The 272,500-nt window shown below is 41.9% G+C and overlaps 13 protein-coding genes across 17 annotated transcripts in view; 3 read left to right on the forward strand and 10 right to left on the reverse strand.

Moving 5' to 3' along the window:
• Positions 1 to 17,618, forward strand: part of LOC135527818 (plexin A3-like) — a 195,709-nt gene extending 178,091 nt beyond the window's left edge. For both annotated transcript variants that reach the window (XM_064956417.1, XM_064956419.1), the window contains exons 25-32: positions 6,692 to 6,851; positions 7,815 to 7,918; positions 8,057 to 8,153; positions 10,563 to 10,753; positions 10,895 to 11,064; positions 12,973 to 13,185; positions 13,279 to 13,429; positions 13,689 to 17,618. In XM_064956417.1, the coding sequence (XP_064812489.1) occupies positions 6,692 to 6,851; positions 7,815 to 7,918; positions 8,057 to 8,153; positions 10,563 to 10,753; positions 10,895 to 11,064; positions 12,973 to 13,185; positions 13,279 to 13,429; positions 13,689 to 13,784 (1,182 nt within the window). In that variant the 3' untranslated portion in view covers positions 13,785 to 17,618. The remainder of the gene's footprint in view (positions 1 to 6,691; positions 6,852 to 7,814; positions 7,919 to 8,056; positions 8,154 to 10,562; positions 10,754 to 10,894; positions 11,065 to 12,972; positions 13,186 to 13,278; positions 13,430 to 13,688) is intronic.
• A 37,695-nt stretch (positions 17,619 to 55,313) lies between these two features.
• Positions 55,314 to 61,747, reverse strand: pnck (pregnancy up-regulated nonubiquitous CaM kinase). Its single transcript, XM_064956137.1, is given in 12 exon segments — positions 55,314 to 55,410; positions 55,558 to 55,665; positions 57,028 to 57,106; positions 57,359 to 57,450; positions 59,374 to 59,454; positions 59,557 to 59,672; positions 60,874 to 60,958; positions 60,960 to 61,010; positions 61,188 to 61,262; positions 61,311 to 61,442; positions 61,675 to 61,714; positions 61,717 to 61,747. Coding segments are annotated over 12 exon segments (987 nt in total).
• A 7,812-nt stretch (positions 61,748 to 69,559) lies between these two features.
• Positions 69,560 to 98,458, forward strand: slc6a8 (solute carrier family 6 member 8). Its single transcript, XM_064956420.1, has 13 exons — positions 69,560 to 70,539; positions 78,736 to 78,867; positions 79,169 to 79,433; positions 81,884 to 82,016; positions 84,062 to 84,196; positions 84,319 to 84,422; positions 84,547 to 84,671; positions 89,937 to 90,049; positions 90,434 to 90,571; positions 90,682 to 90,784; positions 90,967 to 91,067; positions 92,383 to 92,553; positions 94,596 to 98,458. Exons 1-13 carry the CDS (start codon positions 70,227 to 70,229, stop codon positions 94,734 to 94,736), a joined length of 1,974 nt encoding a protein of 657 aa, XP_064812492.1. The 5' UTR covers positions 69,560 to 70,226; the 3' UTR covers positions 94,737 to 98,458.
• A 5,324-nt stretch (positions 98,459 to 103,782) lies between these two features.
• On the reverse strand, positions 103,783 to 127,207 carry bcap31 (B cell receptor associated protein 31). Its single transcript, XM_064956421.1, has 8 exons — positions 127,055 to 127,207; positions 124,655 to 124,763; positions 124,130 to 124,230; positions 123,813 to 123,957; positions 117,381 to 117,516; positions 111,654 to 111,786; positions 111,381 to 111,481; positions 103,783 to 106,014 (listed from the first exon to the last, which is right to left on the reverse strand). Exons 2-8 carry the CDS (start codon positions 124,744 to 124,746, stop codon positions 105,973 to 105,975), a joined length of 750 nt encoding a protein of 249 aa, XP_064812493.1. The 5' UTR covers positions 124,747 to 124,763; positions 127,055 to 127,207; the 3' UTR covers positions 103,783 to 105,972.
• Positions 127,208 to 128,521: 1,314 nt separating this feature from the next.
• Positions 128,522 to 140,542, reverse strand: slc35a2 (solute carrier family 35 member 2). Its single transcript, XM_064956422.1, has 5 exons — positions 140,061 to 140,542; positions 137,781 to 137,963; positions 135,396 to 135,547; positions 134,448 to 135,154; positions 128,522 to 129,278 (listed from the first exon to the last, which is right to left on the reverse strand). Exons 1-5 carry the CDS (start codon positions 140,134 to 140,136, stop codon positions 129,251 to 129,253), a joined length of 1,146 nt encoding a protein of 381 aa, XP_064812494.1. The 5' UTR covers positions 140,137 to 140,542; the 3' UTR covers positions 128,522 to 129,250.
• Positions 140,543 to 141,348: 806 nt separating this feature from the next.
• pim2 (Pim-2 proto-oncogene, serine/threonine kinase) lies at positions 141,349 to 145,505 on the reverse strand. The gene is made up of 7 exons (XM_064956423.1): positions 145,249 to 145,505; positions 144,875 to 144,975; positions 144,671 to 144,721; positions 143,970 to 144,190; positions 143,453 to 143,622; positions 143,160 to 143,336; positions 141,349 to 143,041 (listed from the first exon to the last, which is right to left on the reverse strand). The coding sequence occupies exons 1-7, from the start codon at positions 145,307 to 145,309 to the stop codon at positions 142,887 to 142,889; spliced, it is 936 nt and encodes a 311-aa protein (XP_064812495.1). The 5' UTR covers positions 145,310 to 145,505; the 3' UTR covers positions 141,349 to 142,886.
• Positions 145,506 to 146,255: 750 nt separating this feature from the next.
• Positions 146,256 to 168,571, reverse strand: otud5a (OTU deubiquitinase 5a). Of its 3 annotated transcripts, none has more exons than XM_064956426.1 (9): positions 167,763 to 168,571; positions 164,868 to 164,958; positions 151,713 to 151,777; positions 151,473 to 151,629; positions 150,870 to 151,018; positions 148,445 to 148,633; positions 148,071 to 148,275; positions 147,827 to 147,940; positions 146,256 to 146,779 (listed from the first exon to the last, which is right to left on the reverse strand). In XM_064956426.1, exons 1-9 carry the CDS (start codon positions 168,315 to 168,317, stop codon positions 146,658 to 146,660), a joined length of 1,647 nt encoding a protein of 548 aa, XP_064812498.1. In that variant the 5' UTR covers positions 168,318 to 168,571; the 3' UTR covers positions 146,256 to 146,657. The 3 variants fall into 3 exon arrangements, with proteins under 3 accessions (XP_064812498.1, XP_064812497.1, XP_064812496.1); XM_064956425.1 differs by having other exon boundaries at positions 148,445 to 148,630; positions 164,868 to 164,961; XM_064956424.1 differs by having other exon boundaries at positions 164,868 to 164,961.
• A 6,486-nt stretch (positions 168,572 to 175,057) lies between these two features.
• si:ch211-180f4.1 (uncharacterized protein LOC100144405 homolog) lies at positions 175,058 to 187,593 on the reverse strand. The gene is made up of 2 exons (XM_064956427.1): positions 187,357 to 187,593; positions 175,058 to 179,571 (listed from the first exon to the last, which is right to left on the reverse strand). Exon 2 carries the CDS (start codon positions 179,481 to 179,483, stop codon positions 177,255 to 177,257), a length of 2,229 nt encoding a protein of 742 aa, XP_064812499.1. The 5' UTR covers positions 179,484 to 179,571; positions 187,357 to 187,593; the 3' UTR covers positions 175,058 to 177,254.
• Positions 187,594 to 206,344: 18,751 nt separating this feature from the next.
• elk1 (ETS transcription factor ELK1) lies at positions 206,345 to 228,635 on the reverse strand. Of its 2 annotated transcripts, none has more exons than XM_064956429.1 (9): positions 227,873 to 228,635; positions 219,521 to 219,729; positions 218,824 to 219,198; positions 218,520 to 218,663; positions 218,029 to 218,298; positions 217,814 to 217,949; positions 215,214 to 215,449; positions 214,841 to 214,942; positions 206,345 to 211,601 (listed from the first exon to the last, which is right to left on the reverse strand). In XM_064956429.1, the coding sequence occupies exons 1-9, from the start codon at positions 227,895 to 227,897 to the stop codon at positions 211,503 to 211,505; spliced, it is 1,596 nt and encodes a 531-aa protein (XP_064812501.1). In that variant the 5' UTR covers positions 227,898 to 228,635; the 3' UTR covers positions 206,345 to 211,502. The 2 variants fall into 2 exon arrangements, with proteins under 2 accessions (XP_064812501.1, XP_064812500.1); XM_064956428.1 differs by having other exon boundaries at positions 218,785 to 219,198.
• A 977-nt stretch (positions 228,636 to 229,612) lies between these two features.
• Positions 229,613 to 232,352, reverse strand: uxt (ubiquitously-expressed, prefoldin-like chaperone). Its single transcript, XM_064956431.1, has 7 exons — positions 232,254 to 232,352; positions 231,966 to 232,120; positions 231,774 to 231,855; positions 231,386 to 231,453; positions 231,188 to 231,295; positions 230,785 to 230,848; positions 229,613 to 230,610 (listed from the first exon to the last, which is right to left on the reverse strand). The coding sequence occupies exons 2-7, from the start codon at positions 232,049 to 232,051 to the stop codon at positions 230,548 to 230,550; spliced, it is 471 nt and encodes a 156-aa protein (XP_064812503.1). The 5' UTR covers positions 232,052 to 232,120; positions 232,254 to 232,352; the 3' UTR covers positions 229,613 to 230,547.
• Positions 232,353 to 244,537: 12,185 nt separating this feature from the next.
• zgc:86609 (ER membrane protein complex subunit 3-like) lies at positions 244,538 to 247,966 on the forward strand. Its single transcript, XM_064956433.1, has 9 exons — positions 244,538 to 244,643; positions 245,007 to 245,190; positions 245,312 to 245,369; positions 245,459 to 245,552; positions 245,731 to 245,835; positions 246,028 to 246,109; positions 246,322 to 246,401; positions 246,637 to 246,719; positions 247,007 to 247,966. Exons 2-9 carry the CDS (start codon positions 245,042 to 245,044, stop codon positions 247,133 to 247,135), a joined length of 780 nt encoding a protein of 259 aa, XP_064812505.1. The 5' UTR covers positions 244,538 to 244,643; positions 245,007 to 245,041; the 3' UTR covers positions 247,136 to 247,966.
• Positions 247,967 to 249,087: 1,121 nt separating this feature from the next.
• usp11 (ubiquitin specific peptidase 11) lies at positions 249,088 to 263,164 on the reverse strand. Its single transcript, XM_064956432.1, has 21 exons — positions 262,961 to 263,164; positions 261,213 to 261,322; positions 261,002 to 261,132; positions 260,425 to 260,542; positions 260,172 to 260,317; positions 259,031 to 259,092; positions 258,713 to 258,812; positions 258,441 to 258,614; positions 258,162 to 258,320; positions 257,813 to 258,037; positions 257,639 to 257,722; positions 257,430 to 257,524; positions 257,120 to 257,326; positions 256,882 to 256,997; positions 256,200 to 256,763; positions 253,906 to 253,976; positions 253,679 to 253,791; positions 252,500 to 252,649; positions 251,423 to 251,538; positions 251,255 to 251,343; positions 249,088 to 251,155 (listed from the first exon to the last, which is right to left on the reverse strand). The coding sequence occupies exons 1-21, from the start codon at positions 263,068 to 263,070 to the stop codon at positions 250,985 to 250,987; spliced, it is 3,111 nt and encodes a 1,036-aa protein (XP_064812504.1). The 5' UTR covers positions 263,071 to 263,164; the 3' UTR covers positions 249,088 to 250,984.
• Positions 263,165 to 272,321: 9,157 nt separating this feature from the next.
• grm6a (glutamate receptor, metabotropic 6a) overlaps positions 272,322 to 272,500 on the reverse strand; it is a 26,744-nt gene continuing 26,565 nt past the window's right edge. The window contains exon 10 of the mRNA XM_064956014.1: positions 272,322 to 272,500. This exon is cut by the window's right edge and continues 67 nt beyond it. Coding sequence (XP_064812086.1) covers positions 272,322 to 272,500 — 179 coding nt within the window.

Raw genomic sequence — 272,500 nt, forward strand, 5'->3', positions numbered from 1 at the left:
TACATAAGGCAAATAGGTGGGGCGGGGAGGGGCTACATAAGGCAAATAGGTGGGGCGTGGCTACATAAGGCAAATAGGTGGGGCGGGGCTACATAAGGTGAATAGGTGTGCAGGGCTACATAAGGTGGATAGGTGGGGTGGGCTACATAAGGTGAATAAGTGTGCGGGGCTACATAAGGTGGATAGGTGGGGTGGGCTACATAAGGTGAATAGGTGGGGCGGGGCTACATAAGGTGAATAGGTGGGGCGGGGCTACATAAGGTGAATAGGTGGGGCATGGCTACATAAGGCGAATAGGTGAGGCGTGGCTACATAAGGCAAATAGGTGGGGCGGGGCTACATAAGGCAAATAGGTGGGGCGTGGCTACATAAGGCAAATAGGTGGGGCGGGGCTACATAAGGCAAATAGGTGGGGCGGAGCTACATAAGGCGAATAGGTGGAGCGTGGCTACATAAGGCAAATAGGTGGGGCGGGGCTACATAAGGCAAATAGGTGGGGCGGGGCTACATAAGGCAAATAGGTGGGGCGGGGCTACATAAGGCAAATAGGTGGGGCGGGGCTACATAAGGCAAATAGGTGGGGCGGGGCTACATAAGGCAAATAGGTGGGGCGTGGCTACATAAGGCAAATAGGTGGGGCGGGGCTATATAAGGCTATTAGGTGGGGCGGGGCTACATAAGGCTAATAGGTGGGGCGGAGCTACATAAGGCAAATAGGTGGGGCGAGCTACATAAGGCTATTAGGTGGGGCGGGGCTACATAAGGCTAATAGGTGGGGAGGAGCTACATAAGGCAAATAGGTGGGGCGAGCTACATAAGATGAATAGGTAGGGCGGGGCTACATAAGGCTAATAGGTGGGGCGGAGCTACACAAGGCTAATAGGTGGGCGGGGCTACATAAGGCAAATAGGGTGGCTTTATGCCCCCTGCTTCCATATCACTCCTAATTTCACTCCTATTCTGTACTGCCTAGGGATGATGGGAGGGAGGCTCTGTTATCTATATGTGTGTGGGCCTCTGTACACACTATCGATAACTATCATTGACTGTTATCTCTTGTATCCCTTTAAATGGCTTTGACCAAGACTGGCATCTTTACGGGGAAGTACTACAGTATTGGATATTCAGACCTGATACTTTAAAGTACTGTGAAGTGGACCAATGGACCGTAGATTCTCAGATTGGATAGATACGATTTTACCTCCAAGATGCCAAAAATCATCCCATGTCCAGAACCCTGCTTGACCTTGGACCTCATCAAATGATAAGGATTGTCCTGTTTCTTGAGAATTCCTATAATTTGCTGTGTAATTGGTTTTTAATCACAAATGCCCCACTTATTAACTATTTCAAGTGCATGGAAGGAAATGTACTTTGCTAATGATCAGTGAGTGACAGTGGTACAGATATCTGTGGTACCATGTGCCAGCTACATACTGTACTAATCACCCAGCACACACCAAAGGTCTCCTCATGACTGTATATGGACTGGCAGCACAGTGTGTACATGCCCTGTATATAAATACATTAGAAGGATCTCTCTCCTCTCTGGTCACAACCTTTGACCTTTTTAGATGGATACTGCACCTTGGTTATTTCAAGAGGCAACATTGGTCACTTAATGGCATCTAGTTGTAGATTGTGTTAAAATGAGAATCAATCCATCAGTCGGGATTCCTTCGAGAGCAGAGGTGGAAAGTTCATTTTGCCCTGGGAGCCACATTCGGTCTTTAACGAGGTTCGGAGGGCCACATTCGGTCTTCAACGAGTTTCGGAGGGCCACATTCGGTCTTCAGCGAGGTTCGGAGGGCCACATTCGGTCTTCAGCGAGGTTCGGAGGGCCACATTCGGTCTTCAACGAGGTTTGGAGGGCCGCACTGAAAATGTGTTTTAAAAAATAGTCCTCTAAACATCTGTTTTGGATTTTTTTTGATGCTCCCTGATTGTCTAGCATTTCAGTGATTATTAGTGAGCTGGACACAGTCAAGAAACTGTATGAATGTAGGTCCATTATCATTCAGCATTGTATTTGGTTTCAGTCATTTTCAAAACACCCGTGGGCCGGATTGGACTCCCTGCCTCGCGAGACGGATTTGGCCTTCAGGCAGTATGTTTGACACCTCTGCTCTAGAGTGAATAGTGCTGAGCACAGAAACCCCGTCAGGCCTGCAGCAAATCATTGTTTACCGTCTGGCAATACTGACATAGCAACATGGCACACTAGTTTACAGAAAAACGTTAACCAGTAGACAATACAGAATCTATTAGCTAGGATAGTCACTGTGTAGAGTTTGTATAGGAATTCAGGGGATGGCCTCATTCTGACACCACTATGTTTGTTAGTGTGTCAATGCAAGTTGCAAATTAGGCTGAATGCATCTCAATTTGTTATAATGACAGCTTCCCAAATAGAGCCTGACTTCACTATATTGTGACTGGTTGAGCTGTGAAGGGGTGCCAGAACAGGTAAGATATATTATGTGTCTGCTATCAATCCTCAATCTCCTCCTTTTAACTATGGCACATTGTGTCATATAAATCTTTGTTTGTAGTTAAATCAATGTCCTCTTGTCAGTTTTCTATTGACCCGAGGATAGCTAAAAAATGTGTCCTCCAGATCGCTTGTCGTCGTCACTGATTTTCTTCAGGCAGATAAAATCTTCATTATCGACAATGCAGTTAATATCTCTGGGGGAGACTATTGATAAAACAGCATTTAAAGTGATTCATGAAAAACAAACACCTGAGGAAATTGCAGTCTAAATCTCTCTCTTCAACTGGAAGAATTCCCCTTTAAAGAGACTCAGTGCAGTGTAGTCCTGTCCCCTCTGTGGTGCTGACAGCTCTAGTAGTCCTGTCCCCTCTCTGGTGCTGACAGCTCTAGTAGTCCTGTCCCCTCTCTGGTGCTGACAGCTCTAGTAGTCCTGTCCCCTCTCTGGTGCTGACAGCTCTTAGTAGTCCTGTCCCCTCTGTGGTGCTGACAGCTCTAGTAGTCCTGTCCCCTCTCTGGTGCTGACAGCTCTAGTAGTCCTGTCCCCTCTCTGGTGCTGACAGCTCTAGTAGTCCTGTCCCCTCTCTGGTGCTGACAGCTCTAGTAGTCCTGTCCCCTCTCTGGTGCTGACAGCTCTAGTAGTCCTGTCCCCTCTCTGGTGCTGACAGCTCTAGTAGTCCTGTCCCCTCTCTGGTACTGACAGCTCTAGTTGTCATGTCCCCTCTCTGGTACTGACAGCTCTAGTTGTCCTGTCCCCTCTCTGGTGCTGACAGCTCTAGTAGTCCTGTCCCCTCTCTGGTGTTGACAGCTCTAGTAGTCCTGTCCCCTCTCTGGTACTGACAGCTCTAGTAGTCCTGTCCCCTCTCTGGTACTGACAGCTCTAGTAGTCCTGTCCCCTCTCTGGTGCTGACAGCTCTAGTAGTCCTGTCCCCTCTCTGGTACTGACAGCTCTAGTAGTCCTGTCCCCTCTGTGGTGCTGACAGCTCTATTAGTCCTGTCCCCTCTCTGGTACGGACAGCTCTAGTAGTCCTGTCCCCTCTCTGGTACTGACAGCTCTAGTAGTCCTGTCCCCTCTGTGGTACTGACAGCTCTAGTAGTCCTGTCCCCTCTCTGGTGCTGACAGCTCTAGTAGTCCTGTCCCCTCTCTGGTAATGACAGCTCTAGTAGTCCTGTCCCCTCTCTGGTACTGACAGCTCTAGTAGTCCTGTCCCCTCTCTGGTGCTGACAGCTCTAGTAGTCCTGTCCCCTCTCTGGTACTGACAGCTCTAGTTGTCCTGTCCCCTCTCTGGTACTGACAGCTCTAGTAGTCCTGTCCCCTCTCTGGTACTGACAGCTCTAGTAGTCCTGTCCCCTCTCTGGTACTGACAGCTCTAGTTGTCCTGTCCCCTCTCTGGTACTGACAGCTCTAGTAGTCCTGTCCCCTCTCTGGTACTGACAGCTCTAGTAGTCCTGTCCCCTCTCTGGTTCTGACAGCTCTAGTAGTCCTGTCCCCTCTCTGGTGCTGACAGCTCTAGTAGTCCTGTCCCCTCTCTGGTTCTGACAGCTCTAGTAGTCCTGTCCCCTCTCTGGTACTGACAGCTATAGTAGTCCTGTCCCCTCTCTGGTAATGACAGCTCTAGTAGTCCTGTCCCCTCTCTGGTAATGACAGCTCTAGTAGTCCTGTCCCCTCTCTGGTACTGACAGCTCTAGTAGTCCTGTCCCCTCTCTGGTTCTGACAGCTCTAGTAGTCCTGTCCCCTCTCTGGTACTGACAGCTATAGTAGTCCTGTCCCCTCTCTGGTAATGACAGCTCTAGTAGTCCTGTCCCCTCTCTGGTAATGACAGCTCTAGTAGTCCTGTCCCCTCTCTGGTGCTGACAGTTCTAGTAGTCCTGTCCCCTCTCTGGTAATGACAGCTCTAGTAGTCCTGTCCCCTCTCTGGTGCTGACAGCTCTAGTAGTCCTGTCCCCTCTCTGGTGCTGACAGCTCTAGTAGTCCTGTCCCCTCTCTGGTACTGACAGCTCTAGTAGTCCTGTCCCCTCTCTGGTTCTGACAGCTCTATTAGTCCTGTCCCCTCTCTGGTAATGACAGCTCTATTAGTCCTGTCCCCTCTCTGGTAATGACAGCTCTGGTAGTCCTGTCCCCTCTCTGGTAATGACAGCTCTATTAGTCCTGTCCCCTCTCTGGTAATGACAGCTCTAGTAGTCCTGTCCCCTCTCTGGTACTGTCAGCTCTAGTAGTCCTGTCCCCTCTCTGGTACTGACAGCTCTAGTAGTCCTGTCCCCTCTCTGGTGCTGACAGCTCTAGTAGTCCTGTCCCCTCTCTGGTAATGACAGCTCTAGTAGTCTTGTCCCCTCTCTGGTACTGACAGCTCTAGTAGTCCTGTCCCCTCTCTGGTACTGACAGCTCTAGTAGTCCTGTCCCCTCTCTGGTAATGACAGCTCTAGTAGTCCTGTCCCCTCTCTGGTAATGACAGCTCTAGTAGTCCTGTCCCCTCTCTGGTACTGACAGCTCTAGTTGTCCTGTCCCCTCTCTGGTGCTGACAGCTCTAGTAGTCCTGTCCCCTCTCTGGTGCTGACAGCTCTAGTAGTCCTGTCCCCTCTCTGGTGCTGACAGCTCTAGTAGTCCTGTCCCCTCTCTGGTGCTGACAGCTCTAGTAGTCCTGTCCCCTCTCTGGTACTGACAGCTATAGTAGTCCTGTCCCCTCTCTGGTAATGACAGCTCTAGTAGTCCTGTCCCCTCTGTGGTGCTGACAGCTCTAGTAGTCCTGTCCCCTCTCTGGTACTGACAGCTATAGTAGTCCTGTCCCCTCTCTGGTAATGACAGCTCTAGTAGTCCTGTCCCCTCTCTGGTGCTGACAGCTCTAGTAGTCCTGTCCCCTCTCTGGTGCTGACAGCTCTAGTAGTCCTGTCCCCTCTCTGGTACTGACAGCTATAGTAGTCCTGTCCCCTCTCTGGTAATGACAGCTCTAGTAGTCCTGTCCCCTCTGTGGTGCTGACAGCTCTAGTAGTCCTGTCCCCTCTCTGGTACTGACAGCTATAGTAGTCCTGTCCCCTCTCTGGTAATGACAGCTCTAGTAGTCCTGTCCCCTCTCTGGTTCTGACAGCTCTAGTAGTCCTGTCCCCTCTCTGGTACTGACAGCTATAGTAGTCCTGTCCCCTCTCTGGTAATGACAGCTCTAGTAGTCCTGTCCCCTCTCTGATACTGACAGCTCTGTGGTTTCTCCCTCCCCAGATAGTTCCTCTAGTCCTGACAGCTCTGTGGTTTCTCCCTCCCCAGATAGTCCCTCTAGTCCTGACAGCTCTGTGGTTTCTCCCTCCCCAGATAGTCCCTCTAGTCCTGACAGCTCTGTGGTTTCTCCCTCCCCAGATAGTCCCTCTAGTCCTGACAGCTCTGTGGTTTCTCCCTCCCCAGATAGTCCCTCTAGTCCTGACAGCTCTGTGGTTTCTCCCTCCCCAGATAGTCCCTCTAGTCCTGACAGCTCTGTGGTTTCTCCTCCCCAGATAGTCCCTCTAGTCCTGACAGCTCTGTGGTTTCTCCCTCCCCAGATAGTCCCTCTAGTCCTGACAGCTCTGTGGTTTCTCCCTCCCCAGATAGTCCCTCTGGTACTGACAGCTCTGTGGTTTCTCCCACCCCAGATAGTCGCTCTAGTCCTGACAGCTCTGTGGTTTCTCCCTCCCCAGATAGTCCCTCTAGTCCTGACAGCTCTGTGGTTTCTCCCTCCCCAGATAGTCCCTCTAGTCCTGACAGCTCTGTAGTTTCTCCCTCCCCAGATAGTCCCTCTAGTCCTGACAGCTCTGTGGTTTCTCCCTCCCCAGATAGTCGCTCTGATACTGACAGCTCTGTGGTTTCTCCCTCCCCAGATAGTCCCTCTAGTCCTGACAGCTCTGTAGTTTCTCCCTCCCCAGATAGTCCCTCTGATACTGACAGCGCTGTGGTTTCTCCCTCCCCAGATAGTCCCTCTAGTCCTGACAGCTCTGTGGTTTCTCCCTCCCCAGATAGTCCCTCTAGTCCTGACAGCTCTGTAGTTTCTCCCTCCCCAGATAGTCCCTCTGATACTGACAGCTCTGTGGTTTCTCCCTCCCCAGATAGTCCCTCTAGTCCTGACAGCTCTGTGGTTTCTCCCTCCCCAGATAGTCCCTCTAGTCCTGACAGCTCTGTGGTTTCTCCCTCCCCAGATAGTCCCTCTGGTACTGACAGCTCTGTGGTCTCTCTCTCTCCAGACACTGATGTGTATCCCTCCGGAGGGAGAGGCAGGCACCGAGGTCCCGGTGAAGGTGCTGAACTGTGACACAGTCACTCAGGTGAAGGACAAGCTGCTGGACGCTGTATACAAGGGCATCCCCTACTCCCAGAGACCCCAGGCTGACGACATGGACCTGGGTAAGAACCTACTGGATATATGGATGTCTATAGCAGTGTTTCTTAATCCTGGGCCTGGGGGCCAAAGGGGTCTAGCACTACACAGCTAATTCAAATGATCAACTCATCATCAAGATTATTTTTGGGGAAAAGATGTAACGCCCCCCAAAAAAGAAATCCAGGACCAGGATTAAGAAACACGGGTCTGTGGTAATAACAGCCTCTTAAGAAACACGGGTCTGTGGTAATAACAGCCTCTTAAGAAACACGGGTCTGTGGTAATAACAGCCTCTTAAGAAACACGGGTCTGTGGTAATAACAGCCTCTTAAGAAACACGGGTCTGTGGTAATAACAGCCTCTTAAGAAACACGGGTCTGTGGTAATAACAGTCTCTTAAGAAACACGGGTCTGTGGTAATAACAGCCTCTTAAGAAACACGGGTCTGTGGTAATAACAGCCTCTTAAGAAACACGGGTCTGTGGTAATAACAGCCTCTTAAGAAACACGGGTCTGTGGTAATAACAGCCTCTTAAGAAACACGGGTCTGTGGTAATAACAGCCTCTTAAGAAACACGGGTCTGTGGTAATAACAGTCTCTTAAGAAACACGGGTCTGTGGTAATAACAGCCTCTTAAGAAACACGGGTCTGTGGTAATAACAGCCTCTTAAGAAACACGGGTCTGTGGTAATAACAGCCTCTTAAGAAACACAGGTCTGTGGTAATAACAGCCTCTTAAGAAACACGGGTCTGTGGTAATAACAGCCTCTTAAGAAACACGGGTCTGTGGTAATAACAGCCTCGTAGGCTACAGACATACTCATGTTTACAGTGGGGACCCTGTATGTGAAGGTTTTCTTTATTACTGTGAAGGATTTACTGTAACTAATTGCAACATTGGCTAGTAGTTATTCCCTGCTGAAACTGAAGATACGGATCACAGCCCAAACCAATCTTCTGTTGTTGTTGTTTTCCCTCCTCACAGAGTGGCGACAAGGAAGACTGACCAGAATTATCCTTCAAGATGAGGACGTCACCACAAAGATTGAGAGTGACTGGAAGAGGCTCAACACCCTGGCCCACTACCAGGTCAGACAGCATCACCAGCTGGACACATCCACATAATACTCATCCACATTTCCCAGACACAAAGATGAATACAGTCAAATTGATGGTCCTTCATTTGATGATAGATGATTAAAGATCTCTCTCCTCCTCCACCTCCAGGTGGCAGATGGGTCTTTGGTAGCCCTGGTCCAGAAGCAGGTCTCTGCCTACAACATCGCCAACTCTTTCACATTCACCCGCTCTCTGAGCCGTTATGGTAGGTATTAATGACCCTCTCTGAGCCGTTATGGTAGGTGTTAATGAACCTCTCTGAGCCGTTATGGTAGGTATTAATGAACCTCTCTGAGCCGTTATGGTAGGTGTTAATGAACCTCTCTGAGCCGTTATGGTAGGTATTAATGAACCTCTCTGAGCCGTTATGGTAGGTATTAATGAACTCTCTGAGCCGTTATGGTAGGCATTAATGAACTCTCTGAGCCGTTATGGTAGGTATTAATGAACCTCTCTGAGACGTTATGGTAGGTATTAATGACCCTCTCTGAGCCGTTATGGTAGGTATTAATGAACCTCTCTGAGCCGTTATGGTAGGTATTAATGAACCTCTCTGAGCCGTTATGGTAGGTATTAATGAACCTCTCTGAGACGTTATGGTAGGTATTAATGAACTCTCTGAGCCGTTATGGTAGGTATTAATGACCCTCTGAGCCGTTATGGTAGGTATTAATGAACCTCTCTGAGCCGTTATGGTAGGTATTAATGACCATCTGAGCCGTTATGGTAGGTATTAATGACCCTCTCTGAGCCGTTATGGTAGGTATTAATGAACCTCTCTGAGCCGTTATGGTAGGTATTAATGAACCTCTCTGAGCCGTTATGGTAGGTATTAATGAACCTCTCTGAGCCGTTATGGTAGGTATTAATGAACCTCTCTGAGCCGTTATGGTAGGTATTAATGACCCTCTCTGAGCCGTTATGGTAGGTATTAATGACCCTCTCTGAGCCGTTATGGTAGGTATTAATGACCCTCTCTGAGCCGTTATGGTAGGTATTAATGACCCTCTCTGAGCCGTTATGGTAGGTATTAATGACCCTCTCTGAGCCGTTATGGTAGGTATTAATGACCCTCTCTGAGCCGTTATGGTAGGTATTAATGACCCTCTCTGAGCCGTTATGGTAGGTATTAATGACCCTCTCTGAGCCGTTATGGTAGGTATTAATGACCCTCTCTGAGCCGTTATGGTAGGTATTAATGAACCTCTCTGAGCCGTTATGGTAGGTATTAATGAACCTCTCTGAGCCGTTATGGTAGGTATTAATGACCCTCTCTGAGCCGTTATGGTAGGTATTAATGAACTCTCTGAGCCGTTATGGTAGGTATTAATGAACCTCTCTGAGCCGTTATGGTAGGTATTAATGACCCTCTGAGCCGTTATGGTAGGTATTAATGAACCTCTCTGAGCCGTTATGGTAGGTATTAATGACCCTCTCTGAGCCGTTATGGTAGGTATTAATGAACCTCTCTGAGCCGTTATGGTAGGTATTAATGACCCTCTCTGAGCCGTTATGGTAGGTATTAATGAACTCTCTGAGCCGTTATGGTAGGTATTAATGAACCTCTCTGAGCCGTTATGGTAGGTATTAATGAACCTCTCTGAGACGTTATGGTAGGTATTAATGAACCTCTCTGAGCCGTTATGGTAGGTGTTAATGAACCTCTCTGAGCCGTTATGGTAGGTATTAATGAACCTCTCTGAGCCGTTATGGTAGGTATTAATGAACCTCTCTGAGCCGTTATGGTAGGTATTAATGAACCTCTCTGAGCCGTTATGGTAGGTATTAATGAACCTCTCTGAGCCGTTATGGTAGGTATTAATGAACCTCTCTGAGCCGTTATGGTAGGTATTAATGAACTCTCTGAGCCGTTATGGTAGGTATTAATGAACCTCTCTGAGCCGTTATGGTAGGTATTAATGAACTCTCTGAGCCGTTATGGTAGGTATTAATGAAACTCTCTGAGCCGTTATGGTAGGTATTAATGAACTCTCTGAGCCGTTATGGTAGGTATTAATGAACCTCTCTGAGCCGTTATGGTAGGTATTAATGAACCTCTCTGAGCCGTTATGGTAGGTATTAATGAACTCTCTGAGCCGTTATGGTAGGTATTAATGAACCTCTCTGAGCCGTTATGGTAGGTATTAATGAACTCTCTGAGCCGTTATGGTAGGTATTAATGAAACTCTCTGAGCCGTTATGGTAGGTATTAATGAACTCTCTGAGCCGTTATGGTAGGTATTAATGAACCTCTCTGAGCCGTTATGGTAGGTATTAATGAACCTCTCTGAGCCGTTATGGTAGGTATTAATGAACCTCTCTGAGCCGTTATGGTAGGTATTAATGAACCTCTCTGAGACGTTATGGTAGGTATTAATGAACCTCTCTGAGCCGTTATGGTAGGTATTAATGAACTCTCTGAGCCGTTATGGTAGGTATTAATGAACCTCTCTGAGACGTTATGGTAGGTATTAATGAACCTCTCTGAGCCGTTATGGTAGGTATTAATGAACTCTCTGAGCCGTTATGGTAGGTATTAATGACCCTTTCAGTTTTTCATACCTCCTGTATGAAAGCCCAGCCTCCTACAGTATCTGTGTTGTTGTGTTTCCAGAGAGTCTCCTGAGGACGTCCAGCAGCCCAGACAGCCTGCGCTCCCGGGCCCCCATGATCACCCCTGACCAGGAGACTGGCACCAAGCTTTGGCACCTGGTCAAGAATCACGAGCACGCTGACCAACGGGAGGGCGACCGCGGCAGCAAGATGGTGTCTGAGATCTATCTCACCCGCCTACTGGCCACCAAGGTCTCTTCTCGTTGTAGTCTGTTGATTGATCTGTGTATTTTAGTGTATTGTCTCTTAATGTGTCATGATAATGTATTGTTGCCAGGCACACGTTCCTATCTTGGACTCTGTGTTGACACCGTTTGTCTGATCACCATACAGGGAACTCTGCAGAAGTTTGTGGATGACCTTTTTGAGACGGTGTTCAGCACGGCGCACCGCGGCAGTGCCCTCCCTCTGGCCATCAAGTACATGTTTGACTTCCTGGACGAGCAGGCTGACAAGAGGCAGATCACTGACCCTGATGTTCGCCACACCTGGAAGAGCAACTGGTAAGAGTGTTCCTGATAACTGCCCTCTAGTGGCCTCATGGGTGGTTCCTGATAGCTGCCCTCTAGTGGCCTCATGGGTGGTTCCTGATAACTGCCCTCTAGTGGCCTCATGGGTGGTTCCTGATAGCTGCCCTCTAGTGGCCTCATGGGTGGTTCCTGATAGCTGCCCTCTAGTGGCCTCATGGGTGGTTCCTGATAGCTGCCCTCTAGTGGCCTCATGGGTGGTTCCTGATAGCTGCCCTCTAGTGGCCTCATGGGTGGTTCCTGATAACTGCCCTCTAGTGGCCTCATGGGTGGTTCCTGATAACTGCCCTCTAGTGGCCTCATGGGTGGTTCCTGATAGCTGCCCTCTAGTGGCCTCATGGGTGGTTCCTGATAACTGCCCTCTAGTGGCCTCATGGATGGTTCCTGATAGCTGCCCTCTAGTGGCCTCATGGGTGGTTCCTGATAGCTGCCCTCTAGTGGCCTCATGGGTGGTTCCTGATAGCTGCCCTCTAGTGGCCTCATGGGTGGTTCCTGATAACTGCCCTCTAGTGGCCTCATGGGTGGTTCCTGATAGCTGCCCTCTAGTGGCCTCATGGGTGGTTCCTGATAGCTGCCCTCTAGTGGCCTCATGGGTGGTTCCTGATAGCTGCCCTCTAGTGGCCTCATGGGTGGTTCCTGATAACTGCCCTCTAGTGGCCTCATGGGTGGTTCCTGATAGCTGCCCTCTAGTGGCCTCATGGGTGGTTCCTGATAGCTGCCCTCTAGTGGCCTCATGGGTGGTTCCTGATAGCTGCCCTCTAGTGGCCTCATGGGTGGAATGTTATTAATATTGTTCATCATCATTGGCCTCCCGGGTGGCGCAGTGGTTAAGGGCGCTGTACTGCAGCATCAGCTGTGCCACCAGAGACTTTGTGTTCGCGCTCAGGCTCTGTCGTAACCGGACGCGACCAGGAGGTCCGTGGGGCGACGCACAATTGGCCTAGCGTCGTCCGGGTTAGGGAGGGTTTGGCCGGTAGGGATATCCTTGTCTCATTGCTCACCAGCGACTCCTGTGGCGGGCCAGGCGCAGTGCGCGCTAACCAAGGTTGCCAGGTGCACGGTGCTTCCTCTGACACATTGGTGCGGCTGGCTTCCGGGTTGGATGAGCGCTGTGTTAAGAAGCAGTGCGACTTGGTTTGGGTTGTGTATCGGAGGACGCATGACTTTCAACCTTCATCTCTCCCGAGCCCGTTGCCAGATGCACGTGTAGCCGGTGCCGTACTGCACCGCTGTAACTCTGCGTTGTGTGTGGTTGATTGAGACTATAAACGTGGACTTTGGAGATCAGGTAGTTCTAATCAAGCAGAACTGACTCTCTGCATCCAAAAGGAAATAAAACATTTGTAGAGCACATCTGTTCTGAGAATCGTCGCCTCTTTCTCTCTCAGTGCATGAAAATGATTTTCGAATACAAAAATTAATACACTCTCTCCTTATTATACATAACATATTTTACATAGATAAAACCACATACCTGCATCCAAAAGGAAATAAACCATTTGTAGAGCACATCTGTTCTGAGAATCGTCACCTCTTTCTACAACAGATGCACAATAGGAGGGACTGGGATCATTCGAGGAGCTGGCCATCGTTCACACATACAATAGCCTGCTAATACCTTGGCTAGCTATTAACCACATGTTGAATTCAGAATGTTGATGTCATCCTAAAAAGTACAATTACAAGTGCATCTTAACAATACCATCCACTTATGAGTAACCTCCAAATACACATCATTATTCATGAACAAAACACTGTGTGTATGACTTTGTATTTAAAATAATCAAACTTTCCTGAAGACAGAAAAATTCACAGCCATTCACCTGTAATGGTCCCGTCTTTTTCTTCCTCTCTCTCTTTCTCTCCCTTCTCTCTGTCTGACAGTCTGCCCCTGCGGTTCTGGGTGAACGTGATCAAGAACCCCCAGTTTGTGTTTGACATCCACAAGAGCAGCATCACAGACGCCTGTCTGTCTGTGGTGGCCCAGACCTTCATGGACTCCTGCTCCACGTCAGAGCACCGCCTGGGCAAGGACTCGCCCTCCAACAAGCTGCTGTACGCTAAAGACATCCCCAACTACAAGAGCTGGGTGGAGAGGTACACTTTCAGTTACCTTATTTGCTGTCATATTTAATTTTCTCTCAAAGAGTCTTAACACTGAGCGCTCTTGTGTCTCTTTGCTTGTGTCAGGTACTACAGAGATATCAGTAAGATGCCTACTATCAGTGACCAGGACATGGATGCCTATCTGGTGGAGCAGTCTCGTCTCCATGGCACCGAGTTCAACACTCTCAGTGCTCTCAGTGAGCTCTACTTCTACATTAACAAGTACAAAGAGGAGGTAGGAGACACGGACCAACTCTGTTCTTTATTTGACCTCAAATTGTAAAAGTGTACATAATGTACACTGAAATAAAATCGTGTTGTATTTTACAGTAACTTACTGGTAGTCAGTCAGTTTTTTAAATAATACACGATGTTACCATTTAAGTTACCGTAAAATCAACAGGATTTTTTTTTACACTGTGATACCGAAATGTAATGCAATAAACAGTCTTGTTAATGTTGAGAGAAAAAAATGATCTCACTTTTCTGTTCAGATTTTGACCGCACTAGACAGGGATGGGTACTGCCGCAAACACAAGCTGCGACACAAACTGGAACAAGCCATTAACCTGATGTCGGGCAGCAGCTGAGGACAGAGGATGGAACAGGGGGTCGAGGGTCGGGGAGAGAAGTGGGAAATGGGGGTTTGGTTGAACTGGTGAACGGACCTGTGTTGGAGCATCCACAGCTTGTGCAATTAAAAAGGAGGACATAAGACACTGGACAATCAACACAACGAACCACAGCACATTGAGCCCAATGTCTACAGACCAGATTCTGTGCCCAATATCCTCACTCTCTCAAACCTCTACCTGCCATTGCCAGTGAGACATTCTGAGTAGTTTTTCTCTCCACACTGGCCTTTTCAATGGCAGACTCTAGTAACTGCCTAATCTAATGGAAGAGGACTGCTGTGGATAACTACCAGATTCATTCCAATAGAGGCATACAGTAAGTTGCCTTGGAAACTGTGCTGAACTGCCAAGCTAGTGCCATGGGAAGAGTAGCTTTTGGTCTGCGATAATAATTGTACAAAATGCTGAAAAGTAACATTTAGGTGTGGACTGTAGATTTGATCTTGAAATGTATGGGTTTTACCACAAGTATGGTAAGGTACAAGTAGTAGACTATAACCTCTTGGCCCTAAAGGAAAGCCTCGAGGTTCTGTTTTGTTGTGTTAGGGTCGGAGGTTCAATGCCTGTGCGTGATGAAGGAGGCAGTGTATGGCCAAAAGACACCAAATTCTTGAAGCATCAGAGGCCTGATTAAGTGACATAAATTGCGTGTTGGGGCTGAGGGGTGGCCACCCCCCTCGTCTCTCAAATGCCATAGCTACAAAGCGCCTTTCTCTTTTTCATTTTTATTTGGGCCAAATGGATGTTTGCTGATGGCTCAGAGTCCAGAGTTTTAAAGCTTGCCTTTTGTGTTGCAGTCAAGCAGGAAGTGAAGCCCTTTCCTCATGGACGTTCCACCCTAGTAACTGTCCAGCTAATTGTACTCAGATCATTGTTTTAGTCTGCTCCTCTGTGAATCTGATCTGTCAGGGTCCCAGGGGTTCCCATCCAGAACTCAGGGCTACTGCTGTCGTGGAAACAACCCTTATAACCCATATCAAACATCCTAAAAGTAGTTGATCCATTAACAGCAATAGGTCTAGTAATAAAACAGCCAGCCATGTTTCATTAGATTACACACCAAAAAGACACAGTTCCGTTAGAGACTCTCTATCTTACGATAATCGTTCTGTGAAAATCGTCTTTCTCTTCCCGATGTTTGCCATTATTACAAATGACAGCTAGAGCATAATGTGTAACGCAACACCAAACACAACAGACGGGATAACAGTATAGATTTTTATGTTTAAAATGCTGTCTAAATAAAATACGTGCTTATGTGTATGTGAGTTCACTTCTGGTAGGTCATCCATGGTAGTTTATGGGGGGGGGGGGCTTCTATTTGCTGCCTATGTTATCATTACCATACTAAGCACTGTTCAGAAGAAGAGGTTACTGTGTTGAATACTGATTTCCAACCCAGGAGACCTTCATCCTTCATTTTGTTTACCCTACGGTCCCATAGAGCCAGTAGCAGTAGGCCGATCTGTAGGTTCTGATCAGATGGTAAATGCCCATTTTCTCTGTTCATTCCTTCCACGACAGACAGTAGAAGCTCTGTATTTTTCAGTAGTGGTACAGCAGCTGACTGTACACACTCCCATGTCCCCTCTTCATACTCCTCTCTATGATGGGAGGAAATACAATCTGGTAGGCTTATACCTGAATTTTATTTGAGTACATTTACATGGTTCTGAGTTCAGTCTTTTCCAACAATTAAGTATTTATTGTTTTGCCTTTATTTATTTCATATTTATTTTCATTTTACACAAGAATAAAAACTCTTGTTTTGTACAGTATTTGAATGAATGTACCTGAACACAGTTGATGTCCTCTGTACTACAGGTATACTGTATATGTCAAGTCTCTAACACAGTTGCAAGAGTCTTTTCAATGCCAATTCACACACAGGACCGGGTTCATTTAGGATACATTCGTACATTCAGTAAATAACAGCATTCCTTCACATCCATAACTTAAAAATAAGACTGTGATCGCTACGTGTTCGGTGACAACCGTGAGGAATGCAGACTGACCAAAGGAGGCACAGGGAAGAATCAAATGATCCCTCTCTTGTCTTTGGGTTGAATAATGCCATTCGGCTTGACCCACACATTACAATACATTGTTAACCATAGATTCTATCATGTTTTAAATTTCAGGTAAAAACACATCTTTAAAAGATTGTTCAATGAATAGGATAAAGCCTCAAATTACAATGTTCTCCCATAACTAATGGTCGACAAATATGTATTTCTACTACTAAAACCCAGAGGTTTGTGGTAGTCCAAATCCTGAATATAAATTCAGTATATCTAACTGTTCTTGTTATCCATCAAGTCCCCAAAGATTAAATACAATTTAGTAAATGAAACCAATACTTTGGTTTGTCACTGTACAGGTGTTAACCCTCCTAGAGTCTAGATGCTGGGTGTTGTTTTGCGTTGGGACCTTAAACACAGTGATGCTCTGTTTTCTATGTAGATTAAATGCCTCCGAAACTAACTAATTACTGTAGAATAATTAGGCTTGCTTATCAGTCCAGGAGCGAAAGAGCCATTAGTATACCTTTTCAAAACCCATTAAATCCACACCAGAAGAAATACTTATTTTTCCTTGTGGAAGATACATATTGTAGATAAGCACCAAATCAATTTAGAATTTGGCCTTGGAACTCTGAGCGAAATACATTCTCAAATAAAACTGGAGCTCATTAGCATGTTAAGAGCTGCAGGAGGATAATCAAGGATAATAGGTTTCACCATCCTGGTGTTATTTTAGTGCAGAGAAATGGGGTCAGTGTATCTGGATCTAGGTCTGGTGTGGATCTCACCGTCCACCCTGTGTGAAAAGGACTCAGTCAGAAATGCCTGGCAGCTTGCCAGAGCTGCCCTGTCAGCATTGCAGGTGTATTACAGGTATCAACGCTATGTTTGAGCTTCTTTCTACAATTATAGCTTATCATAAATCTGAAAGAGAACATCTTGAATTTTGACTTAGTACCTCTTGGTTACCGCCATCTCATAGGGTTTGAAACTGGTTAAAATAGTAAGTGCAACACGGTATCAGGTTTCTTGGGTGAAATCTGTAATCATATCCAAAGTAGGCCTACAGTTTGGCTACCTGCCATACGTCTCTTGTAAACTAGTGAAGGTGATTGGAACTCAGAGCCACTGCAGACACGTCAGTACGTCTGGTTTTGTGATGTTGTATAAACAGGAAGATAAAAAAGCACCTGTAACATGTAAGGAAGAAAAGAGTGAGTGCAAACCTGTGATGTTTCTAAGTAGATACTGTAGAACTATTACATTATAGTCTGTGTTCGAGTAAAAAACAAAAACATTTGTCTCAGATAAATTGATTCTAATTTATTTGTTGGTTTTGTCTGTTTATCCCAAATGTTTTAATCGATTTAACGTAACAAACTTGTTTACAGCTTCAAAGATATATGGAATTTATTAACTTAGTCTGAAGAGGAAGTAGCTTTGTGACTGACTGGCTGATTGACTGATGGATGATTGCTCTGCCTAGTCCTTAATTCTATATAAATATATAAATATATTTTGTATAATTATTTGTTTAAAATGTTTCTTTCTAAATTATTGTTTTTGGTTTTATATTTTATTTTGTTACTTTGAAGGAGTAGGAATGAGTCCTTTAAAACGCTGGCTACAATGAAGTGTTTTGTATATATTTGCACTTTTTTTTACTCAGTCGGAGAGGTTTTTGAAAGATTGGATTCTAACTTAATGTTGAAATGACAAGCATGGTGTTTTGTTTTGCTAATTAAAATATGTGGATGATGCTGTATGTTCTTGAACGTTTTATTTGTGTACTATTATCCTCCAGGATTATTTTCTCTGAACAACTCAATGTTTGAATTCAAATAAAGGCAAGTGTTTTAGTAAAATATCCACACAAATGATCCAAAGTGGACACCGTATGTTAACTTCAGTATCCTTACTTTGCTCCTTAAGTACTTAAACCACTGTTGCAACACTAACAGATAGATCAGATCACAGTCCGAGAATGTTCCGTTTGAAATGATCAGTGCTGATGTGAGAATGTTACATTTGAGCTTGTAATCTGAAACCTATTGTTAGAGGATTGCCGTTATCTATCCCATCAGATTACATCTCTCTATCATGAAAGGACGATATGGTGATTTCTTCTCTGCCTCACTGGATTAAAAACAGAAGATTTAGTAAACACCTCCAGCAATTCATCTTAGATCAGAGGGAGAGATGAGATTGCAGACAGTTTTATGTACAGGGATTTCCATAATCACACATAATAAAAAACAGATTCAAGACATAAGGATGGGCACTTGGGGTACAGGTATGCATTGAAACAGAATTTAGGTGTGGAATATAAAATAAAATAGTTCCAGAATCCTCAACTTCATTAATTAGGACAGCAGATCAAAGTTGTAGAACATCAAGCAGGCTTGTAAACAAAGATGAGAAACATCATTACAAAGATATTCCCCCTCTGAATAGAACATGAACCAATTTTGGCAGGGTGGGATATTATTCATATTAGGGATTGTGAATTGATGTACATTACCAGTCAAAAGTTTGGACACACCTACTCATACAAGGGTTTTTCTTTATTTTTACTATTTTCTACATTGTAGAATAATAGTGAAGACAATAAAGCTATGAAATAACACATGGAATCATGTAGCCACCCTTTGCCTTGATGACAGCTTTGCACACTGTTGGCATTCTCTCAACCAGCTTTACCCGAAATGCTTTTCCAACAGTCTTGAAGGAGTTCCCACTTATGCTGAGCACTTGTTGGCTGCTCTGCCTTCAATCTGCGGTCTTGAGTTCTAAATAAATGTGCCTTGAATTCTAAATAAATCACAGATAGTGTCACAGGCACCCCCACACCATCACACCTCCTCGTCCGTGCTTCACAGTGGGAACCGCACATGCGGAGATCTGTTCACCAACTCTGCGTCTCACAAAGACAGTAGTGGTTTCTTTGCAGCAATTCAACCATGAAGTCCTGATTCACGCACTCCTCTGAACAGTTGATGTTGAGATGTGTCTGTTACTTGAACTCTGTGAGGCATTTATTTGGGCTGCAATTTCTGAGGCTGATAATTTAAAAAAAAAATAATTTTACCTTTATTTAACCAGGCAAGTCAGTTAAGAACAAATTCTTATTTTCAATGACGGCCTGGGAACAGTGGGTTAACTGCCTGTTCAGGGGCAGAACGACAGATTTGTACCTTGTCAGCTCAGGGGTTTGAACTCACAACCTTTCGGTTACGAGTCCAACGCTCTAACCACTAGGCTACCCTGCCGCCCCACTCTAATGAACCTATACTCTGCAGCAGAGATAACTCTGGGTCTTCCATTCCTGTGGTGGTCCTCATGAGAGCCAGTTTCATCATAGCGCTTGATGGTTTTTGAGACTGAAAAATCTTGACATTTTCCGGATTGACTGACCTCCGTGTCTTAAAGTAATGATGGACTGTCGTTTCTCTTTGCTTATTTGAGATGTTCTTGCTATAATATGGACTTGGTATTGAAATGCATTCCAGGTGACTACCTCATGAAGCTGGTTGAGAGAATACCAAGAGTGTGCAAAGCTGTCATCAAGGAGTTTTGATGTTTTCACTATTATTCTACAATGCAGAAAATAGTAAAAATAAAGAAAAACCCTTGAATGAGTAAGAAGGGGCCGAACTTTTGACTGGTACTGTACATTTTCTATTTTTGTTATATAAAAGTTTAACAGTTGATTGGGGATTTGGATTATGGATTATGATTTTATGACATTGAATGAGGGACTAATCGTAGCATCATTTCCTAGAGCCATCTGCAGTACAGTAGCTTAAAGGGCAATTTCATATTTTTTTCTCTCCAAATCATGGCATGTCAGTTATACATGAATATTAGTCTCGCTATCGGATGAAAACCTATTTTCTGAAACTTTGCAGAAATTTTTTAAAAGACATATTTTACTGTTGTATTCAGCACACGTGACAAATAAACATACAATTTCAAAACTTCATACACTAATTAGAATATATTTTATTGGTCCAAGAGTCATGAAATGTTCATAGTACATTGAGAGGAGTTACTGCTTTCAAAACATTAAAAAAATAATTGGCAAAAATAGAGTTACGAGGTTTTAATCAGACACTGACGATATACACATACCTCTACAAATCAATGGTGACTCACCTTTTCACTGGCTGATATTTCTGAGAATAGAAGTAACGCATTCATGAATATTTATGTGTGAGAAGGTGCAACTTCTGAGGAGGGATAAATCGAGTGAGAGCTGAAGAGCCGCTCCTTCAGACTAAAGGGAAGGATTACTGAGACAGAGGGGAAAACAGGCAGGGTTTATAAATAAGTAATGCATGCTGTGGGTGCTCATTAGCAGAGCACTGTCAATCCTAAGGGGAACAGAAATATGTGACTGCAAAAACACAAAATAACTGCACACACAAGCACAGCTTCTATACCCCCGTCTCCAAAACACACACCTAAAGCACCCGCCTCCACTGCTCCCCCATTAAATCAAATGTTATTTGTCACATGCTTCGTAAACAACAGGTGTAGACTAACAGTGAAATGCTTCCTTATAGCTCATCCCAACAATGCAGAGAGAAAGAAAATAGAGAATGAATAAATAGAGAAAAGTAAAACACGTAATAATGAAAGTAATAATAAATGAGTCATGATAACTTGGCTGTATAGACGGGGTACCAGTACTGAGTTGATGTGCAGGGGTACCAGGTCATTGAGGTAGATACAGTGCATTTGGAAAGTATTCTAATACCTTTTACCTAATACCTTTTTTGCACTATTGGTTAGAGCCTGTAAGTAAGCATTTCACTGTTGTATACAGCACACGTGACAAATACATTTGATTTGATTTGATTTTTTTCAGACCCCTTGACTTCTTCCACAATTTGTTACGTTACAGCCTTATTCAAAAATGTATTCAATTGGTTTTTTTTCCTCATCAATCTACACACAATTGACAAAGCAAAAACTGTTTTTTAGAAATGTTTGCTAATTTATCAAATAACATAAACTGAATATTACATTTACATAAGTATTCAGACCCTTTACTCAGTACTTTGTTGAAGCACCTTTGGCAGCGATTACAGCCTAGAGTCTTCTTGGGTATAACGCTACAAGCTTGGCACATCTGTATTTGGGGAGTTTCTCCCATTCTTCTCTGCAGATCCTCTTAAGCTCTGTCAGGTTGAATGTGGAGCGTTGCTGCACAGCTATTTTCAGGTCTCTCCAGAGATGTTCGATTGGGTTCAAGTCCGGACTCTGGCTGAGCCACTCAAGGACATTCAGAGACTTGTCCCAAAGCCACTCTTGGATGTGTGCTTAGGGTTGTTGTCCTGTTGGAAGGTGAACCTTCATCAATAATCTCTCTCTACTTTGCTCTCTACTTTTTTCATTTTTCCCTCGATCATGACCAGTCTCCCAGTCCCTGCCGCTGAAAAATATCCCCACAGCATGATGCTGCCACCACCATGCTTCACCGTAGGGATGGTGCCAGGTTTCCTCTAGGCGTGACGATTGGCATTCAGCCCAAAGAGTTCAATCTTGGCTTCATCAGACCAGAGAATCTTGTTTCTCATGGTCTGAGAGTCTTTTAGCTGCTTTTTGGCAAACTCCAAGCGGGCTGTCATGTCTTTTACTGAGGAGGGGCTTCCGTCTGGCCACTCTACCATAAAGGCCTGATTGGTGGAGGGCTGCAGAGATGGCTGTCCTTCTGGAAGGTTCTCCCATTTTCACAGAGGAACTTTAGAGCTCTGTCAGACTGACCATCTGGTTCTTGGTCACCTCCCTGTCCAAGGCTCTTCTCCCCTGATTGCTCAGTTTTGGCTGCCAGCCAGCTCTAGGCAGAGTCTTGGTGGTTCCAAACTTCTTCCATTCAAGAATGATGGAGGCCACTGTGTTCTTGGGGACCTTCAATGTTGCAGAAATGTTTTGGTACCCTTCCTCAGATCTGTGCCTCGACACAATCCTGTCTCGGAGCTCTATTGGTTTTTTTGTCTGACATGCACTGTCAACTGTGGGACCTTACAGGTGTGTGCCTTTCCAAATCATGTCCAATCAATTGAATTTACCACAGGTGGACTCTGATCAAGTTGTATAAACATCTCAAGGATGATCAATGGAAACAGGATACACCTGAGCTCAATTTCAAGTCTCATAGCAAAGGGTCTGAATACTTATGTAAAAAAAATAAAAAAATAACAAACATTTCTAAAAACCTGTTATTGCTTTGTCATTATGGGGTATTGTGTGTAAATTGTGGGAAACATTTTTTTTAAATCCATTTTATAATAAAGTGAAACGTAACAAAATGTGGACAAATGGGTCTGAATACTTTCCGAATGCACTGTATGTATATTTAACTAGGAATAAAGTGACAGGTCATAAGCAGTAGCAGCAGTGCATGTGATAAGTTCAAATTCTTTGGGCAAAAATGGTCAATGCAAATAGTCCAGGTAGCTATTTGGTTAACTATTAACTAACTATTTAACAGTCATATGGCTTGGAGGGTAGAAGCTACTCAGGGTCCTGTTGGTTCTAGACTTGGTACATTGGGACCGCTTACCGTGCGGTAGCAAAGAGAACAGACTGTGACTTGGGTGGCTTAGACCTTTTTTAGGGCCTTCCTCTGATACCGGCTGGTATAGAGGTCCTGGATGGCAGGGCGATGCAGCCAGACAAAATGCCCTCAATGCTGCAGCTGTAGAACTTTTTGAGTTTCTGAGGGCACATTCCAAATCTTTTCAGCCTCCTGAGGGGAAACGGGTGTTGTCATTCACTCTTCAATACTGTGTTGGTGTGTGTGGACCATGATAGATTCTTAGTGATGTGGACACTGAGGAACTTGAAGCTCCACTACAGCCCTGTCGGTGTGGATGGGGGAGTACTCGGCCCCCCGTTTCCTGTAGTCCACTATCAGCTCCTTTGTCTTGCTGATGTTGAGGGAGAGGTTGTTGTCCTGGCACCACACTGCCAGGTCTCTGACCTCCTCTCTATAGGCTGTCTCATCGTTGTGTACAAACGTAATGATGGTGTTGGAGTGGTGCGAGTCCCACAGTCGTGGGTGAACAGGGAGTGCAGGAGGGGATTAAGCACACACCTCTGGAGGACTTCCCATGTTGAGGGTCAGCGTGGCGTATGTGTTGTTCACTACCCTCACCACCCGGGGCAGCCCGTCAGGAAGGCCAGGATCCAGTTGCAGACGGAGGTATTCAGTCCCAGGGTCCTTAGCTTAGTGATGATAGGTGTTCCTCTTGTCCAGGTGGGAAAGGGCAGTGTGGAGTGCAATAGAGATTGTGTCATATGTGGATCTGTGGGGCAATATGCCATTGAAGTGGGTCCAGGGTGTCTGGGATGATGGTGTTGATGTGAGCCATGACCAGCCTTTCAAAGCATTTCATGGCTATAGATGTTAGTGCTATGGGGCAATAATCATTTAGACAGGTTAACTTGGCGTTCTTGAGCACAGGGACTATGGTCGTCTGCTTGAAACATGTAGGTATTACAGACTGGGTCAGGGAGAGGTTGAAAATGTCAGTGAAGACACTTGCCAGCTGGTCAGCGCATGCTCTGAGTACACGTCCTGGTAATCCGTCTGGCCCTACAGCTGTGGTAACCTGTTTAAAAGTGTTAACCTGTTTAAAAAGTCTTTCCCACCAAAAAGTCTTTCCCACATCAGATATGGAGAGTGTAACCACAAGGTCATCCAGAACAGCTGGTGCTCTCATGCATGGTTCAGTGTTGCTTGCCTTGAAGCGAGCATAGAAGACATTTAGCTCGTCTTTTTAATGCATGATAGTTTGCAAGCCCTGCCACATCCAACAAGTGTCAGAGCCAGTGTAGTAGAATTCAATCCTAGTCCTGTATTGACGCTTTGCCTGTTTGATGGTTCATTGGAGGGCGTTGCGGGATATCTTATAAGTGTCAGGATTAGTGTCCCGCTCCTTGAATGCGGCAGCTCTAGCCTTTAGCTCAGTGTGGATGTTGTCTGTAATCCATGGCTTCTGGTTGGGATATGTACAGTACATACGTACGGTCACTGTGGTGACAACGTCGTTGATGCACTTGTTAAGGGGAAGATCTTTGTATGAGGGAGATCTTTGTATGTGTTTGTGTGTTTGTGTGTCGAGTAAAGGTGATCTATAGCTTTTTTGCCTCTAGTTGCACAGGTGACATGCTGGTAGAAATTAGGTAAAATTAATTTCAGTTTTCCTGCATTAAAATCACTGGCCACTAGGAGCGCCGCCACTGGGTGAGCATTTTCTTGTTTGCTTATTGCCCTATACAGCTCATTGAGTGTGGTCTTAGTGCCAGCATCGGTTTCTAGTGGAAAATAGACAGCTACAAAAAATATATATGAAAACTCTCTTTGTAAATAGTATGGTCTACAGCTTATCATGAGATTTTCCAACTCAGGCGAGCAAGAACTTCGAGACTTCCTTAATATTAGAGAACGTGCACCAGCTGGTTAAAAAAGAGACACACACCTCCCCCTTGAGCTTAGCTGACGCTGTCGTTCTGTCCTGCCATAGAAAACCAGCTAAATGTATATTATCCATGTCTTTGTTCATCTGCGACTGAACAAATATTTTACAGTTCTTCAGGTCCCGTTGAAAGGGTAGTCTTGAACAGAGCTCGTCCAGTTTGTTCTCTAGTGACTGTTCATGATTGCCTCTGACTCGTTGAAGTACAAATCTTCATCCAAATCGAGGTTAGTGATCGCTATTCTAAAGTTCAAAAGCTCTTTTTGGCCGTAGGAAATGATGGCGGAAACATGTACAACAAAAAGTTTAAAAATCTGAGAAAAAAAAACCCACAAAATGGCAGAATTGATCAGGAGCCTGTAAAATGTTGCAGCACCAATGCAAATCACATTCCTGACTGGGAGACTCCAGTACACTTTTCACCTCTCCTGTAGTCTATGAAGCCACTGTGTAACTTATTCAGTTTAAATGAGACTCCAGCAGAGTGAGGAGGATATTGCTGTCTGATGCCGCGGGCCACAAGCGCCGCCTCACAGAAGCTCGAGGTTTTAATAATGGTGATGTGTTTTAGCAGGTCTGTGTACAAATGTTATAAATGTCAATTGTGTTTTCATCTTGAAATCAACTGAGGGGGCAAATCTCTGCATCCATGACCTTTAGATATAATTATATGATCCAGATGTTGTATCTATTAAAATTACTTTTATTACGTATACTGAAGTTGTTGTGAGACACTATTATTAAAGGGAGAGCCATCTCCAGATGTCTAGGATGGGGACAGATAGAGAACCACTCTACCAGTAGCTATGGCTTGGACAGAAATAAGCCAATTGGATATCCAGGGATTACACAGTCCAAAACAAGCAGGCCTTCAGAGGTACTACTAAAGGTAGTTACTGTTTCTATAGCAATAGATTCCACCAGGACACGCCCCAACCCTGGTGATGCTGTCCTGACAAGGAAGAGCAGGCAAGATGGTTTAGTGAATCTGAGCCAATAGCTGTTTACGAAAACACTGACTTGTATAAATTCTAAGTGTATGTGGACATGTTGGGGGCTGAGGGAGAAAATAATTGAGGTGCAGTTTATAAAAATATTTAAAACCATGAATAAAATAAATGTAGAATAATCAAGAAGGTTGGATAATACTTGTGGTGAAAATTAAATGGAATGATACAACTACTAAAAAAGGTGATGTTTTCAGAATTCACATTCAGCCTCTTACTGTCAGACAGCAGTCACATTTAAAAATCATATACCAGGGTGTTCTCTGAATTATTCAGAGGAATGACTCTGCACAATTACAGAGGCCAAATCATTTATCTCCTGTATAATCTCTGGATAGGTAAGAAATATTTTTATCCATCAAACTCAATTCCTTCTCTGTGACACAGAATTACTTTGTCCGTGCTACATAACGGTTTCTCAGGGGTTAGTTTTCTGGGGGCACATTTTTTTTTAAATCCCTATGCTCTGTGTCCGTTCCACTTACCCAGGATCAGGTCTGAAGAAGCCCCAGTTAGCTGTCAGGATGGATGGAGCCAGGGATTCTGGATGCATCTTTCTGTCATTGCAGGCCTAATATAATCTCAATCCACAGGCGTGAGACACTGCTTCAGAACCACTCTGGGAAATTAAAAAATTGCCTTCAGGCTCCAAACACATTGTTAGACAGTCAACCTCCAACATACCCGCATACACTCCATTGTATTGATCTGGGATCTGTGTTTCACTTTTTCTCTCTGTATTCAGCTCCATAGATTTTCTGATTAATGAACATGGAGTCGTATGAGCGACATACAAAAGAAGGGAGGAGACTTAAAACGGCAATGAGACTGTATGTCTCATTCACTTAAAGCAATAGAGAGACGTGTTAACAGCTTTGCCCAATCATGTTGCTGTTATGAATGAGGTTGCATCCAATTAGGTAATGGCCATTTAAAATACACAATGCCATTAGTAATCCTAATCAATTTGGATAAACAATGAGAATTTAATCTAAATCTATTTCCATTTCTTATTGACTGTTTGATAGAATTACCAGAGCAGAAAAATAAAGACGCAGCCCTACGCAGGTCCTCCACCAACCTGTATGATACACTAACCTGCCGTATCTCTTTGTGCCAGTAGACTATTTACCATTCAGTCTATCATAGAACCATTGAGTTTATTTGCCATTCAGTCTATCATAGAACCACTGAGTTAATTTACCATTCAGTCTATCATAGAACCATTGAGTTTATTTACCATTCAGTCTATCATAGAACCATTGAGTTTATTTACCATTCAGTCTATCATAGAACCATTGAGTTTATTTGCCATTCAGTCTATCATAGAACCATTGAGTTTATTTGCCATTCAGTCTATCATAGAACCATTGAGTTTATTTGCCATTCAGTCTATCATAGAACCATTGATTTTATTTGCCATTCAGTCTATCATAGAACCACTGAGTTAATTTACCATTCAGTCTATCATAGAACCATTGAGTTTATTTACCATTCAGTCTATCATAGAACCACTGAGTTAATTTACCATTCAGTCTATCATAGAACCATTGAGTTTATTTGCCATTCAGTCTATCATAGAACCACTGAGTTTATTTGCCATTCTGTCTATCATAGAACCATTGAGTTTATTTGCCATTCAGTCTATCATAGAACCATTGAGTTTATTTACCATTCAGTCTATCATAGAACCACTGAGTTTATTTACCATTCAGTCTATCATAGAACCATTGAGTTTATTTACCATTCAGTCTATCATAGAACCACTGAGTTTATTTACCATTCAGTCTATCATAGAACCATTGAGTTTATTTGCCATTCAGTCTATCATAGAACCATTGAGTTTATTTGCCATTCAGTCTATCATAGAACCATTGAGTTTATTTGCCATTCAGTCTATCATAGAACCATTGAGTTTATTTGCCATTCAAACTCAATGGTTCTATGATTTTTATGTATTTATTTTTTATTTCACCTTCATTTAACCAGGTAGGCTAGTTGAGAACAAGTTCTCATTTGCAACTGCAACCTGGCCAAGATAAAGCAAAGCTTTGCGACACAAACATCAACACAGAGTTACACATGGAATAAACAAACGTACAGTCAATAACACAATAAAAAAAGTCTATATACTGTGTGTGGAAATGGTGTGAGGAGGTAAGGCAATGAATAGCGCATAGTAGCATGTAATTTCAATTTAGCAAATAAACACTGGAGTGATAGATGTGCAGATGATGGTGTGCATGTAGAAATACTGGTGTGCAAAAGAGCAGAAAAGTAAATTAAAACAATATGGGGATGAGGTAGGTAGATTGGATGGGCTATTTACAGATGGGCTATGTACAGCTGCAGCGATCAGTTAGCTACTTGGATAGCTGATGTTTAAAGTTAGTGAGGGAAATATAAGTCTCCAGCTTCAGCAATTTTTGCAATTCGTTCCAGTCATTGGCAGTAGAGAACTGGAAGGAAAGGTGGCCAAAGGAGGTGTTGGCTTTGGAGATGACCAGTGAGATATACCTTCTGGAGTGCATGCTACGGGTGGGTGTTGTTATTGTGACCAGTGAGCTGAGATAAGGCGGAGCTTTACCTAGCAAAGACTTATAGATGACCAGGAGCCAGTTGGTCTGGTGACGAATATGTAGTGAGGGCCAGCCGATTAGAGCATACAGGTCTCAGTGGTGTGTAGTATATGGGGATTTGGTGACAAAACGGATGGCACTGTGATAGACTGCATCCAATTTGCTGAGTAGAGTGTTGGAGGCTATTTTGTAAATGACATCGCCGAAGTCGAGGATCGGTAGGATCGTCAGTTTTACTAGGGCATATTTGGAGGCGTGAGTGAAGGATGCTTTGTTGTGGAATAGAAAGCCAATTCTAGATTTAATTTTGGATTGGAGATGTTTAATATGAGTCTGAAAGGAGAGTTTGCAGTCTTGCCAGACACCTAGGTATTTTTAGTTCTCCACATATTCTAAGTCAGAACCGTCCAGAGAAGTGATGCTAGTCAGACAGGTTGGTGCGGGCAGCGTACGGTTGAAAAGCATGCATTTAGTTTTACTAGCGTTTAAGAGCAGTTGGAGGCCACGGAAGGAGTGTTGTCTGGCATTGAATCTGGTTTGGAGGTTTGTTAACACAGTGTCCAAAGAAGGGCCAGATGTATACAGAATGGTGTTGTCTGCGTAGAGGTGGATCAGGGAATCACCCGCAGCAAGAGTTGATATATACAAAGAAAAGAGTCGGCCCGAGAATGAAACCCTGTGGAACCCCCGTAGAGACTGCCAGAGGTCCGGACAACAGGCCCTCCAATTTGACACACTAAACTCTGTCTGAGAAGTAGTTGGTGAACCAGGTGAGGCAGTCATTTGAGAAACCAAGGCTGTTGAGTCTGCCGATAAGAATACAGTGATTTAGTCGAAAGCCTTGGCCAGGTCAATGAAGACAGCTGCACAGTAAAATATTTTATCGATGGCGGTTATGATATCTTTTAGTACGTTGAGCGTGGCTGAGGTGCACCCTTGACCAGCTCGCAAACTGGATTGCACAGCGGAGAGGGTAGAGTGGGATTAGAAATGGTCAGTGATCTTTTATTAACTTCGCTTTTGAAGACTTTAGAAAGGCAGGGCAGGATGGATATTGCTCTTTAACAGTTTGGGTCTAGAGTGTCACCCCCTTTGAAGAGGGGGATGACCGCGGCAACTTTCCAATCTTTAGGGATCTCAGACGATACGACTGATAGACTGAATGGTAAATTAACTCAATGGTTCTATGATAGACTGAATGGCAAATAAACTCAGTGGTTCTATGATAGACTGAATGGCAAATAAACTCAATGGTTCTATGATAGACTGAATGGCAAATAAACTCAATGGTTCTATGATAGACTGAATGGCTCCGACCTCCAAATATTGACAGAGAGAATTTCCATAGGGAAGGCTCTTTTTGGTTGGACCGAGATGAAGGAACACTTCTCAGGCATTGTGCTTTAAGGAATTCTGCTGCTTTTGGGAATTCTTATCATTCTCAAAGTTCTGGAAAGGTGGAGTCAATGAACCACACCTTGAAGGAATACATTGCCAAATTCCTAACTGAAAGACTTTGAACTGAGTATCAATGATATACTGAAGGGCTTTGAACTGGATATCAATGCAAGTACAGGTGCTGCTCAGCTCAAGGTCCAGGTGGATCCCCACTGCCCAGCTGGCTCTCAGCCACTAAGTTAATGATTGTTCCCACCAGAGAGTTTAGGGAAACTGAACCAATCTAGACCTGAGCCCACAAACCTACAATTGAATTGCTTTCACTCTCCAGGGACTGTGAAAAGTTAGGAGATGCATTGGGCGTTTAATGTGTGTGTGTACACTAAGTAACAAGATCTGGAGTTACAGGGAAGGACGGGTTACGGAGGGATTACAGTATATGCCTATATTTTATTATCACACAAAGCATTGGCTTGACCTAAATAGACAGCCTACATGTTACTGTACGTCTAGACTCGTATAAACTGTATACAAGGAGAATGGTACACAGGTCCCAATATTGTGTCTGTATGAGACGTGATAAAGAAGAGGTCCTGATCATCAACTACAGATCCTGATGACACTACATTGTCAACCAATAGGAGTTGAGAAGAGACAGATATCATCTCTTTTAGATAACAGGCTGGTAACACGGCCTTCAAGGCTTAGCTGAAGCATTTTATAGCTGTACGGTGTGCTTGTATTTACACAATGCCACTGTGGACCTGTGTGTGCACTGCCAAGGTTATTTCACTGCTTCGATAGTTCAACAATGAGGTGAAATGAGATGGTAAATTCATTTCAATCTTGTTATCGCGTTAAAATGACTCATATCTCATCACTCATGTACATTTTGAAAAAAGGCACACAAAGCCTTATTTCTGACCAAAGATGTAGCCTTCACGCCGTGCCGTGGAAACCACATGGCGACAGTGAAGTCTTTGCATCATTTATTGAAATGACTGGAAGTCACCAATTCGGTCTATATTTAATTCATGAATATATGACATCATATTTGTGAAGATGTGAAATTAGATAAGAACTCTTCATAACAATGCATTGATGTCAGCCATATTTAGCTTCCTATTCAATATGCCAGACGAGCTGCCTCCTTGTCCGACTGGACTGACCATTACTCAAGGAAATGGCCACCTTTTCTTTCACCCTTCACCAGATCCCAGCCTGATAGATTTCCTGCCAGGTTAAACAACAAACTGAGCACATCCTCGGTCAAAGTAGACTTCTGCCCTTGATCCTCCAATACACTTACCAGACTGTGAACTCCAAGAAGCATTGTTGAATACAAGGGAATATGACGCGCAAAAAGATGGCATTTTATTTGCAAACTGATAAATAACATGGAGCTTGTGATGCTCTAGTAACCTCGGTGTCAGAGCCACAGGATTGGGGTTCAGATAACACTCATCCATCAATTAGGCTCTTTTCATAGAGCTGAGCAGAAGAAATCATTAATCTCATCCCCTGACTTCATATACGCGCCCACAAGGCCAATTACATCATGTTTTACATTATATTGACATGATTAGCAGCTTCATGGAGGAGATCTTACAGTTAGTTGTCAAGCGTTTTATCAACAGGAGCAATAGAACAATACTATAGATATTCCTCAACAACTAAACCAAATCCTCCAGAATAATAAACTAATCAGAGAACATGGGGATTGTCACACATCAACAGCCTCTCTCTCTCTCCCAGACTCCCACAGCGTGGCTTGTGTGACTGCATAGCATTATTGCATAACACCCGAGTCCCCGATCAACCGTCCCCCAGATGGAAGCTGCAGCCGAGCTAGGCCTCCTGTTTTGGAGAGAGGTGAGTCAGGGGTTGGTGTCCTAGAGGACAGGGCTGAAGATATCCAGGCTCGTTAACCCGCAGGCTCAGCCCTCACAAGATTGGGATTCAAGTGCCAACAAGATGTTTGGTGTCACCTTTAAGATTAGCCTGCGCCCGCCCCAGAGTTAGCAGTGAGTTAATCGTCTGCACTCTTTGATGTCTCCCCCTGTTCCTTCACAAACTCCCAGTAATAATTGAAAGCATCAAAGGCTTCCCCTCATCTAATCCCTGGCTGTGGCAAATCCCCTGTTCACTCCTCTGCCTCTTTTTTAAACCACACAGAAAAAAATTTGGTCTTAAATTAATGTGCTTAGCATTTCCATCAAGACATGACAGATCTTTGCAAATTATCCCTTTGAATAGGTCACAGTTTTAAATTTCTACCAATCAGTGTAGCGCAGTTATTAGCCCTCTCTCCCTCTTCCTCTCTCTCTCCCTCTGTCCCTCTGTCTCTCTCTCTCTCTGCCTCTCTCTCTCTCTCTCTCTCTCTCTCTGCCTCTCTCTCTCTCTCTCTCTCTCTCTCTCTACCTCTCTCTCTCTCTCTGTCTCTCAATTCAATTCAATTCAATTTGCTTTATTGGCATGACGTAACAATGTACATATTGCCAAAGCTTATTTTGGATATTTACAATATAAAAATGAAAATCAAAATTGTCAACGGGACAACAGTAACAACAATAACCTAGTGTCAAAAGAACCATACATTCAACAATAACAACAAGCATACAGTAGAGTACATGTGTAGGTTGATTGGTCTGTCAGACACTGTCCCTCAACTTATGGCAGGCAGCAATGTAGTGCGCTGCCAACCAACAGCTCTCTGCATCCTCCCCCAACAGGGAGCCTACTCTCATCAGAGGGGTCTTTGAAACCTTGAATAAGGGTTTCAAATTTGGGGAAATGACACTCTCTAATTGTTTTATATTTTTGACATTTTGTCAGGAAATGCAGCTCCGTCTCAGGTTCTGCTGTTGTGCAGTGGTTGCACAGCCTTTCCTCTACAGGGAGACAGGTTTTCCTGTGTCTACCCTTCTCAATGGCAAGGCTGTGCTCACTGAGCCTGTACTTTGTCAAGGTTTTTCTAAGGTTTTGATCAGTAACCATTGGGATTTGATTTTGTTTTTCCAATGTTGTAAATATGAGTCCTTTGATTGGTTCATGATTTTGTTTATTGGAATTCTTTCTTTTGAAGCAGTGCTGGTGTCCGCTTGGTGGGTGAGGTCCAACACCAGCTGACTGAGAGGGCTCGTTTCTGGGCTCAGCTTGGTTGGTTGGGTCCAACACCAGCTGACTGAGAGGGCTCGTTTCTGGGCTCAGCTTGGTTGGTTGGGTCCAACACCAGCTGACTGAGAGGGCTCGTTTCTGGGCTCAGCTTGGTTGGTTGGGTCCAACACCAGCTGACTGAGAGGGCTCGTTTCTGGGCTCAGCTCTTGGGTTTGAACTGCTTTAAATTGCAGACTTGAATTTGGACTTGAATTTAGATGCAGCCAACATTTTAATGATCTTTTGTGTATTTTCATTATTACTGGAAAGCAGCCCAATTCTGCCCTACATGAATTAGTTGGTGTATATCTCTGGACTTGTCGGATTTTCCGACAGAATTCTGCATGTAGGGCTTCAATTGGATGTTTGTCCCACAGTTTATTGAGTAGCCCCCAAACCTCACTTCCGTAAAGAGCTATGTGTAGGATTACACTGTCAAATATTTTGGTCCAAATTCTAATTGGGATGTTGATTTTGAATAATTTCATTTTTATTGCATACAATGCTCTGCGGGCTTTTTCTTTGAGTGCATTCACTGCCATATTAAAGTTTCCCAAGGGGGGCCTCCCAGATGGCGCAGTGGCTAAGCTGTGCCACCAGAGACTCTGGGTTCGCGCCCAGGCTCTGTCGTAACCGGCCGCGACCGGGAGGTCCGTGGGGCGACGCACAACTGGCCTAGTGTCGTCCGGGTTAGGGAGGGCTTGGCCGGTAGGGATATCCTTGTCTCATCGCACACCAGCAACTCCTGTGGCTGGCCGGGTGCAGTGCACGCTAACCAAGGTTGCCAGGTGCACAGTGTTTCCTCCGACACATTGGTGCAGCTGGCTTCCGGGTTGGATGCGCGCTGTGTTAAGAAGCAGTGCGGCTTGGTTGGGTTGTGTATCGGAGGACGCATGACTTTCAACCTTCGTCTCTCCCGAGCCGTACGGGAGTTGTAGCGATGAGACAAGATAGTAGCTACTAACAATTGGATGCCACGAAATTGAGGAGAAAAAGGGGTAAAATTCCTACAACAAAAAAACACACAAAAACGTTTCCAGATGCAGATATGGTCAGGTGTATAGGTGTAATTTTTAATGTGTTCAGTTATGGTGTTGTTCAGGGTGAATTTGTATTTGTGTTTCTGACATGATTTTCGTTTTTTGGAAATTTACTGCCAGGGCCCAATTATGGCAATATTACACTAGAATATTAATGTTCTGTTGAAGACCTTCTTTGGTTGGTGATAGAAGTACCAAGTCATCAGCATCAGTATTTCTGATGTGTCAAATAGTGTGAGTCCTGGGGCTGGAGAATGGTCCAACATGTCTGCTAATTCCTTGATATAAATGTTGAAAATATTTGGACTCAAACTGCAGCCTTGTCTCACACCTCGACGTTGTGAAAATAATTCTGTTCTTTGGTTTTTGATTTTTATTGCACACTTGTTTTCTGTGTATATACATTTTATTAAGTCATCCACCTTACCAACAAGCCCACTTTGGAGAATTTTGTAGATTAGCCCTTCGTACCAAATCGAATCAAATGCTTTTTTAAAGTCAATAAAGCAAGCAAAGATTTTGCCCTCTTTTTTTGGTGGACATGTTTATTAATTAGTGTGTGTAAGGTGGTCAGTAGTGCGGTGGTTAGGGAGAAAGCCAATTTGACATTTAGTTAGGTTTGCTACAGAAAACCTTTCCCAAGTTACTGTTTACGCAAATTCCCCTGTAATTATTGGGGTCTGATTTGTCTCCACTTTTGTGGATAGGGGAGATGAGCCCCTGGTTCCAGACATCAGGGAAGCAGCCAGAAGTTAATACCATGTTGAACAATTTAAGCACAGCATTTTGCAACTCAGGTGTGCTGTTTTTCAGCATTTAATTTATGATGTTGTCTAGATCACAAGCCTACTTTGATTTAATAGATTTTAGCTTTTTATTTAGTTCTTGTTGGGTTATTGGGTAATCTAATGGATTTTGGTTGTTTTTAATGACTGATTCAAGGATGTTCCATTTTTCTTTCATTTCTAATTGGATCTGTTGTAAGTCTTTTTGTGGGATGTTTTTGTATAGTGTCAGGACCCGGTTACGAACCTGGGTCTCCGGAGTGAGAAACAGTCACTTAACCAACTGAGCCACGAATAGACAGCAGAACCCAGAAGATGAGGCAGACACAGCAGTACTTAAGACGGTGTATTTAATAAAGAAAAAATCCTAAAATACAAAAAATGGCAAATCCAAAAGGTGGTAGGAAAAACACAAAAAGACCTCAAAAGAAACTCACCAAAAATAAACAAAAACAAAAAAACAGAATACCACATGAACTTCACCCGGAATCGACAAGAGCACACAGAACACTAGGGCAGGGTGCTAACATACAAACACAGAGCACAGAACTGAGGGAAACAAAGGGTTTAAATACAATCAGGGGAAACGAGACACAGGTGCAAATAATAATGGGGATCAAGGGAAAAACATAGGGACAAAAAGCACAATGGGGACATCTACTGACCAAAACCCGGAACAACCCTGGCCAAATCCTGACATATAGATTATCAAAATAAGTTTTCCAAATTCCTACATCTAGTATGGCTAATTCTTGTGGCTTCGTTGTGCTTAAATTGTTCTACATGTCCCAGAACTGATTTTGGTCAATTGCGTTTTCAATTTCATCAAGTGTCTTGTTGGTATAATTCAATTTCTTGCTTTTCAGTGTTTGTTTATACTGTTTCAGAGTTTCAAAATGTTCATATCGTAGCTCTGGGTTGTTTTGCTACTTATGTTTTTCGTTTAACATTTGTCTTAGGTGTTTTCTAATTGTTTTACATTCATTATCAAACCATTTGTCAGAAAAAAACTTTTTTATTTCTGATGTTGCATTTCTTTGTTTTTCTCAAATTTGCTTTCGATGCTGCTTTTTGGAATATGCAGTTGATGTTTTGAGTAGCCGAATTGACACCAACTTTATTGTTTTGGTATTGTGAGTTATTGAAAAACTGTATAGAGTTCATAATTTCATTTGAGTTCAATGTTTCAATGGATCTCTCTGCACTGTTTGGAGCCCATCTGTACGATTGGTTTATGTTGTAGAGTTTATTGGGCTGTTTTTTTTTAAATATTGCCAGTTAATTTCTTCAGAAACACATTGATCTGACTGTGATCTGACAATGGTGTCTGAAGTCTGACGCACTAATGGCGGAGGGGTCAATGTCAGAGGGCATAATCGACTACACTTGTCCCAAGAGCTGAGCAGTAAGTAAACTGACCTAAAGAGTCCCCTCTGATTCTACCATTAAGCATGTACAGGCATAAGGCTCAACAGAGATGCACTAACTCCTTCCCGTTTTTGTTCAGTATTTGCTCAGGACTGTTTCTATTATTTATAATAGGGCTACTGTACAAGGAGGAGTGTCCAAATATGTGGTGGTTACCTCCGCATCAGTGTAGTCAGGCTCAGAACCTGTTCTTGCATTGAAATCTCCACAAAGAAGAACTTTACCCTCTGACTGAAATGTAAGGATTTCTGTCTGGAGATTGTCAAAACACTGATCATCATAATATGATGAATCTGAAGGAGGAGCGTAAGCAGCACATATGTAATCATCATTGTCACAATTGATTGTACCTTTGTTAAGTTTTAGCCAAATGTGACTGGTATCTTTTTTCATTTCATTCAGTGCTAAGTCCTGCTTATGCCAAATGATGATTCCACCTGAGTCTTTGCCCTGTTTAACATTTTTATGTTTGATTGATGGTAGTAAACTTTCTCTATAGCCTGAGGGACACTGAGTATCTATGTCTCCACAACACCATGTTTCCTGTAGGATTATGATGTCCAGTCCCTTGATGTTTTTAATCAATTCTGGATGTATTGTTTAAAACCAAAATGTGAAGAGTATAGGCCCTGGATATTCCAAGAGCTGATAGTTAATGATCTCATTTATAATAAGTGATATTCACTGGTTTGAGTAAAGTACATTGGTAAAACCCAAAATAATATATATATATATATATATATATATATATACAGTGAGGGAAAAAAGTATTTGATCCCCTGCTGATTTTGTACATTTGCCCACTGAAAAATAAATTATCAGTCTATAGTCTATAATTTTAATGGTAGGTTTATTTGAACAGTGAGAGACAGAATAACAACAAAACATCCAGAAAAATTCATTTCAAAAATATTATAAATTTATTTGCATTTTAATGAGGGAAATAAGTATTTGACCCCCTCTCAATCAGAAAGATTTCTGGCTCCCATGTGTCTTTCATACAGGTGACGAGCTGAGATGAGGAGCACACTCTTAAAGGGAGTGTATGAAAGACACCTGTCCACAGAAGCAATCAATCAGATTCCAAACTCTCCACCATGGCCAAGACCAAAGAGCTCTCCAAGGATGTCAGGGACAAGATTGTAGACCTACACAAGGCTGGAATGGGCTACAAGACCATCGCCAAGCAGCTTGGTGAGAAGGGGACAACAGTTGGTACGATTGTTCGCAAATGGAAGAAACACAAAAGAACTGTCAATCTCCCTCGGCATGGGGCTCCATGCAAGACCTCACCTCGTGGAGTTGCAAAGATCATGAGAACGGTGAGGAATCAGCCCAGAACTACACGGGAGGATCTTGTCAATGATCTCAAGGCAGCTGAGACCATAGTCAACAAGAAAACAATTGGTAACACACTATGCCGTGAAGGACTAAAATCCTGTTCAAGAAAGCACATATACATGCCCGTCTGAAGTTTGCCAATGAACATCTGAATGACTCAGAGGACAACTGGGTGAAAGTGTTGTGGTCAGATGAGACCAAAATTGAGCTTTTTGGCATCAACTCAACTTGCCGTGTTTGGAGGAGGAGAAATGCTGCGTATGACCCCAAGAAAACCATTCCCACCGTCAAACATGGAGGTAGAAACGTTATGCTTTGGGGGTGTTTTTCTGCTAAGGGGACAGGACAACTTCACCGCATCAAAGGGACGATGGACGGGGCCATGTACCATCAAATCTTGTATTCCAGCATGACAATGACCCAAAACACACGGCCAAGGCAACAACAGAGTGGCTCAAGAAGAAGCACATTAAGGTCCTGGATTGGCCTAGCTAGTCTCCCATAGAAAATCTGTGGAAGGAGCTGAAGGTTCGAGTTGCCAAACGTCAGCCTCGAAACCTTAATGACTTGACTTAATGATCCGCAAAGAGGAGTGAGACAAAATCCCTCCTGAGATGTGTGCAAACCTGGTGGCCAACTACAAGAAACGTCTGACCTCTGTGATTTTTGCCACCAAGTACTAAGTAATGTTTTGCAGAGGGGTCAAATACTTATTTCCCTCATTAAAATGTAAATCAATTTATAACAAATTTTGACGTGTTTTTTTCTGGATTTTTTGTTATTCTGCCTCTCACTGTTCAAATAAACCTACCATTAAAATTGTAGACGGTACATTTCTTAGTCAGTGGGCAAACCTACAAAATCAGCAGGGGATAAATACAGTGGGGAGAACAAGTATTTGATACACTACCGATTTGGCAGGTTTTCCTACTTACAAAGCATGTAGAGGTCTGTAATTTTTATCATAGGTACACTTCAACTGTGAGAGACGGATTCTAAAACAAAAAAACAGAAAATCACATTGTATGATTTTTAAGTAATTAATTTGCATTTTATTGCATGACATAAGTATTTGATCACCTACCAACCAGTAAGAATTCCGGCTCTCACAGACCTGTTAGTGTTAGTTCTTTAAGAAGCCATCCCGTTCTCCACTCATCTGTTTGAACTTGTTACCTGTATAAAAGACACTTGTCCACACACTCAATCAAACAGACTCCAACCTCTCCACAATGGCCAAGACCAGAGAGCTGTGTAAGGACATCAGGTATAAATTGTAGACCGGCACAAGGCTGGGATGGGCTACAGGACAATAGGCAAGCAGCTTGGTGAGCAGGCAACAACTGTTGGAGCAATTATTAGAAAATGGAAGAAGTTCAAGATGACGGTCAATCAACCTCGGTCTGGGGCTCCATGCAAGATCTCACTTTGTGGAGCATCAATGATCATGAGGAAGGTGAGGGATCAGCCCAGAACTACATGGCAGGACCTGGTCAATGACCTGAAGAGAGCTGGGACCACAGTCTCAAAACAAACCATTAGTAACACACTACGACGTCATGGATTAAAATCATGCAGCGCATGCAAGGTCCCCCTGCTCAAGCCAGCGCATGTCCAGGCCCATCTGAAGTTTGCCAATGACCATCTGGATGATCCAGAGGAGGAATGGGAGAAGGTCATGTGGTCTGATGAGACAAAAATAGAGTTTTTTGGTTTAAACTCCACTCGCCGTGTTTGGAGGAAGAAGAAGGATGAGTACAACCCCAAGTACACCATCCCAACCGTGAAGCATGGAGGTGGAAACATCATTCTTTAGGGATGCTTTTCTGCAAAGGGGACAGGACGACTGCACCGTATTGAGGGGAGAATGGATGGAAAACCTGCAAAATCGGCAGTGTATCAAATACTTGTTCTCCCCACTGTATATATATATATATATATACACACACACACACACACACACACACACACACACACACACACACACACACACACACACACACACACACACACACACACACACACACACACCATTACATATCATTATTATTATAATTCCAGTGCCAATAAAATTAAGAATAGTTGTATACAAATTAATAAGAATGGAATAAGATTGCACAAAAAAATAAGTACAATGCAATCTGCAGCCCTGTGTGTGTGTGTGTGTGTGTGTGTGTGTGTGTGTGTGTGTGTGTGTGTGTGTGTGTGTGTGTGTGTGTGTGTGTGTGTGTGTGTGTGTGTGTGTGTGTGTGTGTGTGTGTGTGTCTGGTCTGGTAAATATGTGCTGTGTTGGTCCTGGTCTAGTAGAGCTGTGCTTTAATAAGCCGTGTCTGTCTCTTTTCTCCTGGGGATGGTGGAGGTGATGTTGTTTCAGAATGTAGGGCGGGGGACCTCTGTTGCTGGGGTGATGGATGTGTGGGACCCTGCCAAGTGTTGCATCTTTTAGGTCCTTGCATCTTTTAGGTCCATCTTTTAGGTCCCCAGTTCTGATACTGTCCTGATCAAGGTGTACATTATGGTATAAGTGTTGACATGTCAGAGTGGGGTGGTGTGCCGTTCTGACGTTGAGCAGAGAGGCACAGTCCACAGTGATCTATTGATTTATTTTGTCGATCAACTTTCCTGGGAAGTCTTTTCTTGGTAGGAGGGTTCTCACAACTACTGTATATTGGTTGTTGGGAGCATAGCCTGTGCCCGTTCTGCCACTCTTCTCACTGCCCCAGATACATTTTCACCTTTGGCATGAAAGTCGTTTGTGCCAGTGTGGATGATGATGTTGTCAGGGGTGTCAATCCTGGTCTGACTGAGTAGGAAACCAGAACTTATACATGGGGCGGCAGGGTAGCCTAGTGGTTAGAGCGTTGGACTAGTAACCGGAAGGTTCAAATCCCTGAGCTGACAAGGTACAAATCTGTCGTTCTGCCCCTGAACAAGGCAGTTAACCAACTGTTCCTAGGCCGTCATTGAAAATAAGAATTTGTTCTTAACTGACTTGCCTAGTTAAATAAAGGTAAAATAAAAAATAAAAAAATAAAATACATCTGGTGTCTAGGGAATCATCTTTCCTGGACTAAGAACTTCCCATTTGAATCAATAAGGATTGCAGTTGTGGGTGATTGTCTGGGTGGAGCAGACTGGAAGACTGGTATTCTGACCTGGGCTGGAGCAGACTGGGAGGCTGGTATCCTGACCTGGGCTGGAGCAGACTGTGCTGGAGCAGACTGGGACGCTGGTTGGCTGACCTGGGCTGGAGCAGACTGGGACGCTGGTTGGCTGACCTGGGCTGGAGCAGACTGGTAGGCTGGTAGGTTGACCTGGGCTGGAGCAGACTGTGCTGGAGCAGACTGGGACGCTGGTTGGCTGACCTGGGCTGGAGCAGACTGGGACGCTGGTTGGCTGACCTGGGCTGGAGCAGACTGGTAGGCTGGTAGGTTGACCTGGGCTGGAGCAGACTGGGCTGGAGCAGACTGGGCTGGAGCAGACTGGGATGCTGGTTGGCTGACCTGGGCTGGAGCAGACTGGTAGGCTGGTAGGTTGACCTGGGCTGGAGCAGACTGGGACGCTGGTTGGCTGACCTGGGCTGGAGCAGACTGGGACGCTGGTTGGCTGACCTGGGCTGGAGCAGACTGGGACGCTGGTTGGCTGACATGGGATAGAGCAGACTGGGACGCTGGTTGGCTGGAGCAGACTGGGACGCTGGTTGGCTGACCTGGGCTGGAACAGTGTCATCTGGCTGTGTTTTGGAGGCCATGCTCAGGTTCTGCTTGTGTTATGCCAAGCTGGTGGACATGTTCTCCAGATGCAGAGGACATAATGACTCACTGCTGGTTGAGGTGGTCAATGTACCTCTCTCTTTGTTCTAGCTCCTTTCTTGTTGTGCTCAGATGGTCTCTGAGGTCATCATTTGTCTGACTCAGTTTGGCCATTCTGCTTTCTAATTTAGCAATAGATGCTCTGCTCTCCTCCCTGAACTGTTTCAACTCTTCTTTTAGTTTATGTACAGTGTCCTCCTCTTGTTCTCCTCTCATCTCTCTCTCTCACTTTCTCTCTCTCTCTTTTTCGCTTTCATATTTTCTGTGGTTCCTTTGTCATCTACACACTGATTTGAAAGAGCAAGCAATTCATTCTGGTTCTCTTGAAACCCCTAATATTCGCTCTGTTTGCCTGAATAGTGAAAATGTCTGTACGGTGTGCACTTCTGCTTGATTGTGTCTTTCTAAGGCTGGATGCACTGGTTCTAAAAGGGGAGTGGTGGAGTAATATCTAAGTGTATGTGAACACCAATAGCTACTGATCTCTTGTAATGTTGACTTTGGGGAAGACAGAAAGGAGAGGACACAGTCAATAGAGAGAAACAGTAATGTTGTATTTTTGTATGCACTAACTCTGCCATGGTTTATTGGACAAAGCCTATGGGGAAAATGAATGATGTTTTTGTAGGGTTTTTAGATAAACGCCGGAAATAAGGTCTGTGATAAACACACGTTTAGGAGAATTTATGCGTTTTGTTCTGTCAGATCATCTTCGTCAGCTAACGCCACTTTTTTGTGAATTTTTAAGAATTTATGTAATGATAAAAACACATAAAGGCTTCATGATTCATAAAGGTCACGTTAATTGACTGCTATTATCTCATAGAACAAAAGGTATAAGATCTCCTAAGCCTGTGTTAACCTCTGACCCTATTCATTCCCAATTCATTTTTCCCATAGGGATTGCTGAACGAATCAGATGTAACTTATTTCCGGCCTTCAGGGCAACAAGTTGGAAAGTTCTATAATGTGGGACTAAAACATCATTCAAAGTGCCAAGTTTAGATCTAAGATGTCTAACATGGTCATAGAAGTACAGTGCCTTGCGAAAGTATTCGGCCCCCTTGAACTTTGCGACCTTTTGCCACATTTCAGGCTTCAAACATAAAGATATAAAACTGTATTTTTTTGTGAAGAATCAACAACAAGTGGGACACAATCATGAAGTGGAACGACATTTATTGGATATTTCAAACTTTTTTAACAAATCAAAAACTGAAAAATTGGGCGTGCAAAATTATTCAGCCCCCTTAAGTTAATACTTTGCAGCGCCACCTTTTGCTTCGATTACAGCTGTAAGTCGCTTGGGGTATGTCTCTATCAGTTTTGCACATCGAGAGACTGAAATTTTTTCCCATTCCTCCTTGCAAAACAGCTCGAGCTCAGTGAGGTTGGATGGAGAGCATTTGTGAACAGCAGTTTTCAGTTCTTTCCACAGATTCTCGATTGGATTCAGGACTGGACTTTGACTTGGCCATTCTAACACCTGGATATGTTTATTTTTGAACCATTCCATTGTAGATTTTGCTTTATGTTTTGGATCATTGTCTTGTTGGAAGACAAATCTCCGTCCCAGTCTCAGGTCTTTTGCAGACTCCAACAGGTTTTCTTCCAGAATGGTCCTGTATTTGGCTCCATCCATCTTCCCATCAATTTTAACCATCTTCCCTGTCCCTGCTGAAGAAAAGCAGGCCCAAACCATGATGCTGCCACCACCATGTTGGACAGTGGGGATGGTGTTTAGGGTGATGAGCTGTGTTGCTTTTACGCCAAACATAACGTTTTGCATTGTTGCCAAAAAGTTACATTTTGGTTTCATCTGACCAGAGCACCTTCTTCCACATGTTTGGTGTGTCTCCCAGGTGGCTTGTGGCAAACTTTAAATGACACTTTTTATGGATATCTTTAAGAAATGGCTTTCTTCTTGCCACTCTTCCATAAAGGCCAGATTTGTGCAATATACGACTGATTGTTGTCCTATGGACAGAGTCTCCCACCTCAGCTGTAGATCTCTGCAGTTCATCCAGAGTGATCATGGGCCTCTTGGCTGCATCTCTGATCAGTCTTCTCCTTGTATGAGCTGAAAGTTTAGAGGGACGGCCAGGTCTTAGTAGATTTGCAGTGGTCTGATACTCCTTCCATTTCAATATTATCGCTTGCACAGTGCTCCTTGGGATGTTTAAAGCTTGGGAAATCTTTTTGTATCCAAATCCGGCTTTAAACTTCTTCACAACAGTATCTCGGACCTGCCTGGTGTGTTCCTTGTTCTTCATGATGCTCTCTGCGCTTTTAATGGACCTCTGAGACTATCACAGTGCAGGTGCATTTATACAGAGAATTGATTACACACAGGTGGATTGTATTAATCATCATTAGTCATTTAGGTCAACATTGGATCATTCAGAGATCCTCACTGAACTTCTGGAGAGAGTTTGCTGCACTGAAAGTAAAGGGGCTGAATAATTTTGGACGCCCAATTTTTCAGTTTTTGATTTGTTAGAAAAGTTTGAAATATCCAATAAATGTCTTTCCACTTCATGATTGTGTCCCACTTGTTGTTGATTCTTCACAAAAAAATACAGTTTTATATCTTTATGTTTGAAGCCTGAAATGTGGCAAAAGGTCGCAAAGTTCAAGGGGGCCGAATACTTTCGCAAGGCACTGTACATATTACCTCAATTACCTCGAATAATCGGTTCCCGGTTCACATTGCCTCTGTACTGGTACCCCCTGTATATAGCCTCCACATTGACTCTGTACTGGTACCCCCTGTATATAGCCTCCACATTGACTCTGTACTGGTACCCCCTGTATATAGCCTCCACATTGACTCTGTACTGGTACCCCCTGTATATAGCCTCCACATTGACTCTGTACCGGTACCCCCTGTATATAGTCTTGCTATTGTTATTTTACTGCTGGCCTTTAACTACTTGTAACTTTGATTTCTTATTCATATTTTTTAAACTGCATTGTTGGTTAGAGGTTTGTAAGTAAACATTTCACTGTAAGGTTTACACCCGTTGTATTCGGTGCACGTGAATAATAACATTTGACTTGATTTGATAATATTGTGAAGTTTTGAAAATGATGATAATGACCTTTTAGTTGAAAAGCTGTTTGAAATAACCGCCTGCATGGTGACATCGCCAGGCGTTAAATTAATCAATAGAGCAATAACAGCTAGTTTTCAGTTTTCTCCTCCCCACTCAGATCACTCCTAGACAGGCCGAGCAACATTCCTGCTTGAGAAATGTATCTTTGCAAAGAATCTATTTTTATTTCTTTTTGACAATTTTAAATTAAAAAAAATCAAAGAAAGGTATTTCATTGTTACCCAGAAATGATTTGATATTGAGATAAAAATGGCTGCATTGGACCTTTAAATATATCCACCCAATTTAGATCTACAGACTTATAAAGAGATCTGAAAAACCCACCATGTGTGCTGAAAAATCACCATGTGTGCTGCAATGGCCAATGATGGTTTGCTTCTCAACACACCACTCATTGGCCCATACAACACAGAAAGGCTTATAGCTTTCCTAGAACAGCTCTATGCTCAGCTAGTGCCAGCAGAACAGGGGGAGCCAGTAAGAAACCCCCAAGTTTTTGTCATAGTTTGCGATAACGTTGCTTTTCACCACTCTGCAGCTGTCACAGATTGGTTTGCAGCACATCACAGATTTATGGTTTTGTACCTGCCTGCATATTCACCCTTCCTCAACCCAATAGAGGAGTTTTTCTCTGCCTGGAGGTGGAAAGTGTTTGGTCACCACCCACATGACCAAATGTCTATTTTGGAAGCCATGCGTGCCGGATGTGAGGACACGGGTCCAGAGGACAGCCAGGGATGGATAAAGCATTCCAGAAGGTTCTTCCCCAGGTGCATGGCAAGAGAAAACATTAGATGTGATGTTGAAGAAAACCTGTGGCCTGATGCTAGAGAGAGGCAGGATTAGCCCCTCAATTATTTATTCGAATTACAGTGTGTACTTTTAATTTCTACCTTTTTTTTCTCATTACTGTAATTCCGTAAATTAATACAGACTATTGAAGCAAACTGCTAATTTTCATTTACCTTAAAGAATTGTTATGTTCTAAAAATTTTAATAAATCATGTGAAAGAATGTCACTCTTTTCTTTGAAGAAAATATTACTTTGTATGAAGTCACTGAAATTGTTCAAACTGTAAGGATGAAAAGTTTGTATTTTCTGTATTGGTGTTTGATGCTAGTGTTTTTACTCTCAGTGTGTTCTGAGTGACAGTGTGTGTTATCTCAGTGAGGGTTGTGCATAGTGTTTGGCTGCACTGAGCGTGTTTTGAGCCATGTGTTAACTTCTTGAAACTCCCCATCCCGGATCCGGGTTTGTGACTAAAGCCTCAGGCTCATTAGCATAACGCAACGTTAACGATTTCTGAAAATCGCAAATAAAATGAAAATAATGCGTCTGCTCTCAAGCTTAGCCTTTTCTTAACAACAATGTCATCTCAGATTTTCAAAATATGCTTTTGAACCATAGAAATGGACTAATTTGTGTAAGAGTATGCAAAGCTAGCATAGCATTTTGAGTAGCATTTAGCACGCAACATTTTCACAAAAACCAGATAACCAAATAAATAAAATCATTTACCTTTGAAGAGCTTCTGATGTTTTCAATGAGGAGACTCTCAGTTACATACCAAATGCGCAGTTTTTCCTGAAAGCGTCTGTGTGTAGGAGAAATCGTTCCGTTTTCTACATTGCGTCTGGCTACCGAAACGAACTGAAAATTCAGTCACCTACAACGTAAAACTTTTTCCGGATTAACTACATAATATCGACCGAAACATGGCAAACGTTGTTTGGAATCAATCCTCAAGGTGTTTTTTCACATATCTCTTCATTGATATGCAGTTCGTGGAAGCTTGCTTTCCTCTCTGTATCGCATGGAAAAATACTGGCAGGTGACTTTTGCGCACCAATTTCGGCGCAGGACACCGGGCGGACACCTGGTAAATGTGGTCTCTTATGGTCAATCTTCCAATGATCTGCCTACAAATACGTCACAATGCTGCAGACACCTTGGGGAAACGACAGAAAGGGCAGGCTCATTCCTCTCGCATTCACAGCCATATAAGGAGACAATGGAAAACAGAGCCTCAAAAATCCTTGTCATTTCCTGGATGCCATCTCATCTTGGTTTTGCCTGAAGCTCACGTTCTAGGGCACGCACAGAGAATATCTTGGTATTTCTGGACACGTCAGAGTGTTTTCTTTCGAAAGCTATCAATTATATGCATAGTCGAGCATCTTTTTGTGACAAAATATCTTGTTTAAAACGGGAACGTTTTTCATCCAAAAATGAAATAGCGCCCCCATAGATGTAAGAGGTTAAGAGTTGTGTTGCTTGGAATGAGTTTTGCCTGTTGGTAGTGCAGACTGTAGTTAGAGTTTTGCACATGTGACTCCAGTTGTGCCCACTGTCGTTTAGCAATCGAAAAAAAACTTTAAACCCATGACATACTGTACCTAAAATTGTGAAATCTAAGTGGCTTTACTGGCATAACTAGCGTTAGTCCTCTGCATTGGCCTGCTATAGCTAGCCTGTCACCTGCAACCAGACCAGATATTCAACATAATAAGGGCGTGAGTTACTTATAAGTGCTTATAACCTCACTCTCAAATCCTTGTGACACTGTGCATGTCCTTATGAGGGTGAATCAACGGCCACAAACAGCACCGTTGAGTAATGTCCCTATAATAAGTCTAAAGGGCATACATACATGCATACATACATACATACATACATACATACATACATACATACATACATACATACATACATACATACATACATACATACATACATACATACATACACGTTTGGACACACCTACTCATTCAAAGTTTTTTTTATTTTTTATTATTTTCTAAAATGTAGAATAATAGTGAAGACATGAAAACTATGAAATAACGCATATGGAATCATGTAGATTCTTCAAAAAGCCACCCTTTGCCTTGATGACAACTTTGCACTCTTGGCATTCTCTCAACCAACTTCATGAAGTGGTCACCTGGAATACATTTCAATTAACCAGTGTGGCTTGTTAAAAGTTAATATGTGGAATTTCTTTCCTTCTTAATGCGTTTGAGCCAATCACTCTTCCTGGAGCTGGCCACCCAGCCAAACTGAGCAATCGGGGGAGAAGGGGCTTGGTCAGGGAGGTGACCAAGAAGCTGATTGTCAGTCTGACAGAGTTCCAGAGTTCCTCCGGTGAGATGGGAGAACCTTCCAGAAGGACAACCATCTCTGCAGCACTCCACCAATCAGGCCTTTATGGTAGAGTGGCCAGACAGAAGCCACTACTCAGTAAAAGGCACATGACAGCCCATTTGGAGTTTGCCAAAAGGCACTGAAAGGACTGTTTGGAAAAGGAAATAAGATTCTCTGGTCTGATGAAACCAAGATTGAACTCTTTGGCCTGGATGCCAGGCGTCACGTCTGGAGCAAACCTGGCACCATCCCTACGTTGAAGCAGTATCATGCTGCGGGGTTGTTTTTCAGCGGCAGGGACTGGGAGACTAGTCAGGATCGAGGGAAAGATGAATGGAGCAAAGTACAGACAGATCCTTGATGAAAAAACTGCTCCAGACGACTCAAGACCTCAGACTGGGGCAAAGGTTCACCTTCCAACAGGACAACAACAACAACCCTAAACACACAGCCAAGACAACACAGGAGTGGCTTCGGGACAAGTCTCTGAAGGTCCTTGAGCGGTCCAACCAGAGCCCGGACTTGAACCCGATCGAACGTCTCTGGAGAGACCTGAAAATAGCTGTGCATCAACTCTACCCATCCAACCTGTTAGAGCTTGAGAGGATCTTCAGAGAATACAAATACAGGTGTGTCAAGCTTGTAGTGTCATTCCCAAGAAGACTCTAGGCTGTAATAGCTGTTAAATCGCTGTTCAACAAAGTACAGAGTAAAGGGTTTGAATACTTTTGTAAATGCGATATTTCAGTATTTCATTTTTTTTGCAAACGTTTTAAAAATATGAGCTATTGTGTGTAGATTGATGAGGGAAAAAACAATTTAGTCCATTTTAGAATAAGGCTGTAATGTAACAAAATGTGGAACAAGTGAAGGGGTCTACATACAGACATACCTACAGTACATACATACATACATACATACATACAGACATACCTACAGTACATACATACATACATACATACATACATACATACATACATACATACATACATACATACATACATACATACATACATACATACATACATACAGTACAAACAGTACATGCAATACATACATACACACATACATTCACTCATACATACAGTGTATACATACATACATTACATACATAACAAACAGTACATACAATACATACAATACATACAGTACCCACATACTGTACTACCCACCATTGCGACCTGTACGCTCTCGTTGGCTGGCCCTCACTTCATACTCGTCGCCAAACCCACTGGCTCCATGTCATCTACAAGACCCTGCTAGGTAAAGTCCGCCCTTATCTCAGCTCGCTGGTCACCATAGCATCACTCACCTGTAGCACACGCTCCAGCAGGTATATCTCTCTGGTCACCCCCAAAACCAATTCTTTCTTTGGCCGCCTCTCCTTCCAGTTCTTTGCTGCCAATGACTGGAACAAACTACAAAAATCTCTGAAACTGGAAACACTTATCTCCCTCACTAGCTTTAAGCACCAGCTGTCAGAGCAGCTCACAGATTACTGCACCTGTACATAGCCCATCTATAATTTAGCCCAAACAACTACCTCTTTCCCTACTGTATTTATTTTATTTTATTTATTTATTTATTTTGCTCCTTTGCACCCCATTATTTTTATTTCTACTTTGCACATTATTCCTCTGCAAATCTACCATTCCAATGTTTTACTTGCTATATTGTATTTACTTTGCCACCATGGCCTTTTTTTTGCCTTTACCTCCCTTATCTCACCTCATTTGCTCACATTGTATATAGACTTATTTTTCTACTGTATTATTGACTGTATGTTTGTTTTACTCCATGTGTAACTCTGTGTTGTTGTATGTGTCGAACTGCTTTGCTTTATCTTGGCCAGGTCGCAATACATACATACATACATACATACATACATACATACATACATACATACATACATACATACATACATACATACATACATACATACATACATACATACATACACACACACATACACACACACACACACACACACACACACACACACACACACACACACACACACACACACACACACACACACACACACACATACATACATACATACATACATACATACATACATACATACATACATACATACATACATACATACATACATACATACATACATACATACATACATACATACATAACATACATACATAACATACATTACATACATCTCCCCATTCACCAAAACACTATTTATCGCCACACCACACCAGTGTCATGCCCAGACACACTGGCTTGCTCTCTGAAATTACATTCCTAATCTCTCCCACTGCTGAGCCATGGCCCAAAACCTTGGCTAATTGGGATAAAATAGAATTCACCATCAGCATCGCCTGTCTAAAATCTGAGTCTGAAATATTAGATAATGATGGAGATTTCTGATGAATACCGGCTTAGCACAATCAACCTTCATTTCAATACACTTTATCAATAACGGTCATCCTTTCTGAGAAAATAATGAACCACCTGTCTTCATCAGAGGTGTATTCTGTCTCATGTTCGGGAATTTAAGGGAACCTGACCAAAATGTTGTGTACCCTGGTTCATCCTCAACTGTGCAACAACAATCATTTTTTTCCTGATGAACATGAAATATAGATAATGTGACAGATTAAAGTCTATACTGGCAGTAAGGGATTGTTTTTGAATGACAAAGACTGTCTACAAAAATGCCTTTATCGTTATAGAACAGACCAGCGTCTCCAATTCAGTACTCCACACTCCCCAGACCCTTCCTTTATGGAACAGCCCAGTGTCTCTAATACAATAATCCACACTCCCTTTCCTTCTCTCTTGACTGAATGTCAACTGCCTTCCCTGGTCCCTGAAAGCTGATTTTTACACCACCGTAGGATTTCCATAATCGCTTTATCCATGCGATGTGATCAGCCTCTCACACAAAGAGGAAGACATTAGCCCCAATTTGAACTGCCACAGATTTGCCAAACAGAGGGTGCTGTTTGCCGCTGATAAGGGAGGAAAGGGTTGGAAGGACTCTGACTGAAGGGTTGGGAAGAGTGGTGAAATGCCAAGCAAGACAACCAAGCCGGGTTTAATACTGAAAATCAACATTTCTTCTCAAAGATCAGCCTTTTTGGAGACATCTTTTCCTTGCAGGAAAATCTGTCTATGAAATGTAGTAACTTGATCAAACAATCCAATAGGATGTAATAGTTATTCACACACAGACAACCTAATGAGATGGATGTGTGAGTGACAAACAGACGTACTGCATGTGAATTCAAACACATTTACAGTGTACAAAAACACTGAGCTACTGTAAATAACCTATTTGTCTTTCTATGGTTTTGTTCCAAGATATAAACACAACATGTAAAGTGTTGGTCCCATGTTCCATGAGCTGAAATAAAAGATCCCAGAACTGTTCCATAAGCACAAAAAGCTTATTTCTCTTAAATGTTGGGCACAAATTTGTTCACATCCCTTTTAGTGAGCATAATCCATCCACCTGACAGGTGTGGCATATCAATAATCTGATTAAACAGCATGATCATTACACAGTTGCACCTTGTGCCGGGGACAATAAAAGGCCACTCTAAAATGTACAGTTTTATCACACAACACAATGACACAAATGTCTCAAGTTTTGAGGGACCGTGGATTGGTATGCTGTCTGCAAGAATGTTCACTAGAGCTGTTGTCATTTCTCTACCATAAGCCGCCTCCAACATCGTTTTAGCAATACGTCCAACTGGCCTCACAACCGCAGACCACGGCTTCTTCATCTGAGACCAGTCACCAGGAGTATTTCTGTCTGTAAAAAAGCCCTTTTGAGGGGAAAAACTCGTTCTGATTGGCTGTTCCTGACTCCCTAGTGAGTGGGCTTATGCCCTCCTCGGCCCACCCATGGCTGCGCCTTTGCCCATTCATGTGAAATCCATAGATTAGGGCCTAATTAATTTCAAATGACTGATTTCCTTATATGAACTGTTACTCAGTAAAATCGTTGAAATTGTTGCATGTTGCATTTCTATTTTTGTTCAGTCTATTTTAAAAGCTGCCTCCAGCAGCAGGTTGTGATAAGGGGTGTTTGTACAATATGTATCAGACACATACAGTATATTTAGAGAGGTAGGACATTGAGGTTTCTGCGTTATGATGCATTTACATTCCATGGCAGTCATGTTAGTTCCTCATGGGCAATATTGACCAATGACAATGCTATGTACAATGATATGTACAATGCTATGTACAAGATTCCAATTTTCGTCATGAATGGACAAATGGAATGCTTAAAGGTGCTAACACGGTGTCCATTCTAAAAGTTGGCCCAACTGTCTAAATGTATTTCTCTGGTTTGTTAGTATCTGTCCGTGTGGCAGGGAAAGGTACCTGTATTCCCAGTAGGCTGTTAAACAGACAGATCCTGTCGACTCTCTGTTACTTTACCAGAACTCCTCAGGAGACCATCTGGACAAGAGCTCTGTAGAAAAACATCATGGTACCACTCTGGCTCATGTTTGAGACAACTACACACAGACAGACAGAGTTCTGTTTACGCATGGTAAAAAGCATTAATGGAAGCTTCTGCTGTTCCTGTCATGTCCCAAACATCTGGCCACAGAGGTGGGCAGTGAAGTGTTGGAGCGAAAGGGGAGCGGCTGCATGTTTGAGGCGGCTGCCTCGCTGTCGGCTGCAGCAGTGTGGAGAGGAGAAGAGGGGAGGCTGGGTGGTGGGGTGGTGGACCCAGCTGGGAAGACGGATGTCTGACAGGTGTTTGAGCTCTTACCTGAGGCAAGCTGCACTGGGCATTGTCATCATACGTCAAGAACAAACGTAAATTAGGACATTTAAATGATAAGGCCTCCGAATTTTTGGCGGGTAATTACCAATCTTAATTAAAATGAGTTACACCAGATGGGAGACAGCTTGCACTATGGAAATGAGCCAATTTTGCTGTAAACACAGTTCTGGTTAAAGTTTGGAACTTACAGTAGCTAACATGTATCCATGCATGTGTGCCAGAGAGGATGTCACCATCCTGAGGTATCTCTGACTCCATTAGGGTCATTTGCATTAAACAGTTGGCTTTTGTATACCATGTTTTCTATACACTAGGACCTGTCATCCATGATCTCCATCATTCCCATGTCAGTTGATTAAAAACCTCCATTAGTTATCTACAGTGGGAAGAACAAGTATTTGATGTACTGCCGATTTTGCAGGTTTTCCTACTTACAAAGCATGTAGAGGTCTGTAATTTTTATCATAGGTACACTTCAACTGTGAGAGACGGAATCTAAAACAAAAATGCAGAAAATCACATTGTATGATTTTTAAGTAATTCATTTGCATGTTATTGCATGACATAAGTATTTGATACATCAGAAAAGCAGAACTTAATATTTGGTACAGAAACCTTTGTTTGCAATTACAGAGATCATACGTTTCCTGTAGTTCTTGACCAGGTTGGCATACACTGCAGCAGGGATTTTGGCCCACTCCTCCATACAGACCTTCTCCAGATCCTTCAGGTTTTGGAGCTGTCGCTGGGCAATACGGACTTTCAGCTCCCTCCAGAGATTTTCTATTGGGTTCAGGTCTGGAGACTGGCTAAGCCACTCCAGGACCTTGAGATTCTTCTTACGGAGCCACTCAGTTCTCCTGGCTGTGTGTTTCGGGTCGTTGTCATGCTGGAAGACCCAGCCACGACCCATCTTCAATGCTCTTACTGAGGGAAGGAGGTTGTTGGCCAAGATCTCGCGATACATGGCCCGATCCATCCTCCCCTCAATACGGTGCAGTCGTCCTGTCCCCCTTGCAGAAAAGCATCCCCAAAGAATGATGTTTCCACCTCCATGCTTCACAGTTAGGATGGTGTTCTTGGGGTTTTACTCATCCTTCTTCTTCCTCCAAACACGGCGAGTGGAGTTTAAACCAAAAAGCTCTATTTTTGTCTCATCAGACCACATGACTTTCTCCCATTCCTCCTCTGGATCATCCAGATGGTCATGGGCAAACTTCAGACGGGCCTGGACATGCGCTGGCTTGAGCAGGGGGACCTTGCGTGTGCTGCAGGATTTTAAACCATGACGACGTAGTGTGTTACTAATGGTATGTTTTGAGACTGTGGTCCCAGCTCTCTTCTGTTCATTGACCAGGTCCTGCCGTGTAGTTCTGGGCTAATCCCTCACCTTCCTCATGATCATTGATGCCCCACAAAGTGAGATCTTGCATGGAGCCCCAGACCGAGGGTGATTGACCGCCATCTTGAACTTCTTCCATTTTCTAATAATTTCGCCAACAGTTGTTGCCTTCTCACCAAGCTGCTTGCCTATTGTCCTGTAGCCCATCCCAGCCTTGTGCAGGTCTTCAATTTATCCCTGGTGTCCTTACACAGCTCTCTGGTCTTGTCCATTGTGGAAAGGTTGGAGTCTGTTTGATTGAGTGTGTGGACAAGTGTCTTTTATACAGGTAACGAGTTCAAACAGGTGCAGTTAATACAGGTAATGAGTGGAGAACAGGGGGGCTTCTTAAAGAAAAAATTACAGGTCTGTGAGAGCCGGAATTCTTACTGGTTGGTAGGTGATCAAATACGTATGTCATGCAATAAAATGCAAATTAATTACTTAAAAATCATACAATGTGATTTTCTGGATTTTTGTTTTAGATTCCGTCTCTCACGGTTGAAGTGTACCTATGGTAAAAATTACAGACCTCTACATGCTTTGTAAGTAGGAAAACCTGCAAAATCGGCAGTGTATCAAATACTTGTTCTCCCCACTGTATTTCCTGCTGTATTAGCCATGGCTCTCATACAGAGTCGTGTGCACATTAAAATAATCTTTACAACGGTTACTCTGTTATTGGTCAGTGAGACATCAGCGGTACCCAATCAGAGTTCTACCTCAATTTCTGCACCTTGGAACATCTTGACAAAACACAGTAAAGTGCCCTTTGCAGCCCTTTTCAAATTGTTTAATATATAATTGCTCTGGCGCAGACTAAAAGGTTTCCACATGATTGCTCCTAACCAGGATTTCATAGGGTGATGGAGGCAGGAGCTGCTTTACTGCTTTATGCCCACTGATATGAGCAACACCAGACAGACTGGAGAGGAGTGAGCTTTATACGGGTTTGTATGTATGACGCTTTAAAACCATTGCTCTAATGAAAAAAATAACTATTCCATGTTCAAGGGCACTCTGCTATATTCTGAGCCATATTTATGATGTTATGGGTTCTTAGGTCACTTGGACATTTATAGCTGCCTCTCTAACACACATCCAGCGGAGAGCTTTCTAGGAGCTGTCTCATTAGTTTAGGTTAAGCATGGGTTGTTTCTGCTGTCAAAGGCAATATGCATTCTGTCCCAACCCTACTTTATTGTTTTCATTTGGGGTTGTCATTTTAAATTCTGAAGATGTACTCAATGTCATTTGTTCTTATTCATCCCAGTTGCCAAGACATTCAAGAATACTAATGACTGTGTCAAACTCAACTAGAAAATGATCAAATATCAAACTTTGAGGGGGAAAAAACTGTGTTTTCTAACACACTTTTTTTATTAGTGAAGAATACAAGGTTCTATAGATACTTAGCATCAAATAATTAGAAAACCTGTTTACATCGATGCATGGTCAATAGATACTAGGCCAAGTAGTATATTGTTATTATTTATCAACAAAATTACTCTTGATGTGTCAAATGAGTCCTGTTGCTAAATTGTATGGAGCCAGACCAGATTCTGAGCAATGTTTGGATGAGACCATGAAATAATAATAATAATTTACAACAGAAATAAAAGCTTGATTAATACCGCTCTCTGCTGGCCGAAGGAGAGTATCACTCTGCATCCCTCTGGATTTGCAATTAATCACATACAGCAAAGGCACTTGAGAGCAGAAACGCCCTAAATGTCACAGGATTCTTCTGAGGTGATTTCTCTGCCAGACAGATTAAAGGGCATCTCTTGTTAGCTCAGTGTAGCTCAGTTGGTAGAGCATGGAACTTGCAACACCAGGGTTGGGGGGCCCAGTATGAAGAAAGCATGAAAGTATGAAAATGTAGGCAGTCACTCCTGTAGATCGCTCTGGATAAGAGCATCTGCTAAATGACGTAAATGTAAAGCAAGAGAAAAAAACACAGGTTACTGTAGTGACTGCTGTCTGTTTGCTGCGGGATGTTGATGTTGGGATCTTTATGCCATTCGTCCCTCACCTTGCAGTATGGCCTTGGTCTGTATCTTAGCCTCCTCCTCTACTGCTACATTCTTCTTACTGAGCATTGAATGCCCTCTGAAAAACACAATGCAGACTTGTAGTTAAGTGTATTCCTGCACGTAGAAGAGCTGATGCACATAACCAAAATCATAGGAAACATATCCAGGTTCCAGGTTTATAGGAGGAAATGTGCCATGGTGTGATGTTCTGGACATTTTAAACAGTACCCAGGCAGGACTAAGCTTCCACTTGCTCTGAGCAAAGTTCTTCTGAATCTGCTCACTGATGGACCCATGTATGTTCTTCTCCAGAGCGGCTCCTCCCGATATCCTGACGCAACAAGACGTCCTGCACCGATTAACAAGCCATCCATCCCACTATTATTATAGAACGTTGGAGTCGTATGCTGTATGTTCACTTTACTGTGTGTGTTATACTGATAGACCTACAGGATGCTTTTCATTGAAATCCTGAAATAAATAAGGTGATATTCAATCCAAAATAAATTCCTGGATTTACAGGATAAATCAAGAAAATGTCATATTTTGAACTTCAAGAATTTCTTTGCATTAAAGTAATTAATGTTTCAAACTCAACTGCCATGGATATATTGTAGTTATGATAGGCTATAGAAAATATCCCCATTTTTCAGAGGCACCCATTAATTGTGTTGTATAGAACATTTAATTCTGTACTTAAGTAGACAAAACACATGATGTTATAGCATCTCACTAAAGGAGATATAGAAGCTAATACAGCACTGGAGGCTGCTGAGGGGAGGACGGCTCACAATGACGTCTGGAACGGAGCCAATGGAATGGCATCACATCAAACACATGGAAACCATGTTTGATGTATTTCAAATCAAATCAAATCAAAGTTTATTTGTCACGTGCGCCGAATACAACAGGTGTAGTAGACCTTACAGTGAAATGCTTACTTACAGGCTGTAACCAATAGTGCAAAAAAAGTTATTAGGTGAACAATAGGTAGGTAAAGAAATAAAACAACAGTAAAAAGACAGTCTATCTACAGTAGCGAGGCTATAAAAGTAGAGAGACTACATACTGACACTGGTTGGCTGGGGCTTTGACAATTTTTAGGGGCTTCCTCTGACACCGCCTGGTGTAGAGGTCCTGGATGGCAGGCAGTTTAGCCCCAGTGATGTACTGGGCTGTACGCACTACCCTCTGTAGTGCCTTGCGGTCGGAGGCCGAGCAGTTGCCGTACCAGGCAGTGATGTAATCAGTCAGGATGCTCTCGATGTTGCAGCTGTAGAACCTTTTGAGGATCTGAGGACCCACGCCAAATATTTTCAGTCTCCTGAGGGGGAACAGGCTTTGTTGTGCCCTCTTCACAACTGCCTTGGTGTGTTTGGACCATGTTAGTTTGTTGGTGATGTGGACACCAAGGAACTTGAAGCTCTCAACCTGCTCCACTACAGCCCCATCGATGAGAATGGGGATGTGCTCGGTCATCTCCTTAGTCTTGGTTAGTTGAGGGATAGGCCTCGCACTGTTGTGTCGTCTGAAAAGTGAATGATGGTGTTGGAGTCATGCCTGGCCATGCAGTATTTAATACCATTCCACTGATTCCGCTCCGGCCATTACCACAAGCACTTCCTCCCCAACTAAGGTGACACCAACCTCCTGTGGAATACACACATAGCTACTAGTCTATTTATAAACTCACCAAGGATGCTTCAAGGCCGGCTCACAATTGTACCTCATCTCTGGTTCTTTCTGCAACATGCGTGGAATGAAATCTATTGCTGAACGGAATATTTTGGAGAGGGAAGCCGCATTCAGGAGGTCGTACATTTTTAAGGACTAAAGAAAAGCACACTGAAAGAAACATTTAAAAAAAATGTTTTAATTAAATTAAAAGCACACTGAAAGAAAAATAAGTCATTATTGCCAAGACAGGGGTGACATTGTGTGTCAAATACATATGAGGTGTGATGTAAAGAACTAATACAGTCTAGGTAAAAGGATCTCTCAGTATCTTCAACTATATACTGTACCTGAGTTAGAGTCAAACTCATATTCAGCCTTTATGATCAACACGTACATATGTGAGTCATTGTGGTCATAAAACAGATGGTAGCCACAGAGTCTGGAACATTCAAATAAAACCTTTTAACACATCACTTTTCACTTGTCTGTATTAAAGGGATACATCGGATTTTGGCAATGAAGCCATTTATCTACTAACCCTGGAAGTCTGCATAGAAGTCCCATAGACTTCCAGTCATTGCTCTTTGCTAATTGGCAACTTCCTTCCTATTGGATGCAGAGACATACAAATTGTATCCATGAGTTCATCTGACTCTGGGGAAGTAGATAAAGGGCCTCGTTGCCAAAATCCTGAAGTATCCCTTTAACTGAAATGTGAAGAATTTACCATTACTAAACACTCAAAGTTGAAGTTGGAAGTTTACATACACCTTAGCCAAATACATTTAATCTCAGTTCTTCACAATTCCTGACAATTTAATCCTAGTAAAACTTCCCTGTTTTAGGTCAGTTAGGATCACCACTTCATTTTAATAATGTGAAATATCAGAATAATAGTAGAGAGAAGGATTTATTTCAGCTTTTATTTCTTTCATCACATTTCCAGTCTCAGGCCACTCTCCAGTTGGTCAGAAGTTAACATACACTCAATTAGTATTTGATTGGCATTGCCTTTAAATTGTTTATCTTGGGTCAAACGTTTTGGGTAGCCTTCCAGAAGCCTCACACAATACGTTGGGTAAATTTTGGCCCATTCCTCCTGACAGAGCTGGTGTAACTGAGTCAGGTTTGTATGCCTCCTTGCTCGCACACACTTTTTCAGTTCTGCCCACAAATGTTCTATAGGATTGAGGTTAGGGCTTTGTGATGGCTACTCCAATACCTTGACTTTGTTGTCCTTAAGCCATTTTGCCACAACTTTGGAAGTATGCTTAGGGTCATTGTCCATTTGGAAGACCCATTTGCGACCAAGCTTTAACTTCCTGACTGATGTCTTGGGATGTTGCTTCAATATATCCACATCATTTTCCTACCTCACGATGCCATCTATTTTGTGAAGTGCACCAGTCCCTCCTGCAGCAAAGAACCCCTAAAACATGATGCTGCCACCCCTGTGCTTCATGGTTGGGATGGTTTTCTTCGGCTTGCAAGCATCCCCCTTTTCCCTCCAAACATAACGATGGTCATTATGGCCAAACAGTTCTATTTTTGCTTCATCAGATCAGAAGACATTTCTCCAAAAAGTCCAATCTTTGTCCCCATGTGCAGTTGCAAACCGTATTCTGGCTTTTTTTATGGTGGTTTTGGAGAAGTGGCTTCTTCCTTGCTGAGCGGCCTTTCAGGTTATGTCCATATAGGACTCGATTTAGAGTAGATACTTTTGTACCTGTTTCCTCCAGCATCTTCACAAGGTCCTTTGCTGTTGTTCTGGGATTGATTTGCACTTTTCGCACCAAAGTACGTTCATCTCTAGGAGACAGAACGCGTCTCCTTCCTGAGCGGTATGATGGCTGCGTGATCCCATGGTGTTTATACTTGCGTACAATTGTTTGTACAAATAAACGTGGTACCTTCAGGCATTTGGAAATTACTCCTAAGGATAAACCAGACTTGTGGAGGTCTAGGCTGATTTCTTTAGATTTTTCCATGATGTCAAGCAAAGAGGCACTGATTTTGAAGGTAGGACTTGAAATACATACACAGGTACACCTCCAATTGACTCAAATTATGTCAATAAGCCTATCAGAAGCTTCTAAAGCCATGACATAATTTTCTGGAATTTTCCAAGCTGTTTAAAGGCACAGTCAACTTAGTGTATGTAAACTTCTGACCCACTGGAATTGTGATACAGTGAATTATAAGTGAAATAATCTGTCTGTTAACAACTGTTGGAAAAATTACTTGATGTCGTGCACAAAGTAGATGTCCTAACCGACTTGCCAGAACTATAGTTTATTAACAAGAAATTTGGGGAGTGGTTGAAAAATGAGTTTTAATGACTCCAACCTAAGTGTATGTAAACTTCTGACTGTAGATGATCACTCCCAGAGCCCATAGGTCCATCTCTTTGTCATAATATTTCTGCTGCAGAAGCTATGGGGCAGCACACAAAATTAAAGAGAGGGTTTATGTGTGAGGTTCAAACTGCTTTAATTCTACATGATGAGGGTTCAGATGAGATGTATGTATTTGCGGATCCTCACCCACGTAAGCAGGGGTCCACATGCTGTGGTGAGCACACTGCTCTTCCAACTTGGACAGGCCAAAGTCACTGACAATCTTGGAATCTATAGACGAAGTCTGATATAGTAAGTTCTCAGGCTGGGAGGAATAATAATAATAACAATAATAATAACAACAGGTATAATAACAACAATTATAATAACAATAAGAACACAATAATAATAACAATAATAATAATGATCACAATAATAATAATAACAATAATAATAATAACAACTACAATAATAATAATAACAATAATAATAATGATCACAATAATAACAATAATAATACTAACAATAATAATAACAATAATAATAATAGAAATCCATAATGCTTTATTGACAATTAAGCTCTATCTATCTATCTATCTATCTATCTATCTATCTATCTATCTATCTATCTATCTATCTATCTATCTATCTATCCATTTAACACTGCTACCAAACTATAAAGCAGATCACCTTCGGGTCCATGCGTTAAATGATATTATTACAGCTGGAGGACAGTTGTACATTCAGGTCCCTGTGTAAAGTTGTTACGTTCCCCAGTTTCTGTGTTGTTGTGGGTTTGTATGTGTGTATTCTGGAAATGGCATCCTGGATTCCTCATGCAGCTGATTGGTCGGCCCCATCGCTGATTGGCGCTCTGAATCCTCCCTCTCGTCAGGGGAAACAGCTGGTTCTTCAATTACCAACTCCTTCTACAGCTTGATAAAAGCCAGTGCTCCTTTGTCAGAGAGAGAGCTTCTTTTTATGTCCTGTGTTGATTGTTTTTGCGCTCAGTAAAAGTTTTGTCGATATTATTTTGTAGCTGCTCCTTCAGAGGTATGTGTATGCCAATAGGAAAGAGTGTTTTTTTTAATGAAATGTTTCATTTAAAGTATTTTCACTTAAAGTATATTATTTTTCATTTGTTCCCGGGGGGCACCTTGGGAGTGTTTAATCAAGAGGCCTACGGGCATACATGTGCGGACCACCCCCATATATTTTGGTTAGTGCGCGCCAGGTGGTGCTGAAAGTAGTGGTGCTGAAAGTAGTGGGAAGGCAGGTAACATGCTGTAGGAGAGGGGACTCTATAATGTGTACTTTCTTTGGTTCTGACCAGACCCTTTTCCCCACCTTCCCGTGTTAAGGAAGAATAAATTCCCTGTAAACGGGATTTTTCTCTGCCTCTTTCGTCCTTCCCCGCACCTACGACCACATACTTTTTCACTCCACGGGGAGTTGAGTGCTGCATTCCCTCCAAGAGGCGTACGTAGTAACATGTGATATTATAACAGCTCGAGGACAAGTTGTACATTCTGGTCCCTGTGCACGATACCCAGCTGGTGGAGTTATTGGACTGCTTCCAGAACCTGCAGTAGGACACGGCTGGCATCTCTCTGTGTAGCTCCCCCTCTCCAGAATACGGTCCAGAAACTTGTCTCCTGTAACACTATTGTGACACGCTTTTCATTTAGGGGTAAACACCGTAGCTCATTTATTATTTGACTCAACTTTTTTCTTGGTACGGGGACATGCCTTCTATTGCAATGTGAAATATAAGATATGGGATGAACAATCAATCTTTAGATTACATAATTACTGGGTATCTAAAATAAGATTCCACCACTGAGTCATAACAAGAGACAGTTTTGACGATGTCTGAAAGGTCCCCTCCATTGTCACCATGTTGGGATGGTTGATTCTGGTATAAAAAAAGTTTTTTATTTTATTCGTTAAACATGACACTAACCTGCGGAGCGCTGCAATCTCATTCTCCAACATGTCCTGTTTTCCCTTTAGCACCCTCTTGCCGATACACTTTACAGCTACAAGTCTCAGGGTACGGCAGTGCTGAGCCACCCGCACCTCAGAAATGGAACCCCTGAAACACCCCAAAATAATATTAGTAACCATTCATACAGGCTCTGGCTCTCATTGCTTTATTTTTGAAAATAATTATTCAATCATCTGATTCCGTCTGACGTTTCGGGGTTCCTCTGCTAAAGCATTGTTTACATCAAGGTAATGGCTCACATAATTGTATGGCAACATACATTTGTAGTAAAGTGCAGTGTAAAGAAGCTTAGATCTGCTAAACTACAACAGACAGTCACTCTCCCAGCTTCTCTCAGATCAGATACTGTTGTGATGTCCTATCCTCTTCCTGAATTCCTTTACCAGAGGCATTTTCAATAGGCTTTGTACAACGGGAAAAGAGACAAATATGCCGTTAATTCACCATTCAAATGAAAAGCAATACCCAATTACACTGGTAAGTTGTTTGGCTAAACATAACCTGGCTATGTCACTGAACAATGCACACAACTGTCCATCACAATAACCACAACCTCTAGAATAAACACAAATGTAAATCTTTACTATTATGTTGAGAGTAGCACATATTTTATATTCTAAAGTGTTTTGAGCTAATGTCTAACCAGTCAAATCCTTTTAAAAAGGTGTTCAACTGAAATATTCGAGTATCTGTCATTCTAGTATTCATGAGATAATTCTGGAAGTAATCAGTCACTCTTTATACTGCTGTGCAGGTTTCTGACAGCTGTACAGTCAACTCAGTCACTTCCCATCCAGTGGTCATGTCCATGACAAATATGTCTGTACAAGGGATTCACTATTACATTTTCCAACCGTGGAGCCAAAATGTTAAAATGCAGAATTCAACTTCCCTTCAGGTGCATTTTGATGATATATTTTGTGTTCAAAGGCTATTATATTAGCCCCAAATAGCATGGCAGGATGACTTGGTCAAATATAACCTAATCCTAGCCCTCCAAAATAAGAAATTACGATTCAAAGAAAGTGTAATGTATCTGGAAAGGCTGTGTCTATCTGGAAAGTGTTGTTTGGTTATAAATAGTAATATGGTGCTGTTTACCTGTTGATTCTCGTGGTGGATAATTATTCTGTCAACGGTCTTCACAGTTTTCTCTCCAAACAGATGTCACCACTCTCCTTAGCCTCTATGAGCTTTCATTGAAAATCAAACTCTTATTTTTCTGAAGCATCCTTGTCCACCCCACCCACAATATCCACACAAAAACTGACTTAAAAAAAACAGATAAAGAGAGCAAGGATGGAAACTGCCTCTCACACTTATTCATTACATCCACTTCACAAGAACAAGCCATGTGCTAGCAGCTTACTGCCAAGAGGAACTACTCAGTTGAACATACCCTATGCAGAACATTTCTTTGCATCTGGTACATTAAGTTTGGTAACACTGTTTGCACTTTTATTATAATAAATGATCAGGGAGAAAGCAATGTGCACCAGTTTACTTGCAGGTTGTCTGAGCCTGTGAAGGGAGCACCGCAGACCATTAGACATGATGAAATCTGGCTTTTGTCTCTGCATCCTGCACTATCCTTCTATGGGCACAGGGTTATCCAGTGAATCGATCTAATCCACCTGGCACAAAGAACTCAAACAAACCGCTCGGGCTGAAGAGCAGTCTATACAACAGTCTGCATGCCTTTCACGACAGAGTCGCTGTTCAATAGAGGAAGATGCATTTACACAAAGGACATAGTCATGCCTTGGGAACAACAATACAAACAAATCATTTAATTATTGTGCCTCGTCTATCTGAAAATAAAACGACATACCTATACTATTATGAATATTATTTTAAAGGAAATTACACTCCCTATTTATAATTTAAAATATGCTGTTCGACAAAGTAATTTCGAACTTCTAACTGCTGTGTAGAATTCAAATTGTCCTGAGTGATAACTGATAACCTCCCATACTGTCCATGTAAATGTGAAGAATATTACATTCTCCCTCTGATGTTTGGACGTTTAGCCACTAGGGAGAGACATTGTATCAACATGCTTCATGTTTTAAGTACAACCTTTTAGAATGCAGAGGCTATCTGTAAACTCTTCATTATAACACAATCAGTTAAACTAGTACTAAAATCTGGTCAATTGGTACTAAAAGGCATCCTGGAGTTGCAGACAGGTTTCCTCAAGATTTCCCCAATAGATTTGGATTGGAAATACGGCTAGAAATTAGGGTCACGGCTTGGGCTGAGCCAGGGCGTGGACATGAAACCAGGGTTGTGACATCCCAAGGAGCCTGTATAGCAGCTACTGCTTTTTATATGGTCTCTGATGTTATTGTCCGTAATTTTGTGTCCCTGTTTTAACTAGAAAGACAGATATTCTACCTGTAACACACGAACAGAGCTGCGTCTGGCCCCTTCTCTTTCTCCAGAGGACACTGGACATTCCTCATCAGGAAACAGAAACGTATCCCTTCACAATCAACCAGTTTACAGCAAATAGTTTACCTTACCTGTGCAGTGTGCAGATTTTAAATATCATGAAATATACTTAGACGGCAACTATACCTTTCCTGTCAACGGAGGAACTCTAAAGGTCCATCTGTCATCTCTGAAGACTGTCCGAATATGAGGTTAACAACAAACCATTATCTCTGGCTAAACGTGTGAGCCATCACGATGGGGGTGTATGTATTGGCAGTGGCACTCACAGCAACGAAGAATACTATCTGTTTATATATTTTATACCACATATGCAACTAAGCCAATGATTATTTTCATAGCATATCACACCAACTTCATGTTTTCAAGTGAGCTTGTCAGAGAACTGAGAAGAATCAAATAAATGATTTGTGGATCTACTGTCTTTCTCTAACCATAGGATCAATAATCAGTCACCATGTTCACTGCCACATACAGTAGAGACGATACTGTACATGATGGGGATGATGTGCCAGTTATGATTTCAACACTACACACATTTACAGTACTACCTCTGTCATTTTATGAACATGTTATATTTAAAAAAAGAGGAGAACACCGTGAGTCAGTGGCATGGCTATTTCCAAAGAGCCATAAAAGAAGAGGCTGTAACCTTTTCATGGCAGCTGCTCCTAAGTCACGGGTTCTATTCAGGACTAAACTTAGAGCAAAACATGTCAGAGTTACCATAGCAGTACCCCCACCTTGCCTTGGCATGGCTACCACGTTACCTCACACATCGTGGCTCTGACAAAGACATCTGGGTAACCCCCAACATATCTGTGTTTCAGCACGTTGGCAGTCCAGTACACTTTCAACAACGGAGTGTGAGAATTACAAGCAGGAAATCACATACCGTAGTTGTAATCTCTCCTGTTACAATCTTAATCAAGAACAAGAGGTGGTGAAATGCATTGTAAGGGTTTCTATGCACAGTGAACATTTCAAAGAATCATTCAAACGTTCATGTGATGGCAGAGGCTTGACTGCCAACAAACTGAAACGTCAGGTTCAAGAATTAAACCCACTGTACCACATACAATGATCCTGTGCTCATGGAGAAGACAGAAAAACGTGCTTCTGAAGCACTTCATTATGACCTGATGATCGAGTGAAGCCAGAGACAGTTAAATGAGATGGAGACAGTTTCATGGCTTGCTCTCTGTTATTAAACGGTTATGTTTCAACACTGACAACCTGTTTGTGGCATGCTCAATTACAATAATATACAAATAAACTATATCCATGTATCTGTATGGCAGTAATACAGTGGGGTCTGAAATTATTGACACCCTTGATAAAGATGATCATAAATGACTGTATAAAATAAATAATTCAAATACGGAACTATATTGTATGGTAAAAAAAATTGGAAAATTATATTATATTATAGATCAAAATCCAAAGTAAGAGTCAGCATCTGGTGTGGCCACCAGCTGCATTAAGTATTGCAGTGCATGTCCTCCTCATGGACTGCACCAGATTTGCCAGTTCTTTCTGTGAGATGTTACCCCGCTCTTCCACCAAGGCACCTGCAAGTTCCCAGACATTTCTGGGGGGAATGGCCCTAGCCCTCACCCTCCGATCCAACAGGTCCCAGACGTGCTCAGTGGGATTGACGTGCCCAGACTCTTCGCTGACCATGGCAGAACACTTCGCTGGCCATTGCAGGAAATCACGCACTGAACGAGCAGTATGGCTGGTGGCATTGTCATGCTGGAGGGTCATGTCAGGATGAGCCTGCAGGAAGGGTACCACATGAGGGAGGAGGATGTCTTCCCTGTAACGCACAGCGTTGAGATTGCCTGCAATGACAACAAGACTCTGTGTAACACTCAATCCTTCGACAGTAAACGCAAATCCGACCATCACCCCTGGTGAGACAAAACCACAACTCGTCAGTGAAGAGCACTTTTTGCCAGTCCTGTCTGGTCCAGCGACATTGGGTTTGTGCCTATAGGCGACATTGTTGCCAGTGATGTCTGGTGAGGACCTGCCTTACAACAGGCCTATAAGCCCTCATTCCAGCCTTTCTCAGCCTATTGCAGACAGTCTGAGCACTGATGGAGGGATTGTGCGTTCCTGGTGTAACTCGGGCAGTTGATATTGCCATCCTGTACCTGTCCCGCAGGTGTGATGTTCGGATGTACCGATCCTGTGCAGGTGTTGTTACACGTGGTCTGCCACTGCGAGGACGATCAGCTGTCCGTCCTGTCTCCCTGTAGCACTGTCTTAGGCGTCTCACAGTACGGACATTGCAATTTATTGCCCTGGCCACATCTGCAGTCCTCATGCCTCCTTGCAGCATGCCTAAGGCACATTCACGCAGATGAGCAGGGACCCTGGGCATCTTTCTTTTGGTGTTTTTTTTACCCCAAAAGAAAAACAGTCAGTAGAAAGGCCTCTTAAGTGTCCTAAGTTTTCATAACTGTGACCTTAATTGCCTACCGTCTGTAAGCTGTTAGTGTCTTAACAACTGTTCCACAGGTGCATGTTCATTAATTGTTTATGATTCATTGAACAAGCATGGGAAACAGTGCTTAAATCCTTTACAATGAAGATCAGTGAAGTTATTTGGATTTTTACGAATTATCTTTGAAAGACAGGTTCCTGAAAAAGGGATGTTTCTTTTTTTGCTGAGTTTATTTGTTCAGCACTTTTGAAATGTACAGCGATATAATTCAGAACAAGAGTTGTTTTCCTATAGTGTTCTCCCTGTACACCAAGTCAGAACTGTATGATAAATAAAGGGGGCATATAAACAGACAATGAAAGCTCTTACAATATTCGATGAGACATTCCTTTAAAACAAGCTATAGGCTACATGTGCACCACCAAGTCAGAGCAGTAGGCTAAGTTATGAGGGGAAAAGGGACCAAATTATTTGGGTAAGGCACATGGGCTACTAACAGATTCCGACACAACATACACAACGTACACTTAGTATTACTTTTTTAGCTACAGTATACATATCTCTCTGGAATATTACATCATTATGCAGCAGCATACAATACATGTTTGGACTGTGATCACTTGTGCTGTGGTCACTTGACTTGGAAGGTGGCGCAACTTTTGTCATCAAACCGTGTAATCAAAGTCTGGCATTCTCAGGATTTATGGTGCTTTCCAGACAAATGGGAAATGGAAAAACACAAGGTAAAATCATGACATTAGTGATCTTCAGGTTGGAGCTCTAGAAAGATGCCCGAGTTCCCAACTTGCAATTCCGAGTTGGATGACCGTTCAAAGTGTATTTTCCCAGTCTGAGCATGTTTTTTTTCAGAGTTCCCAGTTGTCTGGAACTCACTGAAGTCTGAGATTTCCCAGTTCCGAGTTTCCAGTTGTTTTGAACGCTGCAGAAGTCATGCTGTCTTGACAGCATGGCCAATGTTGAATGTTTATCCTTTTAAGCTTGGAAAAGAGACCCTTAAATTAAACCCAGACTTGGACCACACACCCACTCCACTGAATAGCAGGCTAGTGATAGCTTTGCAATGCTTGCAGTTAGCCACTGATTCCTTCCAAATCAACTGGTTGTGTAATGTTTATGTCTAACGGCCGGTGAGCATCGATACGTTTTATCTATAATTTCTCCTCATTATTTCTCTTCATATGACAAGGATTTGCCAGTCGGTTGTCACCTTAATTCATGATGATGACTGCTAGCTTGCAAACTAAGATTTTGAAGGTATGATGTTGGCATGATCAGTCCAATCAAAACTACCGTAGATATAACGTGATTTGACATCATTTTATCTGTGGCCAATAACCTTGAGCCTTCTTGGATGGGCACTTCTAATGTAACTATATGGCAGCACCCAAGGGGCTTGATATTTTTTTTTAGCTTTCCCCGTAGATTTTGTGGTTACATAGTGTCCCCATGAGTGACAGAACACTGAGACAATCACGGTGCACCTAGAAAACATTATCAACCCCTAAGTGCCATATTTTCCGCTGGCTGCCCCTCCACCACAGAAAGCACTGAGCTCGGCTGAAACAGATGCATTTTGGAGCTGCCTTAGGCAAGAAACCAAAAAAGAGACCATGTTTGTATGCGGCTTTATTAACTCAAGAATTATTATTATTATTTATTTTTACATTGTTTGCATACAGATATGTGACACGTATTAATGCCAAAATAATATGCAAAACAGGCAAAAGTTTTTTTTAGCTGAACAGGTGGGGCTCAAAATAGTTGGGACTCTGCCAAAGTTCTGTAGTGAAGCAGTAGCTCAGACCAACAGTTGAAATATTAAACTGATTCATTCTGTCAACATCCAAGTAATCCATCCACCAGGAGGACAGTAGGACTTATTTCCAGCATATATATGCCTTTACTTCCACTTACAATCAACTCTGGAGGGGTAATATACATACTGATGAACAATTTGACAAGATCAATCATATATAAATGGAATGATAGAACTCACTTTGCATGTGTGTAAATAGAACATGTATGTCCTCGCGTGCCTTTACCTTAGCTATCCTAGCATGGTAAACAACATTCTGACAATTAGTTATGGAACTTGGTAGGGGAGAATACTTTTTTTATATGTTACTTGATATACAATTCCTTCACCAATAACACTTTCTATGTACAACATATAGTATGGATGTTTCTATTTGAAATGAAACTACCAGACATTCCAATGTTAACATTTACACATAATTACATTTTCGTCATTGCAGGTGTCTCCTTAACTAATGGTATTGCGTTTAAAGACCAAACACAAGTTTGATTGTCTAAATATTTAAATTTACGATAAGATAAAGGCCCACTAATCATATGAGGAATGTTTTAGTGTCAGTCGGGTAATCTAACACTCATCTGACTCCCTTTAGCGAGTTGTAGCCTACAGCAGGGGTACAACTTTGGTTATAGAAGTGGGGCATATATATATATATATATATATATATATATATATATATATATATATATATATATATATATATATATATATATTATACAGTCGGATAAACACTCCAAACAGCCTTCCCGACCACTCGGAGGCGTCCGCATGGTCCTAAAGCACTCCGTTGCCTCGTTTTGTATCACATTCCAATGATAAAACTGGGGGGAACACTAATGCAATGTCAGAATGTGGGGGGGACATGTCCCCCGTCCCCAGTGAAAGTTGCCCCCTAGCCTACAGTATGAGTGAGGAGGATGGAGGGTCTGGGTGGATACACCCTCCATTTTATCTGACTCCCATGCACTGGGATTCTGGATCAAATATCTTTCTTACAGTAATGTTGAATGATGAACAATCTATACCTTCAGGTCTGTCAAACATTCTGATGTTAGGCTATGAGCTAATACTAACTGAAGCTTTGACAGAACTAAAGTTAGAGGTTGTTCATCATTCATCATAGTGCGAAATATCCTAATTCTTTCCCAGTGCATGTGTAATGACACTCGGGTTGCCTAAAGGATTTCATGCAGAGCCCCAGTTCTCTATTCCGTGCTTTTGGCAGGCACACAATATCAGTGCACCTGCAATTTCGACATAAATGATCGCCCTCCTAGGCTAGACAATGTTGAATGCGTGTCTTAATAATGTCCTGATATTCGTTGCAACAGAGCTAATACAACTGATAATGCAACTGTGTCCTTAAGGATGGGGGAGGGATGAAATCCAAGTGACGTGCGCCTCAGTACCATCGCCGCCGCACCAACCCTTTTAAAGCTGCGCGCGGCTGCAGGCTCAGTTAATTGTCATACAGTGCACCAAGAGAGAGCAAGGATAAGGATAACCGCGATAGACCTATCATATTGTCAGTATTTTTCCGAAGCGAAGGAAGCCAAGGAGCAGGATGATCTAGCCTCGGAATCTAAAGACAAAACCACGAATGTAATTCCGTTACATTCGTCATCGAGCGCGCGCAAAGCCCGCTGAGTTTTTCGCCTCGACACCCGTCTCCTCTTTGAGAGATAAGTTCCCATGCGATTCTTCAGACTCACATTCAAGTGTTTCGTAGATTGTTTTTGAAGGTGCTCTCAAATTCGGTGATTTTCTTTGGGGGCAAGTGTCCTTTATTTTTTATACACCTCAAATGTAATAAACATTTAATTCTGATCTCCGTCTCATCGTTGCGCGTTTGACATTGCTATACGATAATAGAGATACAAATTATACCTATTCAAGTGACTTATCATACCCTTAAATTAAAAAGGGGAAATAAATCAGATCCTATTCCCATAGGATTGCCAGAAGAAGAACAAAGGACCATCTTCGGGTCCAGGGAAATCGACCCGAACGAATAAAAGCTTAAGAAAGCTGTATCTATTGTCCTGAATCGTCACCGATCTTTTCAGTGGTTTCCTCCTCAGTGTTAGTGGGAAATTGAGGGTGCATTGTTTACAAGTGCGTAATTGGCATGGAGAAACCTGCATTCGAAACTGACTGCTGTGCTGTGAACGTGGTCCTCGGGGAGGAGAAAAAGGGTCACCTCATTCCGAACGGAAACGGGCACCAAGCTGGCGTGAACGGAAGCCTCATTGGTGGAACTGACGGGGCAGGATGCGGAGCCACACCTGGCACGATGTCGTCAGTGGAGAAACCAGTGCCAGGGTATCCCGAACGAGAGCAATGGACCAGACAGATGGATTTTATCATGTCCTGCGTCGGCTTCGCTGTAGGGCTGGGAAACGTCTGGCGCTTCCCTTACCTATGCTACAAAAATGGTGGAGGTAAGTTAACCAGAAGCCTAAATAAACCAGTAAAAATCTAAACACAAAATACTGAAATCCCTATAGTGGCTGATGGCTCTCCTGTCCCATAATAAAAATTCCCTAAAACAATTGAAAATGTGGCTGAGCGAATAGCATGTTGCCTTGAGATGTCTATGTGAGGGATTGTATAGACGTCATAGCATCCAAAGCAATAATCATATGATCAGCTCCTGTGAGGGCACTGCAGGCATCTCATATAGCAGTAGCTCACACTCTTACCCACACAATTATTTTAGTCCATATCAGAAACGGTATTATAGAGAGACAATATCTCTTACATTGCCCACCTTGATATATTTTAACGCCAGTTCAGGCTGTCTATCTATTCTACTGGCTGTTCATCGTGAAGATTACCACACAGTGCACACCGTTCTCTACCCTTGATCAGAGCGTCAGGTCATACCTCACATATGGGCCTGCGTATGACGCTGTGTGACGGGGGGGGGATGTGGTTGAGTCCTGTGTAGCATTTGTTTACACAGAGTGTCATTACACAGAACAGAACTCACATTGCCACTATTATCATTATCATTTGTGTAAAATTGATTGCCATATGCAAAACAAATATATATATATATATATATATATTCACAATAATAATAATTTAACAACAAGTATAATTAAACTGATTTGTCCATTTACAGATGAGAATAGTCTAAATTTAAAGAGATTATACATTCAACATACACAGTGCTTGGATAGATTGGCTGTGAAACAACATGGAAATTACATTTTTGTTCCCACATCAAAACAGAATTTAGTTTGTGTAATAAACACTACATTAAAACATGACTTACTGTTGTCAATAGAAACCTGTGTGTAGACTTGATGGTGAACACAGTTTACATACCTCTCCATTGAAATGGACAAAAAAACAATACCATTACCAGCTTAACGTCTCAGACCAGGTTCGGATCAAACAATCAAACAGTGGAACAAACAATTGGATCTTCTTGTAGTTTCATTAGATTGAAATTGCATTTATTGAGAAAACTTTGTGATACACTCTACTGGCAAGACCTTCATAAACTTTTCCTAGATAGGCCTGTTTCGACACCCTTAGCGGGTCTTCTTACAGGCTGGGAGACCCAGGTTTGAGACCAGGAAGGGCCTTTACACTGTCGCTGTTTGCAAATTTCGCTACATTGGTGTCTGTGGTGGGATTGTGCCTTAGGGGCCATTGGAGAGGTGTGCACATATGAGGGACTTGGTATAGTGAAGCGTGGGGTCACGCTCTCCTGAACGGTGGGGATAGTGTAACAAACTTTGCCTGGGTAGGTCTGTTACGATCCACCCCTCCAAAATAGATCATTCCTATTGGAGTAGTGGTTAGCAGGTCTGCTTATGGGCTGGGAGACCTGGGTTCGAGATGAGGGCGTTCACTAAACATCGCTACAATAGTATAATGATGAGGTCTGTCTAAAATATGAGTGTGTGATCAAAGAGAGATGCAGGTTATCTGCCTCAGTGAAATATCTGTCTCCATGTGCCCTCAATCATCTGGACAGCAGCTAAAAGGTACTAAATGAATGAAGGATTTGTCTCACTGAATAAGTGATGCTGTCTCACTGTGTATTTTTTTTTTTTTAAATAGGTGGCTATTTGAACAAAACTACATAACCATGCACTATCTTTTTTTAATAGAGTATCTAGACAGTGATCGATATGGAGGGATTTTATGAAAAACAAAGTGGAATTCATCCCTGTCTGTCAGTGAAAGTATGGTGTTTCGGCTTCCAGATAGCTCAGGACCTCCAGAGTAACAATATATATTTAGTGTAAAAAATGAAACCAGAGAGGTGAGCCTGAATAAATACTGACTATATGCTACACAAATATTTGGTTGGTGTATAGAGTTAAAGAAATTGAGTAAAGGATGAAATTCCTCTGAATCCCTCAGGCTAAAAATTGTATTAGGGCTCCTCTTGGTGTTATTATTACACTTGGGATCCATGAGCAACATCATCTGGGATAATGTTTCTATGTATCCGTCCAACTATTTGGATAAAGGATATCTTTGAGGCGGTTCAGGTTGACCTTACCGGTGGTGGGCAAGGAAAGGGCACGGCGACCAGCTGGTGGGAACTGTAAGAGAAAACATCAATTCGGTCAAAAAAACAAAGAGCTTCAGTCGTGACCTGACAGTGAGAGAAAAGAGACATGTTAAAGAGACAGGAGCGAGCGTTGGGTGATCCCTTAAATTTTCCTCTTAAAAAAATACTTGTTTTACCCCCAACTAGGAGCTCCAAGGTAACATGAAGATGTTCTCCTAGTTCAGGTTGCCAGACTCAGTGTGTGTCTCTGGATTTGTGTAAATCTCCTTGGAGACCCCTGCAAGGTTCTGCCAAATCAAATCAAGCTGCCCAAGTTGAAAAGGTCTTGTTCACACAGACAGAACCAAGCTGCTGCAGAGTAGATCCAATGAGATGGCATCTCTGCCATCCCTCAACTACAACAATGCACTGTGAGGGTGTTTGTCAGTAGGCTACCTTTAATGCCCAGGTACATTGGATGAATTTTATTTTCTAATTTGATGGTATCCCTCATTCAAGTGAGACTTGGGTTTAAGTCTCTTTAAATCTCTTTCCTATTCCCATCAGTTGTAACATGACAGGTGGATTAGTTGCCATGGCAAATCATCGGCTGTCATCGCAAGGGCATTCTTGTCAAAATCGTTATATTTGCATATTTTGACGTGTTATAATACACACATAAGTGTATTTGCCAAGTGCAAGTATCTTCTTTACCTGTCAGGAAGTATTGTTAAACATTCTATGATTGGTGTCTCTGTACATTGTAGTCTGTATTGATGGCAATTTTTATGAAGTTTTAGAATCTGACTTATCTATACTATCAAAGCAATATAACGACATAGACCGTCTACTCAAAGTACAGTTGCCTATCACCATCATACCTTTTACAATATTCACCATTCTTTGTGCTCCTTTCAAATAGAGAGTAGGCATATCTATCAACGACCACATCGGTAACTGTCCCATTGTCACATCCATAAACACATGTTCAGTATATGGGTTCATAGCACGCAGCACAGGTGATAACTCTTCTCTAGAGAGTTTGTCTGGGAGCTGTGGGAATTTAGGTTTCTCCTGTGATGGGGTTGCCTTCTCTCTAGCCAGGGCAGTACTGTACTGCGTAGCCTGGCCTGCTCAGCAGCAGCAGCAGCAGGTAGCACCCAGTCAGACAGCAGACTTTACAACCTGTAGATTTACGAGCTCTGCAGTGAGCTCTCTGATTGTCCTTGGCAGTGTGTCTGCAGCCGTGCAGCGGACTACGTGTTCTCGTCAGAGCAAAGGACCCGAACATCTAAGCCACGTTACCCACCAATAAGGCCCTTTGGCATTACACTGCAGTGAATATAGTCAGAAGCGTATGTTTGTTATTTCGGTCATCAGATAAGGTCAAGCACGGTGTCAGGCAGACTGAGTATGTCTTTGTGTTGTTTTGAGGTCTTCTTTTGAATCAAAACCGTAAAGGGATTGTCAGACAGAGTGGGCTTCCAGTTGGGTCCAAGTCAAACACTTAGTCATTTGCCCTCTTTTGTCAAAGAATACACAACGTTGGATTTATCTTTTTGAATTTATCTTTTTACACAGCAATCTGTAAAGTTTATTTTCTGTCAGCTTTAGTTATCCAGCAATTTGTTTTTAGCAGAATAATGCTCTTTGGCACAGTGTCTAATCAGTGTACGTCACACTATCAACCATCATGGTGGCTTGCCTTTTGCAAGTGAGTCCAGCATCTGAGCGGGTGTGATGCGCAGACCGCAGGGTTACAGTACGCTGGCCCTTTGCCCCGAGTGACATCATCTCCTCACCCCACGTGGACGGGCGATTATGAAGAGTGTCTGTTAATCTTTTAATCTCCTTTCTCTGACTGGGAGCTGGTGTGGTGGGGTGTGGTGGGGTGTGGTTTGGTGTGGTTTGGTGTGGTTCGGTGTGGTTCGGTGTGGTTCGGTGTGGTTTGGTGTTGTTCGGTGTGGCATGGTGCGGTCCGGTGCAGTGTTGTTTGGGATATGGCTCAGCCTCAGGCAGGGAATGGTAGGCTATAACCCCCAGTTAGGTCAGCTCAATGCTCTGGGGATATATGTAACACTATACTACATGATGTCACCTCAGGTTAGCGATGCGTTCGGGCAAATGTCTGTGTGCTCTCTGACCTGGCGTTTAGATAAAACCAATTACACCCTGCACAGCTTTTATGCTGGTGTAGTGCAGCAGAGAGAATTCATGTTCAATATGGTTGCCTTCCAATAATCTCTTATTTCTATGGTGTGCACTGGGTACTTGTTCCCTACAAATGTAAACGCATTGGATTGGTGTAGGTGTAACGGATGTGAAACGGCTAGCTTAGTTAGTGGTGGTGCGTGCTAAATAGTGTTTCAATCGGTGACGTCACTTGCTCTGAGACCTTGAAGTAGTGGTTCCCCTTGCTCTGCAAGGCCCGCGGCTTTTGTGGAGTGATGGGTAACGATGCTTCGTGGGTGACTGTTGTTGATGTGTGCAGAGGGTCCCTGGTTCGCGAGGGGACGGTCTAAAGTTATACTGTTACATAGTGATGGGCTAGAGAGGGAGTTTCTATATACCGTTCATTACCTTTCAAATCCATGAGGGGAAGTGAACAAGTGCACACTTTGGGAGAAAAGGAGAGAATATTGGGGTTTGAGGTTTTGTGGTGATCTTTGCAGTGTGGCGTGTGTAGTCATTATAATGAAGTAACATACACAGTATCTCTGCTTGAACAAAGCCAATGAATGAAGGGGATGGGTCAACATAAATGCACCGTCATGTTTGAAATGTAAGCTAATCTTTTCTATTCCCGAATTTAGGACACTGCAGTTATTTCTTTTTTTGGATGAACAAGCACGTCTGGCAACAACCTACTGTGCTTTAAAGAGGTGTGCCAATCTCTTGTGCCGTAAACTCATTGTAAACACCATATCCACTAACATGGAGATGACCAAAGGGTGATCTGTCCAAGTTTACTGGCTCTCTTGGGAGTTGAAAATCAGGCTTCATGAGCAATATGTAAAGTAGCGCACTCAGTTGTAGGGGAAAGCTAAGCTTCACAAAATAAGAGATGAATGACAATTATTGTGTGATTTTGACAGCATAGCACATTGTCATTTACAAATCAATACAATTTGCAATTGTTTTGTTGTTGCTTCAGGAGTCATTTTGCAGGACCATACAAGAGATTGAATCTGTGCATGGAAGATACCATTTCCATGTGAATGTTAGGGGGGGTGTATGTATGGTTGCAAAATTCTGGGAACTTTCAAAACATTTCCTGGTTTCCTGAAATCTCAGTTGGAGGACTCCCGGACTCAGGAAGGAATAAGCAGGAAATCCAGCATCCTCCAACCAGTTCCTGGAATTTTGCAACCCTAGGTGTAGGGGAGTATTTATATATTGTCATGTACACCACAACAATAAGTCAAATCCGAGTCCACACGTGTCCCATTGGAGCTTTGCCAGTGTTTTGAAGCTTGTTATAGGCAGGACCCAGGGGTCACCTGACAAAATGATGCACCTGCTACTCTATTCTTGGTTAACCCAGAACAAAAATCTAGTGTAATATATTTTTTAGATTTATGTAGTCTGTCCACAAGAGATTACACCTGGTCTAACCAACCTCAGTTGTACTGCTATATGCTGCATTAGCTGCTCCTGTTAGTTCACTCAACTAACCAGAAAAAGGGATTCAAAGGCCTGTCAATACTTAGCGTTCAGAGCTGCTCCCGACACTTACTTAATCAAGATTAGAAAGCTTAGCACGTGCCATATGTACCTGAAATGGTTCTCTATTTGTGTGACTCAGTTTAAATGTGAGCCTTCCTCAGGTTACTATGAATAACCTCCCCAAAAGTTAAGTATACCAAATATTGTGTTTTCTCTGAAAACATGTAGAAGTTTTGTAATTCATTAGCATTTTTTGTTAAGTTAAAGATGGCCATTTATTGAAAAGAGAATTACAGTATCAGTAATTATCATACATAATCACTATATGGTGAGGTGATTGCATCTATCAGCCAAGCAGGACCTTGTTCACCATAATCCCATAACTAGCATGTTCACCAGTGGTAACAGCATTACCTCAGTGGGAGATGCCATTAACAGGGGAGTAGCATCTTGTGGACAAATAGCTCCTCTCTTTCTCTCCCTCTCTCACCATCCTCCTCCCCTATCCTCTCCTACCCCACTTCACTACACTCTCTCTCTATCTGCTATCTAACTGTTTAATTAAGAGGCTGAGCAGAATCTCAGTCAGGTTCCTGTCTCCTGACAGGCTGGAATGTCTCAGTGGCTCTGCTAGCTCTGACTGGAGTCACGACGCACTACGTAGCTCCTTCCCCTTCTGCGCCATAGGCAGCGTCTGTCTGACTCATCGGCATGCCGTCACTGAGTCGGTCCTGTGTCTGTCTCTGCGACTGTCTCTGCGACTGTTGTGTGTTTTGTGTGTGTGTGGGTGGGTGTGTGTGTGTACACTCTCACACATAATCACTGCCGCTGCTTCTATAGCAAATGCTTTGTTTGCAAATGAACAGCCATTTACATCAGCCCTCACAAAGCCCACATGACTACACATTTTATAGATGCTTGAGAGAGAGAGAGAGAGAGAGAGAGAGAGAGAGAGAGAGAGAGAGAGAGAGAGAAGAGAGACAGAGAGACAGACAGAGAGAGAGAGAGAGAGAGAGAGAGAGAGAGAGAGAGAGAGAGAGAGAGAGAGAGAGAGAGAGAGAGAGAGAGAGACAGAGAGACAGACAGAGAGAGAGAGAGAGAGAGAGAGAGAGAGAGAGAGAGAGAGAGAGAGAGAGAGAGAGAGAGAGAGAGAAGCTATTCTTCCCTCGGATGCTGGAATCTTTCTTTCAGGTCAGTGGTGTATAGTGCCGTGCAATTCCCCAATCTGACTGAGTTTGTCAGGCGTCTTCAATACAGTAGTAATGGCAACAGTCTCCTCTTAAAGAAACCGCTTGAGCCTTGAATCACACCCTGTAGAAATTGCTGTTCACACGTTTTTCCTTTAATAGAGGTGCTATTATGTGTTATTTTCAGTCACACCCTAGATATGTGTTGAACTGTATGAAGGGATTGTGATTGTGTTCTCAGGCTGGTTTACATGCTGAGAGTCCCCATTGCTAATTCAGATTGGTTTGTCAACCCCATCCTCTTCACAAAGGAGAGCCTTTGCTTCTGCGCATCCATGTCTCTTTTCTGTCAGGGAGGAATTGGCTGTTTCCACTAGGCTGCAGAGCCTACGTTACACAACGGGTGGTGCTTTTTATAACGCAGCCCATGGCCCTCCCCGGCGCTCGATGTCAGCCTATCAGGAGACCTCTGGGCTGAAGGTGACGTCATCTCAGCTTCATTCAGTGCAGCACATTGTTCAATGGATAATCTGCGTTATAGGCTGAAGCAGGAGCTGACTACCACTGCAAAGCCCCCTGTCCCTCCCTCCCCTCCCACCACTCCTCCCCTCCCCTCCCACCCCCACCCCCTCCCCCTCCCCCCACCACCCCTTCCGCCTCCTTCCTTGCTCCACCCCCAGTCAGTCTTAAGCCTCTACCGCTGCTGATGTTCGTTTGGAATCAGTCAGCCATGGCGTTATTACTGTTGATGGTTTGCCGTGCTCCTAGATCCTGTTTGATGCAAAGCCAATGCCGCAAACAGCATCACAGTCACATTTGAACATACTGAAGGCAGACGTAGGAGGGGTGAGGTGAGCATGCGTGTTTTCACCGATAAAATGGACTCCCCTTCTGTGCCAATTAGTGGATGAGACTGAAATATGCACTTCCTGCTCACACCCAGTTATATAAGGCCATTCAAATGTAACTAGATGGTAACTTTACATGAAGTAAAGTTGTGGGGCTTGCTTTACCTCTTTAAGAATAATTTAAAATCTATTAAAATGTAATGAGAACACCAACTATAGCTGCATAGACTATAAGGTAGAAGGTTTTATGTTGCATCCTTGTTACCATTTGATGTCGCAGAGTGATGTTTTCTCTAGGGAACATAAGATGGTGGTTTAATAATGGGTATCCTAATGCGTTGTGCAGCTCATACATCCCCCATAGTGACCCAAGGAGTGCATTACTGTTCCATTGATCACCTGTCTGTCTGTCCCCCACAGGAGTGTTTCTGATTCCCTACCTCATTATTGGGGTTGTTGGGGGAATTCCTATATTCTTTCTGGAGATTGCATTGGGACAGTTTATGAAGGCTGGCAGCATCAACGTGTGGAACATCGCACCTCTATTTAAAGGTACTGAACATTTTGCTCTCTCAGCAGTTTGTGTGGCTGCTCTGAAACATTTGTACAGCCATTTGTCAAGTCTTTTAACTGATCCTTTCGAGTAGAAAGGCAATTTGCAGACATTCACAGTTGTGGTCTATTTACTATGTATTCCTCTATCGCTTTATTCTAAGAATTTATATACCTTTGTTACATAAAAATCAAGACTGCTCCAATGTTTCTTACAAAATTGACATTAACGTATAAGTAAGCTCTGTTTGTCTCTTCAGTGCTGAACACTAAACTGTTGAATTGCTCCGTATTCCTCCAGGACTGGGGTATGCCTCCATGGTCATAGTGTTCTTCTGTAACACCTACTACATCATGGTCCTAGCCTGGGCCTTCTACTATTTCATCAAGTCCTTCAACGCTACCCTGCCCTGGTCCACCTGTGACAACCCCTGGAACACGCCCAGCTGCATCGAGATCTTTCATCATGAAGACTGCCTGAATGGCACCATTGGCAACACTACCTATGGCAACATGACATGTGAGGAGCTGGCAGATGGGCGTTCTCCCATTATTGAATTCTGGGAGTAAGTTCTTTACTTCCTCTATCCCAATGGAAAAACACACTATAATATCAAAACTAGACGTTGAACTGACGTCTGTGCCGAAAGTTCTAAGAATAAAACATTGTTATTTGTCACAGTTAATTATTTGAAATATTTTGCAAGTCGTCACTTAGAAAAGTGATTTTAGTAATTGGTCCACAGCATGAAAGATTATCCACCAAAATTGTTGCAACCCCTATTACGAGCCTCTTCTACCTCTCTTTCATATCGTCTGAGATCCCCAAAGATTGGAATGCTGCCGCGGTTATCCCCCTCTTCAAAGGGGGAGACACTCTAGACCCAAACTGCTACAGACCTATATCGATCCTACCTTGCCTTTCTAAGGTCTTCGAAAGCCAAGTTAACAAACAGATTACCGACCATTTTGAATCCCACCATACCTTCTCCGCTATGCAATCTGGTTTCCGAGCTGGTCATGGGTGCACCTCAGCCACACTCAAGGTCCTAAACGATATCATAACCGCTATCGATAAGAGACAATACTGTGCAGCTTTATTCATCAACCTGGCTAAGGCTTTCGACTCTGTCAATCACTATATTCTTATCGGCAGACTCAACAGCCTTGGTTTCTCAAATGACTGCCTCGCCTGGTTCACCAACTACGTCTCAGACAGAGTTCAGTGTGTCAAATCGGAGGTCCTGTTGTCCGGACCTCTGGCAGTCTCTATGGGGGTCCTGTTGTCCGGACCTCTGGCAGTCTCTATGGGGGTGCTGTTGTCCGGGCCTCTGGCAGTCTCTATGGGGGTGCCACGGTTCAATTCTCGGTCCGTCTCTTTTCTCTGTATATATCAATGATGTCGCTCTTGCTGCTGGTGAGTCTCTGATCCACCTCCACGCAGACGACACCATTCTATATACTTCTGGCCCTTCTTTGGACACTGTGGTAACTAACCTCCAGACGAGCTTCAATACCATACAACTCTCCTTCCGTGGCCTCCAACTGCTCTTAAATGCAAGTTAAACTAAATGCATGCTCTTCAACCGATTGCTGCCCACACCTGCCCGCCCGTCCAGCATCACTACTCTGGACGGTTCTGACTTAGATTAGACTGTAAACTCTCCTTCCAGACTCATATTAAACATCTCCAATCCAAAATTAAATCTAGAATCGGCTTCCTATTTCGCAACAAAGCATCCTTCACTCATGCTGCAAAACATACCCTCGTAAAACTGACCATCCTACCGATCCTTGACTTCGGTGATGTCATTTACAAAATAGACTCCAACACTCTACTCAGCAAATTGGATGCAGTCTATCACAGTGCCATCTATTTTGTCACCAAAGCCCCATACACTACCCACCACTGCGACCTGTATGCTCTCGTTGGCTGGCCCTCGATTCACATTCGTCGCCAAACCCACTCGCTCCAGGTCATCTATAAGTCTTTGCTAGGTTAAGCCCCGCCTTATCTCAGCTCACTGGTCACCATAGCAGCACCCACCCGTAGTACGCGCTCCAGCAGGTATATTTCACTGGTCACCCCCAAAGCCAATTCCTCCTTTGGCCGCCTTTCCTTCCAGTTCTCTGCTGCCAATGACTGGAACGAACTGCAAAAATCACTGAAGCTGGAGACTCATATCTCCCTCACTAACTTTAAGCACCAGCTGTCAGAGCAGCTCACAGATCACTGCACCTGTACACAGCCCATCTGTAAATAGCCCATCCTACTACCTCATCCCCATACTGTTATTTATTTTGCTCCTTTGCACCCAAGTATCTCTACTTGCACACTCATCTTCTGCACATCTATCACTCCAGTGTATAATTGCTGTATTGTAATTATTTCGCCACTATGGCCTATTTATTGCCTTACCTCAGTTATCCTACCTCATTTGCATTCACTGTATATAGACTTTTTCTATTGTATTATTGACTGTATGTTTGTTTATTCCATGTGTAACTCTGTGTTGTTTCTGTCGCACTGCTTTGCTTTATCTTGGCCAGGTCACAGTTGTAAATTAGAACTTGTTCTCAACTAGCCTACCTGGTTAAATAAAGGTTAAATAAAAAAATGAATGGCCTTTGAATGCTCTGCTTTTAAAGAGCAGTGTGACAGAACTGGTTAGTGTTCTGATTTGGAATCTCATTTGTCCTCGGCCCAGTTCTTCATTCCTCTCTGTTCCTCTAGTCCTCATCATAGTTCTCTTTGATGGTCATCGAGGTCATCACGTTTAATGTTCTCATGTGATCCCCGTTGTCCATGACTACCAGAGTGTTTGTTCCCACTCTCCCTGTCATGGCTGTAGGTAGAAAATGCCAAATGGTGTTACTGACTGACATAGCTTTTATTGGGGACAAAGGGCAGACTTTTGTTACAGGAGTAGAGCATCATGCTGTTCATTTTCTATCCTGTAACTGAGACAAATGCATGTCGTTTTCATATAGTCTTACTCTATGACCCCCCCTCCAGGAACAAGGTGCTGAACATCTCACAAGGGCTGGACTACCCAGGATCCATCAACTGGGAGCTGTTGCTGTGCCTGGCGGCCGTCTGGGTGATGGTGTATTTCTGTGTGTGGAAGGGGGTGAAGTCCACAGGCAAGGTAACTAATACATATTTCTCTGAAAAGCTCATCGTTATCTTATTAGTTCTATGAGCACCACGATGGTGACTGCAATGAACATGTGACTCACTCTGGTCCTTAGGTATCTCCTATAGCTAACTGTTATGTAACAGACTATCCTCCGGCCGTGGCAGACAGATTGTTTTACATCAGCTCAGGTCACTGCACTGGTCTCTGATTGGATACCTGCATTACAACAACTCAGTGGCTAATGCAGCTGCAGTGGAAGGATATTGCTGTGTGGTATCAAACATAGTCTGGAATTATATTAAAACAGCAAGAAAAGTTACTGAGAAAAGTAACAAATAGATGTGAAAGGGGGTTAAGATGTATAGATATACAGTTCTCCCAGAGAGAAAGAGGAGATAGATTTGTAGCTATAGCCAGATAGGTTTCTAATTTAGTTCTGGTTATGGTAATGGACTCTCAGTCATGAGTGAATGAGAAGGCAGTGTGACTTTTTCCTAACCTTGTGTGATTCACATAGTGCCACCCTCTCCTGCTGTGTGACAGCAAGGCAATGATGAGGCAGTGTTTCTATAGCAACATCAAGAGGACAGGGGGTGTGGCTATGACATATCACAAAGTGTCCCTGTCACATGGTGCGTTCTGATTGGTGGGCAGTTGGTAGGTTGACTGCAGTGCGACGTGACTGGGGCCCTGTGCGAATATTCCAACAGCCATGTTTTCTGCTTGTCGAGGTGGGATCACATCCAAGCCTCTTTAAATGATATCAGTGTTTATCTCCAGCGCTGGTCCATTTTATATGGATCTCTATCAGGATTTCTAGATCACTTTATATGTAGCAGCACTTTCTGCCCAGATAATGAGATCAACCTCTAGTGTTCATTAACATTTTATTGTTTTTATATTTTTATAGTAATGATATTAAAATAGATTCATAATTGCTCCACCTGTACTTACAGTTTAAGAGATCATTAGGTTAGATCAGAGCTGCTCACAGGGAATTTTGATAGATTTGTATTTTTATTCTTTAAGGGATAGGCTTAGTGATGTAATTAATTCATGACAAGTAGCCATACGTCCACAACATTTATAGATGCAATGTATAGAAATGTTCTCTAGTTAATATTACAAGTTTTCAGGTAAGGGCCTATTGAGGTTGCTAATCAAAGATAAGTGCTTGAGTAATGATTATACAAAATGGGTTTGTTATATGAATAAGGGCTTGGTCGGGAATGGGTGTCCTACATTAGCTGTGTATTTAGGTCAAGTAGACTGGGCTACAGAGAGTAGGTAGTCATGTCTGAAGGTGTGCCTGGGCCGCCAAGTCACAAAAACAATTGGCTTTGAAATCTAACAGCCTTGTAGAAAATCTCTTTATAATACAGTGGTTCATATGGCACTAGGTCAAAGTTCAGTGTTTGAAATGTTCACCTGATTAGATAAAGACTTCCACTTAGCTCTATCTTGTACGGGTGCTAGGTTGGCAGGAATGCAATAAATTATATTCCCATTGCTCATATGAAAAGTCCCCAGCATGTCACTGTGACTGCAATCCCCTTGTGTAAGACACCTTTGACACCTTTGCAGCCTGAAATGTGAATGATCAACCAAACCGTAGTTATGTACAGTACAGCTCCTCACACTATGTATGTCAATGAAACTACAGTAGGCTGAAATGACATCCAATCATTTTAGGCCCCCGACTGCACCACTCTGTAAGTCTTCTCATAATGTGACATCTACAGGTGTAGGATCTTAATTAGATCACCCTGTTGTTGCAGGACATTTCCTGTACAGCAGGAAATGCAAATGTGTCATGTATTCTAGTTTTAAAAAGGCATCTAAATTTAGTAATTTCCTCTTCAACATTTTGGACTTTCGAACCCTACAACCCCTACAAAAATGATTCACATTTCCACGCAATAATACAAAAATGTCCAGTTGCTGCAGGATTATTTCATTGCTGTGAGAAACTGGTCAAATTAGGATCCTACATCTGTAACCGAAATATCATATGGATTTAGAATAATGACACTGGTCTCCCTGTTTCGCTGCAGATTGTGTATTTTACTGCCACGTTCCCCTACGTCGTCCTGATTATCCTCCTGGTGAGAGGGGTGACTCTTCCTGGTGCCTACGATGGAATCATGTTCTACATCAAGCCTGACTGGTCCAAGCTTGGCGAGGCGCAGGTGCGACCCATCATCCACCCATCTGTCCACAGTCCTAACTGATTGATTATTTAGATTGGTTCACTCTGGTGCTGTGATGCAGATTAAACTGATCAGTTTTCATTATCGTTCCTGTCTGGTAGGTGTGGATTGATGCTGGCACACAAATCTTCTTCTCTTATGCTATTGGGCTTGGAGCTCTCACTGCCCTAGGCAGCTACAACAGATTCAACAATGACTGCTACAAGTAAGTGATATGACAGCTGAATGGTCTCACCTTGGCCTCTTGTTGCACATACTGTCTCCTGTATGATTCTGACTTGTTTTTTGTGATTATTTCTCCCTTTGTTTTTGTTTTTATTTCTGTCCAGGGATGCCTTCATGCTAGCTCTAATCAACAGTGGCACCAGTTTCTTTGCTGGCTTTGTGGTGTTCGCCATTCTAGGCTTCATGGCAAACGAGCAGGGAGTGGACATCTCCCAAGTGGCTGAAACAGGTATGCAGAACACACTCACACTTACACTACAGAGGTTGTCTTATATTCTGGCATCTCAAAACCTACCATGGTTTAACAGGAGAGTATTACTGAAGGCTTTGGTCCTCGTTGTTAGGAATGCATGAAACTGTTCATTGAAAGTGTTGATGTCATTGTTTTACCTTCACATTGGCAGCCCCTCTGGCATTGAGGAAGACAGCCGTACCTCTTCAATAATTTAGACCGATTCCGGTCCTCAAAGCTGAATCCTTATTTTATGCTTTGTGCTGCACTTTCGGCAGTACATTATTAATACGATGAACTTTCAGCATAGAAATGACGCACAAATAAATGTGCAAAAGGGAAACTTGCTGTACAGTGTGTGAGGATAGTGGGTGTAGCAAGTCACTTGTTTACTCTACGGAAATGTGAAGATGAAATATTGTTGTTTAATGTGTCAGTGATGATATAGAAATATACCAACTATCAAGAAATTATTGAAATGCATGTTTGAATTGAGTCTGTCAGTATTTGAGAAATTCAAAAAACGTAAAAATGTATTTACATGAACTGTATGTAACATGTACCTCAACCAAATGTTTCCTGCCTGGAGTCACCTGTATTGATTCACAAGGAAATCAGTATTATAGAATTAAGTTCCACTGGTGGAGAGTGTGTGTGTGTGTGTGTGTGTGTGTGTGTGTGTGTGTGTGTGTGTGTGTGTGTGTGTGTGTGTGTGTGTGTGTGTGTGTGTGTGTGTGTGTGTGTGTGTGTACGAGGGTGTGTGTTTGTGTGTGCGCGTGTGTGTGTGTGTGTGTGTGTGTGTACGAGGGTGTGTGTTTGTGTACGAGTGTGTGTGTGTGTGTATGAATCTGGGAATGAACAGTATGTTTTCGTGTGTTTGTGTATTTGTGTATGTGAATTTTGTGTGATTCAAGAGAGAATATTCTGAGATCTCTTGGTATAGAGTATGAAAGACAGTGATGTGGAAGATTTGTCTGTGTTTGTACGTGCTGGAATAGATGATCTGTATGAGTGTTTGACAGTGAGGGGGACGCAGTGAGGAGAGATTGAGACATTGGCAGTGGCCATGTATTTGTCCATAACATCTAAATTGTAAGAATTACATTTTTTTGTGTGTGAATTAACAAGAGCTGTGTAATTACCAAACAACTGTCCCACATAACTGATAATTATTTGTATTAATAGACTTTCAAAGCACATGACATTCACAACTAATTATATCCATTCAGTTATTAATAGGTTTACTGGAGAAGATAGCATCTGTGTGTGGCACGCCTCTGACATATCGCATGCTTTCACATCAGTGCTCTTGCATGTAACTTCCAAAAATAATCACATTAGTTTGCCAAATCAGTTAATAGTTTGTCCATTTTCATTCAGTGTCTTAGCTCTCTCTCTCTCAATCATTATTTTAATTGAGTATTGACTTATTGAGAATAGTAGGGAAGTAGACGTGTGTAGTCCATTACTATCTGCACATGTTATTGGCTTCATGACAGTAGTTATACATACAGTCGGAAACACACTGCATTGAATCATCCTGGACTTATCATCTATGAAATCCATCTCTACATATCACACTGCATTGAATCATCCTGGACTTATCATCTATGAAATCCATCTCTACATATCACACTGCATCGAATCATCCTGGACTTATCATCTATGAAATCCATCTCTACATATCACACTGCATCGAATCATCCTGGACTTATCATCTATGAAATCCATCTCTACATATCACACTGCATTGAACCATTCTGGACTTATCATCTATGAAATCCATCTCTACATATCACACTGCATCGAATCATCCTGGACTTATCATCTATGAAATCCATCTCTACATATCACACTGCATTGAACCATTCTGGACTTATCATCTATGAAATCCATCTCTACATATCACACTGCATCGAATCATCCTGGACTTATCATCTATGAAATCCATCTCTACATATCACACTGCATTGAATCATCCTGGACTTATCATCTATGAAATCCATCTCTACATATCACACTGCATTGAACCATTCTGGACTTATCATCTATGAAATCCATCTCTACATATCACAAAATATTCTTTACTAATAGCATACTGAATTATACTAATATTTGACCCTGTAAGTTTAAATATTCACTATATTTATTCAGAAATACATTAGCACTATTATAATGTCGAACCCCGTGTAGAAGAGTTGTCAGCTATGACCATAGCCATGCTGTTAAGGAATGAACACAACAAATAAACCGGTCAATTTGAGTCACTCTTCATGTTCCCCAATTAGTGCAGTGCATACCTGTCTCCTCACCAACCAAACCATGCATGAGATTTTCAATTACTGGACCATCTCATCAAAGAGACGATCAAATTCAAGTACAGCAGGAAGTTTAGACGTATACATCTTAGGGCTGGATTGAATCCTTCGAGGAAGTATCGTGGAACATCTGCAGTGAAATGTAAAGGTCATTTCTGATTGAGTCGTTTACCGTAAATGGAATCTCCATGAACGCGGGGAACATTGCCTTTAATCAAGCTATACCGCGGATCTTAACATGATTCTTCCGCGATACGAATTGAAACCAGGCCCTTAGTTTCATCTCATCATACTAAGCTAAAGTTGACCAATTCCAATACATTGTTTTGGCAGTAGTCATCTGTAATGACACCACTGGGCCGGGATTTAACTGGAAGTACAACAAGGGTGGTCATAGAAGTATTATGTCTGTCATTTATATGACATATATTTTACTTTATTAGATATCTTAAGCTGTATCTGTAAAATATCTATTAAAAACATTCAATGGGACAATGATGATGATAGCTACATTTTGAAATCTGCAATCCTTTTAAAAATCTTTTTGTCCTAAGGACACCCTTGGTGAACTTAAATAGTAGTATTCCTCTACCATCCCCCAGCACGATTCTGTTAACATAGGTGACAGACAGGGGACTTTGGACAGACAGTGTTACTGTGTTGCAGTAGCACAGTTGAGCAGGATTTTGTAGGAGGCAATTTACTAAGCACTGCTATTTACAGCGAAACCAATATTGAGTTAAAGTCCATCTGTTACTGCCTCCCCACACGCAGAAGGAGAGAGGTGGCGATGAAACTGATAGGCCTTGTTTAGCCCAAGTTACCCCTCTCATTTCAACCGTACAAATAGCTTTCTGTCACTCAATATTTACTATACTGGTACTACACATGAGTGCAGTTACTGTGTGTACATGTGTGAGGGTGTGTGTGCGTGTGTGTGTGTGTGTGTGTGTGTGTGTGTGTGTGTGTGTGTGTGTGTGTGTGTGTGTGTGTGTGTGTGTGTGTGCATGTGTGTGTACGAGTGTGTGTGTGTGTACGAGTGCGTGTGTGTGTGTGTGTGTCTACGAGTGCATGTGTGTGTACGAGTGCATGTGTGTGTACGAGTGCGTGTGTGTGTACGAGTGCGTGTGTGTGCGTGTGTGCGTGTGTGTGTGTGTGTGTGTGTGTGTGTGTGTGTGTGTGTGTGTGTGTGTGTGTGTGTGTGTGTGTGTGTGTGTGTGTGTGTGTGTGTGTGTGTGTGTGTGTGTGTGTGTGTGTGTGTGTGTGTGCAGGACTGCCTGTGAGAGTGTCAATAGGAGTGTGATTTTGTGCGAAGGTACATTAATGGATCTAGGCCCTGATTTTGGTTCAGCGTTAGACTCCTGTTTTTTTTGCAAGTTGGTACGAACGAAAGAGAAAAACTCCCCTTCCTCATGAATCTTCTTATCCTTTTAACAGGGTTTCGGTTTATTTTCCTCAGTCCCATTCTATATGACTTGTGATTGACATCAGTTCATTGATCTATATCTCTATATATCTATATTTTCGATTTTTTAAGTATTAATTTAAGGATTATTTAACCAGGAACTTTGCCTCTTGAGATGTGCACATCTCGCTTTCAAGAGGGGTCCTGGAGCTGACTACTGTTGAAGGTAAACATCTGTTATCTAATGACAGCATTTACACCTTAATCCAGCTTAGTCAAAATCAGAACCAATGACTGCATTTACCGACCGCAGCAGAGAACAGGGCTAGAGAAATCAAAGCTGTGACATGACAACATTTTCCAAGCGTAGGTCCAAATTCCCAAATCTAACTTTACTAAACCCAAACACAATAAAAACATTAACGGTAGAACTAACTTATTCGATAATTGTGTGTACACACAAGACACCTGACAAATTCTCTACCCCAGGCAGCAGCCCCATAGCCCCATAATCTGCAAACATATCCAGAGCAATGTGCAAAACATATGTGTTTTCAAGTTATTTTCTTATTGTTTTGTGTATGAAACTTGCAGTAGTTGCTATACCAGGACTAGTTCTGGTGGTGAAAGTACAGTGTCATACATCTTCACCTGTTCCATCCCTCTCATCTTCAATGAAAACATGGACCTGTTTATAATGACACAACTAAAATTCTAATTTATCTCGTGAAATTTGTATAGTGGAAGCAGTTGTAACTGTAAAGCAAATATTGTGACCACCTCTCTCTTTGCTACTTCAGTGCAGTGTGTCTATAAACTACAATCTAAATTATGGTTACAACCAAGTACAAGCGGAGTACAGCGAAAATCTCTTTATAATGCAAATATGTACCATGACCTTAAGTTTGTGAGGTCGCTATTATAGATGCGTTTTTATAGGTAGTGCAACTGTTTTACTTTTACTGCCATAGTTAAGGCTACACAAGTTTAAATCTGCTATTTAAACTTGGTTGACTATATACACTACCGAGTATTTACAGTAGTCAGCACATCCAGCCGTGTGACGCTCACCTGGCTTAAATGAATGTTACTATAGCTCCTACTTATTCATATGCATTAATAACACGTTTGTTTGAGCATCATTGATTCTTTTGAAAGTACCTCACTAACAATATACAAAAAAAAATCTAGAAAGCATGACGTTATACAATGCACATTGTTGTTAGATACTGAAATGATCATTATATCTAGCTACTGCATTGACGTATTTAACAACTAAAGCCGCACTACTGTTGCGTTGACGGAATGCACAACAACACAACAATAGAATCAGACAGGAGACAAAAAGGCAGCCAACATTGTCACATCCAGCTTTTGCACAATAGCACCTCACTCAGGTGCCTCTCTTTCTCTCTTTCTATCTCTCTATCTCCTTCTCCCTCTTTGCTGTACTGTACGTATGTGTGTAGAGTGTGTCTGTGTTAAGGGCTTAGTCTGAGCTGCAGGGTTGAGTCTCTCATCCCTACTTCTCTTCTACAGGTCCTGGCTTGGCCTTTATTGCGTATCCTAAAGCTGTGACTCTGATGCCAATGCCCCCGGTCTGGGCTGCTCTCTTCTTCTTTATGCTGCTCGTACTGGGTCTTGACAGTCAGGTAGGAGCAACTTTACACTACTGGACACAACACTTAAATGGTTGCCATTTGTTACAAACTTAAAGTATCTGGACCAGATTACTCTCAATTCACCAAAAACTGGTTGTATCAACAGTGTTTCTACCTCTTTTCAAACCCCCCCATTGAATCAATGTGGAAAATGCATTGGATTTGTAAGAAGTCATCAACGTGACATCAAAGAGTATTTCCTAGTGTTTTTCACTTAACTTTGTACCTAAATCCAATAACATGTTGTGTTGAATTCACATCAGTTGACAACTCCACCCAATGTAAATCAAAACTAGACGTTGAACTGATGTCTGTGCCCAGTGGGAAGCTTACTGAGTACAATTATGTTTGTGTTTTCTCCTCTTCTATCCACAGTTTGTTGGAGTGGAAGGTTTTGTAACTGGGATTCTAGATCTCTTTCCTGGAAAGTATTACATGCGCTATAAGCGTGAAATCTCTGTGGCAATCTGCTGTTTAATGTGCTTTATTATAGATCTCTCCATGGTTACACAGGTAAGCCACTACCGTTTGACGGGTGCTGATTCCATATTGTGTAACATCCATATCAGATGGTAATCACAAATGATTCACAATTATTCATTATTTCTCATGTGTGCCAACAGGGAGGGATGTATGTCTTCCAGCTTTTTGATTATTACTCCGCCAGCGGTATGACCCTGTTATGGCAAGCATTCTGGGAATGCATAGTTGTCAGCTGGGTCTACGGTAAGAAACATTCACTTTTGTGACAATTGATGTATTACCGTCCTATAAAGAGTAAATACAAGTTTTATTAGTCGTATGTACAGGATACACATGGTATATACCGTATACCAGTATTTGTAGTTGTGCTTGTCGTCCATTCTTAGACAGCTCGAGTCTCTAACCGTGCCGTTCTGTGTGTACAGGTGCTGACAGGTTCATGGATGACATTGCTCGTATGATTGGTTACCGGCCTTTTCCTTGGATGAAGTGGTGCTGGTCGTTTATTACTCCGTGCGTTTGCATGGTAAGTGATGTACAATACTATACACACACAGTGGTGTAGTGGAGGGCGTACGCAAGTATACGCCGTATACCCACTTATAGTTCAGTGGGCATCGCGTACACTCAAGTCTTAAACCCCACGATGCATATCAAAATGGCGTAGTGGAGGTAAACACCGTATCATTTAATAAGGCTGATGGAACACATCAGAATGTCTAGCTTAAAATGTTGGTCAAGTATTATTTCTTCACATTTTAGGCACAGCAACGTGCACACGGCAGTAGGCCTTCGGGCAAATGTTCCAAAAATGCAATCTGCGGGTATATACAGTTCTAAAATGCGCACAGCAAATGCGCGCGATTTCATGGACAGAGATGGAAGTATCTGTTAGACAGAGGGGAGATCTAAAGATGCAACAACGATCATAGGTTGCTCATTTGATTAGGATCATGCCTTTGGCTGCTAGACGATGAAATACAGTTGAAAGAAAACCAATAGAACAGGAGAAAGCATATGAGGAAGTCTTTATTAAATAATACCTCCACATTTGGTGGGATGGTGGGATTTTAGCTATAGGTTACTTTGAAGCAAAGTAAGACATGACTCATAATATGAAGTAAAACATAAAAGTTCCAGATAATTAAGGAACATCTGCTAGATGGAAAGGCTTTCCCAAAAACCTTCTCTATTAAATGTTAACTACAAAGTGGTCTTTGCCTACGTGTCAAAATGATATCATGATTATTTTCATCAATCCAGTTGCCATTTGTTTTGCAAAATCCATCTCATATGTGTTACAAAATATCTCTAACTAAACAACAGTGCTAGGTGCATGCATATTAGGATTATAGGGTAACTACACAAAAAATATAAACGACTTAGATTTTTCCCAGACCTCCAAAGTGTTCTCCTGATGTGGTTAGAGCATTGTTATGGACTTAGAACATCCAATTTAGTTTTTCTACAAAAAAAAAATGTGATTGTGAGCGAAAACCTGACTTAGTTGACAGGCTCATTCATCAGTTTCAATAGTAAGCCTACTATTAGCCTACTTGCACAGTACAGCTTGGGTTGTCCTGACTGTGAAAGACCAATATGGGATTGATCATTTTAGGTCATTCAGAGTGTTCGCTGTTTCTCATAGAATTTTTCACACAGGGCAGCTTTCCTTCGGGCTGTTTAAGAAATGTTTGTCAAATTAGATAATACCCACTTTTCCAGACACCAATACACCACTGTATACACACTTCTAGTCATGACTTCATAGCCTGTCATTGTAAATTTGTGCCTAATTGACCTGCCTGGTAAAATAATCATGTTTTTTTGTCCTTCCAAAGGGTATCTTCCTATTTCACCTGTTCAACTACAAGCCTCTTACCTACAACAATACGTATGTGTACCCATGGTGGGGTGAGGTGATTGGTTGGTGCATGGCTCTGATGTCCATGCTCTGTATCCCTGTCAGCGTGTTGTACAAGCTCTGCAGGGCCACGGGAACCTTCAAGGAGGTCAGTATCAATATCATACTGTGTTCCTTACCAACATGGGTGGCAGCTAGCCTAGCAGTTAGAGGGTTGGGCCAGTAACCGAAAGGTCGCTGGTTTGAATAACCGAGCCGCCAAGGTGAAAAATGTATCGTGCCCTTGGGCAAGGCACTTACAGTGAGGGAAAAAAGTATTTGATCCCCTGCTGATTTGGTATGTTTGCCCATTTGAACAGTGAGAGACAGAATAACAACGAAAAAAAATCCAGAAAATCGCATGTCAAAAATATTATAAATTGATTTGCATTTTAATGAGCGAAATAAGTATTTGACCCCTCTGCAAAACATGACTTAGTACATGGTGGCAAAACCCTTGTTGGCAATCACAGAGGTCAGACTCTTCTTGTAGTTGGCCAGCAGGTTTGCACACATCTCAGGAGGGATTTTGTCCCACTCCTCTTTGCAGATCTTCTCCAAGTCATTAAGGTTTCGAGGCTGACGTTTGGCAACTCGAACCTTCATCTCCCTCCACAGATTTTCAATGGAATTAAGGTCTGGAGACTGGCTAGGCCACTCCAGGACCTTAATGTGCTTCTTCTTGAGCCACTCTGTTGTTGCCTTGGCCGTGTGTTTTGGGTCATTGTCATGCTGGAATACCCATCCACGACCAATTTTCAATGCCCTGGCTGAGGGAAGGAGGTTCTCACCCAAGATTTGACGATACATGGCCCCGTCCATCGTCCCCTTGATGCGGTGAAGTTGTCCTGTCCCCTTAGCAGAAAAACACCCCCAAAGCATAATATTTCCACCTCCATGTTTGACGGTGGGGATGGTGTTCTTGGGGTCATAGGCAGCATTCCTCCTCCTCCAAACACGGCGAGTTGAGTTGATGCCAATGAGCTCTATTTTGGTATCATCTGACCACAACACTTTCACCCAGTTGTCCTCTGAATCATTCAGATGTTCATTGGTAAACTTCAGACGGGCATGTATATGTGCTTTCTTGAGCAAGGGGACCATGCGGGCACTGCAGGATTTCAGTCCTTCATGGCCTAGTGTGTTACCAATTGTCTTCTTGGTGACTATGGTCCCAGCTGCCTTGAGATCATTGACAAGATCTTCCCCTGTAGTTCTGGGCTGATTCCTCACCGTTCTCATGATCATTGCAACTCCACGAGGTGAGATCTTGCACGGAGCCCCAGGCCGAGGGAGATTGACAGTTCTTTTGTGTTTTTTCCATTTGCGAATAATTGCACCAACTGTTGTCACCTTCTCACCAAGCTGCTAGGCAATGGTCTTGTAGCCCATTCCAGCCTTGTGTAGGTCTATAATCTTGTCCCTGACATCATTGGAGAGCTCTTTGGTCTTGGCCATGGTGGAGAGTTTGGAATCTGATTGATTGATTGCTTATGTGGACAGGTGTCTTTTATACAGGTAACAAACTGAGATTAGGAGCATTCCCTTTAAGAGTGTGCTCCTAATCTCAGCTCGTTACCTGTATAAAAGACACCTGGGAGCCAGAAATCTTTCCGATTGAGAGGGGGTCAAATACTTATTTCCCTCATTAAAATGCAAATCAATTTATAACATTTTTGACATGCGTTTTTCTGGATTTTGTTGTCTCTCACTGTTCAAATAAACATACCATTAAAATTATAGACTGATCATTTCTTTGCCAGTGGGCAAACGTACAAAATCAGCAGGGGATCAAATACTTTTTTCCCTCACTGTAACACACCCTCACAAAACCTGTGGAACACTCAACACATTTCTATTAGATTATGAAAATAATGGTGAAGACTTAGCTTCGAGTAAGGGAGGATGGAAAGGAATTTACTGTATAAGCCGTGAGAAAAATAAAATGCATAACATACGAAACTGTAAATAGTTAAGGGAAAATCGGAACGTGGAAACCCCAGTTGACAGTTGACAGCATGTAGCCTACTCTTTGATTATAGCTTTTTATATATTTTTTAATTTCATTCTCACCCATCAGAATGAGTAATACAGCAGTTTGATTAGTATGGGTCTCCATGTCTTAAAGGAACATGTTTTCTCCTCCTTCAGCGTTGGGAGAAGCTGACCAAACCACAGTGGGGTCCCCATCACCTTGAATACATGGCGCCTGATACTGACATAAAGAGCCTGGCCTCCCTCTCTGCCAGCACAGAAGACAACAAGGTTATCATCTTTGAAAGTGGTATGTAGGCTATAGCCTACAGGAAAGCCTTTGACAACACTCTGAAGACCAGATGATCATTGATGTAATAATTGATGTATTCATTTGGGTCAATGACACAATCAAAAAGGAATCACCTGGTAATTACGTGCAATTAATTAGAGGATGCAGATAATGTACACAGACGGTTCTCTACACCTATACAAAATCAATTCACAACGGTCTATTGGACAGTCGATAATCTTCACCTGGGATGTTGATAATCAATGTCCTGATTGGTCCATTCTATAAACAGGTGCCGTATAGTCTTTGGGGAGGGGGGGGGGGGTGTAGCCCACCACCTCACCCAGTATGGCAGAATTTTTACAGGCTATCTTTAAGACTGATATGGAATTTCTTGAAATTACACATTACTGCAAGACCAATCATGTGGTACGGAGGGTTTGTGTATCAACCGGTGTAGTTCTCCTTCATAAGAGATCTTGCATAAAAATCTTTTTGGCTAATTTGATACATGAAAATATATGTATTACACATTGAGAGTAAGCATTTCAGGGTAAGGTCTACTACACCTGTTGTATTCGGCGCATGTGACAAATAAAGTTTGATTTGATATATGAATATATAATTAAAAGCATTTGTTCAAATTGATATTATATCATATACTGTATAATACACTACAGTTTGTCGGTTTGGCTGAGTTGATATATAAAATACAGAATTTTTTCCAATTGACTTCAATATTCTGGCTTCTTTAGGCCCCTGAAGTTATGTAGTTGCCAAACTGTCAAAATGATCATCTTTGATCATTGATCTTGTGTAATGTGTCTTTCATGGCGACAATAGTCCTCAGAACTTTAGACATAAACTAAAGATTGATTCAGTGCCAAAATGGAGCATACTTGTCATTCTCTTGTTATTGATAGAGAATGGTTTTGGTTGCCATATACACTATCTATTTTTATTTGCCTAGATCAGTCTGATATATATTGTGTCTTCCGATTTAACTGTCTGATGTTTGGGAACATCTTGAAAGAAAACAATGCAGCTCTTACTCATGAAGCAGTTTAGATGCCTTGAAACATTTTCATTGATAAGTGTGTCTACAGATATATATTTTCTAATCAACAATAATCACTAAATTGAACAGTTCTGTAAGATTTAAGATCGCTCTTCTCTAATTCAAAAAGGTGACTGGCTGATATATTGCTCATAATGGCCATTAAAAACAAATGATCCGATACTTCCTCTGGCATTAACTTGCAAAATGATCACTTGGCCAAGTGGTCAGGATTTACCTCATATTTCAACCAACCTATTGTTACAAAGACAAGTACATCTCTGCAGCATGTAGGAGGACAGTATTTGGATCTAACTACAACATTGCCACAACAAGTAGCTGCTGTGCCATTTGCCAGTGACTGGAACAGGGTGAAGAGTAACTAACTGTAAGGTGTTATATCGTGAGTTTAACTCTGAGTATTACACACACAGTATTAATGTTGCAGCCGTACAGAAGCTGGACACGTAGATCATTGCCTTATGTTGTTTGTCTTAAATCTAGAGCCCATATGTCAACTCTGACTAGCCATATTCTTACCTGGTCCACTGAGGAACAGTCTTGAAGATAACCAAATGGAAATTCTGCCATTTACCATGATATGGATAACATATGATTTATTTCGATATTGAAAAGATCATTAGAATGTAAAATATATTAAATAATGCAATGCTAAAAACTACATTTGCACATTGTAAAATATCTCGCTAGCACTTTAAAAACAAATCGTGTTAGAATAACAATTTTTGTTTTGTTTTACATATTGTAAAATAAATCAGAGATTTTATTTTGTGAAGGCTTTTATTTTGCTTATACATACAGTATAAAAAAATATATTGAATATCTTGTGTGTTATATTTTAAAGAGTTTGATGCAGTATGTAATTTTGATGAAGATTTCTAAGGGGAAGAGCATGCGCCATTGAGATGCTGCGATGCAGTACTCCTCAAAAGGCTTGTGTGATTCATAACACACAGAAGGGATTTTTGGTTTCAAATATCAAGTGCTCCAGTGTTAAGTAGCCTAATAGATTATTTGTGTGTGTTTAATTACAGTATTTCCCTCAGACCACCCAGAGCTCAGTTAAATGTTAAAATTTCTCAGAAAGACCTTCTAATTTGGTCCACACAACACAAGAGTATTAATTTGATTAAGAATTAAAAGATTTTGGAATATTTTTTTACTTGGGATTTCATCATTTTCAACATATTTCACGTCTGGCTTCAAGTGTAATTTATGTTCTCTACTTAGAAGCAGTGTGCTCTCATTTGTAAAAAATAAAATAAAAATAATAATCATTAAGATTAAAAGGTCCTCCTTTGTGTCAGATATTACAGAATTTGACAAGAAACTAAACTCTCTTTCTGTATATGCCTTTTGACTATCTGCCACGGTCCTCCTACACTAAACCTGGCATATAGAAAATACTCTAATGCTCTCCCACCTTTCAGAATGGAAAACCACATGGTAAAAGTGGTGGGTTTGGTTGTTGGTTATGAAACTTTGAGACAGAACAATCATTCCCTCCTAAATGTAGAACTAAATGCGCCTTTCATACTGTTGGTCTATGGACATATGTAAGGATGAGGACACAAGGCAAGTTTTATAGCAAGGCTATGGTAAAATAAATGTTAAAGTTAAGAATCTATTTTAACAATGTTTTTTTACATTGGCTTTCCTTATAATACTCCTAGATTATAGCCTGGGTTGGTCGAAAGGTGAAACATTTAAATGTAGTCATTAAATGTAGAAAATCTAAATGAAATATACATAAGCAAAATCATATGTATGGTGTCATCTTTTGCGCTCTGCCAAATTGTTCTCGACAGTATCTTTAATCCAAAGTATGACTCACAAAGGGGAAATGTTGAATTGATAATGAAAGCCTTGTGGATCTATTCCATATCATACAAAATTGTAAAAAAAAATGTAATCGATATGAAAAAATACTCATTCCCCATTGCTGAATATGATTTGTTTATTTTAAAATCTACATGAAGTCTTTTAAAATGTTCTGTTTATTTTCATAAACTATACAGACCAATTACCATAGTTACCATGGAATACGTTGTACTGTAATGATTGTATACAGTACATTAAACTGGAATATCCATCATTAGCTGAGAAAGACTAACGCTAACCAACTATGCAAAGCTGTAAAGAAACACTTGTTGCGACAGTTGACAGTTGAATAGTTCTTATGGCATCTGCTGTATGATTGACAGTGAACAGATAGTAGTGCAAATGGGGCCACAACTCTCCCCTACACAGCTATCTCTCTTCCTCATCCCCTCTCCTTTTCCACAATGTCATTTGGAGTTTTGTTTTCACAAATCCAACACAAAGGCCTGGAAAGAAGGGTACAATCAAGCCTGAGAAAATGGCATTTCATCATCCACTGAGTCCTTTGGCAAAGGATACTGTCTTGAAAAAGATATAGTAACACTTGACTTCATCTAACTGTTATTGTACTCTGTGTCATGTAAGATCTAACATCAGTCTTCCATTCATAACATAGAATAGTGATAAAGAGATGACTGTAACCTATGTTGACATCCCAAGTGTTCCATCAACCTTGTCCCTCACAATTTATGAAGGGATTCATGCTTAATACCACTGTGATTCTGTGCTAAAAATCCACTCGCCCTATTCAAAATAACAAAATGGCAATAAAACTTACTTCAATAAAAATATTCTGTCTTTGTGCATAGATTTGAAATTGTCGAACCAACTTTCAACAATTACCATTTGAAACATCTCCGGATTAAATTGTTCATTTGAATCCAAAAGGATTTACGTTTTATCCCATATTTTCAACTGGCAGACACTTAGAATCCCACCTTGTTACCTGGTAACCCTGTAATGGGTTCATGGTTCTGTGCTTGCACTGTGAACAGGTGGGAAAAGTCATTTTATGGTCAAGAGGTTCATTCAAGCTCACATCACTTTATTAATCCAGAACATTATTTTCACAGAAATTGATAGGTATGAACCTCGGAGCCTGTAGGCATTAGCGAACAGCAGCAGTACGTTACCCACTAATTCAACTCAAACCATGGTCACCACTGTAAGGGGAGGCGATGGGATAGTTAATGCAGTTCAAACCGGTTTTAATGACAAATGCCCAGTTTGTCAGTGAAGTGCAGCTGCCATATTAAGCCAGGGCTCCAGCATGCTAAAGTTGGTTGGCTATGTTTAGCCAGTGCCCTCTGAGCTCTGGGCTATTTCTGTCTGGAGTCTAGAGCAGGTCGGCCTTCAGTCCCAAACTGTATCTGAGAGGGACAGCTGCCCCCCTCCCAGCACCTCAGATACCCCAAGACATCCCCAGAGCAGGAAGCCATAGACACCCAATAGTGATGGGGTCTGATCACATTGGATTGACTGGCATGGAGGCCTGGAGGTTAGCTGTTACAGATCACATTGGGTTGACTGGCATTGAAGCCTGGAGGTTAGCTGTTACAGATCACATTGGGTTGACTGGCATTGAAGCCTGGAGGTTATCTGTTACAGATCACATTGGGTTGACTGGCATGGAGGCCTGGAGGTTAGACATTTAACATTTACATTTAAGTCATTTGGCAGACGCTCTTATCCAGAGCGACTTACAAATTGGTGAATTCACCTTATGACATCCAGTGGAACAGCCACTTTACAATAGTGCATCTAAATAATTTAAGGGGGGGGGGGGTGAGAAGGATTACTTTATCCTATCCTAGGTATTCCTTAAAGAGGTGGGGTTAGCTGTTACAGATCACATTGGGCTGACTGGCATGGAGGCCAGCTGTTACAGATCACATTGGGTTGACTGGCATTGAAGCCTGGAGGTTAGCTGTTACAGATCACATTGGGTTGACTGGCATTGAGGCTAGCTGTTACGGATCACATTGGGTTGACTGGCATGGAGGCCAGCTGTTACAGATCACATTGGGTTGACTGGCATGGAGGCCTGGAGGTTAGCTGTTACAGATCACATTGGGTTGACTGGCATGGAGGCCAGCTGTTACAGATCACATTGGGTTGACAGGCATGGAGGCCTGGAGGTTAGCGGTTACATATCACATTGGGTTGACTGGCATTGAAGCCTGGAGGTTAGCTGTTACAGATCACATTGGGTTGACTGGCATGGAGGCCAGCTGTTACAGATCACATTGGGTTGACTGGCATGGAGGCCAGCTGTTATATATCACATTGGGTTGACTGGCATGGAGGCCAGCTGTTACAGATCACATTGGGTTGACTGGCATGGAGGCCTGAAGGTTAGCTGTTACAGATCACATTGGGTTGACTGGCATGGAGGCCTGGAGGTTAGCTGTTACAGATCACATTGGGTTGACTGGCATGGAGGCCAGCTGTTACAGATCACATTGGGTTGACTGGCATGGAGGCCTGAAGGTTAGCTGTTACAGATCACATTGGGTTGACTGGCATGGAGGCCTGGAGGTTAGCTGTTACAGATCACATTGGGTTGACTGGCATGGAGGCCTGGAGGTTAGCTGTTACAGATCACATTGGGTTGACTGGCATGGAGGCCTGGAGGCTAGCTGTTACAGATCACATTGGGTTGACTGGCATGGAGGCCTGGAGGTTAGCTGTTACAGATCACATTGGGTTGACTGGCATGGAGGCCTGGAGGTTAGCTGTTACAGATCACATTGGGTTGACTGGCATGGAGGCCTGGAGGTTAGCTGTTACAGATCACATTGGGTTGACTGGCATGGAGGCCTGGAGGTTAGCTGTTACAGATCACATTGGGTTGACTGGCATGGAAGCCTGGAGGCTAGCTGTTACAGATCACATTGGGTTGACTGGCATGGAGGCCTGGAGGTTAGCTGTTACAGATCACATTGGGTTGACTGGCATGGAGGCCTGGAGGTTAGCTGTTACAGATCACATTGGGTTGACTGGCATGGAGGCCTGGAGGTTAGCTGTTACAGATCACATTGGGTTGACTGGCATGGAGGCCTGGAGGTTAGCTGTTACAGATCACATTGGGTTGACTGGCATGGAGGCCTGGAGGTTAGCTGTTACAGATCACATTGGGTTGACTGGCATGGAGGCCTGGAAGCTAGCTGTTACAGATCACATTGGGTTGACTGGCATGGAGGCCTGGAAGCTAGCTGTTACAGATCACATTGGGTTGACTGGCATGGAGGCCTGGAGGTTAGCTGTTACAGATCACATTGGGTTGACTGGCATGGAGGCCTGGAGGTTAGCTGTTACAGATCACATTGGGTTGACTGGCATGGAGGCTAGCTGTTACAGATCACATTGGGTTGACTGGCATGGAGGCCTGGAGGTTAGCTGTTACAGATCACATTGGGTTGACTGGCATGGAGGCCTGGAGGTTAGCTGTTACAGATCACATTGGGTTGACTGGCATGGAGGCCTGGAGGTTAGCTGTTACAGATCACATTGGGTTGACTGGCATGGAGGCCTGGAGGTTAGCTGTTACAGATCACATTGGGTTGACTGGCATGGAGGCCTGGAGGTTAGCTGTTACAGATCACATTGGGTTGACTGGCAAGGAGGCCTGGAGGTTAGCTGTTACAGATCACATTGGGTTGACTGGCATGGAGGCCTGGAGGCTAGCTGTTACAGATCACATTGGGTTGACTGGCATGGAGGCCTGGAGGTTAGCTGTTACAGATCACATTGGGTTGACTGGCATGGAGGCCTGGAGGCCAGCTGTTACAGATCACATTGGGTTGACTGGCATGGAGGCCTGGAGGTTAGCTGTTATAGATCACATTGGGTTGACTGGCATGGAGGCATGGAGGCTAGCTGTTATAGATCACATTGGGTTGACTGGCATGGAGGCTAGCTGTTACAGATCACATTGGGTTGACTGGCATGGAGGCCTGGAGGTTAGCTGTTACAGATCACATTGGGTTGACTGGCATGGAGGCTAGCTGTTACAGATCACATTGGGTTGACTGGCATGGAGGCCTGGAGGTTAGCTGTTACAGATCACATTGGGCTGACTGGCATGGAGGCCTGGAGGTTAGCTGTTACAGATCACATTGGGTTGACTGGCATGGAGGCCAGCTGTTACAGATCACATTGGGTTGACTTGCATTGAAGCCTGGAGGTTAGCTGTTACAGATCACATTGGGTTGACTGGCATTGAGGCCAGCTGTTACGGATCACATTGGGTTGACTGGCATGGAGGCCTGGAGGTTAGCTGTTACAGATCACATTGGGTTGACTGGCATGGAGGCCAGCTGTTACAGATCACATTGGGTTGACAGGCATGGAGGCCTGGAGGTTAGCGGTTACATATCACATTGGGTTGACTGGCATGGAGGCCTGGAGGCTAGCTGTTACAGATCACATTGTCAGCTGAGAGGGGGATTCTTTCCTCTAGTAGAGATTCTGAGGTTATGTTTCAACGGCAGATGAAAAGTCTCCCTGCTCACTTACAAGCTAGTCTGTTCAAACTCACATTTTTGTCAATAAACTCTTATCCAGAGTGACTTACAGTTACTGCATTCATCTTAAGACAGCTGGGTTGGACAACCACATATCACAGGCATAGTAAGTACATTTTACGTCAAAGTAGCCATCAGCTAGTAAGAAAATAATTCATTGCAAGTCAGGTCTACCATAACGGACAGAACATTTGAATGCAAAAAAAGGACCAACCAATGTCAGATGATTTACCCAGAAAAACTGAAGCAGATAGTTTATCAGTGAGTGGTTTGGCACTAATCTCAGCTCAGGGTCAGATTACTGATTGGCAGGAAAATAGTTGATGTTTTACTTTTGGTCAAAGTTCAATTACTCTTTGGTTATTTTAATATGTTGTCAAACAGTTGTAGAGAACACTTCACTCAGCTCCTAAAGTGTACTAGTAGTTATTGACTATCATTTATAGAATCAAACATATGCAACACAAGTATTTGAGCGTCTATATTCATCGTTTATTTGGATGCACTTGTCACATGGACATACCCATCCCAGCCAGAACACATTCTTGATGGACATAGGTTGGTTGTTTATCAACAAAACTGACACGTGCACAACAATGGGGCAAAACAGACGTGGTTGGCAACATGTCAACTATATTTAGTCTCGATGTTTATTGAAAACAAATACAGTCGCACAATGAGCACTTGTCTCAAATATATTGTTACAGTTGCTGGTTAGCTAGCGAGTTTTAGCCATATTAGCATAGGCATGACATCAGTCCAAACAAAACATGGTATCAATATCAAGATGACCTGAAACTCGCCACCTATGATTCCTCAAAAGGCAGGTTCTTGTCATTGTTGCTAGCTATCTGACCGTTCAGTTCAGAATCATAAACGCACACCTTTGGGCCTCGTCAATTGCACCGTGCATCATTTGTGATGTTGTCAGCCAACCAGTCTATAGTGTTTGAAAGGGAAGGAAACCCTACTGCATGAGCACAACCATTGATAGTGGCTAAAAGGCTACTTACTCCTTAAAATTTGTTTAAAAGCCAATGAAACATGCTGTTAGCGTCATACGACTGGAAAGACAGGGTGCCTGGTCTTCAATCGCTCATGAAGGGAATTATTCAGAAAGCAGTTTCATCAAATCATGGTTGGATCATCATCAAGGATGATGCAATTGTGTCTCTGTGAGAGGCTGTTCGAGAACAAAAATTGTCTCTGTGAGGCTGTTCCACAACAGAAATCTATGGCTCTGTGAGGCTGTTTTAGAACAAACTGTTTCTGTGAGGGGCTGTTTTAGAACAAACTGTTTCTGTGAGGGGCTGTTTTAGAACCAAAATCTGACTGAGAGGCTGTTCCAGAACAAACATTATGTCTCTGTGGGGGGCTGTTCTAGGACAAACCGGCTCTGTGGGAGGCTGTTTTAGAACAAAAATCAATGTCATGAAGAAACCTGATTGGCAAAAGCCTAACCATCCATATTTTGCAATTTATAACTTAGTAAAAGAGCAATAGCGGAACAATACAACAGTTTGTATACAGCATGTGGGGCACATTGTGGACAAACATACTGCAAATGACCAAACCTAGTTCTTGTCAGACATTGTTGGGAAATATATTTATTTTGCATTACACACCAACAGTATTGACCATGTTCATACATGTAGTTGACTGCAAACAGATGCTGTAATCCAAAACAATACATTTAGTTAATGAAACAGCAAACTTCTTCCCTCCAAGATAAGGGGAAAACTTTGATGACAATTATTAGCTAAAATTTCTTGAAAGGACAGTAGATCATACGATGTGTAAATGCAGTTCTCTTGTGAGAAAGTAATCATGCAAAAATAGGTCCGTTAAATGACTTAAGGCCACCAAATGAGATTATATAATAGAATTAATATCATCAAGAGTCAATGACTGAACAGCAAGGACAAAATCTGCAAAATCTTTGAGACTCATCTTCTCTGTTGAGAATATGAATTTCAATAGCCCTTGGACTAAGGAATGAATATCACCAGTGTCTGACAAAATGGAAAAACTGACAATGTAATGAGGGGGAAAAAGTGGCATTTAAAAATCAGATGGCTTACAGACATCTACCACCTACTGTAAATAGTTCATCAGAACAAACCGCTCGCCCACAAGAAAATAGATGAGAGCAAAAGAAATCGTGAAATACATAGAACCTTTACCTCGAGTACTAGGCCTGCTCGGCAACCTTGTAAAGAACGCATTATAAATGAAGCGAACACTGATACTACATAGAAACATGGATGAATAGTGTACTGTTCTTAGGCATGTTAATGTCACCACAAACGAAGAATTTCTCGTACAACACCAGACAGACCCCGACAGGTTACCATCTCACCTGAAGGTCAGTGGCCATGACAGTGACTTTCTACAAGTCCCTATTTTTACCTGGTGCAACAATTTGTTATGTAATTCCTCAGATGACCCAAAGCACTAATTTCAGCAAGTTACCAGAATAGAGAGAGATATATCTATATTCCACTGTCACCTGGTGAAAGGCCAGTTGACTATTTAATTACTGAAAGTTCCACAATTCTTTAGGTTGCTGCTTAATGGGAAATGTATTTACAGCCCTCGCTGTTCAAATTGGATCTACAGGCAGGGGAAGCTTGTTCTGCAGTTCATAAAATTTCCCCTCCAATTAAATTCAAAATGGCGGGTGAAGCACTCCAGATAGACCCTTCTATGATCAGCAAGTGGGAAAACAGGAAAGAAAAGACAGGGTGTGAGATCGCAAAGAAGTTTAATAAACAAATTTCCAACATTCTTTCAAATATCAGAATTTATAGACTACATCGTGTCTAACATTTGAAAGACTGAACCAACCGTGTTTTTAAATGCCATCAACCAAAGAGAGGCAAGCTGACTTCAAATGGAAGGGCGCCATGAAGCCCTACATTCCAATATAGCGCATCTCATATCATGTTATGCAGGCTTAGTGATTTGGGTGGTACAAGTTCGTCACACCATGTGTCTGAGGCACTTCTCCAATACAGAAGTGTGCAGTCAGACGAGGTAAAAGGAACTTATTAATTTTCAAACAAAGAGGATAAGGGCTTCAAAGAACAAGATGTGCCAAACGACCGATTTGTTCAGTCAAAAGCATGAAATGGGCCTAATTACTGGAGTGAAAATGAACCGCTTTCCATCAAAGGAGCATATGCAGATTCCCACCCATACAATATGATGCCCTTAATGACAGGGTCTGCCTCATACTGTAACAGGTAACACAGATTACATTCAAAACAAGAATGAAGAATTGACAAATAGGAATAAGATGTTAAACCACACCTTACAGTAAGTCCAAAGGTGACTCGCAACTACATATTTTCTATCAGATACTGGAATATTTGTGACATGGACAACTGTTACCAGGTCCCCTCAGAATAGATACTTTAGTTGTTCAACTAAAGTAGTCAAATCAGACGTCCAACAGGGGACATAGCCTTCTCAAATACAAAGAGGATCATCTGTTCAGATGTGCAATTCGGTCATTTAATTTCAAATGGAATGAAAACAGCTAAGTACAGATATAAAGTACATGGTGGTTTCACAAATGGAGGTAAACCATACAAAAAACATGGCTGTCCATTGTGTGCCACAACAAAGTAGCAAGGCTTGAAAGGCAGATAAACCAAATCCTCCTCCTGCAGGTTCTGCACATTCAGCACCTAATGACTTCCTGTGGAAAGCAGTGGTGGTGGGTGGCTGTTGTTGACGGTGGATGGTACGAGCACGTCACCACTTCTCTCCCGATCAGTTGGACTTTTTGTCCTGCGATTTAGCATCACTGCTTGCCTGTAGAAAAGGGATTCAGAAAATTGATTCATAAACTGAACAAAAATAAAAGCAACACATTTCAAAGACTTCACTGAGTTACAGTTCATAAGGAAATAAATTAGGCCGTAATTTATGGATTTCACAACTGGGAATACAGATATGCATTTGTTGGTCACGGATGCCTTAAAATAAAAACGGTTAGGGACGTGGATCAGAAACCAGTCAGTATCTGGTGTGACCATTTGCCCCATGCAGCGTGACATCTCCTTCACAGAGTTGATCAGGCTATTGATTGTGGCCTGTGGAATGTTGCCCCCACTCCTCTTCAATGGATTGAAGTCACAGGAACTGGAACACTGTCGTACACGTCGATCCAGAGCATCCCAAACATGCTCAACCGGTGACATGTCTGGCGAGTATGCAGGCCATATAAGAAATTACATTCAGCTTCCAGGAATTGTGTACAGATCCTTGAGACATGGGAACGGCCATGCATTATGGTGAAACGTGAGGTGATGGCAGTGGATGAAGGGCAAGACAAAGGGCCTCAGAATCTAGTCAGTGTTTCTGTGCATTGAAATTGCCAGACAAAACACAGTTGTGTGCGTGGTCCATAGCTTATGCCTGCCCATACCATAACCCCACCATGTTCACAACGTTGACATCAGCAAACCGCTCACCCACACAACACCACACACAGTCTGCCATCTGACCGGTACAGTTGAAACCGGGATTCATCCGTGAAGAGCACACTCCTCCAGCGTGCCAGTGGGCATCGACGGAGAGCATTTGCCCACTGAAGTCGGTTACGACGCCAAACTGCAGTCAGGTCAAGACCATGGTGAGGACGACATGCATGCAGATCAGCTTCCTTGAGACAGTTTGTGCAGAAATTATTCGGCTGTGCAAACCCACAGTTGCATCAGCTGTCCAGGTACCTGGTCTTAGACGATACCACAGGTGAAGGTGGTCCTGGGTTGACAGGGTTACACGTGGTTTGCGGTTGTGAGGCCGGTTGCACGTACTAGAGGTGGCTTACGATAGAGAAATTAACATTAAATACTCTGGCAACAGCTGTGGTGGACATTCCTGCAGTCAGCATGCCAGTTGCATGCTCCCTCGAACTTGACATCTGTGGCATTGTGTTGTGTGACAAAACTGCACATTTTAGAGTAACCTTTTAATGTCCCCAGCACCAGCACAATGATCATGCTGTTTTATCGGGTTTGCGATATGCCACACCTGTCTGGTGGATGGATTATCTTGGCAAATGAGAAATTATGACTAACACGTAAACAAATTTGTGCACAGAATTGAGCTTTTTGCGAGTATTAAACATTTCCGGTAACAACACTTTACATGCTGGGTTTATATTTGTGTTCAATATAAAAACACAATGACTAACTATAGCTGTTCATTTATACACAAACTGAAAGCATTAAATAGAAGGTGTACAGTCTGGGGTTGCAAAGGGTCGGAAACTGTCCCTGAATTTTCCCGGGACATTTTCCATGGGAAGTTTAGCCAGGGAATTTTTGCTTAAATTCATAAAAAAAGTTAAACAGTGAACTTTTTTGTGGGATTCACTTAAGGCAATTCTAGGTGTGCAGTGCACTCTTCCATCACGTGCAGCTGATTCTCAAGATCTTGCACACTAATGAGATGCTATTGAGCCCACACGACTAGACTGTCTGAGCTACAGACTACACTACATATGTGAAGAACGCAACAAAGATGCATAATCTGGCCAAGTGCATAAAATTCCTTCAGCGCTCACATCAAGGAACCTCTGACAAGAGTCCCTCTACTTCTATTCGAGGTGAATGCATGGCCTGGATGAGGGCAAGGTTCTTGGCAGTCTGGCGAAGTACACTTCCAAGCAAGGGCTTTGGGATGGAGATGCAATATGGAAGTCGTGCCAACATCTCATCAGCCACCTGGTGGAAGGGTCTTTGTGGATCTGAGGCGCTTTCCCCTGTTATCCTCCAAATCACACCAATATCAGCCACCTCAGAGCGCAACTGGTCTTTTCTGGGAACACACCAAAGCACGCAACAGGCTGACCAATATAAGGGTTGAAAAATTGGTGGCCATCCGGGCAAATGTAAGTCATTTTGAGCCTGTCATCTAGCTAACCTCAACAAGGTTGGAAAGTGACAGTTAAGATGAGGCTTCAGAGTCTGATGTTCAAGAGGTGGACATTGAGGAGGTTCAGGGAGACGACATGGAAGCCTGAGAGGAAGACAACCAAAGCTTTAGTTTCTAGACTATAATTCTACAGATGTGTGTTGAAAATGTTTTTTTTTTTTGCGAGACGCGATGATCATTCAATATTCCCTTTTTGTTGTTCGGTGAAATCGTCCCATGTGAAGAATCAACTCAAAAGATGAATTTGTAAGCAAATTGTTTTGTTTTCTATTGGAACGATATAATCATGGGCAATCGTCTACTTATGATCCGGTAAAATGGTTTGTCTCCATATGATATGGTAAATATATCCAATGCAGAAAACATCTACATTTAAATGGTTTTAAAATTCATTTTCAGATATTTCCGTTAATTCCAATATATTCTCGTTAATTCCAACGCAAAGTTTCGACCACTAAATATTCCCCAAAATGCGCAACCCTAGTACAGTCCATTTTGTAATTTAAACAAGTCAACAAAGTAATAGCCACTGCATTGCCACAGTTTATTATAGAATTGAAAATAGGCCTTTTCTGATAATCAAATGGCCTTTCAGTAATACAAGAAACTGAAGGTTAACCTACCTAAACATCCACACAGGGATTTACAGATAAGGCAGTAAAATCTCAAGTTTTTAGATAGGTTAACCTTTGGCGTTTCAGTAATACAAGGAACTAATCTCAAATTACAGCATGTCTCTCCGCACTGCTCATCCTGAGAGCTGATAGCCGACGTGACCTCTGGTCTAAATAAGTAACACGATTTAACCTTTGTGTATAGGTTACACGAACATCGGGCCAATGGCCAGTGAATGCGTATGAAATCGGTCTAAACATAACCGGGTTTTCTCCTGTTTACATTTGAATGAAGTGGGCAGGCTTAAAGCAGCAGGGTAAAGGCCTTGTGCCAGGAGCCTTGTGCCAGGGAAAGGAGCAAGAGCCCTGTGCCAGGGAAAGGAGCAGGAGCCCTGTGCCAGGGAAAGGAGCAGGAGCCCTGTGCCAGGGAAAGGAGCAGGAGCCCTGTGCCAGGGAAAGGAGCAGGAGCCCTGTGCCAGGGAAAGGAGCAGGAGCCCTGGGCCAGGGAAAGGAGCAGGAGCCCTGGGCCAGGGAAAGGAGCAGGAGCCCTGGGCCAGGGAAAGGAGCAGGAGCCCTGGGCCAGGGAAAGGAGCCGGAGCCCTGGGCCAGGGAAAGGAGCCGGAGCCCTGGGCCAGGGAAAGGAGCCGGAGCCCTGGGCCAGGGAAAGGAGCCGGAGCCCTGGGCCAGGGAAAGGAGCCGGAGCCCTGGGCCAGGGAAAGGAGCCGGAGCCCTGGGCCAGGGAAAGGAGCCGGAGCCCTGGGCCAGGGAAAGGAGCCGGAGCCCTGGGCCAGGGAAAGGAGCCGGAGCCCTGGGCCAGGGAAAGGAGCCGGAGCCCTGGGCCAGGGAAAGGAGCAGGAGCCCTGGGCCAGGGAAAGGAGCAGGAGCCTTGTGCCAGGGAAAGGAGCAGGAGCCTTGTGCCAGGGAAATGAAGTCCCTGAAACCAGAGTAGGCCCATGTGATCAGGTGCAACGAGCTCAGAGGGATTCCAAAACCCACGGATCCAAACATTAAGTAGCCATGTTCGCCACACGTGTACCAGACCACCTGCCTGTTGACATGTCTGGAGCCTCGAGCGACAGCAAAAACAACACTTAAACACGAGACAACAACGCAGCGCATGTGGGAGGTCATTCAAGAAGCTGTGGCATATGCCCCCCGAGTGCTATAAATGTAACGTGTCTTTTAAGTGTTAAACGCCTGGTAGAATTTTAGGCTCCTTCAACTTGTCAAACGTCTTCACGAGACATGTTCATTGCAGAAGAGTAAGTGTCTTCCTTTTAATTTTTTGCAAGACATCCGGCTGACTCCCCCACCAGTAAAAGTGGGAAGTGTTCATTTTATCATAAGACTATTGCTCAAGCATCAGCCATGAGAAAGCCCCACACTGTTCTGAGGTGGGACTGGGATATGTTCAGCATTACTAAGCTATTAGTCACTGCTCAGGTCAATATACCCGTGGGACTTGAATGGCCACCACATGATGTAGGGTTAGTGCAGTGTCTTGGTGCATCACTCTAGGTTCAAGAATTCACAACGCAAACATCTGCCTCCGTGACCATTGACAGGTTTTAGTTGTCATGAATTACTTTCCTGTACGGTTGTGATATCATTACTCTAATCAGCAGCTCGTATTACATACATACTGTATGTGTGCAGTAGAGCGCACTAAAAGAGACAATTAATCATTACAACATGTACAATGACTGATACTGTGATAGGGTGTGTCCTAAACTAGCTCAGATCCATGCTTCCCAGCACGTACACACGATGACATCCATTGTTACTCAATGAGCTCGTTACCTGATTGTAGTAGTTTTGCTCAGATCAGTGTGTGTGTCAGAGATTCCATTAGGTAAATGTGGCGCTGGACATTTAACCTGCAACATTTTAAATTTACCAGACGTTTTAGAAATGTACCGGACCCCTATGCATCGGATGCGTAACCTGATTAGGACATCCACCCACCGTGCTCAGAATAACAGAAATCACATTTATATTATGGTAACTCATTAACAGAATGTGTAAGTAAAGGACGGAACAATGTGTGCTCCTCCTTACCTAATTCTGATGCGCACTTTGAAGACGTTAGAATAACTGTCCACAATTACTTTTCCTCGGCCAACAAGACGAGTAACAAACAGCAAAATCACTAGCCTGTCGATCTACAATAACACATAGTAGCAAAGTTAACCTATTCTATTGGTCAGCTTGTCGAGAAAGAAATAGCCCATTCCAAACAGACTCTGGGACAGTCTTGAAGGCACCACAAAAGGCTGCAGCAGCTCTCATGCTGCCTGACAGATTCTCCACTCAAAGGCCCTGTATCCATCTTAAACCGCGTGATAAAGACATAACGAATATACCTGTACACATGCTGCAATTAATTCCACTAAATTATGTAAGTTGACCTATAGACCAATAAGCATGACCAGTCAATCTATTTCATCAATAAATAGGGTGAAAAGCATAGATTCTCTTCTCCCGGACAATTGGCCGGGGCCAGTTTCATTTATCGGCTTTTCAAAAACATGTATAATTACTATTATTACTAGCTAACGGAAACCCTGGTGTGGTTGTTTGTGCCTCTGTGGGAGTGGGTACACGAGTGTTCCCAGTACGGACCTGCAGCTTGGAATGTTCATTGAGCAGGCGGTCATACTCCACAGTCAGGTTCTCCGCCTGCTTCTTCATTGCCTTCACGTCACCGTCAGACTTCAGGAGGACTGGGGACACACAAACACACAATACAGTCAGGACAGGAGGGCAGGCCACTGTACATTTCACTGATGATCAAATTACATTTTGGGGTTCTCTCCCCATTTTTCATCCATCTATCACCATTTGGTAGAGAGAACCTCTAACTTTTTGACATTTTTTTTAACCTCTAGTAATCACCTTTCTTTGTGGCTTCCAGCTCATCCTTCAGAGAGCGCACCTCTGCCTTCAACGTCTTGTTTTCCTCCTGCACTCCAACTACAGATGGCTTCTTGCCCATTTCTGGGACAGCGACGCCGGCATCCTTTAGTTTCTGAAAATAAAAATTAAGAATTTCCTTTAACCCCTGATTACGGGTTGTGGATAACTTACTATACTGAACAAAATTATAAATATGCAACAATTTAAAAAGATTTTGCTGAGTTACAGTTCATAAGGAAATTAGTGAATTGAAATGTATTCATTAGGCCGTAAAAGAACAGGGCCATTTTTAGCTTCCAGGAATTGTGTAGATCCTTGCGACACGGGGCCGGCCGTGCATATGCTGAAACATGAGATGATAAGGCAGATTAATGGCACGACAATGGGCGTTAGGATCTTGTCACGGTATCTCTGTGCATTCAGATTGCCATTGATAAAATGCAATTGTTTTCCTTGTCCGTAGCTTATGCCTGCCCATACCCCCACCATGGGGCACTCTTCACAATGGTTGACATCAGCAAACCGCTCAACGCCATACACATGGTCTGCGGTTGTGAGGCCGGTTGGATGTACTGCCAAATTCTGTAAAACGACATTGGAGGTGGCTTATGGTAGAGAAATTAACATTCAATTCTCTGGCAAAAGCTCTGATTGACATTAATGCAGTCAGCATGCCAATTGCACTCCCTCAAAACATCTGTCATTGTATTGTTTGACAAAACTGCACATTTTAGATGGGTCTTTTATTACCCACAAGCACAAAACATGCTGTTTAATCAGATTTTTGATATGCCACACCTGTCAGGTGGATGGATTACATTGGCAAAGGAGAAATGCTAATGAAGAGATGTAAACAAATGTATAAAGAATGAGAGAAATAAGGTTTTTGTGCATATGGAACATTTCTGGGATTTTTCATTTCAGCTCATGGAACATGGGACCAACACTTTACATGTTGTGTTGATATTTTTGTTCTGTGTAAAATTTTTTTTTAAAGTATGACATTTACACTAAGATTGTTGCCTGTTTAATATTACTGTAGGAGGTGTGGTCAGACCACCCCAGAATGACCCCATTCCATGGCCACCAGAATCATTCTGCAGCTGCATGACTTGGAGCCCGGACGATACCAGTGTCGCGATACTCCGTATCCTGACAAGGAAACACGAAGCGGACTTCACTTCTTTAGGAAAAAGAAGATGTAATGTTAGAAAAAAACATGGGGGCGGCAGGGTAGCCTAGTGGTTAGAGCGTTGGACTAGTAGCCGAAAGGTTGCAAGTTCGAATCCCTGAGCTGACAAGGTACAAATCTGTCGTTCTGCCCCTGAACAGGCAGTTAACCCACTGTTCCTAGGCCTTCATTGAAAATAAGAATTTGTTCTTAATTGACTTGCCTAGTAAAAAAAAAAGGTAACAAAAAAAACAAGTTGTCATCCAGTCATATGGATTTATTTTCCAAGCTACAGCACACAACATTTGACATACATCAGGTTATTAAAGGACTAAAGGGTTTGGTCTGCTTTGTGTTTTCACTTTTGCCATGGAAGAAAATATTGCGATACTGTCACAGCCCTAATGACCATTAGCCTACATAAAGCTAGTGTGACTGGTTCCATCCAGCCAACAGCCTCAGAACAGGTGCTCATACCAAGCCCACCACCCAGCTGCTGGTCTTGGCCCTGATCCTCTTGGATTGCAACAATGACTCAATACCTCCTTCCACAGAATCATCCACCAAACCACTCATATTTGAGGTGTATCACAGTCTTAAGCAACACAACATACATTTGATTAGGTCAATTTCCTGATATGCTGGCCAAAAACCAGGGAACGGATTGTGATGTTATTTGCTGAAGACATTGGCTCTTCACTAGCTAAAACCGGAGATGGATAACGACAGAAACCAGGTTCCCACCCAGCCCTTTAATGCAAGTACAAGTCAGATAAAAAGTCATGTCAGGCCTGATGGAAACAAAATACGCTAGACAAAGTAGGATGTGTCGGTAAAACGGTAAAATTATTATGGGAGAAATGCTGGTGGAAACGCTGTTAACGGGCAACGTCAACTTGAAGTCAAGTGATGACATGTGATCCTTCCACTAAGACTCGAGAAAGCATGCAGTTTTAGGCTACAGATCAAATAAATTATGATTAACTTAAAGAGTGGTGAACGTGCAAGTTGAGCTTGATGCGCCAATAAATATCGAGGGTCTTATTCTGGTGACATGCTTGGCTGCAATTTGACAAATCGAGCTCATTTGGCCATAATAATTTCAAAATGTAGGCTAGCCGACCCACACTGTAGGCTAGAGAGCCGGTGATAATATCAGAGTGAGTATTATTTTAGAAGAAAAAAAAATTGTGGGAATTTGTAGAATCTTTTAGCATTATTCATTTATTTTTAAATATCAAAAAAATAAATGTAATTTTTTTTTTTTTTTTTAATGCCAGTACAGCTAACAGGTGTCAAACCTGCGATGGCCTGATATCTAAATATTTTAATGAAACATGTTGTGCTTTTATCACAAACTGTTATTATGATTAGCTGCCCCTCTACATGTAGCTAGTTGGAACAGCAAGGAGAACTATGATCTTATTTGATACCTTGCTTCGAATAGCTTCCTCTAAACCATCTGCATTTTAAAGTAAATTGTGTGTGTAAAGTAGTGTATCAAAAACATACAGCGAAAACATTGGTACAAATTATTTAAAATATATTTCTCAAGGCCACCTGAGACCTCAGACCAAAACACACTGATAAACGCTACACACACACACAATTACCAGGAACACAGAAGCCATGTCATAGAGGGACATTAGGAGCCATCACTGATGTTACTAGGACCCGATTAAGGACTGCCATTTGAAGTGTCCCAACTCTAGGTCTAACAGGAGAATATAGATTTGTCTAAATAATATCAGACAGATCTGGGTTAGGATTTTCCTTAAGAGGGAACAGACCTTGTAACTAGGGCAGAGGATTTGTGATGTTCCTTACAGACAGATTCTAGAGCCAGACAGAATGTACTAATCTAGGCTAAGAAATGCTGCGTGCTGTAAAATAAATCAAGTCGTTACAGTGTATTTGTTTGATGACGCAAGTGAAAACACAAAACACGTAACTATCCTAGTTGTAGCTCAGATTGTACATTTATAGCAAGGAGCCTCATACACAAGCTTGGTTAGATCAAAGAGAAGAAACATTTCCATATCACCTAGTTGGAGTCCACTTTAAGCTCAGTCAGCTACAGAAGATATTCATTCTCGTTTAGAAACTGGGTGGTACGAGCCCTGAATGCTGATTGGCTGAAAGCTGTGGTATATCGGACCGTATACCACAGGTATGGCAAAAAATATATAAAAAAGAATCATGTTCTAATTACATTGGTAGGCAGTTTATTTACGCAACAAGGCACCTCAGGTGTTTCTGGTACGACGCCAATATACCATAGCTAAGGGCTGTATCCAGGCACTCTGCGTTGTGCAAAGAACAGTCCTTAGCCGTGGTATATTGTTCCTATACCACACCCCCCCGGGCCATATTGCTTAAATAGATCAATAGTTGAGTTAACCAGAGTCTGGCTCAGATAGGTAGTGCAGGGAATCAATAGCAATATGGACAGCCATTACTCAGTGATTGGGTAGAGAGAGCCCAGAGTTTTAAAGATTTAAAGGACATACCTAACAGTGGCTGGGCCTTCTGAGGACGAGCTAGTCACAATACATTTAAAGCCTCTGGCTTCGTTGAGGGATAAAATAGATTAATAAATCACTTACTTTTTCTTATGTAAGCTGCACTGCAATGTAGTTCTCTTTACTGTAAACCGGGGATCAGCTTTCATTCAGCCGCAGGCCAATTATTTATTGAGTGGATGGTCAGGGGGCCAGAACATAATTATTAATAATTTGTAGACTGCAAATAGACCGTAAGAAACCTGTAACTGAATGATCGGTTATGAAAAGCCAACTGACATTTACTTCCGAGGTGCTGACCTGCTGCACCCTATAATAATAATAATATATCCCATTTAGCAGACGCTTTTGTCCAAAGCGACTTACAAGTCGGCTGGGGCCACTACTTTTACATATGGGTGGCCCCAGCGGGAATCGAACCCACGACGCTTGGCGTTGCAAGCGCCATGCTCTACCGACTGAGCCACACAGGACGCTCTACAACCACTGATTATTATTTGACCCTGCTGGTTATCTATGAACATTTGAACATCTTGGCCATGTACTGTTATAATCTCCACCCGGCACAGTCAGAAGAGGACTGGCCACCCCTCAGAGCCTGGTTCCTCTAGGTTTCTACCCAGGGAGTTTTTCATAGACACCATGCTTCTACATTGCATGCTGTTTTAGGATGGATTTCTGTACAGCACTTTGACATCGGCTGATGTAGAAAGGGCTTTATAAATAAATTTGATTGATAATATTTGACGAAAACAATCATTTCAAACCTCGCTTACATGTGTGTACAATCACATCTCTATTATGCGTAGGAATATTTGGGAAGAGATTTCCAAAATGAATATCACTTGGGAGCCGATTTGCTGGCAGGCCAAATGTGTAAATGAAACCTCTCCATCTAAACAGAAGTATTTCCATCCCCACATTGCTGCAAGGTTGTATTTTATCTGGCTTTATGATTCCACCTCTTCAGCGCATTACACCCATTTGCTGGTCATAAATAATGAAGGCATATTCAGGGCCTCGGCTTGTGGAGCATCCACATGCATGGTGACCTTCTGCAGACCCGAGATCCATATTTTGAATGATTACATTGTTACCTTCCGTAGTTGAGGTGCATTACAAGCTTCAGCCACAGTGCTTATTTACCAAATGAAACCAGTTTGTTGATTAAATCTACACTCAAACAAACACTCAGCCCATAGAAGGACGAGAATATATGTTTGCTCACTCTAATTCAATACTAGGAAAATATTCCAAGTGTTTATAAATGCATTGGAGTAAATTAAGCCTATTCCAAACACTAATAGTTTGTTAATATTATATGGTCTGGACCTAATCCCTATAATACTCTGAATAAAGTGTGCTGCAAAGAGAAACCTCAGAAAAGTGGCAGATCAGATGTAGCAGAACATCCAACCACAAAGGGAGGTGAGAACACACTAGGCCTATATTGTGACTTTCAAGTAACCCAATTCCACTAGCATACTGTTTTTCATCTCAAACACTTAATATGGCAATAACAAGGGACTTTGAGCCATCATAGCAATTGGGATAATAGTTGGTAAAAAACTAAATAATTATGATGTAAAATACAAACCTGTCAAGCTACAGTTGTTTTTTTGCTAATCTCTTGGATGACTGATTCAAATAAACACTGATTGTATCAGGTGATGATGAAGCGGTTTGAATTGTTAAATTGTTAACTGCTTGAAGCTTAGTGTTGCCCCCTGTGGCTGTCAAAGGAACAGCAGCAGAACACTGGTTAAATTAAACTTGTATTGTTCTGCCCGTGAACCTAACTCTGAGGAATGTTGGACACTCAAACAGTCAACCACAAGACTTTAGTAAGCGTAGGATAACATCCTGTTCCACATAAATCACGTGCAAGCATTTACCTCATATCTAAGGAGGTCTTATGTGTTGACCTTACGGAGAAAGCCAAAACTCCTGTAAAGGTCACGATTGACATCAGAAGCACAACAGTGTCTTGTATAGCACCCAACCCCAGCTCACCGCCTGCAGATCCTCATTCTCCTGCATGTACTTCTTGGCAGCATCACTGGCTCCCTCTGCTTGCTTCTTGAAGGCCTCGTTGGAAGCCATCAAAGTGGCCTGCTGAGAGAGCAGGGTTGCCAGCCGCCTCAGCAACCTGGACATGGGAAGGGGTTAAAGGGTCACTGACTAATTTCCAACTTTTAAGAGTGTTTCAAAACAGACTTATGATACAGTATACTTGGTCCATTTTCATGGAAATAGATTTTGACATCAGCATAAAAATAGACAACACATTACATGCATTACGGAAATCTGGGGAGTTAGCAAACAAGTCACTTAAAATGTGAGCATATTCAAAAATGCATTAGAAATTGCAATCACCTTTACAAGACAACCATGGCTTAGGCCCAATATATGCATTCCTGTAGTTTAAGCAGTATCCAAGGAATCATGATGAGGTAAATGGCAGCATTTAAAGGGTATCAGATGATAAGACATTTATGTGAGTGATGGGCCCCAGTCTTATTGAAAAGGTCAAACTAGACCCAAGATAAAATTACAGCACATTACTTTGTGAAAGCACATCACACTTCTAGGAACAGTTGACCAGAAACAAATCCGAAATATAAACCCTGTCAATCTGAACTAGTCATGAATTTCAAATAAATCAAATTGTGACATATTTAAGATCTTACGTAATATGACATCATTGTGCATATCATGTTATTCCTATAACCAGCCTGATCTCAACGACTAGACGTAACATAAACGTTAATCCTGGACACTCAAATAAGTATGATATTTTACATTTGGTATGGTTACTTAAGGCAAAAGTAGGGTGGTTGGTCGGAGTGGATGGGTGGTCGTGTAACGAGCAAAGGTGGTGAATTTTTATCTCATCACGGACAATTAACTTTTTAGCTACTTTAACCTAACTCCTAAACTTAACCCTAACCGTCAGCCAAGCGGCGACCGCCAGCCAAGCCAAGCCAAGCGGCGACCGTCAGCCAAGCCAAGCCAAGCCAAGCCAAGCCAAGCCAAGCCAGGCCAGGCCAGGCCAGGCGGCGACCGCCAGCCAAGCGGCGACCGTCAGCCAAGCCAAGCCAGGCGGCGACCGCCAGCCAAGCCAAGCCAAGCGGCGACCACCAGCCAAGCCGGCCAGCCCCCGCCAGAGTTTTCCAGAATTCGTAACATATACATTTAGCAAATTCTTAACATTTAATTTTTTTCCTAATGTTAAATTTGTAACATATCATAGAAAAGGGTGATGGACATCTACAAATTAATACATACCATACGAATCGTAACATCTAAATGGAATTGTGAATTTACATACAGAATACAAAATGCTCTGAGACCAGGTTGCTTTAACATAGGTAAGGTGTATTAAAGTCAGCTTGCTAGCTGTTATGTTGACATTAATCTCATCTGCATGATGTAAACCCAGCAAAAGAAACATCCTCTCACTGTCAACTGCGTTGATTTTCAGCAAACTTAACATGTAAATATTTTTTATGAACATAAGATTCAACAGAAAAACTGAATAAGTTCCACAGACATGGACACATTATTCCATTTGTTTGTCACCTGAACAAAGGGGTTGACGTGACCAGACTCTTCGCTGGCCATGGCAGAACACTGACATTCCTGTCTTGCAGGAAATCACACACAGAACGAGAAGTATGGCTGGTGGCATTGTCATGCAGGATGAGCCTGCAAGGAAGGGTACCACATGAGGGAGGAGGATGTCTTCCCTGTAACGCACAGCATTGATATTGCCTGCAATGACAACAAGCTTAGTCCGATGATGCTGTGATACACCACCCAAGACCATGACGGACCCTCCACCTCCAAATCGATCCCGCTCCAGAGTACAGGCCTCGGTGTAATGCTCATTCCTTCTACGATAAACGCGAATCTGGTGAGACAAAACCGCGACTTGTGAAAAACACCTTTTGCCAGTCCTGTCTGGTCCAACGACGGTGGGTTTGTGCCCATAGGCGAAGTTGTTGCTGGTGAAGACCTACCTTACAACAGGCCTACAAGCCCTCAGTCCAGCCTACTGCAGACAGTCTGAGCACTGATGGAGATAGTGCATTCATGGTGTAAATCGGGCAGTTGTTGCCATCCTGTACCTGTCCCGCAGGTATAATGTTCGGATGTACCAATCCTGTGCAGATGTTGTTACACGTGCTCTTCCACGGCGAAGACGATCAGCTGTCCGTCCTGTCTCCCCGTCTTAGGCGTCTCAGTACAGACATTGCAATTTATTGTCCTGACCACATGTGCAGTCCTCATGCCTCCTTGCAGCATGCCTAAGGCACGTTCACACAGATGAGCAGGGACCCTGGGCATCTTTGTTTTTCAGAGTCAGTAGAAAGGCCCCTTTAGTGTCCTAAGTTTCCATAACTGTGATCTTAATTGCCTACCGTCTGTAAGCTGTTAGTGTCTTAACGACTGTTCCACAGGTGCATGTTTAATAATTGTTTAAACCCTTTACATATGAAGATCTGTGAAGTTATTTGGATGTTTACGAATTATCTTTGAGAGACAGGGTCCTGAAAAAGGGACTTATTTTTTTCTGAGTTTATATGCTACTTCAAAATGTAATGGAGATTTAAGTGAAGACTTGTATGCTAAGGAACTGCATGATAGTTAAGTAAATCCTGCCATAAAAATCAACTATAGCAGCATTTATACAAACTGTGGTGGTGGATTCTCTTTACATTCAAATAGTATATGCAATATCTGGCATGCTTAAGTTGAGGTCACTGTATTCGGCAAGGGGCACATGCACAAGATAAGTGTCAGCATTGTAGAGAGTTACACAGGGGGCAGACGAATGCAGTTAGCCTAGTTTGCGCTCATGCTCATGTCACACAAACGGACCTCAGCCCAGTCCCTGTTCAGCTACTGTGTTAAAACTTCATCAGCACATTTCACAACACTTCCACAAAAATGTTTGACATTTCTTTGATATTCCTACTCGTTAGTTTACTGCAGTGGTTGTTGACCTTTAGAAAATAGGTATCACTGCACTTGAACAGTATATGGTTTTTGGTGTCACGTGAACAAGTCGTGAAATGCCTATCTTGCCAGCTCTAAATCCAACAATGCCGAAATCAACATCAATGAGTACACTAAAAATAACTAGGTGGAACAAAAACAAGCAAGAAATAAACAGGAAAAAGTAAGAATCTATATTCAGGGTCAGTTTCAATACCATATTTGTAAACAAAAGTCATGTCATTTGTAGTTATATCGTTGTTGTAATTCTCTTAGATATGCAGAAGTGCTGGATGTGATACTAATATCACAAATGACACCTCCCTGCTGCCTTCAGCAGGCCTAATACAAAAGCTGGCGCAACCCCTTCCACATGGAGGAAATATGGCTGAAAATAATCTAACAATGCATTTGATATGCTGTAAATAAGGGATCAACTAGATTCAGCTATGGGGTGATATTTCTTGAGCGGATGGTCAGGGGCCGGAACATATTTACTAATCATTTGTAGACTGTAAATTAACCACAAGAAGCCCAAACCGATATATTTGATTAAAACAATCATTACAAACCTTGCTTACATTTGTATAAAACCACATCTCCATCAGTCTATTTGGGAAAAGCCACAGGATGGTTCCTCAAACAAGTTTTTTTTTAAATTAAATGTGAACATTTGTAGCTACTATTTAAGTTAATACCCGCAGTCAACTTGTGCAATAAAGCAGATTGTGTTCAACTTGTGCAAAACATTAAGAGATAAAGCAGATTGTGTTAATTCCACCGGTCATATTGGAGCAGCAGGGTAGCCCGGTGGTTCGAGCGTTGGACTAGTAACCGGAAAGTTGCAAGTTTTGGATGCGTAACCCGATTAGGACATCCACCGACCGTGCTCAGAATAACAGAAATTACATTTATATTATGGTAACTCTCATTAACAGAACGTGTAAGTAAAGGATGGAACAATGTGTGCTCCTCCTTACCTAATTCTGATGCGCACTTTGAAGCGGTTAGAATAACTGTCCACATTTACTTTTCCTCGGCCAACAAGACGAGTAACAAACAGCGAAATCACTAGCCTGTCGATCTGCAATAACGCATAGTAGCAAAGTTAACCTATTCTATTGGTCAGCTTGTCGAGAAAGAAATAGCCCATTCCAAACAGACACGGGCAGTTGTGGGATGATAGATCCCAAATTCATACAACCAGTAGGACTAGGATAAAATGTTTTGTTGAAAAGCAAAATGAGTATGATGCAACAGATAAGAACATTTAGCTTCAAAATGTTGATCAACTATTTCTTGAAACGTGCACAACGCAGCAGGCTCCACACGATTTTCATTCCATAAAGCAATTAGTGGAAAAATAGTTTTCAAAAGCGCACCGCACATTCGAGAGGTTTCATGTGACATAAGAAAATATCTGTTAGGAATTTAGAAAGAGGGGAGATCAAATATGCAACAACTAGCACGGGTTGCTAATATGACTAGGATTATCATCAACTAGCACAGGTTGCTAATATGACTATCATCAACTAGCACGGGTTGCTAATATGACTAGGATTACCATCAACTAGCATGGGTTGCTAATATGACTAGGATTGTGCCTTTGGCTACTGGACAATGAAAGAAAGTTTATATAAAATAATTGCCTCTACAGATGGGGTTTGATTTTGGCTAGGCTACTTTGAAGCAAGGTAAAATATGCCTCATAATGTGCCAATTTTTCCCCGGCCAAAAGCCAGGGAAACCCTATCCATAAATCAACGCATGCAGAGATCTTTCCTGTACAGTCGCCATTTTACACACACCCCCCACATGCTGCACAAATTCATCCATTTGCACAATTTCTGGTTCACTTTCACTTGTAAAACTGTATGATGAGCTGGATTTGCACATCTTTGCAAATGGTCATGTTAGTTCTCGTTCGTTAGCATTTAGCTAACAGTGTTTTTGATTTTGCTATTAGTTTATCCAAATTTAGTTAGCATTCTGGTAAGAGGCCAAATGGGCTTTTCTTCCATTTTTAGCACCCCATTGTGTGCTGTGCTGGTAATACCGTAAATCCCAGGATGAGAGAAGGACCGTGTTAAAATCTGGATACCGCCCAAGTCTAGCGTGGATTATGCATGGGAATACTTGAGCAAATTTCCTAAATTAAATCACTTGCTGTCAATTTCCTAGTGTTAACAGTCTTCTGTCCAACAATGCCACAATCTAACACGATGCAAATAACATGCTATAAACAATCTAACATGTGTTGTCTATACAAAAGGAGTAGACGACATTTCAGCCATGTTTAAATAAAAAAAAGTGTATATTTGATGTCCCTATGCACTGCTCTGTAATGCCATAAATGAGTTACTTTGATGCCATTTAAGTGGCCAGACCCTGTGTGAGAGGTAACACTAGGCAGCTAGTAACGTGAATCCTGAGCTATAGGTCTACAGCCAAGCATGTCATTGAGGCTAAATTTAAATCTCATCACCAGTTGCTTGATCACATGTCATTTAGTTTCTCAGACGCAGCTGCCCAAAAGATTACACGTCCAAACACCCAAACCTGGAAACAGTGGTAGAGCAAAGAAGTAGCACAAATAGCTGTAGTAGCCACCCGAAGGTCTATTAATAGCATACCATTCAGAGGAATATGACAGGGTCCCTGTATGGAGAAGATATGCAGACTGGACAACCAGGCATAAAAAAAAACAAAAAAAATAGTTGAATATACACTACGTCAGACAATGCTCATCCTATCATGTTAACCAGACTTTACACTTCGGATGAGACTTGTGAATGGAAAATGTCTAGCTAGCTAGCTCCCCCTCCCACCGGACATTCCTTCAATAGCTACTGTAAAATCTCAGTAGATTAGTAAAGTATACACTATACACACCACCTACTCATCACTAGCATAAGGTCAAACAAACATATTGTTTGGGCTGATGACAGAACCTAAGCTTTCATCTTTATGTCTTTTGTCCTACTATCAAGTGATTCCAGCTATTCTATAAAGAACATGAATGGCAGTTATTTTAAACTGTAAAGTTAAGGTAGCCTAGTGGTTAGAGCATTGGACGTGTAACCAAAAGGAGGCAAAATTGAATCCCCGAGCTGACAAGGTAAAAATCTGTCATTCTGCCCCTGAACAAGGCAGTTAACCCAGTGTTCCTAGGCCGTCATTGAAAATAAGAAAGTTCTTAGCTGACTTGCTAGTTAAATAAAAGGTTAAATAAATGTCATAATTCAATCAGAAATATGGTGACAAATGGTTGGTTCCTGAAAGGTACAGATGCCTACAGTGATTGTGTACTAAGAAACCAGGAGCGCTAGTGAAAAGTCAGAGTAGCTACACATCAACCTCCCTTCCTCAGAAACCATTCTAGAACAAGAACAGACTGGAGCCAGTTGGTGTGCTCCGGGCGGGGGAGGAGGCATGGATACTCACACACACAGGAGCAGGGCGAAGCCAGCAATGTACTCATTCCTCTGGGCTCTGAACAACTTCATGTGAATGTGATCTACAGCCACTGGGTTGTTGGTCAGGTCCACCTTCTCAGTCACACTGTACTTTCGCACCTCCCTGAACGCATCTACATAGAAACAGAGACAAGAGCATGGGGAAACTGTGGAAGACTAAAGTGGTGTGGGGGTTTCTCAGCCACTACACAATTTGTGATCGTGAGTACAATTAACAATAAATGATCAAAACCTGTGAACATAAGTTGATGTGATATGTTGGGTGTAGACCACACACACACTTACCAATTAGTAAGAAAACTAGAATGGCAATGGCTACAATGAAGGAGGTGTTTCCATAATATGCGATAGTTTGAACCAGACGAGATTTGAAGATCTTACTCCATCTGCAAAGATACATTCATTAAACATTTGAAAGTGAACTAAAGACTTGAAACGACTCATCTTATACCGAGACCGGGCAACCGCCGTATATCTTAAAGATATTATTTAACAGGTTATTGAATGGAAAGAAATAATCACTCCATTCAAAATTATTGTTGCGCAACCCAACCATGTCTCAAGGGAGGTAATTGACATTTTGACTAAAGGCTATTGGGTAATATGTTTAATGTTTGCAATTCCCACTTTGCAATAAGACTTGCCAAGATCGCAAATAATTAAGTGGTTATGTGATCAAATATTTTTAAGCAATCGAGAAAATACATGTTTTTTTTATAGCAAATTAGATACTGCACTAGTGGAATTAGACTGTGTGCATGGAGACGGTTTGTTTTGACCAGTTGACTGCAGTTCAACTGGGTGGCTCACCTCTTGGGGGAGATGAAGGGCACACACAGAAGCAACACAAAGAAGACCTCCGCATAAAGGAATGTGGCCACGGCCGTCCACTGTAGACTCATGTTGATCAGATAAGATTCTGCGAGAGAAAAAAATGCGTTCGTTAAGCAAATAAAACATAAGAAAGTAACGCTCTTGTTGAAGTCAACAACACTACCGTTTATCCAACATAATTCAAGGTTATTAGTGTGCTTGCTGTAAACTTTCAAGAATTTTAACATCTTCCATTACCATAAACATACTTTTGGACAGTTGAACATGACAGTCTAAATCAGGTCATTCTATCCTTGAATTAATGCTGGCACAAAATGTTCACATAATTTCAAGGAGAATGGAACAGAGACAGCAGGACAGATAGGTCTACTGCTAGGAAAGCTGAGTGGCCTGCTGTCCATCCCTGCCAAAACAGACTTATATTCAGTCTGAAAGAAGTTGCCCTAAAGATGCAAGAGTCTCAACAAGACAATGGTGAATAAAATGATATTTACACTTTATACATGCTGTTGGTCCTTTTGGCAGCAGGAAGTGGAGATTACTTTCCTGTGGATATTTTTTGTTCACCCGAGGGTAGATTCTGTCGCTTGTATATTTAATATCTGATACTCTGCACGCGATGCACAACATGTAAACAACCTAATTAAACGAAAAACTTTGTCGCCCGAAGCACATTCCCAAGCGAATTAGCTGGAAGCGATTGCGATATGCTGGCAAATTTCGCTTGGGACAACTTTCGATCTGTGGTTTGGTTAAGCTAGGCCAGCCATGGTTTACATATTGTGCAAGGTGTTCGTCACGTGCGAATTGCATCAGTATTGTAAATACAAACCGATATACAGACCAGCGCGCTGGAAGTCGGGTTAATAACAGTTCCCCGTGGATATTTTTTCTCAGATTACCTCCGACACAGGACAAAATCAGCGGACAACAGGTAAAGTAAGTTAAAAATGATTCCACTCGCAGATTCTAAAAAGAGGCTCTGTGTCTCGCTGCCCATGGACTACTTAACTGATTCATTAAATAAAAAATTAAGAACACATTCTTATTTAGAATGGCAGCCTACCCCGGCCAAAACCTAACCTGGGTGACGCTGGGCTAATTGTGGGACGCCCAATGGGACTCCCAATCACAGCCGATTGTGATACAGCCTGGAATCGAACCAGGGTCTGTCGTGACAACTCTAGCACTGAGATGCAGTGCCTTAGTCACCTGCGGCACTCTGGAGTCCTAAACATAACTAAGACTAAGGAACAGGATCAATGACTTTGCACTTTCAAAACTAGAATATGTTATGAACAGAGTGGACTAAGTTTTGTTGACTTTACTCTTTGCCAAAGCGTTTTTTTTTATTGCGTTTATGGAGTGTTATGGATAATTTAGTTAATGCACATGCGCACTTCAGAGTAGACGTTCTCTAAAGGAAATATGCAAAAACATGCGACAGCGCGCCAATATGATCTCGCTAGCTCCGCTTCTTTGCCTGTTTCCATTGTGACTAATTTGTTCCCATTGGAAACAACAGGCTGTGGTCCATCTTTGGTTAGTTGTAAACATCGTTGACTACACTGGTAATACTTGCAATATGCAAAAATCGCGCCGCTATTTTCTGGTTGCTAACATTTGTCGTTCGCCTAATTGCAGTGTGACAAAACAAGCAACCGTGTAGAGAATCGTCGCCCAGAAAGTAAAAAAATGTCACTTTAAGAAACCTGTCAAGCTGTCTGTCATTCAGCCCCTGAGCAAGGCAGTTAACCCACTGTTCCCTGGGCGCCGAAGACGTGGGTGTCGATTAAGGCAGCCCCCGCACCTCTGATTCAGGATGGGTTTGGTTAAATGCGGAAGACACATTTCAGTTGAAGACTGAGTTGTACAACTGACTAGCTACCTCCCTTTCATCAATGATGGCTAGTTAATTATACAAGTTTGTAATAGCTGCTAACTAACAAGGTAGCTACAGGGCTCTACAGTGCAACCACTTTACTCAAATATGGGCCTAAATATTTTGGTGCGACCTGGAATGTTTTATTTAGGAACTCCAGCGCGCATAGAAAAACATGAAGGCTTTTATTAACTCAAACCTCATTGTGCTTCCAAATGTGACGCACACGTGCTTCTTGCAAAAAAAGGTCGCTAACCAGCCAACTGTTTAATATCTGGCTGGACATTACGTATAAATTACTAGTAGCTGGAAGTTTGGACAAAGACCAGCAAAGACCAGACATTCCAAAAACGAAATAATGACGTAGATAGCTAAATATGCTAGTTAACTAGCATGCTAGCTGGATTTCGAGCAATGGTTGTGACTAAGTTACCTGCTAATGTTCAGCACAGGCCTTACAGAACTCACTTTATGCAACGGTTAGCAGTACTCACCTACAACACTTAAATTATTGGATGCACGGAAACTGGTCTTCCTATAGGGCTCTCGACCGCTGAGGTATATCAAAACAGAAACGACGCGTACTTCGCTTGAGCGTTAATTAGCTAAATGCATTCTTGAAGACTTCCTAGCTAGTTACTTCCTACTTCCGGTGCCAGCTCATCTCATCATGAGACGGGGGTAAAGGTTAAATTGCCCCATACTACAGTATAGTTGAGTCAGAGATGCATTCCAGATACTGATATAGATCATCTTTGTCTAATGTCAGTTAAAGCACAAGACTTCACATCTGCTTGGTGAAAGAGGGCACAGCTCAAAAGTCCATAAAACGAGGTTGGGCAATCTAATCTATTTTAGAAGGTTTCCACTTTTACCACAGCCACAAATGCTTTTTCGTACAAATTCATGAAAACAAAAATGTACTTTTTGGTCATAATTTAAGGTTAGGGTTAGGCATAAGGTTGGTTTAAAATCACATTTTAAGAAGATACATTGTAGAAATGGGCGGGAATTATGACTTTGTGGCTGTGGTAACTAGTGACGACCATTTTAGAGGTTTGTATCCTTCCATAACATGCTAGTGGGCCCTCTTGTCAACTAAAATGGTCTGGTAAGTGAATAAATATGTTGTTGTTTTTTACTAATACATTACATATCATTAAATAAAAGGCAAAGACAATATTGACATCTAAGCATGTTTATCTGAGAAAGCTTGAACCAACATTGACAATTTTGTAAAATATTTCAATTTGCATGACAAACTAGGACAGTTATTTAATTTCATACATAGTTATTAGGCAATAATTACACACACGTCTCCCAAATCATGATTTTGTCATGCGCATTAACATTAAAAACGCCCGACCCCACCGGTGTGATTATTACCTCTCAGGGTTTAGAGCTTGAGGTAGTCACCTCATACAAGTGCTTGGTCTTCAAAGCACCTGGGTCGCTCCTCTTTTCAGTTCGCTGCAGCTAGTGACTGGAACGAGCAGCAATAAACACTCAAACTGGACAGTTTTATTTCCATCTCTTCATTCAAAGACTCAATCATGGACACTTACTGACAGTTGTGGCTGCTTCGTGTAAAGTATTGTCTCTACCTTGCCCTTTAACTGTTGTCTGTGCCCAATAATGTTTGTACCGTGTTTTGTGCTGCTGCCATGTGTGTTGCTACCATGTTGTAATATGGTGTTGCTGCCATGCTATGTTGTTGTCTTAGGTCTCTCTTTATGTAGTGTTGTTGTGTCTCTTGTGATGTGTGTTTTGTCCTATATTTTTAATCCCCGTCCCTGCAGGAGGCCTTTTGCCTTTTGGTAGGCCGTTATTGTAAATACGAATTTGTTCTTCACGGACTTACCTATTTAAATAAAAGGTTAAATAAAAAACATTCAAAGCTGACATAAAAAATATTGTTCAGTAGAGGGCGCCAAATGATCATGGACTGTCTTCAACCCAAATAAAAGTCAACACATATACATTTATTTAGCAGATGCTCTTATCCAGAGCAACTAACAGGAGTAATTAGAGCTAAGTGCCTTGCTCAAGGGCACATCGACAGATTCACCCCCTAATCGGCTACAGATTCGAACCAGCGACCTTCCGGTTACTGGCCCAACCCTCTAAACGACTAGGCTACCTGCTGCCCTTACTTTCAACACATTTTCAGTTTTGCTTAGCTGGGTGTTGGAACAAAAACATAAAAAATGTAAAAAAAAGTTAAATATAGGCCGTGATAGATTTACATTAAAGGCTGATATTAGTGTTTCAATGCATCACACACATAATACAACTAATAATTAAACACTGTTCAACAATCTTATGGGGATTAAATAATACTTGTTATAAATGGGTAGATACGGAGCAGAATTTTTTTTTTTTTAACAAGAACTCATGTTAATGTTATATAGATAAATAGTAAGGCAACAGTGTAAGGAAATATTTTCTACAAAGGAAGTTTCAAATCCTGATCTGTTACATGTAAACTAAGCATGATTAAAAGATAATGTAATTCTCTTCATACAATACCCATTCGCAACCGAGGCAAACATCTCCAACAGATCTGCTAGTATAGGAATTTCAATGAAATGAATAGAAGGCATTTGTAATCATTTTCCTTTCAACATCACTTTGGCATGAGATGCAGGCCTTCAGACGTGAATGCAGGCCTTCAGACGTGAAGCACTTTCTTAGCATCCCTTTTCCTTTTCAGAGGCCCTAGGAACAGAGAGAAAATGGAACACAAAGCACCAGTCAGATATTGTTTTCAAGAAGAGATCTTTGTTCTGTCCTAAGCAAATACTATAACAACCGTATCAAAAAAAAACAACATGTTATTGTCTCACATGAACTAATGTGAAAATAAACATTCTCCCTGGGGAGAACTTTGGAACTGTATATCTTACAGCTCTGAAAATAGGGTAGCGAAAAGCTCAAACACTGAATATATATATACTGGTACTATATATATATATATATATATATATATATATATATATATATATATATATATATATATATATATATATATATATATATACAGTACCAGTCAAAAGTTTGGACACACCTACTCATTCCAGAGGTTTTCTTTATACATATGGAATCATGTAGTAACCAAAAAAGTGTTAAACAAATCAAAATATATTTTATATTTGAGATTCTTCAAATTAGCCACCGTTTTTCATTAGAATTAACATATGTGCCTTGTTAAGTCAATTTGTGGAATTTCTTTCCTTAATGCGTTTGAGCCATTCAGTTGTGTTGTGACAAGATAGTCTTATTTGGTAAAAGACCAAGTCCATATTATGGCAATAACAGCTCAAATAAGCAAAGAGAAATTGCAGTCAATCATTACTTTAAGACATGGAGGTCAGGAAATCAGGAACATTTAAAGTTTCTTCAAGTGCAGTCGCAAAACCATCAAGCGCTATGATGAAACTCGCTCTCATGAGGACCGCCACAGGAAAGGTAGACTTTACCTCTGCTGCAGAGGATAAGTTCATTAGTTACCAGCCTCAGAAATTGCAGCCCAAATAAATGCTTCAGAGTTCCAGTAACAGACACCTCAACATCAACTGTTCAGAGGAGACTGTGAATCAGGCCTTCATGGTCGAATTGCTGCAAAGAAACCACTACTAAAGGACACCAATAAGAAGAGACTTGCTTGGGCCAAGAAACACAAGCAATGGACATTAGACCGGTGGAAATCTGTCCTTTGGTCTGATGAGTCCAAATTGGAGATTTTTGGTTCCAACCGCCATGTCTTTGTGAGATGCAGTCGGTGAACGGATTATCTCTGCATGTGTGGTTCCTAACGTGGAACATGGAGGTGGTGTGATAGTGATTTGCTGGTGTGTGCAGGTCTGTGATTTATTTAGAATTCAAGGCACACTTAACCAGCATGGCTACCACAGCATTCTGCAGTGATATGCCATCCCATCTGGTTTGCACTTAGGGTTACTATCATTTGTTTTTCAACAGGACAATGACCCAAAACACACCTCCAGGCTGTGTAAGGGCTACCAAGAAGGAGAGAGATGGAGTGCTGTATCAGATGATCTGGCCTCCACAATCACCCAACCTCAACTCATTTGAGATGGTTTGGGATTAGTTGGACCACAGATTGAAGGAAAAGCAGCCATCAAGTGCTCAGCATATGTGGGAACTCCTTCAAGACCGTTGGAAAAGCATTCCACATGACGCTGGCTGAGTGTGTGGAAAACTCAAGGCAAAGGGTGGCTACTTTGAAGAATCTAAAATATTTTAATTTGTTTAACACTTTTGGTTACTACATGATTCCATGTGTTAATTCATAGTTTGCCTTCACCATTATTCTACAATGTAGAAAATAGTAAAAAAAATAAAGAAAAACCTTTGAATGAGTAGGTGTGTCCAAACTTTTGGCTGGTACTGTAAGTCAAAAACTCTTAAAGGCAGTGTACTGTATCACTTCCAACAAAAATGGTTGACTGAGGTTTATCCTGATTTCACCCCCCCCCCTGATATTCCCCCCTGATATTCACTTGTCTCTCACTCCCAGTTTAGCATGAACAAAGTGTAGGCAAGCCAATGTTACTGGTTTGACTGGGATAGTTGTCTTTTAACATTGATGGACAATAGCATCTCTCGACATCTCTGTCACTACAGGCAATAATTCTTCGTTGGAAAAAGATGCAGGGATAAGAACGGCCTTATGACTTAAACGGATGCAATAGTGCACTGGATCACGGTGATAACACTCCTGGTGGTGCTCTGCACCAAATGTAATATTACAATGTTAACATTTTGTTAGCTCTACTTATAAAGGGACACAGGACTTTGTACTTACATTACAATTATACTAAACACAAATATAAACGCAACATGTAAAGTGTTGGTCCCATGTTTCATGAGCTGAAATAAAAGATCCCAGAAATTTTCCATATAGACAAAAAGCTTTTTTCTCTCAAATTTTGTGCACAAATTTGTTTTTATCCCTCTTCGTGAGTATTACTCCTTTGCCAAGATAACCCATCCATCTGGCATGTGGGGCATATCAAGAAGCTGATTACACAGCATGATCATTCCACAGGTGCAGCTTGTGCTGGGGACAACAAAAGGCCAATATAAAATGTGCAGTTTTGTCACACAACATCGTACAACAGATATCTCAAGTTGAGGGAGCGTGCATTTAGAATGCAGACTGCAGGAATGTCCACCAGAGCTATTGCCAGAGAATTGAATTAATTTCTCGACCATAAGCCGCCTCCAACGTAATTTTATTGAATTTGGCAGTTCATCCATCTGGCCTCACAACCATAGATCACGTGTAACCACGCTAGCTCAGGACCTCCACGTCCAGCTTCTTCACCTGCGGGATCATCTGAGACCAGCCACCCGGACAGCTGATGGAACTGAGGAGCATTTCTTTCTGTAATAAAGCCTTTTTTGTGGGGAAAAACTCATTCTGATTGGCTGAGCCTGGCTCCCCAGTGGGTGGGCCTACGCCCTCACAGGCCCACCCATGGCTGCGCCCCTGCCCATTCATGTGAAATCCATAGATTAGAGCCTAATGAATTTATTTCAATTGACTTGTTTCCTTATATGAAATGTAACTCAGTAAAAGCATTGAAATAGTTGCATGTTGCGTTTATATTTTTGTTCAGTATACATGAATTAAGACAATATTCAGAGGGATGGAAACCAGCTCCAGTTTTATAAAAGTTTTACTAAAAGAAGTATTATTTGTACAGAGGCATTCGTAAAAAGTGCAAACTAACCATGATAACTATCTTTTTCTTCATAAGTTCATTTCATATCACACAGATATAAATGCATCCAATGCTGAACAGTGATGTGGGACAATAAGACACCAAGTAGAGGCCAGTGGCTCTGTGTCAACATTGAAGGCAATGAACGCAGACTAATTCATCCCATATTGAACAGCTGCTCATAGTCTTTCTGAGGAGGAACACAGCGATAACCTCATCATACTGAGACCAGATACTATTTCTTAGGTAACATGTAAGTGTTCATTAATTATTCTAGCATATGGTGGTCAGGTCATTTCTCAGAGGCCAAAAGGCATGGGGATACTGTAGTAAAATGTTGATGACTAAATAAAATAGCTATTTCTGTACACTCAGACAAAAGCATAAGTCATGAACATAGTAAAAAGAAAAATCTGAAATACTTTTCTTGATCTAAAACTGAATCAATTAGTTTTTCCCCCCTGATATTTCACACTGAAAAACAAATTGTGAGAAATATCACCTCCCTTATGAATTCCATTAGTAAATCATTTTCAAACTACCTTTAATAAGTCTATCAATTAATTTGTTTCATGTCAATGATACTAACCCAGACACAGGCCTACTTGTTTATGCATTTTAAATTATATGAATTGGCTGTAGGTCAAAAGACTATGAGCAGCTGTATCTGAATTTCTAACCCAATCCAAAACCAACAGCCTGAAAGTAAACAAAAACTAAATAAACCAATTCATGACAAAAAAAGGATTTCAGCTGCCTAAAAATACAGTATATTGTCCTTGTCAGCTTGATGATTTTAAAGAAACCATTCTTGCAAAATCTAAGCAAGTATGCTCAATATTCTCTGGTAACATTGGGATTTAACTTCGATTTAAAGAGAAAAGCTCCTTTTAATATGATAATAAAGCAAACTTGAGTGTAAAAAAAAAAAACACCCACAACTAATGCTTTATCATTTGATACTTGTCCAGTTTACTCTGTGTTTTTTGCTCAGGGACAAACACTTTCCACTTTGACAAAAAAACATTAAAACATTCTATCAACTCTAGTTGATATCTTAAAAAAAAAAAAACACATCTCAGAGAACAGTTTGTGTATAAATATGAGCATGAGCATATTTCCACAAACCTGTCACAATTAGTCGAAGCAAAAAATGAAATTATAAATGTGATATTATTTATACATTTTTCAACAAATGATATCATTACTGTACAAATTAAAGAGAAAAGGCACAGCATGACCATTAGCTCAGGTGGTGCCCAAACTAGCCCGGCCCACCCTAAACTAGCCTCCATTTTAGGCGCCGTTAGGATGGGATTCGATTAGTTGGGTCTACACCTGAGGAGCTCAAGCGAGAGCAGACAGAAATACATTAATTCCGGGACACCTCAAACTCCTTTTCAGTTTCTAGGTTTATAGACATTTAAAGTTGCCATGCCAATTGGAAGTCTTTCAACTATATTCCATTATAGTTCAGATGGACAACCATCTCTGCAGTACTCCACTAATCAGGCCTTTATGGTAGAATGGCCAGACTCTCTGTCTAAAGAGTTGTATCCAAGTAACTAGGTTTCTTGAAGACCATAACTTCAATTTAAAAAAAAAACAACTAAAGTTGCAGCTGTATTTTAAGTCCTCTGGCAAGTCATCTGGATATGTGGTAAGGCTTTCTTTTGATTAAAAATAAATTGTTTAAGGCAAAGAGGGGTCTGTAGAGAACTAAGTATTGAAAGCAAAGATATTCCCAGAGGCATGATTAACATGAACAGAATATCACAAGTTTTCATACTTCACCCTCTTGTGCTTTCAAAAAGTATTGTAACTTAGCAGACTACTGCACGAAAACAGAGTTAAAATCTCTGGCTACCCATTCCATTATAGGCAGAATAAACTGATGGGTAGTCTGAGGAATAACAACCTTGGGCTATCTACAGAACTAAAATACAGCGACGCCGTACCCCTTCCGTTTGTATCAAAAAAATCTATTGATATGAAGTTCCCAAATTAAATATAAGTAGCAGAAACATAAAGATGGAAGGCAAAGTTTGTTTTAGTCCAGATGGAAAAATAATGAGATTTGAAAGGAAGAAGAGAAGGACAGACAGGATTGCAGAGCGCTCATTTCACCAGGACTGACTTTGGGAGGAAAGCTTCCGTCTCCGAGTCTCCAGCGCCGTCGGCCAGACTGTGGCTGGAAGAGGAGAGGGTAGCAGTAGACGGGGAGGGAGCAGCTGCTTTGGGCAGACTATACATATAGACGGCTCCAATGACCAGACCAGCACCCAGAGTGAAGAGGAGGTCCACGTGGAACCCAAAGAGGTAGACAGAGACGACAGTGGAGACGATGATGGAAAAGGAAGTGGCGAACCCCTTCAGGATGTTGTCTGCGTACTTCACTACCACCGCCACCAGTAAACCCCCAAAAGCCTGGTTAAAGATGACGCCCCACACCATGGGTGTGTACCCAAAAAGGAAGCCCTTCTCTGCAATGGCAAGGCCATCGTTCCACCACATGCCCAACAGGCCTAGTAGAGTGCCAAATATGCCCAGCTGGATGTTCCTCATCCACACAGAGGCTGAGCTGCCCTTAAGGATTTTCTCAAAGTACACTCCAGCAAAGCCAGAGGAGAGGCAGGACACTATCACTGCCACCAGTCCTTTGGCATAGTTCTGGCTCGGTCCAGTGACGGTAGTCTCCTTCTGTTTTCCTTCCTGCTCCAGCTGTACGATAGCAACCCCAGCGAACAGCAGAAGCAGGGACAGCCACTGAATCCGTGATAGGCTCTTCCGCAGCATCAGCACAGAAAAAAGAGCTGTGGTCAGAATTTTCAGCTGGTAGGTCACCTGGAGAAATAACCACAACATTTAACAACATACATTTTGCATATTGCAGATGAAAATCATTAAAACTTATTTTTTTTAAATGGCTTACAGGAGGGTATGGGAAACAAAACAAATTATAGGCTATTGTGGGGTACTCAAGGGGTTTATGCTTGTGGTAAAGTGATTTGCTATGAGATATCATAATCAAGGATGCGACGCTAGAAGAAACATATCTCATTACCGGGCAACCAGAGCAACTAACCTGGAAAGTAGCTGCTGGTAAATTAGAGATAGCCACATACTGGAGGTTGTTCTGCAAGGTATAGATGAGGGCTGGGACAGCCAGTTTAAGCGTGTCCTTGTATTGGATGACAATGGAGTTGTACTGCAATACAATAAACTCCTTTAGGTTTCCTGGGAGAGGGAGAGAGCGAGTTGATTGTAAGAGACAGGTGAAAATGCAGACCACCACATTTACATTTTGCAGGTAGGTCATGTATATTGACAACACAAATTAGCCAAGTATTGAACTTTAAAAACAATGCCAAAATGTTTCTGCAGTAAACACAATGTAAATTGAAATATTTGAGATGAATAAAGTTCATATTCAGTTAAGAGTAATTAACAATGCTTCCAGTGCTATATTCATTTGTGTACTGGTTGATGGTCAGTAGCAGAATTGTTACCGAATGTTATGGGTTGTTTTGTCATTTGATAGTGATTGACGTCAGGGCTACTGAAGGTACAAGGACCCAGGACACACTGATTATTATTGTATTGATGACATTATGAACACCGATTCTACAGTAGCTGGCAAAGTCACTTTTTTGTTTTGACTTTGTACAAGATTCTCAGGCTGATGTTTGGAGAACATTGGGTACTGATTACAGTATTAAGGGCCTGTCTCCAATTCATGTTCTTTGCTTCTGCTCTGGAGGTGTTCTCCCTGAATTTTTGTAAAACATTTCTGTTTGATATTAACAGACTTCGCTCCTTGGTTCAACTGAAAATCCCCATTACACACATTAACCCATTCTACTAAGCTATATGGAATGTTTAATACTGGTCAAACCAAGCATCATTTTGCTATTTGATTTAGAATTTTAAGACCCCTTGAAGTATAATTAAATTTAAAATGACTTAGTACTTTGTTGAAGCACCTTTGGCAGCGATTACAGCCTTGGGTTTTCTTGGGTATGACGCTACAAGCTTGGCACACCTGTATTTGGGGAGTTTTTCGATCCTGACTAGTCTCCCAGTCCCTGTCGCAAAACTAAATAAATACAGCATGATGCTGCCACCACCATGCTTCACCGTAGGGATGGTGCCAGGTTTCCTCCAGATGTGACACTTGGTATTCAGGCCAAAGAGTTCAATCTTGGTTTCATCAGACCAGAGAATCTCATTTGTCATGGTCTGAGAGTCTTCAGCTGCCTTTTGGCAAACTCTAAGGGGGCTGTCATGTGCCTTTTAATGAGGAGTGGCTTTCATCTCGCCACTCCACCATAAACACCTGATTCGGGGAGTGCTGCAGAGAATGTTGCGCATCTGGAATGTTCTCCCATCTCCACAGAGAAGTATTTAGCTCTGTCAGACTGACCATCTGGTTCTTGGTCACCTCCCTGACCAAGGCCCTTCTCCCCCGATTGCTCAGTTTAGCCGGGCGGCCAGCTCTAGGAAGAATCTTGGTGGTTTCAAACTTCTTCTATTTAAGAATGAGGGAGGCCACCGTGTTCTTGGGGACCTTCAATGCTGCAGAAATGTTTTGGTACCCTTCCCCAAATCTGTGACTCGACACAATCCTTTCTGAGATCTACGGACCATTCCTTCAACCTCATGGCTTAGTGCACATCAGAGCAAAAACTATCAACTGTGGGACCTTTCCAAATCATGTCCAATCAATTAAATTTACCACAGGTGGACTCTAATCAAGTTGTAGAAATATGACCAATGGAGGATGATCAATGGAAACAAGATTCACCTTAGCTCAATTTCCAGTCTCATAGCAAAGGGACTTATGTAGTAATAAGGTATCTTTACATTTTTTAATACACTTTAAAACACTTTTTGCTTTGTCATTATAGGGTATTGTGTGTAGATTAATAATTGTTTAACCCATGTTAGAATAAGGCTGTAAAATAACATGTGGAAAAGGGGGAAGGGGTCCGAATACTTTCTGAATGCACGTGTGTCTCACCTTCACCCAGAGGCGTCATATTAGTTTTGTAGCCCAAACTGATCAGACGCTTCAGACAGAAGTGTGCAGATTGGCTGTACCGACTTCAGATAAGTCTCAAGACGCTTGTGGGGGTCGTAGAGCAAAACAGAGAACACCCTTTTGTGTTCATAAGAGTCATCTGTTCACCATAGTTTGTAGGCCAAACTGTTCAGACGCTACAGACAATTATGAGAACACCGATTTTCGTGATGTCTCATGGTCTGACAAACACCGCTCCAGCTCTGCCGGCAGATGTGGAAGTGAGAGACGGATGTAGGGGATTGAGATGCATCCAATGCTAAAAAAAAATATACCTAGAGCTTAAACAGGCAGATTTTTATTGGGGATTTTGTATTATGCTAATTAAATTTCCGTACAGGCGCGGACATCGACCTTAGGGGGTTTCAATATTCAATAATTGAGGCTTACCTTTTCTCTGGAATAAAATGATGAGAAGGCAGGTAAGTACTTTGAGCACCTCTGCCATAACCACTGCAGAGGTGGTGAAGAAACGATCGCCGGGCAGCGTACGGACATAGCGAATGCTGAGGATGAGAGAGGCATTCTGGACAACAAGGATGGCCAAACTGATGTATTTCAGCTTTCTGTTCACTGTAGTAAGAAGACAACATCAGATGACATCATTAGACTACTTTGCATGCATAGCTGAAAATCCAAGTCAGTTGAACCAGATGAAAATCTATTCTCACAAGACATAGGCAGAGCATAGCTTTGGGACAACTTCGGGAGTCTGTTTTGGTTGGAACCCCTCCGCCGTCACCCCCCCAAAAAGTTTCCTGTCAACAAAACCATGTGTGTAATCTCTAAGGATTTTACTTATCAGACATAACGTGAAGTTGTTCCCCACCTCTTCAAGGAATACCTAGGATAGGATAAGTAATCCTTCTCACCCCCCCCCCCCCTTAAATGATTTAGATGCACTATTGTAAGTGGCTGTTCCACTGGATGTCAGAAGGTGAATTCACCAATTTGTAAGTCGCTCTGGATAAGAGCGTCTGCTAAATGACTTAAATGTAAAATGTAAATGTTCCTAGCTATCAAATAAACATCTGGGCCTCCCGGGTCGCGCTGTGGTCTAGGGCACTGCAGCGCTAGCTGTGCCACCAGAGACTCTGGGCTTGCGCCCAGGCTCTGTCGCAGCCGGCCGCGACCGGAAGGTCCGTGGGGCAACGCACAATTGGCCTAGCGTCGTCCGGGTTAGGGAGAGTTTGGCCGGTCGGGATATCCTTGTCTGATCGCGCACCAGCGACCCCTGTCGTGCAGGCTAACCAAGGTAGCCAGGTGTTTCCTCACGCCCATAGATGCAGAACAAAAAGAGTGGGTCCCATCTCTGGCAACTGAACTGATAGAACAAACGACCAGCCGGCTTGGGTTGCAACCCTAGATGTATAGGGACTATAACTTGTGGAAGGAAGATATTAATCCAAATAACGTTTCTGAAAATATGTCAATCATTATTTGAATATGTTGTATAAAAGTGATAATGCTCTCGAATCCGGTGTTTGGAGGATATTGGTACGGTTTGCCATCTCAGGCGTAACAACACCGTGCCAATATATCCTCCAAACACCGGCTTCTCAGGCATTATCAATTAAATACCATGGCTATAATTTAACACATTTGCCGCTAGAAATGTGTTCAACATGCACTGAAGCAGATAGCTGGCATGTTTACCAGATAGCTACAGTTGTTGCCTTTGTATCCAAACAAAATGACTTGATAGTTTAGCTAACCAAAACATCAGTCCTAGCTTGCTATTATGAAAATTGAATTCAACAATGCCAATGTTTTCAATTGGACTTTTACTTTCCAAAGCAAACAGAACATATTCTTATTATAATAATAAACTACTGTGCTGATTTAAACCGTTCATTGTTTAAGTAATAAGGAACGGGGGTGTGGTATACAGCCAATATACTACAGCTCAGGGCTGTTCTTACATAAGACACAACTCGGAGTGCCTGGATACAGCCCTTAGGCGTGGTATATTGGCCATATACCACAAACCCCCAAGATGGCTTATTGCTATTATAAACTAGTTACCAATGTAATTAGAGCAATACAAATAAATGCTTTGTCATACCCGTTGGTATAAGATCTGATAAACCACGGCTGTCAGCCAATTAGCATTCAGGGCTCGAACTACCCAGTTTACAATTATTAATATCTGCCTACTGTATGATAAAGGACTACTCTTTTCACATTTTCCTACTAGTTGTCTGACTTGTTTGGTTGGTTGATTCATATTAGTTACATTAAGGCGCAGTTAACTCAAACAGGTGTGAGGAGTTTCTGACCCCACCCTCACCTGGCTGTAAAAAAAGAGAAAGACAAGTTCCACATCACCAAAGTTACAACACACACAGGCTCAATGCATGAAAGAGGCTACAGCTAACGTTTTGAATGCAACTTTCAGAGTCTCACACATACATATATATATACACACACATATATATATATATACGCTGAATAATAGGCCATATCCTTTGCCTGGATACTTTATTAATGAACTCGGTAGCTATTTTAAAATAGCTAGATACGAGCCACCGGATACATTGACTGACACTGCTGTAGCTGTATAGTTAGTTAGCTAACGTTAGCTAAATGAGCTAACATGGATAGCAAATCAACACAGTACAGTCTGCTAAACATCATGCTAACTAGCAGCTGAACAAAATATAGTTGTACCTTCACTCTGTCTAGGAGAGGCTGTCTTCTCCTCTCCAACTCCTGTCCCTTGGCCGTTGTTGTTGCCCCCTGCCATGTTGGCATTGACGTTATGTGAACTGGAATGTGTTGTCACCTAGCCAGTGAGCTAATTCCTTGCCTTTGACTTTCACCTAATGTTAGCTAATTTAGCACTGGTAGCTAGCTTGCATCCAATTGCTGTTGCAACCCCTTTCACACGTCAACTGACAACGAGTGCTAGGATTCCCAACCCCACTAGCTGAGCCATTCCACGTTACGATTAAAACACTGATGTGTTGTTTTTCGTTTTTACTTCACAATCATTTCCTTGTTCGCTGGCACATTCACAAAACCCCCAGAGCTTCCAGTACAGATGATCCTATTGGTTGTTGAGTTGAGGGACAGCCTCTCCGTCGTTCGGTGGTACTGATAGGACCAATGAAATGGTCTAAAACGTGCAAATCCCCTCGATGCAAACAAAACGAACTCGCCAATTAACCGCCATTAGTGTCCTCATCTTCTGCAGACCAGAAAGACGACTACTGTATTTCAACATTAGCCTAAAAATGATTACGCCAGACTCAAATTATAGGCTACGGCAGCATTGCACTCGAGCTGTGAAAGAAAGTATCAACTAATGGTCCGCCTGTCTTTGATGAGAGAAACCAAGTTTGATATGCTGTATAGGGTTGGTTGATCATTGTACAGACTGGGATCTTAAAATTGATCTTCTAATGGACCCATACCAATTTATACGATCCTCAAGCTTCTTAAATATCCCAAAAGTGTCAACCAACAGTCACGTAACTTCCTTTCACACACAGTACTGGTGCTTGCCCACAGGGCGAGGTACGAAACCATTCTGCCCTGTGGTTGCCTTGCCTTTTACAAAAAAAATATTGCAGTCAGTGTAGTTTAACTGCAGTATGATCCCATAGTTTTTTTACTGCTGTAATTTTGCATTGTAACCGCAGTTACAGAGCAGAATAACTGCAGTATGATCCCGCAGTTGTATATAATGCAGTAGTTTTGCAGTGTAACTGCGGTTACCATTACTGCAGTTTGAAAACGGTAATCTTTTTTTGTCAGGGACACCCCATTGCCTGTTTATGAGTGATGTTGTCATTCGTTTTAATATAACAACTAAGTGATGGTTCAAACTTCCAACTGCTATCAAAGCCCTCTAAATGGAGGCCTATCCTTCCTATACGTGTTTTACTTGTCACAAAGGCACTCTAAATGAGTGAAGTCTAATCTTGTGAAATCATGATTAATGAAAACCAAACGGTACAGATAAACATTGACAGCCTTTATGTACACTTAAGAATCAAGAATTTTACAGAATGTGTCTCCTGAAATTCTCATTTAATGTAAAGAGATTTGTGACAACGGACAGTGTATAAAACAATACATAAGTATTTACAACAAATATGACTATGCTACCTCAGCTCATTGACTATGATTATATCAACGATAGTTCTAAACAATTAAGTGGAATTATGTTTTTTTTTTATTATCCAATTTTCATGACAAGATTTCAATGTATTAACTCTTCCATTGGGTAAATTGAGTCATGGATGAGAAAATGTTTGTCATTGCAGTCCCATCTTTAAGGTAAGATTTAGATTAAGGCATATGATGAAGTCTCACCAACATTTAAACAACAACATATATACATACATACAATTGGTCCACTTGCAACAATAGAACAAAAGTAAATAAATAACACAAAAGTTAAAATCACCCAGTTTTGAATGTTGTCTATTGTCTTGAACAACAGTCACTGGTTAAAACACTGAGGCATTTACTTCAGGTAAACCTTCAAACTCCACAGAAAACAACAACATACGTCCTAGGAAAGAAAATGGAAGCACAGATTTTAACTTCCCTCCAAGATAAAGTACGTGAAAGATCATCCAGTTTAGTTTCTGGTTTGGACACATTCTTGGATGATTCAATGCTGTGGTGTTGACAAACCCTTGGAGGCCTGCCCATCACAAAAAAATTACAGACATTCTAAAGGTCAATCCTGAAGGATAGTATTACATCCTGGATACTATTTGACATTCTAAATGTGTTAAAGTTCCAGAGAAAACAGTGTCAATGTCCCATTCCCAAGACTACTCAGCTCCAGCGAATAAGTCCATTGTATGAGGCATATGAGCCTGACCTGCGTGTCCATAGAGATGTTGCCTTGCCTGTGTCACTACCAAACCATCAGGATAAAATCCATGGAAAATTTAAGATATCCATAGTGCTCCGGATTACTGTTGTTTTGTAGTCCTCTATTCCTCTTGAAACGAGGTAACTTAAATAACCTGTAAAACCAGGTCTTCACATGGAAAAGTATGTGATCTCAACCAAATCACATTAAATAATAGAATCAAATGGTATCAGAAACTTCGACATGCCTCCAGTATAACTGATGTAAACAGAAAGTCCAACCCTAAAGATAAATAAATAGTAATTGAAATAAATACCAATAAATGATTTTTTTTAAATAAAGCATACATATCTCTTCCCAATATGGTCTATATTACTATGGAATGTGCCGTTTTGTAACACTTATGAAGATAATTTAGATATAGTTTGCCTTGGCTCAAGATAAGTGTGTGATACATTTCTTTGTACTAAGGTAGTACATTAGTGCAGAATGTTTTGTATAATACTTGTCAAATTAAAATAAAATAGTATTGCAACACCACAAAATGATAAATAAATAGCTTTCCATAGGGGGACTTGATAAGTTAAGCACAGTGAATATAAGATAAGTGTGATCTTAAAAGGCATCTGAAGTTTCTTTAGCCACCCAATAGTATCCAGGAATCATAGGCTTGACTGGCTTGGCAAAGAGTTGTGATCCCCATGCAAGTCTCCACTGTCGTTAGAGGACTCCATCCAGGGATGGAGCAAAATCTCTTCTAAGCTTGGCCGATCTTCTGGTCTGTAGGCAAGGCACCAACGAACCAAGGACTGGCACTCTGGGGGGGGGGGGTTCAGTCATGATGAATTGTATTTAGAAATGAAATCCATAATTTGTTCTGTCATTGCCCTAGAAATTTTGTCAGATAGTAAGAATAGACCTATGTAGTAATGTACCTTTTGAAATGCGTTTGGTGAAACTTGGCGTGGCCTGCACAATGTCTCTGTCCCTCTCGAAGGGGATGTCCCCGCAAACCATGTCGAAGAGAAGCACTCCAAGTGACCAGACAGTCAGAGACCGGGCATGATAGTGTTGATGTTGGATCCACTCAGGAGGACTGTACACTCTGGTGCCTAGTGAGAGAAAGGGATGGTTACATTACTAACAAAAAAAAATAAGAGTCATCAATACTTCTAAAATAAGTTTAGAAGGGTACATATGGATATCATAAGTAGTGTTTTTCACTCACCCTCAAATTCTGTGTAAGCAGTGTCTTTGAGCAGAGCACCGGAGCCAAAGTCAATGATCTTAACATCTCCTGTCCGAGTGTCGACTAAAATGTTCTCATCCTTCACATCCCTATGCACGATCCCCTGTGCTTGACAGAACCGCAGCGCTTCCACTATCTGGAGCATGAACCTGGAAAAAGAAGCCTTAATTAGAATATAAAAATCACATTTTTTTAATTTTTTTTTACCTTTATTTAACTAGGCAAGTCAGTTAAGAACAAATTCTTATTTTCAATGACGGCCTAGGAACAGTGGGTTAACTGCCTGTACAGGGGCAGAAGGACAGATTTTACCTTGTCAGCTCGGGGGTTTGAACTTGCAACCTTCCGGTTACTAGTCCAACGCTCTAACCACTAGGCTACACTACCGCCACATTAATGAGCACCGAAAATCCAGCAGCCTCCCAAACATGGAAACTTAGTGGAGATGATCAACCTGTGAGTGAAATAAGTGTACTGACTTGAAACAGTCATATACCTTTGTGCAAGTGGCTCGTCCAGGGCTCCCCGCTCTGTGATGAAGTCAAAGAGGTCCTGACTGGGTTGTGGTCTTTCGAACACAATGAGGAATCCCTGTCCTGGCACCTCAAACCAGTCCAGCATCCTGATCACCCCATGGTGCCAGGGTCCTGCCCCTGCACCACCTCCCAGCTGTAAGAGCAGGGCTATCTCCATGGGTACCAGGTTGGGTCCATCTGGCTGTTGGCAGAGAGAGACAGAGGGAGGGTTAGTCTTATTATGAGTAGATCAGCATCAATATACTTGTTCCTAAAACACATGAGAATAAAAATTGTATTTTTTTTTTTTACATATATTGACATTTGTTTTTTGGTCCAGACAGGGTAAGTACTGATATTAAGTTCCTCAAAAAAAAAAAAAAAAAAAAAAAAAATTATATATATATATATATATATATATATATATATATATATATATATGAGGAAAAACCCTACCACGTAATTTCCACAATATTACAACTACGTCACGGTTATGAAAAAACAACATGTGGTTTCTCTTCGATTTCCAGCAGAGGGCACGAAATACCCGCTTTTTTCCCCCACACATGACAAGACTGTCAGGTGTACAAGAATGGTAACCACACAAAAAAATACAATTGGCAGAAGCCCCAACAAGACATAAACGCACATCTTAAATCATATAAAGTTTTTTTAAACTTACCAATCGCGCCCATTGCTGCACTCTGTCACTTGAAACTTGCTTAATTGCCACCTAAGGATAAAAAAAACAAGTGTTTATATATCCATTTAAAAATATATATTATGAGTCTAAAAACACGTTTGGAATTTTTGTTATTGACATTAATTGACTATTTTCTCGTCACTTGAAAGAAAAAAATTAAATACAATATTTTGCTGTAAGTACCTGCAGACCATCTGAGATGCGTTGACCAGCAAAGACGGACCCAAATCCACCACTTCCAAGAAGCGCACCGAATTGGTAATGCTTCTCAAAGGACTCTTTACCTGTGGTGTCAAATAACATACATCAAAACATAGTCAAAGTCGTAATGAATGTAGGTAATGTAGGAAGGCTATGTAAGAAACTGTCTCTATGTCCACTACATTGTGTCATTACTAGGTATGTGTCTTGCTTGTTGTGAAAGCAAATATATGTACTGGCTATACCTCCTTTCTTGATCAACCTTGATATTCCAGTCAAACGTGAACCATACATTAATGAGACATAATGAGCCATTAAATGAAAAACATATGGCACTGGCACCTCCAAATTCTTACCGCTTTTTCCTTTGACATCCTCCTGATCCAATTGCAGCTCAACACTACGTTTGTCCAACATTTTTATAAATTGAATGTATCCGAAGTAAAAACAGTTGTGTAGATTTAGTTCAAGGTTATGTCCATTTCGAATTTAATCCGTGAAGAATCTTCAGTTTTCAAAATATCCAACACAGAGCAAGTTGCTGTAGACAGATGCGCTTCCCAGAAAGACCAATTTGCACAACAAACTGACACGTCTGGCCAAAGAAAGTTTGTTGCTGTTGTTTAAGATTAAAGCGGTGAACACGCCCACACGAAGCACCTGTCCAATCATCGCTGCATTAGCGGTAGTATTTTGAATTGTGGTCCAATCACAATGTAGCATGATTTAACTATATTAATATTAATATACCACTACAACTTTCCTCCGAATTTGCTACATTCCAGTAAATGGGCGGTCTTTTGATGAGAAGCACCTTCCTTGTGGTACTTTTTAATTTTAGCGCGCACATCTCTCTTCTTACAGTGCATGATGTGCTTGATTCTGTATCTGCATTCACTGTGCATAGGTGTGTGCTCATGGCATGAACATAATATTTAACATTTTACTGAAGTAAATTGCCCACAGCTCTGTCATCGTCGACAGTATAGTAATAGATTAATAATAACAAAGTATTGTCTGCCTGTCACTATTGCAGCCAAATTTCCTTCAGCACATATGTCTGTTATTGTTTGGATATAATCCTTTCAGATTAATTTGCGAAAGAAATGCTGCCGGGAGGTTAACGTTAATTTTAGGTGGGAGTAAAAAACTGTGCCCACAAGTAAACAGTGAAGGGTGGGCGCTGGTGGGCGGCAATAACAGAGAGAAAAAACCTCACATAATAGGTAATTCCATTGCACTCGTTATGTACAAATCCAATCAATTATTCAGGTAAAATGCAATTCAATATTTAGAAGTGTATATAATTTCGAGTGGCTATGAAATTAATAAATACAGTTATAGCAAAAAGAAATACACAAAATTGCTGTTTTTCAGAAAGATTTCCTCTTTTATTCCAAGAAAAAAAAAAGTATTTTCATCCCAAACAAGAAAAGAAAATAAAACAAACTTATATTAACCAATCATTAAGAGGATAAGTATGACCATTTTTATATATTTTTTCTTCTTGTTTTCTATGATGATATTGGTTGTGTTCAATTAAACATGCAACTAAATAAGTCCAATGATGGTGTCTATGGTATTAGAAAGGAAGGGGGTGGAGTCTGATTATGCTGGATCTTTATTGGTAAGTGTGGAGAGGCAGAGATGGATGATAGGGAGAAGGAGGAGAGAAGACTGGATGGTTACATGATGACGTTTGGATTTTCCCCCGTTCTGCCACCTTCCTTCCAGGGGACATTGTGTGTGTGCTTGATCCCCTTTATCAACTGCTGTCTGGAGAGGGTTCTCTATGCATTGAGTTCTTCTTCATGCTGTCGAGGTACTCTTGTTGTGAAACGGCCAAGACCGAGGCCAGAATCTCATCATCCTCCCAGTCTGTTAAGCCTACACCATAGAGAAAGGGAAAAATACACATTCTAGCATTCTAATGTCAAAGGATTTTGAGGGGGAAAAAATCTGGTAGTTATTTGAAATCAAGAGGGGTATTGGAATTACTAGTTTATAAAATATTGTTAGTTGCTGTTTATATTCTGCACATTAGTGACAGTGGTTAACATAGATTTAGTTTGGGTTGAAAAAGTTTGTACACAAATACAAATGTGGCAGTATATGCACCCAATCACGACCCAGCCAATATGAGAGGGAGGAAATTTCAGGTGAAGTGCATCCGTTTTCAGCTTTGCTCCGGCATCACAACCTTGTTTCATGTTTCTACTATTCTACGTTTTTACAATTCTTCTTCTGATTTCCTGTTTGTTGTCGTTTCAGATACAGAGTTGCTTAGCGATAGAATATACCATCATGAAAAATGATCATTAAAAAAAAATACATGTCTATGGTGACCCAAATACTTTAAAGCTACATGTATGTATAACTGATAGGTGCACACACAGTTTTTTTAAATGTACATTATGTACATTTGAACTTATTTTGTCTGTAATGTATTTTTCGTTATGTGTCGGAACCCAGTAAGATTTGCTTTCGCCATTGGCGTTGGCTAATGGGGATCCTAATAAGTCGAATAAAAAAATAAACATTATGATGATACACTGTAACCTATCCTATCATTAACATTTGAAAGTTATGTAAAATAAAACAAACATTTTAACATATGTTGTTATTCAAGTGTCTTCAGTCCAGCAGCAGCTACAGCACCGTGCTTTCACAACAGAGGATGTGTAATAACACTGTCTAGAACACTGTGATTGATATGCCTTATGTTAAGGATTGCAGCTAGTGTTGAAAACTATCCCAAGCGAAATATTACATCTCAAACTGAACATACTACCCATTCTATGAATAACATATAAATAACATAACATACAACAGCAGTAATTGCCCTAAAGGGGAGTAATACAGTTGTTTGAACTGAATTCAATGCATTCAATTGAGTAAGTCTTTAAGTAAAGAAAGAGCAAGTGATTATCTTACCAAAGGCGGTGGGTGACATTTCTTTCATGATAGCACGGTACTCCAGGGCCGGGTACAGAGACTTCAGAGAGGAGGTGGGTCTATCAGGCCCAACACAAGCCTGGTTGCTGGGACCTAGAGTAGGGGGCAGAGAGACATTCCCATCATGAGACAAAAATTAAACCCCATGATTCCAATGTTCATTTGATTCACAACCCTCTCAGTTGATTCATGACACTTCTGATGGTTTGTCACAGTGACCAACCTGGGGCACAAGGTGAAGGGGGCTTGGACATGTGGGCTGCCCCAGCAGGGGAGGGAGGCTTGTTGCTTGTGTCTGAGTGAGAGGGGTCAGTGTTCTCCGGTGAGGGAGCTGAGCTGCGCTGCCGGGGCGAGCGGGCACTCCACTCCTCCAGACCACTAGAAGATGCTGCGGTGGCCGAGCTGCAGGTGGCACTAGCCTTTCGGGGCTGGGAGGAGAGGGAAACATGGACCTCATTAAAACACATGCCAGCTGCTGCAACACTTCAATACTGGACACTAGATTCATATGAACCAAATGTGGTACTATTGTCTTTCTAAGAAGGATGTCACTGAATTGCTCTTTAATCTGCCATGTACTTCCAAGTTCTCTCTCACCTGGCGTGCCTGCTTCTCTTGGTCCTGGAGCCACTGCAGGTAGGACTCCCTGGCCACCTGCTCCTCAATGGCCTCGTTGGTGGCCTCCCAGTCCGTGGCTCTCTTCTTGTCCTCCAGCATCTGCTGCTCGATCCATGACTCCTCAGAGGTCTTTATAGCGTTCTTCATAAGTGACTGGTCTACATACTGCTGGGAGGGAGAGGACAGAGGTCACTAACTGGACATAAAACTGAAAAAGTAGTACAGTAACAATAGTTACATATCGGGATATTATTTTTGATGAAATATCATATCGACAATATCATTTTTGCACTAGTTGGCTGGGCCTGCATGAAAACTCAATTTTTAAAATAGGGATCCAAACTCATTTTCTCATGGCTCACTCTCTTGTGAGAGTGCCTCACTCTCTTTTCTCACTCTCTCTCTCTTGTCCCTCTGCAGCAGACATATGGTGAGCAATATGCACATATAGAATCATGAGAATAGCATTACATATCCCATTGGCACCTAAGTATCGTGATAATATCGTATCATGAGGTCCCCGGCAATTCCCAGGCCTAGGGGACAATGTGTAATGACCAAGTAACAATGTGTAACGACAAAGACAAACTCTTTAGATCCTTCACACCTTATCAAGGAGATTTGACAAGTTTAGTCTGCTGGCTATCAAGAGAATGTTTCGTTATCGGTCGAGAAATGACTCCAGCTCTTTGATATCTTTGTCCATTGCGCGCATTAGTAAGAGACAATCAGGACACTCAGAATTTAGCAAATGGAAAAACTGCCTCTAGCCTTTCTGGGAAAGCATGCCCGTTTCCTAATCTAAGGCTTAATGGAGATGGCTAGGTGTGTGGCCCTCTATGTGGGAGCTCCGCCCATGGAAGACAACATGTCCTTAGTGCCTGAACAATCCAACTGCACAGTCTGTTCCCCATAACGTCATGGTCCTCTGCCCTGCTCAATATGATGAATGAGACCAATGCACAAAGTTCACAGCTAGTTCCCAACTAACAACAACTCCTTAGGCCTACCGATAACATCTGATGTGCTTCTAAAGCACTTTGAGTACCCAAGATACCTCAACAGTACCACCGTTATCTAGCTAGCACTCCATGACAACCGCAATGTGAAGCTGTTTACTGACAACAAATGATACTAAGACAATATGTTTTTCCTTTACAAATTAGAAAGTTTAACACATCCTCATTTATGTGTTGTAATCAAAACACTGTCGCTTCTAACTGGCTCAAACATCTGCCAACATTTAACCAATAACAATACAAAACAGGAATCTTCAATAAATACAATATACATCAACAAACAGCTATTCTGTTGAGTGCTACAGTGGTTTTCCTGGCCAGGGAGCCCTGGCTAGTGTTTTCTAATTACTGTGGGGTCATTCACCATGATGCGCTGCTTGTTGATCATGGTAGTGTTATCATTAGGCATCTCAAGACAAACAGCACAGTGTACTGCTAATAGGCTCCTCCAGAGAGACAGGGACATGTGGAATGTTGCCCCTCTCTGAGCTCAGCCTCCCTTCCTTTGATGTGTATGTGTTCTGAAAGTGGGACACTCCAAGCCACACGCTCCCGTCTCACAGGGATCTTAAGCTATGATGACCCAAAGACTGTCACCTCTCTCCCACTTTTCCACTCTGACTGAGTGTGCCTGGCTGCCTGACTGTGTCTGGATGGACCTATGGACGTCATCCAATTCGTCAGGGGAAAGTCACAAGATCTCCGAATGATTCAGTTATGAAAGATTTCAATTGCACTATTACACAACCAACGCAGCATCCAAAAAGACTTTATAACTTCATGTGGCTAATCAACTAAGTCAAATTTGATAACAACCACCTGTTTAAGACAGGAAAAGATAACAACACTAACAGCAATGCTAGCCAGCTGCTAATTGGTTAATGTCAATAAATCACCAATAATCATGACCTCAACTTAAACTACTCGTCACTGAAATGACACTGCAATGTGAGATGCGTTTGTGACTCAGAGGCGATGCAGGCTGCCAGCTGGAACATGTCAATGCACTGAAAAGCAACGATTAGGCAACAGTGCTTTCAAACAATCATTTAGCGTGACAAAGGGGTCAACTGAGTCACACACAGGAAGAAGACAGTCACACCGTTGTAAACCGGGCCAACATCTCTAGCATCGTAAATCAAGGTGAATCAAGGTGAATCAATTAGAATCAAGGGAACCTAATGAAATTCTCCAGAACACACATTTAACCTTTATTCTGACAGGGAGCCATGCTGAGCTGAGCCTACATAACACTCTACCAGTTGTCCTCAAATGGCATGTTTTATACATCTAAATAGTGTTTTTATTTTCTAGTAATGTAACAACCACAAGGATATATTGCCCACTTCAGTGTTAAATCCCATAGACAAGATGTAGGTACCCACCCCTGGTTTTAAAGCAGGAAGCCCAAGGCCTACTCCAATTGTCGCTTTGTTGGGGTTCACCACAGAGTTGTAGTGAATGTTACGATGGTAGCTGACTCTGATTGGTTCGTCATTGTTTTGATGAATGCCATGGAACGTGTTGATTGGTTCTGGAAGAGAGGAAAAAAAAAGAGTTAACAGAACTACGTGATCAATGTAGTCCACACTTATTCAGAAGAAATTCGATTTAAAACACAAATGCCCAAATGGTCTAGATATTAATCAATAATAAAATGTCAGTCCTGTATGAAAAACAGTCCAATAACTCACAGGAGTACCTATTAGTAATCTCTTTCAAGTAGGCCTACACATCAAAGGCCATAAAACTAAAAAATTACAAACTGTGTACAGTAATAATAATATGCTATTTAGCAGTCACTTTTATCCAAAGCAACTTAGTCATGCTTACATAAATCTTTACGTATGTGTGATCCTGGGATTCGAACCCACTACCCTGGCGTCTCAAGCGCCATTGCTCTACTGACTGAGTTACAGAGGACCTACCAGAGGGCCATTAGCTCTGATAACAATGCACCTGGCATGGCCCACTACTGAGAAACACACCTGTGCCCTCCTGGTAAACTTCCACTGGTCGATTGTACATCTCTGCCATAGCCTGCATCTCGATATGGTTCCCGTGGCAGTTGTTTTTCCTCTTCCTGTTGATGTACGTGGTGAAGTCTTCTGTCACGTAGTTCGAAAAGTAGTCTGCATTTTTCGTCTGAAATTAGAGTACACATTGTCATTATGAAAAATCCCAACAGGTGAAATTTGCCTGGTAACCAAAGAAAGAAGAAAACTTACCAAGTAGTCCATGCAGTGTTTACGGACAACTTCATGCATATCTTGGTCTCCATATACTTGATCAGCTGCAAACAAGAAGGAATTAGGTGTTACAACCAAATGCACCATACTTCTTTCTGACGAAGCCTAGATCAAATGAATAAGTATGAAGTAGCATATGACTGACAAAGTACGATTAATGCAGTTGTATGTCATTTACAGTAACAGTCAAACATTTGGACACACCTACTCATTCAAGGGTTTTTCTTTATTTTTTACTATTTACTACATTGTAGAATAATAGTGAATACATCAAAAATATGAAAATCATGTAGTAACCCAGAAAAGTGTTAAATCTAAATATATTTGAGATTCTTTTGCTGTAGCCAGGTCATCTGATGCAGCACTCCATCACTCTTCTTCTTGGTCTTGGGTCATTGTCCTATTGAAAAACAAATGATAGTCCCACTAAGCACAAACCAGATGGGATGTCGTATTGCTGTGGTAGCCATGCTGGTTAAGTGTGCCTGGAATTCTAAATCCCCACACCTCCTCCTCCATGCTTCATGGTAGGAACTACACATGCAGAGATCATCCGTTCACCTCCTCTGCATCTCACAAAGACACAGCGGTTTGAATCAAAAATCTCAAATTTGAACTCATCAGACCAAACAACAGATTTCCACCTGTTTAATGTCCATAACTCGTGTTTATAGGCCCAAGCAAGTCTCTTCTTCTTATTGGTGTCCTTCAGTAGTGGTTCCTTTGCAGCAATTCGACCATGAAGGCCTGATTCACAGAGTCTCCTCTGAACAGTTGATGTTGTGATGTGTCTGTTACTTGAGCTCTGTGAAGCATTTATTTGGGCTGCAATTTCTGAGGCTGGTAACTCTAATGAACCTATCCTCTGCAGCAAAAGTAACTCTGGGTCTTCCTTTCCTGTGGCGGTCCTTATGAGAACCAGTTTTAGTGCTTGATGGTTTTTGCATCTGAAGAAACTTTCAAAGTTCATTACATTTTCCTAATTAACTGACCCTCCCGGCTTAAGGTAATGATGGACTGACATTTCTTTTTGCTTATTTGAGCTGTTCTTGCCATAATATGGACTTGGTCTTTTACCAAATAGGGCTATCTTCTGTATACCACCCCTACCCTGTCACAACACAACTGATTGGCTCAAATGCATTAAGGTAAGAAATTCTACAAATTAATTTTTAACAAGGCACACCTGTTCATTGAAATGCATTCCAGGTGACTACCTCATGAAGCTGGATGAGAGAATGCCAAGAGTGTGCAAAGCTGTCATCAAGGCAAATGGTGGTTACTTTGAAGAATCTCAAATATAAAATATATTTTAAAGTTAACACTTTTTTTTTGGTTACTACATGATTCCAAATGTGTCATTTCATAGTTTTGATGTCTTCACTATTAAATCAAATCAAATTTTATTTGTCACATACACATGGTTAGCAGATGTTAATGTGAGTGTAGCGAAATGCTTGAAATGCATATTATTTTTATTATTATTATGCAATGAAGAAAATAGTAAAAAATAAAGATGTGTCCAAACTTTTGACTGGTACTGTAATCAATATGGATCTTTCAGACTATTTTATTAAAGCAGGTGCTTTATCATCAGTATTGCACATTTGAATGCATAAGATGGTAGATTGACTATAAAGGGGTATTTTGGCGGGCTTTCTCTGTGGTTGCATCCCCAGCTATACGTGATCTATATAGAGAGATGAGTTGAGTCACTTGTATGATCCACATATGTAAACAAAACTAAAAGGTTTCTTCTCCACAGACCCCCTTTCCTCAACCAGCGCAAAATATGCAAATGAGCACCCGTTTCAGTCTTCATTCCGGCAAGTCACATGGTAACGTAAGCCGCAAAGATTCTGAGAAACTCTTAGTCAATTTCCTCTTTCTCAGCATCAACCTGCTTAACCAGGGCAGGAACAGAAATACATTTAGCAAAAATGGTTATGGAAATAGAATAACAGTAAAAGCTATCTTACTTCCCACCACCAAACATATATTTTTTAACTAAATAAAGATATCTATAATGCAAACTAAAAAGAGTAAACAGTCTCAATGTTTTAACCTGAAGGGTGGTTATTAAAGTCTTTGAAAAATGTCAAAATGTCAATATTGACAACGTAGTCTTGAATTTCACTACAAAAAAAAACATAAGTGTTTTGAAGCTTGTGTATGACTAGCACAAAATATTCTAGTTCCCTTGTGACTGAATGTTCTCATGGCAAGATGTGGCACTGGCAACACTCCAAGTGGCTAGTGTTGGATGGAGGGCACATTTTCTGGCAAGTCCAGTTTGTCATTATGCCTCAGCAACACACCTGAATGAGCTGCTCATGGTGTACCTGACCTTCAACATGTTCCTCACTGTCACTCTGGACAGAGTCAGATTTAAACAAATAGGCCTACAATACAGATGTATGGATGTTTAAATATCATTCAGCAGCCTGTGACCTACTGGTTTAAAGAAGTGGTGGAGAATTAGGCTAGAGGAGACGAGTCACATGTTTGACTGCTTTCAGTACCCAATTCCCCTGATGAGGTTGAGATGTAATGGTCTATGAACCAAGTGAACTCCAGTGAAGTATGACTTGGACAGGTGTAGGAGGGCTGTTTGAGATGGGGATTACCCCCAAACCCATTGGTGTAAATCTGACTCATCTGCCAAAAATCCCATTCTCATGAGATCTTTCCACTGCACGTTTCAGTTCTGAACAAAACAGATGCTAGGACCTCATTTAGTTATGTGGTTGATTTGTCATGTATCCTTCAGCCATTTTCTAAAATAACTAAAATCATCAATGAAGAGTACAAAGGGTGATTCCATGCCAGCAGGAGCATAAAACATTTTTGGTATCTGAGATTATTCTGGCAATTCTCACATAGAAACTTCATTAGGAGGAAGGATGTTTGAAATGCTTTTTACATTTGTATCACAAACCATTTTTTAGAAAATCCATGATGAAAGTGGCCATTTTTAGACCTGTACATGCCTCCTGTAAGACCCTCTGAGTTCCCAGTTGTCTTGAACACGACATTAGTCTCAGTGGAAGGGCGGGCGAGAGCGGCAGAGGGTCCGCCTCTCACGGCCCCTGCTCTCTCCTTCCTATGGGGAGACTGACCAGAGAGAGGGGAAAGCGTCTTCCACCTGATGGTGAACTCTAGTCGCACCGCATGTGCCTCATGCACAAATTCATGTTGTTCCTATGACCAAATAAAGTGAAATATTCCTCGCTATTAAAATCGACAGGACGAGCTGCTAATAATAATAATAATAATAATAATAATAATAATAACAACAACACAGGACTATCGATACTCTTGGCTACTGATTCATAGCAGCGTGAGTGGAAGTAGTGAGAAGCATGTTTTATGTTTTGTAATAGTGTTGAAAAAGAACAGCGCTGACAGCAGCTCTTTGCTGTATTCTTTGAGAGTCTCTCTGTGGTCATGGTTTTGAAAGTTATTAAATCTTAGTTTGTTAGTATCAAACTTTGCTGTGGCCGGGGTTGTGGAAGCTCTGTTGGGACGGTGATATGAGCTATCCAATTGGCCAGGGCAGTAGGAGCACTTCATTTAGCCACAGATCTCCCAGTCCACTGGGTAAGTGGAGTCTTTTCAGACCAATGAAATGGTTCCAATAGGAACACTTTGCTTACCCGCTGCACAGGGCTTCTGAATCAAGTGCACCTACCGCCAAACACAACACAAATAAAATTTCAAAAAGAGCGCAAGCCTTTTATCAACTCCTTTATCGTTGGCTTTTCTACAGAAATGTTTGGTGATCAACTAGGAATGCCTTGAAGATTGACCGGTTGGTGACCCCTGCCTTATAGTGGGCTCCAACATACATTCTGAAATACACATTAATTTATTCAACATTACAACTATTAGTATGAATATCATAAAACAACCCTTTTTGATTTAACTTTTTTTTTTTTTGTGGAAGAATATAGTCTTCAAACTTCAGAGTGTTCTCTGGTACTTATAATGATATGCCCCATTTTGACAATAGAATGCACACAGAGTATAGCAAACATTAAGAAGACAATTTGTAAGTCGCTCTGGATAAGAGCATCTGCTAAATGACTTAAATGTAAATGTAAGACCTTCCTAATATTGAGTTGCAAAGGTAAATTACCCTGACAGATGAAAATGCACATCATTTACTTACTTAGTCCAATTCAATTATCAACGAAATTGGCTAATAAATAGCTTAATGCATGGCTGGCTACTACTGCCTGCATTTAATCCAGACACAGATTTAGATGAAGGTTGGTGAATTCACTTGACCCATGTATTGTTTCACTTGACAGAGGAGCAAATCAGAATGAGTTTTCCCCCACAAAAGGGCTTTATGACAGAAAGAAGCACTCCTCAGTTGTAGATTGAACAACAATGACTAGCTACGGATTCCTAAATTATGTTTGGAGATGAGTAAGTGAGTTAAAGAGATCGTCACGTGTCTGTCTTGGGAATGAGAGCAGAGGAAGAGCGGCATATGTTATAATCCAATCGTTGCAACAGGCTCAACCGATACCCCGCCCGTTTCTTGACAGACAGAAGAAATAGCCAACAGTCATTGAGCACACACAGTGCTTCACACTGTTTGAATGAAAGAGAGGTGTGTTGGCAGCTGAAATAGTTTTTTTGTTCTTCCGATCATGGACAATAAAAAAAAATGTTTTTTTAAATAGACTTGTGTCATAATCATATTCTGAAAATTCATATCAGTTACGATACTTGTTTTGTCCGAGTACTCGGCACATGCCTAGCATTTACGATGCTCATAAAATGGATTAGAACTTCGGAATTTGCAGAGCCCACTCCGGAAATGTGATGTACTTGTAGAGTATATTGTTCTAAACAAAACCTCTAAAAATGAACAATCTAAAAAAGGGTAGTCTGAGATATATAATTCATGTGTAAATGTGTATTTCAGAATCTAGACATACTCCATATAAGAACTATAGTGACACCAGGATGTATCATGTACGGATCACAGGGTCTTACAGGAGAATGAAGAGGTCTGAAAAGGAGCCTAAAATGGCCACTTTCATCATGATAAAAACAGAAAAACCAGTAATACAAATGTAAAATTTAAAAAACATTTTTCCTCCCAATGAAGTTTCTATGTGAGAATTGCCAGAACAATCTGAGATATTGTACCAAGAATATCCCCTCAAAGCAACCTCAGTGGGTAGGGTTGGTGAATATGATGAACTGGGGTTTGATGCCTGTCAGAAAACATGACCAGGCAACTGGTCAATGAGGAGGAGACTGACGAGAAAAACGGAAGAGGAAGAAATTCTATGTGCAAGATTACTGAGAAAAGAGCTGAATAGATAGGCTACATTTCACAAGAAGAGACCAACACCACACAGAGAACCAGAAACCACACGCATACTAGCTACAACCAGCGATAATGCAATGCTGGTAAGTAACCAATGAGTGCATTTCTAAGAAAGGGGCAGGGCTCTATGCAGATCTAGAGACAGGCAGATTAGTTCGGTTCCTACCCTGCTGGTCTGTCAACGGTTGATAAAGTTTATCTAAATGATGCATAAATTACTCTTAAGTCACCCGTCAATTGAGAACAAGCACGTGACGTGAATAAAGAAATCTGCTCTTCACTGGAATCATATCGGCAAGGCCTGACGTTGCTCCCATTGTGTCTTCATGCAGCGAGTTGTGGAAAGATAGAAAAAAAACACAGTCTGCAGTGTTTTGCCAACTCAAAACAGTATTGGAGTAGGCTGTAATAAGACATGCTACTAAAAGATCCTTAGAGACTGCTTCACTCACGCTACTCTGGCCAGGAAACAAAGTAATAAGGGCTGAGGGCAGAATCAACTCAAGAAGATGAGTTGAGAGCAGATATTGAATGCTATGAACGGCCCTGTATTCATACCATTTCAGACACCACAGTTGAATGGACATACAAAAAAACTAGAACGTTTTAGGGTAAGGTAGCCCAGCCAGTCAGATGCAGGTGAATCATGGCTACCATTGTTGATGTTTTGCTACTGAATACTGACCCACTGAATGATCCTGGAAGAGATGGGCACCACTGTCACAGTCAAAGGCAGAGCAGTGTAACCTATTTGACAATGATACTGCCAGGTTCCAGTGACCAGTTGTATTTGACCGGACATCTCCAACTTGAACTTTGCTCTTTAAACATAAACAGATCAATAGCCCCCTACCTATGTCAACTGCATTCAACATCTAATCACAGATAAGGCCTACCTGCTACCGTCTGATCTTTTGAGCTAAAATTACACTGTGGCCTCAATGCTCGCTTCAGTGTAATTCTTACCCAAATTAGACTTCCTCAATCAGGCTGCTCGGCCTAAAACTGGATGAAAGATTGCTTAAAGCCTCACTTGTAAGGGCTTATCCTGTCATTACACCCCTTTATCTCTAACTGTGTCTTCACCTTCATCTAACAGTTCAGAAGCATTTCAATATGGAAAAGTTCAAACTTACTAGCTCTGAATTACTAAGCCCAGTGTGTGTGTGTGGGGGTGGGGGTGGGGGTCCCACGTGTTGTGTGTGTGTGTGTGGGTGTGTGTTGTCTGTACTATTGCAACTCATAAGAGCAATGTGCAATTGGGCAAAAGGGCAAAGTGAGCAATGTGTGAACTTCAAAAAGTCCAAATTTACAATTATTACTTAAGATTAGCATCACTTCTGAATCATAGTGTGGCTTAAGATCATGAAGTGTATTCTGATCTGACTGACTCTGGGTAACATTTCAAAATGATAGTGGGGGGTGATCTCCAATCTTTCTCAATTTTTCAGACAGTCGTCTATGCTGGTTGGGATTATTGCAAAACTCTGCTTTTTCAGACCAGACAGACGAAAATGAGTAGACTCACTGTAACAGTAATTAAGCCAAAGGGCACCATATCTAAGTTCACCAGTACAGTGTGCCTTCACATACAAAATTAAGATAAGTGTTTATTTTTCTCTCGCTTAAAAAAAAAGAAAAAAGATCTTGCCAGTTGAAGTTTCATTTACACAGGTACAACTAGCTTCGCTCATGACCTCACTGTGAAAGGTCAAAGGCCACCAAATGTGCTGTCCTGACCGGTTACATGGGTAGTGTTTAGTGATCCTTATGAATTGTGTAGTCCTGAGGCCTGGAAGAAGCACAGGGTCAACACAATGATCGACGTCTTTGGAATGCACCACAGAAAATCTTAACTCCAGTTTAGCTTCAAACTTTGCTCTACGTTTTTTGAATAGACAAATAAAATGAGATCCTTAGTGGAGCAGCTTCAATGTTATCAAAGCTCAGCCAGTAGCCTTCATGCCAGTAATTTTATTACTATGAAAATGTGAGAGCATAATATCCAGATGCTCTTGTCAGCCTTCAGGCTGTGTGTTCAGTGGCTTGGGGAGTCGCAGGTACAAATCCTGAGCCTCCTGGGACACTCACTCACTTAGCAAAGAAAATATATTAACTGTCTTCTACCTCAGATTGTAGGCCAAGTTGTTAATACATTTTGTAAAACAGAGAGACCAGTCATAAACTTAATTTAGGCTATGTGGATTTGGAACTTTCTTTAAGAACTTTCTTTAAGAACTTTAGACTATTTTAAAGCCCCTCTGGGCTTATTAAACACCATGACAATGCACACGACTCTTTTCCTTAGTGGAGACCCCGTTACCGTGTCAACATTGTCGGTAAGGAATTTCAACCGCACCTTAGCGCACAATGAAATCAAAGGACTGGGGAGAGGACTGCACAGAAGTCAATAACTAAGGCCTAAATGATAGCAGCAATATACAGGCCCTGCAGGGTCCTAATGGAGGGGAACCCATCAATGTTGTCATTGGAAAAAGTAGGAAATGAGAAGAGACTATGGGTCTACCAATCAAGCCTGGTTCTCTGGATGACATTGTTGTTGTGCAGCAAGTATCCCATGTTTGGATTCATGGACAGACAATGCTAAACAAAAATACAAACAAAGGACATGTTAACTCACACCTGTCTTTTCTCTGGATGCCAGACAGAAATAATCTCAATCATTTTGTTTACTACCACAGACAGAGAAACATTGAACACAACCCGTTGGACACACACAACCCAGAGTCACATGCAGCTGGAATGTGTTTTGCATAATTGAAGGCTTTCTCCGACAGGTTCATACACACACCCGAGAAATGAGATGACCTACAGTCTCCACACACACAGGTTCAACTTGTTTCAGCCCGAGCATGTTAATGTGTAATTCACATTCCTACTTACAGACCGTATAGGATTGTGACTAGTGATAGTATCACTCATACCTGAGAATACTGCTGGAATGTGAATTGGTATGAAACCATGGCAATAGAATAGGTAGGACATTCTGATCAAAGCAATGCTCCATGGTATGTGAACTGGTATGTGGTATGTGAACTGCTCCATGGTATGTGAACTGGTATGTGGTATGTGAACTGCTCCATGGTATGTGAACTGCTCCATGGTATGTGAACTGGTATGTGGTATGTGAACTGTCAGACATATTTGATTGATATTTGATTCTCTTGTGCGATTGGCAACGATCAAAAACATACTAACTTTTGTTTGTATCTTAGCCGGACACACACACAAAAAGTGTTTTAATAATAGTTAGTGGAATTGGGCTGTGTAGAGGAGAGATGGTCCTGGGAATGATCAGTGCTAGGCAGGGACTGTTAGTTCTGGCTCATTGGCAGTGTGCGTTCCAGTCTGTTAATCAAGAAAGGGTAGGGATCAAAAGCACAAAGGGTTTAGACTAGAGCTCCTTTTGCACAAGTGTCCCACTACCAACCAATTATCACAAAACAGGCTCGATATTGATGAGAGAAAGACAGTGACAATTAATTTCTCCAATAAGTCCTCTCAATATTAGGGTCATTGCACCAATTCAGTGCATTTTGAGAAGTGTTTACATGTTTAATTTTTTTTTTTTTTACATTCTGACATAAAGAGCTGTTGAACTTAATAAAAAACACGTTCTAATTTCAGCAGGTTAAAAAGGGAAAAGGAATTACTACAGTAATTGCCTATTAAGTGCCAAATAAAACTAACAGGGTTGATGATCTCATCTTAAATCAGTCATGAATCCCCTTGTGACAGGAGGAATGGAAGCTTGTTGCGTGCAACAAGGAGTTGCAATTGAATGCGAAGCTTCACCCCCAAAAATGTATTAACATTTGGAACCTGTCCGTCCATAGTAACAGGGTTGCCGTGTTCTACTCCACCACTCAGTTTTCCACCACAAAACACTACAAATGACAGGCTAAACTGCTTTTACACTATGATTTCACTATTAGATGTTCAATGTTGCTTTTTAATTATTTTATTTTATTTTTAAAAGGCATAGTTTCACCATATTAAAACAAGAGTTCAGTTCACAGAACAGGGTTGAATTTATAATGAGGGACAGACGTAAATGAATCACTAATCACATTAAATAATGATCTTCAGAAATGCAACAAAATAACTAGGACTTTAAAATGATGGTGAAAACTGTGTGGATTAAGTGGGTTAAAGTCTTCCTAGAAGTCACAGAGGGTGCACGGAGGGACACTTTAAAAAGTCTTTATTAATATTACAAATCTGAATGATTGAATTCTCCATGTTATCTCAAGTAAAAGAGAACTTTGTTTTAATATAAAAGGTTTTTAAAATTCAACATTGGTGCACAATGTCTACTTAAAATATCACTATTTTCGTGGAATGCCCTTTTAACCATTTTAATCTCACGGATATCAATTAAATAAATCAACCAAAACAATACCAATGAAGTTCTATTATTCTGGCGCCTGTGTCAGGAAAATATTAACAGATAACCTAGATGGTTGACCAGGTGATTAGCTGCCTGGGTTAGAGTGGCCCACTCTCACATGTCCACACAAAGTTAACACACAGCTCCAATGTCAAGTCGATTTCCGGTATGCATTATTCTCTGCCAACAGAGCAAGGAAAGGGAACAAAGTGACTGAAAATCCAAAATGAATGAGAGGAGGAGTGAGGGTATTTAGGATACTCTTAAAAAAAATATGTAAATATATTGCCTAATATATACTGAACAAAAATATAAACGCAACATGTAAAGTGTTGGTCCCATGTGCTGAAATAAAAGATCCACAATCTTTTCCATATGCACAAAAAGCTTATTTCTCTCAAATTTTGTGCACAAATTTGTTTAAATCCCAGTAAGTGAGCATTTCGCCTTTGCCAAGATAATCCATCCACCAGACAGGTGTGTCATATCAAGAAGCTGATTAAACAGCATGATCATTACACAGGTGCACCTTGTGCTGGGGACAATAAAATGTCACTAATTTGATTTGTTAAAATGTGCAGTATTGCCTTTGCATTTTATCAATGGCAATTTGATACCGTGGCGAGATCTTGAGGTCCATTGTCGTGCCATTTATCTCCCGTCATCACGTCATGTTTCAGCATGATAATGCACAGCCCCATGGCGCAAGGATCTGTACACAATTCCTAGAAGCTGAAAATGGCCCAGTTCTTCCATGGCCTGTATACCCACTCAGCATGTTTGGGATGCTCTGGATTGAGGTGTACGACAGCGTGTTCCAGTTCCCACCAACATCCAGCAACTTCGCACTGCCATTGAAGAGGAGTGGGACAACATTCTACAGACCACAATCAACAAACAGACCAACTCTATGGAAAGTACATGTGTTGTGCTGCATGAGGCAAATGGTGGTCACACCAGATACTGAATGGTTCTGATCCACGCCCGAAATTTATTTTTTAAAGGTATCTGTGACCTACAGATGCATATCTGTATTCCCAGTCATGTGAAATCCATAGATTAGGCTCTAATGAATTTATTTCAAATTGACTGATTTCCTTATGTGAACTATAACTCAGTAAAATCTTTGAAATTGTTGCATTTATATATATTTTTTCACTGTAGCTTAGCTTAGTTAAGCCAGAATACATCACAGTTCAGAAGTCAGTAATGAATGATACTAGGTCTTTAAACATCTAGGTAAATTATACTCAGTGGACAGGGGGAGATATACCGGTTTACAAAAAGTGTGTTGTGGGTTAGATAGGCCAATGCTTTCTCTCAGGAACACTAAATGTGATCTGGCCACATCTGAAACCAAAGCAGAAAGTACAGCATTGAGAAATCCCCACCACAACACATCAGGTGTGGACAGGGGTGAATTACCGTCAAATACAACTCACATTCACACCACTGATGTAGAAAAACCCACCAGCATGTCGTCTGTATTATTGTTACACGTTGATGGCGAAATTCATTTCTATGAAATGAAACTAGTTTAAGGCAAAACTTTACACTGAAGCGAATGGAGACCTTCCTGACTTCACCTGAGAACCCTAGTTTTAAGTGAGGTGACTAAAAGAGCTGTATTATGTTTAAGAAGAGAGTGCTTTTAGGTATTGTGGTTGCGTATTGCTGGGAGAGGAAGAATGCAACATTACAATAACCCTCATTCAGTTGAGTGATAGGTAAACAGTTGTGAAGCACACACAGTTGATGCATAAGAATACAGGTTGTTTTACTGTTTAAATCTTCTCTTTAGCTAGGCCTGTATCCAGATCAAAGAAAAATATTAACCAGAAAAACAAAGGCAAACATCTGAAGGCTTTAAACTAAAATAACAAACCTCCATCAGATTCCCAAATAATTTAGTGTAATGTTTTCCCATGGAGTAAGAAGAAACTAGGCCAGTCTTTTTGAGCACCTGGCTGAAGGGAAAGCGCTAGCCTCATTTCAGGACTGCTCTTATATAACCCCATTCTTGTTCAACTATCCCAATTGTTTGGGAATGGATTGATTTCACACAAGAAGTACTGGGAGTGTGAAGAGAAATGTAACTGGTGTGAATTCATAGATGTAGGTCAATATGAATGTGGTTTCCATCCGTGCCTAAGGGTAATAACAAAGCTATGAGACCCAGATAAGAGGAGCCATTCTCAGTCCGTTCTGACACCTGCAGGTGGCCGGGTCATGGGTATGCTCAATCGACAGAACACATTCAGGGAAACAATGCATTTTTTCACAACAATTCATGAAAAAAATGCAACACAATAATGACAAAAATGAAAACCTTACAAGTAGGCCTAAACAATGTTTTTTTGGGTCAAGAAATAGTATACATAAGTAATTCCTTTTTAAAAAAACACATCAACTCGAAGCATTAAAATTGGCCCTGTGCATTTTGACAGGGTTCATACAGTCACAGCGTCATTGAATCCACTATGAATAACCATGGTAAAGTAGCGCCATCTAGTGTCATAAACGGAAGTTGGTTGGCATTGCTTTTTACCAAATTATACCTTGATTTAGTTCAATGTCTGGTAGACAAAATGCAGGCTAATGATACCAATGTCAAAAACGTGTACATAACATTCAAGCTCCTCCATGGAGTCCATTTCTGACATTCTTTCAAAATTCTTTCCACATTTCATTGGAGCATTTCACATCACTGCATTCTTTACCAGAAAGTAGGTTGGTAATCTTTGACATTGTGTAGGTCGATTCGTTAATTTCTTTATTTATAAAGCCCTTTTACAAAAACTACCACTGTACCTTACATCATTAATAATCTTAAAACATATGAATTACCACATCCAGTCTCAGGGATGGCTAACAGTAAATTCCTTCTGTCTCCACTGACTTAGGTAAATCAGCTTTTAGGGGGTTTTTTTGCACTGTATTTGAGGAACAATGTTAAAATGTCTCTTAAATTTGCTTCTACATCTGCATTGCTTGCTGTCTGGAGTTTTAGGCTGGGTTTCTGTATAGCACTTGGTGACATCTGGTAACGTAAAAGGGCTTTATAAAATACATTTGATTTGACGTTTCGGTGCCTCTCGAGCAATTTGGACTGGTGATTGAGGACCTTATTACTAATTCATGTTTTTGTTTATCGTGTTTAGTTTCCGTTTGCATTTCCTATTTGATGCAGTTTAGTAATTTTCGTAATTCAGGGCTCTTCTGTAAAAGAGACCTTGGTCTCAGTATGACTCCCTGGTCAAATAAAGGTTTAACAAATGATCAGCACATCTTTGCTGCAGGTTTTATGGATTGATCGAGTTCAAAGACTAGGCCTGGGTCCACTGGAGGGCAAATGAGAAGGCTGTCCACTTACCGACAGCTCTGAAGAGACATGCTCCGTCCTCTTTCATTTTTTTAATGACGAAGCCTTTCTTTTCCCCAAGCGCTTTCTCAAACCAGTGCTCCTGCTGAGAGAAATAGAACATCTGTAATTCAATGCAGTGGGTTATACAGGCAGGTCTATCCGACTACCATAGGAGGCAACCTTACATTAATGTCTCAAGTGAGCTTGTTGAAGTATTTTCGGAATAACATTTCAAGAGTGCAGATTAGGCTAAAATAGAGTTTTAGCTACACATTTGTTTACAAAGTCTCCAATGACATTAAAGCAGACCTGTGTACCAGCAAGGTGTGAGGTTGACGCCCTCTAGATGGGTAACAGCCAAAAATTTCTCAAATCATTGAATCATTTCGTCCAACTAGGGTTGAGTGATATCCAGTGGTGTAAAGTACTTAAGTAAAAATACTTTAAAGTACTACTTAAGTCGTTTTTGGGGGGCATCTGTACTTTACTATTTATATTTTTGACAACTTGTATTTGACCAAATTCCTAAACAAAATAATGTACTTTTTACTCCATACATTTTCCCTGACACCCAAAAGTTCTATTTACATTTTGACAGGAAAATGATCCAATTCACACACTTATCAAGAGAACATCCCTGGTCATCCCTACTGCCTCTGATCTGGTGGACTCACTAAACTCAAATGCTTGTTTGTTTGTAAATTATGTCTGAGTGTTGGAGTGCGCCCCTGGCTATCCGTAAAATAAAAAAGTACCTAGAAAATTGTACCTTCTGGTTTGCTTAATATAAGGAATTTGAAAGTATTTATACTTTTACTTTCAACACTTCAGTACATTTTTAGCAATTCTATTTACTTTTGATACTTAAGTATATTTAAAACCAAATAATGTTTTACTTTTAGTCAAGTAGTGGTTTACTGGGTGACTTTCACTTTAATCATTTTCTATTAAGGTATCTTTACTTTTACTAAAGTATGACAATTGAGAAATTTTTCCACCACTGGCAATATCCAGATTTTCACACGTCATACCTAGGGGTATACGATATTACCGAAAGTGCACACAACGAGAGCTATTTTTTTTTTTTTTAAACCTGCACAAAACAATTTAGGTAATAGGGATCTTGATCCAGGAGGGGATTGAATGTCTCTGCTGTAACCATGAAGCTTGATCACAACATCTAGACACTTCGCTAGCAAGTTAGCAAACCAAATGTGTCGCTGGAACCCTGAGCTAGATATCATTTATTTGACATCTTAGATTTCTTATAGTTATACTTAACTTATAGGTATAAACAGTGGCGTAGCACGCATCCCCACTGCCCCCGTGAGGCGGGGATGCCCCCGACCTCCCCAAAAAACGGTATTGAAAATCTTATGGTCAGTAATTTAAAATCCCCCGGTATATGGTCGAAATGGTATATCTGCCAAGCCTACGTCCAACTGAATTAAAGAAAATCCTTGTTTACCACACCATTACATTAACATGTTTGTTTCCAACTTATGTAGGCTAATTCATTAATGACAAGTTGTAGTATTAAGTTTGTCCTTTTCTTATCGAGAGGTAAAATACAAATATCCTCAAATGTCTTCAGAGCCAACCGTATGAGTAGGGCTATTAAACACAGCCTTGGCTTAGTCTATTCACCTTATTCAAATCGATGTGTAACCTATTGCAATTATTTCATCCTTTTTAAAAGCAGAGGCCTAGGCTACATGGTTTTAAAAGACATTGTTTATAAACAATTGTGTAAAACAAACTTTGCCTATATTTTGGGTTATGATGGAGTAAGACAGCTGTACTAAGTTCATGAGTATGTTCATGGCATTTTGATTCTTGAAGAATCAAATAGGACTAGGTATATCAATAATGGACATGACCACTGAAAGGAGAAGTAGGCTTACTATTGCTGATTGAACAATTAAATAGGCCTACTTTCTGCAACGCTAGAACAACTGAAAATTCCTGGTTTATTAAATAGCATCCCTCATTTGTCACTGATCTGTCGTTATGCCCCTGAACAGGCAGTTAACCCACTGTTCCTAGGCCGTCATTGAAAATAAGAATTTGTTCTTAACTGACTTGTCTGGTTAAATAAAGGTACAATTTAAAAAAAATAAACAGCCTAGATATGTTCATAATGATGAAAATTCAGTCAGAATAAGAAGCTATGATGAATTTCAGGAATACACTTATTTGAGATCTTTTGAGCAACTGTACAATCTGTAAATTTCATTTTAGCTTAGCCCTCTTTTTTAATGGATGAATATTACTTGTTTGCCTACACTAGCTTTTAATGCTACCACATCATATCATATTTAGCCAGAGAGATTGCTATCCTGTAGCCTAATGCCATTTATTGACTAGCAGTAGAGCAAACAAACTGCTATTTGCATGTGAAAAAAGAATGGGATGCATTTACTCCATTGTTTGTGATGCTGATAGTATTCACATCCTGCAGAGACTGTCTTTAATGATAAGGCTTAATGAAAAGGTGCTGCATTATGACACCTGCTATGTAATAAAAACAAATGACTGGCATACAAAAAAAAACTAGCTTGCTCATTATTTCTCCAAACTTTGAATACTTTCACATTCCATTTTAGATGAAGCCTGAATTGATGTAGTTGACAGAACAGACCTGGATGGAAAAAGCAAATAACTGGTGACATTCAAAACATATACATTTTACCCGCTACTCCCAAACTGGTCATTTCTTGAACGCCCATTTAAAACCAATGTGCTACTGGTATTGCTTCATTTTGCAAAAAAAAGTCTGTGCGAAATAAACAGTAAGACATTTTAATATAAATGTTCATTTAAATGGCTAGTTGCGGGACGAAGGTAGTGGTCACCCTGGAGGCCATGAGCTGAACTAATGAACTACATTTTACACAGCATTACCTGCTCCACTGTCGCTGGGTCCTCAGACTGCAGTCTCGATGCATTCTCGTATTCATCTTCACTGTTGTAACCCGCACCTTCCTCCGAATCAGCACTAGGACCTCCACCGCCACCTCCAGCTACGCCGGGTGTTCCACCACCGGCCACCCCAGAGCAGGTTGCTTGTCGTCGCCTTTTACTCAGACCAGGCCCCGAACAACAACTTCCAATTCCCCCACCACAACCAACGCTGCCTGACAGTTCTCCGCGTGTCCCAGCAACGCATGGTATTCCTCCAGTCCCATTACCATCCCCAGGTCCAACAGGAGACCCTGAAACCACGGGAGGGGGAGAGGCCTGCTGCGGCCGAGAGCTAGCTTCGTTCCGTCTATCCTCCCTTGTCGAAGGTGGAGCGGCTTGATAGGACCATGGTGGCGGCGAGGCCCTCGGTCTTGCACCTGTACGACCTCCGTGTGGATGTTGATGTGGGTCAGAGCCACTCCTTCTGTCAGTCTCGTCCGGGTGGTCCGAAACACCGACACTCGAGTTCGGCTTCTTCTTCGGAAGAATCGTCATGGTTGTCTGTTAGGGAGGGGGTCAACGGGGTGACGATTCCTTCTTTCCAGAATGTAGCTAGTAGGCCTACTTTGCCGTTAAGGCCGTCAGTTTTTGTGCAATATTCGACCTTAAACACTTAGGTTACAAAATATATCGATATCATCTGTTATTGGCTTTGTTTTCTGGGGATAGCTAGCTAGTTGAACAATAACAAACCGTCTCCCTCTTCCCGTCCTCCAAGCTCTCCATTCCCCACAAAACATCAACACAGATCTGACGACACAGGAACGTCACTTCCCTTGCAAGAGCTTTTTTTCAGGGTCTGTGCTACTAGGGATCCTTGGAACGTCCACACCCCCATTGAAGTTGACGTTTAAAAATGGTTAAGGTACGGTTAGGAAAGGTTTATAGTTGAGGGTAGGGTAGGATAAGGGTTAGGAGGTTAGGGTTGGACGTTCTCCTTCGTCAATGGTCTTTCTGGGTCGTCACCAGTTACCACAGCCCCAAAGTCCAAAACCCTGCCAATTTCTACCATTTATTTTCTTTTGGATTTTAAACCTAACCTTGACCTTCACTTTAACCAAACAGCTAACCTTATACTTAACCCCAACCTTAAATTAAGACTGAAAAGCTCATTTTAGTCTTTATGTATGTTTACCATATAGCCACTTTGGGTGTGGTAACTAATGGAAACACTCTTTGTGGCATTTTAATGATAATGTAGAACAAATGCAAATAATGTATACATTATAATGGAAAATATAAATATTACCAGATTTTTTTTTCTTTATTAATCCACATGGCATTGATTAAGTTTTTTTTTTTCCTGAAAGAGACCACAGTAAATGTTTGCTGAACATATAATTACAATTTAGTAACTAAGGGTTATGGACCTTGCTCAAGGGCACATTGACAGGTTGTTCGCCTAGTTGTCTTGGGGATTCAAACCGGCAACCTTTTGGTTCCTGGCCCAACACTCTTAACCTCTAGGCTACCTGCTGTTCTATAATAATCATGTGTTACTATTTTTGGACTCATATTATGAATAAAATAATTAGATAAAATGTGTGCTTGATTTTAGTATCTGTATGCACATATTCCTAATGCAAATTCCAGCAATGTAGCCTAATTAAATGTACCCTCAAAAGAAGAGGCATTTTGGAAAATCCATATGATAACAATTGGCATGTGTCATGATTAGTTGTTATTTTTTTCCATTCATAAAGCCTTCTTTACTTGATTTGTGTGATTGGGCATAGGGGCCCCATGTGATGGCAATTGCTTCAGCATTCACCTCTGAAATAGTAGGTCTAATAAAACAAATGTGATACTCACTTTTCACCAAGATGTTTAGATATGCTCCAAGCTCCACTGCACAAACCTTACTGTATGTAGTATTGTTGATGTTGTGAATGTGCATAGTCTATATTTACTCTGTTGGGCCTACAATACATGGTTGAGGTGGGTCATCACATCTTTGATCAACTGAAGTTGTTCCTGGAAAATAAAGTATACTAAACAACAATATAAATGCAACATGCAACAATTTCAAAGATTTTACTGAGTTACAGTTCATATAAGGAAATCAGTCAAATTAAATAAATAAATTAGGTCCTTATATATGGATTTCACATGACTGGGTATGGGTGCAGCAATGTTTGGGCCTTGCAGTGGAGGTTCCTCAGAGGAGGAAGGGGAGGACCATCCTCCTCAGTGAACAAAAATAAAATAAAAAATGAAACATTAAAAATGTTACATGTTTTTGATAACTATACTAAATATGTCACCAAATAATTTATTAAAACACACTGTTTTGTAGGGTAGAACCATGGTGTCGCTGGTTGGACAGCTAGCTTCCGTCCTCTTCTGGGTACATTGACTTCAATACAAAATTTAGGAGGCTCATGGTTCTCACCCCCTTCCATAGACTTACACATAGACTTGCACGCTCCTTCAAACTTGAGTAATTATGACATCTTCCGGAGGACGTCCTCTATCAGAACTCTTGCAACATGAACTGACATGTTGTCCACCAATCAAAGGATCAGAGAATGAATCTAGTACTGAAAGCATAAGCTACAGCTAACTAGCAATGCAGTGTGTAAAATGTGGTGAGTAGTTGACTCAAAGAGAGCGAAAGATAATAGTTTAACAATTTTGAACAAATTCATTTTTCCAAAATTAAGGAGAAGCAAGAGAGAAATAGAGAGAGATATATATATATTTTTCACTTTCATTTTCACTTACATAGCTATCAAATGCAGTGAGTTAGTTCAGCCTACTGAAACACCCTGCTCAAACAGAAGGATGATATGTTAGTTAGCTGCCTATGGCTTACCAACACACCAACACTTACCAAGTCAAGGTAAGCTTTTGGTGTTGCTAATTTATTGCCACCGGGAGCCAGTGTAACTGCGTACTGTAACGTTATTGTATGATTGTAGCGGGTTTACTAACGCGTTAGTTCTATTAGCTATGCTGACTATGATGTTAATTTAGCTAGCATGGTGACAATGATGTAGGCTGTGTGTAGCGGTTTGGCTTGGAAAGGTTTTTTCGCCTCGTCACATACAGCTGATGTGTTGTGCATTGAAGTCCAAAAGTGAAAGGAAGAGGTGAGAGGAGGAGAGCACCTGGATGCAAGAAGGAATACAACGTGGCTGCTATGAAAGAGAACTGTATTTACGTGTGATCAGGGGTGTATTAATTCTGACGATTCTGTTGAAAAACGTTTCTTAAACGGAAGCAAACAGAACAAAACAGGGAAAAACATACCTGAATTTGTCCAACAGAAACTCTCTTTTGCAACTGTTGGACTAATGATTACACCATTTTCAGATAGATGCAGGCAAGAGTGTGCAAGGCTGTATTGAATGTCACTGTCTGTCCCTGTATCACAGTTGTCTCTCGACCTGTGTGCACCTACGTTGTCAATTTTAATTCATAGGCTAGGCTGTAACAATGTCATGATGGGTATAGGGCACATTTGAGTATCATTTAGTAGCCTAAACGCATTGCTGTTACATTGAACTGGGTGAATTTAAAATTAATGAGAGTCATCCAATATACTGTAATAGAAATAAGGCCAACACCACTGCCTGGAGGACAAACCCCCCCCCAGACGATCTCGCAGCTGAAGTAGCCGGATGTAGAGGTCCTTGCCTGGCATGGCTACATGTGGTCTGTTGTGAGGCCGGTTGGACGTACTGCCAAATGTTCTAAACATCTTTGGAGGCAACTTATGGTAGAGAAGTTAACATTCAATTATCTGGCAACAGCACTGGTGGACATTTCTGCAGTCTGCATGCCAATTGCACGCTCCTCCAAACTTGAGAAATGTATGACATTGTATTGTGTGACAAAACTGCACTTTTTGAAGTGGCCTTTTATTGTCCCCAGCACAAGGTGCACTTGTGTAATGATCATGCTGTTTAATCAAATACTTGATATGCCACACCTGTCATGTGGATGGATTATCTTGGCATAGGAGAAATGGTCAATAAACAAATCTGTGCACAAAATTGGAGATACATCCTTTTTTGGTACGTATGGAAAATGCCTGGGACCAACAGTTTACATGTTGCATCTATATTTTTGTTCTGTAATTCTATTATATTCTATTTGCCTACCTCATCTAATTTAAAGCTGTCATGTTCTGACCCTTATTTCCTTTGTTTTGTATTTATTTAGTATGGTCAGGGCGTGAGTTGGGGTGGGCAGTCTATGTATGTTTTTCTATGATTTGGGGATTTGTATGTTTCGGCCGAGTATGGTTCTCAATCAGAGGCAGGTGTCATTAGTTGTCTCTGATTGAGAATCATACTTAGGTAGCCTGGGTTTCACTGTTTGTTTGTGGGTGATTGTCTATGTTAGTTGCTTGTGTCAGCACAGGTATCATTTATAGCTTCACGGTCGTTATTTGTTTATTGTTTTTGTATTCAGTGTTCAGTGCTTTCTTTTATTAAATATTCATCATGAACACAAACTACGCCGCATTTTGGTCCTCCGATCCTTCTCGCCTCTCCTCTTCAGATGAAGAGGAGGACGACCGTGACAAAAACATGAAGTCATGTGATTTATCTTCCAATTCACAGGCTATTCATTGTGGGAAGAGCATTTAGAATGTTGATAAACTAGCTGTAATTCTTGGAATGATCAAATGGCGATACTGCTGCCATAGAATTAGGAACTAGAATACTAATTAAACTAGTAGTTTAATTAGGGCTGCTATCCTTCCTTACCTTCACAATTTCCTAATCCTTTCATTCCTCAAAGAGGAAATATAGTCATAATGTGTTTATTTAGGTAGAGTTACTTAAGCAATAACGCACGACTAGGTGTGGTATATGGCCAATATACCATTGCTCAGGGCTGTTCTTACATACGATGCAACTCGGAGTGGCTGGATAGAGCCCTTAGCCGTGGTATATTGACTATATACCACAAAGCTCTGAGGTGCCTTATTGATAGTATACACTGGTTATCAATGTAATTAGAGCAGTAAAAATAAATGTTTTGTCATACCCGTGGTATACGGTCTGATATACCACGGCTGTCAAACAATCAGCATTCAGGGCTCGAACCAGCCAGTTTATTATAGCAATTATAAACTGAATAGCAATTATAAACTGGGTGTGTCGAGCACTGAATGCTGATTGGCTGATAGACATTGTATATTTACATTTTACATTTAAGTCATTTAGCAGACGCTCTTATCCAGAGCGACTTACAAATTGTATATCAGACCGTATACCACAGGTATGACAAAACATTTATTTTTACTGCTGTAATTCCATTGGTAACCATTTTATAAATAGTAATAAGGCACCTCTGGGATTTGTGGTATATGGCCAATATACCACGACTAAGGGCTGTGTCTAGTCACTATGCGATGCGTCGTGCAAAAGAACAGCTCTTAGCTGTGGTATATTGGCCATATACCATATACATATTTATTTGTACTGTTCTAATTACGTTGGTAACCCGTATATAATAGCAATAAGGTTTCTCAGGGGTTTGTGGTATATGGCCAATATACCACGGCTAAGGGCTGTATCCAGGCACTCCACGTTGCGTCGTGCATAAGAACAGCCCTTAGTCGTGGTATGTTGGCTATATACCACACCTCATGCTTTATTGCTTAATTATTATTATTATTTTATTTAACCTTTAACTAGGCAAGTCAGTTTAAGAACAAATTCTTATTTACAGTGATGGCCTACTCCGGCCAAACCCGGACGATACTGGGCCAATTGTGCGCCTCGCTATGGGATTCCCAATCACAGCCGGATGTGATACACCCTAAACTGGGTGGTTCGAACCCTGAATGCTGATTGGCTGACAGCCGTGGTATATCAGACCATATACCAGGGTATGACAAAACGTTTATTTTTACTGCTCTAATTCCGCTGGTAACCATTTTACAATATTATTAAGGCACCTCTGGGGTGTGTGGTATATGGCCAATATACCACGACTAAGGGCTGTGTCTAGTCACTATGCGATGCAAAAGAACAGCTCTTAGCTGTGGTATATTGGCCATATACCACACACCCTCGGGCCTTATTGATTAATTATATCATATCCAAAATAATTCAATGGATTTCTTGGTCTTCATTCTTCCCCTCTCATCTCCATAGGTAGCCATATACACATCCTTCTTGTGTTGCAGCCTTACATATATTGTCACTTTAATAATGTTTACATACTTCTTTACTCATCTCATATGTATATACCGTATTCTATTCTAATGTATTTTAGTCAATGCCACACTGACATTGCTCGTCCTAATATTTATATATTTCTTAATTTCATATGTTTACTTTTAGATTTTTTATGTTATTTTATTTATTTCACCTAAATTTAACCAGGTAGGCTAGTTGAGAACAAGTTCTCATTTGCAACTGCGACCTGGCCAAGATAAAGCAAAGCAGTTTGACACATACAACAACACATAGTTACACATGGAATACACAAACATACAGCCATTAATACAGTAGAGAGAAAAAAGTGTGTGCAAATGAGGTAGGATAAGGGAGGTAAGGCAAGAAATAGGCCATGGTGGCGAAGTAATTACAATATAGCAATTAAACACTGGAATGGTAGATGTGCAGAAGATGAATGTGCAAAGAAGCAAGATAAATAAATAAATGCAGTATGGGGATGGGGTAGTTGTATGGGCTATTTACAGATGGGCTATGTACAGGTGCAGTGATTTGTGAGCTGCTCTGACAGCTGATGCTTAAAGCTAGTGAGAGAGATATGAGTCTCCAGTGATTTGAGTCTTCAGTGATTTGTGTGTATTGTGTATTGTTGTGAATTGTTAAGATACTACTGCACCGTGGGAGCTAGGAACACAAGCATTTCGCTACACCCGCAATAACATCTGCTAAATATGTGTATGTGACCAATAACATCTGCTAAATATGTGAATGAAAAATAACATTTGATTCGATTTATAAGATTTTTTTACTAAAACTTGAGAAACAGGAAAGTCTGCACATTTCCATTCAGATTATTGTTGCTGAGCTGATGAAGGTCAGCTGACCGAAAGTTGAGCCACAATTAAAGAAAATTGCATCTGACTAGAAGTGTGCAGAGACTTTTTCCTGTTTCTTCACTTTTGCCTACGACACCTTCACTAATCAGCTGTGGGTGTGCAGTAGATTCTGCCTATCATTTTCTAAAATTTGAAATGTTTTCTCTTTCATACTACAAGAGAAGAATGTCCCCGTAACAAAAAAAATGGATACAGGAAATTCAAATAAATGGGATAATGATTTTATTCATGTCAAGAAATACATTTCTTCACAGTCATCTCCCATTAACTACAGAAGCACAGACCGATACGTCTAAAGTGTTGAGGAATATTAATGGTTTAATTAAAATATAACAAGATTGCTTTATATTACAAAATACCCTGCAATTCACTGTCAAGTTTAATCAAATTCTAGACTACAGCATTTGAAACGTTACACTGTACTTTGATTAATGACCTAATGCCACTAGAGGGCATGCTTTAGTCAATAACATTTCATTTTGAGAGTCAGCCTTTTGCTACATACAGCATTTTGATAGATCAAAAGATATTTTCAGCCTCTTTGTTATGGAACTATACACACAATAAATGTATTGTGTCTGAAATGTTATTCCTTGGCTTAATGTTTTTGAATAGCTCAATATATATATAAAAAACAGATTTTTGATTAATATGTGTCATATTCATAATCAATCAATCAATATATAAACAAATAAGCACATAAATAAAATGTTTGGATGTTTCATCAGGTTATAAAATTAAATGAAAAAATAAGCAGTTTCCTACATCTAATGCAAAACCATGTAATGTGTCTAAATATCGTGTTACATCTATGAGTTAAAAAGCAGTATATCCTGGAGACATTTTCCAGATATGCTCAAGCTGTCGAATCTTGGTTGAAATATTTTGGTACAGGGGAGACATTTGGATGAGCATAGTCCAACAACTAAGTGCATTGTATTGTGAGTAAATATTCCATCTTAAATAGGTTCACTTGTACTGTATGGCATGGTTTCAAAAACAGTCAAAAACAGTCCACAAAATATAGTGCAAACTCATGCAGTAACTGGCCATTGTGTGCAACCTTAAATTGCTATATTCTAGAAATCTATTTTTAATAGAACATAAATAAATCACGTGTATGTGGTAATTAACCACCATGATAGACAGTAGATAGCACTAAATGTTGCATTGTGTGTGAAGGAAAATGCATGTTGTTAATACCCCTTAACTGTCCATGCAGAGAATCTTAATAAAGGTTCAACTCTGCATGACTTCATCATGATCTCGGTCTGGTAATGAACAAGTTAAAGAACTTGAGGGTAGTGTTAATTTATCCTGCATAGGTTAACTATAATGCACATTTTTCGATTATAAAATGTGAGAAAATAAATATATATGAAACAAGTTAGCAAACAAATAAATAAACATACATTCAAATGCTGTTTTTTTTCTTCATGTGCAGGCTAACAGTAACAAATGGACAATAAATGCAATGCCAGACAAGAATGGCATTTATTTCCTTACTGTATGTTCATGAACTGTTAAAGGTAGACTCAGTGAAATTACGTTACCACAAGCTGCACCGCAGATATGAGCAAGACTTCGCTCTCACACAGTCACACACAGTATATGCGCATGTACACGGGGTTCACAGCGTGGTAGCCATGGCACCAAAATAAGCGGAGAAGTTGAGCCTCGCGCTTCCACGCTCTTAGTTGTTGCGGAAATTGACCCACTATGCTGTTTACTTTCTCCATCTACGTCATATCGCCGAGTCTACCTTTAAAGCTATGAAACAGGGTCCGTTGTGTTAGGAGTAATCATCTAAAGAAGAAAGGACAACAGGATACGACCCCCAAGTAGAGTAAACATTTTTTGTTGTCAGCTTTACACCTGTATATTTCAAAGGGAAAGGAGAGAAGGGGTACTTGACTAAATACTCAGAGCACAGGAAAAACATGCAGGTAGACATGCAAGAAATCCTAAACAGTGATTTGGAATTAGTACGCAGCAGTGAACAGGTCTTGACCTAAGTGCTCTGGCAGAAATGTAGTATGGTTTCGTTTCATATTTAGTTAAATATAATCTAGAAAGTGAATTAAATAAACAATAAAATATCTTACATGCTTGATGTTACAGTGTACTTCTGTGGAGGTGTGTTTGGCCATGGATACTTCAAACCTGGCCCACTCAGCATATTTCCTTATGTAACATAACTGCATTACAATAGGATCCTTATTCAACGGGACAACTAAGTGTGCTTGAGCTAGAGATCTGCAGTCTAAAAATACCTTATCTTTCACAATGACATCTTACTCTTAAATCTCAAGATTGAGCAGTAACTAAGATTACATACAGTACAGTACATAAACGTCTTTAAATGTCTCTTTTACATCTACGCACTTTGACCTTTATTACCACATGTATGTCTTTGAGGTGTCAATCTGAGAGTTCTGGGGATCCACTGGACCCTCTTTCTCCTTCTCAGTCTCGTTCTCCCACAGGTTGATCAGGGGAGGGTAGAGCTCATTCAGGGGGATGGAGGTGGCATGCTGCACGTATTTCTTCAGGGAGTGATGGCAGGATTTCTGCTTCATACGCCGGCCCATGTAGAACACAAGCAGGGCCATGATGCAGATGGCAAACATGGAGCCCATGACAGCTGCAAGGGCCACATTGGTGGGCTGTGCCACCATCTCCACAGCAAAACTGGCCTCCTTGGTGGTGACGTTGATGCAGGAGTGTTGCGTCTGCTGTTCTGTAGCTGACATGGTCAGACACACTCTGTACTCTGTCGAGGGCAACAGGTGAGTCAGGTTGTATTCTTGCACATCTACCGGAACCTTGGCTGTATAGCTGATCTGAGGGTTGTCAATCTTCATGGTGGCGCTGGACCACTTGGGCTGAGATGCCTCATGGCTGTGGAAGTGAGGAGGGTAGAGTTTCCACTCCAGGACCACTGACTGGGAGTGGATGATCTTAGCCAGGACCACCAGGGCCATTATGGTGTTTACTGTGTGCCCCCCGACATTCAGCCTGCCACCGTGCCAGTCTCCTTTCTCCACGTACACTGACACACTACGCGTGTCCGCCCCCTCTGTGTTCCACGCCACGCACGTGTACAGACCAGAATCAGCTGGCTCAACCTGGAGGATCTCCAGAGCCCCCTGTTCCTGCAGTCTGTGTTTCTTTGTGCTCCTGCCGTCCACCATGACTGCAGAGACAGCCTCTGAGGTCACCTTGTCTCCTGTTGGCGTCACCCAGTAGAACTGAGGTGCAGGGTCAGCAACAGCCCAACAGTCCAGAGTCAGGGGTTGTCCAGCAGTGACATTGAGCAGTGGGGGGAATGTGTGCAGGGAGATGTGAGGGAGGCAGGTGTTGCTGACAACATTCCAGCTGGTGGTGACCACTTCCTGGAGGGCGTGGCCAACCAAATGGGGAGGGGAGGCACAGAGGGTGATTTGGGACTCCAGCAACTTGAGGGTGGACTGGTTCCCCAGGACTGGGCCCCAGTTAGAGAGGCAGTCACACCTGAGAGGGTTACTGTGGAGACTCACTTCATCCAGGCTAGGGAAAGAGGACAAAACCTCATGTGACAAGAGGCTGATGTCATTGTTGTGGACTAACAGAGTGCGCAGGCCGCCCATGTCAATGAAAGCAGCACGATCAATATAAGCTAAATGGGGGTTGTTATAAATTTCCAGTTTTGCCATCTCTGGGAGGTTGGAGAACGCCCCCCTCTCAATGGCAACCAGGCCCTCCATGTTATTCAGACTCAGCTCCTCCAGATGGGGGAAATCATGGAAGTCTCCCTCCTGAACACGGCCAATGGGATTCTTGTTAAGGTCTAAGAACTTGAGATTTGGTAGGACCCGGAGGGCATCTTTGGGGACTGCTGTCAGCTTGTTGTCAAAGAAGGACAGACTCTCCAGGTATTCCAACCCCTGGAAAGCTCCTGACGGGACCTCCCTGAGGCCCATGCCAGCCAGCACCAGACTGTGCAGCTTTGACAAGGGGTGGAAGTTCATATCCTGTAACCCCAGGATGGGGTTCTCCCCTATCATGAGAATCTCCAGGTTAGGGAGAGACTCAAACCAGTGGCTGTCTATGGCCACCAGCTTGTTGGAGTTGAGATGGAGCCTCAGGAGGTTTCTGAGCCCAGAGAAGGCTTTAGGCCCAATGGAGGAGATTTGGTTATGGTTGATGTAAAGCTCTTCCAAACTGTCAAGATCCTTCAGACAGAAATCTTGCAGTTCTTTTACTTGGTTTTCCTCAAGGTAGAGAGTGACAAGCTGGGTCAGGTTGTGCAGCCCAATGTCTTGGATCTGTGTGAAGTGGTTTTGGGAGAGGTCTAGCTCTGTGAGGTTGACTAAACTCTGGAGCTCCACAGACACAGAGGAGATGTTGTTACTCTGGAGGAGAAGCACCTGAGTGTCACCTGAAATATTCCACGGGACCCCACTAAGATGGAGCTCATTGCAGTCCACCGTCTTGGCCTGATGGTATACCGATTGAGGTGTGTACCATGGACGTGTTTCACATACACACTGCGCTGGGCAGGGAGAACTAGCTTCTGAACTTTGACATGAGATCACCATTAGAAAGACAATCATCAGCCGAGCACAGATCCCAGATCCTCCCATGTTGCAGTAGAATGAGGTAACCCTGTTAACCCTGGGCCAGGTTAAACTGTGACTTCTTCTGCTATGATGATGGAGCTTTGGTCTAATCCTGTAAGAAGAAATTATAAAACATATTGTAAAAAATATTGCACATGTAAATATGGTCAACAATCATTCATTTGTAAGTTATTATTTATTTAAGGTAAAGATACATCTATCAGGTATTTGTTTATGTTTTACAACACACCTGCCAATAAATCAATAAAAAAATACAATTTAATGAGGCAGCCCACTTAAACGGGTGATGAATAGTTATCTCTTTTTAACGTTCATGGTAATTGTAGAACACATCGTGGAAAACAAATTTTCCTTAAAGCTGTGATGTTGTGTTACTTCAGGGGGCCACAACTATAAGAAATAAAAGTCTATGTGAAGAATGGGGCAGTATGAATGATTCAGAGCTCCTGTTACTCTGTAAATCACCCTGACCCAGCAGGAAAACATATTGTCAAGCCAAAGGCATTAAGGTGTCCATCAGCTTATGGAACCCACGGTAAATTCAACTGGAGCTCCACATAGCACAGCAGACATTGGGCTGTTTTCTTTTCTGTGACACAAAATCTATCTTCTAACCCTGAGGAAACTAAATGTAGAAATAAATACTGTAGCTGTGTATATCCAATTTGAATGTGGCTTTTTAATAATGTAATGTGTTTGTGACGATCATTTACATGTTACAATAACTCTAGGATCAGTTTATGTGTGACGTTGAGACGTGTGCCTCCATGTCTCTCTCCACTAGTTTCTGTGGGTTCTGTGGCAGGCAGTGAGAGGCTGGTGACAGGTAATAGGCATTGTTACACAATGAATCAGTGGGTTGAACAGCATTTACTGCTCAGGAAGCTAAATAATGTTATTCCCTTCTGCCTCCGCACTGGTCAGAAACAACACCAACATGAAAAGAAAACCTGAAACCAGACAAGGGTGAAATGTTGAAAACTGGCACCTAATTCTATATTGCAGACTTTGATTCCACTGCTTGTTTTAAATACCTCAGTATCGTACTAATGGAACTGAAGCCTCCCTAGCATACCTGCCATATTGAAGTTCATATTGCTATCCAAAATAGCTTCTTTGAAAACTACCAGTCAGCTTCAATAGGGAAATGTCAACACACACCGATTTCTCCAAACATTAGAATGACTCTGTTTACCAATGACCTCACAGTAAAGAGGATTTTAACTTTGGCAGAGTGCGATTGGAATGCCTTAAGATGACAAGCATCAGGCTCTGTTGACGTAATGTCAGGAAATTGCTTCTTCTCCACTCAACCATCTTGATGTTTCTTCTCCGCTCAACCATCTTGATGTTTTATGAGAGAAATAGCTCTAAAATGTGAGAGATGCACAGGTAGACTGGGGTATTTTTGGTATTTAGGTCAGACGCCTTTCCTCAAATGTAACTTATTCATCAGCACAAAACATTAGTGTCTCATTCAACCCCAGTAACGTGGACTACTCTAGCCCACATCCAATGTATTAACTATGATTTTTTTAAATTATAGCAGTCAAGAGGTCGATTGTCAACCCACTCCAAATCTGTTGTTTCTCCACAAACCTCCATAGACACATACCTCATGCTGTCAGTGGCTTACACCAAAGAGACAGCAAACCCACAGTCTCATTCAATTATTCACTAAAGTACAGTGTGGGGAGAAAAAGAAGTGGGTAACAAATCAAATCACAAAAACACAGTGTGAGTATTCTGTGGCGCTCCCAAGACATATTCTCTTGCTCAGCCTTTGGAAACGTTGGCATGACAAAGCCTTGTTTGAAATCTTCTGAACAAAGCCGGTACATTGACACACTAGAGTTACACCAATAGAACCAGAATGAAAAGACACGAAAATGAAAACAAGATGGGAATAATTACCCAGCTCCTTTCAAGCGCTGCACACAAATTGACTCCCTGGAGAGTTGCATCAGAGAAAGCTAAGCCGCAGAGGGGCAGAGCCGAGCACGGTTAGTGGCTTTAAAATATATCTGATGGAGGAGGCTACAGTGGAGGCAAGCTCCAGTCCTAATATTACATTGGGAGATGTTTCAGAGTGGTACTCGCTGAGCTGGCAGCACTCAGTGATGGGCTGGGGCCCCTGTCTGGCTGGGAAGTGTGACAGTCTCCACCACGCCTGTCTGATCACATTAGAGAACAGGGGAACACTTAGGACGTAACCCCCACAGTTCCTCTGGGCGGCAGGAAACAGGGCCACCTTGCCTGATACCATGGCAACCTGACAGGAAGTAGCAAAGGAACCAACCCTTGGGCTGCTCTTAATGGCTGGTGCTCCGTGGCTGTTCCTTATCTCTAAAACCTCAACGGGCTCTAACGGGTGGAACACTGGAACATGCAAATGGAGGAAAGGATAGACACAGAGCTGAAAGATCAGTGGGTGTAACTAAAATATAGAAATGTAGGTTATATACAAAATAGTGTGTGTGAGAATGCTTTTACAGCAGGATGTACAGTAGGAGGGATGGATCAGTTGGGAGAACACAACAACCAGACCTCTATCTGAGGCACATTCAGCAGCCAGTACTCTGACACCAGTATCACTGTACATTTTCCTTCATTTCCATTTTGATATCACTACCCAGGCAGACATACCTCGCCCCATTATCAACCCCTCTAGCCATGTTTAAAGAACCCAACTTCAATGGATCCTTGGTCAACAGGATGCTCTGTCCCAATCATTCTCCAATCCTTTGTCAACAGGATACTCGGTCCCCATCATTATCCAATCCTTTGTCAACAGGATGCTCTGTCCCAATCATTCTTCAATCCTTTGTCAACAGGATGCTCTGTCCCAATCATTCTCCAATCCTTTGTCAACAGGATACTCGGTCCCCATCATTATCCAATCCTTTGTCAACAGGATGCTCTGTCCCAATCATTCTTCAATCCTTTGTCAACAGGATGCTCTGTCCCAATCATTCTCCAATCCTTTGTCAACAGGATGCTCGGTCCCCATCATTATCCAATCCTTTGTCAACAGGATGCTCGGTCCCCATCATTCTCCAATCCTTTGTCAACAGGATGCTCTGTCCCAATCATTCTCCAATCCTTTGTCAACAGGATACTCGGTCCCCATCATTATCCAATCCTTTGTCAACAGGATACTCGGTCCCCATCATTATCCAATCCTTTGTCAACAGGATGCTCGGTCCCCATCATTATCCAATCCTTTGTCACTCAGACATGGCTTCTTGCCTCCTCTCCTAACCGTGAGTGATGTGTCTGTCCAATCCAGACAGTATATTAATAAATTGTCCAAAGGTCTAGTGTTATTTTTAGGCTGTCAACTGTGCTCCTAGACCTAGGGCATCAGATGCTTGCAGCTGTCTCATTTTGATGGACGCGGCTCTTTAAAATGACAACCTCACAAAACAACAAATTAACCACTAATCACTATGTATTACCTCTCACTCCAATTTTTGCTTTACAAGTGTAATTTCATATTTTTTAAATGCACTGGTAACCATGTATGCTAATGTCCTAGGAAGACAACAATACCCTGTTGTTAATAAATAACAGTCCTCCTCATGAATAAACAATTTGCACCAGACCTGACATTATGCATTTTACGGAATGCTGGGAACTAAGGTCTGTTATTGTTTTTCTGAATGCTGCTATGAACAACCTTGTTTAGGTGCCCTCATGTTGAAATGAGGGATAATAACTAAGTATCTGAAAAGCCCTTTCTGGCATTAGAAACACAACCCTTAGACAGATGTTAGACTCCATGCTTCCCCTTAATACAAAGTTGAGCCACTCAGGGCCATGACCAGGCAGGGTGCTTTGCATGGCTCACATTTTAATTTAAGAGAGATTACCACGCCAGATGTTCACACTACCATTGTGAAGTTGAGCTACTACTTCATTACTTACAGGCAGGGGAGAGTTGTTTTGTTTGTTAAATCAACCCAACATACACTAGCTCTGCTTTCAAGTGACAGTTATTGGCTAACCAGCCTGTGCTTTATGAAAGATCAATCGCAAAAAGAAAATACATTATACAAATGAACATAATATTGCTGTTGTCCACCACTAAATCACTTTATAATGTAAAATGGCTGTGGCATTGCCAAGAAATGTGTGACAATGTATCATACAGTATTGGTCATCTACCTTGTCATTCAGAAGCCGCACATATGTATGATGACTTTACAACCAGGGGCAGTTCTAATTATACCCTCTCTTGTGCTCGCTCCTTCTAAAACATGTTCTTTCCCCTAATCCTGAATGTTATACAACATCTCTGCACTTTTGCAAATGTATTGGAGACGATAAAACATTTATGTCTGCTTTATGAATTATTGATAGTGCTGTAGGCATGTCTCTAATTTTCAGCCTGGCCTTTTTTGCACTGAGCAAAAAGGCAACAACGTTGATTCAACCAGTGTGTGCCCAGTGGGATGTCTCATTTCATGATAATGAAATTAATTGCACAGGTTTTTATACTAATTTCATCATAATTTTATTTCAGCTCAGCCAGACTGAATCAACACTGGTCCTGGTGGGAAAATAAATATGTTAATTTCTTACAATGCTTTCTGTGAAAATGACTTTGGCACTATGTAATTCAGAGCAGCGTGAAAATGATCTCTGTCCCTTTTAATATCTAACACATGGTCACTGCAGTTGGTGTTTGGAACATGTGCACATGACAAATGGAAAATGCATAAATTAGTCTCTGAAAAGAACCACTGGTGAAAGCATTTTTCCAAAATGCTTGAAATTGTGATTCTTAACCGTTTCTTGTAGTCTTCATGCAAATGCACAGTAAATGACCTTACAGTTATTGAACAAACTAATGGATATTCAACCCCTGGGGATAACTTGAATTTATGTATTAAGATTATGAACAATCAAAGCACTGTAACATCTTTAAAATATGACTGCATTCATTATTCAAATTCACTGTCTTTAAAAAAAATCCAAATTGATCCATTTAATCACTTAAAGATGCACCCCAGGATCTTAAGCACAACAAATTCATAATATATAGTACGAGTGGAATTGATAACATACGTAGTACACAATTTGATGATGTCGTACACAAAAAACGGGGACCCTTTTTGGCTGGCTGAAATTATTACAAAGTTTGAGAGTGCATATTTAACCTTTTTTAAAGCATTTTTTTTAAGGACATTTCAACTTCCACAGATGCATAGCATAGCACTCCATTATTTCCGGAGATACCAGAAACAATTTCCTAATTATCCACTTTTACCATACTGTATTGGGTTATACTAGTATGCAGCCTAAGATTTTAGTCTGATCCATTTTATTTGCTGCAATGACCTCTCTCTCTCTTTCTCCCTCCCTCTCTCTCTTCCTCTCTCTCTCCCTCCCTCTCTCTCTTTCTCCCTCTCTCTTTCTCCCTCTCTCTTTCTCCCTCCCTCTCTCTTTCTCTCTCTCCCTCTCTCTCTCTCTCTCTCTCTCTCTCTCTCTCTCTCTCTCTTTCTCCCTCCCTCTCTCTCTCTCTCTCTCTCTCTCTCTCTTTCTTTCTCCCTCCCTCTCTCTCTCTCCCTCTCCCTGTGTATATCTGATGCGTTGTCTACTGTGAGAGTGTGAATCTGCTAAGACAGAGCTAGTGATACACATCAATAGACATATTACTCTGGCTAGATAGAATGAAAAAGCATCACTCAGGGGAGAAAAGGCTTGCTCAAGGACATGCCTTGGAGCGCTTTCATGTTCATTTGTTCTGGGACATAAAAGCTACCCAACGCACTCTCCTCCCACAGTGCAGAGTCGACTGTTAATGATTTAGTCTGTGAAGTTAATTTATTATCTCCTCAAAGTGATGCACAGAGCTTCTTCACTGTGTTTCACTGTATTATGTAAACCTACAGCAACCAACCATTCTGGCCCCACTCCTGTTGCAATGATGTCTGGGTAAGTACATGAGGAGGCCTCAATCCCATTGAAACTGAGGGGGCATGTGTCTCCTGAATTTCATCCACTTGAAGGATGAAAATACATATACAGGTAACTGCCAAAATAAAGGAAACCCTTTAGTAAATGAGGGATACAAAGTATATTGAAAGCAGGTGCTTTCACACACAGGTGTTGTTGCTGATTTTATTAAGCAATTAACATACCATCATGCTTAGGGTCATGTATAAAATGATCTCAACCCAATTGAACACTTACTGTACGAGAGATTCTGGAGAGGAGCCTGAGACAGCGTTTTCCACCACCATCAACAAAACTCCAAATGATGGAATTTCTCATGGAAGCAGGCCTTCAATAGAGTTCCAGACACGTGTAGAATATATGCCCAGGTGCATTGAAGCTGTTTTGGCTCATGGTGGCCCAACGCCCTATTAAGACACTTTAGGTTGATGTTTCCATTATTTTGGCAGTTACTTATATTTGAGAGTGAATAACATATTCAACTGTATTTCCAGCACGATGCCTGTAAGTACATGCATGGGTCTCGCACAGCATGCGATTCATTAGATATACTGTATGGGCCTAATTGCAAGATATCAAAGAGCAGTTGATTGCCCTTTCAGTATGTTCATCTCAGAGAAGCTAGCGTGAGTTGCATTAAAGATCTGGTGGCATCTGTTCTCTTTGCAGCCCTAACACTGAAAAGTGATGCTGATGATGATATACGTTTTTTTTGCAAGATCCTTTATACTGTCCAATGCACATTCTCTGGGTCCAATATGTCTCTGAGCAAGGGTAAGTTCATCAGTCACTTTTAACTTCAGACCAAGTTTCCAACAACTCAGAGGTGGGGATGGGCTTCAATTTGGAAGTTTGTAAAAAAAACATTTGCAAGGCCCCCCCCCACACACACATTTAAAATATATATATATAATAATAATAATCTGGTGGGGGACCCCTGGTGGTCGGTGCCCCGGGGCTCCAAATGCGATAATCCGGCCCTGTTTTTTGCAGATCCTATATTTGTGGAGAATAATTTAGGTGGGGGACATTCAAGAAGTCAAGAAGCAGTAAAACTAATTGTGTTGCAAAAGGAGGTCAAGAGCATGAATTCTTCAAAATAACCATCCATGCCTTTGGGGAATAGCTCCCCAAGTTGAAGCTCTAAACTGTCAAATAAGATACAATTAGACGCTTAATGAGCCCTAGGTACAGACCCTCTGGACTTGTCAGCCAAAGCATATAATATATGTTCAGGTGATGAATATTACATGATCAAGTTGAAGTCTGAGAACACATATTGCCTTTTGAATCAAATGATCAGAAATAAAATAATATTTACATATCATGATACTGTATATCACTTGCAGCAGATTAACCTTACCGGAGGCTACTTATTTATGGGATACAGTGAAGGGGGATACTTAGTCAGTTGCACAACTGAAAGCATTCAATCAAAATGTGTCTTACGTATTTTAATTTATCTAGCCAGGTAGTTGCTGTTTATTATTTTGGGCACTTGTATAATCCAGAAAATGTACAACATCATATCGGAATGATGAGCATGATCTATAAACCTGCAAAGAAAATACATACATTCCATTATGAGAATATGTTTAGGCTACTTTGTGTTGTCCTATAAACATGCATCCAAAGATTATGAATATGGATGATGGTTGATAATCTTAATAAGAAGCATTTCCAAGGTTAAAGGCTGACTGTGAGGCAACATTATTGGTAAACTTGAGTATCACCGTAACCTAAACCACACAGTCACAGACAGAGAGGGATGTGATAGATACATAGGCTACTCAGACAAAATGTGATATTATAATCAAACAAAGCATTTTGAAACTTTTTCTAAATTGCCACACTGAGGAGAGGAACAGAGTAGGCTAGTCTACTGTAGTCTACTGTAACTGGATAACGCCCTTACCTCTGTACCAAATGCAGGCGGCTTCCAATTGAACGATGTCTTCCACTCCTTGGTTACAAGAATTTCGCTGTCACCTTGAAAATTAAATGACCAATATCGACATCTTCGGTCGTAATAACCTTGCGGATGTTGAATTTTAACCTTTCTCGCTATCTCGAAGCTCGCATTACAATAGAATAACCGACTTCTGTAAAATCATAACATCAGTGCATTATAACCTGGCCCGACGTTCCTCACTGTATTTGAAGCACTATGCGCGCTCCACAGAATACGTCGCTAAAGTCCGCCTGTTTTACTATCATTAGCCAATAGAATTATTGGGCCACGAGTATCCTCCAATCACACGGAGGAGGCTATCGTGCTTTCTCTCAAACAATGATGTAATGCTTCAGTATTCATCCTGCCCTAATGTTTACCGATGCGCCAGAAAGAATGAGACAGAATTGTAAGTCATGTTATGATTCGGTCATCGATTAGGTCATTCACTTTCTGTAAACGAGAAATAGTTTCAGTGAGGTCATGTTTTCCAGTATAAAGGTAATGTGCCAAACATGATACAGAGACACAATGTCATTTATTATGTACACAAACACAGTGCATTTTTGATGGCAGCATTGTTATTGGTGGATTATGATATTGTTATGATGTATTATGTACTTTTCTTACCTCGCATTATTGTATCAAATTATGAATGTTAAAATGATATATCACAGAATGAAATATGAGTTGTAGTTTTGCGTTCTCATCATACTCTCCTCTTTACACCGTCTACATAGCAACCGCTAATCCTTTGTTGACAATATAGCAGTGGTTCTTTAAAGGACGAACATGCACTGTCAAAGCGACCCATGCGTTTCCATTTAAGACGGTTTTAACTAAGCCACTAAATGACAACCTGCATGTCAGTTTGTGTAGCTGTGGCATCTATCCAATCCCTTCCATCACTGGTGATGAAGATCTACAACTCACAGGCAAGAGAGATACCATGGACAGGCAATTCTAAACTTTTAATCCAACCTGCTATTCTACATTTTTCCATGAGGCTGAGAGAAATTGTTGAAGTTTTAAAGTTAATTTCCAGCAATTCGACAAAAACATGGCATCTTTACCTTTATTTTTATCATGTATGAAATGTAACATTTTTTATTACCTACTTACCTACCTACTTAAAAGTATAATATTGCTTACTTAGGTATTGTATGTTTAATATGGGGCTATGTATTGTCATGCATTTAGGTTCCATGTGTTTAATACATCATGCAATAGTTGCAACGATTTATTTATTCACAATCTCTGTATTTCAACATTCCAAAGCAATTAAATTACTATCTGAGGTCAGTAAGTGATATGAAAACTAGACAATAGCAAAGTGGATTGAGAAGAATCCAAAAGGATTAGATATGACATGAAATTAGATATTTGATTCCCAACCCTGTTATCCCCAAAACCCATTTAATATCCCAGACACTCTTAACCTTTATTTAAACCAGGTAGTACCATCGAGGTGAAGGATCCAAGGATTGCATTTACAGAGACTGTTTGTCATGTACACTACCATTCAAAAGTTTGGGGTCACTTAGAAATGTACTTGTTCTTGAAAGAAAAGCACATTTTCTGTCCATTAAAATAACATCAAATTTATCAGAAATACAGTGGAGACATTGTTAATGTTGTAAATGACTATTGTAGCTGGAAACGGATGATATTTAATGGAATATCTACATAGGCGTACAGAGGCCCATTATCAACAACCATCACTCCTGTGTTCAAATTACACCTTGTGTTAGCTAATCCAAGTCCTCATAGCGCTGGATGGTTTTTGCGACTGCACTTAAAGAAACTTTCAAAATTCTTGACTTTTTCTGGATTGACTAACTTTGATGTCTTAATGTAATGATGTACTGTTGTTTCTCTTTACTTATTTGTGTCACGACTATCACCAAAGGTGGCTCCCCTTCCTGTTCGGGTGGCGCTCGGCGGTCGTCGTCACTGGTCTACTAGCTGCAACCGATCCCTTTTCCCCTTTTCGTTTTGTTTGGTCTAATTGGTTTCACCTGTTCCTTGTTTGGGGTTTTGGGTTGGGGTTATTTAAGTTCAGTTAGCCTGTCTGTGTTCGTGTGGGCTTGTTTTGCTGGTTTTGGTTCAGGAGTGTCCTGTCATTGTTTTTCCGCTGTACAGCGTATGTACCGGTGTTGTACATTTTGGAATGTTTTACACCTGTGTTCGGCGTTACCCTCTTTTGTTTTCTGTGATTGTTGCGGAATAAATGGTTTTTCCGAATCCTCTGCTCTCTGCACCTGACTCCACACCCATCACTCTTCGAAGCCTAACAGAAGCCCACACCATCAACTATGGATTCAGCAGGAGCAGCAACCACCCCTCTCCCAACAATGGAGGAGCGTGTCCTTCATCATACGTCCATCCTCCATCGCATCGGATCGGCGATGGATCAGATGATGGAGAGGATGGACCAATGGGAGAGGAGTGGTCTCCCTACTTCCCCTCAAACCCCCCCACCTACAACGCTACAACCTCCCCCAGCGGTATCCGGAAACCAGGGCACTGCGTATTGCGCCTCCGAGGGAGTACGATTGAGCAGCAGCGGAGTGCCAGGGATTCTTGCTCCAACTCAAGCTTTACCTGGCCACCGTTTGGCCGACTCCCTCGAACGAGGATTGCGTGAGCGTCCTCGTCTCTTGCTTGACGGGTAGAGCCCTGGAGTGGGCCAATGCCGTCTGGATGGGCCCGACTCGGCGAGGGGCCACTACCCGGGTGAGGGATTGTTCCATCTCAGGCAGGAGTCGAGGAGCGCGCAGGACTTCGCACTGGAGTTCCGGACCTTGGCCGCTGGGGTGGGGTGGAACGACAGGGCCCTAATAGACCATTACAGGTGTAGCCTGAGAAAGGACGTCCACAGGGAGCTGGCTTGTCGGGACACCACGCTCATCCTGGACGAGCTCATAGACCTGTCATTCAGGCTGGACAATCTGCTGGCTGCTCGCGGACATTCTGAAAGGGTCCTGTCTCTTCCACCTCCTGGCCCTCCCGCTCCCATACCAATGGAGTTGGGGGGGGGGGCGCATCAAGGGGGACCGGAGGAGGAGGCTCCTCCTGCACCAGCTGTGGCCGGAGAGGGCACACTTCCGGTCGGTGCTGGAGGAGTCCATCTGGGAGTCGAAAGGGCAGGCAGAACACTTCTCGGTCACCCCAGGTGCGTCAGCACCACACTCACCCAGAGCTTCCTGTTGGTCACATGTTTTTATTAATTTGTTTCCCCAAATTCTCTCCTTCTCTCCAGCATAAGGCGCTAGTCGATTCAGGCGCAGCTGGGAACTTTATAGATCGCGGACTTGCCCAGAGGTTGAGGATTCCGTTAGTACAGATAGATCCCTCCTTCCCCATGCACTCCTTAGATAGCCAACCATTAGGGTCAGGGCTGGTCAGGGAGGCCACGGTTCCACTGGAGATGATTACGCAGGGGGATAATAAGGAGCTTATTAGTCTGTTCCTTATTGATTCACCTGCATTTTCGGTGGTGCTGGGGGTTCCCTTGCTGGCTAGTCACAATCCTAGGATTTCGTGGAGACAGGGAGCTCTCCAGAGGTGGTCTGAGGAGTGTTCAGGCAGGTTTGTAGGAGTTTCCATCGATGCTACGATGGTGGAGAGTCCAGACCAGGTTTCCCCTGTGCACATTCCCGCTGAGTATGCAGATTTGGCTATCGCTTTCTGTGAGAAGAAGGCGACCCAATTACCACCCCATCGACAGGGAGATTGCGCAATAAACCTCCAGGTAAACGCTGCACTGCCCAAGAGTCACGTGTACCCATTGTCCCAGGAGGAGACGTTGGCTATGGAGACATACGTCACGGAAGCTCTGGGACAGGGGTACATTCGGCCCTCCACGTCACCCGTCTCCTCGAGTTTCTTTTTCGTGAAGAAAAAGGAGGGAGATCTGCGTCCATGCATTGATTATCGAGGTCTCAATTCCATTACGGTGGGTTTTAGTCACCCACTACCTGTCATCGCTACGGCGGTGGAATCATTTCAAGGAGCGCGGTTCTTCACGAAACTGGACCTCAGGAGTGCGTATAATCTGGTGCGTATTCGGGAGGGAGATGAGTGGAAAACCGCGTTTAGTACCACATCTGGCCATTATGAGTACCTCGTCATGCCGTATGGGTTAAAGAATGCTCCAGCCATCTTTCAATCCTTTGTAAATGAGATTCTCAGGGACCTGCACGGACAGGGTGTGGTGGTATATATTGACGATATCTTGATCTACTCCGCCACACGCGCCTCGCATGTGTCTCTGGTGCGCAAGGTACTTGGGAGGCTGCTAGAGCATGACCTGTACGTTAAGGCTGGGAAATGTGAGTTTTCCAAACGAGCCATTTCCTTCCTGGGTTATCGCATTTCCACCTTGGCGGTGGTGATGGAGTGTGACCGTGTCAAGGACGTGCGTAATTGGCCGACTCCGACCCCGGTAAAGGAGGTGCAGCGATTCTTAGGGTTTGCCAATTACTACCGGAGGTTTATCCGGGGTTTTGGTCAGATGGTGGCTCCCATTACCTCTCTGCTGAAGGGGGGGCCGGTGCGTTTACAGTGGTCGGCAGAGGCGGACAGAGCTTTCCTCCGTTTGAAGGCGCTGTTCAACGACTCTCCGGTGTTGGCGCATCCGGACCCCTCTTTGGCGTTCATAGTGGAGGTGGACGCGTCCGAAGCTGGGGTTGGAGCCATGCTCTCACAGTGCTCGGGTACGCCACCGAAGCTCCGCCCCTGTGCTTTTTTTTTTAAGAAGCTCAGGCCGGCGGAGCGAAACTATGATTTGGGGGACAGGGAGCTGTTCGCTGTAGTTAATGCCCTGAAGGTGTGGAGACACTGGCTTGCGGGGGCTAAGCACCCTTTGCTCATCTGGACTGACCATCGCAACCTAGAGTATATCCGATCAGCTAGGAGACTGAATCCTCGTCAGGCAAGGTGGGCCATGTTTTTCACCAGATACAGATTTACGATCTCGTATAGACCAAGTTCCCTTAACACTAAGACCGACGCGCTGTCCCGTGTCTACGACACCGAGGATCGGTCCATCGATCCTGCTCCCATCATTCCGGCTGCTAGGCTGATGGCACCGGTAGTATGGGAGGTGGACGCGGACATCGAGCGGGCGCTAAGGGGGTAACCTGCGCCTCCACAGTGCCCGGAGGGTCATAGGTACATGCCGCTTGCTGTTTGTGATCAATTGATTCGGTGGGCTCATAGTCTACCCTCGTCTGGTCACCCGGGGATTTCAAGGACAATGCAGGGTCTTAGGGGGATGTACTGGTGGCCCATCTTAGCTAAGAACGTGCGATTCTATGTCTCCTCCTGTTCGGTGTGTGCCCAGAGCAAGGCTCATAGGCACTTGCCAAGAGGGAAGTTACAGCCCCTCCCCATTCCACAATAGCCGTGGTCTCATCTATCGGTGGACTTCCTTACTGATCTTCCCCCGTCTCAGGGAAACACGATGATCCTGGTCGTTGTGGATCGGTTCTCTAAGTCCTGCCGTCTTTCCCGTTGCCCGGTCTCCCTACGGGCCTACAGACTGCGGAGGCTCTGTTCACCCACGTCTTCCGGCACTACGGGGTGCCTGAGGACATCGTTTCTGATCGGGGTCCCCAGTTCACATCCAGAGTGTGGAAGGCGTTTATGGAATGTCTGGTGGTCTCGTCAGCCTGACCTCGGGGTATCACCTAGAGAGTAATGGGCAGGTGGAGAGAGTGAACCAGGAGGTGGGTAGGTTTCTGCGGTCGTATTGCCAGGACCGGCCAGGGGAGTGGGCGAGATATGTCCCCTGGGCTGAAATGGCCCAGAACACACTCCCCCACTCCTCCACCATGTCACTGTTTCAGTGCGTGTTGGGCTACCAGCCGGTCCTGGCACCGTGGCATCAGAGCCAGACCGACGCTCCTGCTGTGGAGGAGTGGGTGCAGCGCTCTAAGGAGACCTGGAGGGCCGTCCAGGAATCACTAAGACAGGACGGCAGAAGAGGAGCGCTGACCGTCACCGCAGTGAGACCCTGTGTTCGCACCGGGGGACAGGGTCTGGCTCTCGACCCGGAACCTGCCCCTCCGCCTGCCCTGCCGGAAGCTGGGTCTGCAGTGTGTGGGGCCATTTAAAGTCCTGAGGAGGATAAACGAGGTGTGTTATCGATTACAACTCCCTTCGTATTATCGTATTAACCCCTAGTTTCATGTGTCTCTCCTCAGGCCGGTGGTAGCTGGTCCCTTGCAGGAAGGTGAGGTGCGGGAGGTCCCTCCGCCCCCTCTGGACATCGAGGGGTCCCCGGCGTACACTGTGCAGGCCGTTCAGGACTCTCGACACCGGGTGAGGGGCCTGCAGTACCTCGTGGACTGGGAGGGGTACGGGCCGGAGGAGAGGTGCTGGGTCCCGGTGGGAGACATATTGGATCCATCCCATCAAAAGTGAGGGAATTCCATCGCCTCCATCTGGATCGCCCTGCGCCTCGCCCTCCGGGTCGTCCTCGAGGCCGGTGTTGGCGCGCTGTGGGAGCCGCGCGTCTGGGGGGGGGGTTTAGGGGGGTACTGTCACGACTATCACCGAAGGTGGCTCCCCTTCCCATTTGGGTGGTGCTCGGCGGTCGTCGTTACCGGTCTACTAGCTGCCACCGATCCCGTTTCCCCTTTTTGTTTGGTTTTGTCTAATTGGTTTCACCTGTTCCTTGTTTGGGGTTTTGGGTTGGGGTTATTTAAGTTCAGTTAGCCTGCCTGTGTTCCTGTGGGCTTGTTAGCTGGTTGTGGTTTAGGAGTGTCCTGTCATTGATTTTCCGCTGTACAGCGTATATACCGGTGTTGTACATTTTGGAGTGTATTACACCTGTGTTCGGCGTTACCCTCTTTTGTTTGCTGTGATTGTTGCGGAATAAATGTTTTTTCCGAATCCTCTGCTCTCTGCGCCTGACTCCACACCCATCACTCTTCGAAGCCTAACAATTTGAGCTGTTCTTGCCATAATATGGACTTGGTTCTGACCTAGAATATGTGGACAACTACAAATACCTAGGTGTCTGGTTAGACTGTAAACTCTCCTTCCAGCCTCACATTAAGCATCTCCAATCCAAAATTAAATCTAGAATCGGCTTCCTATTTCACAACAAAGCCTCTTTCACTCATGCCGCCAAACATACTCTCGTAAAACTGACTATCCTACCAATCCTTGACATCGGCGATGTAATTTACAAAATATCCCCCAACACTCTACTCAGCAAACTGGATGTAGCACCATATACTACCCACCACAGCGACCTGTATGCTCCCGTTGGCTGGCCCTCACTATGTATCCTTCTCCAAGCCCACTGGCTCAAGGTCATCTATAAGTATTTTCTAGGTAAAGCCCTGCCTTATCTCAGCTCACTGGTCACCATAGCAACACCCACACGTAGCACAGTGTATTGCACTGGTCATCCCCAAAGCCAACACTTCCTTTAGCCACCTTTCCTTCCAGTTCTCTGCTGCCAATAACTGGAACGAATTGCAAACATCTCTGAAGCTGGAATCATATCTCCCTCTCTAACTTTAAGCATTAGCTATCAGAGCAGCTTACCTATCACTGTACCTGTACACAGGCAATCTGTAAAAAGCACACCCAACTAACTCATCCCCATATTATTACTTACCCTCTTGCTCTTTTGCACCCCAGTATCTCTACTTTCACATCACCATCTGCACATCTATCACTCCAGTATTAATGCTATATTGCCTACCTCCCTACTCCTCTACATTTGCACACACTGTATATAGATTTGTCAATTTTTCTTTTCTTTTGTGTTATTGACTATGTTTGTTTATGTGTAACTCTGTGTTGCTGTTTTTGTTGCACTGCTTTGCTTTATCTTGGCCAGGTCGGAGTTGTAAATGAGAACTTGTTCTCAACTGGCCTACCTGGTTAAATAATGGTGAAAAAAGGGGTATTTTACAAAATAGGGCTATCTTCTGTATACCCCCCTACCTAGTCACAACACAACTGATTGGCTCAAACACACAGGAAATAAATTACACAAATTAACTTTTAACAAGTTAATTGAAATGTATTCCAGGTGACTACCTCATGAAGCTGATTGAGAGAATGCTAAGAGTGTGCAAAGCTGTCATTAAGGCAAAGGGTAGCTACTTTAAAGAATCTCATATATAAAATATATTTGGATTTGTTTAACACTTTTTTGGTTACTACATGATTCCATATTTGTTATTTCATAGTTTTGATGTCTTCACTATTATTCTACATTAAATAATCATTGAAATGACTGAACATATCAAATGTATGATAAGGTCAGATGTTCAAAATATTAATTTTTTTATTTTTATTTGTTTAATTTTTTAAAGTATTTTATTTTTGCATTTTCCAATTAAGAACATTCAAAACAAAAGTGAAAAGATATTAGACAACGATAGGACAAAGTGACAGTAACAGACGAATGTAACAAAAATAAATTATAATTATAATTATATAAACAAACATACAATAATAAAAAAAAAATAAAAAAAATAACGAGACATTGGATCACCTGCCGTAGGCTACATATTATACATTACGTGTGAAACATTATGTGAGGACTATATATAGATTCAATCAATGAGATGTGGGGGGAGATTCTCCATATAGTCAATAGTTCAAAATATTTCTATCTCGGGTTGATATATCTTTGTTGCATTACCATGATGAAATTACAGACCTCTCTCTGATAATTAAACCTCAGTGTACACAGTCCTGAGGGCAAATAAGTTGTTTGTGTTTATAGGGCTCCTTCACACACTCTGGTTAATGTGTGAGACCTCAGACCTGTGTGTCTGTCTTTCAGCTCCCCAGCGCTGAATGAAAAACAATCACATCCCTTGAAATCCGGGATTAAGTTGGATTAGGAAGGCAAATATTAATTCCCCCGGGTCGGGACTTTATTGTGCTTGGTCGGCCTCAGTCTGTCACTCTGGGACAGTCACGTTGCAAGTGACACAGAAACATCCAAATGCCTTAGGACCTCAGACTCATTCTGATACTGAGATTCTCAAAGTGAATTCCAGTATGCCATAGAGAAATGTATTTAATGCTGTACGCATCTAGTGTTGTGTAGGATAATACCAGTTCGACAAAGAAGTGATATCATTTCTGTGTTGAATGCTAGAGGAATCAAACTCGCTGGATTTTAAATCAAATATTTTATATAAACAAGAAAACTAACTGAAGATGTTACATTCATGTCTTTTATTTGGGATAAACATTTACTTGTAATAATTCAAAACTCATCTTGATGAAAAATGTATGATTTCATCTGTGATGTCATGTATATTTCTGCCTAGTTGAGCTAGTTATTGTTGTATTATAATTGTTATTGTTTACTGTAGGTCAGGATATTGATCCAGCATTAGAGCATAGTGCTGACTCATCAACAGACGGTTGACCGTGTTTGAATTCTGCCCTGTCCTCTCCTCCACCACTGTCTGTTGTCCTCTGGCTTAACCAGGAAAGAAGCATGCAAATTACTATAGCTCTTAGCTTTTCTGTCTGTTTAGTAGTCTAGATTTCTATCATGTGGTGTTTGTCTATTCACCGCCCGAGGACTGAGTCAAAACACATTCACTGATGCTGTACTGTAATTCTGTAGTGGTGCCACAGCAGTTTGTGAACTTTCTATTGCAGTCACTCTGTGTTACTGTACTTATTCAGCATATTATGCTTGGGACTATGTCTTGACCCACAGCATTTAATGGTAACCTTGCTAATACAATTCAATATGTTCAAGGAGACAAAATTGCTGAACTGGTTTGAAATACAGTCTGCTTCTGATGGATAAAGGGACTGTTAGGGTACAGAGAGGCTCAGAATTTTTATGGGACCATTTGAGATTTTAAATAGCCGCCCACCATTATATCTAGGTCAGAGTACGTTCTGTGTCATTATAGAGGAATAGGTTTTAATGTTAGCAGTTGGCACCAGTCATCTTACTAATGTACTGTAGCTTTGACACAGACCCTCACTCTGCTTGTCAGTTGTGAAACCTATGTAGTTTGCACCTTATTTTATGGTTCACATACACTACATTGCCAAAGTATGTTGACACCTGCTTGTCAAACATCTCATTCCAAAGTCATGGGCATTAATATGGAGTTGGTCCCGCCTTTGCTATTATAACAGCCTCCACTCTTCCTGGAAGGCTTTCCACTAGATGTTGGAAAATTGCTGCAGGGACTTGCTTCCATTCAGCCACAAGAGCATGAGCGAGGTCGGGCACTGATTTTGGGCGATTAGGCCTGGCTCGTAGTTGGTGTTCCAATTCATCCCAAAGGTGTTCGATGGGGTTGAGGTCAAGACTCTGTGCAGGTCAGTCAAGTTCTTCCACACCGATCTCAACAAACTATTTCTGTATGGACCTCTATTTGTGCACGGGGGCATTGTCATGCTGAAACAGGAAAGGGCCTTCCCCAAAATGTTGCCACAAAGTTGGAAGCGCATAATCGTCTCAAATGTAATTGCATGATGTAGAGTTAAAATCTCCCTTCACAGGAACTAATGGGCCAAGCCTGAACCATGAAAAACAGTATTCATCATCCACCAAACTTTACAGTTGGAACTATGCATTGGAGCTGGTAGCATTCTTCTGGCATCTGCCAAATCCAGATTCGTCCGTCGCACTGCTAGATGGTGAAGAGTGATTCATCACTCCAGAGAACGCGTTTCCACTGTTCCAGAGTCCAATGGGGGAGAGCTTTACACCACTCCAGCCGACGCTTGGCATTGCGCATGGTGATGTTAGGTTTGTGTGCGGCTGCTCCGCCATGGAAACCCATTTCATGAAGCTCCCGACGAACAGTTCTTGTGCTGAAGTTGCTTCAAGAGGCAGTTTGGAACTCGGTGGTTAGTGTTGCAACCGAGGACAGACAATTTTTTTCACCGGCTACGCACTTCAGCACTCAGCGGTCCCATTCTGTCAGCTGGTGTGGCCTACGACTTTACTGCTGAGCCGATGTTGCTCCTAGACGTTTCCACTTCACAATAACAGCACTAACAGTTGACTGGGGCAGCTCTAGCAGGGCTTAAATTTGGCAAACTGACTTGTTGGAAAGGTGGCATCCAATGACTTTGAAATTGAAATTCACAGGCCATTCTTCTGCCAATGTTTGCCAATTGAGATTGCAGGTCTGTGTGCCCGATTTTATACACCTGTCAGCAATGGTTGTGGCTGAAATTGCCAAATTGCAAGAAAAAATATTTAAGTGCTTTTGAATGGGGTATGGTAGTAGGTGCCAAGCACACCGGTTTGAGTGTGTCAAGAACTGCAACGCTGCTGGGGTTTTCACGCTCAACAGTTTCCTGTGTGTGATCCACCACCCAAAGAGAGTTGCACCCCTTCTGAAAAAACCTACACTCGACCCCTCCGATGTCAACAACTACAGACCAGTATCCCTTCTTTCTTTTCTCTCCAAAACTCTTGAACGTGCCATCCTTGGCCAGCTCTCCCGCTATCTCTCTCAGAATGACCTTCTTGATCCAAATCAGTCAGGTTTCAAGACTAGTCATTCAACTGAGACTGCTCTTCTCTGTATCACGGAGGCGCTCCGCACTGCTAAAGCTAACTCTCTCTCCTCTGCTCTCATCCTTCTAGACCTATCGGCTGCCTTCGATACTGTGAACCATCAGATCCTCCTCTCCACCCTCTCCGAGTTGGGCATCTCCGGCGCGGCCCACGCTTGGATTGCGTCCTACCTGACAGGTCGCTCCTACCAGGTGGCGTGGCGAGAATCTGTCTCCTCGCCACGCGCTCTCACCACTGGGGTCCCCCAGGGCTCTGTTCTAGGCCCTCTCCTATTCTCGCTATACACCAAGTCACTTGGCTCTGTCATAACCTCACATGGTCTCTCCTATCATTGCTATGCAGACGACACACAATTAATCTTCTCCTTTCCCCCTTCTGATGACCAGGTGGCGAATCGCATCTCTGCATGTCTGGCAGACATATCAGTGTGGATGACGGATCACCACCTCAAGCTGAACCTCGGCAAGACGGAGCTGCTCTTCCTCCCGGGGAAGGACTGCCCGTTCCATGATCTCGCCATCACGGTTGACAACTCCATTGTGTCCTCCTCCCAGAGCGCTAAGAACCTTGGCGTGATCCTGGACAACACCCTGTCGTTCTCAACTAACATCAAGGCGGTGGCCCGTTCCTGTAGGTTCATGCTCTACAACATCCTCAGAGTACGACCCTGCCTCACACAGGAAGCGGCGCAAGTCCTAATCCAGGCACTTGTCATCTCCCGTCTGGATTACTGCAACTCGCTGTTGGCTGGGCTCCCTGCCTGTGCCATTAAACCCCTACAACTCATCCAGAACGCCGCAGCCCGTCTGGTGTTCAACCTTCCCAAGTTCTCTCACGTCACCCCGCTCCTCCGCTCTTTCCACTGGCTTCCAGTTGAAGCTCGCATCCGCTACAAGACCATGGTGCTTGCCTACGGAGCTGTGAGGGGAACGGCACCGCAGTATCTCCAGGCTCTGATCAGGCCCTACACCCAAACAAGGGCACTGCGTTCATCCACCTCTGGCCTGCTCGCCTCCCTACCACTGAGGAAGTACAGTTCCCGCTCAGCCCAGTCAAAACTGTTCGCTGCTCTGGCCCCCCAATGGTGGAACAAACTCCCTCACGACGCCAGGACAGCGGAGTCAATCACCACCTTCCGGAGACACCTGAAACCCCACCTCTTCAAGGAATACCTAGGATAGGATAAAGTAATCCTTCTCACCCCCCCCTTAAATGATTTAGATGCACTATTGTAAAGTGGCTGTTCCACTGGATGTCAGAAGGTGAATTCACCAATTTGTAAGTCGCTCTGGATAAGAGCGTCTGCTAAATGACTTAAATGTAATGTAAATGCAAAGGACATCCAGCCAACTTGACACAACTGTGGGAAGCATTGGTCCAGAGTCAACATGGGCCAGCATCCCCATGGAACACTTTTGAAACCTTGCAGAGTTCATGCCCTGACAAATTGTGGCTGTTCTGAGGGCAAAAGGTGTTCCTAATATTTGGTATACTCAGTGTATATGGAAGTTGTTTAGACCAGGGAGGTTTTCCAATGCCTTGCAAAGTAGGGCACCTATAGGTAGATGGGATTTTTTTTAAATAGACATTGAATATCCCTTTGAGCATAGTGAAGTTATTAATTACACTTTGGATGGTGTATCAATACACCCAGTCACTACAAAGATGCAGGCATCCTTCCTAACTCAGTTGCCGGAGGGGAAGGAAACCACTCAGGTATTTCACAATTAGGCCAATGGTGACTTTAAAACAGTCACAGAGTTTAATGGCGGTGGTAAGAGAAAACTAAGGATGGGTCAACAACATTGTAGTTACTCGTCAATACTAACCTAATTGACAGAGTGAAAAGAAGAAAGCCTGTACAGAATAAAAAATATTTCCAAACATACATCCTTTTTGTAACAAGGCAGTAAAGTCATACTGAAACAAAATTGGCAAAGCAATTCCCTTTTTCTCCTGAATGCAAAGTGTTATGTCTGGGGCAAATCCAGTACAACACATTACTTAGTACCACTCTCCATATCTTCAAGCATAGTGGTGGCTGCATCATGTTATGGGTATGTTTGTAATCATTAAGGACTGAGGAGTTTTTCAGGATAAAAAATAAACGGAATGTAGCTAAGAACAGTCAAAATCCTGGAGGAAAATATGGCTCAGTCTGCTTTTCAACAGACACTGGGAGATGAATTCACCTTTCAGTAGGACAATAACCTGAAACACAAGGCTAAATATACACTGGAGTTGCTTACCAAGAAGACAGTGAATGTTTCTGAGTAACCCGAGTAACAGTTATGACTTAAATCTACTTGAAAATGTATGGCAAGACCTGAAAATGGTTGTCTAGCGATGATGATCATCAACAAATTTGACAGAGCTTGAAGAATAATTGGAAAATGTTGCACAATCCAGGTCTGGAAAGCTCTTAGAAATGTACCCAGAAAGACAGCTGTAATCGCTGCCAAAAGTGCATCCACAAAGTTTTGACTCAATGGTGTGAATACTTATGTAAATGGAATATTTCCGTATTACGTTTTAAATACATTTGCTAAAATGTATAAAAACATGTTTTCTTTTTGTCATTATGGGGTACTGTGTGTAGATGGGTAAGAAAAAGCAAACAATTGAATCCATTTTGAATTCAGGATGTAACACAACAAAATGTGGAATAAGTCAAGGGATGAATACTTTCTGACGGCTCTGTATGTATCTCTAGTGTCATGACGTTGGCCTCTTTGGGTATAGCAACCCCATCCCCCTCTCCCTGCCTCCCCCCCATGCCTCCTTCAACTAGGCTGCTGTGGTCAGAGGTCGTAAATTCCTGAGAAGACCCTGCCACATGGCTACATAGTAGAGAGAGGGTAAACTTTCATAGAGGACAAAGGAAATCCTTCCACCTCACAGAACTTGAGGTACGAACACATTTCATGTTCCGGAGAAAGTGTAAAAGATCGGTGAAGAATCCAGCTACGAACTGGTCCGTTTGTCACAACTTGGGAAGCTCATGAGAGACGGTGTGGCCACATTAGCCTAACTAGACCATATGGATATAAAGGCTTGTGGCCACATAACGCTGTTTATATAATAGCCTCAGATATGAGGTTTACATCTAATTGTTGTATACGATGAATGAGTGAGTATGATACTGTTTGTATAATTGTGTAATATGATTGTGGACTGTTTAATGAAGAAAAATACAATTCCCTTTTGATTTGAACTAAATCAGAGGACCGCCCCTGAGCCCAGTTAGGGTCAGACATCCTGGGACAGCCCCTTTTCTGCCATTCCGAATAAAACCCAACTTTGAGAAATTATCAGCAGACCGAGCTTACCTCAATTACGAGATGGCTAAAGGTTGCAGACCATTGCTGATTCTTTTAACCATACCACGTGGTTAAACTCTTAGACTATTGATACCGACAGAATAAGAACAAGTCTTTGATACTAATTACTAGTCTGCAGCTAGGAATTCAGTATCATTCAACGCGAACAACGACATCATCCATTCTATAACGAATGTCACTTTGAATTATCCCCTCTAACCAAGACAGAGAGAGAGAGGGAGAGAGACGGACAATTCTACAAAGACACAAACTTTTCACCAGCGACCAAGACGACACACTGAGCGTAAATATATGTATTGATTGCAATTGTTCCCGAATGAGTGAGCGTTCATGTGTAAAGGATTCACATTTTAATTGTTGTAATTATCACTCTGTAGTGACTTATTAGTCGACCCCCACTTCCCCTTTTTGTCTAAAAAGCCGCCATGCCGGTTTAGCCCACTAGGGCGCATTTTCCTATCATTACATTTACCTTGTTTGTTTATGCATTTCTGTGAATGACTTAGTAATAAATAGATGATTTAAGACAATTGATGTATGGATGACTCATAGTGAAGACTGGGTTCGTGCAGATAACCAACAATTTACGACGTTTGGAATGAGACGAATGTGAGGTACAGTAAATAATTCATTAAATTCGAAGACTAATTGATCAGATACTTTGTAATCTGAATATTTTTCCTTGGTGCCCCGACTTCCTAGTTAATTAGTTACGTGATTAATCAGTTGATCGTGCAGTAACTAATTACAGAGAATCTTTGATAAAAACTATCAGTCTTCAGTTAATGATAGTAAAGACACGACAGTAGTGTAGTGTATGATGATACAAGTTAGACAGAGAAGTGATAGCATTGCTATGTTGAATGCTAAAGGAATCCAACTCATTGGATTTGAAATCAAATATATGTTATATAAACCAGAAAACTAACTGAAGATGTTACATTCATCAGTTTAGTTATAAACAGCTTACTCGTAATAATTCAAAGCTCATCTTGATAAAAAAATGTTTTCCTTTTTATGATTTCATCTGTGATGTCATGTATATTTCTGCTTGGTTTAGCTAGTTATTGTTGTATTATAATTGTTATTGTTTACTGTAGCTCAGGATATTGATTCAGCATTAGAGCATAGTGCTGACTCATCAACAGACTGTTGACGTGTTTGAATTCTGCCCTGTCCTCTCCTCCACCACTGTCTGTTGTCCTCTGGTTTAACATCATTTGAGGAGTCGCCTGAAGCATGAGAGGAATGCAAGATGGAGGCATACTGTAGTGGTGAGGCAGAGGGCTCGTAGTGAGGACGACTGGCTTGGTACTATTCTGAACTTTGTGTGGTGATCTTTCTGGCGCCCAGAGCTGCTGAGGCATCACCTAAGTGGTGTTACACAGAGTGGAAGAGGAGAAGTTCAGTGGCTATATGAGTCAGGATGGTTCCCAGGCCATGAACTGACCCTCTATCTTCGGAGGATGCCGCTTTCAAAGACTGGGCCTCTATTGGTCGACCTGTCATGATATATTGGTTGTTTGTTTTTTGCTCTTGAAACGCTTTAAGATTCTATGAAAAGCGCTATAGAAATGTAATTAATTCATATGAATTATTATTCTCATTAACCAGGAAAGAAGCATGCAAATTACTATAGCTCTTAGCTTTTCTGTCTGTTTCGTAGTCTAGATTTCTATCGTGTGGTCTTTGTCTATTCACTGCCCGAGGACTGAGTCAAAACACATTCACTGATGCTGTACTGTAATTCTGTAGTGGTGCCACAGCATTTTGTGAACTTTCTATTGCAGTCACTCTGTGTTACTGTACTTATTCAGCATATTATGCTTGGGACTATGTCTTGACCCACAGCATTTAATGGTAACCTTACTCATTAGTGAAGGACAAAGTGCTAAAAAATAGGCTAATACAATTCAATATGTTCAAGGAGACAAAATTGCTGAACTGGTTTGAAATACAGTCTGCTTCTGATGGATAAAGGGACTGTTAGGGTACAGAGAGGCTCATTTCACAGAATTTTTATGGGACCATTTGAGATTTTAAATAGCCGCCCACCATTATATCTAGGTCAGAGTACGTTCTGTGTCATTATAGAGGAATAGGTTTTAATGTTAGCAGTTGGCACCAGTCACTTACTAATGTACTGTAGCTTTGACACAGACCCTCACTCTGTTTGTCAGTTGTGAAACCTATGTAGTTTGCACCTTATTGTATGGTTCACATATTACCAGGTATGTACTGACAAGTAAGTCTAGGTAAAACTGTAATTCCACTGTAATGAAGTATGAGTTACTTGTTTGTTTCTACCCTTATGAATGTACCAGCAATATGTTGTCATTATTATGTTTGGAATCTGTAGATAAGTCTCTGGACTGTAGATACATCTCTGGACTGTAGATACGTCTCTGGACTGTAGATACGTCTCTGGACTGTAGGACTGTAGATACGTCTCTGGACTGTAGATAAGTCTCTGGACTGTAGGACTGTAGATAAGTCTCTGGACTGTAGGACTGTAGATACGTCTTTGGACTGTAGATAAGTCTCTGGACTGTAGGACTGTAGATAAGTCTCTGGACTGTAGGACTGTAGATAAGTCTCTGGACTGTAGATACGTCTCTGGACTGTAGATACGTCTCTGGACTGTAGGACTGTAAATAAGTCTCTGGACTGTAGATAAGTCTCTGGACTGTAGATACGTCTCTGGACTGTAGATACGTCTCTGGACTGTAGGACTGTAGATACGTCTCTGGACTGTAGGACTGTAGATAAGTCTCTGGACTGTAGATAGGTCTCTGGACTGTAGGACTGTAGATAAGTCTCTGGACTGTAGATACGTCTCTGTATGGAGGATGGACTTTTGGATGAGATGACCCCAAACGTTTTTTAAGACCCCTAGATCTCTTAAAAGAAGAGGGGATGGTAATCTTTTAGTCTTGGCCGAGCGCCAACCATCAGCTTGTCTTCCCTCACATCTCACACACTTCTTATGCACTTTGATAAAATAATGCCTTTAATAGGTTGCACCTCACATGTCAATAGTCATTTAGTTTGATAGTCATCTTGGTTAGGATACGTTTTGAAAAGCCACCTCATCGAATAAAAGTGACTTTTCTCTCTTTGATCAGTAGAGTAATTAAGAGTTAATGAGTGTTGATGACAAGCCAAAGTGTCATTACCAAGAGGTCGGAGGGCATGTAGCAATAAACATTGAACAGCAGCAGAGCCCAGACAAGGCCATCAGTTTGGTGAAATGAAACATTTGGCAGCTCTGTGATCCATGACAAGGATCAGCTATCTCACCATCTGCATCAGCTGTCTCCCAACCTGCCTGCAGACGGCCAGGGAGTCTGCCTCATTTTCTTCGCCTAATCAACTCCTCCGTAATAAAGACTCTCCACCGCCCACCTCTATATAGAGCAGATAGTCGTCCATCATTCCCTCTCAACTTCCAGCCAAGTGTTATCAAAGAACATTTTCTGGGAGTGTTCTGGGGTTTGGTTAATCAGTACATGGTGTGAAAGTCCTGCTGTGCCTCTGCTTGCTTTCCTCTTTAATTAATACCTAGCCTGGTACCCTGGAGGACCCGCTCTCCCCAGAGGGATGATGACACCAGCAACAGAAGCTCCTTCAGGGAGTGCTTTTGGAATATTTTGAGGGATATAGTACTGTGTATTAAATCCCTCACAGGTTGCATCTGATGCTATCACAACCAAAAACAGGAAGGATGATTGTGGTTGGATTTCTAAATTAAGAGGCTGCATTTTGATATTCAGAGATGTTTATTCATTTGTTGTAAAGTTTTGGTGTCAAGAATATCTCCCAACTGGGGCATTATTGGTTTCTGTCATTTCAGAAAGAAGAAACGTACATGGTGCTGAAAATGATCATATGCTGTTTGGCTGAGTGTAGTTCCAGTGTTGGCATACTAGTTTGACTGTCACTCCACACACCTTTCAGCATTGTGCATCATTTAAGATAAACCTTTTGAGGTGTACTTCAAACTGCAATACACTTCAGAGAAACAAACAGCATCAACGTGATTTCAAAGACAGGAAGAACAAAACCTTGTACAGAACAAAATAGGATTTTATTAACTCCTAATATTAGTTCTAGATCTGTTTTTAGAAAACAAGAATAATATCTATAACATTTACACAAACAAATTGAAGTGTGTAGATAAAAAATAGTTTGTCTCTCTCTCTTCCAGTAAATATAATATATTTGGATATTTCCAAAAAAATAAAAGCAAACCCTCCCCTCTGTAAATAAACCCCCAGAGTCAATCACTCCCATGGGGAAGGGAAAAGGCGACACGCATCTGAAACCAAACGCGACAGAAACAAACAAGAGCCAATACCTCAAAGACATGGGTTCTTATTTCAGCAAGAGATACGACAACTTTCACAAACATATATACAGTGTTTTAGGTTTCCCTAAACATTCTTGAATAAAAAAAACTGTACACAATGACAAAGCTCTCACACAATAGTACATGTCAAGGTTGTAGATCCCCATAATGTTTCAGAAACGTTCAAAAAGAGACAACAAAATGCAGCTCAAATCTCTGGTCAGAGTTGAGAGCCACAGAACGTTTGAAAACACAACTGCATTTTTCATACAACCTAAAAACACAAATGTACTGTATGTAGCATTTAAGTTACAATGAGATGATAGACAATGTGGGTTTGTCTGTGTGGCATTCAGACTATAGCGCTCATGAGCAGAGTAAAATATCCCTCCTTTGAAAAAAGACAATCAATACATCTTTTGCTGGTGAAAGAAGTGGTGAACTCAAATACTGAAGTTTATCGAACTTCTAAGCAACTCAAGATGCTCATAATTTTCCCCACTTCTGGTAGGTGAAAATATGTTCCAAAAAATGGCTTTTCTTCACAATATCCATCTCACCCGTTTCAAAAAATCCCTCACTTGCATAAATGGATACCTAACACCCAAATGTTCTTCATCTCCATTTGTCTGAAAACTTAACTTTAAGGCTTTGGCTAATTCATTTGCATGGTAGTCAAAAAAGAATGATCAAATTCATACATGCTGTATATTATTAACAGTCTAAAGAGGGTTCAGAATGGCCTGGTGCGTTTATATCCATTTTACATTTGATGGATATCATAGTTTATTAGTTCAGCTAAACTTGCTTCGCATTAATAACTGATTTATGAACAGTTTTCAGGAGAGTTGAGACAGCAAAATGCTAAAATGTGTAGACTATGGAACTGGGACAAAGAAGGCCAGTATGTTAAAGACAAGCACATGATGAACAACCTCCTCCTCCACCTCACTGGGCAAAAACTGGTTGAATCAACATTGTTTCCACGTCATTGTGAGGACGTCGAAACAACGTGAAAAACTGAAGGTCAAAGGGCATTTAATTTTTATTTTAACCAACATCCAATGACATGGTGATTTTTTTGTTGTTGAATTCACATTAGTTGACAACTCAACCAAAAGTAAATCGAAACTGGACTTTGAACTGACGTCTGTGCCCAGTGGGTCATGTGCCATCTGAAAATTGGGATGAAGAAAGGATCAAGTGAGTATTTTCATGTTATCCATATCTGAAAAGAGCTTAAACATGGATGCCTTTAGAACATATTTACAGCACATTACAAGGCTTATGTCCATATATGCAGTAGAATAAACTCTAGCACACAACAGTCAGATCATCTTATCATAGAAGACGTAGCAGAGCGCTGTATCTACGTGATAAAACTGCAATAACACATTTACAAAAGCAATACATTTCTGTATAGACGATTATTCATATGCAGACAAACATACTGTATTCTTAGGTATATCATTTAGGCTTGTATTTCCAAGAATAGTTTTCATTTGTGACCAAAACTGACAACTTTTTTTTTTTATCAAAAGGCTTTTGCCCCAACACTGAGCAAACAGTAGCAGTCTCTTCTGTAAAATGCTGCCATTTATCCCTCACTAACCTATGACATCACTATCCCATCACTGTTGCTCCGTCTGATTTAAACTGTCAGCCCATGGGTCTGGGGAAATCCCCCAGCTGTCAAACTGAGAAATAGGCCAGGTATTTGAGCAATCCATCAACATTCATGTCATAAAAGTGACTGGTCAATAGTAAACACATTTCATTCAATTGCCTACACAACACAAACATGCTAGGCTAGAGCAGGATGTATCACCAGTACTGTAGCAATACACAGGCAGAAGTATCAACAAGGTACTGGAGTTACACCACGGACACATAATATTACACACAAACTATCAAAACTATAGTTTTTGAATTAGAAGGTCTAAGTACATTTTAAGTCCCAGGTAATACAATCGAATAATATTAGCACACGACTGTTAAAAGACAGCAATATCATGAACAGAACACAGCCTGAGATGTATAAAGCTACAGACTGGGGCGTAGGATGTTAAGATATACAGAGGCATTTATAATCTTCTTGTTTCCATGATGTTTACAATTTTGTTGTTAAATACACTCTGCACAAAAAGACAGTCTAGCCAACAAGGCATTGCTAAGCGCATTGTCATAGAATAGATTGCATGTATATTTAGAACTGTTGTTTCTAACCGTTCAGTTGCAATAGTGTGATCAGCGTTAGAAATGACTTTTAGACCCATGTCATGATGAATAATAACAAGGCATATTCTTGTGGTAAGTGTACCACCATGACATCGGCGTTAGTGACTGATTACGTGTATGAATGACTGATCACGTGTATGAATGCCAAACAGTGAAGGGTAACTGATTTGATGAGAATGGCACACACCGTTCCAATACTAGCTAATTGTTTTGCCAATTGTGACTAGGAATGAAGTAGAAAAAAGTCAGTCCCTCAAAGAGAGGGTTTTGACATTGTGATATTAAGTTCAAGGTAAAGTGCTATGCATGAAATCACTGGCCAACAGTCTTTACTTGACTAGAAGTAGGGTAAAAGAGTGAAGCAGGTACTTAGAATAGCCAAACATCCACTAGGATTATTTTTAAGTGCTTTTGAGTGGGCAGATGTGACATTTCTAAAGGTTGCTTAGTAATCGAATGAAGCCTATTTCCTCGGATCTGCTGGGCACCTGTAACTAAAACCAGAGGTTAGACAGGCTCACAGAGAAACAAACAGTCACAGAGCATTACATTCTGGGGAGAGGGTTCAACCAAAACACTAACGGGTAAACAGTTGGGTTCAATTCCTTATTCTTGAGGCACTCCTATTTTTTTTTTTTTTTTTTTAGATACACATTACAATTAAGATTTAAAATATCCCAATCTAACATTACAAATGAAATACCAAATGCAACTGGGTGTGTTTTGATTGAATCACCTCATTAAATACAATTTCAGATATTGTCCGTAGACATAACACAAAAAAATACATTAAAAAAAAGCCTAATTTGTCCTGAATAAGCCCCCGATTAGACAATAATTACAAGCTCTCAAACTACAAAAGATGATTAAATGAATTCAGATATTATTAATGAATTCAGATATACATTAGACTCCAGTACAGTAACAGACCAAAAGAGCCCTGCCAATAACAAGTTACTGTAGTCCACTGACTCTAGAAGGCTGACACTACTTCATTAGATGGTACAGTAAGTATATTTGGAAAGGGTATTTGGTGTGAAGCTGGACTGTTGTTAAGGATACTAATGCATCTCCTTTAACTAGGAGCAAGCTGAGCTAACAATGTCATGAGTCAAAACTTTACAAAATGCTCTCTTTAAGAGTAACATATGTACTCTTTTAATGTACAAAAATAATTGTTGGACACCAATTGCTAATCAACCAACAAAGCTTTTTAAGCTTTTTGCTATAAGCATTGTCTGAATAAATTAAAAATAATTGTGTCAACATTTCCAATTGTTTGCTAATGTAAAAATGGCCAGTGGACAAATATCTCTATAAATCAACCAAGTAATTTTCAGTAAAAACTAAATTAAATCAAAGCTGATCAAAAGCTTAACCATTTTATTTTCAATGATAACCTGATCTATTGTAAGTTATACTTGGTCTTTAACCATGTCGCATAATGATTATATACAATTATGCTAGCAAACCTAGTCTTTTCTAAATCCATTTTGAAAGTAAACTGGGTATTCTGTGTGTGATTTTGGTAGCATTATAAGGTGTTATAGCCCTTGCATGAATGAAGGCTACCACTGCATCTCTAAAATTACATAGGATTTAATCAATGCAGCTGGTCTTTGGTGAAGTTTCACATGATACTCCAGAACCAATGTTCCATCTTGGCATCAAAATAATTAACTAGTAATTAAACCTAAAAGAAAACCTGGAATGGACAGTGAACATGACCGACTATCAAATTCACATAACAATAGAACGTGATCACACCTGATTCTCCATCAAAATAAACAGTACATTTGAATGTAATCATCTGAATCGTTAGAACACATCCACTAGTTCTCTGGTTTTCGTGTTAAAAATGTAAAAAGCTAGACTTTTCCAGAATAAAAGTTCCAATCCAGCCATGAGATTATCAATGGTAAGCGCCATTTCTTTACCATGATTATAAAATGTTCACATGACTTGGCTTCTTTAAAAAAAAAAAAAAAAAAAAAAAAACAGTATCAAGCATCAACATGCCTTCCAAGTTCATCTCAAAGTAAAACACTCTGTATGGTACCACTACATGTACCCATCTCTTCTTCATGTAACTGGTCATTTGAAAAGTACTAGAGAATAAGAAACCAATCACATGTAAAGCAATGGGCAAGCACTACCATAATGCTTTCATGGACAAAGTTTAATCTATAAAGTCAAGTGCCCTGTCATGGGGGAAATTATAAAACAGGAAAATATATTTAAATATATATATAATATCAATTTAAAATTTGAGGCAAAAATCTGAATCGACAAAGAAAGAGAGACGCACCAAAAATTCCTTATCTGGCAACAAAAAAAGAAAAAAAAAGTAGCCCCTCTAAGTTTCAAAGTTGCCAACACCACCTCTTGGCCTTGATCCAGAACCTCTGGGCTATGATCCAGAACCTCTGGGCTAGCCCGTCATGAGGTTCTTTGAATGCAGATTCCAACTGCTAAAAAAATCATTAATTCAACAGCACTCCGGACACCAGATCTCCACTCATGAGTGCACTCTGGCTTGGAGTACTTGATTTGGTCATGGAGTGTACCTTCTGTCCCATAGGCTGAACTGGGGAATCATTGTCCACAGGACTGTGGAAGGACTCCAGGACTCTCCTCATGGTTTCTGTGGGCCTGGCGACAGCACTACAGGAGTAGACAGGCCGTCCACACTCAAGGCAGGGATATGGATATGATTGCTTCCATTGGAGGGGAACTAAAACAATGAAGTACAGCTGATTAGTAACATCTAGAGTAGTTACATCCTGTTGCCCATTTGTTATGTGTTAAAAGGCTCAACTATGTAATAAATGAGAAGTTGTGGTCCAGCGCTGGGACGGTGTAAGATGTTGTAGTATGATTGTTAACCAGTAGAGGGAGGTTAAAGTATTTTCTATTAACGCAGTAATCATATAATGTACCTAAACCTACATACAGTACAGTACCAGTCAAAAATTTGGACACACCTACTCATTCAAGGGTTTTTCTTTGTTTTTTACTATTTTCTACATTGTAGAATAATAGTGAAGACCTTAAAACTATGAAATAACACATGGAATAATGTTGTAACCAAAATAAGTGTTAAATCCAAATATATTTCATATTTGAGATTCTTCAAGGTAGCCACCCTTTGCCTTGATGACAACTTTGCACACACTTGGCATTCTCTCAACCCTCTTAATGAGGTAGTCACAGTCATGGAAGAGGAGGGGTAATGGTGCTTTGCTGGTGACACAGTCTGTGATTAATTTAGAATTCAAGGCACACTTAACCCGCATGGCTACCACAGCATTACGACATCCCATCTGGTTTGCGCTTAGTGGGACCATCATTTGTTTTTCAACAGGACAATGACCCAACACACCTCCAGGCTGTGTAAGGGCTATTTGACCAAGGAGGAGAGTGATGCCTCAGATGACCTGGCCTCCACAATCACCCGACCTCAACCCAACTGAGATGGTTTGGGATGAGTTGGACCGCAGAGTGAAGGAAAACCAGCCAACAAGTGCTCAGCATATGTGGGAACTCCTTCAAGACTGTTGGAAAAGCATTCCAGGTGAAGGTGGTTGAGAGAATGCCAAGAGTGTGCAAAGCTGTCATCAAGGCAAAGGGTGGCTACTTTGAAGAATCTCAAATATAATTTGATTTTGATTTGTTTAACACTTTATTTGGCTACTACGTGATTCCATGTGTGTTATTTTATAGTCTTGATGTCGTCACTATTATGCTACAATGTAGAAAATAGTAAAAGTAAAGAAAAGCTCTTGAATGAGTAGGTGTGTCCAAACTTTAGACCGGTGCTGTATATATGCAAGTAGTTGTGCTGAGCAATTAGTGATTTGTGGTCAGTTTTCAATTTTGACAATTTTATTTAGACATTAAAGGTGCACTATACAGAAATTGCTCCACCATTTTCTGGTTGCTAAAATGTTTGCTTAATCTCAGTTTGTGACAAAACAAGCTCTTGTAGATAATCATTGTACCTAAGTGTACATAACTCTAAACCACTGTGAAATATCTTTTAACCCAAAATATTGTATTTCCAGCTGGTGTACAAAACCGAAGGTAAAATACGCAAAAACAAAACTTAAGAACGGGAAGCATTGAAATAATGCACACAGATCTACCGGTTCTTAGACTTGCTTTCAATGAGAATGACTGATCTATAACTCACATTTCTATGGGAATTTGATCACCTCGCCCCAAAAGTTTCAAATTGCAGCTTTAAATGCACTGTGAATTATATTGAATGCTGTAACACCACAGAATAAAACAATTAATACAAGTCCCATGTTGATAGTGACTGCCCATTGCCTGCTATTCACTTATTAACCATAATTTACTCACATTACTTTAATAAAATATTTGTTTTATTTTACAACTTTTTTATTTAATTCTGAGTCATCATCTCATATCTATAGAGCTGCAGCCTATTCTGTCTGACAAAAATCACAATTTGAATAGTTCTTTTAAGTAAATAAGGTATGACTGCTGAATACCAACTATCAACAGTTTAGATCAGGGGTCTCCAACAGAGAGTGGCTCACCTATGAGTAGCTCGCCAATCAATTCTGAAAGTACATGCATTTATTCATTTGTTCCATCGCAAACTGTCAAAAACATAAATCTCCCGGCTACTATCCAATCAAAGCTACAATGACATTATCTCACCCCTGGTTAGCCACTACAAAAGTAACAACCTCTGCCAATACATTTCCAGCACGTTTGTCTATGTCTGTCTATTTGGTGCATTGTTTGTTTACCACTCTATATGTAGCCATTGATTGATGCTAATGATAACCGCCATGTGGGTAGACAAAGAATTTCCCAAAAACCTTCTCAATTAAATGTTAACTGCAAATAATTAGGCCTAGCTGACAGAACTGTATCATGATGATCTGTATCAATTGGGTGGCCATTGTTTTACAAACTGTGCCATGACGTGTGCTGCAGCAGTAGGCCTAACAGCAGAAACATCCCTAGACTGACACATTCCTCTCTTGCTAGATATGGAATTCCCCTTTAATTGCACATTATTATGTTGTTCTGATGTGATTTTAGCATTGACATAAACTTCTAACCTATTTTTTTTTCTCTATGAATAATTGTAATATTGAGAGTGAAAAACATTTAAAAAAATACAAAATAAGTCCAGGATTTTTATTTTTTACAGAGAAAACAGAATTCAAGAAAATACTGTACAAAAGACCATTTTATTGGGGCCTGTCATGGCAAATCCTGTTTATTAACCATTATTATTTTACCAGGTATATTGACAGAAAACATGTCTTGCACACCAAGGACATTGGGAAATGTTGCAGGGTAGAGGAGAATAATGTATCTATTTGAAAGCTATATAAAAAATATATATAAAAAAATAAAAAAAGTAGCTTGTGCTAGAATAGATCGGAGGCCCTGGACTTAGATCATGTATTTTCAGGCTTGCGAAGCACTGCTTTCTATCCCTCTCGAACACAAGCTCTCTTCTCTCAGTCTCCCTGTCTGCTCCACACAGACCGGACAAGTATGCGGGCGCACAATGCATTATGGTCATTGTAGTTAATTAGCATGTTTTCTGCGCTAAACTATGTAGAATATAGGCCTTTTGGAAACTAAAACTCCCTACTACATCGCACAGTTCAGGCTAGATCTGATTTATCTCTACAGAAACTGCACATCGAGCTCACAGAAGCTCACAGAAAAACAAAATGGAATTCAAATAATTTAACAGACGTGTCAATTAGTTGTTTAAAAAAACGGAAAATTAACGACATATCGCTCAGCACTAGTAAGTTGTGACCAACATTATATGGCATTAGGTAAATCTAAAAATATTTATAATCCAACCCATCTCTCTATACTTCTGTTAGTGATGTAGACAAGATCAGGATGGCCAGATGGCCTGCTCTAATGCCCTCTGCCAGGCAGCAGCAGGGACAGGACAGAAGGACATACCTGAAAGGAGAGCTTGGCCGGGCTCCGGGGAGCAATGGGACTGAGTGTGCTCCAGAAGTGGATGGTGGAGGGGAGAGGACTTGGTGTCAGTAATACCGGAGTCTAAGGGACAGAGCACAAAAATATAAAAAAATGTATGATTATTAGCCAGTTCAACACAGAAACTATTTTAATCAATGCATTCATATCATATCAAACTAAATACATTATTGTCTTGATAAATCATGTATAATAATAATTTGGTGAGGGTAGAAAGGCGTTTGGAAAGTTGAAAACACACTAATACACCGACATTTGTTAAATGAGGCCCCAGGAAGTGTGACAGTTTAATTTATTTTTATGTGGCACTGACCAGGCCAGAGATGTCACTTACCAGAGAATGGGAGGTAAACACTGTAGGAGTCAGAGTGTTGGTGGCACTTCCAGGGGCCAGAAGGCTGTTGACGGCAGCATTGACCTGATCCAGTGACAGACCAGGGGGTAGGAGGGTTGAGGAAGAGGGCAGTTCTAGGACTTTGGGCTTCTTGGCTTTCGGGGGTTGTACTTCCTGGGGCGACCAAGCTGGATGAGTAGCCGCTTGAAGAGCAATTGCTGGAGTCATGGAATTTTCTGAGAGGGAGAAAGACCAAGAATGAGGAACAGTAGGCATACCTGTCTTTACAGGAATAAAAACCCAGTAATAAGAAGTGTCATGTTTAAGTGAGAAGCCAGTGTAAAGAAGATATATTGGCACGGGTGTAACTTCTGGAATTAGACACCGGCTGGAATGCGGTTTTAACCAATCAGCACTGCAGATTAGACCCATCTGTTGTATAATACCAAAAAAAAAAAAAATCAAATCAAATTTTATTTGTCACATACACATGGTTAGCAGATGTTAATGCGAGTGTAGCGAAATGCTTGTGCTTCTAGTTCCGACAATGCAGTAATAACCAACAAGTAATCTAACTAACAATTCCTAAACTACTGTCTTATACACAGTGTAAGGGGATAAAGAATATGTACAAAAGGATATATGAATGAGTGATGGTACAGAGCAGCATAGGCAAGATACAGTAGATGGTATCGAGTATACATATAAGATGAGTATGTAAGCAAAGTGGCATAGTTAAAGTGACTAGTGATACATGTATTACATAAGGATGCAGTCGATGATATAGAGTACAGTATATACGTATGCATATGAGATGAATAATGTAGGGTAAGTAACATTATATAAGGTAGCATTGTTTAAAGTGGCTAGTGATATATTTACATCATTTCCCATTATTAAGTGGCTGGAGTTGAGTCAGTGTCAGTGTGTTGGCAGCAGCAACTCAATGTTAGTGGTGGCTGTTTAACAGTCTGATGGCCTTGAGATAGAAGCTGTTTTTCAGTCTCTCGGTCCCAGCTTTGATGCACCTGTACTGACCTCGCCTTCTGGATGATAGCGGGGTGAACAGGCAGTGGCTCGGGTGGTTGATGTCCTTGATGATCTTTATGGCCTTCCTGTAACATCGGGTGGTGTAGGTGTCCTGGAGGGCAGGTAGTTTGACCCCGGTGATGCGTTGTGCAGACCTCACTACCCTCTGGAGAGCCTTACAGTTGAGGGCGGAGCAGTTGCCGTACCAGGCGGTGATACAGCCCGCCAGGATGCTCTCGATTGTTCATCTGTAGAAGTTTGTGAGTGATTTTGGTGACAAGCCGAATTTCTTCAGCCTCCTGAGGTTGAAGAGGCGCTGCTGCACCTTCTTCACGATGCTGTCTGTGTGAGTGGACCAATTCAGCTTGTCTGTGATGTGTATGCCGAGGAACTTGCTACCCTCTCCACTACTGTTCCATCGATGTGGATAGGGGGGTGTTCCCTCTGCTGTTTCCTGAAGTCCACAATCATCTCCTTAGTTTTGTTGATGTTGAGTGTGAGGTTATTTTCCTGACACCACACTCCGAGGGCCCTCACCTCCTCCCTGTAGGCCGTCTCGTCGTTTTTGGTAATCAAGCCTACCACTGTTGTGTCGTCCGCAAACTTGATGATTGAGTTGGAGGCGTGCGTGGCCACGCAGTCGTGGGTGAACAGGGAGTACAGGAGAGGGCTCAGAACGCACCCTTGTGGGGCCCCAGTGTTGAGGATCAGCGGGGAGGAGATGTTGTTGCCTACCCTCACCACCTGGGGGCGGCCCGTCAGGAAGTCCAGTACCCAGTTGCACAGGGCGGGGTCGAGACCCAGGGTCACGAGCTTGACGACGAGCTTGGAGGGTACTATGGTGTTGAATGCCGAGCTGTAGTTGATGAACAGCATTCTCACATAGGTATTCCTCTTGTCCAGATGGGTTAGGGCAGTGTGCCTGAGATTGCATCGTCTGTGGACCTATTTGGGCGGTAAGCAAATTGGAGTGGGTCTAGGGTGTCAGGTAGGGTGGAGGTGATATGGCCCTTGACTAGTCTCTCAAAGCACTTCATGATGACGGAAGTGAGTGCTACGGGGCGGTAGTCGTTTAGCTCAGTTACCTTAGCTTTCTTGGGAACAGGAACAATGGTGGCCCTCTTGAAGCATGTGGGAACAGCAGACTGGTATAGGGATTGATTGAATATGTCCGTAAATACACCAGCCAGCTGGTCTGCGCATGCTCTGAGGGCGCGGCTGGGGATGCCGTCTGGGCCTGCAGCCTTGCGAGGGTTAACACGTTTAAATGTTTTACTCACCTCGGCTGCAGTGAAGGAGAGACCGCATGTTTCCGTTGCAGGCCGTGTCAGTGGCACTGTATTGTCCTCAAAGCGGGCAAAAAAGTTATTTAGTCTGCCTGGGAGCAAGACATCCTGGTCCGTGACTGAGCTGGATTTCTTCCTGTAGTCCGTGATTGACTGTAGACCCTGCCACATGCCTCTTGTGTCTGAGCCGTTGAATTGAGATTCTACTTTGTACCACACATCTAAAGTATACAGTATAGCTACAAATATGTGGACATCATATTGTGTGAGGTATGTATGACTTGCCTGGTAAATGGGCCTCATCTTTGCCTTGTTCCTCCCCTTCCCCAACAGGCTGGCCCACTGGTTCCACGCAGGGTGGGAGGACATCAATGGAGAGGGGGGTTTCAGGTTCCCTTGGTCCTGATGCAGATTCAGGAACCTAGAAGAGGAGAAAGGTCCAAATTAAACCATGGAACAATGGAACATGTAATTTGCTTGTGTGTTCTCTTCTCATTCACCTCTACAACATGTTTCTCCTCCAAGGTCACAATCTCCACCAGTTCCTTTTCAGACGTGAGGTTTTGCTCTTTGGAATGCACCAAATGTGAGGGCTTGATGACCACAAAGACAGGGTGGCCCTGAGGCTGGTTCACCACACACTCCCCCGGGGCCCCAGGTGCAGCAACAGGGGTCAGGGTCAGAGGAGTCAGGGAGCCAGGGTCCGACACACTGGTCAGATAGATCTGAGGAGGGTCACATAGGTTCTGGGTCTTCTGTGGCTGAGACTTCTGGACGTTCAAAACAGCATTTAAAGAGAAACATTAGATTTGCACACCATAGCATCCAGAATCAGAATCCGTGAGCAACATTTGAGTCAACGGGGTACTATGGTTCAAACAGGGCATTTGGGTGCACTTTGTATAAAATAGTTTTTAGCACAAATGTTAACATACGGATCAACAGAATCTTTGACAAAAGGAGGACATATTGTGACTTGTGAGTGTCTTACCGAGCTGCCTGTGGTTGACACTGACAAGGTCTGGGGGCTGAGGGCAGGCGTGGCGCAGGGCGAGGGATGAGTCAATGTGACCTGCAGGCTACTCTCTACGCTGCCACAGCCCTGCATGGAGGAGCTCTGGCCATCCAGACACACCTGACAGACAGGTAACACTTGTAGTAGTCTGAACCGTTCAATAGTCACTTCAATCACACATTTGACATTTCATCAACACCAATAACGTAAAACAAAAAAATGGATATTTAGTAGTAATGACCATGGTTAAAATGGAGAGGTCCTCGTCATGGGCCCTCACCTCCCGCAGTGTCCGTTCAGCGCTGTGGGGTCTGGGGGAAGAGTCCTGATTCAGCAGCTCAGTCTTTATAGGCTGTGGAGAGGTCCTGCAGGGGGCTTGGAGGGACTGGATGGTGAAGGTGGAGTAGAGCCCTGACTTCATGTAGTCGTTGCGAGAGCTGCGCTGGACAGAGACTGGAGAGGACCGCTGCATCTGCAGGTTCTTGGAGGGGCAGTTAGAAGAACCCCCTCCTGGGGACTTGGTCTGGCCCGCTGCATCAAGATTCTCCTGTTGCTGAGAATCCTCACCGCCTCTGACACAGTCCACTGATGAAGGGTCAGGGTGGGCTACAAACTTGTAGACAAACTTCTGCCCACTCACCTTCTTGATGATATTCTATAAAGGATTACACTGAATTAACAGACAATTGAAACAAACCATACTGAAAAAACAAAAACAATTTCCTCAACAAAATATCTAGCTGAAAGAAGTAGGCTTACACCTACTGGGCTGCTACCAGTATACTGCTACACATACATTATCTGGAACAGCCTTTTCTGCTTTGAGTCGTGAATTTACAACTGAACACAATGCTGAGCTCATTGTTTGTGGACAGAAAATCAACAAATATGATTAATGTTATAGCTTCACTCAGTGCATCAAACATCTCATAAATACTTGAAAAAGTCTCATACCAAACAATAAGCAGCAAGGATACCTTATCATAGTAGTATCGCAGCGCCCTGCTTAGTTTATCGTAGTTCATGTTGGTCTTGTTCTTGCGGAGCCCCCAGAGGCGTGCCACCTCCTCTGCGTCCAGCAGCTTGAACTCCCCGTCCCCAGAGGTCCAGGAGATGAGGTGCCTATGGCTGTCGTCCTCGAGGAGATGCAGCAGGAACTGCCACAACGTGATGGACGGGTCCATGGCTGCAGGGGGGAACAAATCAGAAACATGAGTGAGACTGCCTTGCAGCAACGATCCATAACAGACAACATCTGAATGAGCTCTCACAGCCTCATTTAGATTCAGTAGCTACACTAGCTGCTGTGTTACGATTAGGGCCACCTCATTGTGCCATGGCTAGCTACTGAATTTAGGTTGGGGCCTACTCATTTGTGCCATGGCTAGCTACTGAATTTAGGTTGGGGCCACCTCATTTGTGCCATGGCTAGCTACTGAATTTAGGTTGGGGCCACCTCATTTGTGCCATGGCTAGCTACTGAATTTAGGTTGGGGCCTACTCATTCGTTCCATGGCTAGCTACTGAATTTAGGTTGGGGCCTACTCATTCGTTCCATGGCTAGCTACTGAATTTAGGTTGGGGCCTACTCATTCGTGCCATTGCTAGCTACTGAATTTAGGTTGGGGCCTACTCATTTGTGCCATGGCTAGCTACTGAATTTAGGTTGTGGCCTACTCATTCGTGCCATGGCTAGCTACTGAATTTAGGTTGGGGCCTACTCATTTGTGTCATGGCTAGCTACTGAATTTAGGTTGGGGCCTACTCATTTGTGCCATGGCTAGCTACTGAATTTAGGTTGGGGCCTACTCATTTGTGCCATGGCTAGCTACTGAATTTAGGTTGGGGCCTACTCATTTGTGCCAGTGTTTGGGAAACATTGCAAGAAAAGGAAAATATTTTGTCACACTGATTTGTTATTTTTCAGATCTGTGACTCGGGTTGCACATTTTGGGGAATATTCAGGTGGAAACCTTCCATGGGAATTAACGGGAATATATGGGAATTAACGGGAATATATGGGAATTAACGGGAATATATGCAAATGAATATTAATACCATTTAAAATGTAGATATTTTTTGTTTTGCATTGGACATATTTACCATATCACATGGAGATGGAAACATAAACCTTTTACCTTATAAGTTGACATAATTGCAATTTTTAAACCCTTCCAATAGAAATGTAAAAAACAATTTAGTTATGAATTCAACTTTAATTAAATTAGTTGATTCTTCACATTGGATGATTTAACTGAACAACAAAAAAAAGGAATATTGAATGATCCCCAATGATCCATTGCATCTCCCAAAAAGGTTTTCAACACACATCTGTAAAATGATAGTCTAGAAACTAAAGCTTTAATTGTCTTCCTCTCAAGCTTCCATGTCTTCTCCTTGGACCTCCTCAATGTCCACCTATTGAACGTCAGACTCTGAGGCCTCATGTTCCCTGTCACTTTCCAACTTTGTTGAGGATGGCTCGTTGTCAGGCTCAAAAAGCCTCAAATTTGCCCAGATGGCCACCAATTTTTCACCCCTTGTATTGGTCAGCCTGTTGCGTGCTTTGGTGTGTTCCCAAACATGGACCAGTTGCGCTCTGAGGCGGCTGATGTTGGTGGGATTTGAAGGATGATGGAGGCAAAAGGGGGAAGATCCACAAGGTATGCTGATGAGATACAGTGGGTCAAAAAAGTATTTAGTCAGCCACCAATTGTGCAAATTCTCCCACTTAAAAAGATGAGAGAGGCCTGTAATTTTCATCATAGGTACACATCAACTATGACAGACAAAATGAGGAGAAAAAAAATCCAGTAAATCACATTGTAGGATTTTTTTATGAATTTATTTGCAAATTATGGTGGATAATAAGTATTTGGTCAATAACAAAAGTTTATCTAAATACTTTGTTATATACTCTTTTCTGGCACTGACAGAGGTCAAACGTTTTCTGTAAGTCTTCAAAAGGTTTTCACACACTGTTGCTGGTATTTTGGCCCATTCCTCCATGCAGATCTCCTCTAGAGCAGTGATGTTTTGGGGCTGTTGCTGGGCAACATGGACTTTCAACTCCCTCCAAAGATTTTCTATGGGGTTGAGATCTGGAGACTGGCTAGGCCACTCCAGGACCTTGAAATGCTTCTTACAAAGCCACTCCTTCATTGCCCGGCGGTGTGTTTGGGATCATTGTCATGCTGAAAGACCCAGCCACGTTTCATCTTCAATGCCTTTGCTGATGGAAGGAGGTTTTCACTCAAAATCTCACGATATATGGCCCCATTCATTCTTTCCTTTACACGGATCAGTCGTCCTGGTCCCTTTGCAGAAAAACAGCCCCAAAGCATGATGTTTCCACCCCCATGCTTCACAGTAGGTATGGTGTTCTTTGGATGCAACTCAGCATTCTTTGTCCTCCAAACACGACGAGTTGAGTTTTTACCAAAAAGTTATATTTTGGTTTCATCTGACCATATGACATTCTCCCAATCTTTTTCTGGATCATCCAAATGCTCTCTAGCAAACTTCAGAGGGGCCTGGACATGTACTGGCTTAAGCAGGGGACACATCTGGCACTGCAGGATTTAAGTCCCTGGCGGTGTAGTGTGTTACTGATGGTAGGTTTTGTTATTTTGGTCCCAGCTCTCTGCAGGTCATTCACTAGGTCCCCCCGTGTGGTTCTGGGATTTTTGCTCACCGTTCTTGTGATCATTTTGACCCCACGGGGTGAGATCTTGCGTGGAGCCCCAGATCGAGGGAGATTATCAGTGGTCTTGTATGTCTTCCATTTCCTAATAATTGCTCCCACAGTTGATTTCTTCAAACCAAGCTGCTTACCTATTGCAGATTCAGTCTTCCCAGCCTGCTGCAGGTCTACAATTTTGTTTCTGGTGTCCTTTGACAGCTCTTTGGTCTTGGCCATAGTGGAGTTTGGAGAGTGACTGTTTGACTTGTGGACAGGTGTCTTTTAACAAGTTCAAACAAGTTCAAACAGGTGCCATTAATACAGGTAACGAGTGGAGGACAGAGGAGCCTCTTAAAGAAGAAGTTTCAGGTCTGTGAGAGCCAGAAATCTTGCTTGTTTGTAGGTGACCAAATACTTATTTTCCACCATAATTTGCAAATAAATTAATAAAAAATCCTACAATGTGATTTTCTGGATTTTTTTCACTAATTTTGTCTGTCATAGTTGAAGTGTACCTATGATGAAAATTACAGGCCTATCTCATCTTTTTAAGTGGGAGAACTTGCACAATTAGTGGCTGACTAAATACTTTTTTGCCCCACTGTATGTTGGCATCTCCATCCCAAAGCCCTTGCTTGGAAGCATACTTCGCCAGACTGCCCTCATCCAGGCTACGGTGGCGAGAAACAGTAGTGATGACACCATAGGACTTCTTGATCTCTGCACCCCTCAGGATGCTCTTGCCAGCATACTTTGGGTCCAACATGTACACTGCGGCGTGCATGGGCTTCAGGCAGAAGTCCTCACGCTTTGTGATGTATTTCAGAACTGCAGTTTCCTCTGCTTGGAGCAACAGTGAAGTGGGCAGGGCAGTATGGATTTCTTCTCTTACATCTGCAAGCAGAGTCTGAACATCAGACATGATGGCATTGTCTCTCTCAATCCGTGCAATGGCTACTGCTACAGGTTTCAGGAGTTTCAGGCTGGCTTACCACTCTCTCCCAAAATACATCATCCAGGATGATCCTGTTGATGGGGCTGTCCATATTGTGATATGGACATTTCTTGGAGAGACTCCTTCCCCTCCAGAAGACTGTCAAACATGATGACAACACCACCCCGACGGGCGTTGCTAGGCAGCTTCAATGTGGTGCTCTTATTCTTCTCACTTTGATTGTTGAGGTAGATTACTGCTACAACTCGATGACCCTTCACATACCGAACCATTTCCTTGGCACTCTTGTAGAGTGTATCCATGGTTTTCAGTGCCATGATGTCCTTGAGGAGCAGATTCAATGCATGAGCAGCACAGCCAATGGGTGTGATGTGAGGGCAGGACTACTCCACTTTAGACCAAGCAGCCTTCATGTTCGCAGCATTGTCTGTCACCATTGCAAATACCTTCTGTGGTCCAAGGTCATTGATGACTGCCTTCAGCTCATCTGCAATGTAGAGACCGGTGTGTCTGTTGTCCCTTGTGTCTGTGCTCTTGTAGAATACTGGTTGAGGGGTGGAGATGATGTCGTTCATTATTCCGTGCCCACGAATATTCGACCACCCATCAGAGATGATTGCAATAAAGTCTGCTTTCTCTATGATTTGCTTGACCTTCACTTGAACTCTGCATCCAGCAAAATAGTAGACAAAGCATCAGAGAGCATCAGAGGTGAACCAGAGCATCAGAGGTGAACCAGTTGCATACACAGCTCGAGCAAGACATTCATCAGCATCTCTGACTACATTCCTCCATTGAGTCAAAAATACTTCTGATTCCAGGAGGACCATGAGCTGTTGCCATCGATAAGGTGTCGGATTCACCATTTTCACCTCGAATAGAAGTAGAGGGACTTTTGTCAGAGGATGCTTGATGCGAGTGCTGAGGGAACTTTATGCACATGGCCAGATGATTCTGCACCTTTGTTGCATTCTTTACATATGATTTGACACAGTATTTGCCAATCCTTCTACATCAGCTGCAGTGAAATGTCTCCACATATCAGATAGTGCCCGTGGCATTTTCCTGTATTTTTTTTTACAAATAAATAGTAAAAAAAAAAGTAAAATACAATTCCATGTACAGATAAATAGTTAAGCAGTTAGATTAAACAAAACATTTTGTAAGATAAATGTTTTAAAATGAAATGTGTGGAAACAGGTGAATTAACACTCCTCAGTTAGCAGGCTCAAGCAAGCTAAAACCCAGATGGTAGCAAAAACTAACAAGCAGAAATTAGTTAGAAATGATTTAAACAAACTTTGCTGTAGGCTACTATTTACTTTAATTATGTATGTCATATAAAACATATTCACCCCAACCAGTATTGTAATCAAAACTTACCAGAAAGCATGTAGTCCTTGGCTCAGACAGTGTAGTAGTGTAGGCTCAAAAGCATCTCATTAGTGTGCAAGATCTTGATAATCAGCTGTACATGTGATGGAAGAATGCACTGTGCATGCAGAGGGTTGCAATTCCATTGAATTGGGGATAGTTTAACCAAAATATGCCACAAGACCTAGAATTGCCTTATGTGTATACCACAAAAAAGGTTCACTGTTATAAGCTAACTAAAGCAAAATTCCCCAAACTCCCAGGCAAAAATAATAATAATAATAATAATTCCAGAAATTCACCGGAAAGTTTCCAACCCTATCTGTGATCATGGTGTACAAAACATATTATTTTAATTATTGGGTTTAATGTTGCCTACCCATTCCCCTTATTAGCGTTTAACAACATTCAGTATTTTAATCCCTTCTAACATAAAATAGCATCGTTATTTGGCCTTGCTCATTTCATTACAGTGAAGAGAGTAGTAGTATAGTATTTCAATACAGTTGTTTCTGGGTAGTGTAGTATTTCCATACAGTGTGTAGTGTAGTATTTCCATACAGTGGGTAGTGTAGTATTTCCATACAGTGGGTAGTGTAGTATTTCCATACAGTGTGTAGTGTAGTATTTCCATACAGTGGGTAGTGTAGTATTTCCATACAGTGTGTAGTGTAGTATTTCCATACAGTGGATAGTGTAGCATTTCAATACCCTGGGTAGTGTAGCGTTTCAATACACTGACTCTATAGTGTAGTATTTCAATAAAGTGGGTAGTGTAGTAGTGTAGCATTTCAATACACTGGGTAGTGTAGCATTTCAATACACTGGGTAGTGTAGCGTTTCAATACACTGGGTAGTGTAGCGTTTCAATACACTGGGTAGTGTAGCGTTTCAATACACTGACTCTATAGTGTAGTATTTCAATAAAGTGGGTAGTGTAGTAGTGTAGTATTTCAATACACTGAGTAGTGTAGTATTTCAATACACTGAATATATAGTGTAGTATTTCAATAGACTGAGTAGTGTAGTATTTCAATACACTGAGTAGTGTAGTATTTCAATACACTGGGTGGTGTAGTAGTGTAGCATTTCAATACACTGGGTAGTGTAGCGTTTCAATACACTGGGTAGTGTAGTATTTCAATATACTGACTCTATAGTGTAGTATTTCAATAAAGTGGGTAGTGTAGTAGTGTAGTATTTCAATACACTGAGTAGTGTAGTATTTCAATACACTGACTATATAGTGTAGTATTTCAATAAAGTGGGTAGTGTAGTATATCAATACACTGAGTAGTGTAGTATTTCAATACACTGGGTAGTGTAGTATTTCAATACACTGTGTAGTGTAGTATTTCAATACACTGGGTAGTGTAGTAGTTGACAGATAGTAGCCAGGTCTAATTCCAGAATAAAAGACAGTAAACGAAGAGCTACTAGCGAACAACAGGCCACAGAAAGAAAGGAAGTGCATTAGTAGTTAAGGAAGGACATGTTGGGCATGCAAATGAACCTTATTACCATTCCCCCCCCCCCAATTACATAACTCCTATCAAACACCTTGGAAACTATCACCATGGTAAAAAGCCTTTCATTAATGGTAACTAGGGGAGGGAAACAACAAAGTCTAACATGAACATATGTGAGTGTAGCCAAGTTAGGCAAGTACTAAAGTGTAAGGATGCATCATTACTGTCAACATGATTTTGAATAACAAAGTTACAAGTCCTTTAACTCATGTGAAGGAGGGAAGAACATAGGCCTAGCTTCAAAGTAACTGTTTCCCAGCTTCCTTAAGGTACACTCTGAACATGTCACTAGGTTTTTGGGTGAGTGCTGGGATAGAAGAATTGAGTAACGTGCACATTTTGTAATGTTCAGCTAAACAGTGTACAATGCATCATAAATTAATTGGCCATATAAATATTAGCGGAACTGACAAAGAGTTGTTGTAAATCTGTTTTCACTGACAAACATTATTGCCTCAGAGGTAAACCTATGCATGGAGTGAGCCTCAGCTCCAATAGCCAATTATTATTCACAGACAAAAATGTCAGAGGATTTATACACCTAAATGAATGAACTGCATTGACCTCATCAAGACAAGGCAGCAGCATTGTACATAGAGATTAGACTCAAATCTATCAATCAGAATCTCCATTCATTCAAAACTGACAGAAGAACAATTACCAATGGCGATATTTTATAGGCTAACTATGATTTTTGGGGGCTTCATGCCACCCATATGACCATCCTTCGGGGGACAATGCATCAAAGGGTGTCTCCATTTTGAAAAGTGGTATTAGCCATCTATCAAGGCTTTAGCTTCGCTACAAGCATGAGACGAGTAATGCCATTGTAGTAAATGAATGTACTGAAAAACAATGGAATAAATCACAACACTTAGTACTGAGGTATAATTGTGTAGTCCAGTAAGATACTGGTTTGGATGGTAGATCTAACTGGGAATAGGACCTTGAGTGTGAGAAGTCCTGGGAAGCTATGTGATGTTGCTTTGTGGTTGTTAGCAGGTACAGACCTTCAATAAACTGGGGTGGAGGAGGCAGTGGCAATAATTCTGTGAAGTGCACCACAGAAAAACAGTATGGGTGACCTTTGGGCTGTGAGGTAAGGCAAGAGGGGGAGCATGTTTCATGTACTATACACATACATTTTCTTGATGAAGTTTACCCCTTCATTTTTGGAGATTACTTATGATTAGTTTAGTACCGCATAATGACCTATATACAAATTAGCCTACCGTTTCAACTCACAACAGTTAGGCCAAGGCTATATAGAAATCAAGTGCAACTTGTATGCGAGAATACACCGTGAAATGCACCTTGGAATAATGCACAAATTCTTGCTTACATTATGGTCTACTCTTCATAGTAAACTAATCTTACATAATGTGTGGTTTAACATTCTTGTTCTTGGAATGGGGAGCAAACTATCTCTTGTGAGTAAATCATCTTTATACTAACGTTACAGCCTAACGTTACAGTAGTTCATGAAGATTGAATAATTGCTTTCAAAATCAACAATGGCTGAACCTACAAATTATTGTGACTATAATAAAATGCTTTAAAACACCTGTTGCGACATTACATTTAGCCAGAGGCTAGTTCAATATCCACATGGCTAGTAGCAATCTAGTCACTGGCAACATCCTAGTCCGATTATGAATTGAAGGCCAAACCTTTCTATTTTTAGCTAGCACAAGATGAACATAAACAAATATACATGACAGTCGAGACTAGCACGGAAATGTTTTCCCCGACTACATTCAATTTACATAAATTCAGGGTAAACACTTACCACTTATTACGGGGTTAGACTCCATCTCGTCTGGAAATTCCTTTTTATTTTGTCCGTCAATCAAATTACGTCCATTATGTCAGCGCACTGAACGAAGGTGTCAAAAGTCGATTTGCGACACGGTAGAGATGGATGCGATTTACAGATACAACACCGATTTGTTATTATGCAACAGTGATCCGATGGTAACACTTGCATCTCTCCCTCCATGCTACAGAAGCTGGTTATTGACAGTGGTGAGCTAGCTATCTAGAAGCTAACGGGTAGGAATGTTTGTTTGAGGGAAAGTCATGTTGATTTAATTATAGCAAATATGAGAATTAAATTCGCAAAACATTGATTCTCTCCTTTTAGCTAGATAATCAAAACTTTCAAAATGACGTATGATATTTTTTTTTTAAACAAATGACAACAGATCATGTTGCTAGCAAGCTAACATAATCGCCAAGATTGCGTCGCTGCCCCTTATGAAACCCCCACCGTCTCTCATTTGTGCGTCAATTCGAACGACACAACGCTCAATGTAGACTTGCTTCCGAGTTCACTGGAGAGCGCCAAAAGTCCTCCATAATGTAAAAGGCGTTTGCGATTATAGTTCATTGTAAAAAAACATTCAACAAGGTGTGTCTTTCTGACGCCCGAACGGCCTGACTTAATCGTTTGCTTTTCCCTCGTTGCTTCCTGTTTCCACAAATGCCTCGACTACTTTCGTGTTCCACCATCACTCATTGCTGCCTGTTGGCTTTTTTTTCCTTGATCGGTTGCTGCCTGAAAGGCTTCAAACGTCACAAAATCGATGACGTTTCTTGCTCACCAAGGATTTAGACAAGGTGGTAAAGTGAGAATTTCAACTGTGTCCCCTTGCAGTTCAATTTTTACCCATTATATTTGGAGCAGCATTCATTTGGTGAATAATCTGAATCTGTAGTAATCTTGAACAACCCACAGGTATACTTTCCCCCGCCATATTGTTTTATTTTTTTCTTACATAGCATAACAAAACATGATGAATGCAATTAGGCATGGGCAGGCATATAACAAAGTACAGGCCTATTTGTGGTAGTATTCAGTGCCTGATTTAGACTGAAATAGGTGCAGGTACTGTTTATATTTAGGTGCAGGAGCTCCACAATACTTTTGAGAAGCCCCCCCCCCTCTCTCTAACATGGTTACATAGTAACCACCAACAGAAGCCCCCCCCCCCCTCTCTCTCTAACATGGTTAAATAGTAACCACCAACAGAAGCCCCCCTCCCTCTCTCTCTAACATGGTTACATAGTAACCACCAACAGAAGCAGTAGAACATTTGAGATGCTGGTACTCAGCTCCATTGAGCTCCTGCCCAAGTCAAGCACTGGTAGTATAATTTTTTAGCTTTATATAAACATTATGTTCTTTACAACAAGACCATCATTTTAAGATTCAGAGGCCCAGTAATATTATTTATTTAATGTTTAACTATTACATTCTATTAGCTTACATCTTTCTTTTTAACCTTAGGTCACATTTTCTTCAGTTGTAAATCTTTAAAATGTATTTTAAAAAAGTGGGCTAAATATCTTAGCAGCATGAATCTTTCTTGTTCCACATCAAACTAACACCGTATCGGGCACATAATCATGCATGTGTCCCTTTTAAGCAATATGTACCCAGAAAAAAATATCTATTTTGAGTCAGGTCTTAACATCCAGTTGCCATGGAAACTATTTCTGGTGTGACGGGGCATCAGTCAAACAGAGATCCTATGAAATGACTTTATTAAAAAAAAAATACAATTAATGAGTATCCCTAATTCTATGGTCACAAAAGCCTTACAGGTATATGATTGGAATAAAAAGATGTATTAATGTGAGTACATGGTAACTTGTCCAAAGGGCCCGAATTAAATGAGTGGTTTTGTAAAGCGATGGTGAAGTGGCTTCAAATGTCATAATTTAATAAGTGAAAGTTTAAAAATACATCATTACAAAAATAAATTAAGTGAAAAAGTGGATATGGTTCCTGTGGATTTGGTTCCTGTTGCCATATAAGTCAAGAGACCAATGTCTCTGATACTTGAAGTATTATCCAGTATCTCAGCATGAGAAACTAATATAGAGTACTCTGAACGTTCCCTTCACAACAGCACTTCACCATGCTGTTCGAAGATGAAAGTGCTGGTGGCTTTGAAGAGGTGACATTTATGCGAGATACCATACTAAGATCAGGCATGCATGTTCATCCGCGTTTGCAAGCTTAATTTTCTTCAATCTTTAATTGTGTTATTGATGATGACTTCAGGCATTGAAATGAGAGGTCAGGATACCAAAAATGTGAATTAATTTGAGATATTATTGGAAAGAGTTGTAGGAATATAGTTTGTCAACATAAGGTTTGCTTGATCTAGTAATACAATGCAGAAAAAAATGCATCAAACATAAAGCAAGTCTCTAAAACTGTTTAACAGATTTTAAAACTTGTTTTCCCATTTTATTTTATGCAGAATTACAGTTTTAAAGCAACTTCTAAACAGTACAACCTGTTCAGATGCCAAGTTTGTATCAAAGGTTTGTTTTACACACCATTTATATTACTTCAGATAAACCAAAGAGCAATGGAAATAATACAGTCTTATCACTATTATGAATGTGATAGAAAACTGATATCTAAAGGTCTGAACAGAAGCACTACTGCAGCTAAAGAGCGTCTCTCATCCTTTTCTCCGGAAGATCCGTAAGACTTTGAAGCTCTCTTAATCCCTGTTAGTTAGAAAAACATTTGCATCATTAAAAAATAAAATTTGCCATTACATTTAGTTGTGAAATATTTCCTACATTGTGTAATATTGTACCATGCTCATAATAACATCATAATAGTTTGCAAGTAGTAAATACTATTGTGCGAGCAGGAATACCATCTTTTCAATCACTCACCTCCAACACCATGCGAATGTTGGCTTTGATTTTAGCTGCGTCTTTGGTCAACACTTCGGTATGTCTGGAAAAGGAAATAGAATTTATAAGGATTCACTCATTTCTAAGGTTTATCCAAGATTTGAGAGCTTGAAACATGGGCCTAAACACAATGCTGTATCACAGTAATGTAATAACAAAACACATGTGCCCTCTAGAGGCAATCATTTTGACAGATGTTTACAAGATACTGTACTAATTTACTGTACTAATTTACATTTACATTACATTTAAGTCATTTAGCAGACGCTCTTATCCAGAGCGACTTACAAATTGGTGAATTCACCTTCTGACATCAGTGGAACAGCCACTTTACAATGACCTATGTGTGTGTGTTTTAATGGATATTGCTGGTGCTACTCACACTGTAAGCTGATTTGTCTTTTTCTCAATGAACTTCAGAGCTTCCGAGTGCGTTAACTCGACAAAAAAGCCATATCCAACAGCAACAAAGATTTTTGACGAGTCCTCCCTGAAACAAAACAACTCAGTCAAGGCCTCAATCAAATCACAATAAAAAATAAAGTAATATGGACAATTTTCAATAAGCCTAATCACTTACACATGTGCTTGGACGTAGAAATTACAGCCAAGATCTATCTCTGTTTTGAGTCCCCTCGTCTCAGATTCCTACGAAGACAATTTGTTAGTACAAACAAATATAAAAATGTGTGCACTCACTACTGTAAGTCGCTCTGGATGGGAGCCTCTGCTTAAATGACCAAAATGTAAATGTTCTCAATAACTGAGGAAAAGCACAACAAAACACATTTATATTGTACAACATTTCTGTTATACAATAAGTATATGCCACAACATACCTACATTAATATACATATATAGAACATTTAGAAATGTTGATGGCCCACTGTTTGAAGGTTACATCTATTCATCATAGTGTTGGCCCATAGATATCCAATGTAAGTGGGTGCCATGGTGGTAACTTATACCTTTAGGCTTTCAATGGTATTTTTCAGTTGTAGATATTGTGCAATTTTTTCATACACTCCATCTCTTTGCTCCAATACCCTCCTGTCAGAACATAAAAAAAATCAATACAAATGTGCACATGCGCGAAAATGTTGCGCACGTCCGAGTTAGCGAATAAAATGACACTGGTCTAAGGAAAATAGATTACTTACTCCAAATCTCGTTTCAACACATCGCTAATAAAGGTTTCATACTGCAAGACCTTTTTGTCAATGCTGGGTTTTCCAGCATGAGCCATTATGAGTCGTGAAATCAATCAGTTGTTGATGGTCATTCGTGTTCAAAAACGAGGCAATGATTCTGAATCCTGAAAAAAAATGTTCCAAAGATATTACCCATATAATGAAGTTAATAAGGCGACTGCAGAGTTATTGTTAGCTAGCTGACTATCTATGTTTAATAACAACATAGTCCACAATGTTGTTGTAGCTTTGGCTTACCCTGCTCCACAGCACACAAAAAACTGCAGCTATCTTATGTAACCACTGTCAAGCTAGCAGGCATGAATAACTAAGTACTTCCGGGGTCACGGATTTTTGGAATTCTTCAGAATAAGAGTTGTGTCTTGTATGCTTTGTAAATTAATAATTAGGGTGAACATTTGAGCAATTATCGATACATTTTATGCTAGTTATCATACAAATAATAATTTTAAGTTTTTCTATTAGATATTGTGATTTTTGAAAAAAGAATTCAAGCCTAAATGGTCAACAATGTTTATTGTGTGTCGACTAATATAATTTATTTCCCCGTACACACTTTTCTGTACGTTGTGTCACAGTAAAATGGGGTCAATTCTACTAATACGCACTTCTAGTTTCCAAATCCATAGAGTTTACATCAAGAAGAGCTTCACTGCTCATTCTGCGGACCTTAAAGTAGGGCCCATCAGCTTAAATCCAATACGGTTTTCATGTTTGTCATACATATTGCACTGTACACCATTTTGTATATGTTTTGTCACAGTAAATGGGGGTCCATTGTACTTAGGAGCACTTCTAGTTTCCTAATCCACAGATTTTACACCACGAGGAGTGTCACTCATTCTACAGGCAAACAATATGTTTTTTTCAAAAAGACAAGAGATGCAATTTGGTCAAAAAAGCATACTTTATTCATAACAAATATCACAGTGAAGTTATTCAACTACTTTTTGTGAAATTGATCATCAACAGTGTAACAGAAGTTTGAAATTATATGCAAGATCCTCTTCATCTCATGGGTAGAGTCAGTCCCCGGGCGCAAACTGGCTGAGTCAACATGATTTCCAAATCATTTTAAGCAAAAATCTATGCAATGATGGGGGTTATACTAACCTATAGAAACATGATCTTACCAGCATACTGCCTCAAAAATATATATTTTATTTATCTAGCCAAAACACTTGACCTGATGCATGTTTTGGCACCTAAAATGTGTAAAGTCTGTAGCCTTCTCATCATTAGGATAATGTAGGTCATTAACAGGTACAGTGGCTTCAGAAAGTATTCACACCCTTTTACATTTTCCACCTTTTGTTGTGTTACAAAGTGGGATTAAAATGGATTAATTGTCACTTTTTTCAATGATCTACACAAATACTCTGTAATGTCAACATGAAAGAAAAATTCTAACATTTGAATAAAAAATATGAAAAATAAAACACTAATATATATCTTGATAAGTACTCGACGCCCTGAGTCAATACATGTTAGAATCACACTTGGCAGTGAGTATAGCTGTGAGTCTTTCTGGGTAAATCTCTAAGAGCTTTACACACCTGGATTGTGCAACATTTGCTCATTATTCTTTTCAAAATCCTTCAAGTTCTGTCAAATTGGTTGTTGATCATTGCTGGACAACCATTTTCAGGTCTTGTCATAGATTTTTAAGCAGATTTAAGTCAAACTGTAACTCGGCCACTCAGGAACAGATTTGGCCTTGTGTTTTAGGTTATTGTCTTGCTAAAAGGTAAATTCATCTCCCAGTGTCTGGTAGAAAGCACACTGAACCAGATTTTCCTTTAGGATTTTGCCTGTGTTTAGCTCCGTGATGTTTATTTTTTTATCCTGAAAAACTCACCAGTCCTTAATGATTACAAGCATACCTATAATATGATGCAGCAAAAACTATAAATGAAAATTTGGAGAATGGTATTCAGTATTGTGTTTTATTGGATTTGCCCCAAACACAACGCTTTGTATGCAGGACAAAATTTGCAGTCTTTTTTGATTCTGCACATGCTTCCTTCTCTGTCAATTAGGTTAGTATTGTGGCGTAACCACTATGTTGTTGATCCATCCTCAGTTTTCTCCTTTCACAGTCATTAAACTCTGTAACTGTTTTAAAGTCCCCGTTGGACTCATGGCGAAATCCCTGAGCAGTTTCCTTCCTCTCCGGCAACTGAGTTAGGAAGGACGCCTGTATCTTTGTAGTGACTGGGTGTATTGATACACCATTCAAAGTGTAATTCATAACTTCCCCAGGCTCAAAGGGATATTCAATTTCTCCTTTGTTTTTACCCATCTACTAATAGGTTTCCTTCTTTGCGAGGCATTGGAAAACCTTCCTGGCCTTTGTGGTTGAATCTGTGTTTGAAATCCTCTTCTTGACTGAGGGACCTTATGTGTGGGGTACAGAGATGTTAAAATCATGTTAAACAATATTATTGCACAGATAGTGAGTCCATGCAATGTATTATATGATTGTATGGCAAGCCTAAATAAGTTCATGTGTAAAAATTTGCTAAACAAGTCATATCATACGTTTTTACTCCTGAACGTTTTTAGGCTTGCCATAGCAAAGGGGTCGAATACATATTTACTCAAGACATTTCAGCTTTTCATTTTTAATTAATTTGTATACATTTCGAAAGGCATAATTTCACTTTGACTTTATGCGGTATTGTGTGTAGGTCAGTGACAAAACATCTCAATTGAATCTATTTTAAATTCAGGCTGTAACACACCCAAAATGTGGAAAAAGTCAAGGGGTGTGAATACTTTCTGAAGGCACTGTAAGCCAGTCAGTTAACACTCTACTGATCACATTATTTCCATTGTTTCTCTTAAGCAGTTAGCTTCTCACCCAATCACAAGCTAATAGTCTGAATTTGTCACCTCCCTTATATGGCAAGCCAATAGAATGGCATTTTATTTTACACTGGAAGCAAACAAGCAAAAATAGTTACTTTATTGTTTTGTAAATAAAATATTGTCCTAAATTAGTCAGTGGTCAGAGGGATAACACGACAGTACAAAAGTGCAGGCTGGATCCAAAGCTGTGTTCGAATGCCCATGCTAACATACATACTGCGCACCACGGCTAACTAAGCTAGCGTTTCACATCCGTTACATAAGCATACTACATACTCAATCTACGTCGCAAATAGTATGGTTAGTATGAGTATTCGAACACAGCTCTGGTTTTATGGACAAAAACAATCGATAGTTTTTCCTGTAAAGTGCTATATTTGTATCATATAGTGGCCCCATGCAAACATATTTGACCACAGTAGAAGTCTAGCAATACTTCCTATAACCTAGCTTTTTGTTCAAACTCATCTATTTTATAATCTACGGACTCTAGTCTGGACCCTGGTTTCATGGAGACACAATCGATAGTTTTTCCTGTAAAGTGCTATTTTTGTGTCCAGACACCCCACATTAAGCTGTTTGACTACAGTAAAAGGCCAGCAACACTTCCAATGATCTATATTTTTGTCCAACTCATCTATTTTGTACAGATAAAAACATACTTAATTTCAGCTCCCCTGTGTGTAAACGCTGTGATTTTAGATACTTGAACTGTGTTCTAAACATTTAAAACACACACCCTATCCCCTCAGCCCTGAAATTAAGAGGGCACTTCCAATGATTTATCATGACATCGATTACACTTGCAGGGCAAGGGGTGAGGGAGGAAGGAATGATTTTTAAATGGACCGTCCTTGCCTGGAAATTGGTCACTCGTTCATCCCTTGATGATTGTGTTTTCAGCTACCGGTCGCTTGGGGGTGCTTTATATGCGCTACAGTCAATTATGATTACATGTCTACTTATATTAACTATACAATTATTAATATACGCCTACTTTATGATAGCTAGCAAATTAATTATCTCACTTACGTTAGCCTGTGCAGTTGGAACTACTTTTACGAGAAGTGTTTGTGCATTAGTAGCACAATTTCTAACTTGTTTACATTCGCAAATTGAATTATGGGGCGTTTCAGGCCCGAAGTGAACATAATTGTACACTCGCAAACTCCATTAAAAACGAGGGCTTGGTGTTTACGTTGCAAACCTCCCTTGCTTGGTTAATCATTTTGAATGAAAATGAATGGGGAAAGAAAGTATAGGGTTTTGGAATAAACACCGACGATGGGCTATTTACAGATGGGCTATGTACAGGTGCAGTGATCTGTGAGCTGCTCTGGTAGCTGGTGCTTAAAGTTAGTGAGGGAGATATGAGTCTCCAGCTTCAGTGATTTTTGCAGTTCGTTTCAGTCATTGGCAGCAGAGAACTGGAATTAAAGGCAGCCAAAGGAAGAATTGGCTTTGGGGGTGACCAGTGAGATATATCTGCTGGAGCACGTGCTACGGGTGAGTGCTGCTATGGTTGTCATGTCTTGTTATGTCTGTTCCTGTCCTTTCTCTTCACTCTGTCTCTCTCTGCTGGTCTTTTTAGGTTACCTTCTCTGTCTCTCATTCTTCAGCTGTTCTACATCTACCCTAACTAGCTCATTCACTCCTTCCCACCTGTTCTCTCTTCCCCCTCTGATTAGGTCTCTATTTCTCTCTCTGTTCCTGCTACTTTCAGTGTCTGATTCTTGTTTGTGTTTTTGATGCCAGAAGCAAGCTGTCGTCCCGTTTGCTTCCACCTTGTCCTATCCTGTCGGAGTCCGCCTGGCAGGTGCATCCTGCATTATACTAACGTTCTTTTTGTTCCATTGACTACGCTGGAAGAGGATTTATGCCATTCCTGTTTTTCATTAAAGAACTCTGTTTTCTGTTAAAACCGCTTTTGGGTCTTCACTCAAGTACATAACAGAAGAATCAGACCAAGAATGGACCCAGCGGCTCCGGACCCTTTTCACTCCGCCGTCGAGATCCAGGGAGCGATGCTAGGCAGACACGAGGAGGAATTGTCTGCTGCTCGACATGCCGTTGAAACCCTGGCCGTCCAAGTCTCCGACCTCACAAGACAGGTTCACCAACTCCACCTCGATCCACCGCCCACTTCCAGGGTTTCCGAGTCTCCGGAGCCCAGGATCAACAACCCGCCGTGTTACTCTGGGGAGCCCACTGAGTGCCGCTCATTCCTCGCTCAGTGTGATGTGGTGTTCTCTCTCCAGCCCAACACTTACTCCAGGAGCGCAGCCCGCATCGCCTACGTCATTTCTCTCCTTACCGGACGGGCGCGTGAGTGGGGCACGGCAATCTGGGAGGCGAGGGCTGAGTGTATTAACCAGTATCAGGACTTTAAGGAGGAGATGATACGGGTTTTTGACCGTTCTGTTTTTGGGGAGGAGGCTTCCAGGGCCCTGTCTTCCCTATGTCAGGGGAATCGATCCATAACGGATTATTCTATTGAGTTTCGCACTCTCGCTGCCTCTAGTGACTGGAACGAGCCGGCTTTGCTCGCTCGTTTTCTGGAGGGTCTCCTCGTCGAGGTTAAGGATGAGATCCTCTCCCGGGAGGTTCCTTCCAGTCTGGACTCCTTAATAGCTCTCGCTATTCGCATAGAGCGACGGTTTGATCTTCGTCGCCGAGCTCGTGGAAAGGAGCTCGCGTTCTCCGTTGCTCCCCTCTCCACATCACTGCCACCTGCCGCATCACTGCCACCCTCCTCCGCCGGCTCGGATGCTGAGCCTATGCAGCTGGGGGTATCCGCATCTCGGCCAAGGAGAAGGAACGGAGAATCACCAATCGCCTCTGTCTCTACTGCGGCTCCGCTGGTCATTTTGTCACCTCATGTCCAGTAAAAGCCAGAGCTCATCAGTAAGAGGAGGGCTACTGGTGAGCGCAACTACTCAGGCCTCTCCTTCTGGATCACGCACTACCTTTCCGGTCCATCTCCGCTGGCCCGGTTCATCTGCTTCCTGCAGTGCCTTGATAGACTCTGGGGCGGAGGGCTGTTTTATGGACGAGACCTGGGCTCGGGAACATGACATTCCTCTCAGACAGTTAGGGGAGCCCACGGCCTTGTTCGCTTTAGATGGTAGTTCTCTCCCCAAGATTCAGCGTGAGACGCTGCCTTTAACCCTCACTGTCTCTGGTAATCATAGCGAAACCATTTCTTTTTTAATTTTTCGTTCACCTTTTACACCTGTTGTTTTGGGTCATCCCTGGCTAGTGCGCCATAACCCTTCTATTAATTGGTCTAGTAATACTATCCTATCCTGGAATGTTTCTTGTCATGTGACCTGTTTAATGTCTGCTATCCCTCCTGTTTCCTCTGTCTCTTCTTCACAGGAGGAGCCTGGCGATTTGACAGGGGTGCCGGAGGAGTATCACGATCTGCGCACGGTGTTCAGTCGTTCCAAGGCCACTTCTCTCCCTCCACACCGGTCGTATGACTGTAGTATTGATCTCCTTCCGGGAACTACTCCCCCCGGGGTAGATTATACTCTCTGTCGGCTCCCGAACGTAAGGCTCTCGAGGATTATTTGTCGGTTTCGCTCGACGCCGGTACCATAGTCTCCTCCTCCTCTCCCGCCGGAGCGGGGTTTTTTTTTGTTCAGAAGAAGGACGGGTCCCTGCGCCCATGCGTGGATTATCGAGGGCTGAATGACATAACAGTTAAGAATCGTTATCCGCTTCCTCTTATGTCTTCAGCCTTCGAGATCCTGCAGGGAGCCAGGTTTTTCACCAAATTGGACCTTCGTAACGCCTACCATCTCGTGCGCATCAGGGAGGGGGACGAGTGGAAGACGGCGTTTAACACTCCGTTAGGGCACTTTGAATACCGGGTTCTTCCTTTCGGCCTCGTTAACGCTCCAGCTGTCTTTCAGGCACTAGTTAACGACGTCCTGAGAGACATGCTGAACATTTTTGTTTTCGTTTACATGGACGATATCCTGATTTTTTTCACCGTCTCTCTCGATTCATGTTCAGCACGTGCGACGCGTCCTCCAGCGCCTTTTGGAGAACTGTCTTTATGTGAAGGCTGAGAAGTGCACTTTTCATGCCGCCTCTGTCCCTTTTCTCGGTTCCGTTATTTCCGCTGAGGGCATTAAGATGGATCCCGCTAAGGTCCAGGCTGTCATTGATTGGCCCGTTCCTAAGTCACGCGTCGAGCTGCAGCGCTTTCTGGGCTTCGCTAATTTCTATCGTCGTTTCATCCGTAATTTCGGTCAGGTGGCAGCTCCCCTCACAGCCCTTACTTCTGTTAAGACGTGCTTTAAGTGGTCCGTTTCCGCCCAGGGAGCTTTTGATCTTCTTAAGAATCGTTTTACATCCGCACCTATTCTTGTTACACCTGACATCTCTAGTCAGTTTGTTGTTGAGGTTGACGCGTCAGAGGTGGGCGTGGGAGCCATTCTTTCTCAGCGCTCTCTCTGACGGCAAGGTCCATCCTTGCACGTTTTTCTCTCATCGCTTATCGCCGTCAGAACGTAACTATGATGTTGGTAATCGCGAACTGCTCGCCATCCGCTTAGCCCTAGGCGAATGGCGACAGTGGTTGGAGGGGGCGACTGTTCCTTTTGTCATTTGGACTGACCATAGGAACCTTGAGTACATCCGTTCAGCCAAACGACTTAATGCGCGTCAGGCTCGTTGGGCTCTGTTTTTCGCTCGTTTCGAGTTTGTTATTTCTTATCGTCCGGGCTCAAAAAACACCAAGCCTGATGCTTTATCTCGTCTCTTCAGTTCTTCTGAGGTCTCCACCGACCCCGAGGGGATTCTCCCTGAGGGGCGTGTTGTCGGGTTGACTGTCTGGGGAATTGAGAGGCAGGTAAAGCAAGCACTCGCTCACACTCCGTCGCCGCGAGCTTGTCCTAGGAACCTTCTGTTCGTTCCCGTTCCTACTCGTCCGGCCGTTCTTCAGTGGGCCCACTCTGCCAAGTTAGCCGGCCACCCCGGCGTTCGGGGTACGCTCGCTTCCATTCGCCAGCGTTTCTGGTGGCCCACTCGGGAACGTGACGCGCGTCGATTTGTCGCCGCTTGTTCGGTCTGCGCGCAGACTAAATCTGGGAACTCTCCTCCTGCCGGCCGTCTCAGACCGCTTCCCATTCCCTCTCGACCGTGGTCTCACATCGCTTTAGATTTTATCACCGGACTGCCTTCATCAGCGGGGAAGACAGTTATTCTTACGGTTGTCGATAGATTCTCTAAGGCGGCTCATTTCATTCCTCTCGATAAGCTCCCTTCTGCTAAGGAGACGGCTCAGATCATTATCGAGAATGTTTTCCGAATTCATGGCCTTCCGTCTGACGTCGTTTCCGACAGAGGCCCGCAGTTCACGTCTCAATTTTGGAGGGAGTTTTGCCGTTTGATTGGGGCTTCCGTCAGTCTCTCGTCCGGCTTTCATCCCCAGTCTAACGGTCAAGCCGAACGGGCCAATCAGACTGTTGGTCGCATTTACGCAGTCTTTCTTTTCGTAACCCTGCGTCTTGGTCAGAACAGCTCCCTGGGCAGAGTACGCCCACAACTCGCTTCCCTCGTCTGCTACCGGTCTATCCCCTTTTCAGAGTAGCCTCGGGTACCAGCCTCCGCTGTTCTCATCTCAGCTCGCCGAGTCCTGCGTCCCCTCCGCTCAGGCTTTTGTCCAGCGTTGCGAGCGCACCTGGAAGGGGGTCAGGTCGGCACTTTGCCGTAATAGGGCGCAGACTGTGAGGGCCGCTAATAAGCGTAGGACCAAGAGTCCTAGATATTGTTGCGGTCAGAGAGTATGGCTCTCCACTCAGAACCTTCCCCTTAAGACAGCTTCTCGCAAGTTGGCCCCGCGGTTCATTGGTCCGTTCCGTATTTCTCAGGTCATTAATCCTGTCGCAGTGCGACTTCTTCTCCCGCGCTATCTTCGTCGCGTTCACCCGGTCTTCCATGTCTCCTGTGTTAAGCCCGTTCTTCGCGCCCCCGCTCGTCCCTCCCCCCCCATCCTTGTCGAGGGCGCACCCATCTACAGGGTTCGTAAGATTTTGGACATGCGCCCTCGGGGTCGTGGTCATCAGTACCTAGTGGATTGGGAGGGGTACGGTCCTGAGGAGAGGAGTTGGGTTCCCTCTTGGGACGTGCTGGACCGTTCGCTGATCGATGATTTCCTCCGTTGCCGCCAGGTTTCCTCCTCGAGTGCGCCAGGAGGCGCTCGGTGAGTGGGGGGTACTGTCATGTCTTGTTATGTCTGTTCCTGTCCTTTCTCTTCACTCTGTCTCTCTCTGCTGGTCTTTTTAGGTTACCTTCTCTGTCTCTCATTCTTCAGCTGTTCTACATCTCCCCTAACTAGCTCATTCACTCCTTCCCACCTGTTCTCTCTTCCCCCTCTGATTAGGTCTCTATTTCTCTCTCTGTTCCTGCTACTTTCAGTGTCTGATTCTTGTTTGTGTTTTTGATGCCAGAAGCAAGCTGTCGTCCCGTTTGCTTCCACCTTGTCCTATCCTGTCGGAGTCCGCCTGGCAGGTGCATCCTGCATTATACTAACGTTCTTTTTGTTCCATTGACTACGCTGGAAGAGGATTTATGCCATTCCTGTTTTTCATTAAAGAACTCTGTTTTCTGTTAAAACCGCTTTTGGGTCTTCACTCAAGTACATAACAATGGTGACCAGTGAGCTGAGATAAGACGGGGCTTTACCTAGCAGAGACTTATAGATGACCTGGAGCCAGTGGGTTTGGCGACAGGTATGAAGCGAGAGCCAGCCAACGAGAGCATACAGGTCGTAGTAGTGGGTAATATATGGGGCTTTGGTGACAAAACGGATGGCACTATGATAGACTGCATCCAATTTGTTGAGTAGAGTGTTGGAGGCTATTTTGTAAATGACATCGCCGAAGTCGAGGATCGGTTGGCTGGTCAGTTTTACGAGGGTATGTTTGGCAGCATGAGTGAGGGATGCTTTGTTGTGAAATAGGAAGCCGATTCTAGATTTAATTTTAGATTGGAGATGCTTAATGTGAGTCTGGAAGGAGAGTTTATAGTCTAACCAGACCCCTAGGTATTTGTAGTTGTCCACATATTCTAAGTCAGAACCGTCCAGAGTAGTGATGCTGGACCGGCGGGCAGGTGCGGGCAGCGATCGGTTGAAGAGCATGCATTTAGTTTTACTTGCATTTAAGAGCAGTTGGAGGCCACGGAAGGAGAGTTGAATGGCATTGAAGCTTGTCTGGAGGTTAGTTACTACAGTGTCCAAAAAAGGGCCAGAGGTATACAGAATGGTGTCTTCTGCGTAGAGGTGGATCAGAGAATCACCAGCAGCGAGAGCAAGAGCAAGTATGTGACTTCTGAAGGTAATTGGTTGCACCAGATCTTATTTAGGGGCTTCATAGCAAAGGGGGTGAATACATATGCACACACCACTTTTCTGTTTTTAATTTTTAATTTATTTTTTTAAACAAGTTTTCTTTCACTTCACCAATTTGGACCATTTTGTGTATGTCCATTACATGAAATAAAAAGAAAAATTAATTTAAATTACAGGTTGTAATGCAACAAAATAAGAGAAACGCCAATGGGGGTGAATACTTTTGCAAGGCACCATATGTTCAATATGAAAAAGCTATTACATTTGTGATTGGCCACTCTTTAAGGAAAGTACAATGTGCAGTGACACTCCTCTAGGTGTAAACTCTGTGGATTTGGAAACTAAAAGTGCTCTTGAGTAGAATGGACCCCCTTTTACTTCAACACTACTGTACATTCGGGGAATTATGTACGGTGCAATATGTATGTCCAATGTGAAAAATGTCAATGATATAATATTATTTGTGTTATAAAGTGATTCACTTTCATCAAGAAAAAAAAATCTAAGTCTACTAAGATTTCCTCATAAAATGTTACGAATTTCGACCATTTTATTTTTTTACAATATTCATTGTGGGACTTTTAAGGGAAATCGCCGAGTTCACGTCCATATTCTTGCTTGGTCTTGCTGGCGGAACGAATTTTCACATGCCCTTGCATGTACCGGAAACGGAAGTAGCTAACTCTTCTGAACTTTTCAGTTTTTCGATGGTTAGTGCTATCCGACTTCCTCGAGACGTACCTATCCTAAAACCCTAAATCTTACCATTTAAAATGTCAACTTCAACAGAGAGAGAGAGAACAAATGCAATTTTGATAAACTCCCATTGGGTGAAATACCTCAGTGTGCCATCACAGCAGCAAGATTTGTGACCTGTTGCCACAAGAAAAGGGCAACCAGTGAAGAACAAACACCATTGTAAATACAACCCATATTTATGTTGATTTATTTTCATTTTTTTCTTTAACTGTTTGCACGTCGTTACAACACTGTATATAGACATATGACATGTCTCTATTATTTTGGAACTTGTGAGTGTAATATTTACTGTTAACTCTGTTGTTTATTTCACTTTTGTTTATCCATTTAATTTGCTTTGGCAATGAAAACACATGTTTCCCATGCAAATAAATCCCTTTGAATTGAGAGCGAGAGGCCCAACTCAGCGGAAAATCTGTCTCCCTCCAGCAGGTGGAGTTTTTTCGCACACGAAGCAGAGAGTTTTTGTATGGAGTTCTATGAGAGAGTGTTGAATTTGGTGAACAAAAACATTTATGGCTTATTTGCTATGTGAGGTTTATTTAATTAAATAGACGTTTCGTAATGCTTAAATTGTTACGAGTGTACTGATATAAGGTGGACACGTGACATCCCGGCATATTTGAGAAAAACACTTTATCGGAGTTGTCTGGAGATTGATATGCACATTCATGGCATGAGGCTAGTAGCATAGCATCTCTCTCAATTTAATACATAAGGGATAATGAAAGTGGTGGAACTAACCTTCCACGGAGTTGTATTATTTTCCTGAGTATGTATAACCCCGATTTGATTATCCATTTTATACCATGGCTATAATTTAGCCACATTTGCTGATAGAAATGTGTTCAACATCCACTGAAGTAGCTAGCATTTTTACTAGATAGCTACAGTTGTTGTCTTGGTAACGAAACAAATTTGCTAGTTTAGCTAACCAAAACATCACTCCGAGTTTGCTTTTATGAAAATCGAATTCAACAGTGGCAAGAAGGTTTTCAATTTGACTTTTGCTTTCAAATGCAGTTCAAACAACATGTGGGAATGAACTATAGCCATTGAATTCTACTGTGCTGATGTACTGTGTGTTATACGGAAATAATGCGCGTTCTGGAATTCCCTTAAAGCCAATCAGAAACAACTATTCAACAATGCCATGGTATGAATGCAGTTGGTCAACAACCCTCATCATATATTTCAAAAAGGATTACAGTAATGAGATGTATCCACCAATCCAAATATAAGTATATATATATCCAAGTATAAGCGGGAGCTAGAAAGCCCGACATACCGCTATGTGGACAACGACTCTCCCATTGCTAGGGTGGAGAGACATGTAGTATCTTGTCAGTTTATCCAAACATTTTTAATTCAATGGGGACGTTCCAAGGATCCCTAATAGCACGCACTGTTTTTCGTCAGCTGAAACTACATTAATTAGATCATTAATTGGTTGAACTAAAATGTATTATTGATTATTTAAATGTGGATGCTTTCTATCTTCAGAAAATACATAATATCATTCCGTATAATGACCGTAGTTGATCATACGTCAGGGGTCAAAGCGTTATGGAGTTCAAAGGTCAGAAGAAAAAGCGCTCGCTTCGCTGATGGTCGGAGAATTGGACTTAAAAAAGGTATAAACGCGTTATTTGAGCTTATCATTTAATTAATATATTAACGTATGTGAAAAATACGGTTGTTGTTTGGATGGCTACACTCACTCCTTTCAATAATCTGTGGTTGGAGACGGTCTTGTCTTATTCAATTATTTAAGGAAACCTATTTGGGTAGCATGCTATATGCGAACGAGCAGCTAGCTAAGTTAAGTTACAGGAAGCCCCCTAGGGCCGTCGTGTCAACTAAAGATCCGAGCCAAAGATAGTAAGCAACGCTTTCAGGACAGCCTAGAGCGAGGAAGTTATTTGTCTAGTGACTTGAGCAGCTCACAATCCTATTAGGATAACGTTATTTGTTCAATTGTCCCTTTTCCTTCACAGAATAGTCCTGTAGGTACGCTAACCAGTTAAAAAACATGGCTGAGTTGCTTCTGGATTCAAGTATCCGAATATGGGTGGTTTTACCAATTGTATTGATTACATTTTGCGTTGGAATTATCCGTCACTATGTCACCCAACTCCTGCAAAGTGACAAAAAAGTTGATCTGGAACAGGTGTCAGACAGGTGAGTTAACTGACTGAAATACTGTTTTCCCATGGTATGAGAAACTTTAGGCAAACTGTTGTAATCATGATGACTAAATGTCAGCTTATTGCTTACTATAACCTTAAATTGACTTTTGCAGCCAAGTCCTTCTGCGTAGCCGCATCTTAAGAGAAAATGGAAAGTATATCCCTAAACAAGTAAGATTTGCATAATATTTTTTATATTCTGAAATGTTCTATTCCTAGTGTGTGTTAGAGAATAAATGTATATATATATTTTTTTGTAGTCATTTAACATGCGAAAGCAATATTTCAATGATGCGGAGACTGGGTTCTTCAAGAAGGTCAAGCGAAAGGTGACTCCCAAAAACCCAATGACTGGTGAGTCAATCTAACTATTTGTGTTCTTCCCACGTTGACAGTCTATTTTAGTTCCATTCTTATAAATGAGATTAGCAACACATTTTCTCACTCTGAGATGCATTAAAATGTGGTAAAAAAAAATTTTTTTTTTACTGCTGTGCTACACACAATTATTCAACAATGCTTCCTTTTTCAGATACCAGCATGCTGACTGACATGATGAAGGGAAATCTGACCAATGTACTTCCCATGATTGTGATTGGAGGATGGATCAACTGGGCATTCTCTGGCTTTGTCATCAGTAAGTTCAGCCTGTTAGGGACATTGACTGCCCTGCATAACTCATGTTAGATGTTGAACTTGCAAAATTGGTCCAATAATTAGATAATATACAGTAATCCTGAATTGTTTGCAATATAATTACACCACAGCCACTTACAATTGTATTGAAGTGGTATTGAACACTGTTAATAATAGTTTTTCCCCCCCACAGCTAAGGTTCCCTTTCCTCTGACATTGAGATTCAAACCAATGTTGCAGCGTGGAATTGAACTGTTGTCTCTTGATGCATCCTGGTACTGTATTCCATTCATTCAGTTGTCTGTTGTTTTCAACCAGCCTTTTAATTACACCAGCAAAGCAAAAATAGAAACATACTTTTTAAATGTGTAAATTGATCAAGTCATTTTGCATAGAGTTGTATGGTAGGAATTATCCAATTGCATTCTTGTCAAGACAATCTTTAGGATGTGATTCAGTAGATTATTTTATTTGTAATTGTTTCTAGGGTGAGCTCAGCCTCTTGGTATTTCCTTAATGTTTTTGGACTGAGGAGTATGTACAGCCTCATTCTTGGACAGGACAATGGTAAGCTGATAATGCCAAGTCTTTGCCGTTTTCACAGTGTATATGTTTAACAAGAAAACAGAAGAATACATGTTGGAACAACTCGTTTTAGAACTCTGTTAACAGAATACTGTATCTACCTCGTGAATGCATTTCAGAGTTGTTTACTGTACTTGTCCCAGTTGCAACCCAACTGAGGTACGATGTGGCGGGCACATTTTCGTATTACATGATGACTGTTGGTCTTGTGTTCCAGCTGCGGATCAGTCGAGGATCATGCAGGATCAGATGACTGGCGCTGCCATGGCCATGCCGCCTGATCCTAACAAGGCCTTTAAGGTGAGAAACAAGCAGCCTTGATGTCAGTCTAGTCATTAGCTAGCTGTACGTGGACGATCACCGTCAATCATTAAGCTTTAATGTCTGACGATCACCGTCAATCATTAAGCTTTAATGTCGAGTCTTGCTAATATACTTTCATCTAAAGTCATGAGGATATGGTTTTGTTCTATCCTGGGGCAATTAGTTATTGTGTGATGATGGACTTCAATCAAAGACATTGTTGGAGCCAGTTTTTGTACTAGTAGGGGTTTTCTTTTTTAAGCCTGTCTCCCTTGTTCTTTCAGAGTGAATGGGAGGCGTTGGAGATTGTGGAGCACAAATGGGCCCTGGAGAACGTTGAGGAGGAGCTGATGTCTCGAGATCTGAACTTTTGTGGAATCTTCAGTCAAGAGATAAAAGCCACAATGTTCTAATGAGGTTATTGACTTAACTGCTGCTGTAGAGCCAGCCAGTTTCTGTGATACAGTGTATCATCAGGGTTCTCTGAGGCAGTTGTATAAAAAATGTCTTAAATATGATTGTGATACCTAAACAGTATATTTTTGGCTCAAGGCAATAAAAAAACAATAGAAAGGCAAACATATTTAACCTCTGACATTAATTTAATGACAACTAATGCCTATTTGTTTCGTTGTGTGAAAATAGTGTAAGTTGAATGTAAATTATGCATGTTCTCAGCTTAGTTTTATTGTTGCCTTGCAATTTTTCACTATTACGCCTTACTGTTAACTGATTTCATTCTGCATTCAAATATCAGCGCATCACACAGATGTATTATTTGTAGAAAATAGTTTGGTTGTGTTGATTCATTTCAGACATGCTTCTCTGCACATTTCTGAAATGGCTTGTTCTCTTTGTGTGTGTGAACCAAGGCCTCATCTCTGATATTGTCTGCATTGCTTGTGTTTGTTTAAGTTGTAAGGTTCTTAGGAGTAAAAAAAAAAGTTTTTTTTCTTCAGCTATTCTGTGCCTGCGGGGTCTCTTTCAGAGGTGAACTGGTGTTACATGATGAGCTCCCAATACCACTTAAGCATTTTTTTAACATGCAAAATCTTGCCAAAACATCCGCTTTGGCTGTACTGTATAATTGAATGAGATGTAGCCAGCCTGTCCATTGGAGCTGATGTTTTTGTATCTGTGCCAGAAGAGGTGGTGATTATGGGGAGGTGAGGATGTATTGGAAATATACCATCTGCTTGGCTGTGGAGATTTAGAAATAAATAATCTGCAGATCTGAAGGCTCACTCGTAGTGTATGTTTCATCAATTACGTGGAATACCTGATCTCTGTAGGAAAAGCAATGCGTAGCATGTGTGGTACATCTGAGGACTGCATAATTAGATGTTTAGCCATGTCATCCTGAGGATGAAGTATTATACACATACAATGTATAAGAATGAATCAGCCATTGTATTTTATTTCACATACTCATCGCAAAGTAGCAACTTCACTGCATTGTGTCAAAGTAACATTGGGACAGAAGGGGAAGATGATGTTGGTGTGAAATGCCCATTTTCATTAAGGTATGAATATGAAAACTTCCTTATGTAAAAAAGTTTCTCGTATAAGAAAGTGGGTACAGTATTCAGTGCACTGCAACATCCTAAATATGGACATTCATGTATCGTACTGGACGTTTAGTTCTGGAGGACCAAGGAATATGTTTGGGATGGCAGCTTGGCCTCTTCCAGATCACTCAGAAAACACTATAAACTACCTTGGAGAGAGCCTCTGTTCCCACTAAAAGCCCAGACATTTACTGCAGCATCACCAATCGCGTGTTGATACAAGAATATAATCATTGCAGTCACTCCATTGTACAAAATGGCTTTATGTTTTGAACAGCAATTTCAGACCAAACGGGTGTTGGTGAATAAGATAATTGTGTAGTCAGGCTGGCTGGCATTAACCTTGTGTGTGCCTGAACATATTGTACCAATGTGATTGACAAACAAAAATATGAAGATTGACCTTTTACAGGTTTTTAGGCAGTATAATGGCCTTCCGCTCCAGTTTCTATAAACTGCATATTGACAACTACATACTGCATATTGCTCTCTCAGGAAAATAATGAACATCCCAAACTGAGCAGGCCTTACCATTCAGAGCATGGCCACAGCCCAATCTAAACGACATCTCTAAAGAAGGGCTCGAGTTAACCAGCTCTCACAGCCACCTTCGATCGGATTGTAAACCCCGATCATTTACTGGTAAAAAAGATAAGGAAAGCCAGGATGTCATGTAAAAGTGTAAAATCTACCTCATGCCTACTGGCTATAGTAATCATTTATTAATATCAAAAGATGAGTATACAATAAAATATTTAATCTATTAACAAAGTCAATTAATTCACCCCATCCGTGTCTCTGAATCAGATGACCAAAGACAAAACATTTATTACAATAGAAAAATACTGTACAGATGCGCTTTAAAAAATCATTTTAGAGCTCTCTATCCATTGCTCGTCATTAAGAAATTGCACAGAATAAAATTAAACTAATATCTAATTTTAAAGAATATCTAATTTTTCCGATTTATTTGCTTCTACTAAAAGAGTACAAATGATATTTGAATCCGAAAAATATGCATCTGTTTATGTCCTGCACCAGAGATTCTATCTCAAAATCACTGTTGACAGTGGAAAACTAATCCTAACTAGAAATATCTCCATGAGCACCAAGAGGCCCAATTTATGTGTCTGATAATTCAATGAAAAACAAATAATGGATCGCAAGAGAAAATATACAATGCCTCCAACGGTATTCAAAGTGTCTGCTTCTAATACTATGGTTTTCTTCACCTTTATGTTCCATATAAATCACATTGCAATGTTCCGGTTAATGCAGTTCTTGATATAAAGAAAACAGAGTAATAGGAGAATGTAATCTAATTTTAAAATCAGGAGTTAACTCAAAACCAGGTTATCTATGCTGTTAAAGTGTAAATCCACACACACAAAAAAAAAACTATCTTAGGTGTATTTTTCAATAGTACACTGTTGACAGTCACAACATGTTTTCCATGTCAGCAGTCAAGTTAAGATATTGGACATTCAAGAAGCAAAGGGTCACTGACCACATCATCATGATGATGCATTTTGCTGTATCAACAGCGGACTAATGGAAAAATAACAAAAGATAGCTTTTGAGTGGATTTTCCCTTATGATCTGAATATCAAATCATTTCTGTGTAACAATTAAGTACCTTACTGTGATTTAATATATATGTTTTTTTTAATGGGGGGCGGGGCGAGGTCAAATCATGATGTCAGTGATCTTCAAGTCAGACAGTCGGAGTTCTAGAAAGATGCCACAGTTTCCGATTTGGAATTCCGAGGTGGATGGCTGTTAAACTATTTTGACCAGTCAGTTTTTCTTTTTCTTCTCATAGTTCTCAGTTGTCTTGAAGGCACTGAAGTCAGATATTTCTGAGTTGTATTGAATGAGGCATAATTGGAGGGATATGTATCCTGAAAACTAGCCGTTATTGGTAGGGAGGTTTGAAACTGTTATCGGTCTAACTTATAACGCCTGGTGATGTCACAAGACATGCCAAAACTCCACCCATGGAAATCAAGCTGAAATTCAGGTCTTCTTTTCAAAATAGCTTACACCAAAAGGGCATAATTTTCACAATTTCACAGTATTATTCCAACGTCATAATGGAGGAAATATATAAAACACAGGAAATCAAGTTTGACTGCACTGGGCTTTTAACCTCATACATTGTGATTTACCTTCTAGAGCAAAATGCGTTCAAATCTATTCAAACAGCCTCAAGGAAATCTGCCTCGATTTCAGCTCAATTAAGAAGCACAGCAGTGGATCAAAGTTAGAGGTCATCTTTCCAGCAGTGCATCACAGTACAGATAGATAGTGGTGCACAGATATTCACAATTCATAGGTCTTGAATCATCTAAATTATGATTGACTATATCCAATCACTAAGAGGTCCATTTGGCATCAGCATAGACAGACACTGCATACCTTAATCTGATTAAGCAATGACAGATTTCATCATTCAATGTTCTACTATATTGGTGTCCCCAGATTTACTCAATAATCTAAAAAAAAAAAAAAAAAAGAATAAATTGTATTCCTCACTCTTCTCCACCGGCCTGAGAATCTAGCCTCTCACTCCTTGATCAATGCAGAACAGAGGAAGAAGGTTCAAGTTTTTTTGGAATAGAAAAGAAATAAAACAATACAAAATCAAAAAGCCCCATCAACTCAGGAAAACATAAACAAAAAAACAAATCTGCTTCAGTCTGTTTCCATGTTGACACAGGGAGTGGCTCCCTCCATCCCATCATGTTTGGGGGAAGTGACATCATTAGCAGGCTGGGTGGGAGAGGAGCTGTCCAAGGGGGCGGGTAAGGTGGGCTGGCGAATCTTATCTTGTCGGTGGTAGAACAGGAGGTAGGCAGCATTGGTCTAGAAGGGGAGGGTAATAGGCAAAGGAGGGGAGATCATGACATTGCAAGACAACAAAAATTAATAAATAATTATCAGCTGTCCTTTAGCTAAACTTACCACAATTTGTTCCTCCCTTGCATATGTCACCTTGCTGTCATCAAAGTAATACCATTGTCCGTTGTCTTTGTTCCGGGCATAACTGGTGTCTGTCGAGAGAGGAGAGAAATGTTAAACACTGCCTTGAAGGCATATATCAAATTATGACATACAAAAGCAGCGTCTCACAATGTCCATCTCTGAGTCCGCCGTAGTGGTTGGATACTGCGATCAGATCATATCGGCTGGGCGGCTCTCCGTTTGCACCGGTCTTCCTCAGCAGACAACCTGAAAAGTCGAGGTGTCTGCAATAAAGAGCAATAGGGTTGGATTAGGATAGCTCCTCTCAACACTAATAACTCTGTAGTGGCTTAGAGTTTACACTAGTCACACTGACATCCTCCCCACTTAAAACCATGTGGACAGAATGTTTATTATTATACTGAACAAAACTATAAATACAACAATGATTTTATTGAGTTACAGTTAATATAGGGAAATCAGTCAAGTGAAATAAATTCATTAGGCCGTAATCTATGGATTTCATGACATGATAGGGGCACAGCCATGGGTGGGCCTGGGAGGGGGAAAGCATAGGCCCACCCACTGGGGAGCCAGGCCCAGCCAATCAGAATGAGTTTTTCCCCCCACAGGAAGGGCTTTATTATAGATAGAAATACTCCTCAGTTCCATCAGCTGTCTGGGTGGCTGGTCTCAGACGATCCCACAGGTGATGAATCCGAATGTGGAGGTCCTGGGCTGGGGTGGTTACTCATTGTCTGCAGTTGGGAGGCCGGGTGGACGTACTGCCAAATTCTCTAAACGAGGTTGGAGGCGGCTTATGGTATGGTAGAGAAATTATCATAAAATTCTCTGGGAACAGCTCTGGTGGACATAACTGCAGTCAGCATGCCAATTGCACGCTCCCTCAAAACCTGAGACATCTGTGGCATTGTGTTGTGTGACAAAACTGCACATTGTAGAGTGGCCTTTTATGGTCACAATGTGCACCTGTGTAATGATCATGCTGTTTAATCAGCTTCTTGATATGCCAAACCTGTCAAGTGGATGGATTATCTTGGCTGAGGAGAATTGCTGATTAACAGGGGTGTAAGCAAATTTGTGCACAGAATTATAGAGAAATAAACTTACTGTGTGTATGAAAAAGCACATTTTATTTCAGCTCATGAAACATGGGACCAACACTTTGCATGTTGCATTTATATTTATGTTCAGTGTAGAAGACACAGACAGGAAGTAACTAACCTGAGAGGGAAGTCAACGATGATGTCCAGCTTCTCCCTGGAGTACTTGGTGTAAGAGAAGCGCTTCAGGTGGATGATGAGAACCTCCGGCAGTGACCACAGGTCCAGTTTCTTAGTGGCCAGTTGGTGTTTCTTACACATTGGGCAGTACCTGCAGAAAACACATGCAACACATGTTTAGAAGACCATTGCACACAAATCACAACAGTATTTAGCAGTAAGTTGTAATATGTTACTGATGTAAAAAATATTAAGTCTACATCTTTTTCTGGGAAAACGGACATTTTAACTCTGTCTAACAAGAATGCTGCTGAATATCGATAGATACTGTAGATGGATAGATCCTATTTATTTAACTAACTTAGATAAATACTATAGTATCTACCTACAGTAGATATCTATAGTATCTAAGTTAAAGTTAAATAAAGGTTAAATAAAATCTACAGTATAGAGTAAATAGATACTGTAGATTATATATAAATACTTTTAATAGATCGATAGTGTAGTGTAGATATAGATACTGTACATAGATAAATACAGTAGATAGCTAGATACATACTGTAGATAGATAGAAATATAGATACTGTAAAGCTCTAGGAAGAGTCTTGGTGGTTCCAAACTTCTTCCGTTTTAAGAATGATGGAGGCCACTGTGTTCTTGGGGATCTTCAATGTTGCAGAAATGTTTTCGTACCCTTCCTCAGATCTATGCCTCAACACAATCCTGTCTCGGATCTCTACAGACAATTCCTTCAACCTCATGGCTTGGTTTTTGCTCTGACATTCACTGTTAACTGTGGGACCTTATATAGACAGGTGTGTGCTTTTCCAAATCATGTCCAATCAATTGAATTTACCTCAGGTAGACTTCAATCAAGTTGAAGAAACATCAAGCATGATCAAAGGAAACAGGATGCACCTGAGCTCAATTTTGAGTCTCATCACAAAGGGTCTGAAAACGTATGTCATTTTTATTTTATTTTTTTAACAGTTTTTGCTTTGTCATTATGAGGTATTGTGTGTAGATTGCTGAGGATTTTATTTTGTATTTAATCAATGTTACAATAAGGCTGTAACGTAATAAAATGTGGAAAATGTCAAGGGGCCTGAATAGTTTACAATTGCACAGGAGGACAGATAGGGTAGGATAGATAGAAATAACAGGTGTGGGGCAGTAGTACCAAGGGTTTTCTTCCTCCAGGGTCTCCACAGTGGTGAAGAGCTCAATGCACTCCTGCAGCTGCACTGTGGTCTGCTGGTGAGGAACCTCCATGCTTTGGTGTTTCACATACTTCTGCGGATGGAAGGAGTTTTGGAGTTAGCTAAATGACCAGCAAGCAGGCCCAAACACATTTAACACCTTCACACTTTAATAACACATATACTGTAAAGCATTATTCACACATACCTCTGCCTCATTCTCGTTGTAGTATTTCTTCTTCATGTCAGGATCCCAGTCCATGGCTACATATGGTTGAGCTGTGAAAGAGATACAGTAATATCACATCAAATGTCCAGCTACTAAGCTCCAAAACAAAGGAAAAGTACACTACGTGGCCAAATGTATGTGGACACCTGCTTGTCGAACATCTCATTCCAAAATCATGGACATCAATATGGAGTTGGTCCTCCATTCGCTGCAGTAACAGCCTCCACTCTTCTGGGAAGGCTTTCCACTAGATGTTGGAACATTGCTGCTGTAACAGCCTCCACTCTTCTGGGAAGGCTCTCCACTAGATGTTGGAACATTGCTGCTATAACAGCCTCCACTCTTCTGGGAAGGCTCTCCACTAGATGTTGGAACATTGCTGCTATAACAGCCTCCACTCTTCTGGGAAGGCTTTCCACTAGATGTTGGAACATTGCTGCTGTAACAGCCTCCACTCTTCTGGGAAGGCTTTCCACTAGATGTTGGAACATTGCTGCTATAACAGCCTCTACTCTTCTGGGAAGGCTTTCCACTAGATTTGGAACATTGCTGCTGTAACAGCCTCTACTCTTCTGGGAAGGCTTTCCACTAGATGTTGGAACATTGCTGCTGTAACAGCCTCCACTCTTCTGGGAAGGCTTTCCACTAGATGTTGGAACATTGCTGCTGTAACAGCCTCCACTCTTCTGGGAAGGCTCTCCACTAGATGTTGGAACATTGTTGCTGTAACAGCCTCCACTCTTCTGGGAAGGCTCTCCACTAGATGTTGGAACATTGCTGCTGTAACAGCCTCCACTCTTCTGGGAAGGCTTTCCACTAGATGTTGGAACATTGCTGCTGTAACAGCCTCCACTCTTCTGGGAAGGCTCTCCACTAGATGTTGGAACATTGCTGCTGTAACAGCCTCCACTCTTCTGGGAAGGCTCTCCACTAGATGTTGGAACATTGCTGCTGTAACAGCCTCCACTCTTCTGGGAAGGCTTTCCACTAGATGTTGGAACATCGCTGCGGGGGACTACTGCCACAGGAGCATTAGTGATGTTGGGCGATTAGGCCTGGCTCGCAGTATGTGTTCCAATTCATCCTAAAGGTGTTTGATGGGGTTGAGGTCAGGGCTCTGTGCAGGCCAGTCAAGTTCTTCCACACCAATCTCAACAAACCATTTCTGTATGGACCTCGGTTTGTTGGGCGGCAGGTAGCCTTGTGGGTAGAGTGTTGGGTCAGTTACCGAAAGGCTGCTGGATCGAATCCCCGAGCTCACAAGGTAAAAATCTGTCGTTCTGCCCCTGAACAAGATAGTTAACCCACTGTTCCACGGTAGGCCGTACATAAGAATTTGTTCTTAACTGAATTGCATAGTTAAATAAAGGTTACATTTAAAAATGTAAAAATTATCTACAAAGCTGGAAGCATAGAATGGTCTAGAATGTCATTGTATGTAGCATTAAGATTTCCCTTCACTGGAACTAAATGTGGCCTGGCCCGAACCATGAAAAACAGCCCAGACCATTATTCCTCCTCCACCAAAAATGACAGTTGGCACTATGCATTGGGGCAAGTAGCGTTCTCCTGGCATCCACCAAACCCAGATTTGTCCGTCGTACCGCTAGATGGTGAAGAGTGATTCATCACTCCAGACAATGCGTTTCCACTGCTCCAGAGTCCAATGGTGGTGAGTATTACACCACTCCAGCCAACGATTGGCATTGCACATCTTAGGCTTGTGTGTAGCTGTTCGGCCATGAAAACCCATTTCATGAAGCTCCCGACGAACAGTTCTTGTGCGGACGTTGCTTCCAGAGACAGTTTGGAACTCGGTGGTGATGTTGCAACCGAGGACAAACAATTTTTACGCGATATGCACTTCAGTGGTCCTGTTCTGTGAGCTTATGTGGCCTACCACTTTGCGGCTGAGCCGTTGTGGCTCCTAGACATTTCCACTACAAAATAACAGCACGTACAGTTGAACGGGGCAGCTCTTGCAGGGCAGAAATTTGACAAACTGACTTGTTGGAAAGGTGGCATTCTATGGCGGTGCCACATTGAAAGTCACTGAGCTCTTCATAAGGCCATTCTACTGCTAATGTTTGTCTATGGAGATTGCATGGCAGTGTGCTCGATTTTATACACCTGTCAGCAATGGGTGTGGCTAAAATAGCTGAATCCACTAATTTAAAGGAGTGTCCACACACTGCTGTATAGACAGTGTATATGAGCCTAGCTACAGGAGTGACAAAGCAGTTGGCAGTGTGAAAGTGATGTCTGAGACTCACAGCTAAAAGAGAAGGCACTGCCGTCCTGTCCCATGCCTCTCTCTGTGGTGCCATTGGAATTGACCGCCTGGATGGAGAAGAGCAGCTTCCTCCGTCTGGCCTCGCAGCCCTTTCTCTTTGCCTGCCTCTCGTTGGCCTGTGGCAGGCAGGGGGGGCCCTCACCCCTCTCCTCCTCCTCCTCACATGGCTGCTGCTGGTGGCCTGCACCCTGCTGGCTGTCTGTTGGGCCTGTAGCACTGGCATCAACACTAGCACCACCACTGGCTCCAGCACCACCACTGGCTCCAGCACCACCACTGGCTCCAGCACCACCACTGGCTCCAGCACCACCACTGGCTCCAGCACTGCAGGGTGCCGAGGCACTGCAGGATGCCGAGGCACTGTCCTCTGTGCTGCACCCTGCCCTGACCTCACTGCTGGTCCCCTCGTCAGCTTGTGCCTCTCCTCCAGACTCCTGGGTCTGGTCTGGCTGAGTCTGGGTCACAGCAGGCCCTTGGCCGACACCATCACAACAGTGATCCCTCTTGGAGGGTTCTGGCCTCTCACAGTCATCCTCGCCGTCATCTGTGGAGATAGACATCATTGTGGAGTGGAGACAATAAGTAAAATCGTGAGTTTGTAGAAATCCATTCTGTCCAGCGTATCAATGATTTGCTAAGTGAGAATTTTAGAGCTCAGTTACCGTAGCTGACACCATTGGTCTGGGTCTTGTACAATTCTTCCTCCTCATCGTCATCATCATCTTCACCCTCCTCCTCATCCTCCTCCTCTGAGGGATCTGGTGGTCGGACATACCGCCTGTGGAAACATCACACAGTACAGCATCTTTACAACCAGTTACCACAATCAAACTTGATAAGAACCTCCATTATAAAGCATTGACTCTTTTAGCCGATGCTTGGTCTGTGACAGTAACTCACGCTAGCCGCTGCAGGAAGAGGTGATAGAGGGCGTCACGGCTGCACTGGCCTCGAGGCACGGTCATGAGCAGTGGGTGTCCGAACAGGGACGTCCCGTAGCTGCTGCTCCCCGAGCCGTAGTCCCTGTAGTGGGAGCGCTCCCTCAGGTACAGAGCCAGCACCACCTCATCCCCCTCCTCCTCCACAGAGCCTCTGTTCAGCTCATATCTAGCAGGGAAACACACAGACAGGTGTCAGGGGAGATGCTAACAGGAACAGCCCCAAAAAAGTATGTTTTTGGTGTGGAGGTAAATGCTGTTTTTTTACATACACAAATATGTCATCCCGGTCCAGGATGCAGCTTAGAGACTCATCAGCATGGTACAGCTTATAAAAGCGATGGTTGAACACGTCGGCCACAACCATCTGAAATAGGAAATAAGTAAATGAGAGAAGCACAGGTCAGTATCAACTCAACATTTTATCTAACGAATGACAAAAGAGTTACCAGAGGCTACTGTTTATTTCACAGTGTCTTACTTGATTGGCTGGGATTTTGGTCATTTCCGAGAGAACGGAGCACAGGTCAAACACTTTGCCAGCTTTGGGTACAACCAAGCGATGCTGGTGGGAGAGTAAACAAATAAATCAATACACATGGTCACATATAAAAAGCATGATGTAGGGCCAGCTACAGGAAGATGAATCTTGTACCTGAACAGGTTTGGCCACAGGATCCAGAGAGACGAAGAATACTTCCATAACCCGGTCCTTGCTAACAGGCAGGGGCACGCTCAGGTAGCAGAAGGGGTCAAAGGTGACAGACACTTTGCGGCACTCGGGGCAAACCAGGGTGGACTTGAACAAGCCGTGGAAGGTGTCAACAATCGCGGAGTTGTTTCGTCTCCGGTGGTTACGCCATGCCTCCTCTGCCACTTCCTGAACGTTGAGGTCAAAAGGTGAGTGTGAAAATGCCTTTTAGGTCTACTATAGCTTGCAGAGCCATGGTGGTACAGTATTTTACCATTATTCTCCCTGCCCTCTTTCCACTACATGTTGTTACCTGGTCAGGCCTGCCAGCGGCATCCCTCAGCTCGATGTACTCCTTGTTCTTGACCCGATTGAGATCCTCATGAAGCCCGTCCAGCAGGAAGGAGAGCAGCTCCTGGGAGTCATGCTGCTGGTAGCCCAGAAACTGGGAGGCAAAGTGACCAACCTTGGTCTGGTATGAAAAACAACACGAGGTTCTCAAGGTACGCATGGTAACACCGTGGCATGACAGACTGACAAGCCTTTTTAATTTATTATAAAAGTGTGGGCAGTGTCACACACTGATAACTACCTTGAAGATCCTGGGAACCACAGAGTAGTGCCTCCCCGACCACATCTGTTTGATGACATCAGCGTAGGCCTCTGCGATCTCCCCCTTCATGCCCAGGGGGTTGGTGAAGTTGAGCTCCTCCAGATAGGCATTCCTCAGGAAGTACTCCGTCAGTGGAGGAGTGTTACTGAGACACTGGACAGAGCAGGGAGAGGAACACAATCCATCCATCATAGACCAGGTCCCTGCATTTAGGTACAGCATTGACACATTATGTAGTAATGATGACTTACCTGCAGTGCAGAGTTCATGAAACATGTGTTTCCCAGATTGGTGAGGCCACAGACTCCTGGCTGGCCCCGGTAAGAGTCCTGCTCCTCCACAGAGTTCCTCCTACAAGACAGGGAAGGAGAAACATATCATCTACTGAATAATACAATAAGAAAAAAGGTAGTGTAGACTCCTACAGATACAACACGCTTTCTTATCCGACATATGGGAATCACCATTACCACAAAACTGCGTTGCTACATTAGCAACAGTACATTCTCTAATGACACACTCATAATATTAGCAAAGAAAGAAAAATGGTTAAAAGAAAGAACCCCCACATGATCTGCGGTCTGGAGCTGGGCCAGGTACCATCTGCATTCCTCATCTCCATGATCACCGTCTGCAATGCAGGCAGGACATGTTACAACACAGCTGCCATTGAAACACACTACCACTGTATCTCAGCGCTGACAGCCAGGGGAGCAGGTAGGTGTGGGGAGGGGTGGGATGAGGGGGAGCGCTGACAGCCAGGGGAGCAGGTAGGTGTGGGGAGGAGTGGGATGAGGGGCGGAGCGCTGACAGCCAGGGGAGCAGGTAGGTTTGGGGAGGAGTGGGATGAGGGGCGGAGCGCTGACAGCCAGGGGAGCAGGTAGGTGTGGGGAGGGGTGGGATGAGGGGCGGAGCGCTGACAGCCAGGGGAGCAGGTAGGTGTGGGGTGGGGTGGGATGAGGGGCGGAGTGCTGACAGCCAGGGGAGCAGGTAGGTGTGGGGAGGGGGTGGGATGAGGGGCGGAGCGCTGACAGCCAGGGGAGCAGGTAGGTGTGGGGAGGGGTGGGATGAGGGGCAGAGCGCTGACAGTCTGGGGAGCAGGTAGATGTGGGGAGGGGTGGGATGAGGGGGGGAGCGCTGACAGCCAGGGGAGCAGGTAGGTGTGGGGAGGGGTGGGATGAGGGGCGGAGCGCTGACAGCCAGGGGAGCAGGTAGGTGTGGGGAGGGGTGGGATGAGGGGGGGAGCGCTGACAGCCAGGGGAGCAGGTAGGTGTGGGGAGGGGTGGGATGAGGGGCGGAGTGCTGACAGCCAGGGGAGCAGGTAGGTGTGGGGAGGGGTGGGATGAGGGGCGGAGCGCTGACAGCCAGGGGAGCAGGTAGGTGTGGGGAGGGGTGGGATGAGGGGCAGAGCGCTGACAGTCTGGGGAGCAGGTAGATGTGGGGAGGGGTGGGATGAGGGGGAGCGCTGACAGCCAGGGGAGCAGGTAGGTGTGGGGAGGGGTGGGATGAGGGGCGGAGCGCTGACAGCCAGGGGAGCAGGTAGGTGTGGGGAGGGGTGGGATGAGGGGCGGAGCGCTGACAGCCAGGGGAGCAGGTAGGTGTGGGGAGGGGTGGGATGAGGGGGGGAGCGCTGACAGCCAGGGGAGCAGGTAGGTGTAGGGAGGGGTGGGATGAGGGGCAGAGCGCTGACAGTCTGGGGAGCAGACATACCATGCCAGAGCTGAGGCAGGAGTCGAGGACTCTGACGTGGACATTCCTCAGCCTCTCACAGCTGGTGTCTGAGCTCTTCATCCACAGCCGGGTCTCTGCCCCCTCCACCACATCAAACTGCTTCATCATCACCTTCTGAATCGTATCTGAAGGGGAAAACATGAAAACACATACACACACATATACATATATATATGGTGCACAGTGACTCAACATAGCTACTAACGAATCTTTTGAATGTGTTTCTACTTACGGATGTGATCAGCACGGCTAAACTGTGCCGTCACAACATTTTCCATGTTGCTATGGAGGCACAAGAAGATTTCCACAGGGTAGACCTCAACCTTGACTAGGCTGGGCAGATCCACCACCTGAAACAGACCATGCATTAACAGTCAATGTACTACCTAACACAAATGAAACACTTCAATGGAAGTTGTGTCTTTTCATAGCCATAACATGAGTTAGTACAACATGATATGACCATTGGTTCTGCAGGTTCTCTGCATCTCTGTGACCATTCTATTTTGGGGCAATTCCACATTAAGAGTGACATTTTACAAAAATGTATTTACTTGAAGAACAGTGCCAATGCAAAGTTTGGTCACAGAATGACAGTGTGCTGTCATTTTGTTACCAAACTTTGCATCTTCATTGTTCTTCAATTAAATATGTTTTTCTTTGTAAAATTGTCAGTGGACATTTTTAAAAGTAGTCCTTGTGCATAGAGTTGTATTGTTTGTTTAACTTTGAAATCATTGGTTTTTGTTTGACGTACATTTCATAGTGAAAGATCTGAGTCTCAGTGTCACTGTGGAACTGCCATTTACCTTTCTCTCCAGGGCAGGCTGGACCTCTACCATGCCATACCAGGCCAGAAGCTTCTGCCATGCTTCAGCAGGGATCAACACAAAGTCCTCATTCTCCACCAGACGCTCCTTCAGGTGGTATGAATCCAGTTCTGTGGGGATCATAATCATACGTCTGACTTAATACTGTGTCTTCTGTTGTTACAGGACCTCTTTGTGATGTGACACTCACCCTCAAACAGCTCTGTGTTGTCAATCTGTCCAGGAAAAGAAGAGGAGTTCTGGTCTCCTGTTTCCACATACTCCTTCCACTGCTCATACCATCGCCTCTCCACCAGGTACCTGCATGTGTTAGTTATAGGAACAGCTAAATTGGAGACTTTGTCTGCCGACATTAATTAACCAACAACTCCACATCACATCCCCCTAGACTAGTATTTTATCATTACAGCAATCTCTTTTCTGATTGGGGTGCATTTGGTTTATTTACTGATACAATTCTAGCTATAATGGAAAATTCACAATTGCAGGAATGGATATTTCAAAATTAGGGCAGCTAACCTTTAGCAAATCATGGCTACCTAGCCGAGTGGTCTAATTCCCTTTTTAAATTGAGTTTATTAGGACAAAAAAGCACTTGAATGGTGTTTCATTCCTTCACACAGATTTCCTGGACTTTACATAACCACAACGGTAGCAGGGATCCTTCCTCATCTGGGTGTTATACTGATAAATCCAGTGGTGTAAAGTATTTAAGTAAAAAATACTTTAAGGTACTAAAGTAGTTTTGGGGGGTATCTGTACTTCACTACATTTCTAAATAAAATATACTTTTTAACTCCATACATGTTCCCTGAAACACAAAATTACTTCTTACATTTTGAATGCTTAGCAGGACAGGAAAATGGTCCGATTCACACACTTATCAAGATAACATCCTTACTGCCTCTGATCTGGGGACTCGCTAAACACAACATGCTTTGTTTGTAAATGATGTCTGAGTGTTGGACTGTGCCCCTGACTATCCGTCAATATTATTTTTTTGAATCAAGAAAATCGTCCGGTCTGGTTTGTTTAATAAGGAAAGTGAAATTATTTATACTTTTACTTTTGATACTTTGTATTTATTTACATTTATTTCTGATACTTAAGTGCATTTAAAACCAAATGCGTTGACTTTTACTCAAGTAGTGTTTTACTGGGGGACATTTACTGGAGTCATTTTCTAATAAGATGTCTTTACTTCAACTCAACTATAACAATCGGGTACTTTTCCCACCTCTGAATAAAACGAAACTTTGTTGGCAAAAACGAAAGTACCAGCCAGCTAGCTAGCTAACTTAGATGGCGCTCACTTTCTCAAAATAATAGGGACAACACGGAGTAATCTGCAAGCTTTAGAAAACAAACAGAATGCCAACAATTTGACATTAAACCGAAAGGATTGCAAGATACTAGATAGCTGTCCCTCTCCTAGCTAGCGTAACAGCTAACAGGCGGGCTAGCCTGCTGGCAGTGGAGCTCGCTAATGTAAGCTTGCTTCCTACAGCCAAAACTTTGACATGATATGTCCCAACAGGCTATGTCAGCTGGGAGTCTGGGACGTGATGTTAATCGTAATAATAGTATCACAATCCAACTAACTAGTTGGTTAACCAAACAACTACAGTGAGTTGACATAACGTTAGCTCGCTAGTTTTCCGCATCATGCTCTTCCCTAAAATGCTAACTTGCTAATAACGCAGTGATCAAACGTCATTCCACAAACACCAGCGCATATATTTCAGGCAAGAGTAATAACACACATCTGGCAATTAAAAAATGCCATTATCTAAAGATAATTCTAAATTATGCTGATTACGATATATACCATCTAAGCAACAGCAAAGACATCACTGTCATTATTTGTTGTCGGTACATCAGTGTAGGGTTTAAATTCAGAGTAGAGGGCGGGTTAGTTATAAGTATCTTTAGTCTCACCAAGTATCCCCTGCACGGAGTTCATGTTCCTGAAGTAAAGACTCGATTTCTTTGCGTTGAGTCTCTAATCCAGGAGGTTCTGTAACCGCAGCTGAAGTAGTAGTAGCCATAATAACTCATAAATATCAGAATTCTGCAAGAAAAACACTGAAGTCAACCACCGCATAGATTGTGTGGAGAACCCCTTGGTGAGATGATTCAGGAAGCAGGAAGTATTTTGATGGTGACAACATCCTTGAATGCAAACGTTTTTTGTTTTTTTTGCTTGTGAGTGTTTTCCTTCCAAACAGGTGATATTATATCCAGAGGTCACACGTTCAGTATGTCAAGAATTATGAATCCAATCGGCACTTCATTCTCTAATGTTAGTGTTTTCCATATCTCTCCTTGGGGACGACCAGAATGGTTTATGCTGATCAGTTGAATTAGTTTTATCAGTTTAGGGCAAGAACAAAAACGAGGACCACCTATTGGGCCCATGGGGTTGGGAAACTGTATACCTGTACTAGTGTATCACTCAATGATGTATATAAACCCACAAGTTTATATACATCATGGGAATACCTGACAAGGGAACATTTGTAATGCAGGGTGCCATGTGGCTCAGTTGGTTTAGCATGGCACTTGCAACGCCAGGGTTGTGTTCGATTCTCACCTGAGTCCAGTATGAAAATGAATGTACCAACTACTGTAAGTCGCTCTATATAAGAGTGTTTGCGTAATGACTAAAATGCTAAATATAGTGCAGCTTGAACCAGCCAACCTGTGGTTATGGAGCTCCAGGCCTCTTGATTGTCAGTAATATGCATTCCTACAGGGCGGCTATCATATGCTGTTCTGGTGTAAGATACGTTTTTATAAATTACACATGATTTGTGAAGTGTGGTCAATGGATGATGCTATTGGAGAGAATATCATGGAGGAATGCCATTTTCATAATAGGCACAAGATGGCACTATACACTCATTTGGTAAAAACATTTGTAAGTTAAAACATGACCTATTTCCTCTGTGGTTGAAATATAAGTAACAAGGCTGTTTTTGTATATTCCTAGCCTTCCTTCTTTTAGGGTTCATTCTATGGACATGGTGTAGTTATGATCAGTTGTAAGTGCTGCTTCAGAGTCCGGTCAGAGTTATCTAAAGGTGTTATTTGATTGCATTTGACACAATGAACCCAAACCTATGACTATCGTAGTTACATTAATCTCTAATACCTGCATCCATAATTACACAGTTACCTAGTGAGGACTAAGTCTCAGTTGCCCCACTGTAGCACGCTGCAATCATAATGGATGTCCAAAGCCTCAGGTAGTATTGACGCTGAGGGTTCTGCAGCACCCCGTAAAAAAAATCAGAATAAATAAAACATTTCAAAACAATGATTTTCTCAAAAGTGGTGCACTGGGCCTTTACTAGTCCTGTATTAGCAGATCGATATAGCCACCTGTAGTGCGGGAATTATTTTTCAGCAGTTTGGTCTGTCTGCCCTTATTTGTTAAATATGCAAACAAGCTTTGGTGTTGGTCTGAGAGTGTTAGGCTTGCAGAACCCCATGTGTATCTTTTGCAGTGTTAGAACCCATGGCATATTGGAATTCACTGACACCTCATGGCCATGCTGCCTTTTTATATCCATAAATAGTTCACATCCTCAAGAGAATCTGCACACTTTTATGGCTAAAAGAATATCCTATAATTTCCTATATGTCAATATTCTTCCTTGCAGAGAAAGGCATAACTAGATGTTGGTCACACCTGTGTTTCCAGGTAAAGATGTTGGTCACACCTGTGTTTCCAGGTAAAGATGTTGGTCACACCTCTGTTTCCAGGTAAAGATGTTGGTCACACCTGTGTTTCCAGGTAAAGATGTTGGTCACACCTCTGTTTCCAGGTAAAGATGTTGGTCACACCTCTGTTTCTAGGTAAAGATGTTGGCCACACCTCTGTTTCCAGGTAAAGACGTTGGTCACACCTGTGTTTCCAGGTAAAGATGTTGGTCACACCTGTGTTTCCAGGTAAAGATGTTGGCCACACCTCTGTTTCCAGGTAAAGACGTTGGTCACACCTGTGTTTCCAGGTAAAGATGTTGGTCACACCTGTGTTTCCAGGTAAAGATGTTGGTCACACCTGTGTTTCCAGGTAAAGATGTCGGTCACACCTCTGTTTCCAGGTAAAGATGTTGGTCACACCTCTGTTTCCAGGTAAAGATGTTGGTCACCTGTTTCCAGGTAAAGATTTTAGTCACACCTCTGTTTCCAGGTAAAGATGTTGTTCACCTGTTTCCAGGTAAAGATGTTGGTCACACCTCTGTTTCCAGGTAAAGATGTTGGTCACACCTGTGTTTCCAGGTTAAGATGTTGGTCACACCTCTGTTTCCAGGTAAAGATGTTGGTCACACCTCTGTTTCTAGGTAAAGATGTTGGCCACACCTCTGTTTCCAGGTAAAGATGTTGGTCACACCTGTGTTTCCAGGTAAAGATGTTGGTCACACCTGTGTTTCCAGGTAAAGATGTTGGTCACACCTGTGTTTCCAGGTAAAGATGTTGTTCACCTGTTTCCAGGTAAAGATGTTGGTCACCTGTTTCCAGGTAAAGATGTTGGTCACACCTGTGTTTCCAGGTAAAGATGTTGGTCACACCTGTGTTTCCAGGTAAAGATGTTGGTCACACCTGTGTTTCCAGGTAAAGATGTTGTTCACCTGTTTCCAGGTAAAGATGTTGGTCACCTGTTTCCAGGTAAAGATGTTGGTCACCTGTTTCCAGGTAAAGATGTTGGTCACCTGTTTCCAGGTAAAGATGTTGGTCACCTGTTTCCAGGTAAAGATGTTGGTCACCTGTTTCCAGGTAAAGATGTTGTTCACCTGTTTCCAGGTAAAGATGTTGGTCACCTGTTTCCAGGTAAAGATGTTGGCCACACCTCTGTTTCCAGGTAAAGATGTTGGTCACCTGTTTCCAGGTAAAGATGTTGGTCACCTGTTTCCAGGTAAAGATGTTGTTCACCTGTTTCCAGGTAAAGATGTTGGTCACCTGTTTCCAGGTAAAGATGTTGGTCACCTGTTTCCAGGTAAAGATGTTGGTCACCTGTTTCCAGGTAAAGATGTTGGTCACCTGTTTCCAGGTAAAGATGTTGTTCACCTGTTTCCAGGTAAAGATGTTGTTCACCTGTTTCCAGGTAAAGATGTTGGTCACCTGTTTCCAGGTAAAGATGTTGTTCACCTGTTTCCAGGTAAAGATGTTGTTCACCTGTTTCCAGGTAAAGATGTTGGTCACCTGTTTCCAGGTAAAGATGTTGGCCACACCTCTGTTTCCAGGTAAAGATGTTGGTCACCTGTTTCCAGGTAAAGATGTTGGTCACCTGTTTCCAGGTAAAGATGTTGTTCACCTGTTTCCAGGTAAAGATGTTGGTCACCTGTTTCCAGGTAAAGATGTTGGTCACCTGTTTCCAGGTAAAGATGTTGGTCACCTGTTTCCAGGTAAAGATGTTGGTCACCTGTTTCCAGGTAAAGATGTTGTTCACCTGTTTCCAGGTAAAGATGTTGTTCACCTGTTTCCAGGTAAAGATGTTGGTCACCTGTTTCCAGGTAAAGATGTTGGTCACCTGTTTCCAGGTAAAGATGTTGTTCACCTGTTTCCAGGTAAAGATGTTGGTCACCTGTTTCCAGGTAAAGATGTTGGTCACCTGTTTCCAGGTAAAGATGTTGGTCACCTGTTTCCAGGTAAAGATGTCGGTCACACCTCTGTTTCCAGGTAAAGATGTTGTTCACCTGTTTCCAGGTAAAGATGTTGTTCACCTGTTTCCAGGTAAAGATTTTGGTCACATCTGTGTTTCTTTTACTAGTAGGCATCGGATGAATGTCAAAAATATGAATCTGATGGAGCACAACAGTTCTGTTCCTTACCTTTCCTGGTAAAACAGTGATTAACTGTACATCATTTAAAAGGCATACCGTACTAGTGTCTGCAATGTGCACAAATGAAATTCAAGCTGAATCATTTCATTGCCGTATTAAAACATTTATTCCAACATGCATCATCATAGGCATTTTTAATTTAACCTTTTATTTAACTAGGCAAGTCATAGGCATACATTGAACATAATACCTTTATGCCTTGTATCTGTCCTAAGCAAACAGCTTTCTTTACAAATAGGAACTATCCATACAGAGTGTGACATTTACAATGAGAGATTGTCCTTTATCCAAATGCAAAATAAAACACCTGAGTTTTGTGTAGAGGAGGACATTGTAGTCTTTGCATGTATAAACAACTAAGTTGTTCTTCCTAATGCCTTATTTGGAATCACTAATGGTACTGCGGCATTTTTACAACCTAATTGAAACGTATTGATAAATAATAGGTGATACCACCATACATAAAGCATGACATAAACAATGAACCTTGCCACAATCAAGATGGCTTCAACTTGTACTCTATTCTTATGCCATACTTGACACTATATGTAGAGAGCAGAAAAACTTTAATGTATGCAACATTTCCTTGTTGTTTGTTTTAATGCACTGATTGCATGAGCTATTGAAGGCTTAAACCAAAATGTAATTGAAGCTGCTTCTCCACACATTATGAACCTCGTTTATTTTTTGTTATCGGTTGTTGTGCTTTAATATAAGTTGCGTCTGTAAGACCTTCTGCCAATCCTAGAAGTAGTCGCCATGATAATGTATCAATGTCATGGATTCTGTTAACCACCACATGGGTACAGTGAACTGTTCTGTCGGGTAAAGTTTTGTGAATATTCACCCAGATATTCAGTGTGCCTCATGTCTAAAGTGTATGTGCCAAAATGACATGTACAGTACTTTGTTCCTTCTGGTCATGGGAGAGAACCCTTTTTCTGATAAATAGATGTCTTGTCATCAACAATGCACATTGGCTCCTTGTCAATTATGCTGAGATTAAATTTAGATGCCACTATTCAAAGCAATAGTTTTGTCATCTGTGATCACCATATATGCAAAAACACAATGTTCCACCACAAATAATTTATGACAACTTTAACTGAAAATGAAGCTGTGCTGTGCTCTATATCAGTGCTGATATGATTTGACAATACATGGGAACCCACCGGATATTAGGAATGGCTGCTTTTCCTTCATTAGCTTTCTGTGATGCGGATTTTCTAGGACTCGGAGTCTTTGTGCTTAAAGACATGCATATCATATGCATGCTCTCATCTGCTTCACACATACAGTACATTGAATTCAGACATAAGTCAGACATGTTTTTGCCATGACCTTTATACACACTCTATTTACATCATTATCTGAATCAAGTCTATAATGTGTATACTTTATCATATAAAAATGTCATATTTTATTCTGTGCACATGCGAAAATGCCCAAGGAACCATGAGAGGTGTACAAATAAACAAAGTCATTTTAGGATTTCCCTTTAAAAAATAACACTGTAGTTATGGACTGGATGAGGGAGAGAATGGAAATCCATTCTGTACTTTAAATTGTACAGTATGAATACAAATTGGTTACTCTGTAGATACGACCTTATAATAGATCATCCTGTGAACAACATTTGGGCCTTTTGTGAGAAAACATCAGTAAATCTTTGGATAAGGTGGTAAAAAGTGCAAACGTGAAGAAGAAAAGCATCTAAATGAAAGTAAATCAGGGAAAATAAGGATATGAAGATGAATAAAAATCAACACGGTTTATTGAATGAGTTGATAAATAACTATATTGATCCAGGTACAGTCTACACTACAGCTATGTACATTACTTCCACATACATACAGTAAGGAGACAAAATAACAGTGGCAAAATATTGTTGGGTCATCTCAAAAAACATATAACCTAAGTTAAGTTTGAAATTAAGCAAACAAAGCCAAATAGTATCACTGCATGTTGTTCACTACAAAATAGTTCACTGTCATTTCGGTCAGTTTCTAACTGGGGCATCTGTGTCATTTATTGCAGTGTCTGAGCATCTCTGCAGAGCTCCACTGTAGATTTTTATGGACACAAATATTCACACAAAAACAACTCATGTTGATATGTTGATGAACAAAGCATACAACTGATCCAATGGAGACAACATGTCCTCTGGAGCAAGTTTGAATGTCAAGGTAATAGAACCGTGAGCAAAGAGATTAAAACAGCACAATATTTAGAAAAGTACATTATCAGTCCCACATTGTGGTGGTCTTGGTCCACACCTCTTGCTGTTTGCTGTGTCTCAGTATCCAGATGTGTTTCAATGTGATGATCGTTGTGATGCTGTAAATCTAACTGGTTGATAACGGATGGGTCCAGTTTGACTCCACCCCCCCCCATTTTTAATGTGGGCTTTTGGAAGTCTTTACCATTTTGACACCAGTTTAAGTTCATTCTAGTTCTTGTTGAAGGGGTGTAACACTTCCTTGTTGCAGTTTCATTCCATTGACATCCAGTGGACCAGTGAAGTACCTAGTTACTGTTAAGGACAGGCCTCCTCTCCCTACTGCATGGCCTTCAATAACATCTCCTGCTCCTTAGTGAAATGTAGGTCCTCTGGATAAATTATTGGCCACACTTCAGTTACCTGTTGTGATAAAAGGATAACGAGTAAGTCAGAATGATGCATAATCAAAAGCTCATCATAAACGTCACATGCATGATTAACAAAATGTGTAGAATGTACATTATAAACATACAGTATTTCAAAGTAACAGTCAAATAGTTCACTAGAGAAACAATGAAATAGCTCTTCTACTTCCACAGTCGGGATGACCATGTTATTCTTAGTTAGTCCAACCACATGACACTTTTCACAATGAGTCTGGACAACAGAGTTAACGCAGCAGTGAACATGCTGTGTGACTGAATGGGGCTAAAACATGGTGTGTTCCTATAGTCCTCTCAGATGATGGGCTTGGGAGATAATATTCTGTGTTTGGTCTCTGGTCTCAGTCAAAGTAGATTTTCTTAAGTCTGTAGAGAGGGATGCAAATGAACTAAGACTGTGAAGAGGAAGGAAGAAACTAAATGAATTGCTGTTTCTAATTAGTGGAAAATAGATTACAATACCTGTCAGACCTTAATGTTCAAGAGTCACTGGTACTCTACAGCTATCCTGTTTTGTTGGAACAGATATTTAATTAAGCTGGCCCATTATGTGCATGAAGGCCAATCCATCTTGGAATTTCCTGCCTTGACTAAATTCGATATGTGCGCCAACTTGTTTCATGGAAACGGCCCATTGTTTCATGGGCATAGCAATGTGTTTGACTGATTAATATGATCTGTTGTTGAAATAGTGAAATAATTATTGTAGTTCCAATGAACATGACCAAGAACAGTTGAGCAAAAAAGGCAATAGCTTTGATATTCACTCATACTTGAAAATACGAGTTAAAAATAGGCGATTCATATGCTATCCAGTACTTCAATATCCTGTTCCAAGATTAAAGTGATATGATTCATAATCTCAATAAAAGCTATACTGACTCATCATGCCAAAACTCCATGAAAGCAATTATAGTGTATGATAAGGATTACACTGGCTGAAAGATTCACCACCTAAATATGGACAGAAATGTAATTTCCTTTTTCTAAAATTCCATTCTTGATGGGACACTTGAAATGATTATTGACTATACTGTGTATGATAAACAAAAAGCAGAGAGCATTGGAGACTGGTCAGTGCAATATGTTTAAATCTGATTAAAATAAGTATTGTTGGGGAAGTTACTCTGAAGATATAGTCAGCTAAACTTCAAGCTATTCCTCAATGGACTTGCTACTTCACAACAAATACTGTTAGAAACACCTTCATTAATCTATGTCATGCATCAAAGTAGTGATTTTATTTAACCTTATTTAACTAGGCAAGTCAGTTAAGAACAAATTCTTATTTGCAATGACGGCCTACACCAGCCAAACCCGGATGACGCTGGGCCAATTGTGCGCCGTCCTATGGGACTCCCAATCATGGCCGATTGTGATGCAGCCTGGATTCACACCAGGGTGTCTGTAGTGATGCCTCTAGCAATGAGATGCAGTGCCTTAGATTGCTGCGCCACTCGGGAGTGATGTGACTCTCAGAAGCACGTCAACCAAGAGCTAAAATACTCTATTTTAAATACACATTGTTAATATATAGAGAAATCATGACAATTGTCAAGAAATCAAGTCTTTGAGTAGGTTATACCTTGAACAGACTGAAATGTATGCAGCTCTATACAAAGATGTGATGTCAACTGAAAACTGGAGGGGAAGCTGAAATAAATATGAAGCTTCACTGGAGGAGAAACGAAAGGCACTGGATTCACAGAAAGGAGCATTATTAATGCGTACTCTTTAAAACATCAACCTACTCTCTGTATGTCCTATAGGATAGCCTCAATAACATCAAACATTTTTTTGAAATGTAGGAGGAAAGATATATTCTTATTAATTAAGAAATTCCAAGGTGAAGGGAGGGATAGATTAATTGCTGAATCAGTTCTTCTTAAATTTACCTCCAGGTATTTTTCTTTCCTTTTCATAATTCGTCTCTAATAAAGTTTCTTGCATCCAAATGTTCACTATGGGAATATCCATATCAATAATTATCATTTTGGAAATGTCATGCTAACTTAGCTATATTTTGCGCCAAAAACCCGATAATAGGGTTGTAATGAGATGAACAGCCTGAAACTGCCTGAATTTTCCTTTGGTAATGGAAGGGAGTGTGTTCGGTCGAGATAGAGGACCGGTGGAAATAAACCCAAAAGGCTTTGCAGAGATTTAGGAGGGAGAGAAAGGACAGAAAGGACAGAGAGAGAAGTGGAGTTGGATATCGCACAAATAAAGCTTCAGAGCAATGTGTGGATGAAAAGACTGGCCATGGGGCATTTATAACAGGCAACTTAAAATAATTCAAGTCACCTTATAAATGTTGATTCTATAGATACATTAGGATCAGCTCAAGAGGTCATCCTTTAGATTCGTTCTGCTATGAGGCAAAAGGATTCTGACATTTTATGGTACTACAGCGTGGTACTGGTAAGTCATGAATTCAATTAGCTCTGTTTGTTACTTTAGCTGTGATGGCCAATACATAAGAAATATATTGTAGCAAATGTACCGAGTTTAGTGTAGTTACAGAAGTGAAGTCACAGTGCCAATGAGCCAATGAGAGACCTACTGTGTTCTGTCTGGCTCGACAGCCTCTTGAGAGCTACTGTGTTCTGTCTGGCTCAACTGCCAATGAGAGACCTACTGTGTTCTGTCTGGCTCATCAGCCAATGAGAGACCTACTGTTTTCTCTCTGGCTCATCAGCCAATGAGAGATCTACTGTGTTCTGTCTGGCTCATCAGCCAATGAGAGACCTACTGTGTTCTGTCTGGCTCGTCAGCCAATGAGAGACCTACTGTGTTCTATCTGGCTCGATCTTGTTCTGTGTCTCTCCGTTCTGCTTGTCGTTGGACTTCTGGGAGAGCCGAGTAGACATGGTGGCTGCCTGCACCACGGCCTTGAAGCTGCGCTTTCTTTTCTGTACGTTCTGCTCTGGGTGGAAGATGATGACATAGACCTTGGGTATGTAGA

Source organism: Oncorhynchus masou, chromosome 33 (assembly GCF_036934945.1).
Source record: "Oncorhynchus masou masou isolate Uvic2021 chromosome 33, UVic_Omas_1.1, whole genome shotgun sequence".
NCBI lineage: Eukaryota > Metazoa > Chordata > Actinopteri > Salmoniformes > Salmonidae > Oncorhynchus > Oncorhynchus masou.

Coding starts and splice junctions, on each gene's coding strand:
- slc6a8 (XM_064956420.1), top strand. CDS start 70,227: ATGGAGAAACCTGCATTCGAAACTGACTGCTGTGCTGTGAACGTGGTC. Junction 84,423..84,546: donor TTCAACAATGACTGCTACAA/GTAAGTGATATG, acceptor ATTTCTGTCCAG/GGATGCCTTCATGCTAGCTC. Junction 84,672..89,936: donor CTCCCAAGTGGCTGAAACAG/GTATGCAGAACA, acceptor TCTCTTCTACAG/GTCCTGGCTTGGCCTTTATT.
- bcap31 (XM_064956421.1), bottom strand. CDS start 124,746: ATGAGTCTACAGTGGACGGCCGTGGCCACATTCCTTTATGCGGAGGTC. Junction 117,517..123,812: donor TTCGCCCTGCTCCTGTGTGT/GTGAGTATCCAT, acceptor TCCCATGTCCAG/GTTGCTGAGGCGGCTGGCAA. Junction 106,015..111,380: donor ATGAACATTCCAAGCTGCAG/GTCCGTACTGGG, acceptor CCTTTTCTACAG/GCAAGCAGTGATGCTAAATC.
- slc35a2 (XM_064956422.1), bottom strand. CDS start 140,136: ATGGCAGGGGGCAACAACAACGGCCAAGGGACAGGAGTTGGAGAGGAG. Junction 137,964..140,060: donor CTCTCCTAGACAGAGTGAAG/GTACAACTATAT, acceptor TTCTTACTACAG/TGAACAGAAAGCTGAAATAC. Junction 129,279..134,447: donor ACGGAAGCTTTCCTCCCAAA/GTCAGTCCTGGT, acceptor CTCTGTTCCTAG/GGCCTCTGAAAAGGAAAAGG.
- pim2 (XM_064956423.1), bottom strand. CDS start 145,309: ATGTTGGACAAACGTAGTGTTGAGCTGCAATTGGATCAGGAGGATGTC. Junction 144,976..145,248: donor GGATGTCAAAGGAAAAAGCG/GTAAGAATTTGG, acceptor TTGACACCACAG/GTAAAGAGTCCTTTGAGAAG. Junction 143,337..143,452: donor TGCTTACACAGAATTTGAGG/GTGAGTGAAAAA, acceptor TTCTCTCACTAG/GCACCAGAGTGTACAGTCCT.
- otud5a (XM_064956424.1), bottom strand. CDS start 168,317: ATGACGATTCTTCCGAAGAAGAAGCCGAACTCGAGTGTCGGTGTTTCG. Junction 151,778..164,867: donor ATGTCTCTTCAGAGCTGTCG/GTAAGTGGACAG, acceptor TCTTGTTTGCAG/CTGATCAAGTATATGGAGAC. Junction 147,941..148,070: donor CCCTTCACCTTGTGCCCCAG/GTTGGTCACTGT, acceptor CCCCTACTCTAG/GTCCCAGCAACCAGGCTTGT.
- si:ch211-180f4.1 (XM_064956427.1), bottom strand. CDS start 179,483: ATGGGAGGATCTGGGATCTGTGCTCGGCTGATGATTGTCTTTCTAATG.
- elk1 (XM_064956428.1), bottom strand. CDS start 227,897: ATGGAGTCTAACCCCGTAATAAGTG. Junction 219,199..219,520: donor TGCGATACTACTATGATAAG/GTATCCTTGCTG, acceptor AATCCTTTATAG/AATATCATCAAGAAGGTGAG. Junction 215,450..217,813: donor AGATGAGGCCCATTTACCAG/GCAAGTCATACA, acceptor TCTCCCTCTCAG/AAAATTCCATGACTCCAGCA.
- uxt (XM_064956431.1), bottom strand. CDS start 232,051: ATGGCTCATGCTGGAAAACCCAGCATTGACAAAAAGGTCTTGCAGTAT. Junction 231,296..231,385: donor TTCTACGTCCAAGCACATGT/GTAAGTGATTAG, acceptor GTTTTGTTTCAG/GGAGGACTCGTCAAAAATCT. Junction 230,611..230,784: donor ACATTCGCATGGTGTTGGAG/GTGAGTGATTGA, acceptor TCTAACTAACAG/GGATTAAGAGAGCTTCAAAG.
- zgc:86609 (XM_064956433.1), top strand. CDS start 245,042: ATGGCTGAGTTGCTTCTGGATTCAAGTATCCGAATATGGGTGGTTTTA. Junction 245,553..245,730: donor TCCCAAAAACCCAATGACTG/GTGAGTCAATCT, acceptor TTCCTTTTTCAG/ATACCAGCATGCTGACTGAC. Junction 246,402..246,636: donor CATTCTTGGACAGGACAATG/GTAAGCTGATAA, acceptor CTTGTGTTCCAG/CTGCGGATCAGTCGAGGATC.
- usp11 (XM_064956432.1), bottom strand. CDS start 263,070: ATGGCTACTACTACTTCAGCTGCGGTTACAGAACCTCCTGGATTAGAG. Junction 251,539..252,499: donor ATCGTTGACTTCCCTCTCAG/GTTAGTTACTTC, acceptor TCTTTATTGCAG/ACACCTCGACTTTTCAGGTT. Junction 251,344..251,422: donor CGGACTCAGAGATGGACATT/GTGAGACGCTGC, acceptor CTCTCTCGACAG/ACACCAGTTATGCCCGGAAC.